Source organism: Camarhynchus parvulus, chromosome 2 (genome assembly GCF_901933205.1).
Source record: "Camarhynchus parvulus chromosome 2, STF_HiC, whole genome shotgun sequence".
Classification (NCBI taxonomy): Eukaryota; Metazoa; Chordata; class Aves; order Passeriformes; family Thraupidae; genus Camarhynchus; species Camarhynchus parvulus.
The window spans coordinates 47,264,686-47,525,076 of NC_044572.1; the positions used below are offsets into that span (position 1 = coordinate 47,264,686).

At 42.4% G+C, this 260,391-nt stretch overlaps 4 protein-coding genes across 4 annotated transcripts; 2 read left to right on the forward strand and 2 right to left on the reverse strand.

Moving 5' to 3' along the window:
• The first annotated feature begins 25,030 nt into the window (after positions 1-25,030).
• EEPD1 (endonuclease/exonuclease/phosphatase family domain containing 1) lies at positions 25,031-89,444 on the forward strand. The gene is made up of 7 exons (XM_030943557.1): positions 25,031-26,103; positions 58,119-58,170; positions 74,832-74,942; positions 78,566-78,700; positions 79,876-80,008; positions 88,655-88,849; positions 88,947-89,444. Exons 1-7 carry the CDS (start codon positions 25,250-25,252, stop codon positions 89,144-89,146), a joined length of 1,680 nt encoding a protein of 559 aa, XP_030799417.1. The 5' UTR covers positions 25,031-25,249; the 3' UTR covers positions 89,147-89,444.
• A 7,030-nt stretch (positions 89,445-96,474) lies between these two features.
• Positions 96,475-124,479, reverse strand: KIAA0895 (KIAA0895 ortholog). Its single transcript, XM_030944035.1, has 7 exons — positions 124,346-124,479; positions 116,224-116,870; positions 107,987-108,130; positions 105,745-105,877; positions 104,201-104,506; positions 103,588-103,685; positions 96,475-99,608 (listed from the first exon to the last, which is right to left on the reverse strand). The coding sequence occupies exons 1-7, from the start codon at positions 124,368-124,370 to the stop codon at positions 99,447-99,449; spliced, it is 1,515 nt and encodes a 504-aa protein (XP_030799895.1). The 5' UTR covers positions 124,371-124,479; the 3' UTR covers positions 96,475-99,446.
• Positions 124,480-137,106: 12,627 nt separating this feature from the next.
• Positions 137,107-166,641, forward strand: ANLN (anillin actin binding protein). The gene is made up of 24 exons (XM_030971446.1): positions 137,107-137,235; positions 141,417-141,570; positions 141,931-142,215; positions 142,625-142,971; positions 143,669-143,891; positions 144,790-144,983; positions 145,120-145,227; positions 145,696-145,816; positions 146,700-146,816; positions 147,355-147,581; positions 148,090-148,241; positions 148,535-148,682; positions 149,340-149,475; positions 149,789-149,971; positions 150,498-150,624; positions 151,421-151,469; positions 151,548-151,604; positions 152,988-153,026; positions 153,368-153,389; positions 154,406-154,518; positions 159,023-159,109; positions 160,609-160,716; positions 162,079-162,251; positions 162,584-166,641. Exons 1-24 carry the CDS (start codon positions 137,218-137,220, stop codon positions 162,705-162,707), a joined length of 3,312 nt encoding a protein of 1,103 aa, XP_030827306.1. The 5' UTR covers positions 137,107-137,217; the 3' UTR covers positions 162,708-166,641.
• Positions 166,642-167,255: 614 nt separating this feature from the next.
• On the reverse strand, positions 167,256-240,146 carry AOAH (acyloxyacyl hydrolase). The gene is made up of 22 exons (XM_030971447.1): positions 240,061-240,146; positions 239,523-239,677; positions 226,152-226,247; positions 221,613-221,673; positions 220,411-220,510; positions 212,812-212,871; positions 207,417-207,487; positions 206,100-206,160; positions 205,525-205,595; positions 204,965-205,013; positions 204,580-204,628; positions 203,371-203,465; positions 196,169-196,260; positions 194,122-194,204; positions 188,757-188,793; positions 187,642-187,716; positions 181,811-181,983; positions 179,393-179,451; positions 179,253-179,312; positions 177,618-177,714; positions 173,735-173,811; positions 167,256-167,593 (listed from the first exon to the last, which is right to left on the reverse strand). Exons 2-22 carry the CDS (start codon positions 239,674-239,676, stop codon positions 167,465-167,467), a joined length of 1,749 nt encoding a protein of 582 aa, XP_030827307.1. The 5' UTR covers position 239,677; positions 240,061-240,146; the 3' UTR covers positions 167,256-167,464.
• Positions 240,147-260,391: the final 20,245 nt, after the last annotated feature.

Genomic DNA, 260,391 nt, shown 5'->3' on the forward strand with positions numbered 1-260,391 from the left:
TACTTTCTCCTTTTAAGCAGGACAAGGCAATGAATTTTGACTAGGGTCCTCTAGATGGTTTTAGTGGAGGCAGCAAAGCAGCTATAGCTCTGTTAGATTCTTCTCACTTCCATTGTGCAGCTTTCTGAGACATTGAAAGAAAGGGTAAGAATAAGGACAGTCCCATAAGCACATAAAGGACTATCATGTGAACCTGGAAAATACAACCTAGGGCCAAATGTTGCAGGGCTTTCTGCTCCCTCCTGAGCCTCATGCCAGATAGGATGCAGGATCCCATGCAGTACATGGGGACTCTGGGCATGGAACACATCCAGCATCCACCAAACTATTCCAATGAACAGATTTGGAGGAAAAAAGCTTTGAGTTTTCAGGCTCACAACAGCAGGAGTTTGCCATGTCACAGGCTTGGTCCTTAAGCTTAGTCTCCAGTAATTTAGGTAGAGTGTTTCAAGGAGTAAAATGTCTGGGGAGCAGCATCAGTCCATTGGCCCAAAGGGGATAGCCCATAAACCATGGGCTGTTCTGAAACACATAAAATAAGTGCTTCTTCACAGGAATAGGAGTAAAATGTCTATCATTAAAATTAAGCAAATTTAATAGAAGTGGCAAAACTTACACAGAAAGATGAGCCTTTGGTGCAATTCTTCCCTGAGGCTGCCCCTCAGTTTTGTTTGTTTTGGTGTGTGTGATATTTTCGGTGGTGTTTTCTTTTTAATTCAAAGCTGACACACATGTTTTGGGCCACAAATGACGCAAGTATCATGAAGCATGATGAAGCAAAACGATGAAATTAAGGACAACATGGAGAAACCCTGTTATCAAACTGACCTTTCTTGGCAGAGATTTGGAGTGACAGAGGCTGTAAGAACTGACCCCATGACTTTGACCTTGAAACTAGACTTTGTGCATCAGTTAGGGGAGTAAACTTCAGTGCAGCAAAGCCAGCAGGTACTTTTCAGTTCTGATGTCAAAGCAGCATTCAGGCATCTCATTAAGCACTGGAATATTTTTTGTGTAGTTTCTGTCAGAAGTAAGGGAATTTTTAAAATCTAGTTCACAGGTACATGGGGAAGTACTCAGGATGTTAAAAAAAATTAAAGTAGCTTTCTTGTCCTGTATCCCTTGTGACTACAGAAATATGCATGGGAGAGCAGGAAGAGAGTTGAAATAGGCACCCAGGGCTGTGAGGTTGGTCCCACAGTATCTTTTCCACAGTGTTGATATCAGTGACCAAATTACTTTCCCCTTTCTTGTCTAGCTCTTAATAGTACGAAGGGACCAATATCTGCTTTGAGAGGTCACTTGATGTGCTTCATGGAAACAAGGGCTGTAAGGACATGAGCAGTGTAGAGGTTTCCACCTTTTGGCACATTTCTGAGTCTGGTTCTTGGAGCTGCAAGAGGGAGAAATGCATGGTTGGAAATCTTGAGCAATGCAATATCCCTGGGCTGTCTTTCATCCCCTCATGCTGCACCCTGAGGTTAAGGTCTGTGATTTCACAGTTTGTTGATCAGATTCTCTTTAAAACGGTGTAAGCTGTAAAGAGTTTTAAAAAGGAGAGAATCTACCTCCAAAGATTTATTTCCTTTTGTCCCTATGTTAAATATTTTCCCTTTCAGCCACTTTCACTGGACTACCAGTGCCAAACAAAAATAGGAGCACTCCAGGGAAATAACTGGCAATAGTTTGAGTCTTCCTTTACCTTGCACGTGCTGAGCTTAAGAAGTGGCGACTTTGCATCAAGGACCTGCTGGCTCTTTCAGCTGGGTTTAGAAACTCATGTAAAGCTCAAAGAAGAATGCATGTCTGGAAGATATAAAACAAGCTGTAGAAAAATGGGAGTGAGGTGGAAAATACCCAGCTCTCTATATTTAGAAGTCAGAATACGTGTGCTCCCCCAGCAGCTGTGAGAAATAATATTATATGGGGAAAAATCCTGGCCTAATGGGTTCCAGCCTGCCTGCGGTGGCACCATGCTTTTGAACAGCTATGGTATGAATTACAGCAGCTCCAAAATTTCATCTATAACCCAGGGACCAGCTGGAAATTAGCAGGATATACTGAAAATGCACAGCCATACATTACCAAACCCTAGTTACAGAGGAATGGCTCTGGGGTGGGGGGTAAAGCAATTAAAATTCCCACCGAGCAGATCACTGATGGCAAAAAGGCACCAAATTTTATAACTCTCTGTAAATGAGAATCTTTTATGACATGATAAATGGTATTTGACTAGGATCCTTGAGGCTAAAGCAGCATCAGGAGCCCTTGGGCCTGCATAAGGATATGGATTTCTGCAGGATTTAGCCATCAGAGCACCATGGGTCATTAGAAAAGCCACTATAGGTCTTGAAATATAGCGGAGCACAAATGTTGTGTGGCTTAAAATTAAAAGGTATGCTTTTATCTAGGAAGGGGTAAGCCCTAGGGATATGACTATGGGATAAGGGAGGAATTTAAGACAGTCAGTGCTGGGAAGAGACCTGGAGAGGAGAATTTCCTACCTGCCTAAATGAAACTTTACACACTGACATCTGCCGAGGTAGACCCATATTTCAGGCAAGTGTTAGAGCACAGATCTCCCTTTTAACTTCAATTTCTTTCATCAGAAACACAAGGCTCTAACAAAATATATTTTGGAGAAAAATATCTCTGGCATGGAAGAACTGAAGCAAAATTGCTTCAATCTTTTATGATCTCTATTTCTAAAAATATAGATGACTAATCGAAATAATAAAATATTCACATAGTCAACAATCCATGTTTACAGTTAATGCTGAATTACATCCAAAGACATTTTAAAATGGGAATTTAATGGATGTCTTTGAACAGAATGAGAGTTTATTTCTCAGTTCACTCCTCAGAGGAGGAGTTTTGGGAAATCACTTTGGAAAGCCCATCATTGGCAGCCTTGCCAAAACCCACCATGCTATCCAGGGCAGCACATCCCTCTGTGTCTGCAGAGCACTTCCCCTGACAGGAGCTGGCTGCCTCCTGGGATGGTGCTGTACCATGCCAGTGATTTTGGCAGCATGCTCATTTCCTGCTATCCAGGAACATAAAATAGCATTTTTCCTTTTTTTGGTAGGTGAGAAGGGTTTTGTACCAGGGACTCACCAGAGGAGAGACTGGGAGAAAGAAGCAGGTCTGAGGTCCCTCTCCATCCTGTGTGGCCCTAGATTTGGTGTGAGATGGGAAGGGCTGTGCTGCTGAAGGGTCCCAAGCAGAGGAATGAGTATATCTGGCTCTCCTGAAGCAAGTTCCATGTCAGAGAAGAAAACACTGACCTGGTCTTGAAAAGCCTGGGATTTGACATCCACTTCTGTCCCTGACTAGCTGAACATCCTCAAGCAAGATGTTTCAGTTTTCCACCTGAAAAACCTATCTGCCTGAGTTTTGCATTCCCTTGTCAGGGTGATGGAGTGCCCAGAAAGTACATGTCACTTTAGAGCAGGTAGGCAGGAAGCACTGCCGTGGGTCAGCACACCTTGAGGGAGCAAGCTGGCCCAGGACTGCAGATATTGGTGAGCAATAGTCTCAGGAGGACTCTAAAAAATAACATTAATAAAAGGAAAAAAAGGAGTGAGTCTTCTATGGTGAGAGCCTGGTGTCATTTGCTGCAGTTTCCCAAAATTCTAGTAGTGAAAGTAGTAAAAGTAGATATTGAGGAACACAGAGCTTTACAAACTGCTCTGATTTTTGAAGAGGTTTGCAAATCTACCCACCTTTTAAAATATTAGGGTTTCTAGGGTGGTCCATTAATCTAGATTGAAAGCATGCTCTAGCTAGGGAGCAGATGATCCAAGGATGAAGTAATCTTCCCTCTTCCTTTGAGAGCCAATACATTTTCTCAAGGCACAGACTGCTAGGGACTTACTAAATTTTCTCTTTCCCATCTCAGCTTCTAATTTCATAATAATTTTTATATTGTTGGCTTCATAGGCTGACTACTATTCCCTCCCTGCATGATTTTCTTCCCGTTTACCGTTTTTTAATTCCGCCCCTAGAAATGCATGAATCTAAGACAAACGTTCCAATCCATAATACCTGAGGAGATCTGAAATGAGGTCAGAGAAATTCACCCATCCCTACAGGATAATCCTGCTGCCCTACAGTGTTGCTGGATGTACTGCAAATGCTACAGACACACTTGCAGGACTGATAAGAGAGCTGGGGGTGTATTACATGGTGACAGTCCATCATTCACAGGAAAATCAGCAGGAGTCCTGTTTGGCCATCCTCTCTCTGGGAAGAATGTGGTGTTGGGCTTCTCCGATTTCCTTGCAGTAAACCTGGAAATGACATTGCTGTAGCAAACCAGTCAGCTGGGTTGTCACACCACTGCATGCCAAGGTCATTTAGAAAGTTACCAGTGACTTTCTGGGAAAAGCAGCTCTCACTACTTCAAAGGCTCAGGCTGCTGCCACCAGACCTAGTTTCTCTTCTTCACACCAGGCCTTGGTGCTTGCTGCCAAGCATGAAGGAAAATCTGCAAAGTCAATGTCTGCAGTTTCAGAACATGAAGAATAATTTCCTTCACTGTTGCCAAGGCAGGACTGAAGGCAAGGAGTGGAACAGACTCCCCCCACCCCAAAGGCAGCAGCAGGCATCCGTCCCTCTTGTTCCTTTGCAAGATAAGCCATTCCCATTCCTGATGCTGGGTGTTAAAACCTTCTGGAAACACGATTCTAAAGGACATTTATTAGTATGCTAACATAGTCCTGTGTGTCCCCTAAGAAAAAACATGGCACTGAGGAGAACTTCACCTTGCACCCAAAGATGTGCACTGGCTGAAACAGACCTTGATGTTGGATTCAGACACAGAGTTAGGCCTGAGGCTGTCTCAGAGGACCCTGGTAGTTTCCAAAAACTTTCTGAAGGAGATATTTCCATCTGCTTTTGGTCATCCCTCCTGGTGACTCAGCCCGACTTAAGTCAAGCTCAGCAGAATCCACCACCCCCTCTTCCTCTTCTGGGTTATGCTTCCCCCATACCCTCTTGCTGGGGCAGGCAACACTGCTTGCAAGGACATGAGTTATCCATTTGTAACTGTGGTGGGACTCAAAATAATCCCCCAGAAAAGCCTCTGGGGAGAGGGAGGCTAATGGAAGATTTGGCTTTGAGACCAGTTGTTATAAACCAGTTCTTAATCACTCTTGGGAGCTGGAGAGTTCTCCCAGGCTTATTTTTAGAAATTTAAAAATCTTTTTCTTCATTTTTTTCTTCTTCCTCCATCCTTTTGGATCTGGAGTGCTCACAAGAGGTAAGGCAGTAGTCGTTTGGCTGACCAAAAAGCCCTGCTGGGCTATCCAAATGCAGGTTGTTCCCATCTGAGAGACATCAGTGGGATCAGGTAGGAAGTTCCCCCTTCTCATGCAGGTCCCAAAACATCCTGGCTTCCCTGAGAAGAGGCCAGCTTATGGACAAGATAAATGCATTGAGATTACATGCAGCTCCTCTGGGTGAAACCAGAGATCTTTTCCCCATTTTTGGAGCTGACCTGTGGAGCATGATGCTTCATCTGCTCTGGTGCATGGCCCTTCACAGGTCCAGTCTCAGCACCTGGCTGTTGTGGTGGGATCTGGCACACACAGATGTCACTGGAGCTTGCCAAACCTAAGTGACACAGACTTGAACACCAAGCAGAGGAAGGATGGTGGCTGCCATTTGGTCTAGAAAGCAGGATTTTGATGCAGCAGCTCCACACAGTTGCTCTGATGAGCTATGTGGGAGTGTGTGGCAGGAGGAGGAATATACCACTCTTCCCCAAGTAAGGAAAGTTCTTAAGCTCTGAAATGCAGTTCTCTGTCAAGCAGTGGAAGGAAAAATCATTTTTGCTTTACAGCTGGGCTCAAGATACAATTCTAAACCAGTTTGGTCCAACATACACTGACTGAGGAAATTACATCAACCAAGTTAAGCCTGAGGCTTGCTTTTTTAAAAAGGAGGAGCTGTATTCAAATACCACATCCTCAGCCCCCTTCCTAGTAGCAGGTTAGAGTCACTTCTCTTCAACTCAAACCTGTTCTCAGATCTGTCAGCAAAAGAAGACCCCTTAGCAAATGAACTGGGTGGCAGCCTTTGATTATGATCCAACTTGCATGTGAAGTTGAATGGAGAACAAATGACACCCTCTTGAGCCAGGGAATGCTGTGGATGGCAGAAAAACACCCTGTGGTAGATGACAACTGTGTTTTCATAACCAAGCCATAGCCTTGGGGTTACAGGAGAGGCAAGATGAGACACTGCAGTGAAACCACAGGGAGGAAGAGCTCTGTGCCCTCACCCTCAGAGATGCCACTGTGGTTGTACCTCTGGTCACAACAAACCCATGAAGGTGATGTTCAGCCCAAAACACTGCACCTCCACAGAGCAGCCCAGACTGACAGGTGATTTTTGCCCCAGGCAGAAAGAAGCTGGTCCCACCTAGAAACTCCAACCTTACCAGACTATTTTGCACCATTCATATTTCTGGTAGGAAGAGTTCCATACATGGGAACTCTGTGTTTGTGCCCCCTACTTCAATTGCTACAGCAAAGACCATCAAAAGCTGGTTTATACTTCAAAGCATTTGCTCAGACACTGTCTTGAGTCGTCACAGATTTGGTATTAAAGCATCATAGTTTCCAGTAATAGGTCACAACATATTTGCCAATTTAATTAATTTGCACAAAATAAGATAAAACTTATTTAGCTTTCAGAGTGTATGCACCATGCAAATGCCAACTGATCTGGGTTTTAAAACAATCAAAAGCTACAAAAAGAAAGGAAGATAATTATTTTTAGCTCTGATTCAATGCACAGCAGCAAGCTCCCTGTATATCATAACGAGGAGCGTGGAATGATGCAGAGGCAGAGAAAAACAGCCTTAGAGAATAAAGCAAAAAAGAAAAAAAAAAGAGAAGAGGAAACTTCTGAAGCTATTATTGCCTTTGCAGTGTTCTTATCTGGAACTGAGTACAAGAAATAATTGAATTACACTGCAATAATTACTGCGTTAATGAGGGCAGACAGGCAATTGCAATATTCCTAGTTTTCTTCCTTCCCTTTCCTGAAAATACTTAAAAGAATTGGTAAACAAATTGGGTTATTTATAAGTACAGACAGACTATACATCCCAAACCAGTACAGCTAAGCAGGGAGAATGGAAAACATTGTTTGCCTGGGATTTGGGGACTTAAAGGAAAAGCTTCCTTTAAGGAAACAGCCAGCTGTATACTTTCAGAGCTGACTTCACAACAGGCTGTTAAACACCCAAGCTGCCTTAAAACTCGACTTGGAGATGCTGAATACATAGTTTTAACTCCTCTGATGAGGTGTTAAGTGGCTCAGTAATTTATTTCCTTCCCAGGGGCTAATGATCATGTCAGAAGGGAAAGGGCAGCTATCAGCCTTGACATTTCGGTGATCCTCATCAGGACTGGTAGAATTATTATCACCGCGTTCACCACAAGGCAGCGAGGTCTCCCGGTGTCAGCAGCACAGTGGGATATGCTTTTTTTTCCTTATTCATGTTATAGCAGCCTGTGTTATTCCTGGCCAGGGCTAAACGCCGCCGGAAGGATGACAAAGAAGTAGCCTGTGCTCGGGGAAGTCTGTCAGGCAGTCTCAGGAATACGAGGAGCTCCCACTGAAAGCCAAAGCTGTGCCAGCTCATTAGCGCTCTATGGGGAAAACATCTCCTAATGACATGGGATGCAGCTACTTCTACTTGCTGCCTTTTTTAAGCATCAGGTTTTATAACTCAGCACAGGTCAGCTCTAATCAATGTGGGTTTTAAGCCTCAGCTGCCAGCTGCTTTTGAGCAGAGCCTCTCAGAGCAAAGCTGGGAATGGTTTGCAAAGGTTCCCTTTTCTGCTTTTCAGACCAGGCTGAAATCAGGAGGAAGTAAATATTTCATTTCATTTTGGTGACTTTATGCCCCTGTAGGTGCAGCTTTGTTGAGGCACAGTCTATTGTGCCAAGCAGCAGTGTTTGTGGGCTTGTGTGGCTGCAGAACTCTCACTTAATTTCTCTGCTAGAATTCCTCATTGAGTGAAGTGAGGCTAAATCTTAATTTCATTTATGAGACTAATGCAAGAAGTCAGTCTGTCTGCAAGTTGGGAAGAACTGTGAGAAAGTTACCATTTAAGCATACTAATAATGATGAAGTCCAGACAAATACCTGTTCTTTTGGGGTATTGCTTGGCTCAGTAAAGATGAGCTGTGTGGGCTAACATAGAATCAGAGAATGGTTTGGATTGGAAGGGACCTAAAAGATAATCTAATTCCAATCCCCTGCTAAGGGCAGGGATACTTTTCACTAGACCAGGTTGCTCAAAAATTCCATCCAACCTGGCTTTGAACAGTGCCAGGGTTGGGGCATCCACAACTTCTCTGGCCAACCTCATACAAGTGGTAAGGTAAAGAAGTTACCAAATCCTATTGTACTGACATGACATGTGCTCTGAAGATCTGTGGCTGTGTATGGTCAGGTCTGCAGGTGGACTTTGAAGGTGAATGTGGAAACAAAAGCCAGCTGCCTGGGTCAAGAGCTTGCAGAAAGGTGAATATTTAGATTAAAAAATATATTGTATTATTTTTTCTCTTCTTTTTTTTTCTTCTCCTCTTCTTCTTCATGTCTTGTGTTTATAACTGGTTTTCAGGAAATGTCCAGTATGAAACATCACTACAGTTCTTGTCTTACAGTAAAGTAGCTCTGGTGGGACTGGTGTTAGCTTCAGAGAAAGAAAAACCTGGCCCCCTGATTACCAGGGATAGGGTAGGTAGGCTTCCTTTGTGCTGGATTGTTTGTCAGAGCCCTGTGTTTCAACCTCTCCTACAACAAAATAGAGATTTTGATGAAGATAAGGTGAAGACAACAAAATAGGCTTGGTGAAGATTAAGATCACAGTAAAGGCTTGTCATACCTGTTGTCCAATTATATCAGTCTATAAAAACAGCTCCAAGTGAATAAAAATAGCTTTGACAGTGTGAATTACAGTATGTGTGACTAATTTCAGTGCCTTGGTATGATAACTTAGTTGCTCTAACAAAACTATACAACGCCTTGGTAACAGATGTAAAACTCTGAGTTAGGCCCATCTTAACTCTTTGTCTTAGCATGTTTTTGAAATGGACTTTGCCAAGTGTCTTTTCCACCCTCCAGTCTAAGCTAGGAGGAGGAATAACATTTTTCCTGCTCTATTACCATAGCCATTTTAAAGTTTTAATTTATATATTTCAATCCACCTGTCCCCCTGCTCCCGCTGCCTTTTGTAGCTGCAGCAATAGAGCATCTTTTCCAGGGGGCAGGGCCAACTGCTGAATGCATTGCTAGGCTTAGCTTAGACACTGCTGACAATCCCAGCTCCTGCAAGTCTGTAGGTCATGTTCCTGGGGTCAAGCAGACTCTTAGAAGCCAGGCAAATGGGACATGTGAAGGGGCCCTTTTCCAGCTAAAGAAACACAAGCACGCATGCAGGACTATCAGGCCACTAAAGCCAGCAGGGTTATGCACACACTGCAAAATGAGCAGCTGCTTGGAAACTTTACTGCATGGAGAGGGAGGTCTCAACACAGGGAAGATCTTCCAGCTTACTTAGCTATACTGCATGATTTTGAATGAGTGCATGAATAATGGCACAGGAAGGGAAGGGTGGTGTATAGGGTGACCCTTTTTCTTCTACAGAAAAATAACCACTGCCACAGAACCAGACCAAAGTTCTCCTTGTTTGGACTTCTTCCCCTCACGTTCTGCTGTGTGGTTAGATGTGAGCACAAACATTGCTGAAGGCTCAGCTTGGCTGAGTTTTAATCATGGGTTAATCATGGGTTTGCAGCATGCCAGCTTCCAGGGGTATATTCCATTTTTAATTGCCTCTGCAGTACTCCTTTGTACTCTGTAATTTGTCACACTGCAGGAGACTGTTTTGCAGTGTCTGTGCTCCATTCTGTTGCATGTCACCTCATCTAAAGTTAAACTCCAAAACAAAATAAATGTTATCCTATCTGTTGAGCATTAGGGATTGAATAGGGGGTTTAGCTGAAGTTAGATGCTATAACTCATTCTGACACAGCAAAGGATAAAAGGGATAATAAGAAGCCCTTGCATAGCTAAGCTTTTTATCTAAGAAGCCTTGTGGTATATAATTTTATCTTGTTAATATATGAATCTAAGAGTCAGGTGGCCAAGATTTCACAGTCCAGAAATTAAACCATCAGGAGCAAGGATTCAAATGCAATGTATGTCCATGCCACAAGCCATTACAGTACAATGACATTTAATTTTCTTATACATACCAAAATACCTTTCTATGGATATTGTCTTGAAAAATTGGTGAGCTGGCAGGAGAGGGTACTGAAGGAAGAAAATATTTGCTTTGACTCATGCAGGATAAATGCAGTGCCTGAATGGTGTTTCTTAAAACAAATTGCTGTTCCAATTTTCTATCTGGCCCAGCTTGACTTCACAGGGCTGTCTGTATGTTGCATTTGTTCCAGGGGCAAGGAGAAAGCCTGGGACAGATCAAGCTCTGAGACTTCAGGCATTTTATTTTATTCTCCAGTTTTTCAGTGGTAAAAAGAGCTTAATGGCACTTCCATTGTGACAAAGGTGCTATGAGGAAACATTTCTGTGGTGTTCCTTAAGCACGTAGGTTAGAAAGATTGGGGAAAGGGCCTCAGCAAATGATTCTCAATCCCACATGGTTAGTTTTTCGTTTTTCAGACCTGCTCCTTTTGGATCATGCAGAGCAAGTGTCTGAGCAGTTTGTTAATGTGGCTTGGGATCATCAGAAACCTCCAGGAAAATACCTTCACTGCTCCTTTCCTAAAGCCTTTCTCCCTGCATGTCCTATCCTGGACACATAGGATACCCACATATTATGTCTGAACCTTGCTGTTAGAAGAGAGGAGAGATTAAATGCTCTGTGTGATGCTCTACAACCCCTCTGGCTGCATTCAGAGATTCATGATCCTTTGCTTCATTTGCCTCAGACCTCAGGCCACTGCCCTGCTTGCCACAGTCTGAGAGAGAACCTTCTTAGGGTTTTATGTATGGTGGGAAGACTCATGAGCCATACAGTCCTTGGCCCCACTCAAAAACATTTATGCTCAAATCTTTCAGACACTTTACTTTCATTATTATCCATTACTGTAAAGTAATTTCTTAAATGAAGAGATCAAAACCCTGAAATCTCACCAACAGAGAGACACTAGAGAGGCCTCTCTCTTCTTCAGGTTCCCAGCCTTGGGATCATTACAGTGGCAGCAGGCTGGGCACAGAAGTGAAGAGACAAAGCTCTGAGTGGTTTTTTAATGTCTTCATTAAAAATGAACATATTTTATGGGCATTTTCTTCTGATGTGTAATTTCACTTTGCTAGGAAATCCCAAGTTCTTGGCAATGTGATCCCACTGGAGAATCATTCAGCAAATAACACAAAGTACAGGCTTTTACTGGACTTTCTAGGACTGCACAACTTATACTTTGTAGGAATCCTAACTAATATTTGAGGGGATGATGATTAAAAAAACTGAAACAACAACAAAAAAACCCAAGTTATTCCTCAATAAGAGCTTGAAAAATACTCCATCTGGCTTTTATAAAGTAGATAACCAGGATCAGTCTTCTGTACAGCTGCTGATAGGAGAAATTGTGGTGTTGTGAGGTCTCTAGGATGAGGTGAGAGATGAGAATTTGACTCCATGTTCTCAGAAGGCTGATTTATTATATTATGATATTATATTATAGTAAAAGAAATTATATACTAAAACTATACTAAAGAAAGAGAAAGGATACATCAGAAGGCTAAACAAGAGTGATAATGAAAGTTCATGACTGACTCCTCAGAGTCAGACACAGCAGATGGTGGTTGGTCATTAGTTAAAAACAATTCACATGGAACCAATCAAAGATGCACCTGTTAGTAAATGATCTCCAGACCACATTCCCAAGCAATCAGATCATTATTGTTTTCATTCTTTTCTGAGGCCTCTCAGCTTCCCAGGAGAAAGTCCTGGGCAAAGAGGATTTTTCAGAAAATATCATGGTGACTAAAAGAATGGCAGCATAGAACCTCTTCCATTAGCAGGGGCTGTCCCCATGTAGAGCTTCTGTATTCTCTCAGCTGGATGAACTGACTGTATGCTCAGTGTCCCCTCAGCCTGACAGGCCATCATTCTCCCAAAGGCACAAAGTTCTGAGCTATGGCTCAAGAAACAAGGTTCTGAGCATGAGCAGCAACCTTCTAGACTCTCTCCTTGTTTTGCAGGCACAGCATCAGTTGCCAAGCCAGCTCTGAGCACATCTACTCCCTGTAAAAGAGATTGAAGCTCTGGCTCAGATGACTGCTAAGGCTAAATGGAGCGTGGCTGATAGCCTGGAGACCTCAGAAGAGCATGATCTGTTTTATCCCCATCACAATTTTCATTATGAAATAACATTTCAGGGAACAAAATCATTTTGAAGTAGTAGTTCAATCTGGTTAGCTTCAACTAGCTTAGCAAGCTGGAGGTGGGGGCATTTTAAGATTAAACACACTAAGTTTTTGTTTACAGTTTGGCATGAGGCAAAAATAATGGTAACAGTTCCTCACTGGGAATCAAAATCCAGCATTTAAACTTGTGTGCATCTCATCTGTCTCTGTCTTTCTGAGTTATTTTTCCCCCCTAGTCCTTTCCTGACATTTTTAAGCATTAAATGTTAATGTAATTAAGCTCTAATGTGACTGCAGCCTCTAAGAAACACAGCATGCATTTTTGTCATACTCAGAAAGTCTCACAGTAGTGTGGGAATTTCTTCTTTTCCTTCAGTTTCCTCAAGTTTTGGAACCTCTGTTTCCAAAAGTGATGCCAGCAACCAGTACATGTGGCCCTAGCACATGATGGGAGTGTGGCTATGAAATAAACCTTAAAATAAACATTTTAAAGCTGAACACCTGACCAGAATATTATATATCATATCTATCATATCATACCATATCATATAGTATCATATCCACTGAGCCCTGGGCTATCCTAGCAATGCAACTAGTCGTAATAAATGCAATAAAATAATAATTTTTAAAAAATGCTAACAAATATCATGACCATGAGCTGCCAAGGACTGTTTCATGCAGTACTGGGCAGAACTATAATGTGACTTAAGTGTTTGAAATACTTCTTCTGAGGGATGGGAAATTCCATTTGCTGTGGCAGATGGAGATCTTTTTGTGTTGCTTCACTTTGGGGCCATGCTCTCCAATGAAGAAAGTGTTTCTTTCCCAGTCCCAGAGGTATCTGTCCCCTTCTGTTCCAATGTAGTACATCACACATCACGGCATTTGTGTTTGGTCTGTAAGAGCAGTAAGTTACGGGAAAACACTCCTGTAGTCAATTATGGTAACTTCTACAAAGTAGTTGGCTGAAGTTAAACCTTCCTATAATTGCTAGGGCTTCTAAGCACAAACATCCCCTTCACATAGTAATCATAGCAACAAAAAGCCCTCCGATTTTTTAGTAAGGAAATGTTCTATTGTTTCAATTTGCTGTAATTAAAGCCTGCTCTTTGCATTAGAAAATCAAATTCCATTTACAAGATAAATAATTCCCTTGAGTTCTCTTTGCTTCCATTGTTCTGAAGCGATCGAACTTCTCCCTGTTTGGCTAAGGAAGCCCTGCAAGGTTTTTTTTCTCTCTTAAAATTAACCCCATATAATGAGCAGAGTGAGAGCAGAATAAGAGATCTGTGATGTTGCTGGTTGCAAGTTGCCTTGTTTCTCCTTTTCCAGAGAAGGAACCTCTCCTCCCACAGAAGGTGACTCCCTTGACTAAGGAGTCTCTCTGCTGCACCATTTCAACAGAGCTTTGGCTCAGAACTTGTGGATTTTATTCTTACAGTACTAATAAACCACTATATCCAGTCCTGCAGAATCAGAAACAAATCTTAATTATTTGAGAACAGATGGATGAGGATTTTCTGCTTGTTTCTTTTTTTTTTTTGATCCAGCTTAGATCACATATCTTCTTTAACTAAAAAAACCCCAAACCATGCAGCTGTGAGCCACTTTATTGTTTAAAATGGGATGATTATACCCATGAATCTGCAAAGAATGGATATGAAACTATCAATGCCATACAACACCTGCTCTATTCCCTTTTCTCTCTCTCAATATCTGTGCTCTCTGCAGCTTATCAAATCCTCCCCCAGCTGCTATTTATCATGCCAACAAGTCCAAGACCATCATTTTCTACAAAGCTGCAGAATAATTTAGGTTGAAAGGGAGATCATCTAGTCTGACCTGCTGGTCGAAGTTTTGGAACCACAAAGAGCTGTGCTTCAAATATCTCCAAGGATGGTGATTCCTCAGGTTCTCTGGACTCCTGCCCTTGGGCTGCACCTCTGTTATGGGCATATCTGCAGGGGAAAGATCACTTATAATTTTCTGCTGAAATTTAATACATTTCAAGAGTTTAATGCTATTAACATTAGTTCTATTACTCTTAATAGCCTGGCCATGGTTAGCAGTAATGGATTTTCTCCTCTTGCATCCAGGCATAAGGGACTCTCCTCCATCTCAGCAATCCGAGCGCTGAATTTGAATCTTAACACATCTTTAATGCTTCAGAGGCAACGGCAGGAGTCTCTTCCTTGTCAGGGAGAGCAAAAATGCCACAGCAGTGAGCTGGCACAGCCTTATGAGCAGAGCTGTGAAGAGGAGATAAAAGTAGGAGCATGCTGGGGTGCCCAGAGAAACCCTTGTGCCATCCCATGCTTCCTCATCCAGCTCAGGCTTTGCTGCTGCTCCTCTGCCAGTGCTGAGGAGTATAAACAGCTGCTCCAGGGCATAAACAGCTCTGAGGATCAGGGGTGGATGCCAAGGGAAAGGTGAGTTGGTGGCATAGAGGGTGGGAAGCAAAGCAAATGGTTTCTCCTGGATAATTTGCTCTTTGATATTAAACAGACCTGAGTATAAGTGTCTTGTGGTGACACCATATGAGTCAAGGAGCTGTGAAATGAAGTCAGAGGCAACTGGGAAGACATTCTGGAGTGTGTTGGATATCTTACCTGTTAGCAGCCTCTGTACTTTGTCCACAGATTAAAATATGTGAGCATTAAATTTATGACTATACAAAGTGACACACTATAATGAGTGAAGACCCTTACAGCTGATTTCTTTAACAACATACATCAGTCAAATACTGCAGGTTTTTCATGCTGTTTTGAAAAAAAAATCTTTAAAAGTTTGGGGCTTGTTTTTAACAATGAGCTTAGAGCAATTGTTTGACATCACAAATGTCCAAAACTTTGAGCAAGAGCAACTATGCTAATCATGGAATTTTTGCTGGGATATTCCAATTTTCTAATTTGTTTGTTTGTTTGTTTGGTTTTAAAGCTCAATTTAACATTTAAAACCAAGATTATAGTTGACTTTTTATTGCATGTTCCAGTTCTGGAATTTGAAACCTGATGCAATGTTTTTGAACAATTTGATTTAAAAATGTGAGTTAGACGAAGCACTGTGAAATTCCTGAATCATGTGAAAGAAACCTGTCTTGACCTTTATATAAACAGATGGTTTTTACTGTTTTCTGTTTGGGTGGAGTTTCTTGTTTGTTTGTTTGTTTGTTTTGTTGTTGTTGTGTTTTTCCCCCACTTGGTTTATGCTAACACAAATTCTCGTCTTGCCTTTTTGTTTTCATGTACCACACCTGGCCTGATCTCCTGGGAATCGCTAACCCTTCGTGAAATCCAAGGGGAAGAATGTCCCTGCTGCTGCTGCTGAGGGACTTGCAGAGGGACACTGCAGAGAATTTGTCTCTGGTATCCACTTTGACTTATGATCCTGCAGTGAGTTGGTGGAATGTTTTTGCTGGGCAGTGCACCCGACATTGTCCCTGCCACAGCCTCCACCCAGCAAAACCAAATGAAATTCAGAGCTTAATGAAGGACAAAACACAGTGCCTTTCTGATTCGAAGGATTTCTTCTCTAACAATGTTTCTTTCATGACTTGTTCTTGTGATACTGAGTTATCATTGTGCCTTAAACAATGACTAGCTTGAAGCCAAAGGGAATCTGCAAGTTTGTGTCACCTTATCTAAAAGTATCAAGAAAAGAGAATACAGACAGAGCAAAACTCCTTCCCCACTTCTTTTCAACCTATGGCAAAGGTGGAGAGAAGCCCCAAGCGTTTGTCTTCGGAAGAATCAGCCCTTTCAGAAGCAGGTGGTGTCAAGATTGATTGATGTGAATGCAGTTTAGTGTCCTTGCCAGCTCTTAGTGTGCGTGGCTGCCTATCCCAAACAGCCTCTGGGAGGGCCACATCCTGACACCCTTTCTCACAGTGGGCAATCCTCCACTCTCCAGCTAGTCACAATCACACTAGAGAGGGTTGGACTCAACGAGGGCAGTGCAAATGGCAGATCCTCATGCACAGTGTGCAAGGCAGGCTCAGATCCAAAGACCTCACAGAGCTTCACCAGCAGCCATTAGAAACCTGCAAACTCTGACTTGTGTGATGGATAATTACTGTATTGAAGTTCTCTAAAATACGTGGAGATCCCTGTTGGCTCTCTTTTAACCCACCTTTCTAAAACCCTTCTGTCCTATACTTGTAGGAGTAACAATGGCAAGCAGTGAAATACCATGAAAAAAATTGCAGGTGAAAAAAATAAATAGTAGGAGTGATGACTTGGTTTGGTGAAAATCAGTCTCCCCATCCCTGTGCAGTATGGAGGTGACAGTGCATGTAACAACTGCTTGCTTGCTTAGGGTAAGTCATACCTCGCAAATCTAATGGTCTAAGAGGTGAACTGTGTGTGGGCAGCCTCATGACTTTGCCAAGGCAAAACTGGATGTCAGGCTGACCAAGGGAACTGGCATATCCAAAGTAGGTACCTGACACTCTGAAGCCCAAGACACTAGCCCATGGGACACCACCATACAGTCAGCCCTAAGTGTCAATCCTAAGTGTGGAGTGAGTTCTCATCCAGTTTGGGATGGCAATATGGTACATAAACTGAAGCAGCAGCAGCTGTCTTCCCAAAGGTGTTTGATTGCCACAGTTTGCATATGTGCATGCACAGTCAGAAACAGAGTCAGCAACATGCACTTTTGGGATGGGCCTTAGTCAGCTTAAGTGAGTCATTCATCCAACCATTTCTCTGAATTTGACCCCACTGAGTGTCCCTCTTCCTTCTGTCCTGTCTTAGGAGTCACACTGGTGGGTTACCAGCATTCCCTGATGTCACTTGGTAGGCATCAGGACAGGGATGCTCAGCACCTTGCAGTGTCAGGTGACTAGAACATCCCCTGAGTCATGGGAGGAGCACCCCACATGCCATAGTTGCAAGTGCACAGGTTAAAGGAGACATGCTCCATGACTAATGCAGGAAGAATGTGGCTCGTTTACTGGCTGGCAAGAATGTGTGTGTGTGACATGGCTATATGTGGTGTGAAATCAGAATTAATCAACTGCATGCTTTGGGACATGGGGCAGAAGGATTAGAACCTGATTTCAGGATGCCTGGTGAGATTACTTTTGAAGCAGGAGGTGCTGGAGCCATTCCTGAACCACAGCAAAGTCTGAGAATCCAACACAGGAAAAACAGACATCCCACAATACCCAGAAGAGTGTTTGTATGGAAATGACAGCCAACCAATATATGCTGAGTTGTTTTTGTGGTGAGTCATGGTGGTGAGCACACACCAGGTGAGCAGGAATGAGCAGCCTGCAGAGTGTGGGGAGTTCGTGCTCTGACATAATGCAAAAGCTTGTGTAACATGGTGACAGCTATTTTTCCTCACGTCTCTTCAAACTTTGAAAAAGTCTCTCCAAAACATGTTATTTGGCTGGAACAAGGTTTGGAGCTGTGGATGTGACCTCAGCTAAAACTTCACACACAGTAAAAAGAATACTCTAACATCTTACCTAGTTTAAACCTTTATTTAGGCAACAAACTCCTCACCCCAGGATATGAAAGCTTTATCCCTGTCCAACAGAACTTCAGAGCTCCTGTGTTTCCAATTATTAGAGTACATATTACTGGGCAACAGCAAGGACTAGGATCTAGCCTAGAAAGAGTAAGCACTTCAGGGCTGTGGGGTTTGTTTTGGGAGAACTCTGGTTTTTGCAATGTGTATGACATCTGGCAGCAATTTACCAATACTTTGGCATGGTGGCTCTAAGCACCATGTTCTTGAGTGCAGCTGTGTCAGTGCACAGCTATCTTCCTAATCATGCTGTTGGGATTCGTGAGATAAGCTAGAAACAGACTTTGGTCTCTACTTAATGGGCCTCCCTGATGACTCTTATTTATGGTTTTGAGCCTTTCCTGCCCCATCTGTGACTCAGGTATTCTCAATTTGAGTGGATGATGCTGATTTCTCCTCCCTAGGTCTCTCCCAAAATTCATCTTGTCCATTTTGGAATGTCCCTCTGACTTTTGAATTTTGAACCTACCCACCCAAGTCCTTGCAGGCTTTCTGACTCCACCCACAAGCTTTGTAAGTATATGCTCTTCCACACCCTGTCATTAATCAGCCGTTTCTGTCCTATCCTTCAAGTCAGTCATCCCATCAAAGAAAAAAGTGAGTTTGATACAGCCATGCTGGTGGGGTTTTTTGAACAGCTAATTACATTCCAAGGACTTAAAATCCTCATTTGTGCCAAGGTCTTTCCAGTGATCAAAGCTAGGTCCTTCAATTTGGTTTTAATTAGTTCAGTGCTGTTTAGTTGCAGGTGCTCAGGGGCTTGCTTGTGCTCCTTTGGTCCAGTATTGCTCAGATGCTCTGCTGCCCATTCCCCGGATGCTGCTGACCTGAGCTCACCGGTCTCCTCCAAGCAGCCATCCTACAGGACCTGTTTCTAGAGGAGGACCTCTATGCTGTCTTGCTGTTCTTCCTCCTGCATGCTTTCATTACAATAAAATCTGGGTCTCAGATGGAGAACCACGAGTCAATTCCACCAAGAGTGCAGGCCCTCCTGCTTGCCCAAATCAGCACAGCAGCCTTTTAAATCATTCTGGGCATTTTCCTTTGTCTTCATGGGAATTGGATCAAGCTTTCACTGCAGATGTTGTAACAACTAGGCAACTTGTGCTGCTTGTCAGGGAAGCTCCGCAGAGAGGTTCAAAGTCTGCTGGGAGTGGTTGAAGCCATTAAACCATTTTAATTGTTGGTACAGGACTTGAAATGTGCGAGACATATTTTCTCAGGAGAGCATTGCAGAGATGATAATTTAGGCAGTGTGCTATGTTTTGTGTGAAAAGTCTTAATCAAAACACTTTCTGTTTCATAAACCAATGATCTGATCCTCAACAGAGCTCTGGTTTTATACTGGGGCTCTATCCTCTGCAGATCTCTGAGAATTTGGGACTAAGGGAAACTTTGACTCTACTTTGTGGCTTATTTTCTTCTCAGCAAACAGAATTATATATATGAAAGGGAAAAGACAGGAAACAAACATGGTACAAGTAACCCACACAGAGACCTGACTGACCCCTCCTTATAGATGAGAAAATTAGGAGAACTAAGAGTCCAGGTTTTGCCTATCTGAATAATTTTAGGGTCTGAAATACAACTGTTCAAGGAGCAGAGACTAATCCCTTATGTTTTTACAACAAAAAACTCCCAACCAAACCCAAAACACAAACCAAAAGCAAACCCCCCAAACAGCAGAAGTTATAAGTATTATATAAGTCTGGGCAGAATTGCAGTGGCTGCTACAGTAACTGCAGAATCACTGAGTTAAAAAGCTGTATGCATGAGTTAACTAATGGTCATGAAACTCTTAGAAAAGTAAAAGGTAAACATGAAATGGATTTTTTACACACTTCTCTAAAATTTGTTAACAAGAAAATCAATTTTGGTAAGCTAGTAACTACATATAAAGGATAAAATTACAAATTATTCAAAATAGTAATTTATTCAGTTGAGGGGCTGACAGTACAACTGCTGATGACCAAAGTGTTGTGTGAAGTGCTGAAAGCTATACTGAACAACCCTTTCCAGCATATTGGTTTATTTCTCCTCTTCTCCTGCTTGGCTCTCGAGGCGCCTAAAATCTCATTGCCTGTATCTTTTCCACAAAAACCCACTTGATGCTTGCCTTTGGGTGGAACCACAGAAAGCTTGCCCTGGGTGAGAGCTTAGGCACCTGGCTCACAAGTAACCAGTTCTGACTCTCCTCCATGCCAGATTCACACAGCAGTGATTTGTGGGCATTTTTACTGGAGGCTGGATGGACTAGGCCTCAAAGAAAACATTAGCTGGGTCACAGCTCCACCACATCCCATGTTTCTCATCTGGGAAGTTCAGGAGATGCCACCACTGGAAACCGGGAGTAGGCAAGCTTCTGTAAGCGCGGCCTCGATGAGTCTGCCTGGGGTCAAGGAAGGACTGGATTTTTTAGTTCTTTTCTATCCTTGTGCCCCAAGGGGTATCTGAATCACCTCAGATGTGGGGCATGAGAATCGAATCCCCCCTGCTGTCTATGGAAACTGGAAAATGCATCCCACACTCTGCTGGAGATTGTTCTCCAGCTTGGGTTCCTTTTGTTTCCCTCTAGGATGAGCTGTCCTACTGTCTCTAGGATGAGATCTCCTCTGGAAGGCAAGGGTCTGTGTTTCAGACTCAAGCCCTGGCCAAGTGAAGCCCTAATCAAGGTATGAGGATGACTCACTTCTGCTCACCCTTCTGACTGTATTGCTCTGTAGGATGTGACACCCGTAACCTGGCAACACAGCACTGGTGACATCACTTTTTTTGCAACAAGTTTGGCAGCTGTATAGAATGCCTTACAGGAAAAAGAGCTCACATCATAGACATTGGATTCCCAAGAAAAACCTCATGTGATTGTGTTCTCTGCTGCTCTACCCCTCATCCTTTCCCCAGGGATTTTATTAGAGAGTGGGCTAATTTCAAGTGAATTTGATAAAGGTTAAAGTCTCAAAAACACAAAGTTTCTAAAAGAGCCACAAATATTGATGCCATTTAGAACACAGATATCCAGATTAGTGACCCCACTGAGACACTAATGGAGACTCAGTTTTATTAATAAAGACCAGAAAATCAAAAAGGGAAAGAGCCGCCAAGAATCAGACTTTGCAAGTCCCACTGCTTATGAAATTGCTAACTCCTACTTGTTATTACTTGTCTTCATAAAAACACTGCCTGTCTTCTCCCTCAGGCATCTGTTACAAGTGTTACTGAAGATGTCCTTGCAGAAAGAAAACAATTACTTTAATAGCTCCCTTTAATAAGAATACAGGCACTGCAGTTAATCAGCTGCCTTTTTGAGCCCTTGCCCGTTAAGAGCCCAGTGCAGCAGGTCTGAAAACACAGGGTGTAAAAGTGCCATTGCCAAGCCCCCCAAGGCTGTGTGAGAGCTGGAAAAGGCGCTGCTATCACATGGTGGGCTGGTAGGAACTGCAATTGCTGCCTGAACACTGAAGGCAAACTCTGTGTTTTTCTGTTGAGTAACATCTTCTGTCTCCTTCTATCCCTCATCATAAAACCCAGTTTATTTGTTTAGAGCCTCTGCAGTGTAGATGAGGGATGTTAAAAAGTGTAAAAATAGATTAATAGATTAAGACCAACTTAAAATATAAGAAGTTAGCCTTTAAAATCTATTGGCCTGTAGGCAGTTTTTTTGCATCAATTATGCCAAAAGACATTGTTCACCAGTACCTGCTCCCACTCCATCAGGTTCAAGCACTTCCATATCATTCTTAAACATTGCATTTATAGACCTGAAGTACTGCAGAACCTCCTTCACATGGAAAAAGTTTGGTTTTGTTCTTTCTTCTTTGAAGAATTCCTGAAGGGAAGAGGCGTTTGAGACCTCCAGAGCTGGCAAGCAGGTGACACAACCCTTCCCCTGCATTTCTCATGTGGCCAGCTGCTTGTTCTGGTGCCACCCAGGTGACCAGAAACCTCTTTCACCACCAGTTTAGGGGAACAGGACGTGAGATGTACAGTTGAGGAGGGCTTTAGACAGTGGCAAAGCGAGTCCAAGATCAACAAATGGCCACTGGGCAATGATAAAACCATTGTTCTCCAGCTCCTTGCTTTATAACACTATCCAGTGAAACACAAAAAGACTCTGCAGGAAGTGTGATGGCTGCTCCCAGGGGCCTTTTGAGGGTGTCCCCCCGTACCTCTCACTGCTGGAGCCTGCCTGGCCCTGTGAGGTCCTCCCCATTCACACCCTCAGAGCAGTGAAACTCAATTTTGCTGCCAATGAGAGGTTTCTAAGCCAGCCCTGGCCAGCAGCCAGCTGCTCAGTAGGCAGCAAGCTGAGAATCCTGAGGAATAAGCCACCCACGGTGTCTCAGAGCCCTCTAAACCTGTTGGGGCTGACGGAGATTCAGGAATCCTGGATTCATGGCCCCTTGCCAGGATAGGTGCCAAGCAGACCGGGGAGGCTACCTGCCAGCCAGTGATCACCAAGAGACCATGATCAATCCATCTCTTCTTGAATAAATTTACATACACTGAGCTCAGGAGTGGATCAAAGATAAAATCTAGTATCTACCTGGGTTTCACGAGATTTATTTTCGGTTGCCTACACTGGCTGTCAATAATTTTGCCATTGTTTTTTCAATAATTTACGGATGGAACCTTGTTTTAATGGATTGCCTCAAATTAATGGATTGCCTAACACTGATGTCAGGCCATTGATTGATCCTTTTTTCCTTTGTTTTCTGTTTAACTTTTCAAGACCTTTTCACATCTTTTGGTGCTTTCCTGAAATGTGCCAAAGGTTGACTCAGATCTCAGCAAGCTTCCTGTAAATGTCAACAAGAACAAAAAAATACAAGTTTGGGGCTAATGGAATGATAATCCCCTCATTCTGCCCCCGCCCCCCAGCCCACATTTCACATTAGCATGAGGTCATGCTCAGGATTAGGTGATGGGACACTTGTTACATCCTTCTGAGCTCTGCTTCCTCAGCTGCATCCAGTCTCACAGGTTAATTTGGTGCTGCAAATTCAAGAAATGTTGAATAGTTGCTATCAACAGAAAGTGCTGGACAAAAGGGACATCTGTTTTCTTTCTGAAGATGCTCCTGCCTTGTTTTTTCTGAAACACAGAAAACCTAGTGCTGCCTGCAACGTAGATGATGCTTCAGATGGATTTTGGGGCTTTTCAGCTTCAAAACTTAGTTAATGAGCCTGGATCAATGCAAAACAACCTGCTGTAGAAAGCAAAAGAGTGTGTTCTCCATTGAGATAACAGCTTGTGGAGCTATTACTGTAATAACACTGCCTTGCAAAGAATACTCATTTCAATGGTTAATTGTTTCCAGCTCTGTGCTGGTATGGTCCCAGCAGGAACAGGCCCAGCATGACTCCTGCTGCATTGGCCGCTGCTATCGCAGGGCACAGAGCACTTTCCAGCAGACGTGGAAGCATTTAATCACCTGAGTGAGCACTTTCTGCACTCCAGCAGCCGGCAGAGACCCAATGCCCTGATGCAGCCAATGCCCTGATGCAGCCAGTGCCATTCCTGTAATGGTAATTTGCTAACTCCACTGCTGGGGCGAGCAGAAGGGAAATGTGTGATGCACAGCAGAGTATCCAGAGCCAGGGTTAAAGCACCCATGCCCCTGTGCAGTCTGAGAGCCTGGTAAAGGCTGGTGCAGCCTGCACTGCACTCCCTTAAGCACATTGTCCTTTGCCAAGAAGCTGGAATAAATGTAAGTTTTTATTTCAGGTGGATGCAAATAATTGCCATTAAAAATGCCAATTTCCATTAAAAATGCCATGAAAAATACATGTACAAGCTGCTACTGCAAGTGGTTTCATTTTCATTAGAGGGCCAACCACGAGTGTTGATGTTGAAAATACATGTGTACCATATTCTATGCAGCTAAAAGAAATACATAGAGAGAGACAGTCAGCACAAGGCAGCATCAGGGCACATAGCTGGCATCTGCAATCATATGTTTGCTCTTTCTTTCAGCTCCCCCTTCCTTTCAATTACACCCACCCATTATATTTCGATTCATTGACATTGCAGTCACTCCTGTGTGGGCACAGTCAAGCTAGTTTCAAATGAGCTAATTTGGCTACAGATAACATTGCAGACAGTGCAGCATGGGACTGGATGCAGTAGAAACTGGGTAAATATTTCAGTGGCTTCCCCAAAAATGGGATGTGGTGGACTGCTGTGGCTCTCAGCACACGAACAAACTGTGTTAAATCCAGCTGAGGCACATGGGCAATACACAGCCACGATTTCGGTGCAGAATGATGTTACTCTCAGGGAAGGGCTAGGCATGATGCAGACCACCACCCCGGCTGAGGCAGACCTAGTATATTTTGGACCTAACGTGTCCAAAAACATCATTCTGTGGGTGGGGAGTTTCAGTGTGTTCAGCAGTCTTGTAATTGCTTGAGATGTTAAAAAAAAAAAAAAAAAAAGGAAAGGAGAAAATGCAGGCTTTACCCCGATGTATAAAAGCATAGTGCCTGCAAGAGCACAAAACCAGTGGAGATGACAGATGAGGCTTTCATGAGGTCTGAAAACACACCTATGCCCCACCAGATGCAGAGAGACGAGCCCAGGGAACTTCTGGGACAGAAATACTGCAGGCAGCGTCTAAACACCTGAGACCTGGGGACGGGAAAAGCCTGCCCTCAGCGGCCAGGCGACAACGCTGGGGACGTTCTTAGTTCCCCCTGTGCCCGGGCGGGAAGGAGGAGGAGGTCAACCTTCCTCCTCCTCTGATACCCCTGCCGGGGCCGGGATCCCTCCGTGGGGAGTGGCGGCGGCGCCGCTCCCCGCCTTGCCCGGGCCGGTCCCCGCGGTGCCCGGGCGGGGGCGGGCGCGGCGCGGGTGACGCCCGGGGGGCGGTGGCGGCGGCGGCGGCCCCGCCTCGCCCGGCCGAGGGCGGGGGCTCCCGCAGAGCTACTACTACCGCCGGCGGGGCGCGGGGCAGCGGCGGCTGCGAGCGCCGGGGCCGGAGCGGGGCCGGGCGGGCAGCGGCTGCGGAGGCTCCTCCTGCGCCGGAGAGCGGCGGTGCCCGAGGAGGGAGGAGAGGAGGAGGAGGAGGAGGAGGAGGAGGAGGAGGAGGAGAACGAGGAAAGGCGCGGGGGCCCCTCGGCGGGGCGCAGGGTTCCGCTGACCGGGCGAGTGTGGCGGAGCGGGGTCTGTCCGCAGCTGCCCCGCCGCCGCCCGGTCCGCGCCGGCTCCCGCGGAGGTCCATGAGCGGCGGGCGGGCAGCCCCGGCAGCGCCCCGCGCCCGCTCCCCCGGCTCCGGCAGCGGCCCGTGGCGGCGGTGAGATGGGGGGCAGCCTGGGCTGCCACCGCTCCATCCCCCGCGACCCGGCCGACCTGTGCCACAGCCGCAAGTTCAGCGCGGCGTGCAACTTCAGCAACATCCTCGTCAACCAGGAGAGGCTCAACATCAACACGGCCACGGAGGAGGAGCTGATGACCCTGCCCGGGGTCACCCGAGTGGTGGCCCAGAACATCGTGGAGTACCGCGAGTACATCGGCGGCTTCAAGAAAGTGGAAGACCTGGCGCTGGTGAGCGGGGTGGGGGCGGCCAAGCTGGAGCAGGTGAAGTTCGAGATCTGCGTGAGCAGCAAGGGCAGCTCGGCGCAGCACTCGCCCAGCTCCGTGCGTAAAGACCCGGCCTCTGAGCACCACCTGTCCGCCACCAAGATCAACATCAATACGGCCACCCCGGCACAGCTCATGAGCATCCGTGGCATCACTGAGAAGATCGCCAACAGCATTGTGGACTACCGTAAAGAGCACGGGCCCTTCAAAAGTATCGAGGACCTGGTGAGGATGGACTGCATCAATTCCTCCTTTCTGGACAAAATCAGGCACCAGATTTTTGCAGATCGTTCCAGGCCCCCTTCAACAAATACCAATGGTGGCCTCAGCTTCATGGCCAAGCCTCACCCCAGCCCCACCTCTCTAAGCCTCCAGAGTGAGGACTTGGACTTTCCTCCCGGGGGTCCAACCCAGATCATATCCACTCGCCCCTCTGTGGAGATGTTTGGGGGGGTGAGAGATGGCAGACCCGTCTTCAGGGTGGCTACGTGGAACCTGCAAAGCTGCTCCATGGAGAAGGCCAACAACCCAGGTGTGCGGGAAGTCGTGTGCATGACGCTGCTGGAGAACAGGTAAGAGGTAGCACCTGACCTGCAGGCTTAGCTCCATGCAGGATTGTAGGCTCATGCCTTTGAGTTTTGGGCACTGTAGAGTCTTGTTGTGATTCTAGTGGGACTGACTCCTTCCCGGGATTACTAAGTGTTTCCCACTTCTTGCATGAAATGGTGTTTGAGTCACAATGCTGTGACTGTAGTGGCTGTCCCTCCATAAAGCTGCTGTAACCCTCCATAGGCAGTGGAGCTCCTGAGGAGGGGTGTGTGTGTACACACAGCTGTGCAGGGGAGACTGGGCTGTCACGGTTGCCTTAGGCCTGTTAATGGTTGGTCAAGGATTGTTTCTCCATTAAGAGCCTTTTGAACATGTCATGGAGAGCTGCCTTTCCTGCCAGAAGCTGGGGGGCAGTAGCAGGAGAAGGGCTGTGTAACAGGTGTGGAATGCCACAGCTCGTCCCGCAAGGGTGACACAGCTTGTTAATGAGTGGTCATGGGGCATCTCCTGAGCTGGAGGGACTGCTCATCCCTGGGGATGTGAGACATGGAGCACCTGCCTGGGGAAACTGTGCTGTCCTTGTGCCAGGCTTTGTTCCCTGACTGCACTGAGCACTTGGTGGTGTGGCAAACAGGATTGTGCTTCAGGTGTTAATGCAAAGCTGGGAGTTTTGGTTTTGTTTTTTATATGTAATTGGTCAAGGGTGCTGGGGATGATGGTCTTACTAAACTTTCTGCTGGACACAGAAATTGTTTTATTGTAGATTGCAATAAGCATTTTGAAATAACTCTAGCCCTTTCCTTTTCATGTGTCAAATCTGTCCCAGCTGATCTGGCATTTAGTTTACAACAGAGGTAAAGTTACTTTTCTCTCTGGCTGCGACTCAGACTTCCAGCAGGAAATGAATAGGGGCAGGGGACTCTTAGGCTTCTGCAAAAGGGATGTTGTGGGGAGGGGAAGTGTTCATGAACTGTTATCTCTGTCCTTTTCCAATAATACGCTGAATAACAGCTCTTGTTGGTGAGGTTGCAGAGGTCAGGCATGCGAGCAGGATGGTGACAGTGATATGAAATCCTGTGCTGCAGTACAGTATTTGTGGCCAGGGATACCTCTGCTGTGCGCTGCTTGGGAGCCCGGTGCTCCCACATAGGAAACATCTGTCATCTCACAGCCACCACTGTTTGATACCCAAAATGAAGATGGTAGACCAGCAGGATTATTGAGGTGTTACACTGATGGCTTCAGCCTAACATCTGTCAATATTCTGCTTCACTAGTTCAGGTATCCTGTGCTTCCCCCTTTGTCTGCACTTTCTCTCTTTTTTTTTTTTTTTTTTTTTTGTTGTTGTTTTTTGGGGGTTTTTTTTTTGGTAAGCAGCTGGAGTGGAGCTGCTGGGGATAGAAACTCAGATTATCTCTAGTCTCAGAATAATTCTAATAATTATTTATATTTTTATATACATATACAAGGGATTTTTAAGGACCTCCTCCACTAAAGTGCTAACTGTCACTTCTGCAACTTGAGCATTTTGGGGGGAAAAGCTCCAAACAAGATGGCCCACCTATTACAAAAGCCAGGAAGATGTAGTGCTTATAAAATAAAGCTGCCTTAGCCCAAGCTGGCCGCTCTGCATGCAGTGTGGCCCTAGAAATTTGTTTGATTTTTGCCCTTAGACTGCATGGTGCTTAGTTTCTAAGCAGCTTAGCCAACAGGCACTTAGTTGTGCTGGGTGCTGTAAAATGTCTCCTGGATACTTTGAAGTTTCAGAGGAGCCTGGTAGAAGTGCTTGTTTTTGTTCTGTTTTATTGCACATATCTGTGTCATCAATCACACAGGGTGAGTACGATGCAATTGTTTTCTGTAGTTGATCCAATTTGTGATAACGTGAGAAGCTGGAAAGAAATGAGAGCAAAGTGCTTCCACAGACAAGCCTGCAAAACTTTCGTGGGAAAATAAATGTGGGAACAGAAAAAAGCAGCACTATGCAGGAAAAATGTATATGTTGGGAAAAACCATACTCAGCAACTCAGGGAGGAATTTCCTCTTGCTTGTGTGAGCATTGATGGGGCCAGAGGAGCTTTGTAGCTGTAAAACAGCCTCAGCTGAGGTCAGAAACTGCCTTCATTCTGCTTCTGAGCTCTGTGGTCTCACTCCCAGCTCAGGTTGTGTACCCTGGGAATGGACAGAATGCCTTGCAAATTAATCTTTGCCTAGGTAAATCAACTCCAGTAGACAGTCAGCTGGAGAAATTCACCTCTTGCTTCTCCAAGCAAGAATATATCACTGCACAGGGCTCATCAGCTTTCAGCCTCACAAAATCCATGGGTGTGTTTTCAAGGTGCTCTGTGGGTGTCCCACATGTGTTGCTCAAGTCTCCAGCTATGACCCAAGCTGGAGGTGGATCTGGAGGCTCTTTGGCCTGGCAGTAGGTGCTCTTGTGAGCTGTGCTAATGGGCACCTGCTTGCTGCTGCCCTGATGTGCAGGAATAAGTGTGCTCCTTCATGCTGGTTCCTTACAGTCAGAGCTGGTGTCAGGTAGTCCAGGATGCCCTCAGGAGTTGGAGTACTGTCTTGTTACAGCTGGAGGAGCTGCCTCACCTTGTTTCTTAAGTCCAGAAATAAAGAACAGCAAGTCAAGAAGATTACTAAAACTGTGTAAAGAGAAGCAAAGAATCTAAATTTTATGTATTCAGGACTTTTATGCCAGTTAAAAGGCTTGCTTTGGGGTTTGCTTTTTAAAAATTTGTTGGTTGGAGTTTTTTTGTGTTTTCATGACCTGGTCACAGCAAGTAGCTTTAAAACCCCTTGGGGTTGTTCTTTCAGGTGTTAACCACAGGGAAAAGTACTGCTTCTTTCCAGGTGAGGCTAGAAGGCTGTGCTCCTCCTGTCTTCCAGCCCTTTGCATTGAGGGAACAGTTGTGTAGGAAGGAAAGAGGGCCAGACTTTCATTCAAACCAAACAAAAAGCAAGAAAATGTCATATTGCAACCTGCTGAAGGGAGGAGAGGAAAAAAAAGAACTTAATTCAAAGTCTCATGCTTGTTCCCAGAAGTGCTAAATTTCTGGAGAGCAGTGAAGGGAATGTACACTAAATCAGTAAGCATGACTACTACTGCTAAGCTATTTTGAAATTCATTGCTGTAGTGCAAAAATAATGAAATACAGCAAGGTCCTCACCCTCTTTTCTCATATTACAAGGATCTATGTTTATCACAGTGTTTGAAGTGAAGGAGCGAGGTGTTTTCATTCAGAGGACTAGAGGGTAATTTTAGAAGAGCTTAACATGATGAACGAGGAGGCGAGCATGACACATAATTGGATTGAAGTATCAAGTCTGGGGTGAGTTTGCCCAAACCTGCAGTGTTTCTTGCAGGTGTTGTTCAGAAAATCTGGGATTTATTGACAAAGAGTCGGTTGGCCTGTCTCTGGGGATGCAGGTCATCCCCTCTATCTGACCTCCATGTCCTCCACATTCTCAGGGGGATTGGGGGAACCAACTGCTTCTTCTCACCAAAAAAAAAAAAAAAAAAAAATGTGGGGTAAGAGTAGCATGGTTAAAAGGGCAAGTTCAGGTCAAAGGCAGTGAGTGTTTTTGTGGAGAATAAGTAGCTCCATGTTTCCAACTCCAGAGGATGTTTTCTCTGGACAAGGACGGTGGAGGTGCCCCAGAACTGCCCCATACCCCAGGTCCATAGGGAAAGGTACTTTTGCTACTCCTTATCCATACCTGCCTCAGACCTGTCGCTCCTTGCCATAAACTGAGCTCGTGGCTCCTGTGACACCCTGTGACTGCTTTCTCTGGCTGTCAGGGTGCCAGTTGGGTGATCCCATGAAGAAGTGTGGGGCAGGTTTGTGTAACACGGACTGACAGACAGGGCACCTTAGAGGTGCAAACTGCAGTTTGGCTGTGTGCTTCAAAGTCTGCAAGTAGCCAGGGGCAGTGATCAGCTGTGCACCTTCCCCAGCATGGTTTTCAGTGAAGGTTTTCCAACTGGTTTTCATGGTGCTTTATAATACTGAGCAGTAACTTTGTGAAGACCTCTGAACTTTTTTTTTTTCCTTGGAAGCACACTTTGCAGTTGACTGAATGAAAATTGACAGAGGGTTTGAAGGCCAGAACTTGTACTCTATCTAAAGGAGGAGGACCGTGTGTCAAGAAGATGGTGGGTCCTAAGGTCCACAGAGCCCAGCTCTGCTTCCTTTCAGATGTCAAGCAGTTCAAGCTGTTGTTTCCTTCTGCTGCTTTCTTTGGGCAGCTTCTTGGTGTGGTTACATCTTCTACATGCAAAAAGTGTAAGTAATAAAGCCTTAGCACTTGTCGCAAAAACTGCAGAACCACAGAAGGGCTCAGGTTGAAAGTGACCTCAGAATATCATCTGACCCAGCCTTTCCTGGGAAAGGGAACCTGGATGAGATTATCTATCCTTGTGTCCAATCACCCAGGCTAGAGGTTTGAAAACCTCTAGGAGGTTGTTCCAGTGATTGACTCTTTTCACTATAAAAAAGTTATAACTTACATGTCTATATAGTAACAAATACAAATAGCAGTATAAACTTTTCACTTAGCACAGGTGGTTTTTTTTTTCTCTTTGGCCTGGACAGGAAGCCTTAGGAACATGCCAGTTCTTTTTCCTTCCCAAAGTTTGTAACTGGTGAGCTGTTTTCAGTTTGGTTAGATGCATAGCGGTCTCTCAAAGACAAGAAATTAATCTCAATTTCTGTGTCTGGGGCTGAAATCAGTGTTCTAGCTGGGGGAACAGTAGGTAAACCTCAGCCCAAAATTTCTTCCGGGGAGGACAGGCAGGCCCTGGGTAACCCTTGCTATGCCACCATGCTTGAAAGTTCCTCTTCTTAGCCTTACCTACCCCAGGAGACCTTAAGCACATCCTCTTGTCACCCAATAAAAAGAGAAGTTTCTGAGCCAACCTCTGAAGCAGTCTCTTCCTATTAAGATAGGAGGAAAACTTAATCTTGTTCAGGCCCCTGCACTAGGTGCTGGAGGCAGGAGAACCACTTTTCTGATTGTTCCCCTATGCTAAATAACAGGGTGGGGCTTTTACTTTCCTCTCTGGTCTCTTAGTCTGGAACAAGGGGCAGCTCTTTGCTACTGGGGCTTATTAATTTGCTTGGGAAGGGGTATGGTGTGGTACCTTGCTTCCAGGATTGTGTTGGGTTTCCCATCAAGATGATGGAAAAAGATTGCACCCTCACAGAGCAGATGTCATAGTAATTTATCATGGTAGTAGCGATGGGTGTACTTGCACACTTCAGAGGCTCATCACCAGCTTGTATTTGTTGTTTCTGTGCTGTTGCTGAAGCTCTCAGTGGTTGGTCAAAGTCCTGAGGTGCATCTGTTTTATATCTCTTTCTTTATAAAGCTACGTGGTTTTCCCTCCTTTGGGTTAAGCTGGAGCCTTGCCAAGAATAATTCCCCTGCAAGAAAAGATCAGGAAAGAGGGCCTGGCTCGAGTAACCTGACCATGCTAATGAGTCTTAAGCAGCAAAAGAACAAATACACCCTCTTCTCCTTATGTAATAGAGAGGAAATCCTGCCTCCTGCAACTTCAGAGAAAACTTAAGGAAAAAAAGGAATTGTTAGATGATATCATTTATGTGCACTTCACAAAGGGATTTTAATGAGCAGTAGAAAAAATGAGTGCAAATTAATGGTGGCTTTATATCCATTTCTGATACCTCAGAGGACAACAAAGTGGGGTGCTGGAAGAGCTGTTGTTTTGGGGATTGGCTTTTTTGTTGGTTTTTTTTTTTGCCTCCGCCTGCCTGAGACCAATGATGTTTTACCTACTGGAGATTAGTGGGAGCCTTGAACTGCCTTCTGCATACCATCTGGCATGGGAAAGCAGCAGGTTAGACCCTGAGATACGTATTTTCCAGTGAAAGGAAACTCGACTGATTTACTCCTGTTCAGGATTTGGCCCATTCCTTTGCCTGTGTAAAATCACATGAAGGCTGCCAAGCTTAATGCTAAAGAGCACTGCCCTCTCCCTAGGGGCTAGGACTCCTCTGGGATACTGCTCCCATCTTGGATAGGGGTTCCAGCCCCTTTCAGGACTGCTGCTGGGGAAGCAAGTGACGTCAGTTTTAAATTAATCAAATAATTAAAAATTTAAATTAATCAATTAATCAAAAATATTCTAATTGGATTCCATTTCCAAACTTCTGCTTCATATGGATGCAGTTCTGAGCCCCTCTACAAGGGCACCGCCACTCCTCCTGAAGGAGGTGGGCTGATTGTTCGAGATACATTGCAGCTCCTGGGTCTTTGCAGGAGAGATCAAAAGCAGTGGGTGGACTTGGAGCAAGACTCTGAAGGGTGAACACCATCGCTGTGTCCAGACACTTGGAGAAGGCATCTGGAGCCACATGCTCTGCAGGAGATCTCAGGGGTGAATGCACTGAGCTAGCTCCTTGATCCTGCTTGGTCTCTGTTGCCACAGCCCCCACAGCTTTCCTTCCTCAGACATGACACAGGAATGTAGGACAGGCCCTTGAAATTACCCCTGGGTAGCCTTTCCAGGGATTTTCTGTTTTTAATGGAGATCTGGGCATTGTTTTAACTTTGCACAACTGCAGTTTCAGCATGTTTCCTGAACATTCAAGAGCTGTATCCAACCAGTCATTTTTATCTGCTTTGAAGTTGAGAATGTGGCTGGAAAAATAGTATAGTTAAAGGCTGGTTTATCCATTTAAAATAAACATTATTCTTCTCCTTTTTAAAATTATAACCATGCCCTGCCACTGTTACTTGTGCCATAAAGCTTGGCTAAAATGAAACAGATTAGTGGGGAAAGAGCTGGTTCATATATTATTCTTTTCTCCCAACATGTCTAATTGATACATCTGGCAGCACTTAATGGCCACATAGTTTCAATCCATGCCTGCTCGACTATTTTGCACGCGTTAGTTTGTGTCACTGGATTAATGTTGCACATTGCAGGTATTTTGGTAAACCAGAGCTGCCAGCTTATTCCTGTAGATCCTGCAAGGTTTGCTTTATTCCATGTGGCAAAGATTAAGTGGGTTGGCTGATTTATGGTAATAAATTGGTGAATTATTAGTTGGTGCTGTACTGCCTGTTCCTGAGTCACAAGCAGAGGCCACAAGACTATAACTTCATTCTGCTTGACTTCTCAGAAATCTTGTGCCACACGGCTGTAGGAGACAGACTAGGTACCCACACACAGGGCTTTGTCCTCTAAACAGAAGTATTGAATGCTTCGTGACTTTTTTCTGTGGTTTGGGAACTTGCAGGACAGCTGCAGGAAGGGTGGTTTTCTAACTTTTTCTTTGAAAAGAGTAATAGGACCATTTCCAATTCTTACTGGAAAGATGAACCAAGGGGCTACTTGGTTCCTGACAAGGTGCGAGCAGAAACTTGGTCACTTGCTGTTTACTAGAGGAAAACAGTGTCTCTGCAACCAAGTGCTGGGTCTAGCTCACTGTGGACACAGGTCGCCAGCAGTGTTACACAGGGATATTTTGGACAGGTTTTTTTTTCACATTTAGCTGCATCCTTCTTGATGTAATTGAGCTTCAGTGTGCTTCCTATGGCTTCATTGTTAGGAGGACCCTGCTTCTTTAGTTTCTAATTAGTGTTTCTTTGGGAACATGATTTCAAGATTTGGCTGGATGAGGAGAGAAGAGGTGATAGGTCATGGATTACAGCGTGCGTGTAACTTTATTTTTAAATCACATTGTTCTTCATTGTAATGCAAGTGTAAGCTGACAGATGGAAGCACAGTGTCCTTACTGAAATAATTACAATATGCTGCAGTAATTTCTTAAGACTATTATATGGTGTGGTGATGGAGACAAGAACCATGGCATATTAATAATAACAGTGCTTAAAAATAGAAACACAATAGCTTCTTCACTTCCAGATTTTTTTTTCATTATTATTTTGCAGAGGTACTGTGCTTTGTTTGAGTAATAGCTGGTGATCCCCACTGATTTATCAAAGAGTAGAAGTGCATGATGGCTTTGCTGAGGGGAGGGGGAGATGTACCAGAGACCTCCTTTCTCATGTTTGTCCTCTCCCTCATCTCAGGCCTGGGTGCTCCGCACTGGATTCCAAAATGCCTTGTAAGGTGCCAAGAGCATGGTGGGCTTCAATCAGTGATAGATAAATATGAAGGGAATACGCAGCTGTGGTAAAAAAGGATATTTTTTGTCAATGAACTGTTTCATCTCACCCCTGGCATATACAGCATGTCCATGTCCTGATCAGACCATGTGACATTTTCAAATGGCACGAGTGTTTTAAACCGCTCCGTCACCGGCGGGGAGGCTCAGTGCTGCTGACCTCCTTTCCCTCCCTGCTGCTGGGGGTTGTGCAGGAAGGAGCCCGGTGTCAGCACCAAGCTGTTATTTTCAGTGTCTGTGGTAAAATTATTAGAGGCCAGTGAGTAAGAGAAATAAGTTTACCCTGCATGTGCCCCATGTGCATGCATGTTCCAAAAGTTCAACTGTGTATAAAAATACAATTTAAAAGACAATTGATTCCTATGGAAAAATACATCAGGGGTTATATTGTTGCGTGTCCTAGGGATGGCTGAGAACACTGTGGATACTGGATATGCACTGTGAGTGTAGTGGAATTAATGCAGCCTGCTTGTGCAGAATGGATTGGAATCCCTCTGACTGAGGATGTCTGGAAGGGAGCCTCATGCAGGCTGTCTGTCTGTTCTATCCCTATATCTGTCACGGAGCTGGGGGGAGAGCACAGTAATGCCCTTCTTCTCTTTGCGATGAACATCCCAATGGGCAAAGCTATACCTGGGAGCAGCTGTTACTGTAGGCTTGCAGATACTGATAATGAGGAGGAACCAGAAAATTTCCTTTTCCTTCTGCGTGGCTATTTTTCTCCCTGTTTTTAGAGGTGTTTCAGGTAATGTGATCAATCTCCTGTGCAAATTTAGCTACAGCAGCTGTCCAAGGCATTCACAGCTGAACGGGTTTTTAATGAGTTTCTGAACAGCTAATTGATCAGCTCTGCTCTGGCTGTGTGAGGCAGTGGCAGCCTTCCTGCCCCAAATCCCCCGTGCTTGCTGCACACCAGTCCTGCAGAGCCGCCGTTCCCTCTGCTTCGCGGGGCGGGAGGAATAAAGGAGCTGCTGCTTTTGCCTTCAGACTTATCCTTCCACTCACTGGTATTTATAGCCCTGCTGTTCCCCTCCGCTTCCGTGTCGCTCTGTCGGTCACAGCCCTGCGGGTGCGGAGGCGCAGGCGCTCGGCTGCCCAGGGCTTGCTCCAGGCTCACTGGAGGTAATTGCCGGTCAGTGCCCGCTGTCTCTAGCTCAGGCTTGGCTGGAGTAAAGGTTAGCCACCTTTCTGCCAAACTGGAAGCAATGTGTGCTGTTGGATACACACTGGGTGTTAACTTAGAAACCTTATATTTGGTTTCTTTATTTATTCTATTTAAATAAATAAGACCAAGTGTGGTTCCGTCTCAACGCCATTGAATTGCAGGGTGTTGTGTCAAAAGCAGGTCTTAATTAGGTGTTGAAAAATGAACTGTCAGGCAAGTTTTCCTTTCATACATGAAGGGCAAGACTTCGGGTTTGCTGTCAAACCTATTGCCTGTAGAATGTTAAATTACTGCCTTACTCCTCTTTTTTTTTCTCCCTCTAAGCAGGCAGAAACATGGAATAATGTGAACCCCTGCCAGGGAGGATAAAACCCATATGACTTGTTTTAAAACAGTCTGCTCTTCTAACAGGGCAGGAAATTTCCAGTGATAATCCCATTTTAGGCTAATATGGGCAGATGCTGCTCTTCCACCAGACACAATGATGGGGTCCCTTTCTGTAAGGATTGCCTTAGGGAGATCTTTGAGTTGCTCCCCTCTTGTGATATGTGGGGCTGATGGTGGTGGCACATACCAGCACCACAGTACACAGGAGAGGAAGTACACTGTGTCTGCAAGAGATTCTGCCCCAATACACAAAAACACCAGAGCTGCTGGTGAGTTAAGAGCTAAAATAAATGCTGTTACCAAGAAAATACTGCAATGGTACCTGACTACCCTTTGCAACCTTTATTCTGACCAGCCCGTTTTCCTATGATTGTGGCAGCAATGACAGTGCAATTTTTGGCTGTCTACATCTTCCTGCTAGTCCTTTGTATGGCTCTTTCCATTATCTATAGCTGTGTTTACAGTCCCCTTTCATAATTAATGGGGACTACCAGCTGCCCACTGCCGTCCCTGTTGGCTGCTCTCCCAAAAACACGGCATTGAGCAATAAGCAGCGTGTGGCCTGGGTGAGGGCAAAGGGGTTGGTACTGCTGGCAGATAGCACAGAGGTGATTCCAGCACATCCCAGAGGGATCTCTTGGTGAAGATTACCCACTGGTTACCAAGAAACCCCCACAATGTCTTGGTTTTGTTGCTTCTGAGTTCTCTAGTGCAAAGCAGCACTGCGCAAAAGGAAGCCGTGGCTTAAAGGACAAGATACAGTTTCAGTCATCAGCTGGTGGATATAGACACAGATAGATTATTTCAACAATGTTGACTCTGGGCCGTTGTCAGTGAAAGTCTGAAAACATTGCTACTGGATGGAAGCTGCGCAAAAGCCACCTCCAAGGATGTGGTGTTTCCCATTTCTATTTTAAACTGAGAGCACTTGGACTTGGCTGAGGTTTGACTTGCTTCTCTATCCATTTTTCCTTTTCTCTTTTTTTTTTTCTGTGTGTGTGTATGCAGCAGATTTTTTGAGGAGCTGGATGCAAGGATAATGGTGACCTATATTGTCCAGCTGAGCTCTGAAATTTGGCAAAAAGAAACTGAAAGTAAGAAACTGGGCAGATATCTGTATGTTGGTTGTCTATAGGTTGAAAGGAAGTTGCCTCAGACTTGCTTCTATCTTCGGCCTTATATTTGAAGCTTGCTCTTGCAACCTGAACATGAGTCCGCCTTCCACATCCTCTTTCCACCCCTCCTGAATCTAAAGCCTTTTCACTGGTTTTACTTGGCTTTTTGGTATGTTCAAGTCTTGCCATACCTTGAACACTTCCAGTTATCTCAAATGCTGCTTGATCAAGACTTTGCTTTCACACCATGAGGGTTGAATAAAATCATCTCTCACCTACAAGGCTGAGGACTTCAGTTTCCTTGGATCATCTGTGATACTTCCCCCAAATCATTCTAATGCCATCTCCTTGCTCCAAGATTTGCTGCAGCGTTTCTTTCTCTGCTGAGGTCTCTTGCCAGGCAGTTTGAAAATCAGTGTCTTTTAAGATATATCAAGTTTCAGGCAAAAGCTGCCTGAAAACTGCAGCCTCGCCTTTTATGTCTGAGGGTGTTAGGAATTCTTGCAATTAGAGGAGGCTCTTGTACCACTGCTTTAAAGGAAAAAAGTATTTATGTTTTCTATTTTTGTTCCTCGGAGGTACTAAAAGCTCTGCAGAGGAATAAATTGTTATCTTCCTGATGTGTTGGTTGTGGTATTATTTTTAACTTCTTCGAGCAGTTGTTTTAAAGGAGTTTGTATGTACGTTAGGCACTTGGCAGTGTGAGTACTCAGTATTTTTTCCTATCTGATTATGCTGTGGGGGTGCATGCTGCACTGACAGTTTATGGTTCCTCTTCCATATGCATCCTATCTTTCTGAAGATAGTGTTGGAGATGTCAGCTCTGTGAGGAGAGACTGATGAATTTATATCAGAAGAATCTTTTTTGTCTAGCAGCTCTTCAGCACAGCACTGTGTTCAGAATATCTCTTAAAAATAGAAAGTACTGGAGGAATATCAGCTTTGTCATGGCGGTGTCATTCATCATCAGTGCCAAATTGATTTGGCTAATCCCTGGTATTATTAGGAGAAAGCCTGAGTTGCCCACACAAGGTTCCCTGTGCCCCAGTTTTTAGAGTGCTTAGTGAGATATTTTGGATTATTTTTTTGGAGTCTACAGCCAGACCAGCTCAAAGTGGGTGTACTCACTTAACTCATACCTAAGTGTGTTTTTCAGTAGGAATGTAACTATGATGGTCTAAAAACTTCAGTTCTTCTGGAGATGAGATTTCCTTGTGTATTTATCTGCTGCAGGCCAATTTCATGTTATCAAGGAGCAAGGGTCATACAACAACATGAATCCAGCATCCAAAAAAAGCACAGAGATTGTTGCTTCCCTTTTTATTACTCCCTGTGCTTGCCTCAAGTTTCACCTCCCAGGTCTACTCCACAAAACTGGGATGTTCCTGGAAATACTGTCATATCTAGAAGGTTTTTCCCACTGAATTGGTGGTTAAATTTTGGACAGTTTGATTATCCCTTTTTTTCATCCTACTGAGTGCTTCATCCAATCAAATATTTCTGCATGTTTCCCTGTCACCCTATTTTTATGTCTTGTTTTTCATACTGGCATTTTGCCTTATGGGTGCAATGAATGGCAAGATATATTTTAGTACTGTGTTATTGCCCATAGGTATTAAATTACTGGTTTGATTGTTTTTATAGGCTGTTTTTATAGCACACCTTTAGGAGGCAGTCAGTCATCCTAACAAAGTCTGTGTGAGGCACACCTCTTCAAATAATCTGTAATGATTTCCATGGAGCAATGATTACTTCCTTGTCAGAATAATCAAGAAACAGGAGTGGAATCAACATTGTTAAAGGTTTATAGTTTCTCCTCCATGGATGTTTTAGACCTGTAGGTTGTAAACACCATTGAGAAGAATCACTGGTGCCCTCTTTGTTGCCTTATGTCCACTATTGAATCAAATTAAATTGTCACCAGAGCTCAGCATTCAATGTTCTTGCTCCTTTTCCCGGAGGGTGTCTGCGCTGCCAGCTTCACCATTTCCCCAAAACACTGGTTTTGGGGTGTTACCACCTGCTTAAGCTTGAGAAGATCAGTGGCAACCTGGAGGCATGCGGGGCATGGCAGTGGGGGGCCAGGGCATCAGGGAGAACCTATGGGGAACATCTTCATGAGCATCTGCATAATCCTGTTTCATGCCCTGCATGTAGTTTGTTAAGAGCTTGTTTGACTTGGAGCTTGTTAAGAGTTTGCCTTGGATCTTGTTACAAAACATGCAAATCATATCAAAAGCTGCACAAGACATAATTTTGCACCAGTATGTGCATCCCATCAAGCACGATTTCCTCCTGTCATCCCTTTCCAAGATACATTTGCACTTCAGCTCCAATATTTGGAGAGCTCTGGGTCTGCATAAAGCAGACTTTCTCATTCCCACAGAAGTCTGGTGTTTCTAAGACTGTTTTGTGCCGAAGCCCCTGACCTAAATAAGGTTAAGGATCTGGGCTACAAAATTAGCACCCAATGCCAAGAAAGGAAAAGCTAAACTTGAGCCACCGTTCCCCCCTTGGCCAGAGCTGGTCTGCATAGGGAGCTCTGTAGTCCTCTTGCATCCTTATGCTGTAAAGGCCATTCTTATGTCCAGACGTCTCCAAGCCTGGCACGCAGGGGTCCTCTGTGACTGAGAAGCTTTCAAAACTCCTTCCTGCATGTCATTGTGCAGCTAGAAGCTGGGATTGCTTCCAGCTCACTGAAGACACTCCGACATTGTTCCCTCCTAATCCCCTGCTTCTCCCAGAGCATGGTTTTTCGGAAGGCTAGCATGTTCCCTTGCTGGCTTTCCACGCGGGAACACAAGCGGCGGTTCCTGGGAATAGCGTAACCCTGAATTAGCGATGAGCCAAGGCAGAGGGCGGCTGCATGGTGTGATGGTGGGATGAGCCTTTGGCTCTGTGCTGTGTGAGGGAGGATGCCTGGCTAGCCAGGCTGGCTTGTGGCTGTGCTCCATTTATCTGCTTGCTGGCTTTCCAACAAGGAGCACAAATGTTTAGTAGTAGTGGGGCTGTGTTTCAGCAGGAAGAAATGCCAGCCCCCCATCCCCCTTCTTGCAGCCACTCTGAGGTTGATCCACACCTGGTTTGCTGTTTCTTTTTGTGTGCTGGTAGCCTGGGGAAATAAAAGCAGGTTAATGGGACAGGGAGGAGGGTGCTTTCTACTGAAGTGGTTTTTTTTTTTCCCCAAACCCAGATACAAGCAGAGAGAGAGAGAGAACAAGGTAATGAATAAATGGAAATATTCAGATGTCTTTACAAGGGCATCTTTCAGGACAGGGATTTGACCTTGGAGATTTGGATTGTGTCATTTATAAGATGGTGGCCTGAAGGTGTGGCTCCAGAAGACTTTGCACGTCCCTCAAGGCATTCATAGGTCCAAAGGGAAAGAAGAGTAAAGGGAATTTATTCCAGCTGAGTTCTGTCACCTTTTCCTGCCTTCTAGCAGGTCAGAAGCTCGGGTGAAATTAGAACTTCTGATACATCTGACTGTGCTACTGTTCACTTTGCTGCTCCTTCCAATGTTACTAGCTGTGTGTATTTGAATGCTGAAGGAGATATTTAAGGAGAGGGAAGCTGCAATTTTTTTCAGGTTTTCTCCTAATGACAAGAACCTGGAAACACCTGTAACTATGAGCACCAGCCAGTACTACTGGGATCCCTAAATCAATGGTGGATCTATGGTGGGTCCTTTCTATTCCCTAAGTAGATGTTGGAGCCTCCATTGTAGTGGTAGGCTCTAACTTTCAAGTTTTGCCTCTTAGGAATAATAAAAAATGGTGAAGATAGTTTCTGAAAAAATAGCAGAATTAACTTAGAGCTACATTTAACAATTTTGCAGGTCTGCTGTGATCTGTAATCTCACACTTTTTGCTTTCATCTCTCAGAGCATGTCCTGTAGAAAAGGCTATGTTCCTGGGAGATAGGACAGCTAAAGTGGGAGGTGGGTAATCAGTCAAATCCCACAATGATATGCATGATCTTAGATTGGATATTAGGAAAAATTTCTTTGCTGAAAGGATTGCCAAGTATTGGAATTGGCTGTCAATGGAAGGGGTTGAGTTGCCAACCCTGGAGCTGTTTAAAATATGTGTAGATGTGGTGCTTAGGGACAGGGTTTAGTGGTGGACTTGGTGCTGTCAGGTTAATGGTTGGAGCTGGTGATCTTGCAGGTCTTTTCCAGCCTGAATATTTCTCTGATTCTATGGGTTGCCACTGTGAGCCACTGTGGGTCGCATCCTGGTGTGACATAAAGGGCACAGCCATCGGAGACACATTGCTCCACCTCCTCCAGCTAACCCACATCCCTTTCACCTCACATCCTGTAGACACGATGGGTATTTCCCTTCTTGAAAGAGGGCTTTAAAGCGTTATTGTGTTTTGGGATGGGGGCAGGGCAGAGAGGAAATCAAAAGCCCAGCATGCTGGCTTTGCTGACTTAGGAAATTGGATGGTTTGCCTTGTGAGAGATTTCTTCAGTGCAGAGCTGGTTGTGAAGTGGTGGTTTGTGGCAGTGTTGACTAATTAATGTTTTCCTGCCAGATGGGGGAGTAGATTGATCCCAACAAAGTGTTGGTTCTGCCTCATGGTGTAACGAAGCTCCCTTTGCACACTGTCTTTGTATCTGTGCATGCACAAGTTGCCCCTGCTTGCTCATCAGAACAGGAGAACAGGTTGTCTCTCTGCCTCTGGCTGTGGTCAACAAACTTCAGCTGGTGGGAGGTTTTGTAGTGGCCCAGGCTCTGGGAAGAGCACGCTGCCATCCTTTTGGATGAAGGGAGGAGCATCACTGCTGAAGATCTGTTCCAGTGTTAGCTCAGCCTCTTTTTCTGCCCATGCTGACTACTAAAATGAGTCATTTTTTTTTGCCTGAACTATTTGTGCTTTTCTCTGAAGAAGAGAAGGACAATTTAAAATTCTCCTTTCTGCTCCCTTCTTCTACCCCACTTTTCTGGGAAAGCTGTCCTTAGCATTTTCCTCTGTGCTTATGTCATGAGATAATGTAACATATGTTGTCATCTCCTCCTGATGTTCTCCTAAAAGAGGAAGGCACGACTGCAGTCTCTGTAGCCTTTCTTCCCCAAGGGTACTGCCTCTTTCCTCATCCTCCCGTGTCTCTACATGGTCATTTGTACATCTGGCACTGTCCAAGTGAGACCACCCAATCTTGTCATCATTGCCTTGCTGAGCATCCTGTGGACTTGGTAAGAGGTTGGCTATGACCTATGGTGTCGCCCAGAGACCCATCTGACCTCTTTGCTCCATTAGGGCTCATTTTTATGTTTCCTTATACTCCTATCCCCAAGGATGGTGCTACTTCATGGTGACCTTACTGAGATGCCAGAATTGCCATCTTGCAGTCGCCTTTTTTATTCAGCAAAGTGACTGAATGCTGCTGTACCTGCTTTCTTTTCATCATCTATGACATGGCCAGTCTTTTCCTGAATATTGTGGTTTCAGGCATTGGGAAAGTGGTTTGTGATTTTCTACTGGCTTATATGTATATGCCACAGCAGGGTTATAATTTGCTTAATATTTTATTGATTAGGCTAGTGAAGCTGGTGAGCCTCTAAGGGACCACAGCTGTAGATTAAGATTCACGAAGCCCCAAGTGCCTGATTGGCATTTTGTATGAGAGGAACCAGCCTGATGGGGGACTGTACCTTCCCAGCTGCTGTTCCATGGACTCCCCTTCATCAGAAGAACAGGTGGATGTAGAAGCTTTCCTTCTCTCTGGATATCCTGGCCACCTGGACTGCAAACCAACATCAGTCCCACTGAAGTGATTAATGTGTCTGGAAGCTTCAGTGCTCTTAACGTGTGCTGCACATCTGCAAAAAACTGCAATACTAAGCCAAGGTGAATGGAAAGGAGAAATGCCTTCTGCCTCCAAACCCCTTCTCCTTTCTGAGCCTTGAGTCATGGAGCAATAAACAGGAAAAAGAGTGAAATCACCTTTTTGATGCTGTGCAGGTATGCTAGAGTTATGCCCTATTAAAGTTCAGTAAACTCCATTAACCTTTCTTACACTGCTAGGACTTGCATAACATCAGGAACTTCTTTCCCTTACAGTAGTACAGAGGCTGTGTCGTGTGTATGCTATTTTTCTCTTTTCTCTGTAAAGCAAAAAAGACATGCTGGTTTTGCTTAACCAAGGGAGATAAGAGAACTTCCTCTTATTCAGTCCTGTGGCAATGCAATCCCAACCAAATACTATCCAGCTGAATTTAACCATGTGGAGACATCTGCCTTTGGCAATTTTTATTTTTATTAGTGAGAGAGAGTGAGAGTCAGTGTTTCCTCTCTTTCAGTGTGAATCCTAGTAACCCCTAAGATGTCTGGCTGGATCCCTGCCTGTGCAGGGTTATTTCAGTTCAGGCAGTGCACACTGCTGCAGCTCATGGCAGGCTGCATCCACTCACAGGCAAAGCGCCTTAAATCTTTGTCCTGCACACACTGTGTAGCACAAATAAGAAGATGCTGAGAATCATGTGTTTAACAAAATCTCCTTTCCATGGCTCTCTGAAGAGCTTTAAAAAGATTTTTTTTTAAATCCCCAACAAGCTCACAGTCTTTTAAAATTAGAAGGATTCGGGATTTTACTTTTAAGTAAACCTGTACCCTCTCTAAAGAAAAACCTTTGGTGACAAAGCTGACACAGCAGAATCGTATGTATTGTCCACTATTATGCATCTGGTAAAGCAGATATGACAAGTCCTCTTTTCTTTAGACCTTAAACTTTTCTTTTTTTTCTTAGTGGATACTAGCAGGCTGGTTAAATAGAATTCCTCCATAGATGCAGTCCTCTGTAATTTATGTAATAGTCATTTCTACAACTTTGTATTGTAACTGGTTACATACCTGCATGCTGGCTGTGCACTGCAGCAGTTGCAACAGTTTGCAGACATCAGTGTTTATTAAGAGCTCTAAAATAAGATTAATGCCCCTTTCTATCCTCCCAGCCTTTGTGATTTCTTAGGTGTTCTGCTTTCGGTTTGATTTTTTTTTTTTTTGGTTTATTTTTTAAACAGCATATGGCCATTTAGGATTAAGCTGCAGCTGTTCAGTGTTTGGGGATTTGTTTGATGCCCTTTGAGAAAGAGACAGTCTCAGACTTCTGTTGCTTAACAGGGCCTTGCTGAGAAGAAGACTCTGACACTTCCTGTTGCTGTCCTGCGCTTCTAAACTACCACTTGTCATCCACCAGGTTTTTCCTCTGCCTCTATAATTAATCCTCTGAAAACCAGGGCTTGCAATTTGTAATCAATATTATAGCTAGGAGCTATTTGACTAAACTGTGGGGCGGGGGGGACGGGGAGGAGGAAGGGGGCCTACAACAAAAACCAGAGGAATGATCCAAATAGTGAAGAGTAAATGCTTAAGTAGTGAATAATGCATTAATGCTGTCCTTAAGTGGGAAGTAGGAGCCCTGTACACTATATAATTAGCACTTCTATAACGTGTATGCATTCCTGCTCTGTAAAATGTCTAAATGAGGAACTAAAACATGAGGTGGTCTAAGCAGAGTAGACTGTGGCTGGGAGCTGTAGCTGCTCTGGGTCTGTCCCACCTTGTCTCTGACACAGTGCTGGATGAGTGCACTCACTTCTCTGTGGCTTCAAGCACATTCTGATCAGTGAAGAAGAAGCAGCACATGTCCCTGAGATCTCCTGCTAGCTTCTTGTTACTCTTTCTCAGCACCCAGAGCTGATCCAGGTTAATCTGGGAGCTTCTTGTCTGCCAAGTAAATTGACTTCACTTAACCAGCTGCTGAATACAGCTTGCTGAGCAGGAGTGGTGACTGCTCAGACCATGTTGTCTGCAGCTGCAGGAGACAGCCAGCCAGACTATGCCCTGGCTGTTTGGGCCATCACCGCTCACTGCCTCTGTAAAGCATGTGCAAGTCCACAGAGAGTGGTGTATGGAGATATTAACTTGAAATTACACAGGCAGGAGAGCTGCTGTGTGGTGGCAACATGGCATGGGGGTGAGTTTTCTGGGTGATCACCTCTGGCATTTGATCAGTCCTGCTGCCCAGTGAGGGAGATAGAGCCCTGCCATAGGGTCACCCCAGGAGGGTGGATGTGGCCAGCATGGTCCTGGTGCTGGCACTGGGAGCAGGTGCCTGGGCAGTGCTGTTGTGTTTCAGCATGATGCTGCTCTGCCTGGCCTTGTTCAGCTGTGCTGTACTATTCCTTATCAAATTCGGGCACTTGGAGACTGACACTAATTCTCATTTGTTTGCTTTTTATTTGTTTGAACACTCTGACAAATGCAGGGGTTCTGTTTGCTATAAAGTCATGACTCATGCTCTTGAAATTGTAGGAAGTGCTCTAGGAATTACATGGGGTTCTGGCTTCGTTGCTGTTCTGCCCACTCACCTGGAGTTTCAGGAGGCTCCACTTTGATGGCATTCCTCTTGAGCTTCCACAGGACATGGCTTTTCCTTAGGACCAAGGGGAAACTGTGAGCTGTCATGCTTCTGTGCACAGACCTCTGCTGCAGGGAAACATTTACTAGGCAGGCTGCTGTGCGCAGTGTTTCTGCAGACATTGACCAAAAGATCTGCTTTTGTAACAGTGCCAATTATCACAGGCAGTATAAGCTTCTGTGTGTGCACACATATAACACTCTTGATTTGAAACTTACTGTTCCACATGTAAGTATTCCACAATTTAAAACTCTCAGTGATAACTTCCATCACAGAAACTTAAGATTTTTCCTCCTCTGTAGGAGAAATAGATCACTTTAATGAGGCTCCTTAACTGATGGAGTTTGTCCTGATCTCAAAGTCATAAGGTACTAGAACAAAGAGGCTGCTGTGATAAGTGAATGTAAAGTAATTCAACTGTGCTATTTGCTAAGCACATTATACAACAAGGGGAAAAACCTTCTGCTGTGCTTTCTTCAAGGAAGCTTTTGACATGGCACATTAATAAACCCATGCCAGAAAATGCCACACAGTTTAGGACCTAGGCAGGAGCTCAAATAAAGGATTAGTTGCCCTCCACTCACCTCATTCCTGGGGTGTGACTGATTTGACTGTGGTCTCACCGTTGGTGAGACATCCCTTTTGTGTATCTTTTGGTCAAATATTTCACAACAGCATGTCGTCTGCTGTGGAGGGCAGCTTCAGTCTTGACAGCAGGCTGCAGCCCAGAGAGCCTGGGAACCACCAGATGAGATGCTTACATGGACAGAGGTGACATCCTGTTATGAGAGATGAGAGCGGCAGGGAAAGTGGAAAAACCCTTTGCCATCCTTACCATGTGTCTTTAAACAATCTGGCAAAAGCTACTGTTGGGGCAGGGGAAAGGAAAACATTACTTGACCCCTGTATCTGGTCAGATAAGCCTGTTCCTCTGTCAACAAAGACCGTTTGTGGCAGTAGATATTTGCCATGCAGGATAATTATCCTTTATGATGAGTAATAAGTTATTATGCTGTATAACAGTGTGTAATTTGAGGGAGTGGCCACTGTGGCAGATGGTAGCCCTTGAATCCAGAAGATCCTGAAGAAACTCAGGTGTGTCAATGAAGCCTTGTGAAGCTTGAATGGAAGCCCATAGCTCAGCGCTGCACGTAAAATAACTCCCTGCTTTACAAGTGGGCAGTTGGTTGGTTTGGGATCTTAAAACAGATATTAAAAGAAGCTTCCTCACTCAGAAGCTGGTGCAGGACTGGAAGATGTTATCTCAAGGTCATTGTGTCTTAGTGTTTTAGAGGTTTTCAAGACTACAGCTGACTTCATGGTAGCCCTGTGTTGAGGACAGTGCTGCATCAAATGGTCTCTTTTGACCAGTGCTCCTGTGTTTGTGGCTCTGCAGTACTGCTAGAGACAGGCACACAGGATTTGGTTGGTAGAAGATTCTTCTCTTTGCCACACACAGTCTCAAGGAATTTTCTGAGATGCAGTAAAAAAAGTGAAAGGTAGCAGCCTGTGGAAATAGGCCATAGTCTGCCTGGTTGCATGTTTGCATTGCTTCTACTTTGTTTTTGAGTGGTCTGTCCCTTCTGCTTGGTGTATCTCTGCCAGCAAACTGAGCAGAGGCTGGTTTGAGGACAGCTGTTGGCTGGGAGAGTGTCGACTCAGCCAGTTTTTCTGACTTTGAGAGCTGAGGACGGATTACATTTGCTCCTGGATTAGAGTTACAGCTATGCGATGCATCCACGGGAGGTTTAAATCCCAACCTTTCCGTGTTACTCCGATACTCAGAGCACAGGCTATATGTGGTTGTGGCTTTTGGCTAACCAGAGGCTTAAGCTTCACATAACCCTCATCACACTTCAAAGTCATTACTGAAGTACAAAACAACTGGACTGACAGAAAGACTGTCTGGTCTGTTATTTGGGTTAAAGTTATATAAATGGCACTCCAAATGCCCCATAAGCTAAATTCCCTTTTCTAATGCAGTATCATGTGATGTTGTAGATGAAGCTGATAGGATACTTCTGTTAATTAGCTCTTGAAAAGAAGGCTTTTAACTTCTTACCCTTATTTGACAGGTAGTTTTCTTATCTACCTATCTGTGGGCTCTTGCAGATGCAACCTCAGTATTGGCTGACTGTTGTTTTCTGGCTACAATGTTCTTTGCATTTCTGGCAACCTAAGAGTGTAGTGTTACATCAGTGTAAACAAAATTCTTTATGGCTTAAGATCAACACCACTTGTAAATAGTAGTGAAGACTGACAGAAGGCTGAGATGTTTTCTGTGGCTTTTCTGACGTTTAAAGGCTTGAGTGCATGCAAGATGGAGGAGTATCATCTTCACTGGTATGCAAAACTTGGGTTTTCTGCCTTTGCTGCCTCTGGTCTGCTTCTCTTCACAGTTTTCCATTTCTTTACTTTTTGTTTTGGACTGTGCAATTGACCTCTGATTTAGGAGGATGAGTGTTCATGTTCATTCAAAGCTTGGGTTGCTCTGTTTTCAGTAACCTTTGCGTGGGCTAGCTGAGTGACAGTTTTGAGGAATTCTCATCTCTTGTGACCTTTCCTTCACCATCTGGGATAGATGCTGTAAGGAGAGCACCCCAGTTGTCGGCAGCAGGTCCTGACGCCATTCCTGTGTGTGGAGCAACAGATGGCTGTGCTGACTGACGCTGCACTGTGCTGACATGCAGACTCAATAGCGTAAGGCTAGGCCTGTGCTGGAGACTTTTCTTGGAGTAGTAAAGCATGAGTGTTATCTTGTTAAACCCGCACTTTCCTCCCTCTCACAGTGACAAGGTCTCAGTCACCTTGACAAGTCTTTGGATGCCTGCCCCTTGCCCTTGCAGAGCACTGGTGTCAAGGTCTTGTCACCAGCTTCCTAAGCTCCACTCTAGGAATACAGGTGGGCTGGCTATTGGCCACAGAGTGGGAAGTCCCTTAAACATACAGGTTGTCTGCTAATACAGTTTCTGCTTTGTTTCCCACCTGTTATAATAATGCACTTCATTTTAGCCTTTTTGTCAAAATGTCCTTGAATTTGTAAGACAACATAAGCTGCTTGTGGAAGAGCCATGGAGAAAAGTGCACTTGACCAAAGCACTGCTCTTGGTTTCTGTAGTGCTCCTTTTCCCTCATCACAGTGCCTCTCCTCAGTAATTTTGTAGGGTCTCTTTGAGCATTTCTTGTGCACATTCTTATGTTTTAATACCCAGTGTTTAGTGTCTTCCACCACTTAAACAATTCCATTTTGGCACGAAGTCTTCTGCAAAAGATGCGCGTATGAAATGCACAATGGCTGCGGCACTTTGCCAGCCTCTTCGAAGTAGGAGCCAGCTCTTGAGGGTCAATCTCTTTCTTAAGAGTGTGCTGTAAAAAACTACAGAGTTTCTGTATCCAGATTCAGCCAGGAAGCTTCAATACTCTTTGCCCAACACCAGGATAAATCTTAGTGGCACTCAGATGTCACCAGCTGATCGTAGTTGTACTGCCATAAGGCTGCACCATTGCTCTTGAGCAAGTATTTTGCAAAGCAAACTGACTTTCACTGTATTGCTTTGTAATGATTTTAACTGTGTAAACTCATTTCTCTGAGATGAGGCTGTGCATGTATGGCAAAGTAATACTGCCTTAAGTCTCTGAGGCTGAATAAAGGGCCATGACGAGCTTTCACAAGAGAGCTTGATGGCGTATGGTTCACGTACCTAACGGAGAAAGGGATGTGGGCTATTTCAAATCACATTTTATTTTGCAGGGACACAGAGGCATATTTTTAAAGTAAAATCCCAATTACCCACTTTGCCTCCCAAGGCCCCATAATTTTTCTGGAAGCTTTGTAATTCACAGCAGAAGGATAGTGTGGTGGTGTGCCCTTTCCAAGCATATCCATTTATTTAACTAGAGACTACTCAGTTTTTCCGCTGCTGCTGTAGGGCAGGATTGGGTGGGAGAAGGTGCTGTTTCTGGAACTAGGAGACTCTACCCCAGCAGAGAATGATTCAGAAAATCCAGAAAAAGAGCCAAATGCCAGAGACTGCGTACACTATAACATAATGCCTATATTTGGAAGCTCTAAGTCACCTTTGATTTTTATGACCTTCTAAGTTTTTGTTTTCAGTGTTGATCCTCCTCCCTTATTGGACAGATTTGAATAATTCAGTGCAAGTTAAATAAGCTGTTCGTGTCCAGTTTAATGACTCAGAAGAAATCAATGTTGCCACAGACACAGCATTCTCTGTGAGTCTTTCTCTTCCTGCGGAATTATAAGGAAACAGGCATATTTTGAAAAATTAAAAAATAAAATCCTGTGACTGTGGATATTATATGGAGGATTTTGCCCAACTTCAAAATAACTGAGCATAAGGTAAACTGGTTTGGATGAAGACATTATTGTTCTTAGCTAAATATAATAAGAAATTAAATACTGAGGAGGAAAAGTGCATTTTATCATTATATGAATAAAACCAAAAGGCAACTCCTCCCCTGTTTTTTTTTTTAATGCAGGCAACTGATTTTGGTTTGCTGTCTGTCAGAAGGAAGTTGCAACAACTGGTGTAATTTTTTTGTGCATAAATATAACACACATACACACAGACGCGCCACTTGCAGTAGTACTCTCTTCTGTTGCCTGAATTATCATGTAGTGAAGTGTTTGTCACAGGAGCAATCAGTGGAGGTGGAGGTGGTGACAAAGAAGCCTGCTGGACTGTCACTCTGAGTTTTGAATGATTTTGTGAGTTCAGCTGCATTGCCACTGTATGTACTTGGTTCCTGTTAGTATTTATGTATGGACAAGATTGCTGTGTTTAGTATAATTTAATATAGGTGTTTGATTTACTGTTTCTTTATTCATTAGGTTACTATTTTGTAGTCATTATATTCCTGGCAGTCTCAGGCCTTTTGTGGTTTCATCTCATGCATTTGGGAATTTGGGACATATTTTCAGCTGCCTAGTCTATTTTAAACCCTCTTTTAAAATTAAAAAAAAATCAACAAATAATGGGTTAGAACAGATTGATCCTTTTGAGCCATTTGCCTAATTAACCTTTGCCTCTCAGGAATCAGCTTTGATTCTGTTCACTCAAGTGCAATGTATTCCAGCCGTTAATAACCAGCATTTCTTCTGAGGACCTTGGAAGTCTTCCCTGACTTTTACTTTTCTAACTGCTGCCACTCTCTTGGCATTGCACCAGTTTGCAGAGACTGAATTGGAGAAGGACAGGAAAGAATAATAACAGGATATCAAGAGAAACGGCCATAGGATGGCCTCTAACTTAGTCAAGTGTTTCTGAAAAGTACAGTTAGCACAGTGCTTGAGTCTTCAGTATTCTGTACCTCAAATGCAGATTTATGAACCTAATAAGGAAAGAAAGGACAGTACTTATGTGTGCATTGCATGCACCCAAAGGATGACCCTTCTGTGACTTCCTCTAGTGTAAAAGTTTGAGGGAATCTTCAGAGAGACTTTATACGTGTAGAAATGATGTCCTGTCTTCTCCCCCCTCACCTGAAAAAGGAAAGAATAGGCCCAAGATCTGATCCTCTATGTGGAGAAAGAGGTAAATAGGACTCTTCCCAGTTGCTCCTAACCTACTCTCCCTGATAGAACCCCCCAGAATTTGCACAAGTGTCCTGAAAAAGCATCGCTGCCTCACAACTCAGGACACCTTTTCTGGGTAGATGGATAAGGGTGATGCTTCTTTAGCCTCACAGAGATTCTCTGAGTTTTGAGCAGCTCCCCTCTTAGTTTTGCTGAGTGTGACTTGCTCGGCTTACTGATGTAGTAGAAGTCTGTATGTACAGCAGCATGGATTTCATCCATTTGGAAATAGCTTGGGTTGGGAGTTTCCAAGGAGGTGGTCAAGAAGGCTTCCAGATTTCATTATACATGATCATTCATGTGTTTTCTGCAGTTGGTTGTGGTTTGGGTCATTGTGAGCATATTTTATTCCCTTCCAGAATTCTAGGAAGAAGTTTGCTGTTCTTGCAGCCTTTTTGGTTTTTCTCTCATGCCTCGGGAATACTGCTCAGAGTTTATGAATTATTGTTCTGTCCCTGCAATGATACAGCTGCACTGAAACCACAGTATCAGCTGAACATAAATCAGATCCTCGGTGCAAAGTTCATAGGTCCTGCAAAGTGATGGCTTTGCTGCAAATTTAGGGCAGAGAACAGCAAGCGGAGAGCATCTCTGAATCCAGGGAACCACTGAAATAGGAAAGGAAAGAAATTAACTATTTGAATTGCCTCCTGCCTTGTAATGCTGCTGTTCTCCCCCTCCAACTCTCAGTAGTAACCATCCATAATTCATGTTTTCCTTCTTCTAGTTCCATTACAGTTTCCTTTCTCCCCATGACAAATACTTCAATCACCCACATAATGTAATAGGATCCATGAATGCAAACATCAGGGTGGGAGTGTTTGTGTGGCCTGCACTGCATTGCCAATTTGCTTGATGGATTTTGGCTTCTCTGCTCCTTCCATTTACTCCTGGTTCCCTTTCCAGCTGCAGTGCCTTGATCTGCTTTTTGGTTTCAGACCATGCTGCAGGCAAATCAGCAATGACTAGACATTGAAGAATATCTGCTTTCATCCCAATGAGGGAGCTGCAAAAAAAAGTAACCCTAAATAAATTCACCTATATATAGTTGTGTGTATATATATGAATGTTTCAAAAATTGTATATAACATGTATATGATCTGTTTTATGTGTATCTATAGTATAGATAGATATAAATACATTTAATATGTAGGAAATGCAGCTCCCTGGTTTTATCATTATTTCTTCTTACTGTGGATACATTTTTTTTCCTGAGAATTTTCCAACATATTTTGTTGTGTCATTAGCTGGCAGTTAGTTCCAAAGCAATATGGCATGGTATTCCCATCCAAGCCCTTAAGCTGACTTCAGAAACTCTCTGGTGGCTTCCAGCAGCCGTTAAGATGTGGCACTGGACACAGTTTTCCCTTCCATTTAAGGAGTGATTGAGAAGATGCAGATGCTTTTATTGGAAAAGGAGAAACTGGGGATTTTTTCTTCATCCAACTTCACAGGGGTAGATGAAGGAAGTATACGAGGCTGAAAGTCATTGGGCATACTTTTATTTCCTCCTTCTGCTTTTGTTTTTATGGGGGTGTGAGTAAACAGGGTCTTGGGGGGAAAAGACTACTTTGTAAATGGGATATGCCAGCAAAAATAAGATGTATTTTTACAGTGCATGCATTGATGAAAGCCTCAAAAGTTGCTCCTTCATTGTGAAGGCATCCCACTTAGGTGACCCATTGCCCTGGTCAGTGTGGGCAGCCCCAAAAAAGGAGTGGCACAGATCCCTTTGCAGCCCCAGGGTGCTCAGACTTGCTCCCCCATCATCTCACTGTGTTAAACTTAGTCTGCTAAGTGCTATTGGTGGGACACTGCTGTTCTTTCACCTACCCTTGTGCAAGGTGATCATCACAGGGGCAGGCAGAATCAGGAAGAGAAGCCTGGGTCCCATTAGGCATTAGCAGCAAGGTCCAGCAGCAGGTCTATATTTAAAACAAACAGTCAAAGAGCAAAAAAAAAAACCTCTATACTCACCACTCCCCCCCATATCCCCCCACATTTGTTTAAACCACAAGAGCTGTGTTTGCCACTTCTGGGCTGTTAGCTTTCCCTGCTCTCCATCTATTTCTCTATGAGTTAATCACAGCCCTGGCTGTTGACAGCTGGGGCAGCAAGGACCACCACAGCCCTCACAGGGAACACGTGCATGTGTGGGGTGCTTCCCCATCCTTATTTTTACTTGCCCTATTGTTACTCATCCAGCAAATGCTGAAGGAAGAACAGGGGCTGTGGTGTGAATGGTGATGAGTATGCCCTTCATCAGCACAAGTGGAGACTAAGGTGAGGGATGAGGAGAGCAGGCAGCTGATGGGGAGTGCTCCCTCCCAGGTACCAGGTACAATTAGCACAGCTCAGCTGCATTTTTTTTTCTTTTTTCAGTCCAACTCTCACATTTCATGCCCATATTTCAGAGAATAGATTTATGAGCAAGGTTGGTTTGGATAGGTTTGCAGATACAATTTTGACATACAAATTTGGTGGCCCAAGTGGTTTTGTCCTATTCTTTTTGTTAACTAACTCACACATATGTGTCTGTCAGTAAACACTTCAGTTACATGCACTCGTGCTCTACTCTTAGATAGGTAAGTGTTCCATAAAACTTTACCATGGGCCTTATATTTATATGTTTGTGGGATCTTATCTCAAGAGCAAAGAGGAAGAGTTTGTAGACTAGAAGGACGGGAGAAAGGAATTATTTAATGTTGCTCAAAATGGTTTGGGATTGAGTGGTTTTTGCGTGGGCTATTTATAATAATGCCTTTGAGTCTAGCTGAAGCAAGATTTGGTGCAGCTGTATGCTGAAGAAGGCGACAGAAGAGCAAGAGAAGCCAAATGGCATTTCTCAATGTTGTTAACTTTAGGCTTATGCACTGGCTGATAGAAAGCATGAGGGTTTTAGAAAAACTCAGGCCTTGAGCAAAGGTATGTAATTGAGTTTTGTAGGGCACCATCGTGAGGCCAAGTGTTCACTTAAACACTTCACTGAGTCTCTGATTGCTGAACTTAATGCCTCACATTTTCCCCACTTTCTCCTCTTTCCCCTTTCCTCAAAATTACCAGGTTCTGCACTAAATGGAAGCCTCAGCTCCATGCTGTGCTCAGCTCAGCAGAAATGGGTCACTGTGCTCACTGATGCTCTGCTCTGGGGACCCTCTCTCTTGCCAGTGGCTGCCAGGTGACCTGTGTCTGTAATGGCTGCAGTTCTAGTTCTGTGCAGGGGTGGTCCAGAAATGGACTGTAACTCGAAAAACTTTCCTACCCTTAAAGCACCCTTCAAGCTGATTTTGGAAGAAGCAGCTTCTCTTCCTCAGGTAAAGACCTGAGGTGCAATCTGCATGGGTGGATCTGGGATCTGTCTTGTGCAGCAGCCTCAGACCATCCCATTTGCCTTGCTGCAGAGCCATAGGTTCACTGGTTTGCAGGCAGATGACCCTCTAATTGTTCTTAGGAGAGCCCCAACATTCCCCACTGCAAGAGCAGATGGGATTTTGTGAGCAATGTGAATTCAAGCTGGGAAGTGAAGCTCAGTGCAGATTAAATGTGGTCATGATGGCTCAGGGTGAACAGGAAGCCATCAGCAGGCAAGGGATCTATCTGCAAGTTTGCAGCATTGCAAAAGACTGCCAAAAAGACTTAAATTACTCCTGGGTATGTGGGATTAAAAAGAGAAACCCAATGCTACTTGTTTTTGAGTAGGAAGACTTTGAGGAAAGGATTGCAATGATACCCTGAGGTGTAGAAATGTGTTGAAGCTGTAGGCATTTGCTCAGCACTGTGACTAATCTTCTGGAAACCAAAAGGAATTCCCTTAGAGGAGAATGCCGTGCGTCACCCATGGCCAAAAAAAGAGGGAGTCATGTTTCCTTGACAGCACATCATGTTTGCATATTTTCAGTGCTGGAGGCGAGTCCTTCATCTTGATCACTGCATGTTTTCAAGTATTTTGAGTGTGCCTGGGGTGCCAGGATATTAATTTCAATAGCTTTGTTTAAATAGATCGTGTAAGTAATTCAGTCAGTGAGTATTTATAATGGAGTTTCATATTCAAGCAGAGGCATTTTCAGTATAGTTACTCATATTACAGCTTTCTTAGCCAGTATATAAAGCTGGTAAGTTAGAGCAGACTCTCCAGGAGCCATAGGGTTTCTTTGGGAAATACAACTTTATTCGTGAGTTAGTGTTTGCACAACACGGGTGAGGATGAAAGAAATAATGCCGAGGATATGCATAAACAGAGTAGTACTTAAGTGTTTTATTGTAGACTGCAAAAGCTTGGGCTTCAACATTGGCTTTTGGTAACTATTTGCATTTCATTTGACATTGTTTTAATTGGAGACTTCCTCCCCCTCTCTCCCCCCAGTTACTGTCTGTATTCCCATCTACTTTGAAATCCTTGGTGAGCCAAAAAGCTACAAACAGCAAATGAAGTTATGAGCTGCTCTCAGTGGTTGTAAGATTGCTGATGTAATGCCTAAATAAGCAGCCTGAAATCTTTTTGAACTATCAAATGCCCAAAGCAGCAGCCTTGAAAGAAACTGCATTTCCAAGCTGACATTGCATCGAAGTAGCACATACTAATTTGCTTGGAACTGCTGGAAGAAATAGCAGTAAATAACTGGTTATCAAGAGCAATTTTCCAGGCTGTAATCCAATGGACAGAGAAAGTGTCTGTGATGGTGCTTTAAGGAAAGAAGGATCTTGCAGCTGATACTTGTGTTTGCAGATTCCTTTTGACCAAGAAAAAATACCTGAGGTATTTTCAGGTGTCACCTGAGGAGAAAAGAGTAAAGTACTGGGCAAACATTGATCTCTTAATTCGTAACAGCAGAGGAAGTCTTTTTCTCTCCAGGAATCAAACCAATGTTGCTGCAAATCGTGCAGCAGCTTTGAATGGAGATTTGATTCTGACCCTGCATATGCAGTATCTCTGCAAGAGGTAAACCCTTTGTATGATTTCTTCACCTCTGAACAAGGGTACAGCATCTCCATATTATAATGAAACAACGTAAAAAGATCCTGTTTCCTGTTTCGTTACTTGCTTTTCTGTGACTGGATACTTTTTAAAAAAAATAAATACATAGCAGTTGAAAAAGTTCTTGTGGGGCTTTACAGGTGTAAATGGGAAGGAAGGTAGGTTTTTACAGTGAGATGATGATTTTTAATGAAAGTGGAACTTGCTTTTAGGGCAGTCTACGTCTTTCTTCTGTAGCTATTTGAGTGTCAGATAACTCGCATATAACATTCTAGAAATAAATCAGTCAATTGGTAGAAGCATCTGCAGCCTTGACTAATTTGATTAAGGGATCAAAAAGTCTAGCTTCAAAAAGAAAAATACAATAGTAATTTGCATACCCCCAACCCATGTATGCATAGGCTTGAAGCCACCTTTGCAGCAGCCCAGATGGCTGTGAGCGCCCTGAGTGCATCCCTGTGTGTGTTAGCCTACCTCCCTCTCACCCATCCGGTGTTTTTCTCAAGTGCACTGCAACAGAGGTGAGTAATCCAAAGTGAAGAGGTGACTCCTGAATTCAGAGACAGGTCCTGACTGTGGCTGCATTGTTCCTGCCTGGGTTATTGGACTTTGTTCTCCGAGGTGCATCAGCTAAGGCTCCTTCTGAGTTGGACACAGCACTGCAGTGTTTTTTAAATGGAACTGCCTTCTTTGCTTGCTGCCCAGCCCATCTTTATTTTGCATGCTGGCTGAATTGCAAGGAAAATGATGTTTACAAATACCTTGTATTGGTTTTGTACTTTCCCTAACTGCCTTCCAGTTCAGCTGAATTTGTGTGTGTGCAGCCTAGTGTGTTCACCAAACAGTAATACCAAATCACACATCCCCTGCTACCACAGTGGTTGGGCTTTAATGGAATACCTTTTTCATTTTTCTGATTATTCCATTGTTTTCTGAACCATCTCCACCCTCTTTGTCTTAGTAATAATAGTCTCTGCAGACTAGAAATGCATTGTCTGTGGCTATTTTATAATTCATTGGGTATAGGCTTTTTATGATACCTTGAAGACACTGAAAGCTAGAAGTCCATTAAAGTGAAAGCACATTGGTGTTTAGGGATTAGAATGTGAATACCTGCAGTGGGAAGCCATAGAAAGACAGGACTAGAACTGTGCTTTGCCAGCTGCTGTTGCAGGATGGATGTACATAATTAGCATATAAGGTGTCAGTGGATGCTCAAGAATTATGCAATCTTGCTCTGAGGATTTGAAAGGCTAATAAAACTTTTTGTATTATATCCTTTGGCAGGCTTCTGTGTTGACTATTCACACCCTTTTGAATATGAGCTTTTAACTATACTGGCTTTTTACTGTGTCTGTGTGCAGGGTGGTGAGAGTAATTTAAACAATATTTATATGCATCATTTGATTCTTCTATTGCCATAAAAATGTTTTTGTGTCCCTGGGTAAAGGAAATGATCCTCTGGAGTTCAAGGATAATATATTAAGTGACTGGGTTTAAGACTGGGTAAGTGAGCCTGTGGAGTTGCAATACAGGTGTAGAATCCTGTTTGAGTGAATCTCATAACCTTGTTGAAGTGAATGAAATTTAGTGTGCAGGATTTAGCCCCTAGAGGTAAACTTAGAAAAGATTCAGTAGGTGAAGAAATTTGGGATTGATTAACAAAGTGCATTACAAGAATAATAGTTGAGGATTACCTTTCTACCCTAACTTTAAATGGTGGTGCACATTTCCTTCATCTCTCCCTCAAATTTCTTGAGCTGGGTTGTCTTAATTACTGCACCTCATATATAATATTGTAAGTCCCTGGGAATGGTTTTTTGGGACTCATAGAAACCTGTTGACACTGAGAAACAAAGTTGACTACAACTGATAGAAATGTCTAGAATATTTTTGTGTTTGTCATCCAGAGGATCCTTTGGTGTTAATTTGGGATATTGCAAAAGTAATGATTGATGCAGTTTCTCTGTAAGGCAAGTTCAGATACGCTTGTAACTTGGAAACCAAAAAATCTGCTTGCGATAGCTAATTCAAGGCAAACAAAGTGTCATTGTCTCTCTTGCTTTGTTTTGTTTCATCATGAGCATTTCTTGTATTTCTTTTTTCAAGAGAGGGATAAAAACAGTGCTGCAGTTCTGCTGTTTCTTCGATTTCTGTAATGCTTGCAGTAGAGTGAGTAATTCTCTTTTTCTCTCTGTTTTTTCTTACAGTATCAAGCTTTTGGCTGTGCAGGAGCTGGCTGACAGAGAAGCATTGGAAAAGGTACTTAAAAATACATCTAATGCAATTATTGTAACAGATTAAAGCTCTTAAAGCCCTCTGTGTTAGTTGCTCTTCCTAACTTAATGGAATTCCATGCTGCATAGAATAGGATATTTTCCTAGCTACATAGTGCTTGAAGGTAGAGGGTCAATGTTTTGTCTAAGCTGACCTTGTGCTTTTGGTGTTTTCTGATTTTACAGTAAGCTTGGGGTAAGCAATGCTTAATAATAAGCAGTAACTGATAAATCCAGTGTTGCTCTTCATCCAAGGGTATTGCAAACACAGCAGCCTCAGGTCAGATAAGTGGAAGAAATTCTTTACTGTAGGGGTGAGAAGGCACTTGGACAGATCCCTCAGTGCTGTGGCTGCCTCATTCCTAGAAGTGTTCAAGGCCAGGCTGGATGGGGCTCTGAGCCACCTGGTCTGCTGAAAGGTGTCCCTGCCCATGGCAGGGGGATTGGAACCAGATGATCTTTTAAGGTCCCTTCCAACCCAAACTGTTCTATGATGGCCTGCTTCTGGATGAAGAACCAAATTTCTTTCTGCTTTATGATTCTTCTGGCCTGGCAAGTAGAACTGGACACCCAGTGCCCATACTGGGACCAGTGGCTCACCTTCACTTTCTACACTAACTCCTTCACCTCAAGAGCAAGGAGCCAGCTGTGAGGCAGCATGAGAGACCTTTTAGCACAAAAAGAAAACAAGTTGTTTCTGAGCCCTGTTGGAAAAACTGCTGTCTTAGAGCAGGCATTGAGCTGGTCCTGATCCAAGCAGCTCCTCTATACCTAGGAGTGGTGTGGCAAGGCTTGGGGAGGAAGGCTCAACCCTTCTCCTGCCTTGGACACATCCTTGTCTGTGTGAGGGAGGATGTCCTGCAGTGCTGTGCTCGGGCTGCATCTGCTGGGTACTCTAGAAATAATGAGTAAAACAAGATAGAGCAGCAGTGGGTGCTTCAGCCTTGTGCTTCGCCACTGACTGGAGATGCATTTCACCAAGATCCTTCGTACACCCCAGTTAATTCATGTGGGGCTGTGGTATTTGCTAGGTCCCGAGGATGAAGGAGGAATTGATAATCTGACTCCACGTTCTTAGAAGGCTAACTTATGATTTTATGATATTATCTTGTATTAAAGAATGCTGTAGTAAAGCTATACTAAAGAATAGAGAAAGGATTCTTACAGAAGGCTTAACAAGATACTGATGAAAAACTCGTGACTGACTCCTCAGAGTCCGACACAGCCTGACCGTGATTGATCATTAAGTAAAAACAATTCACATATTGGATAAACAATTTCCAACCACATTCCAAAGCAGCAAAACAGGGAGAAGCAAATTAGATAATTATTGTTTTCATTTTTCTCTGAGGCTTCTCAGCTTCCCAGGAGAAGAAATCCTAGCAAAGGGATTTTTTCAGAAAATGACAGTGACATGGGGCATCTCTTCACTGGTGTTTGTCAACTCTGATTTTGACTCAAAGAGGTAGATTTTGATAAAAGGCAGTGACACAGGACTACGCAGTAGACAATGTCATTTTTCACACATGAACAAGACACAGTTCTCAACCACTCATTGTGCAAATCAGGTTGATCTTAGCATATTTTCATTGTTTGCAGCACTTGGATCCTCTGACCCCTCACACCCTGTACCCTTCCCACCTTTCCGACGGACCTGTACCTCCCTTTGGCCCAATGCCTCCAAAAACATGGCTGGCAAGGTTAAGTGACCTCAGCCTTGTGGGAATGGCAGTTTGAGGCATTGTCTATAGTGCTGCAGGAAGCTCTTCAAAAAGGCTCAGCCTCAGAAAAATGATCTTTCTAAATTGAGCTCTCTGAATATTTGATATCTGCTTTCATACAATGCCAGGCTTAAAGAATTTAAAAGGCCAGTTTAGCCTTATGGAAAATAACAGGCTTGAATTATGTAAGTTCAAAGAAATTTGCTGTCTTTATTTTTTAAGTACAGGAGGGGAAAGAAGCCCAGAGAATAGAACAAAATCCCTTGTCCAGCCTGCATGCAGAGTCAGATTTTGAGAACACTGTGCTGAGTTTTGTATTCTTAAGTCATTATTTATCAGCATTATACTTCAGGAATACAGAATATTATTAAATGATAATATTTTCATATTTATTCTAAGATGGGTTTTTTCTAGTTTTCAAAGGGAAGTTTCCTTTAAAGTACCTATGGACTTGATAACTTAAAACTGTTTTTCCTGTAGGACACTTTCCAGTCTGTCATAGATGGTTTTGAACTTCGGAAACTTTCTTGTTTCTAAAATTTGCTGCCCAGCTTTGAAAGTGTTCTTATATATTTTTGACACTTGCACGGAATCCCGGAGTGAGCAGAAGCCCCCTGCTGAACAGACCTAGGGGCTGCAGATTAGCTCTATGAAATCAAACCACATTGAAATTGGGTGCATGTGCAGCAAGTCTGTTGAGAACCAGGGCAGTGTCATAAAATTATTCTGGCCATGAATAACACAGGCAGACTGTGAGGTGAGGCACATGAAGCCAGTGGACTGTTGGAGCAGGCTAGAACTTGCTTGAACTGTTGGGGTCTTGCTTGCTAGAAAAGGATTTTGTGCTGTTCTATCTTAGGTACTCAAGTGTCTTTAAATGTTTCTTCCACCTTGACTATTGAAAATGAACTAACACACTGTGAGAAGCTTTGTGTCATGCAAAGACTCCATTTGTTTAATTTCCTAAACACCAGCGTTTTGGCAAATTGGGCCAAAATGGCCCTTTAAGCCGAAGATCTACCACACTGGTAGCATTTATGCCTGATGTTGCCAAAACAGGAGGGATGATTGGCAAGGTTTAATTACAGCCTGTCCTGGACTGGGACAAGCTGGACTGACCCTTGGCTACTGCTCATGAGCTGGTTTGTTTCTCTCGGGTGCCACAGTCTCCTGTAACCACCACAGACAGGGTGCTGCTTGTGGAGCTGAGCCCCAGTGCCATGCTTACTGCTGTTAGAAGGAATGGGAAAATAATAATTTATTTCAGTGAACCAGGTTACATAAGAAGAACAAGAGCCTTTACCTGGAGAAAATTCTGTGTCAGAGGTGGGTTTGTGTTTGTTTTGGCCTGTAGCCTGTCAGATCTATTCTGGCACAGGCTCCATGTGAGTGGTCTTGCAGGCAGCTTAAAACCAAGCCTGTGCTTACCTGTATTTTGTCCTACCTTGAGCCTTCAAATCAGTGTGTTTGCTTCCCCCTGCCCCCTTGCTGATCTTGCCCTGCTGCTGTAGGATTGTGTTACTTACGTGCCCTCCCTTCAGCAGGGCTGCTGGCATTTGCCGAGGGCAGGGAGGAATACAGATGGCCAGATGCCATGGGAGGCCTTCCAGCCATGCCAGCCTTGTCTCCACAAGGGTTCAAGGCTGCTCAGGCTTTAGGAAGAAGTATCACAGGCATGCAGGCTTGTTGGTGCCGAGTCCTGTATGGAACATCCCTTCCTCTTCCAGAAGCACAGCTCTGGGAGACGCTCCCAGCGACACTCTTGCCCCCAGTGTGTTTTTGAGTACTTTGCTTTATCTAATTTTGGCAAGTCCTTAATTGCAGAAGAAGAATTCTACTTGCCAAATGTTAATTGTATTTATTTGGGGAAGGGAAAAAATAATTCTCCCAAGGAACATGCTGTTTTTATAGTTTAAAAATAAATCTGTGTAAGTAATTAGGTTGAACTGCCTAGCCAGGTGACATTTCACATTGGTTACTGTTTTAGCATTTAAATTCATAGCCCTTTTCAAGAGGCAAGCATGTACACCAAAGCAATTGTTCTCACTGGTGCTTGATGCCAGTAAGTTACACAGGAGGAGTCATCAATCTTACAAGAAAAATAAAAATATTCTTTGCATTCTAAGCATTTCCTCCTGCATCTTTCAGGTGTTAACAGGGGCTCTTGAGCTCATTTCTGCTTCAGAGGTGGGTTATAGAGGAAAATAAATAATTTGTACAATTCAATAATCCCCTGACAGCTTTTTAAAAGGTAAGCCTGCTTTGTGAGCAAACAACAGTAACCCATTATTTTCCTATTTGTGTATTAAAATGTAAATGCATTTGCTGTTACTCAAGATGACAAAGGACTGTTCACTTGACTCCACAGAGAAGTTTGTTGGCTTCTCATCTAGGAAATGCAAATCGTGTGATTCTGATCTGCAGTTTGTGAAGTGTGGAATTCACTTGCAAAGTGATGATTGTTCTGCCTGGAATTGGAAGAGCTCTACTTAGACTGCTATGAGACACACTAGGTGGGCTGAAGGACAATAGGAATTGGGGTGAGAATTTTGATGTTAAGGGATGATGTTCTTGAAGTTGACAGTGACTTGCAGCTTGAAAATCAGTGTCAGTTACACAAGTTTCACTATTAAGGTCTGCCTATAAGAATGACAGCTAATTTATGTGAGCTATGTCCAAGAGGTCCATGAAAAGAAAGTGCAAAGAACAAAACAATTATCAGTTGGCTTGCGCTGTCTGTGTGGGGGTTTTCACCTTCACTGGAGAAGTTTTGGAGGTCACAAATCAAGAGGGATTGAAAGTCTTTCACCTGGTGCTTCTGAAGAACAGAATGAATTCTCTGGACATGAGGGCAGGCAGCCATGCACCTTATCAATATAGGAAGGGATCTCTTCTGTCTGCTGGTCTAACCTTCCTTGGTCATCCATTGGGAATTTCTGCTGGAGAAGATAAAATGAGAAAATTCTGATCAGCCTTCTCCTCCGGGTAGATTCCCCCCACACCATCTAAAGGGCCGTTTCTCTTTCTTCATATTTACCTTGTTGCATTAAATTGAAAACTTAGCTCTGTAAACAAACAATCTGTACAATCTGTGCTCCTTTTTGGCTTTTCCCAACTCCATGAGCAGTACCATTGTCTTCCATGATGTGGAATCAGTTTCCTCAGTTTCCTTACCCATAGGAAAGACCAGATGTCTGTATCTGGGAAATATTTGCTAAATTCAGCCCCTTCCCATCACACAGAATTTTCACACTGTGCATGAGGAATCAGTGAAGCACAACTGAGGTGATACTGAGGAGGTGGCATTATTTTACTAGAAGAAATTTAACATGCCTGCCATTGATCAGAAGTGTCTTTTGTGTGAGGGTAAGATCAGTGACTGCTGTTGCACAATTTTACAGGGCAAGATGAGGCAAAAAGGGGGTGCTTGTTTATTTTTAGTAGCATTGCTCTGCTGGTGCAATTTCAGCTACAGTCAAAAAGAGATTTGTAAAATGCTAAACTGCCCTGTGTGTTTCCCTGCTGTAGCCGCCTTCTTTTTACACAGCACATGGAGAATTTTAACTAAAAATTTGCTTTTGTTTTCTTGATCCAGTGTACTGTTTCCTCCAGATATTATCAGAACATAAAAAGTATGACGTCAATTGAGGTTCCAGAATTTCCAGTATGAAATGCATCTGCTGGAGGTTTTTATTTATCTTTTGTCTGCTTTTGAGTAGATTGAGCCAGATCAGTGTTTAATCATGATTAAGCCCATTGTAATCTCTGTTCTTTATAAATCCCTCTCCGAGCAGAGCAGGTTGTTTATTTGTGAAAGGTTATCCCTAGGAGCTTTTTGGTGTTTGAAAGAGAGGTGCTGGTTTTCATTTGCAAGGGTAAGCAAAGGCACATCACATCTTGCTTGCATGGATATAAATGTGGTTGTGTGTGCATTTGATGTGATTTTTTTTTTAATGTAGCCCAGAAATGAAGTTAGTCTGGGACTGAGTCTTTGTGTGCATATTTTTAATTGCCATAATCCTTCTGTACAGTGTGAGCCCTGTCTTGCAATCTTGCTTTGGGCTGTTGGTTAAAAAAGATCATAAGACGATTTGCAACGAATGAGTTAGTTGCTGTAAAGGAGTTATATTTACTGCCTGTTCTTAGACCTATCCTTTCCAGAAAGCAGTTGACCCCTTTGAAAATTAAGTACAATTGGATGTCCTCTAGAGTCAGATAAGGAAACAGCAGTCTTGCTTTCAGAGATCAGGAAAAGGAGATGTCAACTTGGCCAGTGACTCAATCAGGACATTTGATCTGTTTCTTCCAGCCCTGTCACTGCCTCATTTTTCTGCTCCCCATTTTTAGAGAGGATAGCTGGAGTCAGGTCTCTGAGCTATGGGATGGACTTCTGCAGAATTCATCAGCTGATGTAGGCCCTTCTGCCCTGTTCCTTCAAAGCCACCATGGAGTCAATGATTGATCACTTAGAGAAAAAGGAGATTATTCCAAATCATCTCACTGATTTTGCTTTTATTCTTTTTCTCACCTTATACCCTATTACTTTACCCTTTTGCTCTCCCACACCTCCCTGTATTTCCCCCTCTCTCTGTTGTCTTGCTTGTTTACCTGGGTGCAGGTAATACTCATGAATACAAAGTATTAATTTTTTTTCAGACTGCACCCCATGGGCTCATGAAATCTCAGAGTGGAGGAAAGAATAGATGTAATTGGAAAGCAATAATTTTTGGCCGAATGAAGCTGCAAATGCTGTAGCATTTTTTACTAAATGGGTGCCGTTTTTGGCATTATCATGTCTACTGAATTGTCTTAGGAGCACTGCAGCTATACTGTTTGCTTCTGGCCTTTCATATTTTTCCTCCTTTCGGTCCTCTAGGAGAGATCTAGATGACTGGAAGTTTAAGGACATGTATTGGTGGACCTTACAGTTCTGGCCAGATCCGTGATGATTCCAGTAGCTCTCTGCAGGAGGACCTGTGACTACTTTATCTTTCCAGGCCCCTCACCTGCGAACTATCATCACTTGGTCAGCAGCATTGGAAGCACAGGCTTTCATCTACTAGGATTTCTGGTGTCTTTGATCTTGGCTGGATTCTTTTTCTCTGTAGTTGCATTGCCCATCTATTTTCGGATGATCAGTGGACTTCAATAACCAAAACACTAGAAGCCATGCTATACAGAGCACAGGGAGCCACAGAGAACACAAATTCTCTTAAAATGCTGTCCCTTATTAGGTGCCCTCTTCTTCCCTGGAGCACTGCTGAGCCTCTCTGAGCAGTGGTGGTATGGAGATTGCTTGTTCCAACAGCTTGGCATTTTTTGTAAATCATCTGGTCTTATCCCAAACTTACCCAATAATGAAGTCATTCCCTACACTTCCAGAGCAGGGAGAAGCAGAAAATGTGTTTATAAGTGTTAAGGTTTGGTTGTGAGTAGTAAAAGTAAGAGGGGACTTACGCAGTCCTTTTTCCTTGATTTCTTCTAGAAGGTGGTAGAAGGCAAAGCAAGTTCAAAGAACAGGAATAGTTTTGAATAGTCAGCAATTTGAGCAAGAGTGGTTTTTGATAGTAATACATATGCTCTCTATGGGAAGCCAGAATCCATGGCATCTGTTGGAGAAAAACTTTGGTCAGTGTTAAAGGACAGTCCTGTAGACTCTGTGGAGGGTATGCTAATAAGGACAGACAAAAAAGCATGTATTATTACCCATGGAAACTTATAAATAAAGAATGAGCTGTTTCAGAGAGGAATGAATGTCAAATTGGGCCCTCTGAATTAAGAGCTAGAGCTGTAAAAACAAAAAAGAAAGGAGTATGAGACTTATTTTTTTTAATTTTTTAAAAGGTAAAATAACATGGCTTAGTGCTAGCAGCCTGGAAGAGATCCTCCAGATAATAAGCATTTAAAAAAGAATGGAATTAGGAGGTGAGGCAGATTAAAATAACTTCACAGAAGATGGCCCAGTGTTCTGTAGGGTGGTGTAATCAATGCCTCAAGGAAGAATAAATATTTGAGGCTGGCAATGGTTGTGAGTCATATTAGATGTTTCTTTCTTCCTTGTTGTTGTGTTCTTACCATGGGAAAGAATGCTTGCTCTAAGCAGAGATGTAAATCAGTTCGGGAAAACAGTAATACCAACAATAGGAAAGAAATTAAGCCACAAAGCACCCAACTCACTTACTATTACCTCTAGATATTAGTGAAATTTTATCATGAGATGGAGGGAGACCTAAGCTTACATGCTTAAGCAGCTTTCTTTGATTAATAACATTCAAATATTATGGTTTGCCTGCTCCCTTTCAGTTGTATTTGTTCTTTTGCATTAGAGCATTTCCCCCTTCCTCTTCTCCTCTGGCTGAAGGTGGCACGCAGCTGAGGAGATTCAGATGATGGCAAATCGATAGAGCTCATTTTGTTTGGGGTGCTTCTAGTCAGTGAATAATCTACTGTTCCTTATCACTTTTGTATCTCATGTTTCATAGGATGGTTCTCTATTTGCTTTCTATATTAAGGGCTAGGTTCTGATAAACTCATGGTCACCTCCTGGTAGTTCCTGGGTGAGTAAGGCTGTATTCACAGTGGTGTCATTTTACACCACACCACAGAAATTGATTCCTGGCTTTCATGGGAAAATAATTGGCCGAGGATTAAGCATAAAAAACCAAACCCCCAGGCCCTAAGGAAAAACAAAAAAAAACCCTCCCAAACAAACTTAAAACCCCCAACAAAACCCCACAAAAACCCCACAACCATCAAACATCCAAAACCCACACAAACAAAAAACAAACCAAAACCATAAGAAGGTGTTCCCAGGAAGCCATTGACTCCTGGTTGCCCAGTACCTGATATCCAGTCCAAATGAGCACACAGTTTAGGTCTCCAGACAACTGCTGCATGGATACTCATGATTTTTGTGATTGTGTGATTTTAGCTTAGCTACTCAGTTGAGTTGGGTACTATTTGATGACAACATAGTGCAACTACTTGAACTCACTCAACTTTGGTAAGACCAGTGTGATAAAAAAGATACTTTCACAGTCACCAGGGGAAGCCTTTTTTATTCCTTTTTATATAATGTCAATCCCCTTGGCGTGCTATTATAGCTGTTAATGATTATAGTGCCTACTTATGAAGTATAAAACACTGTCTTGAAAAGACTTCAAGAATAAATTTGTGACCATCCTTGATGACCTCTAGAGCCTTAATTTATGAATTATGTTTAAAATAAAAAAAGTCTTTAGGAGTATGAAAAGAAGTAGTCAGGAAATGTCTTCTGCCAAATGAGTCCATCCTGCGAAGTACAAGGAAAAAGCTCAGCTTGTGAATGGAAACATGAAAAATTAAAAACCCACAAATGTTCTACATGGAGGCCTGGTAGATATGGCTGTCCTCTTCCAAAGGGAAAGGACAGCATAGATTTCCACCAAGCATCTCTTTAGACACCTTCCCATTAAATGGCAAACTGGATAGTGAGTATTCAGTTTTGACAAGAGGCAGCTGAACATCCCATAATTCTTCACTAGTGCCCTCAGCACTAAAAATATGTTAGTGGAGTTACTGTATTGCCTCTTTCAGTTGTTCTGCTGCCCTGCACCAAAGGTTCTTCCTTCTCTTCCTTTTGAAGATCTATAAAAAGACACTGTTTATATATATAATCACCTATGTTTAGGATGAAGGTAGGAGAACAGGCCAGTGAATGATCTGCATTGTTGTCCTGGGAACACAGTGTTTAAAGGTGAGCAAAGACCTGGGTTTATGGGCAACAATATGTTTTTTAAATTGTATATTCAAAGATTACGAGAGTACTTTCCTCTTAGATAGTACAGAAAAGCATTTGGGTGGCTGTGGTGAGCTATAATTCATCTGGGAGGGCAGTGTAGAAACTCACTGTTTCTCACAAGTTTTTCCAAAGCAAGTAAAACTCATAAGTTTTTCCAAAGTAAGTACTTAGAAGGGAAAGTAAGTAACTTGGGAGTGTGAACTTTGGCTCCTACCACTCCCCAATGGATCCTGTAAGGCCTGACTTAGGAAAAAGAAAAAGTGATCTGATTCCAACAAGTTTGTGTATGGAAACAAACCATCACACACTTTTGATAACTGAGATAATGTTAAACTTATCAGCATAATTATTTCCGGCACATTCCCGAAGCACAATGGGTGAATAACACAGCAGCGGCGGGAGAGGGGCGCATGTCCAGCTGGATCCACATCCAGGGGCTGCTTCAAAGGAGAGTCAAGCTCGTGAAGGGGCTCAGATACCTGATGTGGGAAACAATGCCTTCAGTTTGAAAAACCTTCCAACCCTGCCAAGCATCATTTAGCTGCTGCCTAAACCCAGGGTGCCTTAAATGATGGTCTCCTCTAACGCTTTGCTTTGCTGAGACATGGAATTGCTCACCTCTGAAGCAGGCAGAGGGACTGGACCACTTAGTTTCTCCCTTTATGTAGTTGGGCTGGAAAAATGATCCTTCCTCATCCTGTCTCCTCTGAGAAGCTCAGTCCTGAAGGTTTCCTTTTTTAAAAGTATAAAGCTTAGAAGTGGTTTTTGCAGCAAAGCTGGGAATTCAGGTCACCACAAGGCTAACAGGGGTGAGGCTGTGGTATGGTAAATGTTTGCTCTGTGGTCTATAACATAGTGCCTGGAGCTGTCATTCCAGAGCTGAGTGAGATTCTGATCTTCAGAGGAAAGAAATCCTTCCTCTGTGGGTGTCTGAATTACTGGTGTGCTCTTTAAGCAGAAGCAGCACTTTTTCCAGGAAAAAAAGTCCTTCTTGTGTTGAGGAAAAAGCTATAGGTGCCTTCAGATGGGCCAAGCTTTAGGACCCCAATTTGCACATTATCCCAACCGAATGAGCTTTGTATGTCCATAGCACATAAAGCTATGTAGAGGTGGTGACTGCACCTATGGGTCCCATATTATTTCTGAAGAAAGACAAGGGGTGAATATTTGGCTGTGCTGAAGGGCTCTGGCTTGATTTCACCTTTTGCAATGAGCATATAGAGCTTTTTGAAGGGTGAATTAGGCAATGTGAAGAATGTGGAGGGTAACAAGAATTTATTTGGTCATGAATCTGGATGTTTTGATTTAGTTCTAGGAACGACAAACCAGTACAGAAAGGATGGGAAGGTATTGCCCCAGGTCTCAATGACCCAGTACAAATTGGACACTCTGGCATGGCCAAAGGGGCAGATAAGTTTTCCAGGCATGAATCTATGGCCTTTGCCTGTTCAGTGGTTCAGTGGATTGATTCCTTTTTTATTTTTTTCTTTGTTCTAGAATTTTTCTCCCAAACTTTTAAATGTTTTAAAATTATTTGCTCAGCTCTAACATCATTGTAGAATTTTGTACAATATTGAGAAAGAGAAAACTTTTTCCATCACAAATACATACATATGGCTAAGACTGAAACCAATTCCCTGAAGGAGGGGGTTGTTCTCCTTTGAAAACACTTATAATTACAATTATAATTACCTGCCTATCAGACCCCCATCTGCCTTTGTCTAATATCAATACATGAACAATACAAACAGTGAAGATGATGCAGTCTTTAATGAAGTCTTCCTGAAAGGGACTATTTTTATGGGCATGTGAATAATGTCATAACTTAACATAGGGTCACCCCAATTTTCCCACATGCTACTTGTGTGGAATAGAGTTGGTGAGTGCATCCTGCATGGCAGGGGATGCATCTCCTTCTCATGTGTATGTTTTTCAGCTGTGTTGCAAACAGGAAAGGGATATGATATGCTTGAGAGAAAGGCAAACAAGCAGTGAAGGCCTGAGACAACATTCTTGTCAGTTTCAGGCTTTATTCACAATAAGGCTTCCTTCCGTGCAGTTACACTTGGTTATAGGAGAATGCAGATGTCACTGAAACACCTGATGCTCCTCCGTGTGCCCTTCCTGAGTTGCTCCAGCCTGTGGGAAGTGCATTCAGTGTTACCCAGCTGCACAAGTGTGCTGAGCATCCTGGCCCCGCTGTGTCTTTGATCTCCTCTTGACTTGCCTTGCACCAGGGTGTGCCTACACCAAGGCAACATTCCCGAAGCCTCTGACCTTTCCCTATCTCAATAGACAGTACAATAAAATACAGCACCCACAAGTCTTTTCAGCCCCCAACTCTGCTTTTCTTCCTCATAAACCTGATCTAACAAAACATTCATCTTCTGGAAGTCAAATCAGAAAGATTTGCTTGAAAACCAAAAGTTGTTGGTTTCAGGTTCTTGGAAATATTTGTAACGTTTCTGCTCCTGGGCTTCTGGGTCAGGCTTCCTTAGGGTGAGCCAACTGTAGCTGTGTCCTGTGGTAGATTGGATTTGGATTATGGGTGTTGAAGTCTGCTTTTTCAATTAGAAATAAGCATACAGTCCAGTTGGATGAATAAAGAAAAGATAATGTGCATTCAATTTTTAATTTATACAGTACATAGGAATAGAGCAGGGAAATCAAGTATGGATTAAAAATGAACATTGCCAGATGATCTCATGAAACCACTGTCTATTTAGTTGTATTTTCTATCAGAAATAAATTAGATCATATTTCAGGATGGGATTTTTATTGGAGAGTGTTGTGGGCCTTTTCCTCAAGTGCCACTGCTCAATTTACAAGGTCTATCTTAGAGCTCTTCTGTTTACCCTTCCTGGATGCACCAAGTCCTTCACACTGGGAGATGCTCTGTAGCACAAAACAGCCCTTAGCTCAAACTGCAAGTGTCTTTCCCCATGGAAAGACAAATCTTTGCTAATATGACACCTACACATAGCTGAGATGATAAGGAATTGATAGAAATTTTCTACTCATCTTTGGTACTCATTAAAGCTGCTCCCTCTAGTGCTTATTAAAAGAAAAGTAACTGTGCATATGTGACATCCAGAAAGGGAAAATTTATTCTGTCATTCTCATCTCTCTTCTCAATTAAGAGGAACCAAAATCACCTTTTCTCTGATGAAGCAAGTAGTTGTTTGCCTCAACTGCAGTGCCATTTTGGCCTTAAATCTTCTGTGGTGGCTAACCACAATGGATATTTAATTGCTTTGAGTGCCTTTCTGAAGTTCAGGTGATGATTACTGCACCTAGACGTACCATGCCACAACAACAGGCTCACCCTGCAATCTCCTCTTGACTGCTCTTTCTCCCCGTGCCCTTCCACAGCCTCTGCTCTGACTCCAGGTCTGAAACAAGGGTATCCTCCAAAGAGCAATCCCTGCATAGTAAGAAATGTGTAATTTATTAAAACCTAAGGCATTGTTTTCCTGGGTCACATTTAGTTTCCTCGGGGTTTAGGAGTAGCCCATCTTCTTTTTGAGCAAAAGATGTTCACCACAAGGGAGGTTGCTGGCTCAGGGTGGTCCCCAGACCTGGCATTACAGGAGTAACACTTGGCAGGCCAAGATGTTCAGCATGGAGTGGTGTCATCATCTGGGAAGGATGATCCTGCTGCACAAATGGGGTTGGCTGCACAAATAGCACCCCAAAATAAAGCACATAATAACCAGGGCATCCTGAAGGAGAGGTGGTGGGAGCTCCTTTGCGTGCAGAATTGTTACTGCGCTGGCAGCTCTGTTAGGGGGCAGAGATACTGCACTGGAAGAGATTGAACTTTATGGACAAGTTAGATGTACTTTGGAGTGCCCTGGGGAGGCAGGTAGGTGTGTTAGGAAGACTGTAACTGCCTTATGGTCTCCAGCATGTACCAGCCCAGCATATGTGGTTTCCCTGGTCCCAAATTAGTCCGAGACCCCTTGCCTTTGCTTCTCCAGTCACTCCTCAAATGTGCATTTCTCCAGCTTCTTCCAGCTGCCCTCTGTTCTCTTCCTAAGTCAGCCATAAGTACCTGTCTCTGCTTCTGGACAGGCAGGGAAGGACAGGTGCCAGCTTTTTATCAGGGTGGACAAAGAGCAATTGCATCCTTGGATCCTCCCTTCTTGGGAGAATGACGTGCTGCTTACCAGCAATTGCAACAGAGCTTGTCCCATTTCCTGGGGTAATGGCTCTTATTGGTGCCCTGTGTGCCAGACAGGGGCAATCACAGAACTGCAGACTGGTTGTTGGTTGGAGAAGACCTTAAAGATCACTGAATCCAAAGGGCAGGTAGTTACCTGGCACAAGGAGGTTGATCACTGACAAGCACAGGCTTCCCTTTGTTTCGAGTATGCCTTGGAGCCTGGTGCTGCTGTGTTCCTGTTCCCAGGCAGCACTGCCTATCCCACAAAAACCAGCACCCAGCTGGAGGAGAGACCACAGGGCATCTGTGTAAATAAACCTGGGTGCTGTTGGTCTCACAGTATGTGTGTGTGAGCTTTGACTTGGTATATGTAGGTTATAATGAAGAGGCTGATTGCATTTCAGGAAACTTGCAGCTTGAAAGGCTCTAGAGAAAAACAAAGCTAGAGCTCTTTTCCTTAGGAGGATTTTTGGGTGGTGGGGAAAAAAAGTTGTCTTGATTAACTGATTCTTTACCACTTGAAGAATTGCCTCTCAAAGGGGTTGGCATAGTTCTAACTTATCTTTGCAAAAGAGGAAAGGCTTTTTTTTTTCATTCCCAGTGTGGACTAGGAGCTTGTCTGTATATTTTTGCTGCATGAGGGAAAGCCTAATGTTGGTTGATGTTGGGTTTTATGGGCAGAACAACATGATTTGAAAAATGCCATTCTCGCTTCAGCAAAAAAACATGACCTCAGCAAGTATGTTGTCACAGCTTCAAAATATGTGTGCCTGTAAGCCTTGGAAAATGAGTACAGATTGAAATCAGCTGCTGTAGGCCAAGTTCTCCGTGGCTGGAGCCGTACCCAGAATGGGCTTTTTTTTTCTGAACAAACCGTGTAATCTTATTTGTCGTCTTTTTGCATTCACAAAGTCAAATCAAGGCCTTAGGAAAAAAAAATCAATTTGAAGGAAACAAGCTATTCAAACTAGTCAACTGCAGATGCTCTTTCTAATAAAATGATGGTTTCTGTAGGTTTTTTTCAGTCCTGTCATATGCTTTATGCTGGCTGAACCTTCTAGGCAGCTGCAACCGAGAGATAAGTCTTTTGTCAGGTTACATTTAAACTCCTAATTTCAACAATATTTTGTTTTTCTGATTCAAATTATTTAAGTGTTAGAAAACTCATTGACCAAATCCACTCTGTTTGAAGACATTAGAATGGCATCAGGAGTGAATAATTATTGCTGCTGTGATTTATTGTATTAGCTGGGTAGCACCTGGTGATCAGCTGAGAGCAGAGCTGTGTTCCCAGGCTGTGCAAACACCCTACCTGCCTCTGAGTTCCATAAATCAGCCCAGCCCCAGCATTGCCTGAAGGTACATAATGGGCAACAATGTGGTATGTTACTGTGGCATCTTGAATAAGAAGCCCCAGCCAACCTCTGCACGTCAGAAAACTGTTTTAAAAGCTGTGCCAAACGCTTTTTGCTTTGGGTGTGCAACCAGAACAGCTCTTGGTCATCTGAGGCAGGTATGGGTGCCTGGGCTGTGTGTATCTGAGAATCAGCGCCTACAGCTTCAGCCTGCAGAATGCTGAACTTGCAGACAAGGGAGTCAGTGAAAGATCAGGATTGGATTTTAGTTTCAGAATCATAAGATAAACATGAAAAAAACTATCCCATCATTTTACTGATATCTATGTAGGAAATACTTCTATCTGTGCAACTCTGTAGCTCTTCAAACTGTGTTAGACACATCCCACTGCTGTGCACACGAGGCTATTGTTTGCCTTGCAAATCTTTTGTTAAATTGCTGCTTGATCTGGAGGGGTGTTCTGGATCCAAGATTTTGTCGGAGGATCCCCCTTTATGGAGAAAGCCTCTGCATTTCAACCCAGTTTCTCCAGTACCAGAACAAGATGATGCATGGTGGAAGGCCCTGTTGCTCTTTCACAGGGATGACTTTTTCCCAGCCTCTTTCCCCTCAGCCAGAACCTCTGCCACAACCAGGGCATCCGGCTACTACCTATCCCTGCCAGCTTCCAGCCAGAGCCTGCCTGGAGCCAACATCAGCCTTGCAAAGGACTCTAGCCCTTGTTAAGCCTGGTTTTGAAAAACTCCTAACAAAAAGTATTCCATATTATCTGCACCAAGGAGTTTCAGATCCCAGAAATTCCAGGGTGGTTTTTCTTATTTATTTAGTTATTTAGTTAGTTAGTTTTATTTAAATCTCAAGATGTTACACAGGAGGACTCAGGGGCTCTCCACGGTGTTCACAGTTCTGGTATCTCTGATCTGCTGGGCATTAGGATGCAGCCTCTCTAGCTCTGACCCTGAGCTTGGACATGTAATGGTGTCTGAGTGCTGTGGCTGTTCAGCAATGACCAAGGAGAGGAGCAGCTCTGGGAAGCATGAGGAGGACGTGCTAGAGCTGCGTGCAAGTGTGCAGCTGCTTCCTTCATGCACGGAGGAAATCGAGCACGTGTCCCTGGCGTAAAGTCAGAGGAGCCTTAACCCCCAAACTCCAGCTACTGAGCTTGGCCTACACCCTTCCTCTCATGTCGTGCCGGTGGCTGTGTGGTTGGAGTGGGGCCAGCCACGCTATGGGAGCCTCCTGCCCCCAGGAGGATTCTGCAGCTGTTTGTGAAGCCCCAGGCAGGGGTGGGATATGGTGCAGCCAGCATCTTCAGAGGCAGCACAGAGGAAACCCCTTTCCAATCAAACAAGTAGCTCTGGAGGAAAAGAAAACGGTCTGAGGGATAAATGTTCTTGCAGGATTTGCACGGAGTTATTTTAGTTTTTATTTATCTCCAATGTGGGGGTGAGTCAGCCTGGGATATGGCTCAGACCACCTCCTTTGCAAGCCTTCAGGGAAGGCAGAGAGCTCAGCCAGTGCTCCTCTGTGCCTCTTAACCATGCTTTACTACACACTTTATTTTGAAATTTTTAAAAAAACTGTCCAAGCTGATGTTATTTTTTTCCCCTTTCCTCTCTCTCTAGTTTTGTATGGAGCTGAACCAGCCGACGCTGCCAAACATCCGCAAGTGGAAGGGCCCTAGAGGATGTTGGAAGGGTGTTGTTTCCGAAAAACCCTCAGGCCAGCTACACAAGGTACATTAATCCCTAAGTCTGAACTTTGGCTTTGCTTTTTTTTCCCCCTCTAACCAAGGACATATTTTGAATGTTCAAGGCAACACTTTTTGCAAATCCTTTTTGGCGAGGTTTGCATTTCTTGTCTTTTAAGCTGGCTGTTCCTATTGCTTTTAATTTGACTCTACAATTTATGTTTTGGGAGAATTGTGGCACACTTGTAAGGAGGAAGATGTATGTGTGTATTTGGTGTGAGTGTTTTTGGGGGAGGTGGACAAAAGCAGTACAGATATATAGATGAAAAGCCATGCTTTTGGACAAGGTAAGAGTCCTGAGTTTTTTCCCTGGCAGGCTGCAGTACTTTCAACATTTTTTATGCATGTCACCTGAGCTTGCTCCCTGGTGGTGCACGGGCTGGCATTTGGACGGGCTTCCCATTTTCCTACCATTTTCCTAGTCTGCAAGTGAAGAGCCCTCAGAGGAGCCCTGCAGCCTGCCATTCTCACCTGGAAGAGTTTACCTTTTGTATTCCCCAGAGTCCTTGGCACAGGTGTTAAAAATACTGTGGGCTCCATTTGAAATCTGCACTGTGCTGCACTGTGCTTTTCCCTGCAGCATCTTCTGCTCTGGGAATATACCTTATTTATGTTTATATCTATAATTTTATATTTATATTTATATTTATGTTTTATATTTATGTTGTTTTATATTTATATTTATGTTTATATTATGTTTATATTTATGTTTCATATTTATATTTATATTTATATTTATATTTATGTTTACATTTATATTTATGTGTTTAAATGGGTTTATATAAATGTGTATATAATATGTTTAAAAAATATATATATATCTATTTAAATGTGTACTGCAGGGAGGTACTGATTTATTCAGGTGGTGACAGCTGCACCTGCCTACCCTTGACAATATTCAAAGTGTAGCTGCTCTTGGCTGGATGTCACTAACAGTGCCCAAAAGCAGTTTCTCCCATGGGAAATCCCTCTCTTTCACCTTTAAGGGTGCTAATGAGTTTTCAGAGCAGTTCCCTCCTTGACCTGGAGACTGTTGTTGCTGAACAGGGTTGTTCTTGTGGCGCAGTTGTTGCAGTGTGGATGTTGTTGTGGGTAGAAGCAGGATCTGAGACCTGTCACGTAACAAGTAGTGCCTGTTAGCACATGGGGCAGTCTTCAGCAATCTATTGATCTAGAATGATCCATTCTGTGCACTGTTATTACTAAATAAGTGGCTGCAGCTCTGTCTTATAGCCATGCTGCTTAGAATCCACATTTCTTTATTTTGGCTTTTCCAAATCAGGTTGCATCACCCTTCGCTGGTTTTGGACTCATGTCTTCGCAGGTGCACCTCCTTTTATTGCCCTTCTGAGAAAAACACAAGAATGAGGGGAAATAGACCCAAACAAACCAAAACCCAACACCTGGGCAGCACAAGGATTGTACTCTACCTAGACAGACACACAGCGTCAAGAAGGGTCTGGAAAGATACAGAGTGTCTGAATGTGTCTAAAGTTTAATACAATCCACACTTAATTGCAGTGCAGAATGTAAATGCCCTTCAGGACATTTTTATTTGTGGCTGGAGTTTTCCTTTGGGATGTCTTGTTAGGCCAGATCATAAAAACACTGAATATAAATAGCTGTGCAAAGTTGTCAAAGTTGTTCCCTCCACTTTTTCTTTTTTTACTAAGAATTATTAATAAATATCTCAGAATTTCTATGTTAAATTCAGAGTCTTTAGTCAGTTCTTTCTTGAGCTGTACTTACAAAGATAACAATGGCAGCTTTGACTACAGGGTGACTAAATAAAAATTATCATCCACCTTGTTTTACGGACAGGAATATAAGGATTAACAGTTCCCAAAATTGTGGGAGAAATGTGCAGCCAAACTAAGAATAGAAATTTTATCTATTTGACTCTTCCTTTTAGCTGCTTTAGCAGGAATCTGGCTGAGCTGTAGAACCCTTCAGTAAGCCAAAAAGTCTCTTCTTTTTCTGGGGCTAGTTAGTCTGTCAGGTTTGAGCACCGTGTACACAAATGCAGTGAGGTAACACAGTGTAACCCCAGGAACACAGCACCTTTGGCACAAGGTGATTTTGGGATGCCGTGTAGGGCTAAATAACACAAAATGGTGAATGGTGCTTCTGGCTTGTGCTTCCATACAGTCTGAGCGTTTGAACCCGGCAATTACTTTTGACTGCCATGTAGATACAAAGTCTGGAGCCTGGAAATAGCCAACAGCTGTTGACAGCAGTTTTATTATTTCACATCTTTTCCTGTATCAGTTTTTAGACCTTAGGCTTCTTACTGGTAGAATAATTTTGTCAGTATTTTAAAGGTGACTTATCAAAGGAGCTACCAAAGAATTTGAACCAGCCTGAATCCTTTCAAGGCTCTTGGGAAGTCAGCGGAGCAGTTAACATTTTTTTATTGTAGCTGAAATGGAGAAAACTCTTCCTTGCAATAGATTTAATTGTGATTTGCTAAGGAAAGTGGGTTTGAATGATGCCAAGGGAAATGGTGTCTGGGTGATGGGAGAAGAGCCTGACAGTGTTTGAATTAGATAGTGCTGCTGGTGTCACCAGCGTAGACAGCTTTCTGAAAATGCCAATTCCACGTCATGAAGTGATCCAAAAAAATCCCATTCAGGATCATAGAAGCAGAGCTGAAAGGAGCAGAGAGCTGAGCATGAAACATACAAGCTGGAAAAGACAGAGAAATTGATAGGGCTGAGAGGTCTAGACCAGATTTCATGCTAAGAGACTGAAGGGGCTGGGATATTTATAGCTTGCAGCTGAAAAAAGGCAGCGAGATGGTGTGGAGCCTGGGGAGAAGGAACAACTGTGCACAGCATCATCTGCTGCAAGCCCTAGCAGTCTCACCCAGCGAGACTTCAGGGCACCAAACTCATGGTTAGACAATTAATCATGTGGGTAACAAACTACCTCATTGCTGACCACACTCAGAGGTATCCAATGCCTTGCCTGGAGTAGGAGGAAATGGGGACGCGTCACCCCAAACACGCACACGAGGGGCAGCATCCTTCAGCGCTGCAGTGGTCCTGACCATGCTCTGCCTCTGGAAGATAAACAGACTATTAAATCCCTGGCTTTACTGGGGCAGTGCTGGAATTAGCTGGGTGCCCCATAGCCAGTGTGCAGGTGTGAGGAGCTGTGAGTAGCAGAGTGATGAGTGTTTCAGCTTGGCACGCTCACTCTTCAGTGAAGTCAGTGGAGCTTCCCAGGAAGCATTCCTCCCATGTCTGGTGGGAGTTTTGGTAGGGGTGAAGAAGCCTATTTGTCCTCTGTATCTTCCACCGATAGCCCAGGAAGATGTTTCTCCTTTATGTTTGGGCACAGCCAATTGGGCTTCTTGCCCTCAGCAGGCATCATGCCTAGAGATAGAGATAGAGACAGATAGATAGATAGATAGATAGATAGATAGGTAGATAGATAGTTAGTTAATAGATAGATAGATAGATAGATAATAGATAGATAGATAGATAGATAGATAGATAGATAGATAGATAGATAGATAGATAGATAGATATGGGGCTGCATTTGGGCAGAATGTTTTGTTTTTACCATCTTGTGACCAGCATTTCTCCTTTTCCTTTTTAATTCCAGGGAGTTGAATATTCTGGCTTCATCTGGGATACAACAGCTGGCATTGAGCTGAAAGATGCCTCGTCTCAGGAGACTGCACAGACTAATGGCAACGGGAGGCACTCATATCCTCATCCTTATCTTGCACATTTCAAGGTAACTGCCACAGTGCCAGTCCAACCTTGCAGAACTTTTACTAAAAAGAATTTGGCTACAGTGAAAAGAGACACAGCCTTCTCACAGATAAAAATTTGCATGAGTCTGTGACCCTTCTTATCACTGTCCCATGGCTTGATTATGGATAGGTGCTTAGTGCACCTTAATACATGTGGTAGTTCACCACAATCAGTCCTTTCCCTTGCTCCTGTGGGAGCAAACCCTGCTGCAAGGGAGTATTTGAGAACCTGAGGGTCAGTGGATACACAATAGCAGCCAGGCCACAGGGCTGGGATTCTTGTCAGTGCCACAAAGAGGGATGAGTGCAGGGAGAATGGAGATGAATTTTACATATATATATATGTGTGTGTGTATATGGCACAGTGCTCCATTGAGACTTGGGCTGGCCTATGTTATGTGCTGTCACACTTCAGAGTTTCCATTTTAAAGTTTATTCACTAGGGCTAAATCTGTCTAAAAGAACATCATCACTTCTGGAACCAGTTCTTGGGCATATGCTGGAGCAAACATATGAGCAGAGAGAGCCCATCTCCACACAGGCTGTGATGAAAGGGTCCAGTTTAGGGAACTTGACATCTCTGGTAGTCCTTTGAGAGAAGCATTAATTGAATAATTATTAATATATAAAGTATTCATAATTAATTGATCATACAAATAGGTCAAAGTGATTCTCAGAAGGTGAACAGGAGATTGCAGGGAGCCAACAACTTTCAAGGTACATTAAGTTTCTTGGTTAGTCTCTGTGACAAGGCGGGGCTAATCACAAGACAGCAGTAATTAGCCCCTGTAATGACCATGACATTATTTGTAGCTTATTAACAACTGGTTTTGCATAAACTGATTTTCATAAGCAGCTGACTTCTTTCTGCTGACTTTTTCACCACAGTCGTGAAAGGAAGCTGTTTGCTAATGCAAACCAGTTTCCCCAGAACTGAGAGGGTATGAGGTTACTGCAAACAAAGCTGCAAAATGCAAATGCCTCCCTCCTCTTCCTCCCCACACTGAGACACACCAAGACACACCACATACACAGCAGTGTGAGTCCTACTGCTCCAGATTTACCACTGAAAGTGCTGGGAGCTGGCACGTGGTTTTGCGTTGTGATCTTCCATTCCCCACGTGCACAGCATTGATTTCTCCTCCTTGCCCCCCAGGTTGGAATGAACGACCTGACCGTGGTTAACCTTCACCTGGCCCTGCCGCCCTCTGCAGGGGAGAACAGCGGGAAGAACCACGACAGCCACAAACTGGCAGCCTGTGCACAGAGTTTGCAGGAGACTCTGAAAGGTAAGGCACGGGTTTTTCCTGCCAGCTGTCACATGCACACTGTCTAATTCAAAGGAATTTTTAAAAGACTGAACTTTGTCTCTGTGAGCATTTCAGAAATACCCTTATCAGCCTCACAATTGTCTTTACCCATATTTGTGTGATGCATAGCATGACAAATGTGCTTTTCCCTTGCTCGTTGTCTTACAGTCTTTCCTGATTAACACAAACAGCACAGGAGATCCTACTGGCTTTGACACCATTTTTTCAAATTAAGTTCCTTCTGGTTTTGTGCTACTGTAACTGCAGGTTTTGCCAAAGGAAATGAAAGTCGCTAGAGCTGAGACCTTATTTTAAGTGCTTTGTGGAAATGACACCTACCTGTTATCAGAGCAAAGCTTAATTATTTTTTTTTCTTCCAAGAGAAATAGTTCTATATATTTAATTTTTGGATAATTGGAAGCTCTTTGGAAAACCCAATGCAAATTTGCAGATGGCTGCTAATGGGAAAAGAGACCAAATCCTGCTTTGGTACCTGGATGTATGTAGAATAATTTTGTTGATTTGAAATAAATTGCTCTGGCTTTACACCAGGATGAAATGACACCAGAATTTAGACCTGAGCTTGAGCACTGAAATAGGCAGCTAGATATCTTTACTTAATTTCTGTGAGTTTGCTTTTTACTTTGAAGCTTGCAAATTATGTTTAACTTCCTGTGAAGCAGAACAAAGCAGTTTAGATTCTAAATGTTGCTGATCCTGTTACTGGAACAAAAAAAGTTCAGCCCTTTGTTTACTGCTCAAGAAAGATGTGAAAGGGTTGCAAGGTTATTCGCGTGATGATTTTCAACTTGGCCCAGCTCAGCAAGTTTGGTCACTTGGAAGTGTTAATGTCCCTCTTGTATAACTCAAGAGGTACTTGCAGTTTTTCCGTGCTCTATTGGAGTTCCTTTTGAGCTGCAGAAGCCAGTCAGAGCTATTTTGAGTGCTACTGATTTAAGTGTTTGTCCGGGTACTTTAAAATTGGAAAGGATGAAGGTAAACAAAAGGATCATTTGTTTAATCCCCAAAGACTGAGCTGAAACATGGGATAAATGTGTAGCTCTTCTGAAGTCAACGGAGCTGCACTTCCACTGCATCTAAATTTAGACTGTTGGTGTTCTCTTTATTTCATGTTTTAATTTTCATATGGCCAGCACATTACTGGAGCATGCTTGTTCTTGGCTTAGTCTTTCACAAAAGAAGAAATTCAGATTCCTCCAAACTTGTGGGATGCAGGTGTGGTCTCCTAAGGAAATGGTAGTGCACACATGTGACTTTGAAGTACAGAATTATCCTGCCAAAATGAATTTCGTGCTTAAAATTACCACCATCCTCCAGTTTCTTCCAAATTAGTCCACAAAATATGGGCAGTAAGAACTGGTTTGTGTGTGGGTACTGCAAATTTGAGTTTCTGTTCCCATTTTGCTAACAGATGCCTGTTCTATTATCTTTTATTCTTACTAAGAGGCAGGTGAGCATTTGAGGAACATTGTTTACTATCCACAGCCTCCCTAAACACAGGGTATAGTATCCCCATATTTCTCCCATCAGATTGGTGGGTCCTGGTTCCTTTTTCCCTCTCTTTTTTTCCTATCATCAGTACTGGAGAGATGCAGTGGCTGTTAGCTGCTCATAGCTAACTCTTTGCAGCAGCTCTTCTGTCTTCTCTCAAAGCCCCACCACTTTGTCTCCAGTGTGGTGACCATGGGCACACACAGATGTTATTCTGCATGTCCTGGTGGTGGCTGGACCCAGGGTGCTGGGTGGATTGAGAGAGTCCTGAGGAGAAGAGCTTGCAAGTGCTGGTGGATGAGTGGCTGGACATGACCCATGCACTTGCTGCCCAGAAAGTCAGCCTCATCCCTGGCTGCATCAAAAGCAGCGTGGCCAGCAGCGTGAGGGAGGGGATTCTGGGATTCTGTCTCTCATGTAACCCCACCTGGAGAGCTGCATCCAGCTCTGGGATCCCTAACATGGGAAGGACATGGACCTGTTGGAACAAGTCCACAGAAGGGCTGTGAAGGTGATCAGAGGGCTAGAACAGCTCACCTGTGAAGAAAGGCTGAGGTATCTGGGGTTGTTCAGTCTGAAGAAGAGAAGACTTAGGGAATATCTTACAGCAGTCTTCCAGTACCTGAAAGGGGCCTACAAGAGAGCTGAAGAGGGACTTTTTACGAGGACATGTAGTGATGGAACAAGGGGGAATGGCCTTGAACTGGAAGAAGGTAGGTTAGGTGAGATATTAGGAAGAAATTCTTGATTGTGAGGGTGGAGAAGCACAAGTTGTCCAGAGCAGCTGTGGATGCTCCTCCTTTGCTGTATTCAAGGCCAATCTGGGTGGGGCTTTGAATGATCTGGTCTAGTGGGAGGTGTCCCTGCCCATGGCAGTGGGCTCAAACTAGATGATCTTTAAAGGTCCCTTCCAACCCAAACCATTTTGTGATTCTGTGATATCTTCTCCCACCTGGCTTGGCCATATTCCATGGCTTGCATCAGGGACTGGGCGTACAAGACTTCTGAGAAGACTTCTTAGCAGCCAATGTAACATCACATCCTTCTCATCATATGTCCAGGAAGGATTTGAGCATTTAAGATTCTGTTTAATTCGTGAGGGAAATCATCCAGAGCATGGTAAAGGGCATGGCAGGAAGTATGTCCTACAGATGCCCCCTTGCCCAGCCATGAAGCAAAGGAGGGTTTCCCAGTTCCTGCAGAGAGGCAGATTTCAGCACTGCAGACCTTCTGCAGGCACTGTCAGTCCCTCAGCTGATTGTCTTGGCACACCAGAGCTCAGCCACTGCAGCAGAGGGCTGAGTGAAGCTTCTGCTTTGCTTTGCTGGCCAAGAGCCACCCGCAGGCACTGCCAAAACTTGCCGGTGCTTTAGTGAATTTGAAGATGCCTTTGCAAACAGACCAGACTTATTTTTTCACCTGAGGAGTTCTCCATTGACAAGGCACATTTGGGCCCAGAGGGTGTGAATGTGTGAGAGCACTGCTGAGAGATCATGAACAGGACACGTGCCTGGCTGATGTGGGCTGTATGCCACCATGTCCCAACAGATGGAGGCTCTGGGTCCTTGTGGACAGTGCAGTCTGTGTCAGGGACCTTTGCAGCAGAAGATTGGTTGTTAAGAGAGCTCCTGCTGCTCTGTCTGTTGGAGGAGGAGGAGGACCAGATTGCATTGGCCGAGGGGCCTCTGGCTCCTGAGGAGCAGAATCAAGCCCTGCCAGTCTTAAACCCATTTCCTCCAAAAGAGGAGAAACACAGCACAGCACCAATAGCATTGGCTTAATTTTCTGTTTTTCTCTCTATCTGATTGTAACTGTGGGCATCATGATTGCAGTTTTTGATCAGTTATCATCCCTCATAATGAGCAATGGCATGATTTCTTCCAGAACTTTTGCTAAGTTTGGCTGAAAGCCATTGGGGCTCATCCATGAGACCACTGAGAGCTGCAGCTGCTGTGGGCAGCTGTGCTCCCTGCCTCTGCTGAGAGACCCAGGAGTGTCCAGTGAGACAAAGCCACACAATTGGGAGCATCCAGGCAGGTTCACTTCCTTCCCTCTCATGGCTGGATGTCTGTCAAGGTCTTGGGAGACAGACAGACACAAACCTGCAGTGCTGGCATGCATGATGTTCCAGTTTAAGTTCCGGTTAAGCATGATGTTCCGGGTTTTAGAATTAGCAGTATCATGGGGATTATGTGTAGGGCTAGAAGGAGATGTTCTCGTGTGGAAGAGTTTTGAATTGATGTGATGTGAGAGGGGAGGGTGCCTCGTTGTGTTATTATTAGCATGTATAGGGTGTATGAGGCGGTGAGTAGGATTGTGGCTCCTGTTAGGATGATTGTGAGGGCAGATCAGTTGAAAAGTGCAATTACAATGGTTAGTTCTGCTATAAGGTTGGTTGTTGGGGGGAGGGCTATGTTTGTTAGGTTGGCTAGAAGTCATCAGGTGGCTATAAGGGGCAGGAGGGGTTGGAGTCCTCGTGTGAGGAGGAGAATTCGGCTGTGGGTTCGTTCGTAGTTGGTATTGGCTAGGCAGAATAATATGGAGGAGGTTAGGCCGTGTGAAATTATTAAGATTATTGCTCCTGAAAATGCTCATTGGGTTTGGATTATGGTTGCTGCTACGACAAGGCCTATGTGGCTTACGGATGAGTAGGCAATTAGTGATTTTAGGTCAGTTTGGCGTAAGCAGATGGCGCTGGTCATTAGTACTCCTCATAAGGCTAGGGTGATGAAGGGGTATTGTAGGTTGTTTGATGTCGGGTCGACCAGGATTGTGATTCGTATGATGCCGTAACCTCCGAGTTTTAGGAGGAGGGCGGCTAGTAGTATGGAGCCTGCGATGGGTGCTTCTACATGGGCTTTGGGAAGTCATAAGTGTAGGCCATATAGGGGGGCTTTGACTATGAAGGCCAGTAGGAGGGCTAGGCTTGCAACTAGGCCTGATCAAGAGGAGTTTAATGTGGAGTGTGAGAGTTTAAGTATTGGGAGGTATAGTGTACCGATTTGGTTATGCAGGTGGAGGATGGCAATTAGCAGTGGAAGTGAGCTGGCGAGTGTGTAGAATAGGAGGTAAATGCCGGCGTTTAGGCATTCTGGTTGGTTCCCTCATCGTGTAATGAGGATGAGGGTGGGGATAAGGGTGGCTTCGAATGCGATGTAAAAGAGTATAAGTTCTGAGGCCGAGAAGGCTAGTAGGATGAATAGTTGTGCTAGGATCACTGTTGTGGCAAAAACTCGTTTGCGGATGATGGGTTCTTGTTCTAGGTGGTTTTGGCTTGCTATAATCATGAGGGGGAGAAGTCAGCATGAGAGGACTAGCAGGGGGGAAGAAATTTGGTCGATGGATGTTCAGGGAGTTAAGCCTTTGCTTGGGTAGTATGTGGGGGTGAGTCATTGAAGGCTGATGCTGGCGATTAGTAGGCTGTATATTGTAATGTTAGTTCATAGGTGTTTGCGTGGGGAGAGGAGGGCTAGGGGTAGGAGTATTGCAGTTGGGGCGATGATTTTTAGCATTGTAGGAGGTTAAAGTTGCTTAGGTGGTCAGACCCGTGGGTTCGGGTTGAGGCTACTAGTAGGGCCAGCCCTGTGCCTGCTTCACAAGCAGAGAATGTCAGTATGAGGATGGGTAGGATGGTAGAGGAGGATGTTTGGCAGAGGTAGGAGCAGGGCTGAGAGTGAGCCAGGACAAAGGGGAAATGAAGTTGGTGATTGTCTAGAAAACTGGTTGCTTGCTCTTCTTTGCTTTTAGCACAGGGCTGCCTGCTGTATTCCCCACTCCTTTGCACTCTGAGGAGCCCCAGAAGCTCCTCTCAGAGGGGAACCAAAAGCACTCCTTTCTCTCCTCAATGGCAAATGGGGTTTCAGCTTCTTTAACAAGCTCCAGTCTATTCTGTCTGTCAACTTTACACTTTGTTATGATTTTATGCTTAGTTATTCTGCATGCAAATTCTAAATGGGTGAAGGATATAGTGATTCCCTCTCTGGGCAGTCAGCTGCAGGCTGACTTCTTACCTCCTTCCTGGCATGCATCCAAGTGCTGGATCATTTATCCTCTGCTATTTCTAACCTCTCCAGAATGGAAAGGTTAAAATTTTCAGTCAGTTAAAATTTTTGCTTGTAAGTACAGTGGGATTTTTTTGTAGATATTTCATGTAAGGGAGGTAGTCTTGAAGATTTGCTAAAAAGAGCATGAGCAGTTTAGGATAGAATAGATTAGATTTTGTGCATAATCAAGGTACTGCTGTTAAGATCCCAGCCTGTCTATAATTTTTAAATACCAAGGATTTGCTCCAGAGGTTTCTGTAATGGTTTTTTCCAGCATAGTGTGGAGATGAAAGCATGGAAGGAGCCAAGTGCTGCCTGGGCCATTAAGCAAGTATTGGCACTGAAGGACCAAAGTTACATTTCAGGCTTCCTGGTCCTGCCAAACTAGAAATCTTCCAAAAGATCTTTGTCATGAGAAGCATGCACAACTACCAGCTCACAGCAGGCACAGTCATCCCATTAGATGAAGACTGACTTTTCTTTTGGGTTCTGATGGAGCTTTAAAAAACTCAGCTTCAGATTCAGGTGGGTTTTTTCCTTCAAAGGCAGGAAGACTGCTGTAATGAATGCTTTACAGAATAGTATTTAAACTTCATTTACAATATGATTTGTGACTTAGAAAGAACAGAGAAACCACAAATATTTTCAATAACTACTCATTGCCCCTCTTCATCTTAGCAAGCACCATGTTTTGAAGTATTTGTAAGTAATATCCCTTCAATCTCGCTTGCTCTCTTGCCTTTTCCCAGTTCATCTTTTCTGCACTGCAAGACAGGAGTGGAATAGATTTTGTTGAGCTTGTGCTCCCTCTCCTGGATAGCGACTTCTACAGCAACAGCAAAAATGAGGAGGTTTATCCAGAGCACTGAGTGTGGTAGAGAAAGTCTATCCATCCCATCCCCTCTCACACTTCAATCCCAGGAAAGAAAAAGCTTATAGGCTATTCATAGATGTCTTCTCTGAAGTCAGCTTTGGGATAATTTTTTTTTGTGCATTTGTGCCTCATTTCATCATCCTTCTTGAGTGCCAAGTAGTGACTTGGCAGCATCTCTGGTCAGCTCTCAGCGTTCTTCTTCAGTTGTCTTGTCAGACATTTCTGGTAGTGGTTTGAGATGGGCACGGAGGTGTCTGCTTTGTCCTCTTACCCAAGGGCACAGGTGGGATATCTGCATCCACATCTGTGGGGATAGGAGAGCACACATTGTGGATATGAGATTGGGCTCTGGAGTTTGTATCCTCCTTTATTAGGGTTGGAAACAAAACATAACTGAAGTAATTTTCTGTTTCAAGTTGATCAGTATCCCTTCAGTCAGTCAGGCAAAAGAAAGTTGGTGTAGTCAGAGAGTGTCTGTGTGGTTTCTCAACTCATCTTCTGCCATCAGGCTTGCAGACTGCTCCTTGGTGCTATTCCTTGGGATTTTTTAATGCAGAGGTTAGAATGAGCACTGCACTTTTGGCAATGTGGTACATACCGGCATAAGGCTGCGTCTTCCTGGGTGCCTCACAAAAGTGTCCTTGACTCTTAAAGAAAATCTATTAAAATAAAGTCCACATAAGTTAAAGCCAGAAGATATTTCTTGCAGAAAAACAAAACAAAAAAAGAGGCACAGATTTCTAAAAACCTCCAAGACTAAAACTGCTTGTCCTTGAGTTTGTCACTAACAGAGAGTAGCAAGGAAAAGACACTAATCTTTGGGCTTCAGTAATGCTTGTCTCTCACAGTATCCTTCTGGACAAAATGTCCAGCACACAGCTGGATAATCATGTTACATGATGGGTGAGCAACCAGGTCACAGATCAGGCCCAAAAATTTACAGTGAATGGGGTGACATCAGGCTGGCATCCCGTCACTAGGGGGGTTCCACAGGGCGCCATCCTTGGCCCAGCTCTCTTCAGCATCTACAGTAATCGACATGGGACGTGAAGGAATACTAAGTTTGAAAACAACACTACATTGTGAGGAGCTGTCAGCTCCCTTGAGGGCAGACAGGTTCTGCAGAGAGACCTCCACAAACTATAGAGATGGAAAATCACCAACCATATGAAGATTAACAAGTTCCAGATTCTGCACCTGGGATGGGGCAACCCTGGTTGTGTGCACAGACTGGGGAATGAGAAGCTGAAGAGCAGCCCTGTGGAAAAAAGCCCTGGGGATCCTGGTGGATGGCAAGTTGAACATGAGCCAGCAGTGCCCTGGCAGCCAGGAGGACCGACCATGTCCTGGGGGGCATCAGGGACAGCATCTCCAGCCAGGCAAGGGAGGGGATTGTCCTGCTCTGCTCTGCTCTGGGACAGCTTCGCCTTGAATGCTGGAGGCAGTTTGGGGTGCCACAACATAAAAACGACATTAAGCTGTTAGAGAGTGTCCAGAGGAGGGCCATGAGGATGGTGAAGGGCCTTGAGGGGAAGTTGGATGAAGAGCAGCTGAGATCACTTGAGATCACTTGGCCTGTTCAGCCAGTGGAGGAGACTGAGGAGAGATCTCATTGTGATCTTGAACATCCTCAAGTGGGGAAGAGGAGAGGCAGGAACTGATCTCTTTACTTTTGTGCCCAGGGACAGGACCTGAGGGAATGGCCTGAAGCTGAGTTCAGAGGAGGTCTAGGCTGGGTATTAGGAAGAAGTTTCTCACCCAGAGAGTGGTTGGGGACAGGCTCCCCAGAGAAGCTATCGCAGCACAAAGCCTGCCTGAGTTCAAGAAGTGTTTGGACCGTGCTCTCAGGCACATGGTGTGACTTGGGATGTCCTGTGCAGGCCAGGAGTTGGACTCAATGACCCTTATGAAGCCCTTCCAACTCAGCATTTTCTATGATTCTGTGACTCTATAATAAATGAGATCATATTTAAAAACAAGCATCAAATGTGTACTGGCTGGTTTTATTGTCATGAAGAGAATGGCCACGAGTCAACAGTCAGTGAAAAGGGCTTTAAACAGCATTTCTTTCAGGAGTTCAGAATACAATCACTTTGTTTATTCAGTATTTGTGGTTTTCCTTTTTCCATTAATCCTCTTGTACTTGAGTGATGGGTGTCATTCCTCACATTCTTTTCTATTTTTCCTGTTTTCTAGGAGAAAAAGATGTAATAATCCTTGGAGATTTTAACCAGGCCCCAGACAGCAGTGACCATGACATCCTGAGGAAGGAGAAGTTTCACCACCTGGTCCCTTCCAGCACCTTCACCAACATCAGCACAAAGAACCCACAAGGGTCCAAGTCTCTGGATAACATCTGGATCAGTCGGAGCTTGAAAAAGGTTTTCACAGGTAGAGTTGCTGGTTTGAAGTCGTGTAACCTTTATTTGGGTTAGGCTCGCTTTGGGCAGTGTCACCTAACGTTTCCCTGTGCCTCTCTTTGATGCAGGCCACTGGGCTGTCGTGCGAGAAGGGCTCACAAACCCATGGATCCCCGATAACTGGTCCTGGGGTGGGGTGGCCTCGGAGCACTGCCCTGTGCTGGCTGAGTTTTACCTGGAGAAGGACTGGAACAGGAAGGAGGTGACGCGGAATGGGAACGGGGTGACAGTTGAACGCAGCGACTCCCACACTAAGCACGAACGATGATGTGAACTTCAGGATGCCTCTCCTGCCACCCAGGGAAGGCTCTGGTCACTCATGACTCCACGGCAGAGCAGGACTGCCTTCCCCTCCCTCTCCTTCCTGCTCTCCTCCCTGCACCTAGAAAGCATCAGCACTTGATTTTGGTGGTCCTGGCTTTGAGCCCCTCCTGGACAGTTCTGGATGGAGCCTCATGGCAGCAGAACAATCTGCAACTTTTTCTGGGGACACTGGACATTTCCACACCTGGAGATTTGGATAAGAATTGTACAGAAAAATAAAGTGTACTTTTAATATTGGAAAAGCTCTTTGCTGAAATGCAGCTGAACATGGTTTTTTGGGAGCAGGAAGGGTAGCTGATGGTTATTTTCCTTTGCCTGCTTGTAAATTGAGGTAATCAGAGAGGCCCCAAAAAGAGAGACATAGTGGACATTCTTGGCAACTCTCAAGTGCCATTCAGCACTTGCAAAAGCTGCTGGAGCTGGTCCCTATGTGACTTGCAGTGAGACCTGAGTGCCTCTGGCCCGGCCTGAAGAGACACTGTTCCTCTGCAGTCCCATGTAGGCACCCCCTCATCCTTTCTTTCCTCATTCCTTACCCTGCTGGCAGGGTCATTTTGCCCCAGAATAGCTTCCTGGAGCTTGACTTTGTATTTTTGTTTGGTGCAACGTTCAGTGTTGGGTTTTCTTCCTGCACAATAGTTTTCAGGAGCTGGGAAAGCACCAACTTGTCCCTTTGCATAGCCAGGTCCACTTCTCAGTGCCCTTTGCCTTGCTCCCTGTTGGGCATCTCACAGGAACAGCCCATGTCCTCTGTGCCTGCAGCTGGCATCAGTGAGATGTAACCATGGGTCTTTGTCTAGGAGTTGGTGTTCTGCACTGGGGAGAAACATCCTGGAGGTCTATAGATGAGCCCATATTCATGGGATCCCTGCAGGGGCTGGCCCACATGATGCACTGACCTCCAAAAGTCCATTGGCTTTTTTATGGGGTTTCAGTTTCTCCCTCTGGCAGACCAGGCAGTTATGCATCCCTTTCCTGAGCCTCGCTGCTGCATAAGCCTGGTTCACTCACCACAATCACCACAAATACAGCGTGTGGTCATTGTCCATATGACAGGGATGGGGCTGCTTCCAAGGGGGTTTGGGTTCTGTGCATGTCCTCGGTGGGGGCACTTCAGTCCCTGCCTCGGCAGCACCAGGAATGGAGCGTGGAATTTGCCACCCACGTGAGATTTTTCATGCAGCAATCAATAACCAGTGACCTAGAAGGGAAACATAGCAGCACTTCAGCATCTGCAAAATAAATAGGTTGAGTGTGAGAGGTGCTGAGCTGGCCCCTAACCCAGTACCTGCTGCTCTGGGCTGCAGATGACCACACATTTTGCTGCTGAGAGGAAAGGAAAGTTCTCTGGCATGGCTCACTACTCCTGACAGCAGTGCCACACCAAAGGAGATGTAACTGAGGGTTTTAGAGCAAAACAGTAAAATATTCTTGCAGTATTTTTATTACTGTAACTTTCTGAGATATCACCTCATTTCTAACGACTCAATAATAATTAATTTCTCAACAACTAAATAAATTCCCATGTAAACACACACAGTTGAACAGCTTTTCTATCTGTATGCAAAACTAAACCCAGAAAAAGGTGGCATAGCATGGGGGTGACTCTCAGACTGAGGGAGATTTTGAGGATATTTCAAGAGGTCAAGTGAATGACTAAGAACTCAGAACATCAGCCCAAAAATGTACCTTTAGTTGCTCACCACTCCCTGTTGAAAATGGAAGGTGCAGGCACTTATTTCTGGTCATTAAACTAGCCAAAGACCATGGCTTCAGCTTTCATTCTTAATCCTTGCTGCAACTCTGTCCTTTTCCATCAGGCACAATTTTGCTGCCCTCTTTTAATTTGAGCAGCACCAGATTCCCCAAGAAACTCTCACTGGATAACTGCAAAATATAGGCAAAGATGCAATATAGTTGCCTTAGTCAAATGAATATTCTATGAGGTGAGAGGCAGTAAAATACCCAAGAACACACTCTCTTGTACCAGCTAGTGTTTCCCTGCTATAAATATGTTTGGAGGCTGAAATTATTTTATAGCTCTAGAAATAACACTTGAAAAGGCCAGATTCTATTTATTCTGCTGTGTGTAAAAGTGCAGAGGTACCAAAGCCTAGAGAAGGACCTGCAGCCTCCTGAGGAGGTGATAGTGCTCACAGGTGCTGCAGGATCCCTTGCTTTGGCTCATGAGTAAAAAGGGGCTGCAGGTGTGGGAAATGAGCTGAGCCCCCTTCATAACCCATGTGTGAGCTGTAGGGAAAGTTAATGAGGCTGGTCTGTAGCCTAGAGGTTCCTCAGCCCAGTGGAGAGCTCTGGAAAGGTGATTACTTGGTGGATAAAAAATGGATTGAGATAAGATGGGAGGAAGATGGAGGAATTGGATCTCTACAGATGGGATTCTGCCTTGCATGGAGCATCTGGATGAGGTATGTGCCTGGTTACTTCATGTTGGCAATCAGCAGTGTCTCACTGGCTTTCAAAAGTTTGCTTTTCCCAAGAACATCTGTTGTGCTATAGTTGTTGAGAAGCTGAAGTGGTGGCTGTGTTCCTCCTGCCCCTGTGGGAGCAAACCTGAATAGCAATTTTATTTCAAGATGCTCCTAGTGCAAGCTCTGCTGGCCCAGCTGGCTGTGGTTTTAGTGCCCAGGCACTGCCAAGGAAGGCAGCAACTAAGGAGGGGGTACAGAAGCAGTGAGCCATTCTTACAGTAGGGTGGTTACACCTTACACATCTTGGGGTCCCCTCAGGAGCCCAAATTTTGTGAGGCAGGGTCCTGCATCATTAGTAATGTCACCAATGGCTAGAGGCTGATTTAATTTTTTGTAAGGCCATTTATCTCAGCTGTGCAGAGTGAAGGTTGGTGAAGCTCTTCCCTGCCCACTGCACATGGAGCCTGGGCCACTTCCTTACAGCAAAGTGCTGCCTCCTGTCCCCTGCTGACACATACCAGCCTCAGACCTCCCCTGGCCAGGGGACATGGTGACAGCTGATGCACCGCACATGGTCCCTGTGATGGCTGTGGCTGATGAGACCTCACTGTGGTGGCTTCTGCAGGGAACTCACTCCTCTTTCTAGCAGGGGAGGCAGCTCCTGGAAAAACACATTTGAGTTTCTACCTTTTAGCATGTTCTGGAAAAAGCTTAAAGCAGCACCCAGCTCACCAAGGCTGAGACGACCATTTCTAGCATTTGGTCTCTTTCCTCCTCATAATGAAAGCTTTTAAATTATTCTCAGCCAAATTATTCTCCTTCCCTATCTCTGACCCATTTGCTTCATGGGAGACCCTCTGCTTTGTCCTGTGGGCTTTTTAAAAGAACTTACTTGGCTAATGTCCATTTGGTCACTTGGCTTTGCAGTGTCGCACTGCAGTGTTGCAAGCCATCTAAAAAAGGAGGTGTCATATAGAAGGGTTTAGAGAGTTGCTAAAAACCTCTGAGGAGCAAACACAAGGAAACAACTGTCCTGGAGATGAACTTCCAAGAACCAGGTTGTGGCAGCAGTGTGTTGATAAATCCTGATGCAGCAGGCAGGAGTGGAGGCTTGACTGTACAAGTTAATCAGCCTTGGTCTTGGCACTCTTAAACCCTAAGAGGAGTCAGTGCTCCTAGAAAATGACAGAAATGGGTCAGTCCAGGAGACTACAAGGTTTTCCTAGACATCTAAATGCTGCCTTCTGACATGGAGTTGATTTTTGGTTTTGAACCTGGTGTTTTGATGGAGCATACTGGCCATGGGCAGGAGCCAGATGCGATGGTAAGCAGAGCTCCGGGGCCAGCAGCTGCTGTTCACTGGGAGCACGTCGGGTCATACCTTTAAGCATTCAGAAATTAGGTGGAAATGTTCCATATTTAGGTTTTGCGCTTTGCCTTAGCTGCAGGAAGCAAGGCAAAGTCATGCAGGCATTTCCTGGCCGCTGGCTTTAACACTTTTGTAGAGTTTCTAGAGGGGATAAGCTTTATAGGAGGCTTATGTTCTTTGTTTTTCCTAAGCAAAATGTAAAGTTCTTCCCCATGTGAGGAATCGCACTGACTGTGAATCAGGGCTCTTGTGGGAAACAGCCTGCAGCAGCTTTTTTCATGCCCAGAAGAGATGCAGCAGCAGGTTCATGTGAGCTGGCTGCTCTCAGGGTGACTGGAGGGCCATGCCAGCAGGGCTTCCACAGCTCTCACTGTCAACATTCAGCAGTTCTGGGTGTTCCCACATTCCACAGAGCAGGACAAGACCACAATTACAGACAGAACCCTTGTCTGCTTACCTGGTTTTTAGGGCATTACGCCTTAAGCAATTTTTACCTCCGTATCTGTAGGTGAAAAAGCTCCTTTGTAAAATTGAAGTAGCTGAAAGGATTTACCCTGAAGTACCTACAGGTTAGGTGTACACTAACAGGAAATCTGTTGCTGGATGACCCTTTGATGACCCGTCCTTCTGGCCATCTCATAACCCTGCACAATGAGGTGTTCCCAGCCTGAGGGATGTCCAAAGTTCTCTTTATCAGCTGTGTGAAAGACCTCATTTAAAAGGGAAAAAAATGGAATGTGCACAGACCTGAACTGCAACACTGCTCAAACTTTAGGTGAAAACACAAGGAGCACCAGGGTCTCAGAGCACTTTCCCATCAGATTTTAGGGAGTGGCCTTCAGGGAAGCTCTTCCTTCAGACCTCCTTATTTCCTTGTCTATAGACAAGAGAGGCAGCCTTGCAGCTGGGTGGTCAATTTACCTCCCCTCATTCTTACTGCCTGAGGCTCTCACAAAGCACCTTGGTACCCTTGCACACCCTCCTTTGGGGGAACCTTAACTTGACTCCTTCAAGTGTACAGCCATTGTTCCTTTTACTGACCAAGGGTGCTGGGAGCTGGAGGAGTGTGCACTAGAGACTGGGAAATGGGGAAGGACAGAGATGAGACAACAGATGGAGGAATGAATCTCCACTGGAGGCTTCTCCACATGATCCTCTGGTGACATATCCTGCCCATGCCAGGAAAAGCTTCTTGGCTGAAATTTCTATGGGAAGATCAAAAATACAGGACAGATTACCTTTAAAACACTTGCCAGGAGGAGAATAAGAAGAGGTTGACTTCCAGATCACCTGTGAATTTTTTGGTGGGTGGGAGTGAATTTACTTACTTTCTAGGCTCAGAGATTCATGATATGGCCGTGAATATATTCCTCAGATAAAACGGAATGTGAAGGACTTGAATTAAAAAAAAAAACTGCTTGATGGATGAGTGCTCGAGACCAGGACAAAAGTCAGACAAGACTGACAAGAAATAAGCCAGTAAGCTGGAGAAAACAGCCTGATGGGTCTCCTGTGGCTTGGAATGTGCCACAGGATGGAAATTGGGCCCTAAAGTATAAATGTGAGACCCTCCAAGTGTCCTTTTCAGAGCACTCCTGGGACAGGCCAGAACATCAGCCCAGCTCTGCTGTATTGGAGTAGCAGTGAAGTGGAATTGCACAGATCCAGTGAGAAGGTCCCTGAAGGGAGGTGTCCATCCCACTGACCCTGGGGGATGGCAGGAGTAATATGGTTTCATGCGAGCCCCTCCTGTGCCACCATCTGCATTTCTCCTGCCACCAACTTTTTTAGGAATTTTTTCCAGGAATTTTTTCTTTTCAAAACTATGTCTTTACAACCTGACCCTGCTCACTCTGCTCACCCTGCCCCTGCTCGTGGGCTCTCTACCCCTGGTCTTTCCTTCACGCTGTGGCCAGTGCAGTTTCAACTTCAGCCTCAGTTTCTTCACTTCCTTCTTCTAAAGAGCTGAAACAATGCTGTACTTCACCCTGCTTGTCCATAGACACCTCAGAAAAACATGTTTAAAGTGTCTCAGGGGTACTGTGTGATTGGGGAAGATACAAAACATTTCAGCAGCAGCATAAAAAATTAATTTGGACAACTTTAATGGGAAGGATAAGGATATGCCTTGAAAGGTAGTCCTGATGACATCTTTCTGCAATGAAATCAATGAAATGAAAGGGTTTAAAATTCAATATCCAGATTTTCTGGATTTAATATAGACTGTGAGAAGTCTCTAATTGTTCAGCAAAGCCAAAATAGATTCTCCCTTCTGTATCTCAGACACTCATTTTAAACTACATACTGAAAAAAAACCTCTAACATAATTTTGTGTTACTATATTGCAGAAATTATTAAGACACTTTTAAATGACTATTCCCTTAAAAAAACCCCAAACTGACCAACAAAATAAATAAATAACAAAAATCCCCCAAACAAACCCAGACAAAAGAATTGTTCCAGCTGTTTCCTTTTGCCTTTCTCTTGGCTTAGACAAGGTGTCTCTCAACTTCCACTCTGACTCATGGGGTCTCCAGATTTCCATCCCAGTTTCCATCATAAATGATTTCCATCTTTCCCTCCTTTCAGAGAACCTTGGTGCTTAAGTTGCTTCTCAAACTGGTGGCAGGTCATCCAGCTTCACAGGCCTGGCACTTGAGAGCTGCAAAAAATCTTCAGAGCTGCATTGGTCCTGCAGGTCACCTGTAACAAATGTGAGATTTATTCAGTACTGAAATAGACCTGCCAGTGATGGCTGAGGGCTGTGTTTCACCCTACTGATGCTGTACAAGGGCTGTCAGAGATGCATGGGGCAAGGGACAACAGTGGTTTGGGAGCCTTTGACGGAACAGATTTCAGGCCATGTTTTCCAAACTTCTTAGCAAGGGAAAGGGAATATGGTGTGATAATGCTTAGCAGCCTTGCAAAGAAAATTAGCAATTGACTTTGAAAATATTTCCTTTAAAAATAAACCACAACCCTTGAATGTTACCCTTACTTACACATAAGGAGCTGAGCCGTAAGGAGATGATGGGACTCCCTGGAGATAAGTAAGCACATTTTATAATGTGAGAGGGGATGGAGAGCACTGGAAAGAAGCAGCGGGTGAGGGGGGGTTTTGGAGGTGGATCAAAGTGTTAAAATGGAACATTTGGAGTTGCCATTTCCCACATGGATGGTGCTGAGAATTGCATTGCAGCAAAGAGGCTCCAACGCTGCCTCAGACCATATCCTAGAAAATACGAGGATTATTTCCTCATGAGCAGCCAGGCCTTCTGACTGAGCAGGGAGAGCCATACCCAGTGTAAGAGTTCAACACACCCTTCATGACTCCAACCCTAAGTGATGTTTTTGAAAAAGAGTCAGAAAGGCACCTCTTCCACACACAACACAGGATGTCCAAGTTCCTGCAGAGCCGAGACCATTGGAGAGAGCAACCCTCTGACACAACATGATGTAACACCAGTACTGTCATCTCTGTCAGTATTTTGTCTTTATTTGTAAAAGTTGTATAAAACGCCTTTCAAAATTGGTCTCGTGAAACGGGGAGGCTTTTCCAATGCCAGCCAGGTTTCTGTATAGGAATAACATAGCAAGACATAGATACACACCAAAGCAACCAAGGCAGACAGCCAGAAAAGGCTGCCAACACAGCACTGACACCATGAAACTGTGCAGTGACATGAGCTCACTGCTGTCCACACACTCCATCACAGAACTTCAGAATCACAACTCAGTAACCAGCCTCTTCACAGTGAAGAACAAAAATTCAGGAAAATTTAAAAAAGCTACACTTCAAAATTTGACACACTTTTACAAAGGAGGAATGACACAATGCCAAAACCAGAAGCTGACAGCTTCACCTATTGCTACATATTGATGCTGACCACTTCCAGACTCCAAACTTTGCACCAGGCAAGTCTATTTCTAGAATAATGAAGAATGGAAGTTTAATGGCACCTACTGCTTTGCAAAAAAGGTGCTGCAGGTCTTCAAGTAAAGCAAAAAGGCCTGTGGTAGTGCTTAGGGCTACAGAGTGTAAAAGCGTCAGGCCTGCAGGCATGGCATTTTGTGGCAAAAGCGTGACTAGCACAACCTCCTGGTTTTGAGGACACATTATGCACGTGCACTTTGATTGTAAGATGCTACTTCTGTGGGAGGAGGAAAACCGCTTTGCTTATGTAAAAGTCATGGGAGAAAGGCAGGGATCTCTCCTGTCAGCATAAAATCAGTTCAGAATTGTTCCTTTCTTAAAGGACTGTCCCTTTTGATACCCCAGGGTCAGCAAAGTGAGCCAGATTTTTCCACAGTGTAGCTCAAATGATCTCTGCCCAGTTTACTGCTCCAAAGACAGCTTTTGACTGTAATCCTTGGCTTGACTTCAGTCATGTGTGACTTTCTTGCTGTTTCTGGCAAAGGAGCCAAAACCTGGAGCACACGTGCAGGACTGACTGCAAATGGCTCCTGTCAGGCTGCTGCTCTGTGTCTGCTCTGCACAGCTCTAAAACAGAGCTGGGCAGGCCAAGTCACCAGTGATCAAACTAGACAGCCTGAAAGAGGAAAGGAGAGAAAACTGCATACAGAGGCTGAATGGCTTTCAGCTCCTCAACAATACTGACAACACAAAATTAAGGCTGCTGCAAGCAGTTCTCAGTCCCTGCCTTGAAAACAACTAAATTTAGTAAATTTATGCTTGTTGAATGCATTTTCTTTTTTGCAGCAGTCAGCCAGCCACTGCAAACAATCTGCAATAGTATCTGAAAGGCAGCTGCTTTTATGGGATTATTCATAAACCTTCAGACCTCTAAGCCAGCTGTCACCTTTTCCTCACAGATTTTCCTATGGATCAGGAAACATGTTCTCAAGATTTTACTGTAATGTCTGGTTATGTCCTGGTACAAAACAAGGTGGGAGAGTTATTGCATTTGTTACATTAAAGAATAGATAAGAGGGGAGGGACACTGTGGTTCAGGTCCATGCAAATGTGGTGTGGAGGAAACCTTGGCTCCATCTACTCACCTTATCCCATGCCAGGCCTGTTACCAGTGGGCAAAAGCAGCAGGATAAGAAAGGGCAGAAGCCCAGTCCAAGGCTCCCACCAGTTTCTGCCCAGCCTCTCTGATCACAGCTGCTTCCCAGGAGCTCAGAGGAGCCCTTGTAAAATTCTGTCTACTAAAACAAAACCCTTTGTCAGAATACTTTGCCTCACCAACTCCATAATACTCCCCATGCAGAAAATGTAGCTTATGTAGTAAGTCCTCCTGGACTTACTAACATCATCTAAGTTATTAATCATGTGACTAGAGAAAGCTCTTTGCTGCAAGGAGCTTTCTCTCCTTGGTCCTGGATATAGCACCAGCAGTTAAAACAGAGGTAAAGTTGCTCCAGAGTGGTGCAGCACTTCTGTTGGAACACAGGAATAGGGCACTTGAGAGTTGTCTTCTCTCCCCCAGTCACATCTTGTTTCTGAAACGAGTTCTGCAAGCTCAAGCTACTGTAGTGTGGGGGCACTGCTCAAAAATGTGACCTGGTCCTCTGTAGGCTCAGGTGATCCAGAGAAGAAGTGAGTGTTACCTATTGTGCTGGACTGTGGCCCTGTGTTCCTAATTTATTTAGAACCATAGGTCATGAAATCACAGTTTTGCTCGATCCTCCTTCCAAAACACTGCCATGCTGAATTTCCTACACATGCTATGCTTGTCCTCAAAGGAGGGAGGCCCTTCCCAGAATTCAGCTTCCTGAAACATGTACTATACATATAAAGATGTAGAACAGTGTAACTTTCTGAGAGAATGAAGGGGAAAGCTTTGCTACCCGTTTACAATCATTAAAACAGCACTACCTCCCTTTTCTCTCTTTTCTTAAATGCTAATCCTCTCACTAAAAAACAAACCCTGAAACATTTTGTAATGTTACAGACTTCAATCCCGTGGCACAAAGACCTGCTTCTGTGCACTGTTTTTAAACTTTCTGTTTTCATTGCAGTGATGACTAAATGGGAGAGTTATGCAGACAGCAATGCAGCATAATCTACAGCAGTTCTATTGCTATGAACCGTGACAGCTATGACCAAAGATAAGGCAAACAAAAGTGAACTAAGGGGGAATTTCTCCTCTGTCTCCTTTCCTCCACCTCTAAACCTGGGAGGGAAAAGGCAATATATTACAAGAGACAGCACTGAGCACTATACCAAGCATACAAAACAGAGTAGATGGTTGGACAGATCACTGCAGAGGAATTTCTAAACCAAATTTTACAAAAATGCACAATCCCTTTAAAAAATAATCAGTATACAATCACAATGCAAAAGGACATAAAGGGGCTTTTTCTGAATTCCACATATTCTGGCCACTCTTCCCTCCCATTCCTCATAAGTCCCTTTTTGCAAGCTCTGGGAAGTCCAGTTCCACATCCTCACACAGTAAGTGAATGGATGTCCAATACTGTTAATTTATGAGATCCTGAAGCTCCTCATCAGTCAGCTCATTGACTTCCATGATCTTTTTCAAGTGTTCCATGTACCGGGCATGGTCTTGCAAAAAGTGTGGCACCCTCATGTTCTCAATCACAGCCAATCCTTTCAGGCGATCCACGTCCTCATAGGAGATCTGTAAGGAAAGACACAGGTCAATTTAGCAGTTCAGCCCCATTGCCTCTCTGCTGCTGCTGCTATAAATTCTCTCTTGTAAATGAGAAAATATTTCAGAGCAGGAGAATTTAAAACCTTGGAGAAGCGTTTGAAAACATGAGCAACTTGTGTGCTTCAGTGGAAGATGCAAAAGAAGTGTAAATTTAGCAAATGCCTTCAAAATTCCTGATTCTGTTTTTATTCAATCAGTGAACAGACTTGTAGGAATGTGAATGAGAATCATCTACAGCAGCTGCAGGAATAGAGAGGGAAAGGATGGAGCACATGTGAGTCCTGGAATGTCTTCTAAATGAGGCAGAAAGATTTACATGAGAATGGAAAAAACACTGCGCAAAAGACTAAGGAACTAGAAAGGAAGGGCAGCACAGGCATGGCACAGGAAGGAGTTTGGGAAATGCATGGTGCCAGCTGACCTGAACTCTGCTGTTTCATTTTCGTGAGTAAATGCGCTTATGCAAAGCTAAATTAAAATGTATCTCTAGTAACTAACTACAGCATGAACAATACCTAAGCATCCTAATTTTAGTTTTTTTGTTTACCACTTTCAATTGTGAGTGCAGACTGGGTTTGCCTCATGGCATCAGATCCTTCTGGGTATTGGTGCTGAACTCTCATTTTGCAGCTATTAGAGGGTCTGGTAGCTTTTTTCCCTAAGGAAAATGGACATTTCTATCTTCATAGTCTTATGATTCTAAAAGCTAGGACTTCTAATCACAGTAGCTCAAGATGCTGTGCATGATAGTCCAGGAAGGATGACTGCTTTGGCTGGGCACAAGCTGCCATGGAAGCAGAGAGCAGGATTCCTTGGGCAGCTGTCCAGTGTGATGAAATCTGTGTGGTTGTCGCTTTGTCTCCAAGCTGTGTGTTCTAGGCACCCTGCAGACAGCAGCATATGCTCTGGCAAAGCCCCCAGCCTTGCTGTGCTTCACATGAGCTTTGTGCCAGGTGGTTTGAGTGCAGCCTGCTCCTTCCAACCTTTTTGCCCCATGTTTCCCCTAAGGAGCTGAGCCCTGCAGGGTCTGATTGCCCTGGAAGCAGGCTGCCCTCTTGGCAGGTGATGGTTTCTACTCAGCAGCAATTAAAGTGTACATGAAGGATTCACCAGTGTGCAAGGGGCAGGGAAGGGCTTCCTGCAAAGACAGGACAGTGCAATCCAGACTGCTAAACCTGATCCACAGGGACAGCTGCATATCTCAGCAATGATAATTGGAACAAAGCCCACAAGGAGAATCAATTTGCATCTGAGTACACAAGTGTGCTTTCCTAGTTGCAAGAACAAGATGCACCCAATTAAGAAAACAAACAGACACCCATGCCCAGGCTTATTCAAGTCACTAAGATACTGCTGTTTGAAGATTGTGTGGCATTACACCTAATTAACTTAGAAGTGGATAGAGAGGAGCTCCACAAAACCATACCATCTCTCAGTCTGGAGACACAGCACCACATGCAATTAAATTCTACCTCTTTTCCTGCCTAAAGAAAGAAAAAGGATCCTTCTCCCCTCATATTTATGTCCAGAGGTTTCTGCTACTGCTGCAAACAAGAAACATGTATCTATAATCTGAGATATGGTTTGAATGAGATGCATTTCCTCAGTCCTTGCAATTGCTAAAAAATTACCAAAGTTGACATCCTGAGGAGATCAAAACCACAATCCCATCCTATGGTGGAGACAGGTTGTTTTCCTTACCACATTTTATTAGTCATTGCACTAGATAAAAAAGACTGAGGCTAAAACAAGCTTACTTATGCTCTTTGTAATGTGCTTGTGTGTCTCTTGGGAAACACAACAGTAGGTGATATTTTGCTGCTTTTACTTTTTCAAAATCTGGTAGTTATTCTAAACTCAAGTGCACCCAATACCTGCATTCTATTTCTCTTTGGCAATATTTGCATGCAATTACCACATGAATATTTTGCAGTACTTCCTGTATTTGATTCTTCCCTGTGAAGTTTTAAAGAAGCACATTTTCTCAGGTTTCAACTGTTTCCCTTAGTCACTTCTAGGTATGTTCAACAGCTTGCATGTATCCACACCACACTCTTCTACACTGTAAGTAATGTCAGAAGCAACAGGAAGGCAGAACCTGGAAAATGTGCCAGCCAAGCTTAATACTCCCTTTGGAACAACCTGATCCTCCCATTCCACCCTAAAAAATCCAAGTAAATCCCCCATTTAAAGTGGTGATAAATCACTAGGCTAGATCCCAGTGCAAGTTTTATGCTTCTCTCTTTCAAGAGAAGATATATTGGAGTGGGCCCAGTGAAGGGTCACTAAGATGATTGAGGCACTGAAGCATCCCTCCTGTGAGGAAAGGCTGAGAGCTGGAACTGTTAAGCCTGGAGAAAAGCAATGGGAATCATCATTGTGTATAGACATGTGAATGGGGCTCTTCTCACCAGCACACACTGGCAGGGCAAGGGGCAGTGGGCACCAGTTAAAATACATAAAATTCCATCTGAACAAAAACAACTTTTGTACAATGAGGGTGGAAAAACACTGGCACTGGCCACCCAGAGGGGTTATGGAATCACCATCAGTGGAGATATTCAAAGCCCAACTGGACATGATCCAGGGCAAACTGTTCTAGCTGACACTGCTTAAGCAGGAAAGTTGGACTAGATGGTGTTGAGATCTCTGCAGACCTCAATTAATCTGTGATGCTGAGAACAGACACTGTCCTGATACACACATTTCCAGCTGATTGCAGATGTCTGAAGCTAAACCATTCAGAACACATTTTAAGATCCCTTGATTTTAAAAGTTGTTAAGTCAAGCACTTATAAATTATCATACTGCTAGAAATAAATTGCTTGTAGACCCTTAATGTGGGTGCCGTGCAATGTGGATCATAGCGGAATCTCTAATTTTATGGGAAATTACTTAGTCTGTTTTTCAAGTGGCCTGACAACCTGCAGACTCCTTGAAGAGAGATGGGCATAAAGCAGTAAAGGAACTGTGTGTTCAGTGGTTTAGCAGGCAGAAGCTGTGTGGAGTTAAGCAGGCTTAAAGCACAAGGAAATTTCAGAGAGAAACTTGCAGACTTATTTGACAGGGTGATTTTATTTTCAAAGCTTCCTAACTTGGTTCAGTTACCTAAATAGCTCTTGCTTATCAATAAGTATGATTCTGACAGTAAAGGGAAAACTCAAGTGGACCAAAACCTTCTATCATAATATGCGCCTTCCCTTTATCACCCATTGATTGCTAAGTAGGCAGAAATGTTGGCATATCAGCTCTAAATTCAAGCTCAAGTCAATTTGACTCCCTGTTTATGTATGAATCCTGCTTAATGAACTGTGAAAGCTTAGCAATCCTTGGGTTTAAGGAAAGCGTGACAAAATTTCTGCACTTTTTAGGATGAGATGAGGACAAACAAGCCATGACAGATAGAATGTACCTAAAATTCATTCACATTCTGTGAATGCAGAAATATCATAATTCTGGGGGGGGGGAAACCTAATTTTTTAAAAACACCTGCCATCAGTGAGAGAACTTTGAGATGAAATACTCTTTGTGTATAGGTATGAAATACTCTATGTGTATGGGTATGAAATACTCTTTGTGGTGGAACGGGGGTGCATTAATGTCAAATGGTTCCTTTTGTTTTTTGCTAGGACCACTGTCTCATTTAGTACCTGTCTTGTTTGGCCAAGGCAGTCTGTTGTACTGCAAGTCAGGTAGTATCCCATAAAGGTAGGAAAGTCTGAGAAATATGACCATAAAATCTTAATCTGATAAGTGAAGAATGAGGTCAAGCTGGTAGAAATTTTTAGAACCTCAAAATACTTGCAACTTGCACAGTGTAATTGAAGGTGCTGTACAGAGCAGAGAATTCTAGATCAAAGTAAAAGCACCATGACACATAGTTCATTACAGGCAGGCTTGCTGAAATGATAAAACTGCACCCTTGGGAAATAATGAGTTCAATCACCTTTCCAAGGGCTGTCAGAAGATGGAAATCAATGGACTCCCTGTATCTCAGGATTCGGAGGATGCCATCCAAGTACACCTGGTCCTTATTGAAACAGCCTGAAAGGAATGGAGACAGATTGCACTCTATCAGTGTTTGGTCAAGGCATGTTCTCAGAAGCCATTATGAGCAGAACAATTTTCCTTTTAAAAACTAGATATTTATATCCCTGACTTTGAACACCTTTCCAAAAACTAGCTAGAAGGCAAAACCCACTAGCCAGAAAAAGAAATCAAACATAGAAGTTAGGGCCTGTGAACAACCACAGGCAACATTACATCTGTAGAAAGCAGGTCAAACTGTGAGTATGAATTTTTTCAAAGTTTTGCATTTATGTTCCACTTCCACCAAAAAATAAAAAAATCCTTTACTGATTCAGCTTGAAGGTCTCACCCATGAGCACTTTCAGCCTTGTTTTCCATAGCAGAATTCCTGAGACCCCATTTCAGAAAGTGTGGAGTCTGATTTCTCCCTTTTGCAAAGGTTTTACTGTGTGACATGATTAGGGAGCTCTGTGCATGTTCTGAAAACGCCCCTGAAGTACAAAACAAGAGAAGACAAACAGGGAACTCACCTGGTTGTGAGGTGTCAGTCCACCCTCTCTTGGCCCGTACGCAGTAATCCCACCTAGTGTTGGGGTCCTTGACAAATTTGCCCACATCCTGGAAAAGCTGACTGAAGGACATTTGGCTGGCCTGGTACACCGTGTAGTAGAGCAGGGCAGCTCTCCAAAGGAAAGGGTCTTTGCGGAACAGGACGCTGTGAATGCTCGCTAGCCCCTCTTCTGTGGGGTTGATTGGCTTTAACCCGTGTTTCCTACGGCCATTGCGGTTGCACCAAGGCTGGCTGTTGTTGTTGAAACCCCGAAAATAATGAGTTCCTGAAAAAAAAATAAAATTAAAGGAATCTGGACTTAGAACAGTAGCATCCAATGATTAACAAAAAGTTATAAAATATATAAGGAGATACCCATTTCAGAACTCTGAGCTGGTAGGACTGGGCACTGGTAAAAGCAATGATTTTAGCTTTGCCTAAACCAGACAATTTTGTCAGAGATATATATATATATACCATGTAAATATTCACCTGCTGACTGCAAGTGAAATTCCTGAAAATGCTTAAGTAATGCAACTATCAGGAGGACTTTCTAAATCTATGAAAAGGAATTTTCGGAAGTCTTACAAGCTGAATTGTATCTAGCATAGGCTAGGCATTGTAGAGAACAGCAGGAAGGAATATTAAAGTAAAAGGGCAGCAATGCTGCCTCCTGAAGGTGATTAAACAGCACTACTGCAGCCTTGGAAGATGCTATGTCCCCTAAAATGTGAGTAACAGTGGTTCTAGGCAATTGCAAGGCTTATTCTTCAGTTACTATTCAGGCACTAGTCAAGTTTATCAATATTTTATGTACTTAGTTGAAACAGATGCACTGAAAAATCTGTAGAAATTTTCCACAGGGCTGGGCCAACCTTGTGTAATGCAAAACCACAGCAATTTTACACCAGTTTAAGGATCACTGGGTAAATTCTTCATACCTAAAGCATGCTACATTTGCAAGCAGTGCAGCGTGACAGACACAGGTTTGTAAAGTGACATGGCTGGAGCTGAGGTTGAACAGTCACACTATTTTTATTTCCCTTTTTTTTTTTAACTCTAGAGTAATTAAAAAAAATTGCTCTAATGAGCAAAATGTCCCTAAGCAATGAGAGCACAGAAGGTATGCCCTGGAGCAGAGCCTCTGGGCTAGCATCATCTGAAAGGATTACTCTCTGTCTGCTCCAAGATTCCTTTGGCATGGGAACCTCAGTGCTGTAAGAGGGACTGGCTGGTAGACCTACTTCAAAAGTTTGCTCTGGATCTGACCTAAAATGCTAATGTCATGAACCCTAGGAATCCTTTTCAAAGGGTTTCTCCTTCCTTTTAGCACATCTAAAGGTTTCTCCTTCCCTTTAGGGAAAGAGAAGGTTTCTCTTCCCTTTAGCACATCTCCAGCACAGGCTCTTTGGATAGGGATGTTCCCTCTTACTGTACCAGTCCAGTGCCTGGCCCACCACTGCCACAAGTAAGAATGCATGCAAGTACTCCCCTGTGCCTGCAGCAGGGGTGTGATGCTCATACCAATCTCGTGTCTCAGCATGCCCTCCAGCCAGTGCTCGCGAGCGGTGGAGACATTGATGGTGAGAGTGGGGCGGCCGTTCACCACCGTCATGGAGGCTCGCGACAGCAGGTCCTCTGTGAGATGGACCACAATCTGGAGAGGAGAGAGTTCAGGCAGAACTGAAAGAGCTCTCTTCTCACTCCTGATCCTGCTTTTTCCTCTGGCTCTTCCATTATTCCATTTCTCTTTGGTCCCTTGCCCTCCACAACTCTGTCTTGCGATCAGCGATCACCTGAGAGAGCCTTCTGAACGAGTTTATCCTGCTCACCTGGGCTGCTGACAGAAGCTCAGACTTTATGGGATGAGTGAGGGTGAAGGTAGACCAAAGTCAGACTGAAAAATATAGTATGGTAACACTGACTAGACTCAGAGGGCAGGGAGCAATTGCATGCACAATAAATTAGAGAAAATACCAGTTTTTGAACTGTGTTGCATTATCTTAGTATTACTGAGAACTGAAAAATACTAGATAAGAACATGTAAATTTACTAGGTCTATATAATTAGCTGTCTGAATGCATTTCAGTTGTAATTCTAAAGCAACTTCAATGAAAAGGGGAACTACTGTGTACTTTTTCTCCTGTTACATGTTGCAGACTTGAAATATTGAAATACTGGCATTGTTTTGTTCCACACAGCAGAATAGCTCTTGCTTTCCTGTTCTCTCTTGGAAAACTGGTAATCAAAACAAAAACTGGCAGAGAAGGAAACTAATGTGTATTGATATATTGTATTATTTGACTTAAAAAAGCCTTTTTAAACAAATGACTGAGAGGGAAAAGTGAAACTCTTTGTTGAAGACTAAGCACCTTACCCTCTTCACGTAAAGCCTAATGAAACAGTTCTGCTCAGAAGAGTACAAGGGAGACTACTTTAAAGAAAGATTACATTTTAGTATCAAAAAAATAAAAGGACCCAGAGATCAGAGGCATGAATATAACACCTCCCTGTACTCAAAACTCACCCTCAGCTTCAAGCTCAACAGCAAACCATCAGTCCCATAAAACTTGCATTTAAGAGGCAGGAAAAAATGGTAAATCCCAAAGTGTTTAGATTTAAAGTACAGGTGCCACTTAGCTTTATTAACACCTCTTCAGCTGGAGAGAGTATTTTCATATTTTAGACCATCCTAAGCATGATGTATTAACCCTATTTTCACAGAAAAAGTGAAGCATTTCATTAAGCAGGACATGGGCTGCTGGATGAAGATGTAGGGTCCAGCTGCCACGAAGTCAAACCAAGCCAAAAATGAAGAGGGAGATAAAAGCACAGGAAAAGACAAAACATAGAATTCTTTTCTGCTTGCTCTAAACTGTATTTTATTAATCCCACCCTTATAAACCCAGGTAAAGTCTGGTTATCACTGTCAAATCATAGTCTCACAAAAATGTGTGATGAGTTTAGCAGTTTCTCCTAATAATATTATGTTTACCAATTAAACCTAGTTTCTGGGAAATTAATTTTTTCCTCATGATTCCAGACTCCTCTTGCTCACTGCCAGTGATCTCATCCAAGTCTTTGACTCTGTCATCTGGTGATTTTATTTGGATTAATTCCTTTTTTATACATTCAATTTCATCTGACTTTTCCAAGCAATTTCATGTAACTTCATCAAACTGGTCTTCTAAAATTCTGAATATAGAAAATAAGGTTTTTTCACAGGGCTCTAAAAATTAGATGGTTAAAGCCAGGAAAAAACAGCACTTAAACCAACTCAACAAGTTCTTTCAGACATTTTTATTCACTTATGTCACTTTCATTTGTGTTGCTTCTTATAAATCACTCTCTTGGGCTGCTGCTTATTTTTCTTGGCCTTTTCTTAACTCTTTCCTTTGGTGTAAATAATTTGATACAGGAGAACAGATGGCAGAACTGATGAATAAATGGAAATGTGCTGGTCTCTAAGTAGCTGAAAAAAGGAGGGAAGGAAGGGTGTCGTTCTTGGGTACTCCCAAAAGAAGAGAATTTAAGAACAAGCATATATGAACCAGGAAACAGGCTCAGAGAGACGACTGAAGCCTTCACAATGAATGTGTGTCATTTCAATTGTTCAGACATTAGACTGGGCTTAGCTATGGGAAAAGTATGATGTAAGGAATATTCTTGAGATTATGGAGGAAAGGCCTCCCAGATGGTCTCTTGGGTCCATCCAATGTCTAAGGTCTACACAAGTGTTTCTTTCCTGATCCAGTGCAGTACTTACCTCACCAAGACAACCTTCTTTCACCATGTACTTCCTGACGTGATTCCAGATACGACTTTTGGTCAGCAAGCTGCCTCCAGTGGCCTGTTCAAATTTTTCATAGCTTCCATATTTCTGCAATGTCCGCTTCATAATGTTAATGGACTATAAAATGAAAAAGCATAGCAAATATCAGTGCAGTAAGATCCCCATGTCAGACTGACACTTGCATTCTTTCTCTCCCTCTCAATCTCTCATTTTTTCTTACTTTAAAATCCTTCTTTTCTTAATTCACTGGCAGTCTCACTAACAGGCTGTACTAATTTAATACATGTTGACATGCTCTGCAATGAATTTATACCATCTTCAGATGTATATTAATGCCAAAGTACTGGAAAAAGATTCTGATCAACTCATCTTAGACCCACATACATCAGTGTGATGATTAGATGATTACCAGTCTAGTGAAATAATACCCATTTTCTCTTTAATTTTGGCAATGTTGTACAACTGCCTTGTAAAACAGATGTAACAGGTCTCCAGGACATTTGCAGTTTGACAGCTTGTTTCTTTTTATGTTTTTCCAAAGAATTTGAAAAAGATCAACTATTACTGTCATCTTGCTTCATTTCTTGGCATGTTCTAATTTAGGAACACTGATTAAGCAGATGTGTAACTATAATTTTAACAATAATACCTCTACCAAAAATGTGTCCTTACAATAAAATCCCTTGTACCATGGGTGTCTGTGTGAGAAAGGAGGAGAGAGAGCAAGAACTTTTATTTACAGAACTTTGATTTAAACTTTTCATTTAAACCACAGTACTTCTTTAAAACCCCCCAAAATGAAGGCCTATTTCATGAGATAAATAGAGCAGTATCAACAATTCTCCTATGAATTGCTGTGAGAAGAAGTTCCTTGAGCAAAGCTCAGCACAATGCCCATAACCATGATATGAACTACGCATATTGAAGACTTTATTGATGGGATGTGAAATGCTCATCCCTAGTTATCTTCTTTCCAGCACATCATTACACCCCTTAAAAGAAAATGTGGTATGGAATAACTTCTTTACCAGCAACAGTCCAGCTACAGGGAATAGCTTTTTGTCACAGATTTGGTAATAGAAGCTCCTGGCACTACTTTAAAAATTTAATGTTTTTGCTAAGAACATACCACTAACAATAAAAGGGGAACATCTTGCACACTGAATCTCTTTTACATTATGCACTTATATCCCTTCATGAATGCATTTGTCTACAGCTATGTAATTCTGACATTGGCGGGTTGACTGGTTTTCCACAAAAATTTGATTAATTTTTTATCTTTCACAGCTACCAACAATCCTTCTCTAATGTTTTTCAAGTTGAAACTAATCAACCCTGAGTAATTGCTACTGAAACCCACAAATGACAGCTAGACATACCCTTAAAGTCTAATAGCTCTTTGATGAAGGAAATGTCACTTACCTGAATGCCAATGAAATATTGCACCTAATGATCAGTATTTCTTCGTCTTGTATATTTTTCCAAACCATTTTTTCCTAAATTACCTATGAACTTTAACTTCTAAAAAATATATCTTTTGATAATTTTTTTAATGTCTGCACATTCTGAGGCATTTGCCTGTCTTATACAAAATCCTTGGTAAAAGAAGTGACCTAAATATTCCCACCCTTTTCTCAGGAAGGTAATACCCAGCCAGCAGCCTGGACAACTCATGATAACAGTTCTTCAGTCTACTTTGCCAGGTGCCAGATCCTTAAGATATTTATATACTACTATTGTTTGTATATCGGTGTAACAATTATATTTATTTGTTATTAAGAAGTTGTAATTTCCAGCATTGTTTCACAACTTGTTGATATTAAATCATAATACACTGTATAGTGTACTTCATTTGGTTCAGGTGACCTTATACTCTCTAACACCTGAGGTGGTGTAGCAGTGGGGGTTGGTTTAACTCACAACAATGCACATCTCAAGCTGATCAGGAAATATAGTTGGAATGGGTTTTTTAAGAAAGGGTGATAAATTTCTGGAATGGTTGCCAGGGAGGTGGTGGAGCACATCTGGATGTGTTTAGGAAGACTGGATGTGGACCAGTGCATAGTTTATAGTATTAGGGCATGGATTGAGAATTTTTAAGATTCTTCCAATTAGTGTTTGTGAAGTTGTGAAATAGAGGATTCAATTGTGAGGATTTCTAAAAAATCTCAAATGAACAGTGAGAAAATGAGAGAAACAAACTTGGCTGTCTGTAACATCAAACTCCCTGGAGGTGAGACCTCCAGGCTACAGGAGGCAGCATGATTTTGGGAGTCAGGGGACCCAAGTTCTAACTCTTCCTGCCCACCTGCAGGCACCTTCCTGGGCTGTTGAAACTTTCCTAAATGCTGTGAGACACTTGAATCAACAGCACAATACAAACAGCAGGTTCTCAGACACAGGTCCTCCTCAAGAAACACAGACCCACTCCAACCTCTCCTACCTCAACCTGACAGAGTTCACAGACTCAAAGGGAAATTTCTTCATGTGCCACTCTAGGTAACCCACATCCTGGCATTCCATCCACATCCAGATAGGTGCTGCAAGTTTGAGCTCCTGCATACTGAGAAAGTTGTTAAGCTTAAGCCTCCTCTCTGCTGAACAGATGTTCAAAGATTACTAAGAAGGATGCTCACCCCTATCACCTTCTCTCTTGACTCTGTTTCAAGTGAAACAGAAAAAAGTCCCGAGAATTCTTTCCAAGTGGGCAGGTGTGGCTCTGGAAGCACTGAAACAACAGGGAGAGCCATCACATACAGACACATTGCACACAAATCCCAAGGGAGTGGCAGATGGCCCTGACACTGGGATGAGCCCCATCCCCAGTGATGTTCCTGGTTTGGACACTTCTTGCCACAACCACTCCTGTTGGGGGTGGTTCCAGAAGGAAAAAGGTTTGGGAAATGTTTGGTTTCCAGGCACTGACTACAACACCAAGCCCTTAATTTGGGATTCTGCACCTGCCTCCAAGGTGAGATGACTCAGTCAGCTGTTGCAAGAACTTGCTGGGAAAAGGGAAAATCCAGACCAGCATCCAACTGTGAGCTAATTTTCCAGCCTCTGGGCCAGCAGAACATTGGTACTGCTGCACTTCCTAAGGCCAAACTGTAAACTCTTCAGCAACAAGTGAAAAAATGGAAGAAAAGAAGAACTATGTGGCTGTACCAGGTTACTGGTTAGGAGTAATAATTCCTGTTCTTTTCAATATTACCTAAAATGTCTGCTTATCCCTCTGATCACTACCAAAGAGTGCCAAAAGAAGTAGCAATCATAAGACAAGCCCCCTTGCACAGCAAACTCTACCGATGCTCAAGAAAACAATAACACAGAAGCATGAACAAGAGCAAGGCAAGGCTGTTTAACTGACTGGATTAGGTTATGGTGTTGTTGGCTTTTTAAAACAATTATTTACAGCCAAGTAGGTCTCTGAATCTCAAGTCACCCATATCCAGCAACTCAGCTCAGTGGTTGAGAGCTATTGTAGAAATATGTACTGATAAAGCTTCTTATGAGTAGTGTGAGGCAAGCAAGTCAGAGAAGGGTCTCAGTAATCTAGGAGTCAGCCCCCTATTTGAGTCAGCTCATCCTACATTCAGAAGCAGCTCTGCTGCAAAGGAGTTACAATCTCTTCTGAGATTTGTAAGACAGATAAGGTAGACACACACCATTGCTCTTCTTCCTGCATAACTTATCTGCTGGGGGGAAAAAAGCTCCCCAAGGTGCATAAAAGCTTCCAAGGTGCATCATTAGGTAACAGTACCAGGCTGAGCTTTTTAGTTTAATCAACAACCATAAAATGGTGGCTCTTTGGGTCAAGAAGAATGGAGGGAGGAAGGTAAGAATATATTTCTAGTCCACTCAGGCTGTAGTATTTGGGGTTTTATTTAGTGTTTATAGGGGCTTTTCTTCTGCATGCTTGTTCTTAGCGGTATAAAGGTCCCATTTAAGTAATTTAGAGCTGGTAGAAATATTTTTAATTAAAAACTTTTAAATTACTTTGTAAAGAATTTGAAGTTAATACTCACTGGGTTTTTGTATGAGACTATGTTCTGAAGTAAAACTATCTTTCTACTGTGGTACCACCAGAAGTGATCTATTAGTCCCTTCTAGGGGAAGAGAGCCATTTGTGTCAGACCCTGAGAACCTGTGCCACTTGAGTGGCCTGACATGCTTTGTGTTATGTATTAGCACACTTTATTCATAAATCCTAGTTAGCAAGGGAATTTGTTACTAGTGCAGAATGAGGTGTTTTACAATTATGTGCTTTATACAGACAGTGTCATGTCCTTGAATCTTCCACATGCCTCAGCTGTGACATCACTTGGACAGAGCAAAGGATTACTCAGTGTTGAATGCCATGTTGTTTAGCCTTCCTGCTCCACCTAAATTTTTTCCCCAACATCTGATAAATTTGCTAATTGTAGGCTACTTTTATTATTGCCTTAAAAGGTGTCACACAAACACTTGCAATGTAGTATAACTGGTTTATTTATGAATTCAAAACTGCTATACTCTTATGAGTACAAGGGAAGGGGATGTATAACTTTTGTGGGAGGATCACTCATTTGATGAAATGGTTGGGGGTTTTTTGTTTGTTTGTTTTTTTAATGTATACAGAAATAGAATTCTTGCTGCCTTGTACAATTCAAAGAAACAGGGTACCTAAAATTGCAACTTGCTGATTTTGGTTCAGCAAATTGCAACTGTTAAGTTCTGCTCTGCAAACACTGGGAACAACTATTTCTAAGCAAATATTACCACCTCTAGCATCTGAGCAAAAATAACAAACACTTTGAGTGCTAAGAAACTTCACAATGAGGGATAAGTAGTTTGAGCTAGAAAACTTTCAGAGCACAGAGCTGCTGCCGTGACCTTGAAACACAGTGGTAAGAAAACTAACTTCTGTAATATCAGATATGTTAATCCTTGTGAAGAGTGCAAATCTGCACGCTATTTTCTATTCTCCAGTTTACTTCCCTGAAGGCACTGTATTGTGTAACTCATGAAAAAACCTTATTATGAAGAAAATATCATAATGTAGCTATGGAGAAACAAACAGAACACAGTATGAGAAGGAAGACACTAAAACTAGCATTTTTCAAATGTATTCATAATTCAAAAATGTTTTCTCTATGTCTGTGAAAAGTCAATAGAAGTGTTGGGCTGTGCCCAAGGTATAAAAGCTCTGATTTAAGCAGAGGCATGGGGTAAAGAGGGTGGTCACAAGCCTGTGTGTTCCCCACTGCAGCAGTGCTGGGTTAATGGTTTGCAAACCTTCAGTGCTCTTTGCCTTTAAAAAAAGAAAATAAATGGGGCAGAGTGTGATTTGTCTTCCAGACATATTTGAGTAATGCTGTATTAACCAATTTCATAGACATGCACAAATGCAGAAAGGGCAATAAGAAAACTCAATCTGTTTTAATGTCCTAGCAGGCTATGCATAGCTGTTGGTAAAAAGATTTCTGACATGACTGAAAAAGTCTCTAAAATTCTGAAATGTCAGGTTTTGAGCTCATTTTGCTTAAGTATCCTAAAAGCCTCCTATAAACATGGTGGGTTCAGTCAGTGAGAGCTGAGTTTACAGCTTTTTACTCATAAAAGTGCAAGTTGCCACAAGCACCTTTTGTAGAAAAAACTAGGAATAACTATTCATGGTTACCAAGGCTTTCTAAAATAAGTGGAGCAATAAACAGAAGCCAAATATGCTTCCAAAAAACAAAACCCAACAAAACTGAACTGAACCTTCTTGAAGCAAAAAGGATGACTACACACAGTTGCATTTTTACTGCAGACCCAGCTTTTGATACTGTACTTTTTTTGCAACTGAAGTCATCCTTTCTGAACTTGCTGTAAGATACCTACGTGTTTCTTCTGACAAGTAAGATCTGCGTGAAAAAAAAAATAGCAATGAGGAAAAGCAAGAGCTCCTACAATACTTCCTGATTAAAATTTTTGATTAATGTTGCTTTTTCTGGATAGTAAATTTGCATGAAATTAAATTCAAATTTGCGTGGAGATGAAAATTTCTTAAGCTAGTTGTAGACAAAAGAGAGAGAGTGACACCTGCTGGGCTTGGAGCTGTGTTAAAGCTGCTGATTTGGGCATTTTTAAGTGCAAGGTATTTTTGTTTGGTATTTTTAGGAGCTGAACTTTGAATACATGCTTTTCTAGTGACTCAAACTAAGTCTTGTGAAACAATTTACATATTCCTTGTTAATTGGCAGAAATATCCTCCCTTGAATGTTAAATCCTTTGCTGCCTTTTATAAAGTTGTTACAGGGCCTTTATTTTCCCATACTTTTTATGGACAGGGAAAAAGGTAGAGTTACAAATCAGAAAAATATTGAGGAATCATTCATTATTAAAGTAGTCAATATTTATACTTATGGGTTTTTGTTAAAAGAAGGGTAAACCAAAGACAGGTTTGCTCCAGAAAATCATCATGCATAAAAGGACTTTTAAGGCTCTGCTAGCCCATGCTAAACGTGATAATTTGCATTAAATTCAGTTTCTCAAAGCAGCAGTTGTTGATTTGTTGTCATCTATGTTACTGATATTGGTAAAAAATCAAAGGAAAACTCTATTAAAAAGCTCTAGTCAAGGAGCAGTTTTATTTGTGTCATTACAATTTAGTTCATTGTTTGGAAGCATGGAATATGATTTTAAGAATAGAACAGCTGTTCCCTTTTCTCATAAAGAAAATAAATTTTTAATGAAAATGCAGAAACTGAGTTGTTAAAATATACAGATATTTTCACTGTGAAAATGTAGACTATCAATACAATGATGTAATGGGTAACAACACTTTTGTAGATTCTTGGATTTAGAAATAGAAAAAAAAATTCAGTCTGTTCACAAGTCAGGGATCAGTTCTTACAATCCCTAGTCCTTTTAATTAATGTATCTTTGCCACCAGGAATTTTAGTTTTAAGTGAAATATTCATATCACAAAGAAGTGAAACTCATGGAATGGCAGGATGTCTTCCCAAGTTAAGTATCACTTGAATACGTAAGAGTCTCTGTTTAGAAAAGCTTATCAGACTAAATAAGATCTAAACCATTTTAAAAAAAGCTTCTAAAGCATTTAAAATAGTGAAAGTGGGAAGAATACTGCTTCTGCTACTGTACAGATAAGCACTGGGTTTTGTCACTTAGGTCAAAGTTGAAAGCAGGGCTTTTGCTGTTTAGGTTTTTTGTAATTCAGGTAGGAAGCCGAGGCATTTACATAGAATGGGAATGTCTGTAGCTATGTTACCAGTGTGGCTGTAAGTTATGAAAAACCAAAATTGTCTTCTTAAAATTTACCTCTCTCTGGGATGGAATTTGGCTGCTGCTTGATTCAGTCTAATGTATATCCAAATAGCCTTTCAAAGTTGATTAAAACAAGGAACATCAACATATGCTTATCCAATAACTATGACCTCAAATAATTGCTATTCCCTCCCAATCCCTGTGCCACCAAGAGGATTGGCAGGATTCCTATGCTGCCTTATTCCTCTGCCTGTTTAGGCACTGTATTTTTCCTCTACTGGATCCTGCTTCACTACCTACAAAAACTTTCTTGCTTTAAATTATGTTTTATGTAAACCCATTTAGAAGGAGCTGTGCCTTAAAATCTGTAAATTTCAGAAAGGTTTTAATTTTTTTTAATTAAAAAGATTTTCTTTCAGTTCTACTAGTGCATTCTCATCTTTGATGCATGTTTCAAAGAGCAGGGATGTGACAGCGCTCACAGGGCTCTGAGGATGAGGGAAGAAATGAGGATCTGACTCCATGTTTCAGAAGGCTTGATTTATTATTTTATGATATATATTATATTAAAACTATGCTAAAAGAATAGAAGAAATTATTTCATCAGAAGGCTAGCTAGGAATAGAAAAAGAAAGAATGAATAACAAAGGTTTGTGGCTCGGACAGAGAGTCTAAGCCAGCTGGGCTGTGATTGGCCATTAATTAGAAACAACTCTATGAGACCCAGCACAGATCCACCTGTTGCATTCCACAGCAGCAGACAACCATTGTTTACATTTTGTTCCTGAGGCCTCTCAGCTTCTCAGGAGGAAAAATCCTAAGGAAAGGATTTTTCATAAAAGGTGTCTGTCACACAGGAGAGAATAAGGAGAAATTACTTGTTACAAACAAAGCCAAATATCATGTAGGTGTAGGAAGAAATAATCAATGGAAATGGAGGGGAATAAAAGCAACTCTACCTGCTTAAGAAATCTGTCGGATGCATGGCTGTGCTTAGCTAACACATTTGGCAGAGCAGGGTTTTCATATTCAAACTGAGGATTGTACGTGAAATCCGAGTCGAAAAACTTGACCTTCTCTTTCTCCACGTTGGACGGCTTGATCGCAGTCAGCAAACACAGCTTCTGCCCAGCGGCATCGCCCTCCTGCCCGTGGCTTCTGGAGGCCGGGGCCTGCTTTGGCTTTGCGAGGCTGGAGTGCTTCTTAGCTCTGCTGCGCGGCCGGGCCGGCGGGGCCGGGGCGCTGCTGAGGGCGGCGGCCGCGGGGCCCGCGCCGAGCAGCGGCGGCTGCCGGGGCCCGCAGCGCCGCCCGCCCGGCAGCGACAGCGGCGCCTTCCCGCGGCTGCCCCGCGGGCTGCAGGAGCGCTTGGGGGCGGCTCTCCGGTGCTTCTTGTGGTGCGAGGACGGCTGCTTCTGAGCGTGGTGTTTCTTCTCCTCTTTGCTCTGCAGAAGGACGTTGTAGCTGCTGGTTCCTGTTGTGAAAATGTCCTTAAGGATGCCAGAAGGAGGGTGCTGAAGGCTGTTTTCATTATTAATGTTCAGTTTATGTACTTCCAGACTCAGGACTGATTTCCTAGAAAGCTCTGTCTTAGGCCAGTGAAGTTTTTCTGCATTTAGGGGGAAAAAAAAGAAAATAATGAGGATAAAGTTGATTTTCACAAAGTGAAACCAATCTTAAGGACTCAAAACTGCAACATAAAGGAAACAAAACGTCTTAACTGGAGTTCACATCACATTAATCTTGACTTCTAGGCATAGGGGAGAACTGAGTGTGTGTGCGTATCACTTTTGAACAATTAGGCTGGGACTTGTAAGGTCCAGCTAAACGAGTGTTTTATACCTGCATCTCCAGGCATGTGAAAAATGCCAATCACCTGTTTTTAAAATTTTAAAAGTTTAATAGTAATAAAATGGTTATAAAAATAGTAATACGATTAGAGTAATAATAATTTGGACAATTTGAATTAGGACAATATGAGACAATGGAGACAAAGAGTTACAGACGTCCGGGTACCTTTTTCTGGGCAGCACGAGCCCGAAAAAGGACCCCTGTTAACAAAGGATTATTAACCCTTAAAAGCAATAGCCTGTTGCATATTCATAAACTCCATACATGATGCATAAATTCCATTCAAATACAGGATTCTGTCTGGTCATCGTCAGTTTCTTCCTCTGAATCCTAACAGCGCCTTTGAGGCAGGAAGAAGTTCGTTTCTTCTGATAAGAGGGCAATAAATTCTTTTTCTCTGAAAGATTTAGGTGTCCTGTGGCTGCTATCTTGCTGCGAGTCCTTTCTTTAAAAAAAGTATCCTACATAGCATAGTTTCTATTTTAACATTTTTTATAACCTAAAACTATAATTAATGTACTACTTAAGAGAATTAATACAGCATTACTTTCTAACACAACACATATAATATTCATTTTAATATTTGCGAACAGCCAGTCATAACATACATGCATTTTTCACAATGCACAACTACACTGCTGGCAGGTAAGAACTTAGTTGTTTAAAAAAAGACTGCAGAACTTCATGAACATCAACTGTTACATTAACAAATGTATAGTTTTGAGCTGATTGATCTTTATCATGCAAGGAAGGCTTTCTGTAAGGATAAAGAATAACTTAAAATATAGGAAACTGCATAGGAGCATGTGAGCAGCGTGTACAGTGAAGTTCCACAGGGATCTGTGCTGCGATACAAGCAGTCTGGTGTGATCTCATCTGCAAAATCTGATTCACAGAGTTTACTCTCAGAAAAGGGTGAGAACATTGGAAAGGGCCAGCCACTGTAAACAATTTTCAACAGTATATGGACAGTAATATATGTTTAGAAGACTTCAGTTTCATGTGCTAATACAGTTTCAGTCTTAATACAGACAATGAGCTACATTTGGAGAGGCAAGAGAGATCAGCTAGTTACACTCTTGAAAAGCCTTAAGACAATAGTGTGTATTTCATCTAATCAAAGTTGTTCTACCATAACAGCTGGCTTAAAAAAACACTTGAAAAGAAATATTATAATCAAACTAAGTGCAAGAAGCAAATAAGGTTTCTTTAATTAGAGTGAACCATCCTTTCTTGCTCTGACCCCTGGCATGGCCTTTGGGGGAGACTGGTCCCTGGTGCAGAGCAGCTGAACAGAAAAGTCATTGAGGATTAAAACTGAATTTAACATTTGTGCTGGCTTGTTAGAGAGAAGTGACCTCGCTTCACTGGTTCTAACCACCCCCTCCTCTTGACAACCAGTTCATCCCAGAACATTAGGTGAGCTGAAACTACTCATACAAATAAATTGTGCCACAGAGAAATATTTCCTACTTCTGTACCTAAAATAAAAGGATCCACAGAACAGGAGATATGGCTGTGGCATGATTAAAGCCTGCAAAAGGGATTTGAGCTTCATCCTCCAGTTATATGTAGTTGAACTGTAATTACTTTACATACAGTAATTATACTCTGAACCTAATAGCAGCAAGAGATCATTAAATGCCTCCAAGGTGGAAAAAAAAAATCAGCAGTGGCTTAATTTCGGATTTATTTTCACAGTAAAATTCAGTTTTGCTCCCAACATAAGCACCATGACAATGTATTTCATGCTGTTGGACCTCTGTCAGCTCCATATCAACCTGTGTTCCTCAGTTCTCCCAAACATCCTGCCCTAAAAGCCAAAAAGACCAGAGATCCAGTTTGCACGAACATGTGATGAGTGATCTGCAGCCAGGGTGTTTTCTCCACTGGAAAGAAGACAGGTAGAAGCATTACATTATTCCCCTTCACTAAAGCACGTGTATCCTATGCAAACTCAGTTTTCTTCCATCATAAGTCTGTGAATCCTCTTTCCATGCTTGGCACAGGAGTGTGCTCCTTGGCATTCCTGTTCAAATTCTGTCAGATCATTCTCATCACATACGTGACAATCTGCCTACATGGCTTATCCTGCTCTCCCATGAGCTGTCGTGGTGAGAAACCACAGTTCCCCATCACAAGGAGAACAACTTCAAACTAAATACATAAGAGAGATGCATTTTTTGGATAACAGAATGGGATGACCATGCTCATATTTCTGGTCTTTGAGACTGACTTTAGACCTGTATCAACTACTACAGTATGAGAATCCTTACTTTTAAGAAGGCTAAGTGACAACTAAGGTTTCCAGAATGTCTGAACACATATTAAATTTCTGAGCACATGACTTTACTTAGGTAGACAAACTTGGAGTTGGAAATTACACAGCTACTCCTTAAAATATAGACAAAGAAATAACATAATACTAGAGGCATTAATACTTCACCTTCTCTGTTAACCAGCTCTTAAAAGTCACAAAGAATATAGAAGCCCTTAATTGCTGCTGTAATGGAACAATTAGAACTAATGTCACACAAGTATCTAAGAAATGATAAATAAAAAAGAAATAGAAATTTAATTCAAGAAAACAACTCAAAATGACCTTAAACCACCCATTGCCTCCCTCCTCCAAAGCTTGTGTCAATCTAATACCAAAAGCTCATGACAGCAAGCTGTTAGAGCTAAGAGGTACAGCTGGCCAGTAATAAATGCTTTTATATGTAGACAATCACTGAAAGCCTTAAGTCAGAATTCTCCTGGAAGTGTCACAAATGGTGGCTGAGTGCTGAACATGCACTGGCAGGTTTCACATGCACATGGCTGATATCAAAAATAGTTGTTCCCAATCTGTAGTTACTTTATAAGCGCAATCTCGTAGCGAAGTGATTTTTCAGCTGCCAAACTAAGGGTGGGTGTCCTTAATTTTCTTCTGACTAAAGGATACTGTTCCATGCCTGTTTGTGCTCAAAACCTAGAATCAACAGGTAATCTGGCACATTTGAAATATTATGATAGACAACAAAGCACTTTTCACAGAAGTCATTTAACTGCTATTCCAAAATTTTGTACAGGTCTTCTGAACATCATTACCAAATAAATGAGAAAAAGATATTTGAGACTATGTGAAAATCATGTTGCAAAGCACCAAATTTGAAATTCTTTCTCTAGTACATTTGTTTAAGCTATAATATATTTTAAATGGACATCTGTAAATTAGACAGCATCAACCAAATTAAGAATATACTGTCTTCTAGGAAACTTGTCTTACTATATCCAAGAGCTTCCACTGATTAGCAATGCCTGGTGATTGAAAATGAGGTCTAGTATTTTGAATATAAAACAAATTCATTGCACAAAAACAAATTCACTGCCTCCTGAAAACCTGCTTCAGTATTTCAAAAAGTACTGAGATACTGTGCTGCTATAAAGTAGCCAGTTGGAATGGATTATCAACCCAGATTAATTGCATGGATTGCTTAGCAGTGGTTCTCAGCTTTTAAATTCTGGATACCATTGGACAGATTATTTCTAAAAGATATGAAAAAGGCAAAATGAAAACCACCATGCTATGGTGTAACACTACAGTGCATACCAGAATACAGGTATCATGTTACAGATCCCATAGGTTTTATCTTTTGTATATCACCCACATGTGCTACATGTGTTCTGAGAAGTACAAATCTGAATTTCCTGATTTATTTCTGGTTTTCCAGTAGAAAACTGTCAAAGAACATATGCCCCAGGCTCTAGTTACCTTTGAGAACCTCCCTCATGTAATTTATGTACCAGGATTCTTTTCATTGTTCTCACTGCCTAACACTCAACAGTCACAAAGCCACAAGCCCTTCAGCAATCAAAAAAAAAATCCCCAAAACCCACAACAAAACTAATACAGTCTCTTCCTAAAAGATTCTCTCCATCGTGTTTACTTCCATTTATTTCTATCTTGTTCCTTTCTGCAACAACACTAATAAAAACATGGTCCTAGAGACACAGGTGAAATATTACATGCAACGATCTGCCACATTGGGAGTGAAGTGTGATGGCAAGGGATAAGCAAGGAGGAGACAGAAGAGCTGCCTGTCCCCATTTGGTCATAATTTAGGGTACCAAAGAACAGAAAACCTCCTGTTAATGGCAACTTGGGCCAGAGTAGAGCTCTACCCCTCTTTAGTGCCATGGTGTTTGGAGTCTGCTGTCCCATAAGCTGGGCTAGCATGGCAGCCAGCCAGCCAAAGGCAACCACCCCTGTGAGTCTAAAGAATCTCACAAGAGAGTAGCTTGTGCCCTAGCCAAAATCCCATCATTGTCAAGACATCAGCTGGAACTGGCAGTACTGGACTTACTCCATCCTGCAGACACAAGTGCACTACGTGTCACAGAACAATTCAAAATACCACAGAATTCTGCAGAAAGAGGAGTTGTATCTGTAACTTCTTCTTATGCACAAGTAGCTATTCCAGTGTCACAGCAGTACTAGAAAAGGGATGCAGTCCATGAGTGCTAACAGAGAATATGTGGGAACCACAAATTTCATGACAATTCTGCACTTAAAAAACACATTCTATGTATAAATTGCATCCCAAGCCACTAGCCTGGAGCCCTGCACCACTGCAGACACTGCCTAAGCTTGTCAGAGGTTATTTGTTAGAAAAAATGTTAGATTTTTATGTTATATTTAGGAGCCAGGCCATATTATTGGTCTCTGTCCTTTAGAAAAAGATGGATTGAGCTAATAAGTCAATAATACGCATAGTAAAATCCCAGTGTAAGCATTTTTCTAGCCTTTGGAGTGTGTTGTATAAATAATACCTTCCTCTAGACTACAGGGCAGCCACTATCCAAGCAGCTTCTTAAATACCTGTTCCATAGGTGGAATGAGGTTAATGACAGGTATTTGTGGGTACAGATATCCCTGTCTGGCTAGCCTTGCTCTAAAATAGCAGAGAGCTCCTGCAGTTTTCAAGCTGCTGTCACTCAGGTTATATACGCACAGTGAACAAATCCTGTCCAAACTCCAGGTGTGACTAAGGTGCTTAGCAAACATGTTAATGGAGAACTTCCTCCTATCCTAGGGATGTAATGGTCTGAGCCGTTACTTTTGTTTTTAAGATTACCATTACCACGTTAGAATATGGCTGAGTTTCTTTTTGCTCAAAATCAGAAATCATTTCAAGGCTGACTTCAATTTTCAAATTTATATGAATGCAAATAATGTATGTGATCTATCTACAAGCAATAGTTAAGTTTGAAATTGTGAGATGAGAAGGAACTACACAGATGTGACAAGTAAGATTCTTCCTTTGACACACTGTGCAAAGTTACAATTACATTACAAAGAAATGTTTATCTCCAATATTCAGAAAATTTGAATAGATTCACAACACCCTGTAGTTTATGGGCTCTAGACTGTATGGTTTGTCTGTGCAGAGGGTTATAGAAAGAATATTCAGAAAAAAAGCAGGCAACATAAAGTAATGTATATGAACCTGTAATGTTCCACTGCCTCTCAAACACTACAAGCTTCTATTTGTGGCATAACTGAATCTGACCACAATCCTATATTCTATTTCCTCACCACTGGAAACCCCTTTAAAGTTTAAAAACACTCCAGTTTTGAACAGAAGCTGTCAGGCAACTTGAACTAGAACACACTGGAAGCTCTGTCTATGATTGAACATGGTTTAACAGCAGAATTAGGCAATGAGTTTCTGTAAAAACACTGACATTGAGTTACTTTCTATTTTCACAAGCATCTTAGTTATTAACTAGAGCCTGTATGATATTGGGAACTTCTACATTTAACCTAAGACTCTTTTTTTTCCCCCCTCCCAAAAATAACACCTTTACAGGAGAAAAGTAAATAGGTGGATATCTGTCATCCAGCTTTTAATTCTGAGCTTCAAAATGAAGGGCAGGTTTCAGCTATCAGCCAACTTGTATATCTGATTAATTAGCTGTCAGTGTTCATAAGTAACTACGCATTTTTAGGGATGACTGGCAGTTTGGATTTTCTTCTTCAAAATGACAATGCTATTTGAGATGTACTCTTTCAACCCTAAAAAAAAAAAAAAAAGATATGGACTCACTTGCATGCAGTTTCCTGCACACGTACTTCTATATTGAAATACAGTATTATGTAACTGACTCCAAATTTGGGCCCTTCAAATTAAATTACATGGGCACAGTAATAATCAATAAAGGGGAAGACTTGGCTCTAATGAAATCAAACAACAAACTCCTACTGATGTAATAAACTCAGGATATAATCACAGAACACTGATTTACAGGCAGACCTGAGAGTTTCATCCTGTGCAGGTCTCCAGCTTCTACTGCAGCACAGGTGCAGTCAGGAATGTCTGGCAGAGGGATATGGACTCAAAATAACTATTTTTCACAAAATCTCATCCTTTAAGATTGCAGGGGCTATTGAACATTTCCAGGGTTGCTCTGATCGATCCCATGAACTTTATTTCTGTTCCCATTATCAGGAGTAACACTCTAGTCATATCCATGCACAGATGGAACAGCATATCAATTATGCAGAGAATGAGTAGCTGTAAGAGATCTTAGTTAGGATTGCAAGGGTATTGAATGAGGGCACACCAAGACACCTCCAACAGATTTCTTGTAGATAGATTTCCCCGGGGAAAAGTAACATTGGCTTGAGCCAGCTGAAGTAATGACACAAGAAAGGATGTCAAATTTAAACAAGGAAAACATCTGTTTTCAAGCAGCAACTGTATTATACACAGCACAAGAAGCCAGTTTTGTGTGGCACCACGTACCTGTCTATATTATCGTTATACAGTCATAACAGCGGTTTGTATACATACACACATACTATAAGGATTTGTTAACTTCTCTGAGAACACAGCAAAGGGTAGAGCCAAGACGTGTAAGCACCAGATAGAACCAGCAGTAGTTTTACTGGCATTCTCCCTTGCATGGTCTGTCGCTTGCTCCAGCGGAGCGGGTGTCACCTCCGCACCCCCCGGTGTCGCGGGGCAGGGCCCGCAGGTGACACGCTCACTCCCATTCACCGCGAGGGCTCCTGCTCCTGGAGCCAGGCAGGTGCGGAGCCCTTCCCCGGTCCCCAGGGGACACCCCACCGACACCCGCGCCGCCGCCCGGGCGATGCCTCCTCTCTGGGCGGGGAAGCGCTGGCGGCCGGCCGGCTGCCCCGGGCGCGGTGGGGGCCGCACCGCCCCCGCTCCCGCTCCCGCTGCTCACCAGTGACACAGATGGACTCCAGCATGGTGCTCCGCCGGGCAGCGCCGCCGCTCTGCCCCGCCGGTTGCCCCCCGCGTGGCGGGCTCCCGGCTCCCGGGCGGGGAGCCCAGAGGGGAGGCGGCGGGAAGGCAGCGCCCAGCGCCGCGGGATGCGCCCGCCTCGCCGCCTCGGCGGATCCGGGGAGCGCGGCTGGCCCCGGGCCGGCAGGCGGGAGCCGCGCCGGCAGAGCCCCCGCCCGCCCGCCTCTGCAGACTACAAGTCCCGGCGGGCTCCGCGAGGCCCGAGCGCTGGAGGGGGGCAGGGCGCAGACGCGCTGCACCCTGGGATCTGTAGTGCAGCTGTCCGTGTCCCAGTGTGCCACCCCGCCGACGCCAACCGGGAACATCATTTCCCTGTATCCCACCGGCACGTCCCAAGTGTCAGCAGCACAGGCCAGGCTTTAGTGTCATCCTTTGCAAGAATCTAGCGAGCATCACCCACGCACAGACCAGCGCCGCAGTCCTCTGATAATCGTCAGCTACCATAATCGCTGCAATTGGTAATAGCTGGAGTGATTGGTAATTATCTGCTGGATCTGTGGCAGGCAGAGGAAGGACTGCATGGAACAAAGGTGCTTAGCAGGATATGTTGCCACCCTGGGAGACAGGTCTCGTGCTTGGAAATGCCCCATGTAACAAGAAGGGAGGAATTGCATCAGGGCAACGGTTTAGGGCCGTAACTGATGGTTATCATACACTGATAAGTAGTAAATAGAATTTAAAGTAGAAGGCAGACTTTATATTACACCCTTCTGTCGCCTTACTTGTTGTGCAATCTGTTGCTTTGCTTGTGAAACCTTTCACTCCCTGAAATACAATCTGTGCGTTTTAAAAATGAACATCAAATAGGAACAAGTTATTTTATCTTAGCAATCGTGGTTGTGTAACCCATTAATGTAGGCATGGTATAGGAAGATTCTGTACTTTTCATGCAGACTTAAGGTGACTACTGAAGTCAGATTACACATCAATACATTTCACTGTGTTAATAATGCATTTACTTTTCTTAAATGGTCAACATTTATTGGAGAGAGCAATTTAACTGAAAGTGACTTACCAGCACAATAGTGCTTAACACAGATTATGGGAGTGTAGTGATCTCCCAGGGAGAAGAGGGCTGGGAAGTTGTGTGGTGCTTTAGTTCAGTATCTTAAATATCTGCCACGTTCCATCTCATCAATAAATCCATATCTGCAATGTGCTCTACACAGAGATTCCCTCCATAGCACTGTCCAGTAAGACTTGGCTGTATCATCAGGTAGCAGTGGAGGAAATTCTACAGATCACAGCTTGTTGATACTTCAGAGGTTCCCTTTCTGCCTCCTATCTGGAAAAATTTCACTGAGTTTTGTGAATCCTTCTTAGACAGACATGCATACTTGCAAGTAGGCAATCACGAGACTGAGTAAACACTGCTCAGATAGCTCTGTCTGCTTTCATGTCAGTCTTCACAGGCAATTATTAAAAAAAACAAAAATAAGGGTTTAAAGCAAATATTTTCATTTTATTTTCGATTGCCTCACACACAGTCAACCCAGGTACTCTTAAGACCAGTTATGAAAAGACTGAGGTGTCATTTTTCTCAGTTGGCTAATGAGGAGCCAGTGCTGAAACACACTTCTACCTAGCTGACAAATTTGATGTCTCTTTTAACTCAAATTCTTTGAAGATCCAAAAGGATATATGCTCTGTCAACATGTCCAAGTTTAACCTAAAATACCCTCTAAACTATTTTGCTAACAATGTCGCATCTGGAACTTGCAGGCTTGTCTCCAAATCTCAAATTGCAGGAACTGAATAAACACTTTTAAATTTAGAGAGACAAAGCTATCCCTAATGGGTTAGAGTGTGCTTATGATACATGGCAATTATAGGAAAAAAACCCCAAAAACCAGTGAATCTGTTCAAGCACTACAAATAATTAGCACAGCTGATGAAGAAATGATAGACAGCTTCTAGAATATGACGTCAATGTACCATTTTAATGAAACTTCCCAGCAGTTTAGCTGCACAGACCCTAATTCTCCTTCTAGAGGTGCTATTTTATATATACTTAGATGCCATAGCAATGAAATTAGTAACTATCCAGCTATCTTTGTGTATTTTACACATCTACCTCCTCTCCTTGCTCCATCCAGTGGATTCCTTCTCTCCGTCTCTCTCATCTCCTGCCTGCTTCTCCCTGGTGTCCTTTTTCCCTGAGTGTTTGGGTAGTCAGGCACCCCTGAATCTGCTGCCTCCAGTTTGTTTTTTTCTCCTTCCCCACTAGCCTTTTCCTTTGCAGGATGGCGTGAAGGTTTTTTTAGGTCATACTAGCTCCTGGCTGTAGCAAGAGGATGCCAAAAGCAATAGCAGCAGAAGGCACAGAGGAGGGATGCTAAAGGGCCACCTGTCCCAGCTTTCTGCTTCATCTACGAGCAAGCTTTGTCACATTTGTTGATGAAAAGCATAACATGGAAAGATCAGTTGAGAAAAACATTACTGAATACCTCATGACAAAAGCGCTAGCTACACACATATATAATTATATAATTTTATATATATTTAAATATATATAGTGTACCTCTAGCAGTTCTGACCTTAAAGACATCTTAGCTTGCAAGTCTGTCTGAAAAGACAGCAGGGAAAGAGACAAGCTATTCTCTCATGAAAAAATTTCTGGAGGCTATCAGTGCAGCTGGCACTTGTAACAAGATGAGGGAACATAGGGACAAAATGTGATGTTTAGATGAGCCACAGTGTGGAATACAGCTTAAATGACACAGTTCCACAGTCCAAATGGATCTATACCCATTGTTAGGAGCCAGAATTAAAGGGGACTTGCATCTTGTATTTCAGCTTTAATGGAATATTACTTCCACAGATAATTTTGGATTTACCTGGTAATGTCTTCAGAGGTAACGTCATAGTCACTTGGTCACAAATACTGCAATGTCTTGCACGCAGAGGAGTATCTTTATAGGAATATTAGCATCAACAAGCTCTGCAATGTGTACAGTCTGGAAGAGCAGTAACACATTTTATTGATCTCTGTATCTGTCAGAAGCTAACACTGCAAAATTCCAACACATACACACATATATAAATGCACATACATATAGATGCAGATAAAAATATATATGTGTATATTTGCATTTGGATTTTATATATATATATATATATATATATATATATATATATATATATGTATTACACATACTTGTTTTAACATCGGTTTTATTTGGCTCCTTCCTCATATTCACACCATCTTTCCACCACTTCTCTATGACAACAAAGAATCACTGATGAACTATGAAAGCTGAGAACGAGAGTCCTTAACTAACTCTGCATAGTTTGGCACAGCTTCAGGCCCTTCAGAGTGGCAAGGTCAGCCTTCCCTCCCCACTTAATGACTCTTACCTGACTGAATATCTCCTGACCATACAATTTCACTGACCAAGTGACTCCAACTGACTGTCCTTCCAGACATATTCTTTCTAGAAGCTCCTTCAGAAATGTCTGACATTGCCTTCTGATTCCAGCTGGGTCCTACACTCCTAGTACACAGCAAATGCAGCACATGCTTGTGGGAGCTGCTTACTCATAGACTTATTCAATGGGACTGCTATTTTAAGATGCACAACTTGATACAGCTCCAGTATTCACATTGATTTATCCACTGAATTTGTTCACACTTTATGCTAAGGAAGCTCAAAACCATACACTCAATGCAACAAGGGCAAACAAAACATAGGCAAACCTTGCAGTAAAGTACAGAGAAGTCAAAGCAATGTAAGATCCTTGTGATGTGAACCTGTGAGTGCACCTGACTGTTGCCTGCTATCATATGAGGAAAGAAATCTAAGATGTCTATGTACACTCACAAATGCACTTATACTTACTGTCATGGTTTGACGTAGGTATTTTTAATGAAAATCAGGCTGCTTTCCTATTGCAGAGAGGTGGGTTATAAAAATGTAACAGTCACAGTAAAGCATTCACCTCCTTCAGTATGGGCTGATGGACCAACTCACCCCTCTTGATCTTTCCTCCTCTAACCATCTGCCCACTTGTGCAGCAATGGCTTGTCACTACAGGGGTCCCTCTGAGAAAGGCAGGGTGCTGCCTTTGGCAGTGGCAGGCAGGACTGGCAGGCAGCACTGGCAAGCAGCTGAGCACAAGCTGCCTGCTGAACTGCAAACACCAGATGAATCACAGGTGCCTTGCTGTGGCAACACAAATACCAGGTCAGGCAGCACAAGACAATCTGCCCTGCGCTGGTTCTGGCTGGGCTAGAGTTAATTTTCCTCACAGTGGCTGGTGTGGGGCTGTGTTTTGGATTTGTGGTGAACACATGGTTGATAATATAGAGAGGTTTTGTTATTGCTGAGCTGGGCTCACACAGAGCTGAGACCTTTTCTGCTTTTCCTACTGCCACGCTGGCCGGGAAGTGCATGGGAGATTAGGAAGAGATGGAACCAGGACAGGTGACCCAAACTGACCAAAGGGACATTCCAGACCATGTGACATCATGCTCAGTATATAAAGGGGGGGGAAGAAGGAGGAAGAGGGGGATGTTTGGAGTGATGGCATTTGTCTTTCCAAGTCACTGCTATGTGTGGTGGGGCCCTGCTCTCTTGGAGCTGGCTGAACACCTGCCTGCCCATGGGAAGCACTGAATTAATCCCTTGTTTTGCTTTGCTTGTGCGTGCAGCTTTTGCTTTTTCTATCAAGCTGCCTTTATCTCAACCCACAAGTTTTTTTAGCTTTTAGACTTCCCATTCTCTCCCTGATCCCACTGGTGGGGGAGTGAGTGACCAGCTGCATGGGTCTTGACTGCTGGCTGGGGTTAAACCAAAGGCCACAAAAAATGACAGTCTATTATACATTTGTGCCTTGTGCCTTTTGAAGTTGGTCAACTCTTTTGTGGTGCTGGGATAATTTCAGTTGAAAAGCAAAGTTTTCCTAGTAGTGCATCATTGTTTTTGGCTTCTCAGGTGAGCAATTCACTTATTTCTTAACCAACCTGAAAAAAACACCATGTTCCTCTCTCTATTGCCATTCACTTTCTTATTTTTTCCTCTTCCACTTTGTTTATTTGATCCCCTATTTTTTGCTAGTCCAAGCTACACAACAGACTTATAAAACAAGAAGGGGATATCCAAAAAACACAAAACACCTCCTTAGCAGATTTTTACAAGAAACTTACTACTTGTGCAGTAGTAAGTGTGAGTACATGGAGTTTTGGAGGCATCTGTCACCTATATGCTGGGCCCAGCACTCTGCAGTGCTGGGAGCAGGGAACCCTTCCAGCTAACATTAGGGGGCAGTGATGCAATAGCTGTGGAAAGAGTGATGATGTAGTTCTTCATCAAAGCATTTCATTTCATGGGACATCAGATCCTCAAGACAAGATCTGTAGAGCAGAAGGGACTTTTCCTGACCTGGGGAAAGTGGTCTTCTGGTAAAACCTGTTTTCAAGGAGAAACACTGACTCAGTGAGGGGCAGAACCCAAGGTATAAACTCAATCTCTTTTTCCAGTTTCCAAGTACATGCCTGGCACTGCTATTGAGCTTTACTTTGCAGATTCCCACATAGTTTGTGAGGTTAAATGGGGCTATAAAACAGTTGAGGCTATTTTATTTATTCTGTGAGGAATAACACATTCCAAGTGGTATCAGTGGCAAATTCAGCCAATGGAAAGTGTTCAATAGTGTTGGGGGAAAGCGTAAAACAAACCAGAGGTATTTTCAGACTTCATTCGCCTCCACCTCCTGGCTGGTTTTGGAGATTCCCTGGCTACCTCCTCATCATGGCGTTAGTAGAGTCCTAGAGTTGGAGTTGCAGCATCTCTGAGATGGGGAGACAGCAGGACAAACACTCTCTTACCTTGTTACAGACCTGCCAAGTTCAAAAGAGATTTCTGGATTAGACATGTAAGAAAATAAGGTGCTTAAACCAAGCTGCTTGCAAACAGCTGTTAGGGAGCAGCAGCTACCTTCATGGCCCAAGATCTGCACCATCTCTGACCTGAGGCAGCCAAAGGCCCTGGAGATATAGAGAGACACGTTCAGAGTTCTCACAAATCTCATCACCATGGGAAGAATTAAGGAAGTATTATTTTAAATAACTTCTTGGCCATTTCAAATCCCTTTGCCTTCTTTCATGCTTTATTTTAAGATGAAGCAACCCTTTGTCATATCTCACCCAGGCATTCTATGTATGTACTATGTATGTATGTACTATGTTTGTACTGTAGACTGCTAATTTAAGTTTTACTCCATCAGATGCTTCAGTCCTTCTCATTAATGAAAAGACATGGTCTTAGTTTTATACTCCTTTAATTAGTCTATTTTCTGTGTCATATTAGTTTGTTAAGCAGAAACAGATTGAAATATTAAGGATATTTACTCATCTCTAACACATCCTCAGTGCAATTATACATGTAGTTTGTACTGAAGCTGAGATGACATGAGGGACCAGTGTCCCTCTTGGTATGTGTGTAGAAAATAAAATTTCAGTTATGTTTATTTAAATTTCAGTAGAATTTGTCCCATAAGAAACATCTGTTTCTTATTTCAGATGTGCATTTTTTTCCAAATGTTGAAAAAGGGCTTTCCAAAGACACTGAGCAGCCTAAAATCCTGTCTAAGTAGCACCCTCTAGTGTAAATATGCTACTTTTGCAGAAAGGATTTCATTATACTTTATGGTTGGTTTTTTTTAAAAGAACTGATATAGAAAGTGAAAAAACTGTGAACTCATGTTAAAAAACCCATTTCGTATCCTTATCATATCCTTTCCCTATTTAGCAAAGCATATAGACTACATTTAATTTGAAGCACCTATTTTGGTTTTAAAAACTTTCAGGTGATTTTGTAGGTAGCATTCTTGGCCTTCCTTATAAATAATTTATTTTATGTGTGTCCTGTAGTTTTATTTATTTATTTATAATATGATGTCAAGAGGTCAGAAAATTATCACCTGTTAAGCTTACAGCTTCTGGAGTCTTTAAAAAAAAGCTAGAGCTGATAGAACACTTTTTTTTGGTTAGTGAAAAATGGTTTCTCAACAAGAATGTCTTAATTTTTCAATTGTGCAGAAAATATTACAAAACTATAAAATGCAATACAATTTGGCTGGTGAAATTGCTGATGTAATTATGTGATTACTCCATTTGCACTATGTTGTAGTTGCAAGCAAGTCTCAGATACTGAGAGTAATATCCTGGTTTAAATTAACATAGCAGCACTTAAGTACTCTCACGCCCTTTGCTTAATTTCAGAATTTTTATATCTGCAAATAGTACATCATAGCACCATAGGGATAAAGAATGAAAAAGGGGTATTTTACCTTGAAACACAAAAGAGAAAAGTCTAATTCTCCTTCTCCTGTGTAAATCAGTTAGGAGACCTAAATGAACAGCCCTGAGAAACTTTCTGTGATTTGGAGATACAAATGCAATATTATACCAACTGAAGACAATAAATCTTTTGAGAGTGCATGAAACGCAAATATTTCTTAACTTCCACAGCCTTGGAAAAAAAGCAGAGTTCAACCACCCAGAGATCTTTTTCTGAAACTGAATCCACTTGACAACTGTCTTTTGCTGCTAACGAAATACGGTTTTTATCTCATTCCTTGTTTCACAACTTGTCCATTTAAACATATCCTCTTTCTTTTCCCCTGTTTCTTTGTTATCCTCCCTTGTTGTCTGCCATTTCTCACTCATCTTATTTTAGTTCTTTCTCCCCATAATCATAGAATCATTAAGGTTGAAAAAAGACCTCTAAGATCATCGAGTCCAGCCATTAACTTCTAATGTTTGTGTTCTTCCCTCTAGCTTTGATTTCTGTGAGAATTTTTCCTTCAGTTGCTCCTCATAAGAGAGCTTCTGTACTATTTTCCCCCAGCAAGCATCCACTTTAAGGATTTTCCCCCAACTACACTTGTCAAGGCAGAGTAATAAATGAATCCTTTTGGTAACAGAAAACAAAATCCCAGGTAAAAGTTACACTATAATGGCTATGGGGTCTGGCATTGTTTTAGTCTAGGTGATGTTGCCACAGGCCCTCAGCCAGGTAATAATTAGCATTGACTCCATGATTCTCAGAAGGCTGATCAATCACTTTATTATTCTATCCTTATTAAGAAACCCATCGCCCTTACAGACACTCACAATACAGGTGGACCCAACTGGTCCTTGAATCCAAACACCATCACCATTGGCCAATTAAAAAACCATCCTTTGGTAAACAAATCTCCATAACACATTCCATGTGTTCACAGCAACAGGTGCAGCAAGTGAAGATAAGAATTGTTTATCGTTCTTTTCTCTGGTCTTCTCACAGCCTTTCCCAGGACAATGCCTGGGAAAGTTGTGCATTGCTCTCTGTGGCCAGAGAGCTGCTGCCACGGGGGAGTTGGTTATGAATTTCCTATCCAGACTATTAGGAGAGAGACCTGTGCTCTGAGCATTGCTAATTTAAATCCATGTCACACATTGGGTTACTCACTCAAGAAACCCGTCTTGTTCCTGACATAAATATATTCCTTTACTGGATAATGTCAGTCTAAATTGCCTCTGTGATTATCATAGGAGCTGACAAAAGCAGTATAATCACCTTTGGCTTGGCTTAGAGAACATATCCAAAATGCTGCCCATCAAAATGTTTTTGATTATGTAACGTTTGTAATAGAAAGTACAGATTAATCCAAACTGCAGCATTTTGCCAGACTACAGATCTGCCCTTCTGTTCACTGTCTGGAGGTGAAATTGCCTTTTTCCAGGCCAGTTCTCTGGCATACTAGGATATTCAAGAGGATTTGAGAGCACAATTTGCTCTTCACTTCAGAATCACAGAAAGGATGGATATTATATTCTTACTGCTCTTGTGTGGTGCAGGATTCCCTTATTATAGGGGTCTTGCTGGGGGGCCTGGGAAGAGGGGAATTTCCTACAGCATGACTTCGACATAGACAAAACCCAGAGAGTCAGACCTGTGCCAGGCATCCTCCAGGATCCAGGAGAGGAAAAAAGGAAGGTGGGCTAGGGGAAGGAGATGTCCTCAAGAAGCTCTGCAAGGGCTGTCACCTTGTCTCTTCCCCAAGGTTCTTCTTCCCCTTTGTCTGAAGTCATAGGGAAGAATTAATTCTAACTGGAACCATAGCCCAGAAATTATGATGCATAGCATCATGTGTTAGGCCATACATTTGCTTCTCCTCTCTGTGGATTCCCATGTAACCCTACTACTAGGTGGGAAATGACTCTCAGAATCATGACAGTTCTTCAGCTTATTAGTGGAAGAGTGGATTTTTTTTCTGGCAAAAACCACCTTTTGAAAGGAAATCTACACTACAAGGAATACTACACTACTGTATTTTAATTACCATGCTACAAATTGAATGTGTTTGCAAGTGCTAGATGGGTGAGCATCAACTTTCGAGTTTTTAAACGATGATTAAAAGGAAATTACAACATGAAAAGTAGTAATTCTTCTCTAACTGACAGGATTTTTCTGTGCATCAAGGAAGCACTTTGCTCATCTTTCCTTTGGAATCAGAATTATGAACTCAGTTTCTCAGTAGAAAGAAAGTTTTAGGAAATATTCTCCGACAATTACAGAATGGAGCTACACAGTGGACTACAGTGGGATCAGCACTTTCAATGACAATATTTTACATTTCTGATTGTATTGGTATTGTAAAGAAGCCAGAGATAAAAACCACTTTGGCAAGTGTTCTCCTTATTAGTTAAAAAGTACTCCACCCTTATTAAAGTGCTAGTGCAAACATTTATAACCTTCTGAAAATGCACCCCTGAAAACGGTCATTACACTTTAAAACTTTCTGAAGGAAAACCTGGGAAAGTAAAAATGTTCTTCTTGCCATGTTAGAAGAAAAATGACTGGCTCCAGTGCAGAAGTTCTCAACTCCCATGAAAACTGCAAACCAGCAAAAACTGCTCCCCCAGTGCTTTGTATTGTGTTATTTGTTGTTACAGAAAGAATTTCTTTTCATTAGCTTATGCCTGGCAAGAAGACATCTTAAACCACATCGTGTGAGGGGAGGAGACAGTGAAGGGTGTGATTCATAATTTTTGAATGCAAAAGTCTGGCATCAAATATAAAGCTGTTGAATGGGCAGAGCTGGCTCATTGTTCTGCTGGTTTCACATGGCATTCCTTTCTTTCCTTCTCTTTTTCTTTGTGCCTTCACACTGTGAAAGATCAGTTGTTTTTTATTCCCATAAGTTCCTGCAGAAATAGTTTTACTTATTTATTAAGAAAAATATAACTCCAATGAATGAAAAGGAATGAAAATTCCATTGGTAAGAGCTGTACCCCCACCACTATGCAAAAAACAGGCCTCATTTTTATATCTAATTTCCTGAAAAGGACTGACTTTCTTTGGCTCCTTAGAGTGGTAAAAAGATAAGATATATTTACTATCCCCTGGTTCCTGGAAGACAGACATAATTCCTTGACAAGACGAGAAACTAAGTATTCTATTTATTTCTAGCAGGACCTTGATAAGTCTGGATCGAAATTATGAAGAAATTATTGGCTCTGTAGAGAGAAAAAGGACATTAGTCACATATATACTGCATTGATTTAAACAGTTATACACTCCAAGGAATCTCCATTTCATTTGTCAGAGTACACTGTATAAAAATACATTTTACAAGAAATTTATTGCACAGATTAAGAATCATGATTTTCCTCTTTTTAATAGTAATAATTAGCATATGTCAGTGTTATTTACACATCCTTTTGTACACTAACAGGGCAGCCACCCCTGTTCTGTCGGCCCCCAGGCTGAGCATCATGTGCTATGCTGTGTCATTTGAAACACACCAGCAATGGATGGAGCCACATTTGGAAATGGACCAAGGACAGATGGAGCTGCACCATATAAATCTCACAGACCCACAAGTAAAGCAGAAAGCATGTTTAGATTGCAGTAATTCTGTATTATTTTAAGGGTTCAAATTGTACATGACTTTTCTTCCTTTGGGATGGCAGGAGAAAGAAAGGACTTAATGGTAATTCTCTCTATTTTCTGCCAATGACTTTGAGCTCCATATTGGCTATTTTGTCTTCTGGTGTTTTCCTGCATTCCCTACTGCTTGATTAAAGGAATTTTTCTGTTGTTTACCAGTGATAGCTAAACCTAGTTTCTCTTGAAGGAAATAAAGCCTGTTCTTTCTTACCACTGAACAGGCTGGTTCATAGATTATGAATGAATGACAAGTCCCATCTGGCAAGTCCTAATTTTCTGCCTGGTGTGTGAGCAAGTTCTGATGCTGGACCTCAGACTGCTCCAACCCATGTTTATCTGAGAACAGTGCAGAGATGTTTGTTTGCCAGAGTGTCCACTCTTGAGAATTTCTTCAGAAAAGTATTATTTGATATTGTATTTTTAGATTCTGCTGCACACTGATGCCATAGTGTTTGCAAATAAGACACTTATTTGTGGAAAGATTTTTTTAATCAGGGACAATTAGGAGTGTTGGTTTGTTTAGCAAGGCAAAATAAAGGCTGAAAGAAGAAAAGACTGCTGCCTATAAATAATGGAAGATGCAAGAAGCACAGCACTAGAGAAGAAGGGCATTCATGCGAGGTAATGAACACTATTTGCATAGGAGCAAAAAGGTCTAAAGGGGTGCCAGTATATATGGACAGACTGGAAATGTGCCAAGACTTATTCATTTGGGCAGGCAAGCCTATAGCAGCCTCCCAATGGGACTGGAAGATATGGAAAAAACAAACTGCATTTGTGATTATACTCAAAACATGTATGTGAAGGGTGTTTGGGACGGTGCATGGATAGCAAGGAGTGAACCTCAGCAACTAGTGGGTCTCTGCTAATTCCACATTCACTGAGAAAGGTGTGCCAGTGAAACGGCGCAGGGGACAGCTGTAGGAAGGCGTGGGTGAGGTTTAATGAGATCCACAAGCTGTAGCATGAGGAGAAACTCAAGAATCATGAAAAGGAACCACAGGTGTCACAGCTGCACTGGGTAAGTATCCTCTGCATTTACAGTGTCAAACAAAAATCATGTTTTCTGCTGACATTTCCATGTCCATGCCAGGTGAATAATTTATCTTCAGTGAAAAAGGGTCAGGGCACACTCCTACTGAGCAGCTGCAGCAAGGTGATCCACGATAAAGGAGGTAAAAGCCCCTTAATTCGAAGATGGGGCGGTCAGCAAGGAGGAGTGGGAAGGTGACGACAGGAGGACATAGTCTTTAAGCTGTGCCAGGAGAGCTTTAGGTTGGATATTAGGATGAATTTCTTCACAAAATGAGTGATTAGCCATTGGAATGTGCAGCCCGGGGAGGTGGCGGAGTCACCATCCCTGGAGGCGTTAAAGACTGGACGCGGCACTCAGTGCCATGGCCTGGCTGGCAGCGTTGTGTTCCGCCATAGGTTGGGACTCCATGATCTCAGAGGTCTTTTCCTAACAAATTCTGTGACAGGGCAGCCATGGGGGGATGGACTCCGGGCACACAACACAAGGAAGCTCAGGGCGGCAGAAAGGCTCAGACGCAGAACCCGTGAGGGGTGCAGCTGACGAACCCGGCCGTCACTCCCGGCGGCGAACGCCGGCTCGCCCTCCCTGGCCGCCGCCAGGCCCCTCGGCTCCCCGGGCGGGCACCGCGCACAGCCGCCTGCTGCCGGATTGGGCGGCGCTCCTGTCAATCAGCGCCCGCGTGCGGGTACCGCCCCTTCTTCCCGTGGTGCCTGCGCGCGGCGGGCGCTGAAATTCAAATCCCGGCAGCGGTTGGGGCGAGGTTCGGCCGCTCGCGGGCGGCCTTGGCAGAACGGACCCTGCGCGGGCACCGGTACAGCGATGGATCCGTTCACCGAGGTGAGGGTCCGGCCGGGCTCGGCCTCCCCTAGGCCCTCAGCTGGGGAGGGGGCGAGCTGTCAGTGTCCGGGACCGCCGGGACACAGGGCAGGGAAGGGGCTGGTTGGGGTCCGAAGGGAGGGAGCTGCTCCTTGCGCCGCGCTCTCGGTTCGGGATAGTTGCTCCTTACAGAGCCCTGTCAGCCACCCTCGTCCCCGCTCGCGGGGGGATCTGCGGGCTTGCAGCGACCCTCTGTCTGCAGCGGGGAGACTCCCGCTGCCCCGCCCCTGGAGCCCCGCTCCTGCCGGTGCCTCCGCTCCTGGAGCCGCCCGGGCTGTGTCAGATCCCGCCGGGAGAGGACAGAGCAGGGGGGTGATAGGCGCAAGGGTTTGCGGAGGAGAGGCCCTTTCCCAAGCCGGGAGTTTGCCTTCCATGCGCGTCTGGCAGATAAGATTCCCGGCGGGGACGGAAGGGACCTCGGCAGCAGACGGGAGCGCTGTTGACACTCTGTGCCTGCCATACGTAAAGGTCATAAATCGTATATAAAGGATCATAAATCTATCCAAAGAGGAGACCATCTGATAAAAAATGCATACTATTTGGCACGATTGCCACTTGCCATTGGTCACTTCCTTTGGCAGGCGCAGTTCCTCTTTTCTATTTTTTTTCTTTTTAAGGGCTGTTAGTTGTTAGAGTGAATTGGCTGTGTGCTTAAGTTTTACAGAAGCAAAATTACAGCAAAATGAAGAATTGGCCACCTTGAATCTGTATGAAGGCTGAAAGTTTCTTAAAGATGCTATGCTGTACTCTGATTTCATGTCAGAGGTGTAGTTTTAAAGCTGTCCTGTGGCTGCTTTGAGAAATGTCATAGTAAAAAAGGCCTTCAATCCACAGCCTGTGTAAATAAAACCTGAGCTACTTGGAAAAAAATTCAAATCACATGCACTGATGAAATACTCTCTCCTCCACTTGTAAACAATCTGTTTATCAAACTGACATTCTTTAGATAATTTGAGTGCCCAGAACAGGTGACTGCACATATCTGATTTTTAAAAAATGAATATAAGGTGTTGATCTGAACAGATTTACTAAATGTGTTATGCCAAGGCAGTCCTACCCTATTCCCATGTAAAGCCTTGCTGAGTGTAAACATCTAAAACCTCCTTCCTTAATTGGTAGTGAGTGACATGATCCAGCTAGTCTTAAATAAACTTCAAGTCCGGACTACTGAATCAAATTTAAAATGGTTTTGCATTCTGGGAGATATTCCAACCTGTACACGCCCTTCTTGTACATAGCTGACTTTGAAATGCTTTGAAAATGACCAACGGTGAGGCCACTCCCCAGAGTAAACTTCATTCAAGTGTTACCCAGTATTGCAGGGTGCATAAAAAGTCACCTTATCAAGAATAGTTCTGCTGTGGAAGACATTCCACTGTTGTGTAAAGTTCTGACCAATATTAGTGTCCTAGTATTGAAGTTTAGTAACTTTTCCCAAAGTTCTGTGAAATTTACCACATATTTTTAAGTGTGTTCTGTGGTTTGTGTTGCTATTTTTTTTTTTCTTTAATACAACTTTTCTTTAAGTTAGCTGCTTTCAACTAATCTTTGTCTACACATTACCATATTCTGATACTTTCAGGGACCTGGTGAGGCACTGTAAATGTTGATTATGTAAAACCTAATAATTTGAGCCTTAATTGAATGAAGCGTGCTGTTAATTGTCTGCTGATCACTTTGCAGTACCAAATTTTGTCTGTGTCTCAATGAATTTAAACTCAAATGAATCTTGCTGTAAGATTCAGTGGAATGCTTTCAAAACAGCTCTGAAATAATGTTTCTTTTGGTTAATCTTGCAAAAAAAAGCTGATAACCTTCTGAATCTCAACCAAGTTATTAATACAGACTGCACTGAGGAGATGTATAGGGGGTACATTCTCAGAATCACAAAGAACATACTATTTGTGACTCCATTCATAGTTGATTTTATAACTCAGCTTTCCTGCACAAAAGGGTTTATGTTTGTTACTATGGGATGTTAGAAATAGTCTAGGTTATTTCTAACTTTGAAGTAGTTTTCACCATTCATAGAAGCAAGGGTGATTTCCTAGCATGGAGAATAAGCAATGCAGTTGTTTGGGGAAAACTTGCAAATGTGAGGTTTGAATTTAACTACTGTTCCTTCAGTTGCTCCCATTGCTCTATTCTGCTAGTAAAGAAGGGTAGTTGAACAAATTCTTCTTTAAGAACATAATTATATATTATATATGGGCCTAAGTATCTTCTCTAATATGCACTTTAAAACATACTTTTAAAAAACTGAAGTTGGCCATTAACATTTGAGCTGGGAAGGTTTTTTTCTGATTTTTAGAAAGTGCTTTTGTAACACAGTAATCTACCTTGACATTATAGTCCTCAGATTCCTTCATTTAATAAAATAGGTAATGGTCTCACACACGTGTGACTCTTGGGGCTGTTCTGTGCAGGGCCAGGAGCTGGACTTCTAGTGGGTCCCTTCCAGATCAGTATATTCTATATTTCTATATTAAACTTCTATGATACTCTGAAACTTTGTCATTAGAACAATTGGAGAATGTCCTTGTAGAAAATACCCTGTTGATGAACTTGGAAAGTAAGCTTCAAGTTGTGGAGTGTGGCTTACTCATCGTGTATAACAGCACTGTTGGAATTATGGCAGTTGAATGGAAAATTTGAGATGCAAGAAGCCAATAGGAGCTGGAGCTGAACAAGAGAGGCGTGCATTCTTGGGAAGTGACATCTCATATGTAACAACTGAAACTCTCTTTTGCTCAGCTAACAAAACAGAAAGGAATGTGCCTCAATTTGAATAGAACTGTAGGAATACTGTTATAAGACATATTCAACTTTTTGCAAGAAGGGCTGTTAATTTAAATTGCCTTTAGGATTTTTTTAATGTGGGTACTACATGTACTTTGTATCCCTCTTTGCATTTTGGAACTAAGGAATGTTGACTTGAGGGCCACAACTAGCATGGAACCTGCATTGAAGGCATTCATGCATTTCATATATTTTGGGTTTGGGATTTTTTTCCAAATTCCCTCTCTTCTGTGAAAATCAGCAATGCTGAGATTTGTTTTCACCAAAAAACTGTTGAGATTGACATTCTATTTGTCCTGTGTTGCCCTACAATAGAACATTGTTTAAGACTTCAGGCTTAGACAGTTAAAAATGTCAAATGTGTATTTAATTGCTGTGCAACAGGACAGATAATGGCTGGCACAGTTCTCACAATAATTTATGTACCACCAAACAAGTGCAGTTTATATGCTTCCCTTTAAAGCCCATTAGTTCAATTGCACAATTTCTTGTCTCAACCTTAAAATATAGATCAAAAGAGTCATTAAGTATCCTTTAGATGTGATCAAACTGAGTGATAATGACTTACAAATGCTATATTTAAAACAAACAAACCTTTTAAACCTGAATACTGTAAGGAATCACTTTGTATTAGTGTGGAACACCTTCTAAAACAGCTATTTTATATAGAATATAATCAGGGTACTCAAATTTCCAATGAGTAGGAAATGAAAAAGAATGTTATATAGTTTAATTGGTGTCTCTTTATATGTTTTTCTGTATAGAGATATCTTAATAAACAGGCTATTTACCATAATATAGCTAGGTATAATATCAATCTATTCTTAAAATTTAAGCTTGAGGCAAAGCAATTCACCTTTTGATTTAGAAGGTGTAATAGCATTTTTTTTTAATATTGACAGCCACGCTTTTATTTGTTGAACTTTTTTATGACCTCTTGACAATCGCTTCAATGTTGTTTATTTTGTTAGAGGGCTAGTGCCAGTCAGGTGACTTGAGCAGATGCTTTAGCAATGTGTCAGAAAACCCTGCTAGCAAGACTTGACAGATCAAGACTGTGACGTGATGATTCAGGATTAAAAAAAATAAAATAACTTTCAAATATTTCTGATGACTTTGGGGTCTATAGGAGCCCCTCTTCTTTAATCTTGCCATTGCTTCTGTCTCTTTAGCCCAATTTTCTGTCACAGCCAAGCTAGTTGGAGACAGTAGTTGATGTAATGACTGAAATTTGGAGCCTGCTGCTTACCTATGCTAAACAGAATTCCATCATCTTTTACTCTGAGCTGTTACCAGTTAACACACTGCAATGTCTGGTAACACATGACTTATTGACCACTCAGAAACTCCTTGAAAGAACCCGTGCCAGGCGAGAGAACCTGCAGAGGAAAATGGCAGAGCGGCCGAAGATGGGGGCGAGACCCACAATGCAGACCAAGAGGGCCAGAGAGCCTTTGGCAGAAACTGGTAACCAGGCACCTCTTCCCGGTGACGAAGGTATTTAGTGGCATGTTTAATAAAGATTGTTTTGATACCAGTCTCATCGTTTTTTCCAAAGGGGAAGTGAAAACACTGAGCATTTATCTTATACTAAACAGTGATGGATGGCCACTAGGACTAGTTTGTGTTTAGCTGGACCTGAGAGCAGATATGCCAAGTCATTAGTAAGCTCTTTAGAAATAATTGCGTAATGCCAAAGAGAGTGCCTTGTGCTTGGTAGATTTGGGAAGTGCATTTTTTGGGAAGCATATCAGGGTATTCATAAATCATAACTTTATTTGTACTACAGTTATGTGTTGTTGGAAAATATTTTAGATTGTTTGAATACTAATTTGTTTGAATCTCTGACCTATCCAGTAAAACCAGATACAAAGCCATCACCATCAAAAAGGCTCTGTCCTGATGATATGGAGACGCAAGCTTCTAGTTCAGAGAATGTACAGCCAGTGCCTTCAAGTTCCACAACCCATGATTCTCCTCAGATGACTTCAGAATCACACGAAACTGCTTCTAACAGAGCTTCATTGGCTCAACCTCTTGAGAAAGTAAAACAAAACACCAAGTCAGAAACTCCTGCAGCCCTTTCAGTCAAAACACGTATGCAGAAGTTGGCAGAGCAGCGGCGCTGCTGGGATAGTGAGGGTATGTTTCACTTGTGAAGCACCATTGGTGTCTCTCAGTGTTTGCATTGATGATTATGTTGACTAGAAGAAGATAATGTTGCGTGTGGGAAGGCTGTTTTTTTTAAGAATTCTAAGACAATACTAGGGCAGGCCTAAAATATTGAAGCTGTTATCTACAGCTTAATTTTAAGCTTATTTTTCTCTGCTACTCTGATGCCTTGCTCCTCACAACCCTGACATAAAATTAGTAAACTGATTAAAAATTTTTAATTTGCTTAGTCTCAATACCTCTAGGGCTAGTAGTTTGATTCTGTTGATAGCAGGAACATCTAATTGTTGATAAACTCAATATATAGTATAATGCAAAAGATACAACTGTATCTCAGTATAATTTATTAGCAAAATAAATGTGTTTTCTTTTTTTCCAGATCCCTCTGAATGTGTTCCTCTGTCTCCTCTCCAGTCAAAAGATCTGTGTGTTTCGCCACCTAAGCAGACATCCAATGCCCTGGCAAGCGAAACCCCTATTGGGAGGAGAGGCCGTTTAGCTAACCTTGCTGCTACCATTGGTTCCTGGGAAGATGACCTAAGTCATCCATCTGCAAAGCAAAACAATGCACAAGAACAGCCTGGCACTACTTGTTTATCCAAATTGTCCACTACAAGTGGAGCATCTGCTAGAATCAATAGTAGCAGTGTAAAGCAGGAAGCTGCATCCTGTTCTCAAAGGCTTGTTGAGGCTTCTATTAATAAACCAGCAAACTCAAAGAGAGCGGTGAGTGTCTGATTTAGTTGCTGATTAAAAATTGATTTGAGTATTGTACTGGGGCAAACAAATGTTAGCACATAACTGTTTAATATGAATTTAAAGATTTGGTGTGAGCAATCTTAGTCTATTTACAACTTTTGCTTTATTGCAATCCCACATGCCCTTTTTTTAATAGCAGATCTGAAACAGCTTAGAATTCCTTTTATTGCGACTTAAGATGAGCGTACTTATGTGTTTTATTGATGTCAATGTATTTGATTGCTACTGTTGACCATCAGAAGGGGGGCTTGTTACAGAGATACTGGCTTTCGCTCTGTAACTTCATGTAGTTGATTGACTGAAATTGTAAATGTTACTGCTGTACAAAGACTCAATCAGAATGATGAAGTAAGTAGTACCAGACACTTATTGATCAATTTATGCAATTTCTGCCCTGACAATATCTGCCATGTGCATTCTTGGGAAATGTGGGATTATATTTGAAATAGCTGGCAAGAGCATCTGGAATCAAATGCTGAAACAATTTGAAATACTGGATTAAAAAAAAGTACTATAAGCTTAACGCTTGTTCTTGGCTTTTTCTTTTGTTGAAGGAACAGGTGTATTAGGTGATAGTATGCTATGCAGAGTGCTGTTATTCTTTTTCCGCTTGAGAGAATAAGAACATAAGTCTCATCTTTTATTTTTTTTTTCTCCTGTTAAGGATCCAAACAATTCTTTAACGCAATCTTCAAGAGTCACTGCTCCCTGTTCTAAAGAATCTGAAGTACAACAACGGCCAGCAGAGAATCCCTGCAGTCCTCGGAAAGCTGAAGAGTGTACACAAACAGCCAAGTCAGCTTTGCCTCAACCAGTTCAGTCCAAAGCAGAGCCAGTCAAAGGAACACATGTGCAACTTGAACCTAAGGGTAAACCCACAACACCAGGTAGGCTGTTTTCTGGCTTCAGTAAATATTTATTCAAATTAGGCCTATGTGTGCTGTGTTGAAAATAACATACTAGTTAAGAATTTAAGGTACCATGCCAGATAATACCTATTTCCAGCTGTAACTTGAATAAAAAGCTGATGAGTTCTGTGATGATTATTTTAGGTTATATAGCTTCTGTATTTTGCAGGGGATGTTTTCTTGGATGTGTTTTTAGTAACTCTTAAGAGCAAAAGCAGCCTAAAATGTTAATTGAGACTATTCAAAATTTATTTCAGATTGTTTGGTACTGTATGTATCCATTCGATATAATGTTAAAAGCCTGCATATTTAGAAGAAATCAAAGCTTGTTGCCACCAAGGGGCTCTAACTTTGCAGTGTCTTTATTTTCAGTGATAGCATTGATATCAAAACAAGTGAACATCCTCAGTTTTAAATTCAACTGCTTGTTGTGTCAGAAACCTGGACTAACAGCTTGAACTCTTAAAAATGATGGCCAGAAAAGCAAGTTTTAGATATGCTGACAGTAACAGAAGTTCAGTCAAGCAGGGTGGATGCCAAACAACATATCCTCCTCATGCACTAGAATGCTTATTTCTGTGAAAGAAGTGGGGCTGGTTGTAGAGGAAATTTGGAAAAGGCAAACCAGTTTAAATAACTGATGTATTACATATAGACTGTAGTAAGAGAGAGACATCTACTTGCTTTGATTTACTGTTTTATTAACATCACTGTTATGATTTGCATTTCAGGTTCAGTTTGTATAAAGTATAATGGAGTAAGAGCTGTAAAGGAGGCAGCTTAATTGCTTCACTGGGAACCTTCACCAGGATACAAAATTGCAGTGATTTCTTTAATATTGGGAGTTTCTTTCAAGGCAAAACAATTGTTCTTGTAGGGGGATCTGGAATTAAGCCCTTCCTGGAACGCTTTGGGGAGCGCTGTCAGGAGCATAGTGCACGCAGCCCTGCTACGAATACTCCGAGGTGCAGAACACCCACTGTTACCCCAAATACAAGGACAATCCAGGAGAGGCTTCTCAAACAAAATGAAAATTCCTCTACTGCCAGTTTAGCGCTTCAGCTTAAACAGGTATGACTTGTTACATTCATAGCTAGCTTATAAGCCTGGGGAAGGTTATTACTGTTCTACCCTACCTGAGGAATCTGAAGTGTTTGTGGCACCTTAAGGCTGTCAGCTTTTCTCCCATTTCCCTTCATTTGTTTAGGAACGTGAACGGGAACTTGCATGCCTTCGCGGCCGATTTGATAGGGGCAATCTGTGGAGTGCAGAGAAAAGTGACAGTTCAAAGAGGAAGCTTCCAGAAGCTAAAATGGTAATGTGTTACCTCATCAATCAAAATATGATACTTTTGAATTGCTTTAACATTTTCTGAATACAGAGTTAGATGTGGAAATGTATATAAGGGATAAAAACCGATGCTCTGGGAGTGCCCGGGCTGGCAAGAGCACTTGTCTAGTGACTTGTATGATTATTAACAAGTTATTAGTTTATTTACCTCTTGTAGAATCAACCAAAACAAGTGATACTGCTTTGAGCCAATTGACTTATTTTTTGATGATAAGTGTGGGGGGTTTTATGTTCTATAACTGCAAAAGCAAAAGAGCTCCTCATGCAAACATTTAATATTTCCTCCTTCAGTTAAATATCTTGGATAAATAAATAGGGTATTGGATAGGCAACCTCTTTTTCCTAGCAGATGTTAAAATGTATTTTTTTCTGGTAGTTTTTTAGTTGCTTTTAACGTTACCTCCTGAATGCATTCTGGTTTTATTCTTGCCAGGAAAGCCAATCTCAGGCCAGTCCAAAACATCCTCCTAGTTCAGATGCCTCTGCTCTTGGATCTTCAGAAGACACATCAGCAGGTGACAGGCCAGCAAAGTCTCCCAGCTTGGAGTCTTCGGGTGAGAACTGCCACAGTTTGCCTGTGACTAGTGCTGGACTGGAGCACTGCACTTAATATTCATGAGCAGAGAAAAAGGCCAGTAACACTGATGTGTGGAACTGGACCTCTCCTTTGGTTACTGGTTACCTTATTTAAATCTTCTTGTATGATAGTAGTATTTGCACTCCTATACCACTTGAAAGGATGGCAAGGCAAGACTGTCTTTTTGTTTTTCGGTGGGTATACCTATGTTGCAAACTTTAATGGAGGTTAAGGGCAGGGAAGTGAATGAGAATTGTCAGTTGTATTTAGTCAGTATTTAGTCTATCCTGAGTAACCAAATTTACGTATTTACTACCTGAGTAACCAAATTTCCACAAGAAGCGAATGGGGGAAACTCTTCCTTTGTCAGTATCCCTTTGTGATATTAATTCTTATGGTAGGACACCTGACAAGAATTGTGAGGTGCTCCTGGAATCCTTTCTGGTGCTTACTGAGCAGAAGAATCTTCATCTCTCTGTGAAAAAAGTGTGAACTTAGTTAACCCTCTTGGTAGACTGTTCACTTGAAAGATCTATCAAATGTCCTTCTAGAAAAATTGGGTTTGCATGCAGTGGTTCGTTTAGTGGATTTTTTTGTTTGTCTTTTTAAAATTTTCCCTTTTTGCTCTTTAGTGTCTGCACTCTGCTATGGTTTCAGCATTGTTTCTTGTAGTGTCAGTTTTCTGATTATTATATAGAAGTCTAGATGTACAGGTGGTGGAGGGTATTCTTATGGGGTTTTTTTTTGATATGTGGCTAACTGGAATATTTAATCTGGTGGTATTTTTGTTAGTAAGACTTCTAAAATTCAATAACTAAAATAAAGGCTAGACATAATACTTTTCTTTATAAACCCCTTAGATACTTCTAAATGTGAAGAGACTGATAAATCCAGTCCTCTGAAGACTGCTGAGTCAAAGAGCCCTGTAAAAGCGATGTCTGTCTCAAAACTTAAACAACTTGATGAAAACCCAAAAGGTTTGTATTGAGTAGACTTATATTAATGACTTAGCTCTCTATGGCCCCTTGTCTAGGACAGTGTTAATAACCTTCAAGTCTGAGCAATGAATTCAAATGAAAACATTTGCTGATCCCCATGTGTTTTGTAATGAGATTTATATAAAACAAATTAGGAAACTTCACTTATCATACATAACCCTTCTCTCTTGACATTCAAGTCTTCAAGGAATATTAAAAAGCTCATATTAAAGGCTCATTGGAAAAGGACAGAAATAACTGTCCTAGTGTTTGACTTGCAGTTAAGTTTCAGATGTATTTGAACTAAAAGGTTGAAATGTGTATAAAATGTGCATCTATATATTCCCTTTCTGCATTAATTATGCAGTATATGTAAAAGTAGTACATTAAAATAGCCATGGAAGTGTGCTTTTAGGTTCTATTTGCCCGATGGCAAAAAGTGCTTTTTAATCAAGCTTGCTTGAAAGGCAAAACAAGTTTGCTTCTGTTTAATGAGAGCCTTCATGCTACTAATATATTTTAAAATGTCACCCTTCAGATGAAGTATATGAAGGCAAAATGCATGTGAATGATGAGATGAATAGCTCAAAAGTGATAAATGAGATTTTTGAAATTCTTCAAGAGGATGGTCCAGACATAGAAAAGCTGAAGAAAGAAATGAGCATGAGCCTGGAAGGTGAAAGTGATGAGGATGAGCAGGAAGAGTCACTGAACATTTCATCAATGTCTCTGTTAACCCCTCTAGTGGAATCTGTTGGTTCAGAGGTGAGAATTCAGGGAGGGTGGGGAAGGGCTTTTTTATCACACAGAGATGTCTAACTGGCTTGTGAGCTGTGATATTTTCTAATATTAGGATATGTGGGCAGAAAAAGAAGTTACAAATGGTATTTGGCCAATGAAAGCATAATGAGGCAAAGTTATTTTCCTCTGAAAATAGTGTAGCATATTGGATGCTCTGCTAAACAAGTGGTCTGCTAAATTAAACCCGTTACTAGTACTGGACTTGCAGTGGTATACATGCATTCAATGGAGTGACCGCTGATGAAAAAATCTTAAGTAATTATGTAACTGCACTGATTTGGAAGCTAAAGGTGGCATCTCATTGAGTTCAATAATCTGTTCGTGTCCTTAAATAAATGTCTGTATTTATAAAATATCATCTGTTAAATACTATTAAGCAAATTTACTGTTTATATGTAAAACAAGTAAAGGAGAGAGAAAACAGATTATCATGTTAACAGATAGCTGTAATACAATGTTTTCTTTTCCTCAGGCCTTTGGTTCTCCTTCTAAGTCAACTGGGGAAGGTAGTAGTATCAGTGATGTCAGTCTGAAGTCTGAGAAGTTCCAAAGGACCAGAGTTCCCAGGGCAGAATCTGGAGACAGTATTGGCTCTGTGTCAGAAGATCGCAATCTTCCTTACAGGTAATAAACACAACCCAACACCACTGATTCTGCAAGTGCTCAAGTTAAAACACTGGCTCTTTTAACTCTTCTAATGATGCATACCATTCAAACTACAAATTAAGCTTTTTTTGCAAGATCTCAGCCTTTATCAAAGATTGTGTAGTCTTTTATATTGCTTAAACTTAAAATCAGCTGTTAGAATGCTTTAAAGCTATTTAGGCAAGCTGGAAAACTTCAATGTGTGATACGTGCCTTTTAAGAAGAGCTTGGCACACCTGTGAAACATTTTGTGATGTTTCCTTTTTCAAAAGTGTTGATGCATACAGATCCCAAAGATTTAAGGAAACCGATCGTCCTTCAATTAAGCAAATAATTGTTCGCAAAGAAGATGTGGCTTCCAGACTAGAAATGAGAAGAAATGGCCCATCTGATCAAGTCAACATCAAAAAGAAAATGCAGGTACCTAATATACTTCTTAAAATCCTTTTTCTAATCTACTGTTTCCAAGTTTAATCGCCCCTATGAATGTCCCGGGTGTTAACATACTGCTTAGAACTGCAAAATAAAGTTGTTAGGTTATTTCTATTTTGCATAAATATCTAATGGTAGGGAATGATGATCCATAATTTGAACAGCTAATGCTTCTCTTAGAAAGATCATCTTATAGATGTAGTCTGGAGAGAACAAGCCGTTATTTTGAGAAGGAGACGGAGAATCTGTCTTAGCACTGCCTTTGAATTAGGCAGAATTTGTAACTACCTACTTTCAGTAGGTAATATTCTGATCTTTACTAGTGCTTTGTTCATTTCTATTGTGGAATTTCTGGTTAGTGCTGCTTCCCCTGGTGAAGGGAAGACTAGACAGGATATGGAACATACAATATTGGAGTCTTTCACTCCCCACCATACCTCTGAGATAAAAAAAAAATTGTGTTGCAGTGTTCTGTTGCTGAAGTAACAGTTAACTGCAAGACTTTTGTAGTTTGCTATCTAAAGGATCTGATTTTCTTTTGAAGCCTTGTCCCCCCAGAAGGGCTCATCTAGAGACATTTCCTTGTTTGAATGCAGCACTAGATGTCTCTTCTTGATTATTGTTTTTATTATTTGTTTTCTCTAGGAATTGAACAATGAGATCAACAGGCAACAGACAGTAATTTATCAAGCCAGTCAAGCTCTGAACTGCTGTTTTGATGAGGAACATGGAAAAGGGTCACAAGAAGAAGCAGAAGCAGAGAGACTTCTTCTCTTTTCAAGTAGGTTTTTATGCTGAAGTTCAATTCTTTGTAATGAACATTTCAACAAGGTTCATAATTTCTTCCTCATGCATTTATTGTGTTACATTGTGGCCATTTATTAATAGTTCTTCTGGAAAAAAGAACAGGATAATATCTGTTCTGTCTCAGCTCATTTTATAGGCAAGAGGACATTTTTGTGTCTTTCTTGACCCTTAAATATTAATCATTTTACAGTGTAATAGAAATGTAAGTTGCATTTTACATACTTAAGGCAGAAAAAATTGTTCAGTACTTTTTCTTCTGTAGACCTGTAATTAATTTCTTTGTGCAGCTGAGAAGAGAACTGCTTTATTGGAAGAGTTGAATAAACTGAAGAGTGAGGGACCACATAATAAAAGAAATAAAGCTGCTTCTACATCCGCTGAATTTGCTCCCTCCAGGGGATCTGTTTCCATTTCAGAAATGCGTCTACCTCTAAAAGCAGACTTTGTATGTGGTACAGCTCAAAAGCCAGGTAAAACTAGCAAACAAAAGCTTTATTTCTTTTCTCCTCCTTCTCATTCTCCCAACACGTATTTCTGGTTCATTCTTCTTGGGTTTTATGGTTGTTTTGTCTTCTGCTTTGATGTTTTCAGAAATCTAGGGGTAATGAAAATTTAGCTATTGCATTCAGTTCATCTGCTTCTGACTAACTTTTCAATGTTTCAGTGAAAGCTGATGTGTGGTTAAGCTGGCAGACCTAAGTAAAATAAATAAATAACTAAGATTTTCTGCTGATCTGACTGAAAGTTCCTATCCCCTTTCACACATTGGTTAGTGTAGGTCTGGCCTGAGATGCCCCAGGCAGTAAAGCAGTTGCTGTGAATCCTGTGGAGATACAGCATAAAGAAAATAAAGTTGTTTTAAGATTAAGTTTATAAGCAAGTCTTAAATGTAACTAAATGTTTTAAGAAGGGTGAAACAGAGATGTGCTTAATATAGAATTTTTTTAGATACTTGGAGTCCTCTGGCTAACCAAACCATCTGATGTGTGCTTTCAGACGCAGGAAATTACTACTATGTAATAATACTGAGATCTGGAGCAGAAAACATGGTTGCAACTCCATTAGCAAGTACTGCCAGCTCCCTGAATGGAGATGCTCTTACTTTTACTACGATGTTTACTATGTAAGTATAAAGAAACTCTTGAATCAGTTTTAACTCTGATGGTGGAGCGTGCATAAAAACATTTGTCTTAGTTATAAGAATATCATATTCTGCAACAAAGTGTGGAGAGATTTTGTGGTGTAGCTATTTTCTTCTTCAAAAAATAGCTGGAAGGCACTTCTCTCAAAAGAGCAACCTAGACTTATTCAACCATCCATCAGCTATTTTATCTCTTGCATTTTCTGCCTTTTGTTCTTTCCTGAAACACCTGCAATGACAGATGGATTGCTGTGCCTGAGATGTGTTTTCCTCTTTTGCAGCAACTAAAATTTTATATAGCTATTTGGTTTTGGTATCTAGGAAAATAGTGCTCTTATAACTATAACTTCAACTCTCACGTGTCAGCTAAAAAGGCATTGTGAGTTCAAATGGCTGTTTGCTAGTAAGTCTTCAAAATAAATAAACTGTTTTTGAAGTTCAGCTGTACTGGAATTTTCACTTAAAGCTATTTACTTGAAAAACCCAGTCTGTGACAGGGGAGGATGCAATCTGAGAAATGGTAGATGCACATTATCTGCCTCTTGTCCTCCCCTCCCCTTTTCTGAGTTTCAAAAAGTATTTTTAAATAGTAATACACTAAAACCTTCTTGTTCCTTGGACAGTTATAAGGAGCAAAATGAGGGAAGAAGTAAAGAGTAATTTAAAACCCAACAAAACCAACCAAAACAAACAAAAAACCCCCAAAACTTTGCCACAAATGAAAACAAAAGCCTTTTTGCTTCAGTAAGTTTAACTTGTTTTTTCTTCTTCCCTTTAGGCACGATGTGTCAAATGACTTTGAAATAAATATAGAAGTTTACAGTTGGGTATGTATAGTTCCTGTGAAGAGGAGGTGTAAGGGAGAATGATGTGCTGTACTTTCTCAATACCTTTTTGCCTTACAGGTGCAGAGAAAAGAAGGTACAAGCACTGATAAAAGGAAAAAGACAAATAAATCTAAGGTAAATGAAACCTGAAAATCAGTAATGTAATGTTTCAACAGAAGGTGCACTAGCAAAACTGACTGATAGTCTTACACAATCTGTTGCTTGCTTTTACTCCCTTCTTGGAACATCTGCCATGACAGATGGATTATGGAGACCTACAGCAATTAGTAGATTGGACCTACACACTTGGTTGAGTCTGAAATATATTGGTGGGGAAGAAGTCTTACTAGTTCTGCAAAATGCTATGCTTTGCAGACATTATTTGTTAGGTGTGGGGCCTCCGATAGTGGTTTATTGCCCTTTTTCTCCACTTCAGTTAAACTATAGCAGTCAATATGCTCCACCCTGGAGTTTGATTTGTCTTAAAAGTTTTATTGGTCAACTAAAATCTCCTCTTGCTCCCCAGTATTAAGTACAAGCACTAGATGCTTACTTTTTAAAGCAAACATTGTTTTAATAAGGGTATGCATATCAAGTATTTGTGCCTTTTTAAGGATATGTGAATATATGTAACCCTAAACAAGCCTTTCTGGAGGTGGTTTGGGGTTTTTTTGGGTGGTTTGTTTATTTTGGGTTGCTTTTGAGGGCATGTGTGCATTTTTCCTCTTTTCATTCTAATAGAGCACACAGTGAATTAGTGGCTTCAGGTCTGATTTCCTCCTTGACAAGTTATCTGTTACTTGGTAAAAACAAGAAACTTGTGTCTTTCAAAACAATTGGAATGAGTACTTAAGTCCTGTGTCTGCAAGCAGAAATAGGAAATTTCTTTATTCTTTGATTTGACACAGTGAAAGCTTCCACCTATTCTCTAATAAAAAATTCAAGTACCAGGGTTCACTTCTCCAGTGCTGTAGTTTAAAGGAATTTTTACTTAAAATTGAATGATTTCATGCTACTGTGGGTAAGTTACTGATATGAGGTTATAGGTTTGCCAGTGGCATCCTATATCTGCTTTTTGACAAGCTACTTAGACTTGTCTTTCAACCTCAAGAAAAGTACATAACTCCAGTTTGTGTTTAATATACAGTCTCACTTAAACTTTGAGATTTTAATTTAAAAATAATGATGTATAACGGCAGTATATTGAACATATCTTTTATTATTAACTCTTACCTTTAGTTTAGCAAATGTAACTTTGAAATCCCATTACATAGGTTAAAACACCTACTGAGATTGGTTTTCTTCTTTAACTTTTCTGCAGTAATTATTTCTTTGCTATGTAGCATTTCTTCCACTGAGGTATATTACGTCCACTCAAAACCCAAGACTTACTCATAGTAATGAGTACCCATTCAAAATTTGAGATAAGCCTTCAGCAGTTTCACTGTCTAGTTCTCATGCAAATGTGCTGGACAAATGCAGTAGCAAAAGCATTTATCTTCTTGTCTTCTTTTGTAGGTTATTACTCCAAAGAGATTATTAACATCTATTACCTCGGTAAGCATGAATGTAATATTGTAACAAGATCTGACTGACCCCTTCCAAAGGGCATGTTCCCACAGATTAAGACTGTGCCCATAATAGATTCTTTCTGTTCCTTACGTAAGGCTCTATAAATTGTCCAGTTTTCTGCCAAATTTTTCAGTCATCAGCTCAAGAAACAGCTCTGTTACATATGTAATGCTGGAAATAAGCATTTATTTTTCAATCTTTTTTTCTATTTGATTGGGTTCCTTTAAAAGTACTTCAAATCTAATTTCTTTTTACCTTGGCTTTGTCTTCAGTAGAAACTGTCAGAAGTACTTTTTCACTAAGTTTTTATTTCTCTCTCTTTCTAGAAAAGTAACCTTCTTACTCCAGGTAAGTAAAGTCTAAACATCTTATACCAAGATGAATAATCTACACTTGCTATCAAAACTACTATATCAATAAATAATACTTGTAACAGATGACAATTTGTGAGTAATAAACACTAAAATTTCCAGCCCAGAAATTGGCCCTGTGCTTATTATGTTACTATTATGTTCAACAGAAGATATCTTTATAAAATCAGAACTAAAATCTGATATCAGATACCCATGCTTTACATTTTTTTCCTGAAAGTATGAATTCAAACTAATTTAATGATTTTAAAAGGAGAGAACTAGAGTCTGCTGTCAACAAAGTAATACAGAATAATTTGAAAATATGAGCAGATACTGAAATATTGCTTGTGTGTAGTATTTCATATAAATATTTATATATAGAAAACATATATAAACTTGTTTATATATTTCTGACTATTGACAGAGGCAAACAGCACCTCTAAGTGTTTTTCTAAGTATATTAAAACATTAGACACTATCTGACTAAACTATGCGATACTTGAGCTAGCCTTAGCAGGAATTGCAGCAATAGGAGCTCATGAACTAAATCTGGAATGTGTATCATGCTGCTGCTACTAGTCAGATTCCTGAGCTACAGTGTGTATTTCTCATGATGTAAGTGTAAAGGAGAAGTGTACAAGTTCTGGAAGATTGCAGTGTCACTTGAGAAGAGGTTAAGAGATAGAAAAATCACATTCCTACTGCAGGGCATGTGTGCTTTCTAGTGTGCCCCAGCACGCTCTCCATCCCCCTGAGACTTAATATGCTTTGTTTTCTCCTTTGTGGATGTTTTCAAACCTTGTTTCTGAAAGAAAAGATCTTCTCAGGAGGAATGGTGTGTGTCAAGATTCTCTCTGAGTGTGCTGCTGGGCTGGGCTGCACTGCAAAGAGCACTTCTGGAATACTGTGTAGGGCATGCATGCAGTAGTGCAAATAAAGTACTTTTTTTTAAGCCTTGCAGCATCCTGATTGTGTGTTTTGGTACGACTTCACTTTAACTTTTCTCCACAGCCATGGCCAGTCCAGGTGGCCCAAACGCCATACGCAGTACGAATTTCATCCTTGTTGGATCCCACAAGTTATCACTGTCTTCTGTGGGAAATACCAAATTTGCACTGGACAAGGTAATGGAAATTACTGGTTGCTAATCCAAAGGTAATTGCATGCTACTAGAAAAATAAGTGTCTGGGTTTAATTTTCAGGTGGAAGCACCATCCTAGAAATGAAATATATATAATGGTTTCTAGATAGGTTATCTACAGAGACATTTACAATTTTTGTGTAGTTTTACTTACATATAATATCATATGAATTAAATGTTGTTTTGAGATAAACAGGGAGACTTTGATTACTATGCCAGGTGCTCTTTCATTTCTGTAGGTCAGCATAAGATATGGGTTATGCGAAGATAATGAAGGAATTTGATTACCAATTTGCTTTCACTGACAAAAAATTGATGTATGCAGTTGGCATTTCTATATGTGGTCTTCATATTGTTGCTCCTAGTCTTGCAGTTATCACTAAGGAAGGCATTAAGTGTGTTTTAATGATAATGAAGTTTTTGAATTTTTCTGCACTTAATTGACCTAAAAAATGCCATTTGACTATATTTAGGAGCATGAATTTTTTCTTTCATATCCCAATTAAATTTGTAGAAGCAAATTATCTTAAGGGTTTTTTTAGAACTCTTATTGACTTTTATGCCATTAGCTCCTTGTCTAAACAGAATGTTTATTGGCTTTTGGTATGAGAAGCTTAAAAAATACATTCTTACATTCATTGCAATCTCTAACCTTTTAATATCTAATATCTGAAACCTATTTTAACAGCTGTTTATGCCAGCAGCTATCCTAAGCTAGTTTAAATTAATTCAAATGTTACTACAGTTTATGGTAGTACTAAATCACAGCTTTAGCTACGCAAGAGCAGCAAAAAAATAATTTTGATTTTTTTGGCCAATCAAGTCTTATGGCAATAATAGTATTATTGCAATTTCAGCTTCTGATAAGAGATTAAAAAACAATAACTAATTGTGTTTGTGTATAAGTCTTAAAACAAAATATCTCAATAATCCTATCTTGCATTTTAGAAGTTTTACTTTTTGTAGATAGAAGCAGATTCCTTTACTGGAACAGCTGGCAGGACAATGGTTAAATTGCACTGTTGTTACTGACTATGTGAATTTCAGAAGTAGCAGCTTTGATTCTTCAGCATAAATGTTCCTCTTAATGAGATCTATATGTAGAAATCTTTGTGTGTAGCTTCCTTATTGGAAACCTCTTGTTCTTGGAGTTAATGGAATTAGCTTTTGCATTATATTCAGCAGTTTAGGTTTGGACTTCATTGGTTTGCATTGTATGGCAGGACGCTGGACTGGACTAGTGAAATATAGCAAAAGCACAATGTTCAGAGAGAATTCTGGGGAAACTATCACTTGGTTAATTTTTTGCAGATGCAGTTATCTTACAGTTATCTTGCAAAAAGGGAAATTCTTATTAATGGTTTGTTTGGGTTTTTTTGTTAAATTACTACCTCAGTAAAATTTCAGTTTTGACTTGGCCCAAGGCTGTACCAAACAACTGCTTGCTTTATGTATTTCTAATATGGAACAAACTGATGCCACAGCGGTTTTTTTGAGTGTCAGTCCTCTCTTCTACCTATGTACTTTAAAAATTCTGGGTATAAAGGACCAAAATATACTCGTGTATAACTGTGTCCTTTTTTCTTCTAGACCATAACTCCACACTAATTGCATTGAGCATGTTTCTTTTTTCCCTAGATAAATTTTGAAGGGGAGGAAAAAGAACTGTTGGGATATATGTTCCAGGACAAGGTTGCTATGATCCTTTAGTTTCTAACTTAAAAGAGGAAAATGCTTTCTAGTGCATGTTGCTTATTTCTGTCTGGCCATTTTTGCAGCTTTTTTTTTTTTTATTTACTCTGAGAAAGTGCTTACAAAGATTTACTAACTAAACACAAGATGTTAGAAGCTTTTAAGACTTGCAGAATTCTACCCCTTGTCTTTCACAATAATAATCATGCTGCTGGAACTCAGTTATTTAGGTTGCCTAGGGTTGCTCCTTACCTAGTGTGTTTTTCTTCTCTTCCTAGATCATTAGAGGAGAGTGTTTCTTGCTTCAGAGCAAAATGATGTGGTTCCTAAAGAGTTCTAGTCAGGAAATTTGAGTCAGCTTCTTGATGAACTACACAGAACATAGAATCAGCTGCTGTGCTGATAAGAGAACCAGAGAAAAAAGTCTGGCAGCCTGAATGTTGGTTTAACTCAACTTGTTGCTGCTGAAGAAAATTAAAATCTCTCAGAACCTAAGTAATCTTGCTTCTTATTCTAACCTTGTTCTGACAAGATGAAGCAAGATATTTGGCATTTTAAACAAAAAGTTTTGAAAATACTAAACATATCAAATAAATGAGATCCTTATTTGTACACAAATGTGCACTTAAAATATTTTGCTTGGTGTATGTTTTGTCTTTAGAAATTATGTGAATTGATATACTTAACAGAAATAATTTGCCTTTAACCTATTAAAATAGTTTTATCTAGTTAGTAGTTTACTTGAGTCCTGCAGAAGAAAGTGTTTTAGATGAATTTTCATATTTCCTCTCAAAATTAAGCAAGTGACACTTTTAGTGCTTATCATCTGCTATTTTTAATCAAAAGTCTCCTAAGAAACCAGTTTTACAAATGCTTGAGTTCTCTTGAGACCCTTTACACATAATCTTCTGTGACAGTAAGCTGTATTCCTATGGCAAATACCTGAGTGACCCCACCAGAATGCAAGATAGCATAGTCATGGGCTTTAGTTTTCTTTTAATCTAGCTGGGTATTTGTCAAACTGCTTTCTTTCCATCACCTTTAACTCTGTGAAAGAGATATATTGTTAACTGGAACTCAATATTTTCTCATTATGTCTACCAGAGGGTGTTTTGAGACCTGCTTTAGTAATTAGTAATGGTGTTGTAGGCTCTGCAAAACTGTGTTGTGTTATACAACCTCTTTGCTTTGCCTCTCACACAGTTCCTCACTGGTAAACTTCATAAATTGGGTTCTTCTCTTCTGACAAAAAGCTTGAGATGCAAAAATCCATAAACCTGAAGCGGGGAATGGCCAAATATTCTTGAGGCCCTCATTCAGAAATAAGTTTTACTGTGCTTCATTAGGGTTATATGCCATTATTCCTTGGTGTACCATGTAGGGTTAGAGTCGTCTTATCAGTCCTGGATTTTTTTATTTTTGTTCTGTGGAAGTGTTGTACTATTTTTTGCTTCTCAAGTGGTCATGGAGACTCCTACCTAATGCTTAGAATTTTTTCTGTGCTATACTATTCCTGCTGAGTACAGGAGCAAGCCATTAATGCTGTGTTAGTTGAGTAGATCTGACATATGAAAATGATCACCTGCTTGTGCATGTGTGTCTTATGTCTGGGAGGAAGCTGCAGGATGTCTGCAATTCAAAGGTGATCAGTTTCTAACCACAACACCTATTTTGGTGCTCTGCAGGACTCACTAAGGCCCACAGATGAGCACTTTTAACTACTGAGGTTTACTCCTGTTCATCTTAACTGCTAGCAAAATTTAGTTCCATTTTGAATGGTGTTGATTCCATAGTTCTGAGAGCTACTCTGTTACTATGTACACGTGCCTGTGCCTGTTACCTGGCAAACAGTTCTTTATTTGTATTTGAGTGGCAGATCGACCTTCCTGGTTTTTCTAGTAATACAAAAGATGTGTATTTCTGATTTTTTGTTGATTTCTTTTCAAGATTCTTAGCAGTGTTGCTTATTCAGATTAGCAATAAAATACGGTGTGTAGAATGCTGTGCAGGTCATCATTTGCTCGTTGAATTAGCAGTTTGCCTGTTTCCATGTGAGGGGGGGAAAAAAAGGGATGTGATTTCATGGGAGTAGTCAAGGTAATGAGGCATTATGTGTGGAGGCATTGGGGAAAGCTCAAAGGCAGACCTTTGCATGCTCTTCCTCAAAACTCTTGACTATCAAATGGCTGTTTAACTGACCTCTGATACAGTAATGAAGCTTTTTTTTTTCCCAGTGGCAAAAACAGGACTTGGGAACCTCTTCTGTTAGAAATTACTTAACACATGTCTTTAACACCTTGAGTGCTAGTTTAGAACTGTTTTCATTACTTGTCCCCTTTCTAGGTTTTCTTTTGTATAAAGATTTATCTGAGTAGGCACTACTACATCAGTATCTGCCAAAAATGCTTATGGTATCCAAGTACCATTCCTTTTTAAGCTCACTTTGGTATTTTCCAAACAACTTGGTGTCAAACTGAGGCAGAAGCTTGAAAGGTGTGGACTGGTGCCTTCTGTTGTTTCTAACCATGCTTGAAGAGCCTGTTTTCATAGCTACAGTGCATGTTTATATATATATCCTGATGAGCAAACTAATAAATAATTATTGGAAAGCTTCTAAATGAACTTGAAACCAAAAGTGATTATTTCTGTCTTGCTTGAGTCTGACTGACTGCTTCTTTCTGGCTGAAGGTCCTAAGAACAAGACAATGCTAACATCTTGGTGCAGGTGGCTTGCTTGAACTGGTAAGACTTGGTTGAGAGATGTCAAAATTAAATTATTGTTTTACATTTTGCAGGTTCCCTTTTTGTCTCCTTTGGAAGGTCATATATATCTGAAGTTGAAATGCCAAGTGGACTCTTTGGTGGAGGAGAAAGGGTTCTTGGTAAGGTATTTACTGTATTCACTTCAAACTCCTGCCTTGGAAATTACAGGTCCTATTAAATATAGTAATTTTTAATGTCACACCTATGTTTGAAGCTTAAAACTAGCTTGATTTTTTTTTTTAATCTCTGAACCAGACCACAAATGTTTTTTAGTTTCTCTTCTAAACATGCCTAAGTTAAGGCTACCTTTTAAGAGTTTGTGTATCTCTCTTCTAAACACCTGATTGTTATTTTGAACTTCAGTTAACCTTCTCTTGCTAAAATCTGTGATGTTAGATGAGATTTTAATTTCAATGGCAGAAAATTTTACAGGACTCTATTTGTGTGTGTCTAATAAAAACAAAAGATTGGGTCTTTTTCCACTGTGTTCACAGCTTTTCTAAATGACAAAGAAACAACAGTATTTTTTTTTTGAGAAAAATCTTGTGCCATCTCTAAAACTGGACCTAGAAAATGCAGCTGATACTTGGGCCTAGGAGCTGGAACTGTTGAAATAGCCACAAGATGGCAGTAAATGTGCTATGAAAATGAAACATTAACATTTGCTGTTATTTTGGTGTTTCCAGAAATCACGATTTCTTTAGACTCTTTTCAAACATGGCTTTCTGTCTCCTTTCCCTTTACTTAATTGAAGTGGAACAGATTTCATTAGATGCAAACATTTCACATGCTTATGGATTTGCTGTCCTATGTTTCTGTGTACTAATTTGAGAAAGTCCATATTTACTTCTACTATACAATATGTAAAATCTGAAGAATTATGTACATGCATACTGGATTTGTTCAGAATAAGGGTTTGGAAACTCCCTGCACCATTGAAAATTAGAATCTGAATTGTGAAGAGTGAGAATCACTATACACACCTTAACTGGGAAAATGTTTGAGTAAGTTCAAGAGGTATCAGGAATAGAAGTCAGATACTAAACTCTCCATTCCAGTTCTAAGGAAATGAGGCTTGAAGGTGGATGAAATCCAGCATCCAATAAAAGAACTGCCTACACAAACATTTAAAAATCAATTTCTAATTTCCTTTGAACTGACTAAACTTTCTTGAGTGTGGCCTCTTGAATAGCTGCATGTTTTTTAATCTTGATTTTTAAGTCAAAAATTACTCAAATATCTAATAATAATTTTTTTTGGAACACATTTTAGGAACCATTTATACTGTGTATACTAGAAATAACTGTTCTTTACCTTAAAATAATGGGAATACTTGTCACCAACAACATGAAAATCTCGTCATTTTAAACAGCAGTGATAGGTGCCTTTTAACAAAAGGCTGCAAACCTGCGAATGATAGTGTGAGCCAATTTTCTATACCATCTGGAAAATAAATACACTGTCTGAGTAGAAGCCTCCCTCAGTATAATTTTGTTTCCTCCACTTTCATTTAGTGCTATGAAGGGTTGCACTTGCAGAACCATTCTGGTAGAAAAATAGGCAAATACAGACCAAGCTCAAGGTACAAAGTTACCCCATTTAATTTTTTGTTTTTAAGACCATGTTTGAAGATGTCAGTGGATTTGGAGCATGGCATAGGCGCTGGTGTGTGCTGTCTGGAAATTGTATCTCCTATTGGACATACCCAGATGATGAGAAAAGAAAGGTAATGCTGTTTTGTAAAGCTTAAGTCTAAAGTTCTGTAGTGCCCTACACAAATAGTTGTTCATTGTCAAGGACAGTAATGTTTAGGCTTTAGACTGGTGAAGCATGGGATTCAAGTTCCTAAAGCTTCCTTGGGGAATGGAGGGGACTTTTTTCATAAAGCTGACCTAAATCATGGCAAACTTAGAAACTGACTTCCTTGTCTAGTAGAAAAAGGGGGGAAAGTGATGGAAGATCCATATTTAATTTCCCTTTTAATCTTAAGGCTTTCCATTGTGCTCATCAAATCACTAATTATTGAATTGAAATTGATTGGACTTGTACAGCTTAATAAGCAGACTGTATCTAGTTGCCTTATGTTTTAGACAAAATAATGACTAACCATTTTTAATATGGTAAAAAATTAGAGTGGGCAATCCGTGTATATTGCAGAACTATCTTATTTGACTATCTTATTTGAAGCCCTTGTCTTCTTGCAGGTCCACATTGTAGCTGGAACTGGTGCTTCTTAAATGGTTCTCACAGAAAACTAAGTTCTTGTTGGGCTAATGAGACAAATCAGAGGTTCATCTGTCACTGAGGTGAACCTTGTCTCCTAAGTGTGTTCCTGCAGTGCACTAAATTGTTCCCAGGTTCTTTTAAAGACTGCTTTCAAGAGGGTTTTTCTGATTCACTGAAGTTATTTACCATTAAACACTTTCTTGTTTAGTGGCAGAACATTTTCTTTCCCAAACTCCATGACAAACTCTGGTCCTTTTGGGACTTCTATGCCAATCCAGATGCCTGAGTTTAGTTTCTTCCCTGCTAACAGAGGAACACCATATGCTGATAGTTGACATTGCCAAAATATATCAATGTACTTTCTTTCCTTGCCAGGAGAGAGGGAAAAATCTCTGCCTGCTGTAAGACAAGATAGTAAAAAAAAAAAAAAAAAGTTAAGCAAGAAGAAGGTTCCTATTTTGCTTTTGTCGGCAAGCAAGAAGCTTTGGTTTGTTTTGCAGATTCTGTTCTGGAAAATTTTCTAGACTTGTTTCACTACTTTTCAGAGAGACAGTCAGCTGTATTTTGATCTACAAAAATATTAAACTTACTAAATGCATCCCCTCACCCCTACTATATCTGTTCCATTGTGCAGAGATACATATCACCCAGAAATATCAATATGAGTCCATGATTACTTTAAATCATGGAATGTTTTTTTAAATAAATTTCTTACAGCTGCACATATATCACCTTTTCGTATGGAGTAACTCACTGAGAGAAGATGTGTTCACTTAGTATCATTGAAGTTGTCAAAGCATATGTTGTTCAGAATTACTCTTGATTGCAGTGCTCTTGACTGGTGAACTGATTTCACTTTCAGCATCCTTTGGGCCGGATAAACTTGGCTAACTGCACGAATCATCAGATCGAACCTGCCAACAGGGAGTTCTGTGCCCGTCCCAACACTTTTGAACTAATAACTGTCCGACCTCAGAGAGAAGATGACCGAGAGACCCTTGTCAGCCAATGCAGAGACACACTCTGTGTTACAAAGTGAGTGCATAAAATCATGGAGATTGTGGGAGGGTATTTTACCTCATGTGATAGTTGTAGTAATGTAGGAGCTTTACAACTTTGTCATAATAATGCAAAGGTCATTTAAACGCTGAGGTTTTGGATGGCACTTGAACTGTTTTGTTCACTTTTAGTCCTAACTGCTTTCTAGAAGTGGAAATGCCAGGTGGCTTGGTAGCAGGATGGTGGAATGTTTGACTTAATTTTTAACCCTACTATTTCTTCTGGGCTTCTGTGGTTGATCAGCTTGACATTTGTCACAATAAATAATTGGAAGTGGAGAGTAATCCATAGGGTTCCTTGCCTCCTAGGAACTGGCTGTCTGCTGATACTAAAGAAGAACGTAACCTTTGGATGCAAAAGCTCAACCAAGTCCTCATCGACCTTCGCATGTGGCAGCCTGATGCCTGCTACAAACCTTCTGGAAAGCTTTAAACTTGGGAAGGGAACTACACAAGAAAAGAATTTAAATGAAAATGTTGGAAGTCCTCTGGGTCACTTATGCTTTAAGTTTGAGAGAGTATTTAACATTATACAGGTCTATGTTATGCAGTATTTTTATTTCACTTAAAAAATTTTAAAACCTTCTTACTTCCTAGTTTTGAGTATGGTAGGAAGCAATTAGCTTCTTTGAAATGTGCTAAATATTTATATAACTCCTTTTTTGGAAGTCTTCTAGCTAGGTGCATTCTCTTTTTTAAACAACTAAATTATTGCAGGAAATCACACTTCAGGGTAGTAAGAGGGGCACTAGCTAGTGAAAGACAAGCTTTCCAGATAACTCAGATCCCTGAAAGAAGCAATAGTTCAAAATACTCTTAACAAGAATGCTGCTGAAGCACAATATCTAATGTTGTAGCATTTGTTGGGGTTCTTTTGTAATGATCAGGAATAGAAGTAACTAGTTAATTTTATTCTATAACATGCAGTATAGATAATTCTGCTTGTCCAGCATCCTTGTGGTCAGAACAAAACATGCACAACATATTCATACTACTTTTGCAATTTCTTACACAAACTAGTGTGGATAAGTGCGTGGCGTGTACACTATGTGATTTGCAGATGTGGAATTAAGTATGTGGTATATTGCACTTTGATAGAAATGTAAGGTCTTGAATATTATTTTTAGGACTGTTATATAAAAAATAATCAGACAGAAAAATTTAGGTTTATGGTTGTATACGTCAGTATTTCCTGGGACTTGTGGTTTTTACAAGCTAGAATTCTCCATTTGAGAACCAGGAATAGGTTAATTGGTAGTAAAAGTGCCTGTTTTTTGTTTTATTTGAAAATAAGACTTTACAAAGCTGCTGTGTACCAACTAATACTCCTCTGGCTGAAAGAATGGGTCTTCCTCCCCTTGATATACATGTCCACAAAGCATATAAAAGCAGTACTTCAGACCCATCATGAAAATGGCAACATTTCTCAGTTAAAACTTGCAGTTCTTATGGCTTTTCACTGAGCATATTGAAATTCCAGCTCATTACTTCACTAGGAATGCAGTAGTGGAAAAATTAAGGTTGCTATTGCTGTTATATATTCACACTTGAAACACTAAATTCTGTTACCTGATACTGTTTTCATCCTGCCCCTTTTGTACTTGCTTTTAAATCTCGTTTTCTTTTCTGATATCTTTAAATATTTCCAAACTATGTATTGAGATTTATTTTATTCATTTAAAATAAAAAGTAAAACCTTCCCTGCTTTTTTCATGTCATCTATGCAATTTGAGATATTAATTTGTAGGCTGAAGAAAAGCTGGACTCTGTACAGTGTTTAAGGAAGGATTCTATTCTGTACAAGTATCCCAGAATGCCACTTGATAATGTGAAGCCTTGGACATAGCTAGCTGAATTTTGTAGTTGGAGGCCAGATTGTCCATGTGCAGCAGCTCATCAAATATGAAGAGGAGAGACTTATTTTTTTTGTGACAGAGATATGGCAGCAGAATAACACAACATGGACAGTGCAAGAACAAATTTCAGTAGTGGATGTGTGGTAGGCTGTCTTCTTAAACTCCCAAGTGAGTGTTAAAAACCATTAATTTTTGAATTATGAAATAAGTCCACAAAAAGGTGTTAAGAACAGAAGTGGATGACATTCAAGGGAACATTTTTATTTAGGCTAATTGGACTACTATCCCTTGTAGAAACCAATCTTTCATTGCCCAAGAAGAAGTTCTCCTCATAAAGGAAAAGTGCTAGAGGTGGTGTTAAGTTAGAAAAGCTGACCTGTGTGGTGACTTCTGAGCACATGGGCTCCTGCAGCCAGCAAAAACATGGGATGCAAGCTTAGCAGGAAACCTATGCTTATGGCTTTCCTAGTTGGCACTGCTGGGTGCTGCCTCCTCCCCTCCCATGTTCCTCTGCTCTTTTGTGATGAAAGTCTGCAACAATGGTTACGTAGTTTTTCTATAATTGGAGCAGATTCTTTGTGAAGAGGCCAGACTGTGTGAATTCAAATAGCTTCAGGTAGGTTTAGATGTTCTGTACCTCAGAATGAGTTCCTGCTGTCTGATTTCAAGCAAAGCTTTGTAAAAACCATTTGCAGAGTAACATCAAGAGAACCTTCCTGTGTGCTTTGTGCTGGATCCAGCCAGTGACATAATCCCTTCTGTATTCATTCACATGCTCTGACTCCCCAAAAAAAGATCTTGACAGACCATTTCTTCTAGAACTTCATCCTGCTAATAAACTTTGAATTGCATGGAATTATAATAAGCTTTCCAAGATAAACTTTGTTTTCCCATTTCTCTTTTCCCTGTGCATTTTTCACCTGCAACCAGCCTAAGCACCAGGAGACAGTTAACCTAATGGAATAGACTAGAATTCATAGTTTGTCACTGCTTTAGCATAAGTAAGCTTTTTCAGCAGCATTTTTTAAATATAGGACATGTATTTTTAGAGTGGTATGGGTAAGTGATTGATGTTTGGGGGTGCAGATCTTCAGCTGTTTTTTGCATTTGAAATAATTGAGACATAGTGGTTGTAAAAGCTGATGGCTTAATAGTCCCAAAATTCATATTTTTTTAATAAAGATAGATAGTTAATGTATTATCGGGTTTCTGCATGCAGCTGGGTTTGGAGCTGCAGAGCTCACCTTGAGGTGCAAGGGCATGTGCTTTGGGTGGTGTGCCTTCAGCCAGGGGCAAGCCCATTCCTTGGTGTCCTTCAAGACCCTGTATCCAGCATGGAGCAGTTGTACTGGGCAAACCTTTGAGAGGCTTTGCTTTGGGATTTGGCTGTGGAGGTTTCAGGTTGTCTTTAAATAGATGTTCTAATTTTATAAGAAACCTTTTTTTCCCCATTGTTCAGAAATTCAGTAAGTTCACAAGTAAGAAAGTCTGTAAGAGAAAAATACTTTCCTCTGGGCAATGTAGCTTATTTTAGTTGAGGAAATTTCAGTTTTGCTACTTAGTAAAACTTCTAATTGGTGTTATTAAATCCCAACCTCAAATGAAATACAATAATTTGCAAAGAAATCGCCTTGAAAATTAGGCTTCCAAACATGACTCCCTCCCCCCTTTTAATTGCTACACTTCTGTGTGTTGGTGTAGAGAAAATAATCTGATATTCTGTAATTATTGCCTGTGCTGTACTTGGGCTGTAGTAAAAACATGTGGATGCGCTTGTTTCTGTCCTTGTGTTGTATTTAATGAAAGATAAGAGTCCTGAATAAGTAATACAAAAATAGGAGGTGCTTTACCTGGCCAGGGTGCATGGAATGTTACGTTGTTTGAAGAGAATTTCTAGAGGACGCAAGGGGATTTCCTTCTAACACTAAATAGTCTTCCCCAGGTGTGCCTCTCTGGAGTTGAAACTATTCCTTGGGAGACTGGATATTTTGGTAACATCTAAATGCCTTTAATGAATTGGGGCCTTATTAACAAGTATCATTCAATTAAGGAATGTATTCCCTTCTGGTTTCCTAAAGTAGGTGACTTGAATATTTACTTAAGTGTTAGCAGTCATCCCAAAGGAATTTCTATCTTAATATCTTAATAAAAACCCGGCATTGACTGTACCCTATAAAGAGGATCAGGATCTAGGAAAGCAGTAATACATGCTTCAATCAAAATAGTATTAGCCAGGTCATCCCCTGCTGGTTCAAAATGCTGAGTGGGTGCACATCCTACAGCCAGGCCCTATCCTTGGGTTTGGACCACAGCCCAAGAGCTGCCTCACGTGCGACAGCCTTGTGCAAGGGCTGTGATCAGAACAAGGAGCACAGCAACTCTACCTGAGCTTTGGGCTGTTGGGGTGTTTTAGTCATGTCATGTTAATGCTTGGTATTTACTGGATCTTTTTCACCCATAATTAATGGCACTTAATGCTCTCTGATCCCTCCATCATCAGTAAGGTTGCAAGTAGGGTAGAGCTGTCTCTGATTTTTAAATATTTATTTTGCTAAGAGCATTGGATAAGCTGGTGAAAACATGCAGTAATTTTCCATCTTCAAGTCTGCCTATGAAGTAAGGGCTGCCCAATATTTTCACTGATTTCCTTGGCCATGCTTGTAAAAGACATAGGACTGGGCATATTATTTTTCTTAGGAAGCAAAAAAAGCAGAGATACATTACAGGTTGAAAAAGGAACCTGCTTTTTAAATACATGAAGTGTTGTCAACCTAATATCTTATTAATGGGGGAAGAGAACCTGTGCTCAGTCAGCCTGGGCTGATGCTGCCAGGCACATCAAAATTGTAGTGCCTTGTGATTCCTGGCACACTTTAATAAGCAAATAGCAGCTAAATAATGTATTGACAGTCAAGGCACTTACATACACATAATTTATAGCAACATAATGAGTTTGGGGTCCCCCCCTCTCGTTTTGGGATCAGATTAACTGTTGAAACACTACAAATAGAAAACCTAGAAATGTTCTGCAGAAGGAAAAAAGATTAGGTAGGAGTAGGAGTTTGCTGTATGTGGAAAAAAGAAGAACAGATTTTCAAACTGGTACAGTAAATGGTCTAGCTGGCAGCTATCCCTTGATTTTTATTTCTGTATCTCCACAGAAAAAGCATTGTCTACTTGTGCAGGTGAGATACAAACTGGAAAGAATTCTCTTGTGTTAGTTTTACTCCTACTGGCTCTGATAACTTCCTTTCCCCCCTTTTTTGTGTCTTTAATCATCTTGACTCGTGGAAGCGCCGTCATCAATTGCGTGAGGGTTCCAGCAGTTGGGAAGTCAGTGTCCACCTTGATCTTTGAATATGGCTTCAATCTGATCGTTGAATGGATTCTCCTTGCCAAGCACTTGAGGCCACTCATGTAGTGCCTTCTGCCAGGTAATGCTTGTTCCAAGGGCTGCAGCAATCTGCAAACCACAAATGCTATCAATTTCTTGTGCCTCTGTAATGCCAGAGTTTAGAAGACCCCACCATAAGGCAGACTGCCCAGTATAACCATGTGATGGACTGTAACCTCTAACCAAAGCAAATACCCCATTCCAGCTGCTTGAGCAGGGCTAAATCCTTCTGAACAGTAAAAATAGGGTGAGGGCCATATATCTGCAACTCCCCGACCTGTCATTTGTCTAATAATGATAGTCTGTCTCCAGCCATTTCCAGATGCCTATGGTGTTTAGTCCATAAACTACTATTTAAAAGCCCTGAAGCCTGATTTTTTTTTCCAATGAAAAATTTTGAAAGTATGTCAAAAGCACCACCTGGGTATAATGCATAAAACTCTTGCAAGTCCAAAGGATTTTATGCTCCCAAATGCCTTTGGTACTTCTAATAAATGTTCTCTGTGCTCTGCTGGGAGGAAACCACAGGTGTTGAGTAAAAAAAGGCCCAATTATTTCTAGTTTCATAACTAACTGTGTCTGATGCTCTAAGTTTGCACCTGCTACTGGGTTGTCTTCAGAGTTTTTTTCCCCATGAGACCTGCAGAAATGATAGAGTAGCTTTTCTCCTCAATATCAGTCTCCCTCCAGCTTTCACAGAGGTTTTTGCCCTAGAAGTTATGTACCAAAGAGAAATGTTATCTGCTGTATTGCCAGGGTGAAAAACATCAGTGGTAGCAGAAAGGGACAGAGAGAAAAGCCTGAGTCTCCCTTGTCTAAGTTTTTATAGCCTTCCAAGGCATTTTTATTATACTCCTGACCTGCAGTAATATTTGGCCTATATGGGAACTTTATCTTCAATCCAAACTTTTCAACACACTGATATTGATTGCAATTATGAGGTTTAAATAAGGCTAACAAAGCCTTCTTTTTTTAAGGGCCAAGGTGGGTTTTTGAAATCAAGCTATTTGAGTACTGTTATTTTGGAGTTTGGGAAGATACTGGAGCCTGTGGCAATTTTTTATGTGCTACTTTTTTAATCCTGTGCTTTAAAAGAAGCTCTAATGATGGGCTGGAAGACAAATGTCTTTCTTTTATTTAAGGGCTCATGTACAAAGAGTAACATTTATGGGGTGGAGGCTCTTAGACTCTGGTCTCTCAAAGTCTTCTTAAGAGGGTTTTCTCCTGGTTGCAGTTTCTGTGATCAAACATTATCCTGGGACACCCTATGGCAGCCAGGGAGCTGAGACCTGACCCTGTCAGAGTGGTCCATTCTGGCATGGTGATCTCCAAACCTCCTTCACAAACCTCCCTAAGCCTTCCATGTGTGTTTTTAGCAGGAAAGATGGGGTTGGTTAATTGATTGGGTGGGTGGTTTAAAAAACCCTACATCTTTTGCAAAGGTACCACTGGAGGTATGCTCTACAGTGTTCAGACTAATGCTGACTCTAAGGTATGTGTGCTTAGACTGCCCTAAATTGAATTAGGTTCTGTGCACACATAATTTCTTGACATCCGGCTGATTTCAATAATTAATTCTGGATGAGTAGTTTAGCAGAGAAGGGTTTGTGACTCTGGAAATTGCTTTCTTGCAGGTCTTTTTTAAATTCCAGAGTTCTTGTACTTTGAGACGTGGTATAATTTTTATAAGCTTTGCAATTATTTTCTTTTTGTTGTTGTGAAGATGACAACCCCTAAGCAAGTTTTTAAAGGAAGTATTACCCATTCCTCACAGAGCTCTGGGTGACTGCAACTGGGAGGCAGCTGTGGTTTTTCAGCAGCTTCTGGCTATCTGCTTTCCCCTTCTGCACCAAACAGGTGATAGGCATGATTCTCAGCCAAGTGTAAATACCCAACTCATCTGATATGCGTCACTTCAGCTTTTCCACTTTATTTCTGGCTGGAATGTGCTTTGCTATGACTTAAGGAAGAAAAAGGGAGAAGCTAATCACACTCAAGCTGTGCCTTCCTGCCTGTATGTAAACATTAAGAATCTTCCAAGCGTCTCTGGTTCCATTTTGTGATGCTCAGGGCTTTTGCATTCTCCCTGGAAACATCATAAAAGCAAGAAATGGAGCCGTTTATGCAGGATCCTGTTGAAATGCATGGCCCTGTCATCCAAACAAAGTAATCGACTGTTCTAGAGGGAAGTGGTGTCCTTGAAGCCATCTGGCATTCACAAGGATTTGCAGTGAAATTTTGTAGTAAGGAGGAGATGCTGAAGAAAATCCCTGGGCTCCCTCTATAGTCACTGGGAAGGGCAAGTCAGATTTTTTCCAAGGACAACCAAGCCGGACTTTGGGGAATGGTGTCTCAAAAATACTCTAGAGGGAACTTGGGAGGACTGAGTGAATCACTTTGCTTTTAGGTGTAAAAAGTAAATAGTGTAAATTTCCTCCACCTCCATCCTGAGCTGCATATTTTGGAAACAATTTTATGGAGGTGAATTTTAGCTTTGACGCTTCACTGAAATGCAGTTATGCCAATTATGAGTGTTTTGTTTGCTCCCTCCTGTTTTGCAACTTACAACATGCAGGAAAACCCTTTTCTCACAAGAAATTTACAGGAAGAGAATGTGATTCTGGGCCCAGCTCAACAAATCAATACTTGGTGTTTATCCCATCTTTCATGATTTTTTCATATAGAATATTGCCTGGAGTGGGGACCATGGGGGATACTTTTTCCTGCCTGAGTGCCTAACCTTGCCTTTCTCCAATGCATGAAAAACTGCAATAGCTCTTATGGGACAGGGCAAGTGTGGCCTTTTTTCTTATTTTCTTTTCCTTCTCCTTGCAAGGAATGTAAGCTTTAGTTACAAAGGTTCAATTCCCTCCCACATCCCTCCAGAATGTTTGGACCTCTGGACTCCTGGATATATGTGCTAACACCTGCTTCTGCATACCAGTAGACAACTTTTTTTTTTTTTAATTAAAGATACAGTGGATAAACAGCAGGTGAAATTCAGAGGCTGACACACCACCTTATCTTGTCCATTGCTGTACCACAGTGATTAGGGATCACTTAGTGATCACAATGTGCCAGCTCAGCCTTGGGTTGAAAGGGAGAGTGGTTCCTTCATCCCAAACTTCAAAATTTCTTTGCACTGAAGGCAAGAGCTAAGGTTTTTATGCTTTCCTTATAGTGCTTCTCAATCTAAAAATTGGAAAATATTTGTCAGGTGCTTCGATATCTACAGAGGGAAAATTCAGCAGAAATGTGCTGGCTCGGAATCTTATCTGTTGTATTTATCAAGCTGCCTGTGAGGTGTGGGGAATAGCTGCAGGGATGGAAGCAAGAGCTTCTGTTCACTTGACAAGCTGCATGGAATCAATCCTCTCCCGCTAGGCAGCCCTGTGTGCTACAAAACCCATACCTGGCCAGAGGCATTTGTGTCAGGAGAAAGTAAAACTTTAAATAAAACTTGTATGAGGAGTGAGTGAATTGTTTATCATCTTCCTTAAGAAAACTCTAAAATAGAAGTCTCTGCTCATACTTCCCCTTCTATTTATTAAGAGAGTTACTCTTGGGGCAGAGTGCTACATCTCAGTCCAAACAGTGGTATGTTGATAACAGACTTCTCTAACAGGAAAAGAAAAATGGATTTACAATGGTGGATGTTTGGATAAGGCTAATTAATAAAACCTAGGAGGTCAATAACTCACTTGAAGTGAGGCATATCTACAGCTGGCACCTTGACTGTAAGGGAAAATGTACCTATAAAAGCATTAACGTCATGCTAGCAGCAGGAGGGAGAGATCATAACCACTGCAGGATGCCAGGTCCAGAGGGGGTGAAATATGGCAGTGCTTGACTGCATCCTGTAGCTCAGCGCTCTGGGGACTGCAAGCAGGTTTGCAGCTGCCCTTCAATGTCCTTTTGTAATTTTCTTGTGGCTTAGGAAGGATCCTGTTAAATAGTTGCTGCCTTCAACTCTGTGCTACCTTGCAGCTTCTGGTGGGATACAGGATGTGGGCAGGAGGCTGGATGAAAAGCTGTGATATGACAAGCCTGGCTCCCCCTGTGGCCTGGTGCTGGGGGTTATAAGAAACCTCAGGCCAGCCTTAGGCCAGGGAAAGACAGGAAAACAATGCAAAGAAAATAATGCAAACGTTTCCATTGCACTCCAGACTTTGTAGTGCAGTTTCCCTAGATGGCAGGGTTGGGAATGGGGTTGCCAGGTTTTCTCTAATTGCTTGCTTGCAAAAGGCCTGCAGCAAAAAATCAAGGCACACTTTCTCCACATCCCCAGGCTGTGAGTCCATACTTTTATGCAGCTGTCTCCTGGTACTTGTAAAGTAGACAGGCAGGAATTTTTGCTATGTAGGAGTCCCTCTTTGAACAGGAGGATCTTGTAATTTGGCAAGGCTAAGCAAGGCACGGTATGTCCCCAAGTGACTAACATGAGTGTAAAAGATAGCACCTAAAGCATCTATTTTCCCTTTGGAATTCCCCCTGCAGGTCTCCCCTAGCTTAATTGACAGAAGAGTCAATGGAGAAGCTGCTGAAATGCTGGAATCCATCAGTGCTTGCACCTTACTCCCGTGGAAGTGCTTCTTCACTGACAGCTCTTTCCCAGTGTGGAAAGCAGCATCACGTTGGGTCGTATGGGGATGGGGTTGTTGGAGTCAACACGTGCAAGGCATTATCCCACAACATAAAACTGGCCCATAAAATCCCCCCGTGAGTCTGAGCAGGGAGAGCTACCAAATAGCACTGCCAGTGGCTGGGCAGTGTGGTGGGGTTTGCTTGCAAAGGAGACTGACTGCTGCTTTGCTCTGCACAGGTATGTGACACCTTCAGGTAGTGTATAGAAAACCAACTGGCTTTGTTTGCAGCTGACTGCAGAACATGGTCTCTCCATGTGTTTTTGTAGGAAAAAACTAATTTGAAGTGAGCATGGTGGGAACCAGGCAGCCTCACGCTAGATTATCAAACCCAAGCAAGGACTTAAGTGGAGCAGCTGCTTCTCCTTCCCTTTTGTTTATTTCTGTAATAAACAGACTGTAAACCTTCTCCTTCAACCTGTCCTCGGAGGCCAAGAAAGCAAGTGAAAAAGTAATAAGATGTAGATGCTGAGCAGAAGCAATTTAAAAGTATAACTTCAAAAAGAATCTTTGCTCCAGACTATGACAGGCAAACCTTCAGCCTCAGAGGCTGCAGGGCAGCAGCAGGGCTGGTGGGGGCCTGTCTGGTTTCTGCAGTGCTGCCTTACTGTCCTGATCCTGATCCTGCAAAACTCCCATGAGTGTTTGGGCAGGCAGCTGGCCAGCCTAAGTGGCAAGGATCAGTTTTTGTGAATTAAGACCTATTTTGCCATGATGCTGGTTAGTGAGGGAAAGAGGCAAACTCCTTGCAGGACTCAGAGCAGAGTGCAGCCATCAGAAATATCAGAGATATTGGCTCTGGGGCTACAGCTGTCATTTAGATTGGCCAAAGAAGGCATCCTGGCTTGTGTCAGCAGTGGTGTGGCCAGCAGGACCAGGGCAGAGATCGTCCTCCTGTACTCAGCACTTGCGAGGCTGCACTTCAAATCCAGCAGTCAGTTTTGGGCCCCTCCCAACAAGAAAAATATTGAGGCGCTGGAGTTTGTCCAGAGAAGAGCAACAGAGCTCGGGAAGGGTTTAGAGAACAAGACTTATTGAGGAGCAGCTGAGGGAACAGCAGTTTTTTAGCCTGGAGAAAAGGAGGCTGAGGGGAGATCTCAGTACTTTCTACAACCTATCAGGATGTTATGATGAGGTGGGGATTGGTTTCTCCTCCCATTAAACAATTAAGAGGATATAAGAAAATGGCCTCAAACTGCACTAGAGAGGGGTGTTAGATTGGGTATTAGGAAAAATTATTTCAGGGAGAGGGTTGCCAAGCATTGGAACAGGCCCCCAAGGGAAGTGGGTGCACTACTATCCCTGGAGGTATTCAACATGTGCTGCTTTGGAACAGGAATTACTGGTGGACCTGGCAGTGTTAGGTTAATGGTTGGCCTCCATGATCTTAGAGGCCTTTCCAATCTAAATGATTCTATGACTTTCTCTCTTTTAAAATAGACAGATTCCCTAAATCTGCATCCCTGTGGCATGCCAGCTGGCTGCCTGGGGCAGCAGTAGGCACCAGAACCCCACCTGCTCCCACATCCCACCTGCTCCCACCCACCTCCTGGGGCCGGGTTTTTACCTGGCTGGGGTGGAAGCCGTCCACTGGCTCGATCAGCTGCCAGGGCTCGCCTCCCATCTTGCGCCATTCCTCGGCAGCTGCAAGGAGCGCAAGCAGAGGGGTTTGTCACCCGGGAGCACGGAGACACCGCCCAGAGACCTACCCCCCTCCTCCTCAAAGCATCGCTGGCGTTTTTAGGCACACGACAGCTCTGCGTGAAGATTATGATAATTCACATAGAGTTGTCAGAGCCTATAGTGTGTACAATCCCCTGTCCTTGGGGCAGTATTTAAGGCTTTATTGTTTTTTTTTTTTCCTCTGCGACATTTATGCAAGGAAGTGCTTTGAACATAAATGATTGTAAAACAATTCACTTTCCCTCCCAACTAAGATGGATGCTGTAGCAAGGAAAGCTGTAAATTATTTAATACTGATTTAACACTTTTGCGTTTCCCATGTTAGTTGCATCTTCAGCAGTGCAAAAGAAAAAGTAGAGATAAAGAAAACAGCACTTTTTAGAGAAAGAGATGTAACAGAATATTCACATGAGCTGAAATCTGCATGAACAGGCTGTCATTTTTGGTTACTTATCTTCCAAGTGGTCTTTTTCAACTCCAACAAAATAACCTTTTGAATTACATAAGCGTGACATTCAATGCAAATGATGCTGTGCTGTAAGCCCTGGAGCCATTAGAGGAGTAAAAAGCTTTCTCTCTTCAAAAGGGCTGTGGAGTGATCAAACATGGGACTAGTGGATATGGCATTAACAGACTGTAAATTCAATAATTCCTTTCATAATGACAGATTAAGAATTCTTAATAGCATTATGCAAGCATCCTGTCAGGAGGAAAATGTTCTCCATTCAAGCGCCACAGTTTGATCTGGGCTCACTGCTGGTTTTTGGACCCTGGCTATTGTGTCAAAAAGCGATGTCTGGGTCCCCATGCTAACTCTAATTCACAGAAAGGTGATATTCCTGCTTTGACTGTAGAAACCCACTTGTGATGCTTCAGGCACTGCCCAAAGTAACCTGTTTGAAGACATGGGGCTTGTAGGTTTGTTTCAAATTTGCAGTATGTGGGGCATAACACATATTTATGTTAGATTCCAGCATGCAGTACACATACAGATGCACAGTGAACTTACCCTAACTTACCCTACCCCTTATATGTGATATTGTACATGGAGTACAAGGCTGTGTACTGTGTTTTAGTACATTTGTAGTTCATCTGTAGAGAGACTACTGTTCCAGTGCCAGAAACAGCAGAGGAGGAAGTAAGATATGTATCAAGATAGGTCAATTTGTACTGTTATACCTGAATTCCAAAAATCCTAGAGCAGTCAAGCAAATACCCACCAGCTGAGTATGTCCAGAGCTTGTCTTAGAGATGCCTGCTGCCTTGGCTGGACTGGACTAGAGCTTGCTTCCACCCACATCAAGGAAAAGGCATAACAAGCAACCCCTATCCCCCTCTTTATTGCACTGCTTCATAAAAGAACCACTAATTTCTTTAGTCAAGGTCAACATGTGAGCTTGAGTGTCCACCTAAATCTAGAAGAAACACTAATGTACTCAAATTTTACTTGGAGAAAACTGGGAGCTGTTCTGTATATGTATATGCCCCGGCCAGCCTGAAATCTATGTACCCAGTGTGTAACCACTGCTAAATATTTGATGTCTGGAGAGTTTAGGGGAGGATTTGCTGCTTCCTTCAGAAAGAGACCAGAAAAGTAGGTCAGCAGCCTTAGCTGGCTTTTGAGCACACTCGTGATCTGACAGCTTTCCTGATGGCAAGCTCGAATCCTTGGCTCCAGGGCTGCAGGAAATTTTGCAAAGTGTCTTTCAAAGCTGATGTTTGTATATGCATGTGTGATTTTGTTTACTTCATTTATTTAACGCAATGTAATCAAGAACAGCAAATTATATTAAGATGTTTCCTTTTGTGAAAGCAAAGAAATTAACTAAAGTTAGTAATTTAACTTATTAAAGTAATTTGCCTACCCAGCAGGTAGTTCATTCCAAATCCTAATGACTTGTTAAATATTAAGTAGCTGAGGCAAAAGCCACCAGGAGACTTGGACACCCTTGAAACTCTGTGCTACGAGAATGAGCTTGACAGTGGAGGCCACCTCTCTGACAGAAACTTTTGGACAGAAAGTCTGCCTCTCCCATCCTCACTTCTTTACCTCCTCCTCCTCCATATGGTCTTCATGAGACCCAGAACCAGCTTCCTGAATTGGGTCATGTAGGATAAAATAAGTTGGTGAATTTTGATGGGATTTGGCTGCAAAAGGAGATTTTTTTTTTAATAATCTTAGGTGCTGTGGCAGCTTCGTGCTTTCAAGGACAGCTAAGTACTAATGGAGAGAAGCATTAGAGAAGTACACTTTAAAGCATTGACAGGGTGCTTCTGTCCCTTTGTGGCTTTGGATTTAGATGTCTGCATGCTGGGATTTAAAATGTAGTCCCCAGACAAAATTTTTCAATAAGGACTACATGGAACTACCTCTCTATGTGAACATAAAAACAAGGAAATGCAGATCAAGCTTTTTTCCTAATTAATATATACTCTTTTTTGAATGTAAACATTCAGGCTATCTGGGAGAGGCCCCAGGGTGGGGAGGGCTGGAGCTCCTGCCCCATGAGTGGAGGCTGAGAAACAGGGATGGTCCATTCCAGGGAAGAGCCTGTGGAAAGACAATGTGGATGGGGCCAGTCTCTTCACAGCAATGCACACTGGGAGAGGGAGAGACAAGTTGTAACCTGGGAGATCCAGGCTGGATATAGAAATAAAAAGCTGTTTTCCGACTTTCCCTTCACTGTCTTAACTACTTGTAATATGTTGCCCAACTCAATCCCTCATCTCATGCTGATCCTAATTTTTAAAAACAAGGGGCACATTTCTCCTTGTGATGAATTTGAGCTGGTGCTGGATGTTGCCTCAAGCTGGACCCCTGTGCATCTTGCCAGGTAAGCAGAGCTGATTCAGGGATTCAGGGACAGGTGTTGGTCCCCAGCCCCACAGGGACACTGTCTGCTCATGCTCATGCATAATGACAAAAGTTTCCTGGGTGTTTTAATTTATTTTTAAGTGTCAGTTTCAGAAGAAAGTGATTTAGGTAATGCGCTTACCTAATGTCACTAAAGATCACAGAAGGACGAGTTTTGTAAGCTCTTCAAGTCAAAAGTTACAGTAGTATGTAGGTGTTTAAAGAAACATAGGAAAGATGCCAGTTAATCCTGGGAGAGGTGCTTCTACTTTTGGGAACAGTGAGAGGGTGGCTGTGTTATTGAGGTAGGGAAATGGCTGATGAAAGATCTCCTTCCCAAGGCACTGCTCAGCCCAGAGGAGGCAGCATGCTTGAAGTAAACTACATCTCATGAAGACCACTCTGACCACTGCAGGCATGCATCTCCAGCCTAGATAACCTGCTATAAAAGCAAGGTTCAGAAATAAAACCAAACCTTATGGACCCATATGGTTTGAGATTTCTTTTTTTTTCTTCAGCAGCCTGAGAAGCTGCAGTGGACAAGCAGGGAGGCCTTCTTAGCAGAGGCACATCTCTTGTCCTTGTCACTTTGCTACCCAAGAGGAAGTGGCCAGTGTGCTGTGCATCACTGGGGTGGTGGGTGCCAGCAGCTGGCGCCAGCGGGGACGCTGTGGTTCCCAAGGCAGTGGTGGGATCTTGTCTCAGGAAAGGTGCCTGGTTACCCCAACCATGGAAGCCAGGAGAAGCTGGCATTAAGGATACCTCCTTGGCCACAGTCCTGACAGCAGGGTCACCTAGGCTGTCTGACTGTACTGCCCTTCTTGTGGTACAGAGCCAAAATATGAGGAACATATCAGCAGGCCAGAACTTGAGTAAAAGCTTTGTGAGAAAGACAGGGTAAAAAACAACTTACTTTGTCTCAGTGGGAAATCCATGTAGAAAATATCAAAGTTGGCAAATTTCTCAGATCTTGCAATTTCTTTCAGGACATTGGAAAGTTGTAATGCTCTCTGCAAAAATCAAACGATTTAATGACTGTTCATTGCTATTCATGTTGCTTTGCATGGATTCAGCTTTTGTCACTGATGTGCAGGCAGGAATTTGAAAGCTAATGTTGCCCTTTCTTCTGGGGGACTGGAGGTGAAATGAGGCTCTTCATCAGAACATGGACTTGCATGAGCACCACCAGCCTTTGGAGTACCCAGTTCATCCTCACAGACGGCACTGAGGCCTCAGCTGATTTCATAAGTTTGTTACAGCATATGTTAATTTCACTGGAGTGCCCCTACACTTATATAAATATTCTAAGTTTCTTGCTTTTAGAGCTCTTTCTTAAAGAAATGCAAAACTTTTCTACAAGAGAAATGCCCTCTTTTCCTATTATCCTTGCCACTACTAGACTGGGGGTGATAATGCTTATCTATGCAGACCAAATTCCACCCTTACTTTCAGAAGAGTAAATTACCACCATTGAGTGTCTGCCTGATACATCCAGTGTAATTTCTGCAGCCATAACAGAGATCAGGATCTCCTAAATATTTAAATTGTGCAGTTTGGATAATAACATAGACAATTAGTTTCAGACAGGGGCTCAGAATGATTAATTCATACCCTGCAGACATATGCATTGTTCATGGACAGAACTTACATGTACTCTATGTTCTGTATTGTGGGTATGAATATATAAACTGCAATCCTGCAAAGGTTTAGGAATGTGCTTAATGGCCTCCTCCAAAGTCAAGGGGGACAGGGCATAAAATGAAATACATATGTAAGCTTTGGTGAAATTAAGGTCATATTTTGTTGTTTAGTGAATGCAAACATTAATACAACCATACACAAAGACGACACCTTTGATAACATTTGGTTACTGGCTCCTTTTACATGGCTGCAGGGGATTGCTGGGATTAAAAATCAGCTTGTACCATAAGAAAATAAGTGGCTGTTTTTATGTATCATTCACTTCTGCAGCCAGATTTTTAGGGTGAGTTTTAAGACATCTCTGTTCTGTCCATTCCCATTCCTGCACTGAGCCTGGATGCTCCCTGGTCACACCATCTGGTGACTAACTCCACAGAAATGTGTCTGAGGAAGATTAGCACAAATCCCAAATCAAAACAGGGTAAGGCTCTTGCTCTCAGGACCTGATCCTACAGCCAGAAAAATCTATGCAGCTGGCTTGTCATACCAACAGCTCACATGATTCAAAAGCCTTTCCTTTCTTATCAGGCACATTTTCTTCTTAAAGAACATGAACCTGAACAGTTCTGTCTCAGGGAGATCACATCCCTTGAGCATAAATTTGGGTATCTGAGAGGTTGTAACAGCAATACCTTTACAAATCGCTTAACATGAGCATGCTGCCTCCCAGAGCCTGAGAGGCATTTGAAAGAATAAGTGTGGATGTTTCCACAACCTCTCCTCACCTTTGGAAGAAAAAAGACTGTGCTGGCATCTTGTCTTTGAGGCAATTGGGCTTCTCTCCTCGGACCCAGGGCAGAGTGTCTGAGCACTGGGGTGATCCCCTTGCAGCCCCATTGAGACTTACCTCCGAGGTCAGATTCCTGAGGGTCTCGTTGGGGGTCAGCCAGCCGCTGCAGGGGCTCACCTGGGCAGGCATGAGGAGAGGGGCTTTAGCAGCAGACCAGGAGGAAAGGGGGGCTCCTAAGCTACAGCTGCAGACCTTACCTGGAGGCAGTTGAGGAAAGAGTAGACTTGACTGTACGTGACATCCTTGTTCAGTTGTCCTGCAAAGCACAGAGAACCAAACATCATGTGCCCGATGGCCAAACGTGACTTAATTCTGCTGTGCATTCCTGTGCCTTACACGCCTGGGTGGGGAGAGGCACCCCCAGAGCCTCACCACACCCCCAACCCCTAGGGTACACCCCACCACCAGAGCTGGGGTGCAATAGAGGTGGCAGCATCAAGGCATCCTTCCTGCTAAGGTGCCCGTGTCCTTGCAGTGTGCAGAGCCCCACACCTGCTTTTCCTGCATCCCTCTGTTGCCTTTCATAGCTGGTTTGTCTCATGTGTGGGGTTAGTCATCACAGCCTGTGCCCACCTCCAAAGTGCATGGCTGATATTTTCCCATTAACCTGTCTCTCACCCACCAAAGAAATGCAGGGTTTGCAAAACTGAAGGGTGCCTGTGTACACTCTGAGTTTTGCATTTACTTTGCAGAGGTTAGCCTTAAAAGGGAGAAACAATTTTGCTGTCATGGAGGGAAGTGGTTATGCTTGTGTGGGTGAGGAAATTTGAGCACCAAGTCAAGCACCCAGCTAACATTCCATAAAATTCACTGTGCTATGCAATAGCCTGGTTTGCTGAGAAAATGATCCATTTTCTCAATCTTTTTGCTTCTTTGGTAACTACAACTAAGATGAGAATTAAATGGCCACATTTTTTTGCATTAGTTGTATTATTGTTTGTAGTACGCTGATCATCCCATCAGGCTTTGATACTTTTGCAGTACTGAAATAGGAATTTCTTATTTTGTTTTTAGGAACTGCAAAGTACAATCTCTCCCAAGTGAAATGGGCTTAGGTTGCTTTGCAGTGGCTCCCTGATATGGATGTGTTGCCTGCCTTTCACACAGCTGCCCATCACCCAGCAGCAGTTCCAGCTGCCCAGAAAGCAACAGGTGGGGAGTTCAAAGATCTAGGAACACTTCTGGCTATTTGGATGTTCCAGATTCCTGTAGTTTGAAGCATCAGCCCTGGGATGGGCTGTTGTGGGGGCCAGGGATTTGGCAGAAAGACAGACCGATGTCTGGTCATGGTTGACTGGCAGCCAAATGGGGAAAACTGCTCACAGCCTGTTGGAGGATGTGCCAGAAGGGATCCCTTGCTGCAAAACGTGTTGCTTAGGATTAATTGGGTCCCTCCAAGGCAAATCAGCCCCTCTGAAAATTTTCCAACTGATCCTGTAGTTAATCACTCTTGATTTGGCTATGTGTTGTCTGTGATAATTAGATACCTAGTCAGAGGAACTGTCGCTGTGACAAACATGCACTGAAGGGAAGAAATTGTTTTATGTGACTAAAAATTAACTATGAAAGGTTTCCCCTGCCTTGAAAGGGGTAAGATTTTTCCCTTTTTTTCCTTAATTTTTTAAAATTGGTATTAGTATAGTGGTTATGAGAGAAAAATATAGGAATAGAAATGGGAAAGATGCGGGCCCATTGGTAATTACTAGGGAACCTTGGGGAAACCACAACACAGCTGCAAGCTGTGTTACCCTGTGGTTGCCAAAATCATCTGAAGTTGTAATCTACCATTTTAATGATGTGATTTAGCTTCTCTCTCTCTCTGCTGGTGAGAACTATTATGACAACAACTTCCTGCCTGTCAGATTCAAAAAAGATTCTTTTACTCCAATACAAATGAGTACATGCTTTTGGTCTAGAAAGCCAAGGAGTGAGTGGTCTGTTAATGGTTAGAGGTACTGCGCATTCACACTCTGATATGACAGGATCCCAAAGGTAGCCTCCAAATCTCTGAAAAAAAAAATGCCCCAAAGCACTCTGAGGGAATGTCCTAAAACATGCCTGCACACAGTGTGAGGTTTCAATCATCACATATAGGTAGTGTAGGAGGTGCCAGGCACCCAGTGCTGGCAGAAAATTTATTTCTCTAATATAAAAAAAGTCTTTTGGAACCCTCTGACTTAATCTTTTGCCTTGGTCCACATCCACTTTTACCACAACATCCACCCCTCAGAGAGTGTAAACCAAATGCCCATCTCCACTTGCAACAACAATCAGGATGAAATGCAGGCAGGCTGGCCACAATTTTGGGCCAAAACTGAGGTAGAACAGCTTGTTTACACCACCACAACATGTGTTGAGCCTGGTTTGGAGCTGGGTGGGTATGGCTTGTGAGGGAACATAGCAGAATAGGGGTCTATCCTGTCCTGCGCTGGGAATGGTGAGAGCTGTCATTCCTACTTCTGCAGCACAGCCAATATCTGCCTTGTATTTCTCAGATGTCCTCCACTCTGTCAGTTTTTCTTGAAGTCATCAATAAATTCATAGATTTTTCAGGGAGAGAAGCCAACATGAATGGGCAGGTGACCAGGAGGAACCCCACAACACCTCAAATTTACCTAGAGGATGGTATCTGTCGTGCAGGTTATCCCAGAGGAAGCGACCATCCACCAAGCCTGTTAGAATCACATGGCTGCCGTTTGGAAGATGGGTGTCCAGGTACCGCAGAGCTTGCACCACATTGGAGAGCATTTCTTTGGGTGTGGTCATGTGGGCCAGTGTGTCACGTTCCCTAAAGGAGAGGATGCCAACAGGACATTGTGTCAGGAATACTGTGCCTCCAAAAGGGCACCTGAAACAGTGTCATTTTCTCTGTCTGCTGCTCTTCCACATTAAGTCAGCTGAATAAAACATTAGAAAAATGCCTGAGATGTCTCTCACTTGTCATTGCCAAAATCAGATGTGACATAAAAACCTCCCTCCCTCAGCATACCCCATCTTTCTGCTAAAAACAGACAAATCAATCCCTTTTTCATAGAGTGGACTCCAGCTGTGGGTTAACCTCAGTCGGCAGCTAAGCATCACACAGCTGCTCACCTGATTTCCTTCCTCCACTTCCTCCCCAGTGAGACAGGGGAAGAAGAGAGAGTAAAAGCAAGAAAACTTGGGGGTCAAGGTAAAAAACCAAACCAAAGCAGTTATCGTTCAATAAGTGAGGAAGAAGGAGAAGAGAGAAAGCAAGCAAAGAAGTAATGCAAAACCAATCCCTCATCACAGCTGGGTGAAAGTAGAACTTCTTTCCCCATGGGTTCCTGTAGATACCTTACTTTCAACATGCTCTTTGGAGTTCATACCTTACCTTCAACACGCTCTTAGGATTTCTTTCCCCATGGGTTCCTGTACATACCTTACCTTCAACATGCTCTTTGATTATGCAAGGTAGGAATATCTAAGGTAGCTTTGTCCCTCACATGTCATACACCTCTCACTACAGCTCTCCAAGGAGGGCAGGAGAGGGGTCTGGACAAATGTGTGAGCCTGGAGAGAGGTGATACCTAAGATTAAAATAGTCCATTGGGGTACAGGAGCTGTGTCAATGTTCCACATGGACTGAATGCTCCCATTTTTTGACTCATTGTCAGGCACGAACCTCTTCAACGCAGATTCCCCAGCTCAGGCTTATCCTTTCCCTCTTGTATTTAGCTGTAAATGCTGCAGGAGTGTGAGGGGAAATTAAATCCTAAAGTTGAAATACATTTCAATTTATATAAGGAAAACAAACAAGCAGAACCACCCCAGGCTGCCTGGAGAACACTGCTTTAGTTATGTTATTATAGCAACCACTTTATTACAGAAAAAGCGTTTGTGCACTCTCCCACCCAAGAGCTATTGCTGTGCTCCCGTGGTGCACGTGTCCATAGCAGGGGCTGGCAGCAAGGCGGGACACAGCCCTGAGAAGGTTGTCCCATCCCATCAAGAGAGGATCTGTTAGAACCCATGGCATTCCTCTGGCTGCTTTGGAGGACTCAAGACCATGACAGGGGGCTTGAGACCTTGGCATGGAGTCAAAGACACCTGTGCCTTTGATTTTAACCCATGGAGACAATTACCAACTTTGTGCGAAGATTTACAAGCCACAAGAGTTTGAGTAGGATGATAGGGAATTTATCACAGGGTGAAAAAGTAGAATTTTGGGGATTTAGAATGGGGGTTCAAGAGGCAAGATGGAGGAATCTGGGTGTGTCCTGTCTTTGTTCTTCTTCTTCTTATCCTCCATCTTCTGCTGTGATGGTGACACTTCTGGATTGGTTTAGGGTAGAGACAGACACTCTAACAAAGGTGATAGGTATTGGAAAATTATTGTAAATAAAACACACGTAGTTTTTAGTATAAAAAATAAGCATTGCCCCAAGGGTGGTCAGTGTGCCATGAATTGACCTGCCACACAGACCTCAGTGGGTCAGCAAAAGAATTTATTAGATAAGAGAAAATAAACAACCTTGAGAACCAGAGCTGAGGAATCTCAACTTCTTCTTCAGTCGTGGGGCAGGGTAAAAAGCCTCTTTAATACCTTGAGAGCCATTTCAGCAACACAAAACCCGAGAAGGATCCATCCACCTTGGGAAGGAGGGTCTTGGGACAGTTTTCATTCTGTCTTGGTGGTGTGGCCCAGCTGAACAAGGTGTTCAGAAAGAAGGGTCAAGAAGAGAGACAGGGGATGTCCTTCCAAGCAAGAAGGTTGCACTAATGACCACCCTCATTGTTTTAGTGCTTCCCACATTTTGTCCTCTTACTTGTGCTCTTTGCTTATAGAAAAGCAATCACATTAGCAGCCAGAAAGCTCCATCCAGGTCCTTTCCTTAGGAAAGTCCTTTCATCTCTTTCTTTCCTTCCCAGGGGTAAGAGAAGGGCAAACTTGGTGCTTGCAGTGCTGAGCAAGCTGAATTGCATCAGATTCCTTGTCAGTGAACACCATAGAAGCAGGAGCTTTCCAAAGCACTGTTGCTCTGTCTTGAGGCATTCAAAATGTTTAGATTCAGAGGGGGGAAATGGATGCTGAATCCTGGGTGGGAGAGCCATGTTCCCTTAGAAGGATTTGGGATTCTTCACTGAGCTGCATTTTGCACACAAAATAATAATTGGGTGAGTTTCCTGGGCCCAGAAATTTATCTTTATGCAGTATGTGCTGCTGAAGTGTTTGAGACTTTCTAGCAGGGAGAACTGAAAAACAGCATTAGGATTCAGGTTTATGCTTGTGACAGCCACCAAATCAAGCTACTTTTGAGATAAGACTGTGGATTTGCTCTGAAATTACTTCATTTCACTTACAGGTGTTGCAGCACTTGATTTCAAAATACTGGTCTGATGTAAGGCCTCTACCACAAGTAAACATGCCAGCACAAGCCAAAATTAATATGACATTCATAATTCCCCTTTCTCCTGTCATACAGTGTTGAAGTCATGCAGATATGTCTTCAGATTTTTTTTCTGTGCCAGGCTATGAAATTAAATCAGAATGAGAAGAAAGCAACCTTGTAGACGTTCAATTTTGGCTCTGCCATAAGGACTCCAAGGTGCCTGGGCGAGCACCAGGGCCTGTTGTGGTACCCTCACCTCATTCCCCTGGGCTTGATGCACAGAGCTGGGATGCCCAGGGCATGAGGGCTACAGGAGCCTGCTCACACACTATTTTTAGGGCAGGAGGGGTGCAGCAGCTCTTTGGTGCTGATAGCTGTACCATAAAGGGGCACTATGCTCTTGCTGGCACTGGTGTCACTTTGTACAAGCTCCTTTCACGGTGGGTTGCTGCTCACCCTGCTTTGCTGCTGCCACCTTGCTGTTTGTTGCTGATGCCATAAGTGCAGATGTGTGAAGTAGAAGCTGGAGAAATGGTGCCATACCCAAAATGCAACTAAAATTTCCGTTCACTGTGCAGCATTTGAAACTTCTGGTGCTCATTATTTTCTTGTCTGATTTTTTTTTCCTAGGTCTCTGTATCCCCTATTCACACCTCAGTGGGCTGAGAGATACCATTGCCATCTGTCTTTATTTTTCTCACCCCCCTGTTTGGACACCACGGTGTGGAGACTACAGGGAATGTGTAACACAGGCTGCCAATTTCATTATCCTTTCCCTCTACAAACATCCCCATTACTCATTGCCCCGTTCTTTGCATGGGATGAAATACCTGCATTTTAACAGTGCTTTGGGAAGAGCTGTGTCTCCAGTATGCTCAGCACACCGCCCTCTTTTGAAGCAAAAATACAGGATAAGGCCAGGAAGACTGGATTACTGCAGTTTAGAGCTGTCCTTGAAGAGATTTTTATTTGCCAAGCCCTAGGTTTGAAGTCAAGCCCATCAGATGCTCTGTATCCCCTGTAACCTCTGTTGGTACATCAGAGCCAGGGCAACTACACAGTAACAGGACACTGAAACAAATCTCTCTCTGCTGTCCATCCCCCTCAATGCAAACAGCACGATGCTACAGAAGCTGTGGCATCTTTCCTTGCAGGAGTCACAGGGATCACTACAGCCTGATAGCCTCTTTTGATGCTGTGAATGTTTTGGAAGAAAACAGACAGAAAACAGCAGTGAGAATTTGAGCAGACAAAAGTGTTTCTGCCAGATAGTGAATGCTGGGATAAAAAAAAAAATCAGAGTTTCAAGCAAGCATTAAATACTGCTCTGGAAGGTTTTGGAATATACAAATGGGTGAGGCAAGGTCAAAACGGTTTAAATTTCTGGAAAATTTCTTTTTACTTCAGATGAGTAGAAAGCAGTGTTAGAGACAGGGTAAGCAAAAGGAATAGCCTGCAGAATGAGGAATAAAAAAAAGGAAAAAGAGGTGCTTTTAACAAAGGCAGTGACACAGCAGAATTGAAATATTGTGCACGACAGAGCCTGGGCCAAGCCTGTGAGAAGACACCTTGAAAGTCTCCATGGCAGGAGCCATGGACTTCAGCAAAGAGGAATTTTTATTTTTTGTGGAGGGGGAAGTAGGGGCTTTATCATCCTGGCAATGGATGCAATGATCTCTCCATAAGCTTCCCAGTAAATAGATCCCCAGGACAGTCTTGTCAGCAAGTACCAGGAAGCCTGTGACTGCTTTTCCCTTTCAGCCAGAGCATGACAACCCTCATTGTTTTTGAGGATTTGTGCATCTTTTCCCTGACAGAAGCAGGGTGCTGAGGGCAGATTTGGCAGTTCTGGGAGGGGGTGCAGAGAGAGCACGAGCACCAGAGGGGGAAGGTTTCATGGGAGGCGATTTCTCTGCGCTGCCTGCATGTGGCTGGGGTGAGGGTCATGCCAGGAAAGGACCTAAAAGGTGCCCCTGTGGCCCCAGTTCTGCCACAGCTGAGAGCTCCCAGGTTCTGCAATGCTGAGGAAAGCCCTGCCTGGCTTTGGATATCCTCATCTGGAACACAACACCTGGCAAACAAAGTTTCAACCCATGAACTGCCTGTTAAGCAGTTTTAGGACACCAAACCTTGGCCATTTTCATGGCCACATCTGACAGTCTGCATATAGCTCCCACTTCATTATGCAATCTGCAGGTGAGAATTTTCAAAACCTTTGGCAGGAAACTTAGCTGAGTGTGCAGCATTTATTAAAGTGAGTGTTTTGAAAGTCTCTGTGTAAGTAAGATTGATTTCTTCCATGCACAAGAAAAGCTGAAGATTGACCATGGTGAAAATAACGTTGCACTAGCAACAGCACTCAGGCCTCCCGCAAAACCAAAACTGCAGCATGCATGTGCTGTGCACTGGCCTGGTTGCAAGGTGTTTTCTGCCTTCCCACTACCAGGAGGAAGGGAAGCATCCAGCTAGTGACCTCTTGGTGTCCCTGTGAGCACTGCCAATAGGTAATACCAGAACTATTAGTTTTGAAAGCTTTAATTCATTCTCCTGCAGAGTTTATGATGTGAATAAAGCCAGAAAGATAAAACACCTCATCAGGAGAGCACAGCAAAGAGTGCAGGAAGCAGAGGCAGGGTGAAAATGGACCTCGATAGGGGACTATGTTGTCATTCCTCAGAAATGATGAACCAGTCATGCTCTCCCTCCTGCGAGGAGGTGGCACAATAGGTAAGATGGATATACATGCTTTTAAACACTTCTCCCCTCCCCCCCCTCCTGTTGCTATTATTCATTTCCTCTGCTAAGTTAGAAGTAATTACCTCAGACATACCATTAGTCATTTTATGACTGGCTTATAAAAGAAAGAAAGAAACGCAAGCTCCAAATCAGGACTGGTAGGTGCCTATGACAAATACAGGTAAGGAAACAGCAAGTATTTTCAGCAGAAAATTAAGAAAGAAGGACCAATAACAAAGAAAAATGCCATGATGGACAAGCACAAAGCAGTGAGACACAAATGTCCAGGCAGGCAGCAGTACTCTAAGGAAGTCAAATTTATGCTACTATAAGTGTTCATTTGGTTTACACCTTACCCATTGCAGACATCATTCCCAATTGTAGCGTAGATAACTATGGCTGGATTGTCCAACAGCTGGTTCCTGGCCAAACTAAAAGATAAATATGGAGCTATGTTATTGGGGAAATACACTCTTAGTGTCTGAATCACACACCATGCTTGTGTGAGGTCACATTTAGAAGTATCCCACTTGGATATGGCCAATACTCAAATGACTGTGCTCCTATGTTTGTGAGAGGTTTTTTTGTTTTGTTTCGGGTTTTTGGGGTGGTTGGTTTTTTTCACTCTAGTTTCATATTTTAGTAAAGTGACTTAAATGAAGTTATTTTCACTTCTCCCTTTCACTGCTCACGGACTTGTCTTTTTCACTGTTTTTCTTGCTGGCTTTCCATTTTCTTTGTGTTATTCAGAAGCCAAATCAAATAGTTTCACTTTGGGGCAAAGGCATGAATCAAGATGGGAATTTTTTAACCAGAGATCGGAGAGGAAGACTAGGTTTGGCCAACAACTAAATCTATGTGTAGAATTGAACTAAAGATCAAATCAGGATGTGGTTTGAATCTCAGTGCTAGAGGGCAAGAATTCATTACTTCTTTGTCAGGATGAGAGAAAAATAAATCCTTTAGGACACAAACTATATCAGTGTCAAGCAAACTAAATCAAACCCAGCTGACCCACAACCCACCAAAATTCATCTGAAAAGGAGAGTTTCAGCCTCTCACTACTCAGTAGCTACTGAGTTATATCCAAATGGAAGTAACGGTGGGCCTGCCCATGTCTATCTATGTTGCTACACACAGTTAAGGGGACCCAACGCACAGATTTATGGAAAGGCTTAGTCTCTCCCCTAAAATCGCTGGAAATACTCCACTGGCTTAACAGAGCCAAGTTCAAGGCAATGGAGATGATGATATCCACACTTAAACCCAGTTTTCTTCTTTTTATGAATGTTTATACTAGAGAAGAAAGAGACAGCACTTCAGAGCACACTGGTCAAGGAAAGCTGTGCTTCGTAGAACATTCATGGATAATATAATCCTCACAGTGCTTTGCTTGTTTCTGTCAAAGAGGTAGAACTTCATCAGTGCTCCAGTACCTCAAGTTGGCCCTTGAATCCCATTAAGCACTCACCTTTTTATTAAAGAGAGGAGGTTTCCTGAAGAACCACCTGATCACACATAGAGGGAACAAGAGAAATAGTACAACATTGTTATAGCGACAAAAAACCCCTGAATGCAAAACCAAACTACATTGCATATTTCCAAGAATGTAGAAGCACTAAAAGTAAAAATGGAGCAACAATTCCTCTCTGTAACCTTTTTAGGTGTTGGCACCAAGAAGCAGAGCTATATCCAGGGACCTACTGCTTTCTTATCTTAGTTGCACACTTCAGCCTGTAGAAAATCAAATACTTTTAAGTGCAGGGTTATTTGGATCTGGCTTTAAACCCAGATCTGGCAGCTTCTTCCCATCTGTTGAACATAGTAGTCTCCTGTAAACCAGCCAACCTGACTTGTCAACAGTCAATCTATTTTAACTTTTCCTATAAATTGCAAAGGGAACTGTTCTCACCCTTCTGAGAGAGTAAGTGTCTCACAGTTATACCACATTGGGACTGATTCAGGTCCTAAACATAGGCACCAAGTGCCATTTTTGACATCCCAGAGTATCCAAGAGACCTGCAGCAGGGCTGGCAGATACATCACAAGATGCATGAGAGATTGTGCACTTCTGGAGAGGCAGCTGGAGGTGGGAAAGATACCATAAAGCATCTCAAAGAGCTGTAGACATCACTGTTTGGGCTCTCCCCGCAAGTGTCAGACTTTTTCTAAGTAGTATTAGGGCAGCTGCACTCCTCCCAAGAGGAGTTCAGTTTTAGCAATTCACCCAAAGGGTTGGATGAAAATCTTTCCTCCTTGAGTAAAGGAGCTGGCTAAACCTAAACATCTGTGAACATCTGTAATATTTCATGTATGTTTTGAATGAAAAAACCATTCCCATTTAGTAAAGCTTTAGTGCATTAAACTTATTAGAAGGTCTTTAAAAGGTATGCATATTCATCTCAACCATCTCCAGCACACAAATGAAGCTCCATCACCTGCAGTACAAGAGGGATAGAGAACAAGGAGCCAAAACAGACTTTATGCTTTGGTCAACATGAGACTAGGTCTGTGATTGCAGGAAGCTCACCTCATAGCAAGGTACAGAAACATAAACTTCAGAGAAGCAGATCCTACAGGTCGTACTTGCTCTTATTTTTCAGTATTTTCACTCTCTCCTCTTTTTTCATTCCTTCTCCTCTTTTATTATCCTCCTCCTATTCTCAGCTCAATGCTTCCCTGATCTCTCTCTTCTCTTTTCTGCATTGTGCTTCTGAAGCTTGCTTTGAGGAGTAAATCCTGCCCTCCCTGCAGCTCTTGAGGGGAAACTTGTGGACAGAACATCATTAAATCCCTGCTGGATTGGTATGGGGGAAGAGATCTGAGATATAAACCCCTAAGGTAGCAATAATACACTTTGCATTTTAATAGTGGTGCCTTTGTTATTATCACTCACAGTGATGCCAACCGCATATATCAAGGAATCCTTTATGTTTTAAATAATCCAGTTCTTCCAAGCTGAAAATGAATGTATCTATCCGCTGCTTCTCTCCTGGGGGTTGCTGATCCATTCAAAGATCCAGCCCTTCTATTGAGAAGCTCTTTTCAGCAGGGTAAGAGCCCCACAAAAACCTCAGAAACTATGGCTTGGAACATAACTACCAAAAGTTGGGTTTTTTTCTGTTTAATAGCCCTTCTTTCAGTTAGAGCTGAACACCCTCTGTTTAAGGCATTCTGTCACAAGGCTCCCTGGACTGTGGCTGTGGTTTCAGCATAAATAAGCTAGTGGGACCTCTAGAAATGAAAATGTATTTACAAAAAGCAATAAGCTCTTCTTGGGTATGTATTACCTCCACAAGCATAGGTAGTTATAAGCAGCTCAGTGGAAAGCATTAGCACAGTTACAAATCAAAACATCAAGAAAATGAAAGGGTATTTTAGAAAGGAGTTTTTATGGGTAAATTGAGTCTTCAAAGAAGCTTTTGTGATACAGGATGAAATCTGTGATGAAAACATTCGAGAGAGAAAAGGCGATGAAGCAGACCAGTTACCCTTGCACTGTTCAATGGCCTGGAATCTACTCCTGGATCTTTCCTGCCTCTCTTTCTCTGTTGCTCTCTAAATACTCTCAGACTGCTGAGGGGTTTTTTTTAGTTTTGGTTCAGAAATCAAGGTTGGGCTTGCTTCCAGTTGTGAAGGAAGGGTCCACCACCTCCAGAAGATAATGAGATTTTTTTAAAAAGGGAAGGCAGCAATCCTGTTAGCATGGAGGCTGGGGAAGCCTTTCTCCATGGTGGAGATGCATGTCCTGAGAAGAGCAGTGGGGGAATGTCCCTTTGTGCTGGGTCTGACACAGTCCTGGTGGTTTTGTAAGGAAGCTGGACAGGAACATTGTTCTTGGTGCCTGGCTTGGCTTGCCATCCCTGAGCTCTAGCTCTTGGCTGCATATCTCCCCCACCAGACCAGCATCCTTTCCTTGCACACATCTGGGGCTGTGAAGCATTATTTTCAGAGGAAGGTTTAGTTGTCCTGGGTGGGGTTAGGTCAGGCTGTTCAGCTGTTTGCTTTATTGACACTGAGGGTAGCTTTTTAAATCCTCTCATTCTGGGAAACTATTACACCAAATGAGGCAATAAAAGTGAACCTTTACACTGCAGTGTCAGTGTGATGATTTAGAGAAGATATCCTGAGATTCTTCTCTTACTGGTAATTTTTCCCTTTTTAAATTCACTTCTTAATTTTCTGCAGAGTCTTTTGCTGTGACACAGGCTCACCTCTTTTTATATCCTGCAGGTGTCTGTAGTGTAAGTGGAAAGGGGATATGTGGAGAGAAAAATGTATGATGAACACAGTGAGAGGTTATAAAAAAATCTACAAGGGAATTGGGAAAAGGAGGCACATTAAATACTACTCCCATTAATGTAAAAAGAGCAGAACAAGATAATTAGGGTATCAGGTACTGAGGCGAATTGGATATAAATGAGAAGAACCATTGGCCTAGTCATCCTTGACCATCTAGTTTGGCCCTTTTTAAAATTCTCTCTCACCAGAAAGCCCACCTGGAGGACTGCAATGATGGGAGCCACTAACTCTAATACCCTGCAACTTATAGGCAAGAAAGTCAGTAGCACCTGACTGATGGCACCAAAGATGTTGTAGAACACTTTCACAGCAGACTCCAAGCCTCAGGAGCACCATGTGTGCCACAGGAAGGAGCAAGGCATCTGAGAGGCATTGGCAGTGTCAGTGGTGCCAGAATGCAATTTTTAAGGTGAAAATGCCCACCTGAGCCTGGAAGTGATCCCTGCATCAAGATACCTGTCTCTGCAACCTCTTCTGCCTGGTAAGATCACAGAATCACAGAGTTTTCAAGGTTGAAAGCAACTTCTGGAGATCATCTGGTCCAACCCCCTGCCAAGGCAGGGTCACCTCAAGCAGGTGACACAGGAACACATCCAGGTGGGTTTGGAATGTCTCCGGAAAGGGAGACTCCACACCCTCCCTGGGCCGCTGTTCAGTGCTCTGCCACCCTCACTGTAAAGAAGTTCCTCCTCATCTTGAGGTGAAACTTCTTGAATTTTATCTTAAAGCCGTTGCTCCTCATCCTGTTGCTGAGCACCACCAAAAGACTCCAGCACTGTCCTCTTGGCTCCTGCCTTAGAGATATTTATATGTATCTGTTTGTTGGAGGTGGAGGGCTGGGGCAGATCCTTTCTGATCCAAATTTTTTCAGGAAATTCCAACCATTTAATAAGTTTCTAAGTAGTTCTAGAGACAGCAGGGCTTCTCATTTGTAGCCAGCATGAATCATCTGCTGGAAAGGAAGAACATCCCATATAGCCAAATTATCTATCTGAGGAAAATAAATTTTCCCAAGCTTCTGCAGCCAGTTTTCTGAAGCATGAAAATTAATTAAATACAATAGAAACAAAAAGGCATAATCACAGCATAATCAAGTGTCTTTTAAGCCTACTGTTAGGGACATCAGCTAATCCAAGACACAAAAGCTAACATCATAAAACTCAATTTATAAGACTACTGTCACTCCTTCATACAACCTCTCTGACAACTCAGGATTTCTTGTTCGCCTTCATTCCTCTGGTTTAAGATTTTCACTCCTGATAGCTTTTTTTGAAGAAAAAAAAAAGCCCCCCAAACAGAGGTAAGTTTAATGAAAACCCATGTTCTTGTACCAGAACTATCCTTCAGTTTAAACTATTCTTCCATCTCTGTGGCGTTTATGCCTCAAAGGAAATCAAAATGGAAATACCTTTTAATTAATGCTTTGATCAAATGTCAGTGTGTTGTATCATTGCTTCAGAAGTCTCCATTGCCCTAATCCTCCCCAAAACCTTTCCCTGTGTCTCCATCAACATCAGTCCTCCTTAGATAAGCAGGACCAAAATCTAAGTTCTTATCAGGACTTGTGTGAGAAAGGGCTGTCTCCCTGTCTCTAAACAAAATGTCATGCCTGATGCATCTTGCAGCCTTACTCTCTTTCCTCTTCTACCCTGCAGTCTTGACGGTTTCTTGGAATTTCTCTTTGCACCCCAGTGGCCCTGCCCCTCCACCACCTCTCTCTGATGGGGCCACTAGTTTACAGAGAAGTCTCATCATTACTTCTGTCATCCATGTTTTGTACAATTTTGCAGCATGAATTTGCTGCAATTCCTGCCCCTGCTGTTCCCAAGCTCATCTAAATTATTCCTGTGTAAGGGTGTGCCCCACTCCAGGATGGTTAATTTAGCATCATTCACAGAAGGCATCAAGCATGGGCCTTGGTCTTTGCTCTAAGGTCACTACTCCAAATGTTAAGCAGCGTTAGCCTCAGGAGAGATGCAGGAGGGACACGGCTTCACTCTCAAACCCGCTGCTCTTCCCTGCTTAGCTGCTTCTCTACCCACTTCTTATTTCTTGTATTAATCTTCCTTTCTTCGCTGCACACTGGGGTACCATGCAAGACACTTTCCTTAATTCTAGGTAGATCAGGTCTGCTGCATATTTATATGCCTATTATATACATAGGTAATGTGCATATAAATGTAATATATTAAATGTGTATATATATATATATATATATATATACACATTTATATAATATAAATATATTTATGTAAATAAATTAATCAAAACCCAACAGTGTTAAGTTTTGTTTACGTCTTTGATTACTTATTAAAAATCTGTTCTGAGAGCACATTAGGATGCCAGCCCCACTGGGTTAAGTAAGTGCTGAGTTAAGTACGTTCTGTTTTTTATTTTTCCAAAAGAAATGTAAGCAACTAAGAAGGGGCTTCTCTTGTTCCTGACAGACGTTCATTAATGCAGCATCAATTATCAGCACTAGTAATGTCAAAAATAATAATAATAATAAAAGAAGTTTAAAGAAGTTAACATACCATTTTGGGAAATGTTCTGCAAGTCTCTGTGATTACAGCGATTTCTCTTGCGTAAACGTAGATACAGAGAGTCTGTCCACCCTCTGAAATAAATTGAGAAAATGCAAACTGCTAAAGTCATATGATAATGATGAAAACACAGCTGATACCAAAATTAAGTATGTTCTTGTCTTTGAAAAACTCAGTACCCCAGTTATGTATATGCATCTATTTCACCATCTCTCTTTTTGTGGCCATAAATCTTTTGAATCTTGAACAGGGTGGCTTAAATAAAACAAAGATACCTGCTCAGAAACTATAAACCGATGAAGAGTTTCTCTGACATTGTTCCATCCAGGAACAATGCTTTTATCCTGGTCTTTCAGATAAGGCATTTAAAAACCTTTTTGTTATACATCATTTATCAAAACAATTCTGTTGGTTGTTCACAAATTGACTTTTCAATTGCTTGTTATGGAACAGTAAGTAAAAGAGAAGAAATATTGGCAGGGCAATCATTTCCCAACATCATAAATCTTGGACAGATTAATCTGAAAACAAGTTACACTTGGCTGTTATAAGTTCTCTCCTTTATTTTGCACTGTTGAGAAAAATGAAAAAAAAAACCAAAAAACAGAACAAAACAAAAACCAAACAAATGAAAAGGATAACAGCCCAGAGGGTGATGAAAAGATCAAGCTCCCAGCCATGAGTACACAGTCATTTCTATCTGGGCTGCAGCTGTTTGTTTATTTGTTGGGTTTTTTTTATCTTTCAGGAGTGGAAGAGATTCAAAACTGAACACTGGACCAAGGCTATCACTGACAACTTCAGGGGCAGTTCTAAGCTCTGATCACTTGTGAGCTTCAGATTATTTGGAGCCCAGACAAGTAATGTGTACTGAGAGACTGGGCGTTGTAACAGATTTTTAACCATCAGTTTTGCCATGGCTCTGATAGAGAAGGCTGCACAGACCATTCCTGTTGGCTTGTCAAGTAGTAAACTGCCTTAAAGCAGATACTGTGTGAGTGTAGCTGAGGCTGAGAGCCTGGATTTTGCACAGGGAGAAAAAAGGAAACAAAAAGTGCAAGTATATGGTGCAACAGATATTTTTCCGGGACAAAAAATTGTTATTCCACCAGCTTTTAAATTCTGCTGGTAGAAAGCCTCTTCAGGCTTCACCCATGCTTGGTTTGGCATTCAGCTGTATTCCTGACTTATCCTAGACATAAAAAAAAAAAAATCTGAAACTTAGGTCACACCAGGCACTGGTCAAATGATTGTATCCTACAGCTCTTGCAGGATTCAAAGGCCTTTTAATGCTGGCCAGAGAGATGATTAATAAAAAGTTTGGTTGTTTTTTTTTTTTTTTTTTTTAATTTCACAGTTACAACTGCAGGCATTTCAAGGGGTTTTGTGTTTTGGACTTTATTTTCCTTCCCTTCTGGCAGAGAATTTATTTTTTTCCATCTATGCCCACAACCTTCCCCATCCACATGAGCCAAACTAACACAGCAAATTAGGTCACAGACTCTTTCAAATTCTCCTTTTGCTATTTCCCTCTAAATGTGTTAAAAAAAAAAAAAACAAAAAACATGTGGGAAGAGGAGAAGAAAGATTTCCTCCCAGTAGGGAACACTATGAAATAACCATGGGGATACCCTTTATTCCACTGTTTTCATCAGCAAAAAGGAAACATGAGGAAGAGAGGAAGGTTAAAAAAAAAAAAAAACATAAGAAAAGAGAAAGGCTGATTTTTGTTACTTTCAGCAATGCTTTCCTTCCCCTGAATTTTGTAAAATAAATAGTTTATCTTTTATTTCTTTGGGGTTTTTCTCCTTCTAAATTACAGATTGACCAATTCTAAAACCTAGAAGACTTGCTTATATGTTTAAAATATCTTTTAAAACCCAAGATCCAGGGTTCATCTTGGTTTTAGAAAGAGCAGATGCAGAGCTGAATAGTATTTTTCTCTTTCATTTCAAGGACTGCTTTGGTTTTTTATCTCACTGTGCTCTGAGAGACCTAGAGACTTGCTACAGCTTGGCCACCCTGTCTGTTGGCTTACCCGATGGTGGAATTGAGAAATCCAGTGATCTCTGAGAACTGGGGCCAGTCAAACTCATCACTGAAAGCCATGGGGAGATTAGCAAATGATTTCTGAAAGAGAAATTTTAAAATCAGCCTGGCTTCACCCTCACAGACATAAAATCCTCTTAGCAAATTTGAACAGTTCTTAGCCAGAGCATTAGCCAGACAATAGCAATTGTTACTACCACTACTAGTAGTAACTATGCATGCATACACTTAAAACGTTGGCTTTTGTAAGACAGGCATATGAAGAGATGGAGGAAGGAAAAACAGGGAAGATATCTAAATTGCAGCTCTTGGCACCCTTTTTTCCTGGAAGAGTCCAAAACTCCTCCTTATGTGAGCAGGTACTGCTGGTGCAGATCCCCAGGGCAGCAGCTAATAGCTCCAGCATCTGTCCTGCCCAAAGGTGTGGCAGCCTTGGGCACAGTAAGAGATCTCAGCGTGATGTCCCCAGAGAATATGGCAAAGGCATAACGTCAAATTCTCTCAAAGCTCCCCTGCCCTCTACAGCAGGATGAGCTGAGAACAACCAATCCCCTGAAAACCTCTGCCTGGTCCTCACTAAATTTTGGGGATGGCACTAAAGCATCAGGGTCAGAAGGGCCCCTGAGCATGGCAGGGACAAGGGAGAAAAACACATCACGGCATAACCTTCCTGTGCAAATACATGCATCCTTTACCCTTCTCTGTTTTGCTGATATTGGTCCCTAATGCTTTTTTACAGTGACTGCCCCTGTGAAAGCCTCTCCACAGATGCAAGCCATGCTGCAAATTCAAAACACAGCGCCCTGTTCTTTCCCACTTTGTTTTCTGAAAGTCCCAAAAATCATGAAAGGTTAGGAAAATAACCTTGATAAATTGTGCCACCTCAGAAGGACAGAACATGGAGTAAATTTCCAGCTTCTCCTAGTCTGGGGTACGCTTGCAAAGACAAATGTATAAATCCAGTGTGCTCATAAAGAGGAAAACTGCTGATGAAAAAGGTAATAACCAAAAGAAGGTCAAAACATAAAATCAGAGAACCTACAGGCTGGTTTAATCCATATAATTTATTAGCTTCATTTTCTCTTCAAGCAATTGTGGGGTTTCCTTAAGACCTCACTGCTATAAACAACAAGCAGGTGGGTAATTCTTTATCCAGGAGGATCACAGTAACTGAAGGGCTAGAAAACAGCTAAATCTTGTGCTCCCCACCAAGTTCTAATTCCAAGAAAATTACTGTTTAGGTGAATGGGAGCTATACTTGAGGCTATGGTTTGAGTATACATCTAACGGTTTTGACTGTAAGAGGATGGAGGGAGATGCAGGAAAAAGGGAGGAAAGGAAGTAAAGGAGGGGTTGTGGGGGACAGGAAATCCTGAAGCCATGCTCTGAGCAGTCTAATGCACAGCAGATGCCAGTTTAAAGCATGTAACAGCACATTTGACCCATTTACAGTACCTCTGCATTAGCTACCAAGGTGAAAAGGGGCCTGTCTTAATTATCTTTCAGTTTGTTCTCTCTTTCTCACACGTGTCCTTGTGTTTATGTGTACATACATATATAAATAAAAAACATTCATTTTTTAGGGCTGCAGGGGAACTTCAAATTTGCCTTCTTCAAATCTGTTAGTTTTGTGTGCAAACAAGCACTTAATCCAAGGGCACAGCTATGAGCTGAAGTGGAGGGATACAGCATAACTTGGCCTTTTGCAATATTTTCCTCCTCACAGGTTTGCATTAGAGGTGAGAGAAACAGTCACTTAGGACAGAAGAAAACCCTACAGATATGATCTCTTATAAGTGACACATATATTAGAGCATAAAAGAGACAAGAATTATTTAATATTTTTTTAACAAATCATTTTGTGAACAATTCTCTCATTATTTACCATTGGCATATTGTTACCAAAACAATATATTCATTGGACAAGTCCCAGTAATTTTTAACTGTTTTGTTTTTTTTCCTTGCAAACTTGGTTTAAATATGAATTTGCCAAACCTAATTGAGTTGCAAATTGATTTGAAGAGGAACGTTTGAGCCCCAAATTACAGTTGCATTTGAAAACTGGATAAGCATTTAGCACTGACACTGTTCCAACAAAGCACTTAAGGGCCAGACTTTTGAAGATATTTCAGGTCCAAAGGGTGAAGATGAGTAGTTAATGGAAAATTCAGAAGAATGCTGAACCTTAAACTCTGCATTGATGTAGTTTGGAAAGTACAGCCTAACAGACTGTGCTGCTTAGTCTCAGATGCAAATGTGTCCCACTCTAGAGGTGCAACTGTGTTGACTTTTAGCATAAAACTCTCTTGAGCACAGCCTTGTTTAAATACCATTCTCTAGACTATTCTGGCTGAGAAACCTACTTCAGCCCACGTGCCAGATTTTAGCAGAGAATCAGTAGAAAATTATTCCAGCCTAGCTTCAAATGCCATATTTTACCATCAAATGCTTTAGATAGGTTTCCTTCCAGTGAACATCCTCCTCTCCCAGATGTGTCCTGCCTCGGAGCATGGGAGAGGCAAAGCAATGGCTGATGCTAAATGCACACATGCTAAGCTGTGCTTAAATGGAAGAAGGTTCAGGGTTGCTGTGGTAAGAGATTTTCAGAATCAGAATACAAAAGGGCACTGGAAACTTCACACTCATACAAGCCTTTCCATCCTGAAAATCTTAAAATCATTGAGGTATACCTTAATTTGAAGGAAAATTGGGTGTTTCTTTTTATAATTATTTTAATGCTGTTCAACTACTGGTGAGAGTATTAAGTATCACAGACAACTTTATTATTCTAAGAATACAAATAAGAAAACCTTAAGCTCTTGAGAAAAGCACAGCCTATCTTTTTAAAAAGCAAAAATTGCATTTCTGCTCTGTAAAGCTGCAAGGGAAAGAGGTTTGAAATTAATAAAACTATTACCTTATTTCCCACAAAATGAAATGTCTTAGTCATGACAATACAAGCTTGGAGAAACCTGTCTGCATTTCACTGGATCTAGAGGAATGCTAGATAATGTTTTTAAAAAGAATTGCACACATCAAAGTCCTGTTTTTTTTGTAGTGGTATGAAAAAAAGAAGTCAGTGGGATAAGTGTTCAGGACATCCTGAATCCACATTTAAAGAAATGATGAATTCTGCTAATAGGAAATAAATAATATGAAACAATTACCTTAATGATATCTGAGAACCCCTTGAGTTTGTGGGCAACTAGGTATCTACTGGACTATGGATAAATGTAGGATTTATTTTTCTCTTTATTCAGCAACAAAATAGAGATCCAACAGTTTTAAATTGCATCTTTCCAGAAAGGATGTTATTTCCATCACATTTAGAGTGTTTTTACCTCAAAATAAAAATCTCTCTAAAATGAGATATGAAAGTTGCTTCTATTCCAGACATACAACAGAAAAATGCTGTAATTAGTAGCTATTTGGAAGTCAATAGTAAGCAGATGGACAGAGCAGCAGGAGCACAATATCCATCACTAGACATACTAGTGTTTTCAACATTAACTTTCTGCAAAAAACATCTACCTCAAAAAACCCCTTGGTACTTCTTCTGCTTTGCTAAACCTTATAAAGTGCATGCCTACTGCATTACGCTTCACTTTTAGCATCCAGATGTTCACGTTAAAGGGTTGAACATTCAGCTCAATTCTTGCTGAAACTCTTAAGAGAAAAATCAGGCAAAGCCAAGAGCTGTTGATAACCAGAAAGCCAAAATAAAGTTGACTTGACCCCTTCTTAGAGATGTATCAGTCTCTTTGTGTAAGGCACCAGTGACTTCCCCTATATAGGAAAGAGTGGTGGATTTTTAGTTGTTTTGTTTGCTTGATTGTTTGTTTCAGCTGGAGAAATAGCGTGTCCAAGCTGCAGTTTTCAAAGATGTTTCCACCTCATAATAGGTGTTTCCCACCCCGAGTAATGCCTCCATGTGCTCTTTCTGGGAAGGACGTACTCTGAGAGGGATGCTAACTGTGTATGTGACTGGCTCCTAGGTGAAGCTTTGGAAATAGCACTGGAAAGCAAGAGTGCCCTCTCTGATATCTAGCATGCCAGAGGACTTGATATGGAAAAAGTGAATGATGCAACTTGATGCATCCCATACAACATGAGACATGTAACAGCAGCATGTCCCCCTGCACAACCCCAGGTTACACTGGGGGTTATGACCCTTACAGGGCAAAGCTAAGAGGGCAGTCAGCTCCTAAGTGGACCAGGAAATCCAAAATCCAATGTATAGCATCTTCCCAGCAATGCTCTTCAAGTCAATGGCATGGACATACGAATTCCAAAGCTGTTCAGCTTTGGAATTGTCACCCCTGTGCTGAATATCCAGCTACCTAGACAACATCCTGAGTGAATTTCTCATTCACATTCTCTTTCTTTCTGTACTCATCATAGCCTCTCCTTTGCAAGGTAGACTATGTGCAGCAAAATCAGGGAAAACAACCATTCTGCAGAGTGTCTTAATGAAATACTTGGCATCTCTCCTAAAAATTATTTCCTCACCTAATTAGCTTTAAAACTGGAATTAACAGCTGCCACTGATGTGGTGCTGATTAGCAGATGGGCCCACAGCATTGTTACCAAGTGTAAATTTTACTTTACACCCGTAGATGTAAACACTTGTAAATGTAAACACATAAAAGGATAAATATAAATAAGAAATACGTGAAATATAGAAAGCATATAAAATGAATATGTAAAAATATGGAAAAATATTAAAGTAATAAAATAATATATAGAATAAATCTAAATTAACAGGCACAAAACTTTTTTCTGTACCCATGATAAAAAAATCTGCACAGGGCAGAGGCAAAGAAGTGCTATTTGAAATTCCATGTAGAGGTTTGTGGTTTTATTGAAATGAAAATTAAAGCTTTGAATGTACCCTAGTATTGACTGTGGATAAAACCATTTGACAAACTAATATTTTTATGTGTCTTATCAAAGAAATTTTGGCAGAATCAAAGCCAAGTGTCTTGAGTTAGACAGCACAAAGGAACAGAAGGTACACAAAGATGATGCCTTTTCGTCTCTTGTCCAAGGCCTAACTTCAAATTCTTGCTGTGGTCCCAGATTAAAGATGTTTCCTGTAAGATTAGGACATAGACTCTCTGCACTCTCTCTGGTCACAAAACCATCTCTGCATGTGCTTCAAAATTCTCCTTGAGGGAAGCCTTGCACTGAAAAATCATTGAAGCCAGTTAATTTGTTAAGTAAGCTTAGAGATGAAGAATATTTTCTAGTGGCTTTCAACACAACACAAGAGACAGCAATATTGCACCTTCACAACCCCAAGGCACTTAAATTTCTCTGTGGACATCCTCCACAGAGAAAGCAAGACACAAAGGACAAGGAAAAGGAAGAGGCAGTGATAAAGTCTGAATTAGTTCAGAAATGGTATTGCTAATGCTTTTGTGCTCAGGTGACAGCTTTTGCACTCATGGTGAGCTCCAAATTAAATAACCTTTTACTTTTGCTAGAGTTTAATCACAGATAATAGTTTTTATACAACTGAGATCTCTGTATGTATGCATTAATATTTAACCGATGTATTTTTGCCAGGTTGGTAGGAAAGCTTGAAAATAGTCCTAGAAAAAAAACATGTTGTTTCCTATCCCAAACCTCACATATATTTTTTGGGCCTTACACAGAGTGCACCAATTCCCTCCCCAGGCAAGCTGCTCTGCACTTCTCAGACAGTAACAAAGAGCCTCCAAAACTTACTTTTGTAATCTGTACTCCAAGGCACCCTTGAAACTTGTGCCTTGGCATGCTATTAGCAGACCTTGACCCATCCAGCTGGTGGATCAAGCAAGCTTCAAGCAAGAGAAATTCTTTCTAAATCTTCATTACAATGATAATAAAATGCTGATATAGTCTAAAACTGGTCTTGCTTACATGGCTTTACTACCAGCCTTACTGTCAGAATCATCTTTGCCATCAATATTATGATCATCTTTATTAGATGAGATAATCTCAATTATCATTAGTGGTAATTTATTATGTTCCTCATCAGCTCTGTCATCAGTGTCATTCGTCTAATTGTTGTTCACAAGCATTTAACAAAGAAAAACAACGGCTAATCTGCAACATTTAAATCAGCTCTGGGAGCAAAAGTGGAAAAAACCCATGAAACTCTCAGACCTCCCACAGCACAGCAACTACTAACAGTCTGGGAAAATTGTTCTCCAGGAAATGTCTGTAACCTTATTCTACAGACACCAGTGGATGTGTAGAAGGTTTTCATCAGGAAGGGTGGGCATGATGATCTATCTGCTAAACCCTGTGCAACAGACTCTTGTGCAGAGAAGGACAAGGTACAGTCCCCCCCGGCTAGAGACTGATGGGATAGGAAACAACAGTGAAGGTTGGGAACATACCTGAGCATTTATCTCCACCCCATAATTGCAGTTTGCTGGAATGATCTTTTCCTCTCAATTATTTCATTACATGCCAGTGAACTGCAACAGGCTCAGTATAGTTCACAGTCAGGTGCATTTTGTTGTTTTTTGAAAATAGGAAATGCTGGGATAACCACCCAAGGATAGACATCAGTGTGACAGTGATATTTTATGGTCACAGGAACTCTTCCCTTAAGGATAAATCTATTATAAATACTTGGGTGACCCTCAAACACCTGCGAATGCATTTGTTCAACAACGCTCAAAACCAGAACACTGGAGTTATGAGACCTATTTCACATATGCCACAGGATGAGGGAAAACAATCCAGGGCATGTCATTTCAAAGCCAGATTCCTAAAGCAGAAATTCCCTGGCTGTCAGCAGGGTCACTTCTGCAAACACCCTCACAGCAAGGAGCCATCCCAAGCAGGCTGCTAATGGCAGGCCTGATCCCACAGACAGCACGGGTCTCCTTGAGCTGCAGGCACGTGCATGGAAAGCCAGATGTCCTGGTTTGTGTCTCTGGCACAGCACAGGGACACTGCAGCCAAACTCTTCCCTGACCCAATTGCACAGATGCCGGAGGAGCGGCAGTAGCACAGGGCTGTGCTTTTATATCTTCACAGGAGCAGATGCCAGAGGGGACTGATACACGTGAGACCATAACTACAAATTCCAGTGCAGTGAAGCATTTTGCACTTGTTTCCCCTTGGCAACCTGCAGCACAGCAGAGAGAGCAAATGGCAATCAGTGGTTTTGGCAAGCTGAACGTGATTCCTCACCGCTGACATCTGTGTGACGGTCATCCACTCGGGAGGGATGTGGAAGTGAGCGCCGGCCGAGTCCCCCAGGAGCACGACCCCTCTGGAGTCTGCACCTGATGGATGCATTTTGTTAGTCACATGGGCAGAAAGAACAAGCTGAAACCCAGCTTGGAGAGTGCTTAAAGAGGAACAGCAGTAGCAGCTGATGGAGTCACAGCGTGACTGACAGCACCACCCTTCACGTGGCTTAAATGTTCAGACACTGCAATAGGATTTTCACTCCATCTGCAGCAGAAACCATCTAAGAGGCATTTGCCAACAACCCTAGACAAACAACTGGGGACTGGGCATGAAAAACAGGGGGAGGTCTTGCTAATCAGAAAAGAATCCTGGCTGTATTCAAATTGTGTATTATTTCAGCAGAGGTTCTGCTGTGCAGACAGTGTTTATTTTTGCTATCCATAGATTATGCATTAAAAAGTACTTAAACATTTAGGGAAATCGGATTACTCAGAAAATTGCTCAAAGCTCCTTATAACAGAACTGGGTGGCGGATGTGCTACTCATATGAGTGTTTCTGCTAGAACAATCTGTCTGGTTTATAATTAATGTCACTTAACATTTGTAGATTAGCCTTTCATCTAAAAATGTTGAGGAGTCTTGCCAGGCAATGGTTCATCCCCAGGATACTGATTTTAGTGTGAGGTGAGGTGAGTGGCAACTGCAGTCACTGCTGGTTTGTGAGGCTTTTATTTGTGCAGTGTGGGCACACGAACACCCACACACATCATGGGAGATCAGCTGATGCCATCACTTCACCCCTTTAAGGCCTTATCTAGAAAAAAATGTATGTATTTATGGCAAGAGGTAAAACTGGACAAATGCAAATGTTAAGCTGCTTCCCTAAATCTCAAAGCCATTACTCTGGGTTAGTCTTTAGGCATCAGAGAAGATGCAGAGCTGACATCTCAGTTTGCTGCTGTCCCCATTCTATGTATTCAATTTCATTAGTGAGCTGACTTTTAAGGGGAAATTACCAGCAGCCTGTGTTTTACAAGTTTCATCTTTATCCATCCTCAAGACTAAAAAAACTCAATAATTTTGCTTTTCTCATGATGTTATAAACCCTATTGTCTTTCCCTAGCCTTGTGAATGTGCAGATATTGAAATATTTATAAAATTCATACATAAGACACATGGTTTATTGTATTGACTCTAATGATTTACCTTTGCAGAACTTCTCCTCATAGGGAATTCCATCTTTTGGATCCACACCCTGTTGGAGAAGAGAAAGGGTAAATAACAGCACCTATCTAATACCTGAAGAATGTCAGTGCAAAACAGGGGCTGAGAATTTAGTTATTCTTGAATGTTTGCCTGCAGGAGGCACTGCATCATAATAATGACACAGTGACATTATTTTAATAAGTATTTGTACATTTTAATTAATCATATAAGCTATAATTTAAATAATCATAAGCATCAATAAACAAACTTAATATCAGCTAATAAAACCAGAAAAAATAAAAAAGGAGCACTTCTAAACTAAATCAAAGACTAAAGAGGACAAAAGAGAAGCAGTAATCAGGAAGGTGAAACTTCATTTACTTACCCATATGCCATTGCAGTTAGAGTCACTTTTTGCATCCCAATTATCAGGACTAAAACAGAGATAAAAAGAGGATAAAGAAATGTCACAAAAAAAGAATCAGGAAATCAGATCCCCAGTGCCATTTTTTCACCAAAATTAAAAAGGAATTAGAAATTCCTTTCTGCATGGAAGGGTGGGGTTTTTTCCCCTTTGCATCTTGGAGAGGCAATTTTTCCTAGCAAAATGCAAACACAAAATGCAATATTAATTTAAAGTTAATACTGGAAGTTGCTAAATGAAACTTATCCTTTTAGTAAGTGTCATGGTCTCCCTCTCCACCTCCAATCTGTCTGAGCAATTTTAGCTGCAATAGGCTTCAGAGAAAGGAAAAAAATATGTGCACCACCCTTGCAAATGAGTCCCATCCCTGGTCTTGATCATCCCCTCTTGTCTCCCTCACAGTGAGGTCAAGCAACAAGCAGTGATGTGCTGTCTAAGAGTATGGTCACACCAAAATCTGGAGCCCATTCTTCTCGAAGCCACAGCTAATGAGAAGCCTTTAAGATAATTAAAATCTTTACCGCCTGCCAGGGTACACGGTTGTGTTTTTGTCGTTGCAGTCTCTGCCTCGCCAGTGATAGCCCCTCAGCGTCTAAAGGCCAGGAGAAACACACAGATAGGATAGTCATTATTACTTTTGCACTTTTAATTTAAAATATCTAAAATGAGAATCTAACTCAAGGTGTAGGAATAAAACCCAGTAAACAGGTTGTATTCCAGAGTCCCTTTGCTAAGCTTTAATAAGTGACACCTAGCATGCTTTGGTGCAGAAATAAGACAAGTTGGCAATTTATTTTTTGTTTAATATGACTTTACTTCACCTCTTATTAATTCAGTAAACAACCACTCAGCAGCAGAGCAATTTGCTTCTGCAGGGAGCACAGCTTTATGTGTGCATTTCCCCAGGTGGCACACATGAATGATTGCTTTTTCATCCAGGAAAAAACTCAACATTTTATGACAAAAAACCTTTCATTCATTTTATTCCTATTCCTATTTTCACATGAATAGATAAGGCTTTGCAGAAAGTAGGAGGAATCCCAGAGACATCCTCATTATCAAGGGATTACTGTACCAAAGGAAAAGCTTTGCTTACTGGGAAGGTGCTAAATTTATCTCCATCAAAATCTTCAAAAGGCAGTTTATTTCTTAGAACACTGTAAAAAACAAAAACAACCCCCATAAGTGTTAACATATGGAAGGGAATCTATTAAGAAAGTAAAAAACACAGTGAAGTGTACAGAACAGATAATAACTGGCATGATATTCACTGCTCTATATTCAGTTGCGCCTCTGTGCTTGTACTTCAGCAAAGTGATCCTGCCCAAAAGAGCAAATCCTATATTTCAATATCCACTGACGGAGCTCTAGAGGAGATGCTGATGGACTCCTGTATGGCTTCAATGTCGAACCTGCAGTCTCTAAAACAAACTAGGACAACAAATCTGTAGTAAAATTTAGGGGGTTAGTTGGTTGGTTTTGTTTTGTTAAAGTAAAAACCCAAAAGTGGTGAGGGAGAGAGAGTGCACGAGGGAGAGATCAGAAAATCTGAGCTCAATAAATGCAATCCAACATATGATACAAAATTTCATTCCCTTCGACTGTCTGAACTCACAGGGCTCAAACTCAGCTTATGTATCCTGACTAACACTTCAAAAGACACTTGCAAGATTTTTCATGTCAATCAACCCATTCCAAATAAACTCCTGATATTTGCAGTTTCAGTTAAATGAGCAGAAATAGGTGAGCAAGTTATTCTTGGCAGTTGAATCAGTCAAATATACAGCTGATAATCCTGATTTATTCTTAGACCTGCCTGAGTATTCCACCAAGTCATTGGAGTACATCGACAAATATGCTTTATGAGCAATTGCCCAGCTCATGTCCCTGGCCTTTCTTAGAAACTGTCAGCACTGTCATGAGTTGTTTTTCCTGGATGCCATCCACCTGACTTTCTTAAACACCTTGGGATTGTTCTATGCTTCACAACTGACATTAAATTTGGGTTCCTCACAGAGTCATGCAGGTGCTGGTGGCCTTCCTGCATTGAGCCGTGGGCACCACAACTGGGTGAACAAATTAAGTGAAGAAGTTTCTTGGGCTCAGAAAATCTCAGGAGAAAGGTGCCTTCCTCTTGGAGATGTCACATCTGTGAGAGTGTCACATATTTGAGCTCTGGGACGTGCTAAAATTGAGCAAATGGTTTAAGCACTAAAACAACCACAAGGATCCCTGTGAAGAATATTACTTACCTGAACTCTGTGCAGGCTCCTTCTGTACTACCTAGACAGTGGTTTTATAAAGGAAACCAACACAAGTAAATATGGGAAGCTTTGTTAGCTAAGGATGACTTTTGAAAGAAGCAAATTTACCATGTTCTGTTTCTGATTAAGGACTGAAAATGTATACATACAATTTAATCTTCTCGCAGAGGTTAGCCAGAAGAGGAAATGCACATACACTTGAGAACCCCATGAAGCTTTTCTGGAGAGGAAGAAAAATAAAAGTAGATGGATGCATTAGTTCACAGAGGTGATGTAGCATGGGATATTCAGTGTCAGTAAATCACAGAGCTAAACCATGTATTTTCTGCCTAGAAACATCCAAAAACTCCAGTGATGCCAATAAGGATGCTACATGCCAGAGGATTTAGATTTGACACAGCAGTCAAGGATTAAGGCTGAGCATTTTACACACCAAGTATTCTTGCTTTCAAAGACCTGTAAAACTCAAAAAGAAAAGAAAAAGTTCTGGTCTTCTCTCTGTCTTCTCTCATGTAACCAATTTCTTTTTCATTCTTTGTAAAAATTACTGTTCTCATGTTTGGTGACACCTTACACAGGGCAAAACTAGTGAAAGCCACACACTTGGAGCCATGAGTCTGGTTTCTGCATGCCAAAGGCCAGGGACAACTCCAAGAAGAGGAGAAATGAGAGGATCCAGACTGTGCATAAGTCTGATTTTTTTTAAACTAGATTTTTTAAAATGAGATTTTTAACCTGGAAATCTAGATTTTATCTTGGCCAAACCTGTGAGTTGTACAAGACAGCTGCTGCTAGGAAAACTCCTTCAACATTAGTAGGCCTTGGGCCAATCCAGTTGAAGTTCCAGGTAGCCAGGAAGCTTCAGAAGCTGAAAGAGACCTTCCTAATGAATGCGTTGCATGGGCAATTAATCCCACAAACATACTGCTCATGTAGCTTCACTGTAAGTTCAGCTGGTCTTGAAACACTGAGGGTGCTCAAGTGGTCTCTAAATGCAAAGGGCTAATTGGTGCACAGCCCGGTTCTCTGCATTCACTGAGGCTACATTTACCAAGTAAATATGAAGCAGATGAGCAGATGGGCATACTCATAACTTTATGCAAAGAAGGGTAATTGTTTATACAGACACAGCACTTGAAAGCTCTGTCCTTGGACCAACTGCCTTCTGTTACATACTTTATATACACAGAAAAAAAAGAGTAAGGTAGTCCTCAACCTAATGATATTACAACCCATGCCCGTCATGAAACAGAAGGTAAAGCTTGGATGCAGCAGGCTTGGAGGCCAGTGGAAGGTTATTACACACCACGTGGGTCTATAACCCCAGTGGATACAGCTCTGAGTGACAAAGGAGAACTTTGAGGCAGCACAGCAAGGCGGTGAGGCCAAGGAGTGTAGGGCATTGCCTTGCAGCTCCAGGGAACGTGTTTGCTTGGACAGGTAACAAGAGGCTATGGAAATAAGGGTCTCATGTTGCCCAGAGCAGGAGGTCAGGCACAGAAATACGCCACAGCCAGGATCTCAGGGTGGAGAGGAGAACTGGGCTAGTGGAGAGGAGGAGACAGAGCCTGTAGTAAAAAGGTTGCAGCCAACATTTATGCTGGTGGCTAAAATGACCATGCAGCAAGGTGAAGATGAAAAAGAGTGGCACCTTTCTCAGGTACCACTGAAAAGGAGGAGGAGGAGGAGAGATCTGCAGTGGCGTAGGAGCTGTAACGGTGCACTTTCTGAAGAAGGCAAAAGTGAAATCAAGGAGAAAAGAAAAAGGAAGGTCAAGAAGACAAGAAACCTGAAAAAAAGCCACCAATTAACTTTCTTCAATTCTGTCCAGCACACTCAAATGACAAAGCTTTAGTCACACCAGCTTGGATGGGGTTGAGGTACTGGTGGAGTGAAAGGAGAAACCAGAACACAAGCACAGAAGAAATGGGGAAAAAAGCCAAAAGCAGCCAAGGAAGTGGGGCCTTTCCTTAGGCTGAAAGGCCAACCTGGTCCCATGGCTGCACCTCCAGTTGCCCTCTGCATTGAAGCTATTGGCTGCCTTAGGGCTGTGTCCTGCAGCATGGCTGGGACACAGGCTTCCTTTTTGCTCTGAGTGTATGGTCAGGCGGGCAGAGAGCATGAGAGGTGCACAGACAGGATGCCAGCTTTTCTCAAAGAGATTTGCAAACTTATGTACACTTCCTGGAAAGAGGAAAGAAATCACTTCCCCCCCCTTTCATGCAGGACTAATCCTGCCAACAGAAGCACCAGAAACTCTTTAAGCCTTCCATCAGGCTAAGATTTGCAGGGTCTTCATCTGAGCTGTCAGCTTTTCACTTCAGCCTAAGCCATGGTATGCAAAGCCCTTGAAGTTAAGGCACCTGGAGTCAAAACCGCACCAGAAAGACAAACTACAGGGCTTGCAAAAAATAAGTACATAAGTAAAACCTCCTTTTATTCTGCTCACAGGCTGTGCTGCAAGTTTACCCTTTGCTGGAAACAGAATAAAATCTTTCCTGTCTTTTTCTCAGCTAGTCTTTTGAAAATTCTTGCTGACTGGCTCTCTGTTGATTTCAAAGGAAGGTTATCTTGCAGTCCCAAAGACTGCTCAGCTTTGGTGGGAGTGGGTGCTGATGATAACCTGGCAATGCTGTGGCTGAGGACCAGATACAGCAGCATTCTGAAGCCCAGCAGCCTCTGGCTCCACAGCCTTTGTATTCCCACACCAGGTGGGACAGTGAGATCTGGAGGTAATGCTTAACTCTGCTTGGCATTGTGCAGGAGAGTGGCTCATCTGAACTTTGAGACTGTCTTAGGCTATTCTCATAAGGCAAGGAATACAGGTATAAAAAAGGAGGGAATCTTTGTGTGAACAGGCACTATTGGGTCCTTCCCAGCAGAGACAGGCTACAGCATGGGTTGTTGACAGAAGATTGGCTATTGCCCCTGTGTAACATGGGCAGGAGATCAGCTTATGTCCTTCCCTGCCTGTCAGCTCATTTTGGGATCCCTCCATGGCTTTCCACTTGTCCCACTGCCAGGCTGTGACTTGCGGGGACCTCGTAGTCATGACAGGACTGTACAAATGGTGCCTGCTGTCATTAAATGCCACAACTCTAATCACCATTCTTTCATTGCTATTGCTCAAAGATGCCCCTTAGTATCTTCTCCACCCACAAGAAGAGTTAATGCTAGAGGTGTAGACAGTGATTGATAACACTAATATCCTATTCATTGCCTGTTAACATTCCCTAATGACATTTCGGTAATTATTTTAATTGGTTTTACTAAAAAGAATAACAATGAGCCCCTAATGCTTGTTGGTGTTTGGTTTAAGCCAGTGCCTTACAGATGGCTCGCTCCTTTTAATGAATGGAGACATTTATTTAAAGTTTTTGGAGTTGAGCTGCTTTCACTGCATTTCTACATCTGCTGATTACCTTTTCTTTTTTCCAAACTCATAATGATCCTAAGAAATTCCAAGTAAATGTGAAATCCTGGGATCCAGATGGATTTCCTGTTCTCATTACAGCAGCCATCATCACATCTCTTTTTTTGTGCACAGTCACACACAGCTGCCGTGCCAGGATGGGGACATTTAACTTGCAAGAATTTCTTCAGAAGGCTTTCCCCAAACATACAATACAGCAAAAGTAACCAAAAGAGCAGATATGGGAAGAATTGACAGATCTAATTTGACTTTTTGGTCTAGCATAAGGCAGAGCATAAAAGAGTCCACATTAATGTTTTTCTTTCTTCACTGATGTTTATGCAGGGATGTCCTACCACAGCTGGGATGTTTCTGGTTCCTCACCCACACACTCAGCCAGGTAATCTTCTCCCCAGGCAGTGAGAGCTCCTCAGCTCTCACTAAGGTGTATCTGCCTGTGCAGGTAGGATCATGATTTGGGAGCCTTGAGACTGTGCAGGTGATTTCCTTACCCTTTCATCACATGCTGCTGCTCTGGGATACATGGCTTATGCAAGCATGATTCACACTGTGCTCCCTCCTAGAGATTCTCTTTTGTGTTTCTTACTGCATTGTTTTTCTGGATCTGAAAATAACTTCAGTCTGGGTGAATGGGAAATTGCAAGCTGAAGTAATGCCTCTAGAAATGTTATTTTCTATTTTCCAGGTTGAAAATAAGTTTCAGCCAGGGTCATTACAGGAAAAACTCTAGGAATAGCTGCAGGAGAGGTCTGAGCAAGCACATGATATGTGTTTTAATTTGAGCTGACCTTGCACTGTGCAGGAGGTTTGGAAATACATTGAAACCCAACTGTGACCTTTCTGCTTCCAGTCTGTTTGTCCTTCTCGCTGACAAATAGGTAGCTAGGAGCAGAAAGGGGCCGAGGGCCAATGGAGATTGAGGGAGGTATTGAGGGGCATTGAGCAGTTTTGAGGATATGTGAGACTAAAGGCAAAATAGGAGAGCCTATTTTGGAGCACCGAAAGATTGATGGCACCCATGCCACCCTATCCAGGACAGCCTGAAAGGATGTGGCACGCCCATCCCAAGAAAGTGGGTTGTGGCTGGCCGTGTGAGGGACTCAGCCCAATATGCCAAGGGTACAGCACATGCAAGGAAGCCGAGGAATTGTGTCCCACAGGGTAGCACTCCTGTGTTAGTCCCTCTCCAGCCCCGTGCCAGCTCACAAAGAGGACCTGCTTGACTCAGAGCATCTCGTTACAGGTGTTAACATGGGGAGTTGCTCCAGGAGAGAAGAATAAAAATTTCATGTAATTTGAGCAGAAATTTCAGGCCATCAGTAGCACAGCACTGAATAGGAAGGGAAATGAATAAGAGATCCTGCTGGTTGCTGTTCTGCGGGAGCTGAGGCCAGTCTCTCCAGCGCTTTGTTTATTTCCCTGGCTTGGTAATTTGGCAACTGCCCAAAGGCTAATTAGGCACCTCAGTTTTCACTTTTGTGACTAGCATCACAGTAAGGATTCAGGAATAAGCAATATAAATAATTTCTTCACAGACACTTAAAGCATTTCCTCTGCATTAAGTGACTTAACTGGAAATAAACTCAAGGGCTGAACTGACTCACCTAAGTGAACCTAGCAGAATAACAGCTGCTACTCTTCTCTGCTACCCTTTAGAGATCCTCTACAAATCTGAGAACTGTTGGAGGCAGAAAGATTTCAAATCCCATTTTTCAAATTTTAGAGGCAAAGGTAGCAACTCATAAATATGGGAAAAATATGCGGAATTTGCATTCAGTCCATTGCTTGAGTTTCAGACAGCCCCAAAGTGCAGTTGCTCTGCTCTGAGGCAAGGGGTCAGTTCATGAGGCGCCCATTTACATACGGCTACAAGGTAGCTGCATTTTTCATTATTTTTTATGCTCTCCCCATACTTTCTTATTTTCCCTTTATTTCTCCCTCTCATTCCTCCAGTGTCACCTGATAGAGCAGATCCTGTATCAAGTAGGAATGAGTCAGCATCCAATTCAATGCTAATCAGGAGGATTCATAGTCAGACAAAACAAACAAGGACTCACTCCTGATAAAATGCCAGTACAGAGTAAAACACCTTAATGCCATCGATTGCTTACCAGGTCCTTGGAAGTCTTCATAATTCTTTTTGCTTTTCTTATTGCAACACTCAGTCCCACCTAGGAGAGTAAGAATAAAATGAAAAACAACCAGATCAGCCTCCAGTATCCTACCAACTTTTCCCCCCATTTCCTAGCATTTTTTTCTATTTTAATATCAGTCACAGCACAGAAATGATGTATGAGTCCACAAACTCCTCATCAGTTACTTTTTATTGGACTAACAATCAATTATCCAGTCACCTTCTATGAAACTCCAGTAGCAAGAGTTCATTTATTTTGCTCCAGGGCATCATTTATTTCCCAAGGAAAAGTCCAGATCAGCTGAAGAGCTGAAATTCATATCCTGACTGCACTGTGTGAGCTGCAGAGGACGTACTTCTCTAGCAACTCCTCCTGAAAGAAAACTCATCCATTACAAGGCTAAAAGAGCGTTACTCATGTAACATCAGTCTGACTTGCTGTGAGAGGATACAGAGGAAATATTTGCTCTTGCATGGATAAGGGTTACACTCAGCTGAGGTTCATCCCAGCAGGAGAACACAGAGTGCAGGAAGGTACAAAGCAGGAACAGAGTTTGGAAGGAAAACTCCCTGCTTAGGATCCAGGAAGGTTAGCTTTTTATTCTGGAAATACCTGCCCTGGAGAGCAAGTTCTTGCTGACAGTGGCAAGATAGTTTTTCTGGTCGGTCCATGCCAACTTGTGCTGAAGAGGCATTTTGGGATATCTCCAAATTGTGGGTACTTATACCTACATAGAAAGAAAGAGCAGGAGAACCATTCCAAGAAAAGGTCTTGGAGAGGCATCATAAGGCCATGGGTTACAAATAAGTCAACTATTAGTGATAGACAAATAAATCCTGAATATCCTTTGCACACAAGCTCTTTGAAGGAGCAGAGGAAATTTTGTGCAAGGGGCACCATCCATGATTGTGAGTGACAGCCAGGACAGCTCTGCTGGCAGCAGGAGGACACATGTGCCATGTGTGGTGCAGCAAGGTCAAATGCACCCTGATGGCTGCTTGCCATGGCCAGGAACTGCCAAACACTGCCTTTGTCCTTGGTCCTGCTCTCCAAGCTTTCCTCAAGGCTCTGCCATTGCAAAAACCTCAACAAATACATCTTTGCACCCCGTGCGGTCCACAGCCCTGGGTGCTGCCTGCAGAAGTGTTGAGGCATGGGCAATAAGTAGCTGCTGTTTCTACACTGTGCCATTAAACGTTTACCTGGCCTTAAGAAATTTTTCTTGTATCACAGCACAGAAAGATCCCACTGCTTCTCCTGCCGCAAGGACTCTTCCCAGTCATGGAGGTGAGGGGATGCTCATGCCATCCAAAATATTTAACAACTGTTTAACAACTCCGATGAACAGTACTTTCTAAATTCAGCCATATCTTTCCATAAGAAAGGAAGTTCTCATAACTCAAATTTAGTAAAAAAAGTAAGAGAAGAGACAGTCAGAGGAGTCTGGGAGGGTTGAGGTAACACCAGTGTGCTCCCCCTGCTGCTCCATTTTCAATTCAGGACAGTATTCTTGTGTCTCAGTGATGACAATTCCTATGTTGTGCTGCATTTATTAGGCCACCTTTGAAAACAGCCATATCTGTGATATATGATATGTGACATAACTAAGTGATGGCTTCTGTCCTCCTCCTCAGCATTCAGCATGATGAAGGCTGAAAGCACTGCCTGTTTGCTCCTTTTTAGCAGGAATAACTACTTATGTTCTGCAGGCTTTGAGAATTGGCAAAAAACCCCAAATTTAAAATAAAAAAGGAGATAAAAATAAATTATTTTTGAAAATGTTTCAAATGGAAAAAAAAATCCAGAATATCACAAACACATTAACACCTGGTTTCTGCTCAAAACTGTTAGGGGACAAACTGTTCTGTCTGAAAATGACCTGCTATCAGTCCCTCCTACAGCTCAGCCTAAGGACATTACTGCCAGCCTAACATTAGCTGGGTCTGAGGGCTCTGAGGTAAAGTCAGCACAAGTTTATATTCATCTGGACAGGGCTACAGGAACTCAGCAAGGGGGAAAATAGGGATGCTTCAGCAAATGCTATTATTACAGCATTTGGAAAAAAAAGAAAATGTCCCTCATGTGATGGCACCTTATTGAACAGCAGCATGCCAGATTAGAATATTAAAGCAGACTTAATTTGTATTTAAAGTAATCATTGCCAGCATTTTTGCGCTGAGGATAAAATTTAGCATGTCATTATAATTGATTTAGGCAGTGATCAAAGCAAATTAATTAACCGTGATATTCAAGGGTCAAAAACTTATAGTGAACAACACAAAGGGATACGGACGAATAAGCATAAGCAGCAAGGAACACAGACTTCTAAGCTGCTGGGTTTTAATATATGTGTCACATTAATACATGTAGTTAATACATGTTTAATTCATGGTGTCTGTAATGTTCTAAAAATCAGGGTATGTCACAAATAGATGAGAGAAGCTAGCAATGAGCCAAGACATTGTTTTGTAGTTTTGTCCCCCTGGGTAAAGGCTGTCCCCAAAACCAGTCATGCATCTTACGTTTGCCATAGTTATGTTGTACAATAGCAGCTGCTGTCATTTCTGCAATAAAATTACTTGAGAGGCAGATGTGAAAAATGGGTTGAAATTGAGTATAATAGTAGGAAAATTCCCAGAGAGGTAGGATTTATCAATCCTTTTCTGCTGGGCAGGGTAGGAGACACCTTTCTTGGTCACAGCAGCCGCACATGAGAAATGCATGCTACAGAAAGCTGCAGGAATATTGCACTCAGAAAGCAGAAAACAAGGGAGGAAAAGGCTGGAATGACCTTGTGTGTAGAAAATGCTCTCTCTGAAGCACTAAAGTTGACACCTTCTCTCACTTCACAAGTTCCTTCAACCAAGATTCCAGGTTGGACTGTGGAAGACTGGCAGCTGAAACATCCTCTGGGAAGAAAATGCTCCTGGTTTCACGGCTCACCTGTAATCCCTGGCTGACACCAGCATGTCAAGCCTGCCACTGAAGGCCATACCACCCACACAACCTCCCCTGCTGCACCTTGGCTAGCAAGGAGCCTCCTCTCTTTCCCATGGCATGAGAACACCACCAAGGAGGGGGTTCCCTGGGCTTCAGCAGCAGATGGATGAGTCCTGGGGAGCAGCCAGCACCATCCACACCAACCGGAGCAGCCCTGCCACCCTGTGTGCACAAGATATCCAGCCATGGATGGGGCCGAGGGTGGGGTGTCACTGGGATTTCATTCACTGCCTTCTTCCAGTGTTCTCCATAGAGACCACGTGTTCCTAGTAATGATTTCCTTTTTGGCAAACAGATGTATTTCTCATAGTAAACAAATGCACAAACCAGCTTTAATTCTCTCTCATTTATCATCCTTGTTAGCCAGCTTTTTCCCAGGAGACCAGATATTTACAAAACACTCCAAGTTTCCCTTCTAACTAATTTTCATCATCGTTTAACCAAGAGTAACAAGATAGCAAAATTCTGCAAAGCTTGTCAAATAGCACAGCTAGATTTGCTCATGAGCAACGCTTCCCTGTCCTCACACTTTTGTCTGCCACCTTCCCACCCCAAATCTCTCTGTGCCTGCTTGTTTTCTAGGGTCCTGAGCTTCTACATTGGCATGGCACAGCTGCATGCACCACCTTGCAAACCCCATGCCACTCTACTTCCTTTGGATTTATTTGGTGGAACGTTGGGATTGTATGATTTGGCTTTTTGTGGTTGTTTGGGTTTTCAGTTGGGGTAGGGTTTATTTTATTTTCTGCCAGTGAAGAGGAGCAGAGGAAATTAAGAGAAACAAGTGAAAGAGGAGGAACTAGCACTCAGACTGTGCCTTCTGCTATTACCTATCTATAGGTAGTTTCTTCAGGGCTCAGTTCTGGCTGCAGCAGAAACTCACATTTCAGTAGATTTTACCCGTTTCCAAGAACAAAGGCTAAAAAGAAGGCATCTGGCTCCACAGACCCTAGCCTACCTCCCAGATGCTGTTTGTTTTACTGCTTATGGTCTCAAAAGAAGGAAACAGGTCCCAGCCACGAGGTTTACTTTGGACTGGCAGCCTGCTCTTAATCAGGAATGCAGAAGCACTCCCACCCTGGAGTTTGGTTCTGTCTCACCTCCAAGGAGGAAGCTCACATTTTTACTGAGAAAGATGAATGAGAGATAGCCACAGAAGTATTTTAATTTTACTAAACCCCAAAGGGTTTCTTTTTTCCACCCAGAATTAGTTGGCTCCTACTTTGCCAAACAGCACACTGACCACAGTAATTCCCATGAGGGATGTGGCTTTGTAGAAAGTCAGTGAAAGACCTGATAGAGGGTACACAAACCAGCCTGAGTGCTTGTGGCAGTGATGCTTATTCTGGCAAGATAAAATTGTAGGAGCATAAATATGTATATTTTTGCTGATGAAAAATGACTTCTACCAAAATCCTATTGATGGAGTTTAAGACAAAATATGCAGCGGAAAGATCTCTGATAATGTGGAGCATAAAAGTGATGGGAAATAGAAGAGGCACCCTGAAAGATGGAGTACAAACTTCCAACATAGACTGTTTTAGTGATTGCTAGAGCACGACCACAGTGCTGAAGTCAAGCCATTATTCTGGCCCCAACAAATCAATTAAAAAATTGTCATTTAACCAAACAGGCCAGCTGGCTTAAAACAATCTAGAGACAAGCTGAGAATAATCTCCTGCAAACCTGTTTGTTCCCAGGGCCAGAAAGGAATCTTGGTAGGCACTATGTAAAACTCTTCACCCTATTTCAGCCTTTTTCGCTCACTAGAGGAACATCCTTGTATTACACAACCTACTGCAGAAAGTCCTCCAGCATATGAGGTGATAAACATTTTTGGCTAAAACATCATCCAGTCACCTTAAACCAGCTATCTTGGATGCCTGTACTACTGTCAGTCTTTTGGAGTGGTGCTGCACCCCATATTAGAATATCTGTTGTTCATGTTCCAGTCTTCCCCACCAGTATCAGAGGACTGCTCCTGAAACTGCTTCCCGGGAGAGCAGCCCACCTTGCCCAAGCCCCAGCAACAGGGGGCTGCCCTTGCCCAGGCTGGATGCCCTTCTCCTCCAGCTCCGTGCTGAGAACACTGAGCTCCATGTGAAAGGAGTAATATTTTTTATTCATAATTAGAGCAAAGTCTTCCAGAATAATCACAGAGTGCTAATAGCTCCAGGCAGCTTGGCAAAAAAAAATTAATAATTTGGGCTAATTTGTCAGAGACCAGGGAAGTATGTAAAATGATGCACGTGTCATTTACATGGATTGCAGTGTCTCCCTTATGTCGACAGTTTGAAAGGCCTCTGAAGCAGGGGCTCTTCCTTCCTCAAAACACAAAACCTCACTAAAGCAACAGAGCAGAAACAGAAGAAAATAAATTAATGATGGAAAAAGCATGTTGATATTTTCCACTTTCCAATTTTTTATTTAGAGGTAATTAAAGCCTGAGCATTATGCTGCCATCCAAGGATGGGTAACGCTATTTCTTTCACTCCCTTTGCCAGTACAAATATGATACTAATTCTGGGAAAATGGGCATCCAAAAGTCTAAATGAATAAGTGAAGTACCTGAAAATCAATAGAGTTGAACAGAACAGTCATTAGTATTAAAGTCTTGTTCAAACACTCGGCAGGGGACTGCGCCAACATTTGCAGACTCATAAAACTGAAGTGATCAATCAAATTACAAACTAAAGAAGCAAATGTGAGGTAAACTGCATTTTATGCACCTGTGTCTCTGATTGTATATTAATTTTTTTCACCCATAATTCATCTTTACTCAGTCTGACTAGTCACAGAGTTACTGTGGACAATTTATCAACCACTTGAGCATGAATTCCAAGCACTGCTCTTCTCCTCCCATCTCCTCATGCTCTCTCGGGGCACAAGGAGAGGCGAAAAGAAGGACACAGTCAGTGTAAAAAAATTGGTTTTTTGGTAGAGTTCCCTTATTCCTGTTGAGAAACAAATACCTTAACAGAAAGCGGTTTAACTACCACTTGGAAGGGAAGAGGGTTTGCTTGAGCTGCTTACTCAGAGGGACAGTCTCCAGCCAATGCAAAAAAGAGTCCAAATTTTGTTTAATAAAAAAATAAACCAAAGCTCCACCACATTCAGCCATTTTCCTCATGGACAGTGCACTCGCTGAAGCGGTTGCTGGGGGTGGAAGGAGACAAGACCTTGATCCTACACCTGTTCTGGGAGATGGGTAAGAGCTCACAAAGATGTGACATCAACCCCATGAGTGGCATCCTTTCCCCTCTGTCTGATTAGCCTAGCATTTCAACACAGGTGTTTTAATTTCTTCACAGGAGCCACTTTGATTTATACAGCCATCTCTCCAGGCTCCTTAGCCTAACTCACTGTGCAGCATGGCAAGCCCATTCCTCTGTTTCAGCGCAGTTCATTGCCTGCATCGTCTTTCACTTCAAGCGGTACCTTGCACTTCTGACCCTCAGCTCAGGATGGGGGATTTCTGATGGCACCTGTTTGATGAAGTTTGGGCAATATTCTGGTTGGGTTGAGTTAGTGTGGGCCATCTCTGCTGTTTGCACTCATTTTCTTTCACCCCTGGTTGCCCACCCATAGATCTCTGTGTTGATATATTGTGGAGCATAAATTCACACCTGCTATGAACCAAATACTACTGTCATTCTTGGGAGGCAATGTTTTCCCAGACCTTAAGACTGGCAGAACCAAATCCATCTTGGAGGTGAACTGCAGATCATTGAAGCCCATAAAAAGATTGCCTGATTTCAATGACTGTTGGACTAGACCCTGTGTGAAACATCTCATGCAGTTAGAAATTCATCCAGATGCAGGGAAAAAGATTTCCAAAAATAGGTGCTGAAATGAATGGCTTGCTTTTCAGCACCACCAAACAACCCCCATCACTCACAGGTTTGAGTGTGACTGGAGGCGTGTAATGGCTGGGACGGAAAAAATTCCTCACAAACAAAAGAATTCCAAAACAAACAGCACATGTTTAGACACCTATGCAGATATGTACATGTGTATAGCAAAGGTCTGGGACATGCAATCGAGTATGTGCAAATGCTGTAGCAAGTAACTGTACATCAGAGAAGTGGTGGTAATTAAATATGATTTCAGCCTGCGGCAAAAGATAATGAACATTAGCCTAAACCTCTTGCATGGCAGACTAATCCAAGTCAAACAGCCCTGCATTTGCAGCAGGTAACTTGTGCCCACGCAGGCTGTCACAGCAGATCAGGCAATGTGGGGATCACTTGTTGTGCTGTGGTAATGTGGTGGCATAGAGAACCTCAGCTGAGTATCTGCTTTGGGTTGTTGTACTGCTTAACAATAAAGTCCCTATTCTTCCTCTCTGATCCAGACTGGAGAATTTGGCCCTGTGACTTTCACGCACCCTCAAACCAGTGGATGGTGGTCCACACAGCTAATGTGTGTTATGCACCTTTTGTTCAAACAGATATTTTTTAGGAATGCCCATGCTCTAGACAATGCATGTGCAGTGGAAACCTTCAAACTGCTCAATTCCAGCTTAAAAGACATCCCACAATCAGTAGTTTTAAGAAAAGTTGGAAACCAGCTCACCTTTGGAGGAGAGTAGAGATGACAAAGCGGTTGTCCTGGATCCTGTTTACACAGCCTCAAGGAATGGCAAACCACATCGGCATTCATTTCCTTGTCTATGCTAAATGAAATGGTGCATAAACAAAGACTATTATGTTTTTCTGGGCTCTTGAAAGTGGAAGCTATTTCCATGGGAAGGTAAATCTTCCCAACACAACACACAATAATCTCAGCTCACTTCACCGTGGCCCATAACCGCTGCTCAGTACAGTGTTGGGTTCTAACAATTTTCTGCCACGACATCCTACTCAGCATTTAAAACTGGAACCCAGGATGATGAAAAAGGACTGTGCTCTACATGCAGCACCTGAATCAAATGCATTATAACTATTCTAGTTTTTTAATCAATCATAAGCCTGACAAAGATTTAAAGGTTGAAGTTAATGCATATGCAATTTGGCACATATGAAGGTTCAATCATTAACTCAACAACATAACCAGAAATCCTTCAAAGATCCTTAACCTTTAATCACCAATCACAAGTGCTAGGATTGTTTCTTCCTTTTTGGGACACACCTCTGGGCTAATTAAGAATTAAATTAAAATGTTTGATTACAGCATTTCTTAGTCCTGTAAGCACTTTGCAGTCCCTTGGCTAGTTTTAAAAACAAAAATAAAAGCCCTAGGGAAGAAGAAGGTCTAGTAAAAGCTCTGTTAATTAAACTAAGAACTTTCAAAGAGGAATAAAATGACCTACATTTTATTTTTTTAATCACTTAGATTAAATAGTAGGCTTCCCCAAGAGTGCATATCAAGGTCAGGGCTGAGAGCATGTAGGGGCTGACAATTAGAAAGCCTGATTAAAGGTAGAATGGAAAGCAAGAGCCAGGCAACAGCTGTGTGATTTTATAGAACCTGTCTCACACACATGGGTTATTCAAATTCCTCCCTCAGCCAAATGAGCTGAATTTCAAAAGATAATTATATCAGGTGGGCCTGATCTGAGATTTAAATGGAATATCAAAATGGTTACCAGTGGCAGCCTGTGTTTATTCACTCAGGAATAGCTGTGCCAAATGCCAAACCAGAATCACTGTGAAGCATCTCTGCCTTAAAAAGAATGTGATTTTAGGAGTGAAATCCTTCCACTTCAACCTGACAGCACATCTGTACATGTCAAGAACAAACTAAGCAAAAATCTGAGAGGACACAGCAATACTTACAGTTCAGCTATGTGTGGTCCGTAAAGTTCAGCAAGCACATAACAGAAACCTTGCAGTTTTTCTAGAAAACATAATTTAAAGTTTGGGTTTTTTTAAAGTAATTGAACATGGTGAAACTGGTTTAATAGCAGTCAAAATACACAAGCAGTTGGTTCATTAAGGTGAATGCTGATTTACCTTAGGGGAAGGCATGTGAATCTCTGACCTCAGTCTATAACCAGAGAATGGGAAAATCTGCATTTCTAATATTGCCTAAAAACCTTCTGGCTTTAGATGAGACACATGATAAAGACTAAAAAGGATAACTAGCTTTTGTTAATTTTTCTGAGTATGGCATAATGGAAAAGTCAAAGGAAATTGTGCATGCCACAGAATCTTCTAAGCACTTTAAACAAACATCTCAGTAGGTCTGGAAGAAGAATGAAAACAAACACATAAATCAAAGTGCAGAAAGTGATATTGGGCTTGATGCGACTCCTAGAACTGCCTTGGAGCTTCTGGGGGCTTGTGGAGTTAAGAGAATATGTTTTGTGTAGAGCAGGAGTTGTGCAGGAGTAATTGCATTCAAAGCAATGCCTGACACTTCTCATTTGACTTCCTTTCACAGTCTACAGCCGTGTGCCTTTTTGGGATGCTGGCTCAGGTGGTTTCCTTAATATGTGTGAAGCATGTCATTGATAAGACAGTTCATCAGAGATTCCTTTAAGGAACTGTTGTAAAATAACAGGTGATCCATGCACCTGAGCAAAGACACTGAGGGAGCGAGAGGGTTTGAATACAAGCAGGGCACTGATCTGACAGTACCATGAAGGAAAACTGCATGTTTCTTGGCCTGAACAGACTAGAGCTGGTTAACCATGCATACATATCCTGCAAAGGAGGTGCCAGGCTTTGCTCCACTTGGGGAGGTGCTGTGAAATGTCATAAGAGACAGGTTCACACAAGTGCTGTGACAACAAACTTGCAGCTCCTCAAACTCCTCAGAGTTTTCTCTTGCACCCCATTTCCCAGACAGATAACTATCTGTACCTGGGGTAGAAAGCACAGGGTATTCTCATCTTTCCCAGAGAAAAGCCACAGAAACACTCAAAACAGTCACTTCCCTCTGACTTTGGGCTGAATATTCCATTTTAACCAGTGCCAGGCTGGACATGCCCAGGGTTGGGGGGCTGCTGCATGCAGAGTGGGTAATTCTGCTGTGTGGAGGGTACAAATCCTTGTGGCAGGGACTCCACTGGTGGGCATGGCTGTGCTCCTGCTCCCACAGCTGCTCTCCTGCCAGGACTGCAGGCACCCCAGCTGGCAACTTGCACCTGAGAAAGGAGGACTGGCACCAGGAAGGCATATCAGGGAACGAAGAGATTAATTTTCCCAACACCCTCCTACTCATGGTGTTGCAGGCAGCTCCTGTAACTACAGTAGCTGATTTTTCCTATTCCATGACAGGTGTTTTATTTCAATCAAGTTATTAGCTTCATTTCTTTGCCTCCTTTGCTGCATAACTCCTCACTATTGGCTCTTTAGAAGCAATCTGCAAGTAAAAATTGGTCTCCTGACTGGAATTAGATTTTATTCTTGTTCACCTAAAATGAAAGATGTTGCAGACATCAATAACCCTGTGTTTGGCATCACTGCTGATTAGAATACTCTCTGATGAGGCTTGCCAGTGGGGTGCCTGGCTCCCTAAGGTAGCCTGCAGGCAAACGTGGCTGGCTTCCCCAACACCTCCCCAGTGCATCACAGGCGATGGTCTCCTTATGAATTTGCCAAACCAGCTGGTTTCCACAACATTTTTGGCTCTGGAGGAGCCAGCTGGCTGCTGTAACCTCTCCTGGTGTCTGAGAAGAGAGCAGACTTTGGCTGCCTATCGGCTCTGGGGAGCTGATATAGGTGTTTTGCTGGTCACACTGATTTCCTTAATGCACATAGGAAACTTAATGAGCAATTACCCCACGGTGTAAAAAATGATGAAAGGTAAAAGGAATAGTAATAATGTTAAATTATTATTGAGCATGTGAAGTCCTCTTGGAAGATTGAGATGCCATTCAGGCTTTGGCTTTCAACAAAACGCCAAGACCAAAGCCACAGACAGCATTTACAGGACTTGCCATTGGAGCCAGGCTGCATCCATGTGTTCACAAATCTCCAGCTCTGCTAACACACACAGGGAGAGGATATTGCAAAGAGAAATCTCTGTTAAGAAGAAGCAGTGTAAGTCAGAAAAGAGGGGGAGAGAAAGAGAAAAAATATGAATAACTGTGGGTGTTCAGGGGCAAAAAAAGAGCTTAAACAAAACTAAATGCTGGAAAATTCAGGGAAAAATGTAGAGTATACTTGCTTCAGGTAAAAGAGATCCCCTAAGATGCCTTAGATCCCCTAAGAGCAGTCCGGAAGGTTTTTCTATATAGCTTCATAGTCCTGGAATCACAAACGCTGGCTGAGTCCCAGAGAACAAATATTTGCAAAAAGGATGCTATTATCACATTGCCATTTGCACTTGAGCTCTAAGGTGTTTACACAGCCGTGGTCAACACAGAAGCAGAGCATGACTCAGAGGCAAAGCCGGAGGCAGAGGGTCTCAAAGCACATTTCAGGTATCAGACACCTCTGTGTCATCAAGCAGACAGCCAGTATCCAGGTAAACATACATTCTTGATAACAACACCTCTTATACTGTAAATACTGCCCCTTCCCCCAGACCTGGCCTTTCTATCTGCTCAAGAGCCTTCTTCACTCATGACATTTCTGTTCTAATTGTCATAGGTCTATTTGCCATGTCGCTTGAATCACACACATTCCAAGTATTTCCATACAAATGAAGCTGTGCTTCTGTTTTCTACACAGCCCGTGAGATTGAGTGGGACTGACAGGTACTGACATTTTCTCTCTTTTTCTCTAAGCATTTTTTGTTCTTGAACATCACATAGCTTTACAGAAGGCTTGATCCAAACCTGACTCAATTGTAATCAAAGTTATAGGGGGCCCTCAAAAAACCTGCTTTCTAAGGTTTTTATGCCTTAGGAAAGGCCTCGCTGCCATTAATTTGTTGCTGTTATTCTTGCTATGGATTGTAGGCATGTGCATAACAATGAAATTGTCTCTCCGTGTGAAATGCATGACCTGCCTTAGCAGGTTTGCTCCTCACCAGCATCCAAAGCTTTTCTACTGTTTCAAGCAGCAAGAGGAAACTGTTGATTCCTGCTGGGCTGCAGTGTTCACCTCCCAGGAGAGGATAAATTGGGTTACACTGTAGCTCCCACACAATCCATAGGATTTTTCACTCCTTTCAAGTTCAGGGTCGGGTTTTTTTTCTACTGGGTATATCCATGCATCTCAGAAGGTAACTGGATTATACAGATTCAACTAAAGGGATAATAGGATTTTATGTGTGTAAAGAATGGCAGCTGAAAAGAAATATCTTGACATGTCAGAAGAACAAGGTCCACTGAGTGAATCATGAGCACAGAGCTAGCATGTCATAATTTAAAGAAGAAAATTGTGTTTTAATAGCAGGATCAGTGCTTCTAATTGCAACTTCATGGTTATGTGCCTGTAATTTACAACACTGAGGATATGACTTATGGAATAGAAATCAGATAAGCGTCATTCTATCAATGAATGAATCCTAGCAATTAGCTCCCTGCCCCATTCTGCCTTGGGAAATCCTTCCTTGGAAAGGAGGGAATTAATATTCTACACATATCCTCTGTGAAACTGGGGTCTACAGAGCGAGATGGTTTCTCAGAGACACGATTCATGAAATCATATAAAAATGACATTTTAATGAAGAATCCTAAGCCATCTTTTTACATTAATAACATTAAAAAGATATCATGAATGTGACATCTAGCTACTTAAATAGTTATAGGATTGGTGTGTGAGGCACACAGCTATTCTGGCATTCAAACTGTTCTCTATTTAGGGGTGTGCCTGTGGAGCTCCAGACTCCTTTGGGTAGATAAAATAAGGGGCAGAAAAAGGGGAATCTTACATATATTCACATGGGATAGATATCGCTTTTGAAATTTGTATCACAAATTGCATTTCAGTAGCTTTTGTGTGCACTTCAAATGCTCACATCTTACACCTGTTAGCCTCATCTCATTTTTAAAATTTTACAATAGCAGTTCCCATACCCGCTGAAAACATTTTCATCTTCACTGTTGCGACAAAGACACGTGTCAACAAGCAGGAGGAGTGGTGGGGCAAACATGGAATCTATTCTTAAGCTGCTAACAAAGAGACTAAGGGGAGAAAAAGGAAGAGAACTGGTCTGCATGTGTTGGTGCTCATGTGTATGTGGGGCTTAATATAGCCCCATTCACTCTAACTTTTGGGACAAAACCCCAGCTCTGAATCTAAGGGAAGCCATGTCACTGACTTCCCTGTAAATAGCAACTTGCTATCTCCCAGCTACACACATTTCAGGTACTGCACAAGAGGTGGATAACTTTTTTTCAGACTTCCCATGTGAGTCTTTAATTAACAGGGAAATACATCAGCACCAGTGCGACATATGGCACATTATTTGGTACTTACCAGGTATGTAGTCACACAGCCTCTCCACAGCTGCCTTCACTGTACTGTTGTGCCACTGCGCAAGCTGTTCAATGACAGACACCACGAGCACGCATCCTTCAAGAAAACAAAGAACCAAAAAGAGGGAATACCATTATTGGTGAATGTTATGAAGCGCCCTGCACCACAGAAGTATTTCTGGCATCTTTGGGCCTTTCATTTCTTGAGATGCTCCACGGCAGTGTTCAAGGGGAAAAATTATAAGTGGATTCCTGCCTTCATTCAAACCCTGTAAGTTATTAGAGAGAGGATGCTGATTCCAGAGGCGCACACAGAACAGCCTGGCTTTTACAGCACTGTATGGTGCTCCTGGAAAAATTACTCAATTTCTTCAAGGTTGAAAATTGAGAAGTCAAAGGGATAGCCATTGTTACAATTGCCTGCTTGATCACCTGCTCTCTCATTTTATCTCACAAGAAAAAAGGCACAGGTCTGTACTTATCAGGACTTTATACCTCTCCACACAAACAGCACAGAGAGGTACAAAAACCAGAAACCAAATGTTTATGACTGCCTACAGAAGAGAAGTCACGCCACAGATGTGTGTGCTGGCCACGACAAAGCATCCATGGCATCATTTCTTCACAGACTTTCTGGGGAAGCCCAGTGATGCTCAGCACACACAGGGCTGCTGAGCCCAGCTACACATTCGTTAAAACCAAAATGACTTCACAGTTCATTCTGCTCTGCCTCTGTGGTTGGAAAGAAACCACTTCCTATGACCTACGAATTTGGTTATTTCTTATAACTAATCTGGGTGTGAACAGGGCTAGCAAAGTGTTTCTTGAGATGTGCAGCACCTTTCCCTCTGCTGTTTTGGGGGTTAAATAGATTCAATTAGATAGATCCCCATGGAACAGTCATTCAAAATCCACATGATGAGCATTCATTTCAAGTCAATTTTAAATTTCTGTAGGCCAGCATTGTGCTTTCTCTGCAGTGGCTTCACAATTTTTTGAGGAACACAGCTTTGGCGATGCCAAGTCTGCCCACTGTAGTCAGGCCTGTGATAGCCCTGCCTAGAGTCAGAGCCTGTGCAAGAGAGGCACTTATCCCAGGCCAACAGGAGACAAGGAGCCAGGGTATCAGTTCCAGCAGCCTGAATAAAGTTTTCTCTTTGAAATCCCTGTAACAGAATTCTGTTTCCTCTCCTGGGCAAGTAATCTCATCTCAGACACTTGCTCTAGTAGGGTCTAGAAATGGAAGTGAGCTGCAGCAATCTGATGTGGCTGCAGACTCACCTTTTTCCAAAGCTCAAGAACATTAATGTTCAGGTTTTCAGACTGCACAACTCTTCAAAGTGAGCTTCTAAAGTCCTTCCAAGCACCCCTACCTATGTGCTATTAAATCAAAGTGCTGTTTTTCAACGTAAATAACTCTGATGCTTCTATAGCAAGTAAAAGAGAAGATAGGGCAATTGGAACTTGCTGTAAGACCAATATTTTTGACTCTTCTATTACTTCTTCTATCCCAAATACAGTAATCCAGAAGAAATTACAGCGAATTTGTCACCACTTTTGCAGGGATAAAAGCCACTTCCCCATACTTATTAAATAAAAGGCTCACTCAAGATCCTCTGCAGAATGATTTATAAAGCATGCTAGGAACCATTACCTCCAGTCAGCCTAAAAGAATTGAAGAATAAATGGAGACACATACAACCAAGAAAAACCCTGAAGCAAGATATTCCTTCTTTCCTGCCCCCCTCCCCAATTCCCCAAATAGCCAGAGGCTGACTAGTCCCAGGAATTAACAGCTATTTAAAAACACAAGCCTTAAAAAAAAAATTGAATAATAAAGATCCAAACTAAAAGTAAAGGGAGGTCCAAGATGAAGTGTATAGTGTATTCAGGTCTTGGTCTCAAAGAACAGGCCAGGGCTCTCTGGTCCAGGTTTAACCTTACTACAGCCTTATTATAAAATAGTTTGGGTTGGAAGGGACTTTTACAGTCCAAGCCCTGCAGTGAGCAGGGCCATCTTCCCCTAGATGATGTTGCTCAGAGCCCTGTTCAACCTGATCTCAAATGTTTCCAGGGACAGGACATCCAGCAGTCCCTTAGTTGTGGTGGTGGACGTTAAAGAGTGCAAGAGACTTCAGCTGTTTTAGTGCAAATCATGCCCTGCACTGGCCTCAGGCACAGAAAACAGACCCTGGCTCCTTTGCCAGGCTAGGGTGGTAATAGCCTTGCTGGACTGACTCCAGCCTTTAGCACTGAGATGGCACTGCACATCCTGAAAACACACCATAACACGTCTAAAAGTCATTACATAAAGGCTATATTATTAACACACATGAACAACCTGCAGACAACCCGTGCCTTGACCTCTATGTCTATTTTATTCATGAGGATGGAGGCTCAGAAAAATTAAATTACCTAAATGATAACTTAACCACAAAACCACACAATCTTTCTGTGCTTTCCTTTCTTCTTACCAAGGTCAGATGTTCATCTATCAATCATGCTGTCTAGATGTCAGAAAGACAAAAAGGAGTCCGAGCAGAGAGGCAGGGAGAAGATATTTTCTAAGGTTATTTTCTTCATATTTTCCAAGGTGCACAGCTTTTGTTGTTTTACCTCTCATTTTTTTGCTTCATGAGCTGGAGGATTCTACAGAATCATAGAATTGTTTAGGTTAGAGTTGACAGTGTCACCTACTGCAGCAGAGAGAAGTGTTTCTCATTTTGCCTGTGCTCCTGCACCTGCAGCCAGCGGCTGCAGAAAAAAGAGATTATGGACAAACCGCTCAAAATCCAAAAAGTTGGGCTGAGGATAAAAATACCATTGACATTTTCATTTTCTCTGTTTTACAACAAGACAGTTCCCACTGAAGATGTGAGTTTCTCTCTCATGTTTGTCAAAGTACCACAGAGGGAGTGAGAAAAGAAACCTGCTATTTTTGGTTCAGCTCTGCAAAATAAACTGAATTCCTAATCACAAACACAATCATGCAGGTAGCCCCACTCAAGGAGCAGTCTCCCAGCAATTAAAAGAAAATTTTTCATGTTGATTAAGTCTGATAGACACCTTTGTGTCTATTGAACCAGGCCCAAAGGCAAATCTGCTTCACATGAGGATTAACGGAGCCAACACTGAGTCTGAGCAGTACTTAATGCAGTACCTCAGGCTACTAGATGCTATATGAATATAAATAACAATAAAAACAGCCTGACTACTTGGGAAAAACCCACAAAGATGAACTTCAAAATGTTTGCTCTCATAAACTCATCTTCACTATCAGAGAGGATGTTTCTGCTTGTGCTATTACACCCTCCTCACTCTGGGCACCTGCAGACCACACCTGGGTTATCCAAATGCTCCCTCCTCAAGTGCAGTTATTCCACATGAAATTCCACACTCCATGGGACAAGCTGATAGAGAAAGTCTTGGCTGATTTTCAAAAGGATCTGCCACTCCTTAGGCACCGCAGCTGGAGTCTCTGGAAGTGAATTTGGAGAGTCTCCCGACCCTCTGGTAGGAAAGGTGCTCCCAGGGAACACATTCCACCAACATATATGATATTGGCTGATCTGGTCTCTGTCCTCCACATCTGCCTGGGCTTTTATCAGTTGCCCTTGGCTGACCCCTCCTTACTCCTTGTGAGCTGTGCCCTGGGGGTTGCTTGCTTATGTGTTGGTTCTGCTGATCTCAAAGCCTTTCATTTAGGCTGATGCTATCAGGAGCACTTTTTGGGCTGGAGATTCTAAAATACTCAGGAAAAAGGTGGAACCTTGTAAAGAGGGAGGAGGAATGTTCTAAGGGGACTCACTGCAGCAGAGGGAGGCTAATCTACCTAGGCTCTACCTGTTTTTTTTTTTTTTTTCATGGAAACATGCCTCCCCAGTAATTCAGATTTATCCTCTAGGAGAACTTATCTCTGGTGTTGGGCTATAGGCAAACTTCAAGAGGTTAATGTCTATGAAAGTTAATTCAGACTATCCTTGCTTTTACTACAAACCTGCTCTCTTTTTATCATCTTCCTCTGCACTGAGTGGCAGGAGCAGAAATGCTGAGCAGTTGTACTAGTATTTAATAGGTCTTAATTCCATTGGCTAAAAATGGAAAATAATTATAGACTAAAAAGGGCAGGGGGAAATCAGATGTCTTTGACTGTAAAAATCTCATAGCTTTAATTACTTATGACATGTACAAGAATATAAAATTTAAGTGCTCTGGCATCAGTAGAAAAGCACATCCAGATCTGACCAGTCATTAGCAGCTATTGCTTGCTTTTAATTCACTAGATATTTAGATGTGATTGATTTCTCATCATGAGCTGGACACATATAAGGCAACATAAATAGGCTGCATCATAAAATAAAGCACTTTTTTTTTTTTAACTGCTGCACACGATTTTCTTTAGAAACAACTTTCAGTAAGTTGATTCTGCTGTCTCACCTCAATAATAGGTTTCAATACCTTGACAGGCTGAAGGATGTTTTTCTCTGAAAGAAATTCATTGGCATTATAATACCTACCAGGCATTAGAAACTAGACTGTGGTATTAATAAAAGCCTGTCGCTTTTAGCGATGGCTTGTTCCATCTGCCATTAATTTCTGAAGAGATAAGACAAGACCATAACCATTTGGCTCAGTGCAGGAAGGTGAAAACTCACACATCAGGAAGTACTTCTTTCCATATATTTGAAGGTAGTGTATAATAAAAAAAATGCCATTTCCAATAAGCTCAGGGAAAAAAAAATCATACCCCAATAATAAAATCAGAACTAGAGGAATTCATTGCTTAGCTGTGAAGCCTCTGGCAGTTTGAGCAGACTATTTAACTTAAATCCACTTCTGCCGCACAAGTTTGAAAGGCTCTATAATTAGAATTATACCTAGGGATGTCAAGAAGTTTTTGGATAGTGAAAGCTGCCCCTCTAAGTTTCAGATTTGTAGGTATATTTGTCTGAGTAAAACCCTGTTAAATGGGTTTTCTGGCACCTGGCACATCCTCCTTTGCCATTCTTTGCTCATGTTTCTGGATGTTGGATTTCTTTCTCACCCCTACAGCCATAAATTAAATGTACCCCCAGAATACAAAGAAGACACAAGTTAAAAAAATGGCCTTGGGCAGAAATATCTCTCTGCAAACCCTGCTGACCAGGTTGTGGCCACCCTGCAGCCACTCTGCTTCCTCCTGGTAGAGCAGGAACTGGAGCCTTGCTTGGTGATGTGGCAAAACTCTGCCTCAAAAATCTGTCTCCTGCAGCAAGGCTCCGCACACATGAAGCCATTTATCCCATTCCTGGCTTTATGCAGAAGATGAAGGGTTTCCTAAAACACAGTCTTTGATTCTTCCATTTATAGATGATCCTAAGCTCCAAGGCATCTCTTAAAGCCTACAGGTGAGGAGACCCAAGAACCTGTCTACAAAAGAGGATATTGCTACTCCTTCTGCTGACACTGTTGTTCTGGCATAAAAATACCTCTTTCCAAATTAATCTAATCCAGTTCAATTTCAACCATTTCTCTTTGAAATTCATGTGGGGAGATAATAACAAATAGAGTTTTCTCCTCTGAGATGGGGACACCCATGTGAGTATTCTAGGTGCAGGGAGACCGTGGCTATGCAAACTTACAATCCAGGAATGTTTTCTTTTTCATATAATCATAGAATAGTTTGGGTTGAAAGGGACCTTAAAGATCATCTAGTTTGAACCCCCCAGCCATGGGCAGGGACACCTTCCACTGTACCAGGCTGCTCAAAGCCCATCCAACTTGGCCTTGAACAAAGCCAGGGATGGGGCTTCCACAACTTCTCTGGGCATCCTGTGCCAGCATCTCACTTACTATTATATTCCTTTCCTAACAGGGCCCAATATCCATATTGCCTTCCTGCACTGCTTACTAAGCTGACACTTTCAAAGAACAGCCCTTTATAACCTCAAGATTTCATTCCAGCTCAAATGACATAACTGTATATGCAAAGTAAGGACAGTTATCTTCCCATATACAGCCAGAGGATTTGTTGCTTTGAAAGGTAATTTGGAAATGGATCTGAGTGACAGTCTTTTAACTCAGACTTTGCTTCCTATCCCATTTACAGAATTAATGTATTTTACAGAGATACTGAGGTGATTGAACATAATTACAGGTATCCATATTCAAATATGTTGGCATATACAAGACCCTTTCACCCTTAATTTGCTAAGTCTTATGAAATATCTTGTAAAGACTAAAAGGTACATTATTAACAAACCTGTCACTGGGCATTAAATTACACATAGTGTAGTGGCTAAAGAAAATTTTAAAATATTAGTATAAAAATAGCAGCATTTTGGGTGCTATTAGCAACAAATTCCATCAAAATCTGGAATACCAGTTATTATTTCTGTTGCTTATGCAAAAGGAGTGGGACACCTCAGGCACCCTAACTTGAGAGCTCCAGTCATTAATTTTTGCTTCATTTAGACATACAACAAGGACTCTGATACAGCTATGACAGTACAGAAAATTCAGTTTCCATCTAGTGTAAGATTCTGGTATCCATACCTGGCAGCCAAATGTATCCCTAGTGTTTCCTACATTACACTTCAAAGAGCCCTATTTAACAAAATCTATAACCCTAGGCATTTCCAATAGAAATATTTTCTGCATTAATTAATATGAAAAAAAAACTATGCATGTATATGTGTCGCTAACACATTTTTCTTTTTCAAATCAGGAAAAAATATTGAAAATTTATTGAAACCTGAACGCTGGCAGGGGGTGTTAATGCAAGTGGATAAATGTATCCTTGTTGCAAAGGCTTCCCCGTTTCAGGATTCTGAATGCGAGAAAAACTTTTTTTCAGATATACAGTTCCTAAAAGCAGTAAAAATTATTGCCTTAAACATGAGCAGTAGTTCTCTGTAAGGTTAACACATGAACAAGAGTGAGAGGCACACACATGGGAATCAGCATCCAAACAGACAATCAATAAAATGATTATTATGCTCAAGGCAAGCATCAGTAATGTAGAATGTACAAGACTACCCATGTGTACAAATGCACATAGATGTGATTGTGTATTTACACACATAGATATGGATGTGTTGGCATGCTGAGCACATCTTTTCATTGTGATCAATAGCTGTATTTATATTTTAGAATAATTTCAGTAGGACTTGGGGTGATTTTGGAAGTTTTTACCATCAGTTGCTGAAAAGTTGCTGAGTGGTTGCTTTAGTATCTCGACTGTACTATTCCCATACCTGTGTTTGTGCTAGTTAAAATATAATCATAGGGAAAAATGCTAGGGTCAAATTTAGTATTTATTGCTGTTTATCAGGTCAAACGTTGTTGCTGATTAAACAGAGCAATGCTGGTGAAGTGGGCAGAGCTGCTATGGCTTGGAACTGACTTAGCTGTAATCAAAGTAGATTCGCAACCTTTTAGAGTAAAATACATTGTTGTGCTCTGTGATATTGAGCAAGGCTTTTTTACAGAACTCACTGAGCTGTAAATTATACGTTCTGTCATGGTGCCCCCCCAGACAATATGTGCACAGCCTCTCTGCCTGAGCACAGTTGTTAAAAGCCTCCATCTCCATTTGGCATGTTTCATTGTGTGAAGTTATCAGGAACTCCGAACGCCACCAGTCCTGCTGCCACTCCAAGGGGCATATTTCATCCCTGCACTCATGCACAGCTAGACAGAGGCAAACTGTTGAGATCAATGACTACCACGCAAATCAACACAGGTAGAGGTCAGCATTTTACTCTGCTGGTAGCTCAGAAACACCCGTTCTTTAACGCAATCAGAGCTGAAAATATGTTTTGAAAACATGCTTCTTCATATGCTAGGAACTGTGTGCTCCTGGCTGAATGGAGGTGGTGACCCACAAAGGTTGCTGAGAATGGCATTATATTGAGCACAAAGATGGGGAAATTTGCTTTTCTGGCTGCTGATCTACAGGATCTCTGCTTGCTAGCAGAGAAAATGGAGAGCACTGCTGTCTGGCTCTATTGAGGGCTCCCTGACTAAACGCCTCGTTCTGAAAAGGGCAACCAAAGTTAATCGCCAATAGAGCAGGGCAGTCTGCTGTGGGGGGAAAACAAATAAATGCTGCTCTTTGCAAATGCTTCTTGCAGCCACAGCACACAACTCCAGAAATGCTGGCCTGGAGAAAGTCCTCTTACAAAACCTCTGCCCTAACAGATGACCTAAACCATCTAGGCTGTTCTGAAGGAACAGGGCAGACACAGTTTGTAAAGATCTCTAATGAGGTCTTCTACAGATTTCTCAGGAACTTCTTCTTACTCTGTTTGCTTATCACTGTCACAAGAAAATCCTCTTCCTAACCTGAATGTCCCCACTAGTACCCATTTCTGTTACTTGAAGAATGGATCACACCTTTAATGCTTTCGGGGACAGATATGTCTTTCCTCCAGTTTTTCTTCTACAGACTAATTAACTCTAATTTATTCACTCTTCTTTTATAGCTTATGCCTGTTTTTCTCTGAAACCTCCTGTCACTCTGCATCATTCTTCCCCAAAAGGGAAGGCAGAAATTCCTCTGAGGCTTTGTCAATGCTGAGAAAGGTAACAGGTTACTTCACATGTCTTGCAAGCTTGACTTCTGTTCGCATGTCTCAGTGCGTGCCGTGTGTGCGTGCTTTGTGACAGCATGCCATCATTGTGCCACTACAAGCCCAGATCATCTTCCTTAGGGATGCTACCCAGCCAGCTGATCCTCATCTGCTGTGTGTGTCATTGACTATTCCCACTGAAGTGAGCGCCTTCAACATTCCCACATTGAAATTACCTTTTCGGATGCAAGTACTCCAACTTGTCAAGCTTGTTTTGAATTTAATTCTGCCCTAATTTTACTTGCAAACAATTTCAGCTTTACATGAACTGATTTAATTTAATAGCTAGTTACCCTGGCTAGTGAAAATATAGAATGATAGTATGTTCAAAAGAGAAATCCAAGAAAGACCTGATTTTGTACATTCTTTTGCTTAGGGAGTGAGCTACTCATAATTACTCTCTCAATAAAGACTACCCATCAGTTTTGTTCTGCCCTGTAGAAGCTTAATCGCTGTCAAACATTACAAACACTCTCAAGTTTGAGATTAGTGCTGAGGTAGTGCCAGAAGCCTTACTAAAGCCCAGCTACAATATCTGCCTCTTATTCCATGTCTACATGGCATTATCCCATTGGCAAAGAAAATTAGATTGATCTGACACTACTTTTGAAAGGTGCTTTAAAAAAGTTTTGTTAACTATTGCAGGATTTTTCTAGGATTTGATGTTTAACTGACTAATCTACCATTCCCCAAATTCCCTTTCCTACTATGTTGAAGGAAGATGAATACAGAAGTTCCCATCCATCTTTCAGTGTCCCCTCCACTTCCTGCATCTTCCAGGGCAGCTTCTGCCTTTCCTGAGGTTGCTTCAGGTACCTCTGGATGAAGTCACCTATTTGCTAGAGAGCAGAGCAATTTGCAAAAAACCTTCCAGGGCTCTGTGGTAGGTAAGGGTGGAATTGAATAAAAGCTTTAAAAATCAGCAGAAAAATGATGAAACATTAACACCAGTGTCAACAGTTTACCAGTGTTACTGTACTATCTTAATATTAACTTAAGTAAAACTTTGCTTCCCTTTTGAAATGGGCAGCACTTTCCTCATTTGGAAGATGGGAAAGTAAAGACCTGAGCATATGAAAGGTTCATTCTTGCCTAATTTTTGAGAGAAAAGTACACAGCATCTCTTTCTCAGGATGCCACACTGAAACAGTCAGGTTGACTCAGCAAAAGGATTTTTAGGTCTCATCCCAAATAAATCCCTTAAGCCATGCTGTCTATTAGTAACAAACCCAGAAAGGAAAGCCAGACTCAGCATGCAGCTCCCAAAGCTGTGCACAGAATAGAACCTCACTGCCTTTGCAGGAGCAAAACAGCTTCACATCGTTTTGCATGTAGGAAAACTTGGAAAAGCCCTTTTACCTCTCATAAGGAAAAACCATAAAAACATATCACATGCAAAGTGTGCAGAAGGTCCAGAGAAAGGGCCTGAGCTGATTTCACAGAATGCAAAAATGGTGGCATTTTAGCAGCCTGAAGAGACAGGAAATACTGATAGAGAAAAAAGACTGGGAATGTCAGATGCTGGGAAAGTTTTTCCCGTGACAAGGCCAAAGAAAAGCCATTTATCTGGTTGTGGTTAGGCACTGCTACAGACCAGTTATCTTAGATAGTTAGGAATTGCTTAAGCATACTACATCTGTTCCTGTGGTTGGGAGGGTTATTATTGGGGGCTTTTTCCGCTCTTTGCTGTAACTCTAAAATGCAGCAGCATTAAACCCCTTTTTAGGTGGGAACCCTCCAGTTGTTTTGTTTGTATGTCAAATCAATTATGAAAAGCCTTTCTGTAAATGAAACGGCCACATTTTTCAGGAAAATGCAGAAAAAATGATGTGACTCTTTCTACAGTTAGCAAAGGTGATTAAAACCTTGATTTTTGCTGTCTAAACCTCACTGGAGGCACACCCTCCTCTCCTCCAGCCCTGTACCATATTGGCACATAGGTGCCTACCCAAAATACATTTCCCAGGATCTGCTAAGGGCAGGGAAGCCCCTTGAATTACCTAAATGCTTTGCCAATACGACTGGAATATACTGGGGCAGATGGTGGTGCCTGCCCAGGAAGTGCTGCAAGCAAAGGGAACAGAAGGAGGAAGCAACCAAGTTGTATCACATTTAACAGAGGTACCAGAGCTGCACTTTGCTCTCCTGTCATATTATTTCCACATACTTCTTCAAGAAGTGTGATACTCTCAGTGCAAAGGCTTAATGGGAAATATTTTCTTGGTTTTGCTACTGAAAGAGCATTCACTTTCTGACTGGCTTTGGCTACTAACATAGCAATCTCAATCAAGCAGGTGGTATGCAGGAGGGATCAGAAATTCAATGTGCAGCCACCTCATTTCCCTCAAAAAATTGAGGCAGATAACTTTGAAAGATTAGACACCTGGCCACACATTTAAACTTGTATGAAAGAAAAAAATGCTTCAAGGAAATCTATGCATTTAGCAATAGGAATTTCTCACATTATAAACGAGATAAGATTAAGGAAGAAATTCTTCATGGTGACAGTGAGAAGGCACTGGAACAGGTCATCCAAAAAAGCTGTGTATGCCCCATCCCTGCCACTATTCAAGGCCTGATTGGATGGGACTCTGAGCAAGGTGATCAAGTGGAAGCTTCCCTTCCCATGTCAGGGGGGATGGAACTACAGGATCTTTAAGGTGCCCTCCAACCCAAACAATTCTATCATTCTCTCTGATTCTGTGAAATCATCTTGGCCTTGATCTATAAGGTCAAGAAGACACAGAAGAAGTACCCATGTCTCTTTCTCATTACCTTCCCAGATGGCAAACTAAGCCAACTAAGTATCTGGGGTCGAGTTGCTGGAAGGAAATCACAGCTGATCCTGCCTTACTGTCTGCTCCTAAGAGGGCTGGTCATGGAATCAGATGCAAGAGCTAATGTTACCCCTGCTCCAAGCCATGGCAAGTGCAACCATCAATTCCTCTGTGCTTTCCCCTTCTGCTTGGAAAAAGGCAGGGATATTTTCAAGAGTTAGTTGAATGAGCAGCTAATCAGTGAAAGCCCAGAGGCGGCCATCTGGGCTAGCAGCCACCAGCCCTCCCTGCCAGGCTGCCCTTTTAGCACTGTCCACACTTCATTTTTATCTTGTGGATTACAGAGGTGGGAACAGTCTGTTTGGGTCCTGAGTCGAGCTCACAGGGTGGTTTTAGCTGAAGGGACACTTCAGAAAGATAAACTAGTTGTGGGAGGCAGTGCTTTTCATGTCTCCTCCCTGAACAAAGAGATGCACAGTGCTCCCAGCAATGGGGCTAGCACAGCTCTCCTCCCTTTAGGAGGGAAAAAAAGGACATGTTATCTTGCACAAGGCAATTCAATGCAATGTGTGGAATTTAGAACTTTTCTGAATCAACAGGATGGAAAGGGCAGACAATGCTCACAACCTGACATCTAAAAGCTACCAGCATAAAAATCCAACAGATGAGCATAGTTACTGCCTTTCCTGTGCCATCAAAACTGTAGCTGCCTTAAGATCTCACCACTAAACAACACCACTTCCCCCCAGCTCTGGCAGCTGCTCAGTCACCACTTGCTTAGCTCCCAGCCCAAACAAGGACAACCCCTCACAGCCATTTCTGCTTTTCACCTCCTGTTCTCATCTTCTGACTGGTGGCTGAACTCCCTCACCACCCTGACTCTGCTCTCCTTTTGATTCACCCTGCCCCAACAAAACTGTGTGGCTCACAAGAGAAGCAAAAATCTGCTTTTATCAAGTTCAGGATTATTATTTCTAACTGTATTCCCCAAGCCACAGTGGAAAGAATTGTTTCCTTCAGAAGGATGGAAAGCTGTGACAGGGTTTATGTTTCCAGCACAAAGGTGCCTTGGGAAGCTAAAAGAATCATAGAAATTTTTAGGCTGAGAAAAGCCTGTAAGATCAACAAGTCCTGCTGATGACAAAGTACAGCATTTGATTGTAATGCATAAGACATATCCATTTGCACACATAAAAAATATAAGCTACCACATCTCCCTAGGTATATAAGGTGCCATGCCAAGGGCATTTCTGGTGTAGAGATATCCACAATTTACATTGACTCCAGTGTTACCAGTCTTGCTCTGGGAATCACTCAACCACCTGAGACTGTAGGATAGGTACCCCCAGATATAGATACTGTGGGGATCACCACAGTCACTGAAGTCATGTGAAAAGGGGGTTGCCAACTTGCCCCAGTTCAGTATGGGTCATGCAGACACATGTGCACACCAAAAGGAAGGGAAATGTAAGGAAGCAGCCTTTGCAACCCAGCTATCCAGAGATGACTATTCAGACCACAAAGACCTCTGGCCCAAGGGTGCACCAACCACTCTTAAGAATAGTTTTCCAGGAACTGAAATCAATGAGGAGACCCTGGGAAAGTCGGGAGGGAACTGCGCCTTCCTACCAGTTAAGCAAAATGCATCATGAACCCTAAGAAACACTAGGACCTCATAACATCCTATTTCCAGATCCCACACCTGCAGACATTAAAGCCAACTTCTCAGATGCCATTTCCCGCAGAGCGAAAACATGAACTTTGGGAAGCAGCCAGTCAAAAACAAAATCATAAAATATTTCCAGATCCCATGACGGCCTTGCAAAATCTTCAGTGACTGATTCAGCAAAGCCTACAAGTATTTTGCAGTACAGCTGTTGAAAGAGATAAAGGAGCGATTTATGATGTGAATAGCGACTCTCAGCTCACCAGTGAAGTAAGGATTGAACTAGTCCAGCAGACAAACAAACCCTGGGTACATACCAACACAGGTGTGTCCCTTGTACAGCCCAAAGGGGAGCGAAGGGGCTCGTGGGTCTTTTCCACGGGGTAGAGGGGAGCAAGAGGCAGTCTTCAGCAGCAGCAAGAGCCCAAGGATGCAGAATAAATTAAGGAATGTTTGCCTAGACTCCTTCATCCTAAGGAAGTAAAAAAGGAAGAAATCAGGCAGGAAGGGTGCAAGTGGACCTGTAGGGTCCACTCCTCCTCAGGGAGTATCCTGCATCGGTGCAGCTTGAGGAGAAGGAGACTGGTGTGCCTGTGCAGCTGTCAGTAACACAGGGACAGATTGCCAGGCAGGGACAGAGATATCCACCCTCTCATGGGGTGCATGGAGGATCCCACACTCACACATTGCAGGTGATTTCCCGACCCTCAGCTCCTCCCAGGCCCTGCCACCCATTAAACCCAGCAGGTCCCACAGGCCTGGGCATACTGTGAGGATGCCCCTGTGGCCCTGGCCCCAGGCTGCTCCCCAGACCCCCACAGGACCCCGCTGCCCCATGTGCAGCTCTTCTCCAACCTGCTGGCCTGGGAGGACCCAGAGAGTTGGATGAGGAGCTGTGGCTCAGCGCTCCGGTGTCTCCTGCAGGACCAGCGGATGACTAACGACCTTGAACCACAGAGCCACTCAGCATTAATAACGCAAGACACTCCCCTGAACAACCCGTGTTGCAAAAAGGGAAAAAGAAAAAAACAACTCTACAAACCCTTCCCCCTGTGCCGTCATTGCTCTGCCTCCTCCGCAGAAAAGAAAGAAAGAAAGAAAGAAAGAAAAAAAAAAAAAAAAAAAAAAAAAAAAAAAAAAAAAAAAAAAAAAAAAAAAAAAAAAAAAAAAAAAAAAAAAAAAAAAAAAAAAAAAAAAAAAAAAAAAAAAAAAAAAAAAAAAAAAAAAAAAAAAAAAAAAAAAAAAAAAAAGAAAGAAAGAATCTCTCTGGCTGCCTCTGTAAAATCTCTGACCAAGGTTTCCGTTCGGGAGGGCTGAGCGTGAAAAATGAAAGAAGCTGCTCAAGACGGAGCTGCAGGGCTGGGAGGGACGGGGCTGCCGTGCTGGGCTTTTGCCAGTTCTGCTGGGGTCGAGGCATAGGGATGGGAGACAGCTGCCAGTGTGAGGGTAGCACGGGGAGCTGAACCCCTGCTCCCATCAGCTTTGAGCATATTTGCTTGCAGCCCCCAGCTGCCTGAGAGCCTTGAGAAATCCTGTGCTGTTGCTGCTTTGGCAGTCACAACAACTAAAGGTTTCCCTGGCTCTATTTTGTTTAATCCCTTGGACAAGGCATAAACCAGTCATTCCCCAGCCCAAAGCAAAAGCAGAGTAAAACACGTTTGAATTATGTGAATTCAGAGGTGGAGCAAGTCCAGACAGCTACCTCCCAGACTCTGTGGATGCAAGGATGGCTTTAAGGAGGCAGTTTAGGACTGAGGCATTGGAGGGCTAATGCTGTGTACTTGGTCTGCCTCTGCTTTTTTGTATAAACCTGGACAAGTCTCTTCCTCTCACAGTGGGCAATGGGTACACATCTTTCCTTTCAATTCCTCGTCTGTCTCTTTCAGAAGTGGGCAGGCCAATGACATGGGTTTCTAAAGGACAATGAGGAGCCTGTCTCATAAAGCATCCCTACATGCTTCCCAGGAATAATTAAAAGAGGCTTAAAAATAGTGTTGTAAAAAGAAAAACTAGAGAAGGTATTAAAACCAGCAATTTCCAGCCAGTTCCTGCAGACCAACATGATCACACATGGATCAGATCCGCTTCAGTATTTAATGTGTTTTTTGCAAACCACTTCCTTCCTTGGGAGCCTCCCCTACGACTTTTTAAATATGGTCCCAGAAAGTTTTCCTTAACTTTAATAAGGAGGATTTGCCTTGTGCTAATGATGATATAATCCAGTGGCTCTGGGGAAAAAAATAAGACTATAAAATCTTCAACATGAATACAAATCACTCTGTATTTCCATTCTTTAAGCCAAGTCATTTGCTTTCAAATGTATGCTTTCCTTTGAAAAATATAAAAATAATTAAACCCAAAATGAAGGTAATAGCTGTTGCCTGAGTTTTGCAAAACTGTTTCTGCTTATCATTCTCCCTATAGCTAGCAATGCTGGTTTTCTTTATTTTTTTTAAGAGCAGATAAACAAAAATCATAGTGCAAAGTACCTTATCCATATGCCAATCCTACTGAAATCTGCAGGATGTTTTTCTTAATGCTGTAAAAACTTGCTATAAAAAGACACTGCTACAGCGACTGCAGCTCCATTAAACCCTTTTTAACACACATATCACTTGGTTCCCAATGACACTTTGAAGTCCTTTAAAATTCTGCATATTGGCTCATGAGCGCTTGCTGCAAAAGCAGAGTGCTAATAATAGGCAAGAAAAACCTTCCTAGCAGAGAGGTCCCCGGAATGGCTTCTGCTTTATATCTATTGCAAAACACAAAGCAAAACAACGGCACTTATAAAGTACAGAGATAGATCCCAAGCTGCTCCCAGTCATGTAAACCTGCAAAGCATGTAGCTCAAGCCTGTAATCAGCTGTGTTATTTTCTTTCATTTTAGCCTGTGGAAAGAGCGGTGAGATAACTCCGTGTGTAACACAGAGCTGCTTTGCTCTGTACCGTACATATTAGTCAAGCTCTTAAACCAATTGAAGTAAAAAGCCCCCAAAGCTTTTAAAATATGCAGTCTGGTCAGAGAAATGAGGGGTTTGCATACTTAGATTTGGAGGCCAGCTGGGAAGGTGAACCCCTCCCCTCTGGCCCCTCCCCAGACTGGTGTGAAATCTTCTTCCCACTCAAATCAGATAGCAAATCCTGCCTTTTGCCAAGCAGATTTTATATTACTTCCAAGTCCCTGACGCATTAAGACCTAAAGCTGTCTTGGTACAGGAGCGGAGGAGCACTTGATGTTGCCTTTTAATCTTGGTAAGTGCATAAATGATCTTAATGGCAGGTAAAAAACAAATTAGACCTGTCCCAAAGGAAGGGATTTGATCATAAATGCTTCCATTAGGTTGTGCACAACACCCAAGTCAGAGAAGCAGACCTAGGTCAAGGGTGACCAAGGAGATGCTGCCTGCCTAGAATTAAAGAATATGAGAGCTGGAGCAAAAGGAGCTCTGCCCTCTGCAAAGCTCCAGGTGCAGAGAGCTGGTGTCTGGGGTGTTCCCTGTCCAAAAGGGTCTGGCAGGGTCACCCTACAGCTTTTGACCATCTTCGTCTCCTCAGCTCTATTGTTTTATCAATGTGTTTGCAACCTGGGCTTGCAGCAGGTCCAGCCAGGTGGCAGAGGATTGTGGTTCAGGTGGGTTCTCAGGGCTGGTGGGGCTGCTCAGGGTTATTATAGCCTATGAATGCCTCAGAGCCCTGACACTTGCCTTTGGTGGCCATGAGAGCCAAGTGGGTGGAGGAATGAACGCTGCAGAAATGCTCCTGCACACCTCACTAGTTACCTGCCTGCAGCATTACTCACCTAAATAGAGTTGAGAATGCAGTCAACGTTTTGTCTCTCTCCACGTGTGGCTTTTGAAGAGGAGGCAAGGACAGCGCAGAGCCAGAGGTGCCATGAGTTCAGCACCTCTTGCAGATGGGAAACCCTCAGTGCCCTGAAATAACCCTGCTCCACAGTCATTCACTTGCTATTAGGCAGAAGATACAGAGCCAGTTGAATTTTTTCAAGATTGAATTTGGGCTAGTGATTATATATGCATAAATAAACACACATGTATATCCATGGAGTATGCTGGCCCACCTGCTGCTTCCTACTAAGAAAATGGGAGGGCCCACAGCTCCCTCCATTCAGCACACAGATCAGGAGCAATGTACGTTACTCTGCAGGGTTTTGGTTAAATTCTGCTCAGAAGGAAAGTCCTGCAGCTCTCTGTATTTGCTCTCAGGATGCCAGAACACACTGAAGATCTTGCTCAGCTCACCCAGCTTGATCCAGTCTATGTTTTTTGGGAATTTTAGCACATGTGGGGGTCCCCAGAGCTAAATCTCAGTTACTACATCCTCATGTACAGGCCAGTAGCAAGTGTGATGTGTGGGGGACACACCATGTAGGGGAAGGCTTTGGTTGGGCGTCACCAGAGAGGACACAGGGGCTAATGGCCCAGAGAATGCCACTCAGTAACTCCCAGCCCAAGTGCTCCAGCCACACCCTCAAGCCTCTCTCAGTTTAAGCAGAGCTGAGAGAAACTTGCACACGTGATGGCTGCCAAAACCGGAGGCAAAACATGCAAAGACAAGCCTGAATTTCCATGATGGCAGAGCAGTGTTAGCGTACATGCATAGCTGGTGAAGAAATACAATCCTCTAGGCTGATCCCAGAGCAGGAGTGTGGTTTCTGGAGTTTGAAGGACCCACAACACTTCTCCATTTCTCATGTTTCCATAGGAGTTCCTGACACCTAATGCACATTTGTTTGTGTGGTGGTGCCAAACCACTGAAGGGACAGGTATGGTATCAGCTTCCATCTTTGCTGCCCTTGATAGAGATGCAATGGAACTGAGTTAGGGTTGCTGGTTTTCTGAGTAAGGTCTTAAACACGATTTAAGAGTCACCCCTTCCCTGTGGGGAGCAATACGTGATTGCCACTAGAACTGTGAAATGAGATGTGAGGATGAAGTGAGTTTCAGTGCTGCTTTCTATAATGGGTCCCTAAAGATCTGTTTATGTATACAGCAAATACATGGGAAAAGGCCATCAAAAAGAAAAGAGAATGGAAAATAATTCAATGAAGCCCCAAAACAGGACAAACAAGAATTGATTTGTCATCTGTCAGGATTAGAGGCCACTTAGTTGAAAAAAGAAATACGAAGTAGTTATCTTACAAAAGGAGATCAGCTGGTAGTGTATATTTATCTACCCTATTCTGTCCAAGCCACTGCACACTTTACTGCAATTTTTTTCCTGTTTGGTTAAATTATTTTACATATTGATTTTTAAGATATATGCATTTTTTTTCTCTTTGTCACATTCATGCATGCATTTTTATGATGATTAAATGTTATCTCGGAAGGTTTTCTCTCCCTTTCTTTCCTCTTTGACGTGCTGTTCAGTCCTTAAGGGAATAGATATAAGCCTAGTATTTTTGTGTCTGGAGAGATAAAACCTGCAGGAAGAAGCCTTTAGATCAAAGATCCTCTCAGTCCCTTTTCTTCCTTTTATTTTCAAAACGTTGTCCTTTGTGCCCTTTGACTCTGAAGTTCCCAGTGGTTTCTTGCGTTGGTTATTTTTCATTACTGCTCTCCAAATTTCTCTGACTGTCATAAGCATCTCTGCGGTTGGTGCATTATCACTGGCACGGATGAACATTTCCAGAGCCCCATGTGGATTTGCGGCTGCACCACAGCCAACTGAGTCATTCCCTCTGCCCCAGTTTCCTTATCAGTTGCTGCTTGCAGTTCAACTTATGTGTCTATTTCAGAGCCTCCCCATCTCATTGTCATTCAAAGCTGCAGGGAAAGCATTTAAACCGGTATTTTCTTACACTCATATCCAAAAATTTGTTCCAAGTTATTGCCATGCTGTATCTGAGATGATTATCCTTTATTCTGCCACCTGTAATGGAATTAATTGTCCCAGCTTGCAAGGGTGTTGATATCTGCTCTCTTAGAAATGTAAATCATTGACATGACTTCAGTTTGGATACAACAAAATGTGGGAACAAACCTCTTAAGGCTTTCAAACAGGGAACCCATGAAAAATACAGCTTCATCACCTTGCACATTTGTGTGCAGGTTCTGCAGTTCTGGGAAGATCTGGCTGTTAGGGTTGACAAAAGGAGGTGATTTAGATTTTCTACTAAAGATGGTTTTTTGCAAAGTGGAGATCAGGTGAAGTGCATCTTCAAAGTGTATTTCTCACTACTGCCTGTAAGGAGCCCTGTAGTGATTTACATGGTTTAGTGGTGGACTTGACAGTGCTGGGTTAACAGTTAAACTTGATAATCTTAAAGTCTTTTTCCAAACTAAATAATTCTATGACTCTGTTATTATTGGTGATGCAGTACATTTCCTTAGTTGTTTGATTCTAGTGCAGAAAAACAAACCTGGCTGTGGTCCTCTTACTGTGTGCAGATGACCTTACAAATCCAGAAGTAATCTTACTAGCATAGATTTTGCAGTTCAAGTTTGGTGGGCACAGCTGTGGGCCTATTCCAGTCTAAAGGAGACATAATTCTTGCTATTATCTAAGCAAAAATACCCTAAACCCTCAACTCTGGCAATTAAGGAGCAAGAGAGTGTGGCAATATTACTGAAAAACTTGTTAGAGCCCTTAGATAAGAGAGTCACTCAGAGCCAGCTGTAAATACAAGTCAGGAAGCCTGGGACAGACTCTCTGCTGCCCTGCAGTTTGGGTACTCATTTAAATCCCAGAGAAGTGAGATCCAAGCATTACCAACTCAGTGTGATTATTGCCTTGCCATAAATAGCTAGTAACCCGCTGGGCAAGCCAAAATCCCGACTACTGCATCAATCCCTGCAGCACTATTGCTATTGCATTGGGTTTTGTCAGAAATGCAACCCCCTATCAGGCTCCCAGTTTAGTGCTGATGAAGCTGTGGTGGAGGGTGGTGGGGCAAAAGCTTGCCCCAGATGTTGTCAGGTTGTAAGCACTTAAAAGGGGAACAACACAACATCAAAGAAGAAGAAAAATAAATGTTTGATTATATTCATTCCATTTGATCTTTTCCTCCAGTAATGCAAATAAAAGAACTGCAGCTCAACAACCTCTTAATCTCAGCACAGAACAGGTGCCAATTAAAGATAATTATTCCCAGTGTTTGGGCTAGGAAACAGTGCTGAATGTCACTGGAGGCATTTTTAGCACATACCAAAGTTCACGAGATTATTTAAACATATTGATTGAGGCTTGTACTGGGACTTCTGTGCTCAGAAATGGGATCTCTACAACATATGTACTGTGGTGGCACTTTGCCATTCAATAGCAGGGTGGGGGATGTTGTGGTTGTTTTGGTCTTTTAAAATAGATGTTTCGCTGATTTGCTTTGATAATAAGTGACCTGCAGCTGTGCTGGACAATGTCCCTCCAAAATAGCCCTTAAGGAATAGTATCTATCATCCACAGGTGAATATGAAAAGGCAGTGCAGGCTGATTTTTCAAATATTGATTAGGCAAGTCACTGGCCAGCCAGCCATGTACAGAGCCTTCATGCTCTTTAGAGAAGGCAGGCTGTAGAAAAGAACTCAAAGGACTTGGAGGAATACACATCCTCTAATTCAAGAAGATGAGGGTGATGTAGCAGTCAGTAAAGATTGCACTGGTAATCTAGTCTTATACAGACAAGCCAGAGTCAGGCATGAGGTGATCCCTTAACATTTCACCTTTCAGATCATAGAATCATAGAATCATTTAGATTGGAAAAGACTTTTAAGATAATGAAGTCCAACTGTTACCCCAGTGCTGCCAAATCTACCTGTAAACCTTGTCCCTAAGCACCACATCTACGCATCTTTTAAATACCTCAAGGGATGGTGACTCAGCTGCTTCCCTGGACAGCCTGTTCCAATGCTTGACAATGTTTTCCATGGAGAAATTTTTCCTAATACTCAGTTTAGACTTCTTCTGTCACAATTTGCCTAGCCCTATTGCTGAAAATTCATGGAAGGTTTGTTTGTACTTGTCTGTCTTTTCACTTTCATCAGATTTTATGCTGATATCCGACATTGATGGTTTAGACTTGCATATATACAAGAAGATGACAAGGGCAGCTGTTTTTATCTACCACTATTCATAGCCACCTCACCATAAAGCAGACACATGCCTCTCCAAAATGGCTCGCTATTCAGAACACCTTTCATCTTTTCTGCTTCCTTACCCTGTCTGGGCAACCCACCTCTTTAGAGATTTACCTCTTTACCTTTTTCCTCTAGCTTCAGACTCAGAGCTGTATTTCCATTTATTTTCTGTCCCATTCCAGAAATTAGAGTATTAGAGAAAATACTTTGTCAAACACAGCAGCATTTGTTCAGGCCCCTTCTTGAGGGATGTAGAAAGGTGAGCAGCTGGGTCTTGATGCAAATCTGACGCATTAATTCATCCCAGAAGAGACTTGAACCTGGAGAAGGCGGGCATGACTCCTGCCTTCACAATGAGGAATGCCCCATGAGAATCAAAACCAGCAGCACAAGGACCATCAAACTGTTAGTGAGGGGGAAAGCAGGCACTGCATCACTCTTCTTCCCCCACTCAAGCTGTGCCTTAAACACAGAACACTTCTGCCTGGTCAGCTGCCTGGTCTCTGGCCCCTCCACATGCGTTGGAGTCATTAAATCATCCATCAAGACACCATCCTTCATGCACAGTGGGATGGCTGCCTGCCTCCCTCACTCATTATTGGCCTTCCACTGTCCTTTTCAGCCAATTCAATGAAATATAAATAGCATTTCAGATAAATGTTCACTCTCTTATAATACCTTTCTGACGTCTTTCTGCTCTTGCTCTGGATGCATAAAGAAGAGCTGTAATATATTTCAATGAGTTATTGAATCCTTTTCGAACCCCGATATATACTCAGTACAAGGTTATTTAAATATTAGGGGTATAGGCATAGGCTTTAGCAAAATCTACCCAACTAAATTGTTCAGAAAAAATGAGCAGACAATCTTTTGCCTTGCAAATCTATCTGTATTCCCTGATGAAGGATTCCAAGCCTGGTGATTCTGGACCAACCTCCTTTTTCTGCACTGGAATGTCCACAGCCATGAAAAAGTATGGTTCAGGCTTTCCTGATCCTTTTTCCTTTTAATTTTTTTATAAAATTTGTATTTAAATTAAGCTGCTGGACACCACACCAGGAATTCTCTTTTTTTTTGCCTAAATAATGTAGAGTGAATGCTGTACAACCAAATGATAAAACAGAAAGAAGAGAACTCAGGAATGTTACCCAGGGTTTTACTGGAGTGTGACACAGAAGTGGTATCTCCTCCATCTTCCTGGCTTAGAAAACAAATTAACACTGGAGTATTTGTGTATTTTTTCTCCCTGTAACTTTTTTGCCACCATTCATCATTTAGCTTCAGCTAAATACTCAGTTTGCATATATTTAAAGCTACCAACATAAATTAGCAACAAAGCTTGAGGGTGTTAAATAACCTCCAATAAAACTCCTTTCCCTCACTGGAGTATTTTCTTGAAATGAAAATATGTGAGTAAACATCTTGTTCTAACTCTATGCATGGGAGATAACAAAGTAGGGACTGAGTGACTTTCATCCCCCAAACTACACCTCCTGAAGGAAAAGGGTACCTCTTCATCACTTCTGGAGGAATGAGTAAGTGGAAATGCATTTTGGGGACCAAACAACAAATGCAGCTCTCTCAGTCTCACAAAAAGGTGGCAGACAGGCACCCCAGCAGTAAGTCTTTCATTTTTCACTAGATCCCCATCGCACACAGCAGAGAACAGGTGTGTTCTGGAGATCTTTGAGCTCTGAATTTAACACAAGCAACACATCACCTTCACAGTCACTTTCAGCAACAATCAGATGTCAAGAAATTATTTTCAGGAAGCAGAAATGATAATAATTGTATATCTGAGTATGCCTGAATCTAGTCCATGCATATTGGAAACAGCTCTTTTTGCAGTCTCTGTGTGTGCCTCTCTGTGCAGCAGAGATGCTGCAGATCCCCAGCAGGAAGCCTGAATAATCTTGCCTCCGAGCGATACAGCGATAGTGGTGTTGGAAATGTCCAGATAAAAGATAATGTGCAAGATAGGGAATTCCATAATTCCATTTTGTACTAGGAGCTGGAATGGTAGTAGACCAAAGTTTCTTTTGGGCTGGGGCAGAAGTGAGTCATAGAGTATAAGTAGATGTCCCATCAGTGAGTCTGTGTTAACACCAAGTGGGGTAAATCTCAGACCTCAAGCCAGGCTAAAAAAGTGATTTATGCAGCTATCCAGTGATCTGGAGTATCTAGCACTTACCAATGTTTTTCTTCTACTTAATCCTTTCCCCTTTTCACCCTCTATAGCCAAACTCCTTGAATGCCCTCAGAAAGGAAGTCCCCTGCCCCAAAGCTCTGATGTGGAAACCATGAAAGTTGGTTAAGAAATTTTAATGATGCTTCATTGCAAGTTTCTGGCATTTAGCAATGAGGAAGTAAGAAAAGGTAGAAAAGATACAGAGTCATGCTTCTGCCCAAAAGTAACTATCTGGGTTTTGTTGCCTCAGTTTTTAGTTCTCCATTTCCCAGATTACAGGTGGGTTTTGGCAAATGCTTACCACCAACTTTCTGAAAATCAAATCCCAGGGAAGCCTTTCAAGATGAGCAGCCAAGACCCAAAAACGTCACTGTGGAAAATTTTGTATAAAGAGTTTAGAAACTATTAGATGCCAAATAGGTAAAGGAAAGTTGCCCAATATTTTTTTTTAGGATAAAGAAAGAAACTATTTCTTTTCCCTGAAGCTGATGTCCTTTCCAGTCTTCCAAATCTTAAGAACATTTGTCCTAGATGTATTTAGTGCATCACACTATTTTAGGCAATAATTCATGATGCAAAATTCATAATTCATGTGTCTAGATCATTCCTTTGCTTTAATTCTACATCCAGTTTCTTTTGATGATTAGCAAAAATAACTACAGTCACTGCAGATGAAGGTAAGCTGTAACTTTTAACTAAAACTCTCTGCCCATATTTATCAGGAGTCTGCTTGTGTTTTCAGAAAAGGGATTTGAACCTGCTCCCACCAAGAGTGCCAGCTGCTCCAAGGGCTCCCAAATACTAACTTTGCCAGTACACAACACGTGGGATGGAATCCTTGGTGCTCTCCAGCATCCCTGAGGAGGGTCCACCTCACTAAAGAGCTCCCTTAGCACTATGGGTCTGTTTTCCTCAGAGGATGCCAAAAAATTCTACCAAGGATGCAAGAGGGAAGATGCTTTGTACTGCAACAGCTCCTCCATGCTTAGCTGTAGCTCTCAGGAGAGCACCAGGAGACAAAGCCAGAGGTGCATTCCCTTGCCCTAGGGATGTGGGCTGTGTGGGTGCCTCCTGCACACTGCTGCTGAGCTGTCATTCAGGCTGTCTCAAGGTGGTTTTCACCCCCCCAGAGCAGAGGGGGAGTACACAGGCCATAGGAAAGCAGGCTGATGGTGTGAGAAGAGCTTATCTGATGTTGTGAGATTACAGTACACAAGTAAAAATGAATCAGTCCCTTCCTCTCACCAAGATAAAGAAGGACACAAGCAAATATGGGCTGTGTGAGGTGCTATTTTGGATTTGCTTACAGGAGGAACGAACCAGCATGATTTCCAGCTGTGTGCCCCCAGAAAGATCTGGCAAATTTTAAAATACTGAATAGCTGGGATACCATGACCCAAGACTTAATTAAAATTTGACCTGCTGAATGACACTGCTTATAAAATCTGTATGTCATGGAATCTTTCCATTCTTACTTTAATTCTGTACTTTGCTCTTCTTGGCATAGTCACTCAGATGGTATGGGTGGCCTTCAGGGTATGAGTGGTGGGTCTTCAGCCTTTTCAGTGGTGCTTTCTGCCTTTCCACTCCAGCCATCTGGGAGCACACATGTTTAGAGCTTCCCCTCACATTGTAGCTCTCTTATAAGGCATTTCTGAGAGAGAATAATCTCTCCAACAGAAGCCATATATTATATTTACCCAAATGCTTCATTTTCCCAGTACACAGATAGCTAAGACTTTCACCATTCCTTAAAGCTGCTCCCTTCTGCTTGGAGCACTTGGGACACACCACTGAGCAATCCTACTGTAACATAAATATTTGATTTCAGCATTTTTAGAGATGGGCAGTGAGACAGGCAGAATTACTGTCTTTTTTCCCAAAGGAAAATTCCACGTGTACGCATGCGTGCACACACATCAGATACATTCTGGCAGAAAAGACTCCTATCTGGAAAGACATTTCTTCTATCACATTTATGGGGAAAGAAAAAAGAAAAGGAAGCACATTCTTTTTCCCTTTGACTAAAGAAAAATATCTCAGCAGGACAAGGGCTTATTGTAAATGTTCATTTTAAAATATTGCCCGATTGTTTGAGTACATTTATTTCTTTGGTGATTCAGCTGTGAGTGGGAAAGGTGTTGTGACCCATTGAATGGCCTATCCATCACACCTACTGACCTCTCTGTCCAGGGACCACCAAATCCTGTCTGCTGGCTCCAATTGTGTGTCCACTGCTTGGCCCCTCAGCTTCCCAGGTATAACCTTGTACTATGGCATGGCCTGAAGGAGAGGCATGAGACCACAATGTCAGCCTGCCCTTGATGTGGGCATGCATGCACTTGCTAGGACTGTTCCCAGGACAAACTGTTTCCTGCATTAGAAAAGGCTGGCCACTGCAGTGGAGCTGAGGACAGAGCACACCAAGCTGAAAGAGCTGGTGGGGACCAGCTGAAGCCTTTGGCAAAAGACCACATCTCTGTGAGAAGGATGATTCATCCCCTGCCTCCTTGAACAGCAAAATCCCCTTTTCCTCCTGACTTCATTTTCTCCCCTCTTCTTCCAGATCATGCTGTCACTCCTGGATGAAACCAAGCAATCATACATCCCTAGAAGGTGAATTTTGGCTGAGTTGTGAGTCTGTAGCACCAATGAGTAACAAATGCCATGCCTTAGCTACACTGGGGAAAAGCCGGCAGAGGTTTTCCAAATACTCTCGCTGCTTATGTTTCAGCATAAAATCCAGTAATTTTTCTCTGCTGGGGATTTGGAAAGCAGTGCACCTCACCAAAGTTAGCTCTTGCCCTGCAGGATCAGACCCTAGACTGAGTATAAATCAGTCACAGGTGCTTGAACTAAGAGAATTAATTAATAAGACATTCCCATCCCCTGGAGGTTCAGGGGACAATGAGGAAGGCATGGCACAGGCCAACACAAACCACAATATTAATCCTGCATTTGTCCCAAGTGTGACAGACTGCTGGGAGCTATTCTTTGTGCTCATACCAGGGGGAATTGATGGGACCTTATTCTCTGTTTGCAGGGAACGGTTCATGCAAGAAATTAAATTTCCCAATGTCATTGCTAAATCCCAGGATCCTCTTCATGACTTATTCAGCACCAGTTGCTCCAGTCTTGCACACCAGTTTTATCATCCTCACATCCACCTCTGTCTTTCAGAGATGAATATTAATTATCTTCATTCCAGTGGTAGAATCCAATCTTACCTTACTAATGCAGGTCCTTTCTTGAAGATAAGCACACCTATCTCCCAAAAAGAGATAGTATATGCTGGAAAAAGACACAGAGCATTACCAAACAACCCTGGGAGACAGGGATGGCTGCTCACAGGAGTCTGTGGTAGGCTTCAGAAGCTGGAAAACTATAAAGGGGGCCAATGGAAATGGGCTTTCACTAGCATGTTCAAGATGCTGCAAAATGAATTTTTAATGCACTAATCTGTCAGCAAGATAATTATAAATCCATTAATAAATGGGAGCATCTAAAAGTTCTCCTCTTACCATACCATAATATTTTTCTTTTTCAATACATAGCATAAAATTGTGCTCCTACAGCATTTTGGGTTCCCTGATTTGCTGCTAGTGAGACAAGGTGCTGTTAGTAGCACTAAGGTACTAATTGCCATCAGGAACTTGGCCAACCAAGCAATTCCAGACACGCCTACCTTCTCTTCACAGTGTGGAAAGTGCAGCTTCAGCCCCATACAGCAGTGGTGGGGTGCAAAGGAGCCACCTTTAACTCCTGCACCTGGCATGGGGTGTGAAGAGCTCACACACCATAGGGATGCTGGCAACCTCAGGAACTGCTTGCTCCCCCAGGATGACTTTCCTAGAGAGCTGCCCCACTCAGCAGCACCACTGGGGAGCCATCAAGTGCCTGGAGATGGCTCCCAAAAGGCAAAGCCACTTTTCTCAGCCCTCAAGGAGGAATTTGCATGCTGGGCAGAGGGTGCAAAGCCACGGAGACTGCCTCCTCTGGAGCACCCTTCCAGCAAGGCATCATGCCGAAGTACCTGCCAGTGCCTCTGACTGGGGGGATCAGTTTTGAAAGGCCCTGCAGAGGTGCTGGAGCAGCACCTTGCTCAGTCTCTGCAAAACTCAGCATCGAGGGTCTATCAAGACTCATCAAACCGTGAGAAGAAGGCAGTGCTCCTGCTACACCTCCTGCCTGCTTGTCAGGCTTGCCTGTCATTGTGTAAACCTCTGGGAAGCTACACAGTGGGAAGTGCCCAAAAACTGCAGGTGACAATTCCCTGCTGCCAAGGGCTCATCTCGCAGTTCAGGCTATTGATGCCCATCCTGGGGTAGACAGGACTGCCTGCAGGGAACCTGTGCCCAGGTCCCGGCTGACCACAGTGCTGCTGCTGGCTGTGCTTAATTTCTTTGCTCTGCATGAACAAATTGATTAAATCCACAACACTTTCTTTTTTATTTTTTTCCTTCCAGACAAGGTGATTTGAAGGAACATGTGCTAGTCACTTGACTAATTAGCTTAATTCAAGAATATGTCTTCAAAAGCCCATTGCTGAGTAGCCTCCTCAATTCCGGAAATTTAAAAGTGACTTGGGTTTGATTAAAATCAAACCAAACCAATGAAGGCAATTGTTACTTGGTTTCCTTTTTTTTTTCCCTCAGCCAAAGACAGCTTTGATTCATGGCTGCAGCTAGTCCTGTGTATGCCACAATAGTCAGGGGCTTGGACTGCTGTTTTCATATTAGAAATGTATTTAGGTGAAAATACTGCCATTCATTGCGTATGAATTGATGGAGCTGTTCTGTGTCCCTTTCTCCCATGAATCATTTACAAGGCCAGGTGGGACGGTTTTCCTCAGGCCATGCAGGTTTGGTGATGGAGGTTCTGGAGCTGCACCAAGGCCAGAATTTCTGATCAAAGGAGGGTATCCAGATTGCTGCAGTTTGACTTGGGGAAAAAACCCAACTTCTGATAAAAAGTGAAAAAATAAAAATTAACATTTTGTTTCGATTCCAACTTTTTACGGCACTTTAAATCTTAGAAATAAAAAAGGGCTCTGAAACACCACTTATTTTCAGAAGAACCATGACCCAGTTGGGACACTCCAAAAGTAGCTGAGCAGGAAATTTCAGTCACTTGAACTTCTCAGTTTTTCTTACTTTTCTTACAACCAACCGAAGAGCTGAATCAGTGATTCAGCTAAATTCACACAGTTTTTCTTTGTGTTAAATATTCCTTCAGTGACATTTTCCAACAGACCCACTGCCACTTTCCTGGCCAGCTCAGCATTACCCCAGTGCTCTCCTTGCCCTTCTGCTGGGTGGAGCACCCACACTGGCACTGTGCTGCTTCTTCCAGTGGACTCTAGGTGATGAAAACACAGTGCCGCAGTTCACCCATCTAAATAGGGCACTTCCCCAAGGCATAATAGCCATGGTTCAACATAACAATAACATTCAAAACCTAAAATAAGGTTGCTATGTTCCCATCATCTTTTGGCTGAGCATAGGTGCAGGTATACAATATTTTTGGTGGGAAGCTGGCTGGTTATTTATGTTGCTCCAACCTCCCCTGCTCCCATCCTGTCCCATCCAGCCCCACACACCTGCCAGCTGCCATCAGCTCCGATATTCTCCATCCCCTCTCACTTGGATGCTGCCTCCTGGAACATCCAACACTGCCACGCTGTAAATGAGCTTATTTCAGGCTTGTTTCCTGGAGAAAGGGAACCGAGGCATTTTCCTCCTTTGTGTGCCTGTGCACATGTTTGTGTGCGTGCATCCACCTGCGAGCTGCCAGATTTGATGAGAAGCTGGAGGCTCAGCAGTGGTTTTATGAAGAGTTCTGTTGAGGTCTCCGTAAATGTCCTCACTGAAGGAAAAACTTGGGCTGAAAACAACCTTATGAGAAGCTGAAGAAGCCACCCGCACACCAGCCCATTTTAACACCTCAGGTTTTAATGGACCTCAGACTGTGCTGGAATGAAGAGAACCAAGAGTGTGAGATGAAGTTTTATGTGAAAACCAGCTTGGCTGGATTGTACTTTGACTATTTGGGATAAACAAAAGGGTAAGGCATACCTTGTGTAAGGTATCACTGCATGCCCCCTGGACTGGCGACAGAAGGGGGAACCCAGGGCTTTGAGGAATGTCAGAGACTGACAGAGGGTATCATGAGTGAAGGAATATGTGCAGGTGAAAAACACCCAAAATAATTCTACTTGTGCTCTTTAAATGTCATACTCCTGGCAAAGAAACCTTTCACATGTTTCTCTGCTCCCATCTCCAAGCCTTTTCAAATGCACCAGGGTTCTGCTGCTTGATGGGGGGGGAAGAGGGAAGCTATGCCCTGGGAAAACCCTGTGGATGAGCCATTTTCCTCTGGGAAAGATGCAAGCAGGCAGCAGCTTTGCACAATGTACTGTGCCCGCATCCCCACTGTCCTCATTTGAAGATGATATATAGAAAACTGGCTTTGAAGCCTGAATTCCTACATGGCTGCTCCTGACTTCTTCCAAAACTACCCTGACAATACAAACTCCCTTGTTAATTGGCAGGGAATGAAGTCCCACAGGCTCAGCCTCCCACATGTGCACGGCCTGCTGGTGGGACAGCAAAGATCTCCAGGGTGCATTTGTCCCTCAGGGAAGGTGGGTGGGAAGGGGATATGAAACCTGAGGCATTTCAAGAGAAACCAAGAAGATACAGACATACCTCATAAAAAAATGCTGCCTCTTATTAAACAAAAGACAGCCAGCCTCCCTCTCCCTCATGATAACCAAGAGGTATCCCAAAACATAATCAGTTTAAGCTGAACACCATGTTGCTGACAAGATTAAAATTAGACTCATGAGGTTTCATCAAGGGAAAATTTAACTGTGGCACTCAATCAGGCTGCAGAATCCTCTAATGACAACTGAAATAAAGTCATTCAAGACAGATTCTTAAATGTCACAGAAAAGAAAGCCTGCCCTTGGCTTTATCCCTTGGCAAAATTTTATTAAGCATCTCTTTTCCCTCCCCTCCTCTACATGCAATGCTGTCTTGTGGCCATACCCTCCCTGGGCTGAAACTACAGGCCAGCATCCTGCTTGGAGCACACAGCACTGGGTTCCCAGCTTTGTGGCTGTCCCACAGGTAACATCTTATAGGAAACATCTATGAACAAGAGGTAAATAGAATGAGAGAGGGTTTGCAAGAGCCTTCCAACTTGAAGAGGCTTGTTTGTCTCTTCTAAGAGACAATAAAACCACAACAGCTGCTGCTCTCCACACAGCACCTCCACTGAGGAGCCTACAGTGAAACTGAGAAACTCTCTTGTGCAAAAACACATCAGTTCAGAAAACTCTTCTACTTCCAACACCAGCCTCTCTGCTTGTAGAGGGATGGTTTTGAGATGTTTCCTTTGCCCTATGTGTGTCCCTGCAAGCTAAGCATCACCAGCTCTGCTCTTCAGTGATGTTCAAGGTCTCCCTTGAAGCTTCACAAGCAAGAAGTGAAAATAAAGAGTAAATATATGCCATTAAATGAGTTTGAAATGGTCTCCTGTACTTTTTAACCTTGTCCTCAGGAGGCTGCTGCAGGACAGCACTCCCTGACTCGGCACTCTGAAGTCACCTTACTATCAAAATTCACAGCTCTCCCAATATCCATTTTATGCCTAGTCTGGCCCAAAAAAAACCCTTGTGCTTTTAATTCCACTATCCTCTCAAGTTTCAGCCTGATTTCATCCACAAAGAGTTCCTGTTTCAATTCTTTAACTGCTGTTTTAAGTCCCAAAGATGCATGAAGCAGCTGGAGTGATGTGGAATAATCAGACAGCATCCTGTTCAGTCTCTTGCAGTGACCAGAGGTACACAATCCAATTACACAGCAGACAGAAAAGTCATTATTTGCATAGCCTCTGAGCATATAGCAAAATCTCCGTAATAGGTAAAATGCCTTCCTGCTTACACAGGCCCTGATCTAGCTTGGTCTATGAGCACTCACCTAAAGTTAGGTGCCTGTTTATCAAACTGAAATCAAGCACCTTTTGCTGCATAGGTAAGTGCTTTGTTAATCAGGGAATTTGCTTAAGCCATGTGGCTGTTTAATATTCAAATATAATTATCATCTAGAGAGGGAGGGAGCACTGAGCAAGTCTCATCCTGATTTATCCAGCTGCAGGGAAAGCAATGGCAGCTCAGCCAGCAGTGTGACAAAAACTCTGTCCTATGAATGTCTTCCAGAGTTTGCAGGGATTTTACCCTTACTTCCCCGAGGATGCTCTAAGGGGAAGGGCTCATACACTTAGTATTCCAGACAGCGAAGATATCCCCAGGTCAATAAGGGCCGGATTTATAATCTTTTCTTAACTCTGAAGAAGAATGGAGCAAGAAGGGAGTAAAATCTCACACTAATCTTATTGTACTCCTCAGATAAATGCCTTTCACATGACAGTGAAGCTAATTCCATTTACTTGTCAGTGAAGCAGTGACAAAACAGAGAGCAGAGGGGTTACGGCAGTATAAGAGTGTCCTCCTGCTCCCAGCATCTTCCTTGCTGGTTATTGCCCAGGATTAGCAGCCTGAATCACTACAGAGCTGGATGCATCAGAGGCACCTCTGAGTCCAATGTAACAACAAACAACCAAAGAGCAGATGCAATCAGGGGCATTTCATGCCCATGCTCCTGTCTCCCTCTTCTCCTGACAGGAGTGTGTTTCTTTTCTTCTTTCATCCCTCCCTCTTTTTAGAGCTGGCCAGAGGCTGTGGGATTGCAGCTGGTGGCCTACAGGGTTGCTGAGGGAATGCAGGGCTCCCTTGCATTTCAGCTGTCTGCCAGAGAAGACAGAAATTCTGGGCAGTGGATCCCACCAGGTTTCCATGCAAGCCTTCACATTCTCATTGATGTGACGTTGATGACAAACACCCAAGGCAAGAAAAATGCAATTCTGGGTAGGGTGTGAAGACACAAGAGGATTTCACAAATGAAGTAATCAAGATCTTGCACTGTCATTTTGCAACCCAAGAGAGAGTCAGCACGTACCTGCCTCTTGGCGTGAAGATGTTATTTCTTCATGAAAGGTTTAATGAAATAGTTCTCCATACTGAAAAAAGAAAGGCTTCTGAAAAATGGTAATAAAAGCCCTGTTTCTCTGACACATAGCTTGCTTTGTACAGGATTACTTAGAATTGCTGCTCTTCTCCTTGTCCTTACAAGTAGAGCAAGCAGTTGACTTAAGAAGATATATATTTTTCTTGATTCAAGTTTTCTGGTAAAAGAATATATTAACTTTCAAAAGCAAAGTCATTTCCAAAACAGGAGCTAAAATTAGACTGATTTTTTTTTTTGTTCTCCCTCCCCTTTATGGCTTTTACAAGCAATTACCCACTTAATGTTTTGAAATTATACAAGAAACTTCAATAGCAGTTCTTTTTCCTGCTGCATCTCCTTGAATGTGAAGATTTAAAAGCTTTTCCGGAACACAACAGCATGAGCAAATGAATTTGCCATTTTCATCCTCGATTTCTTTTTTTTTAAAGAATGGGAAGCAGCGGGATATTTCTTCATCATTTAACTTTTTTTTTTGTTTTGTTTTAAATTTCATAATGACAAAGTGAGTCTGTATGACAGCTCCAAAAACTGAAGGCAGGATTCTTCTTTTGCACCACAGCCTTTCAGGTTGCTGTGGGAGTGCTGCTAAAATAGCTGGAAGGGCTATTACGCCAACGCATCTCTTGAGCCTCTTCTTTCTTATGGCAGGGTGGTGGATACAAATTTAGCATTCCTGCTCACGTGACCATCCCACACCGTGCATAACCCCTACAAAGAGCCAGGCCATGTGGGGAGCTGGGGATCCTGCAAAGTAGGGCTGCCATGGGGGGAGCTGGGGATCCTGCAAAGTAGGGCTGCAGGAAGCAGTGAGACAGAGCCATGCAGCAGCGCTGTGCTATCCATCTGGCCCTGGACGGCCCTGGTCAGGCTGCACCCACCCTGTGGGGTCCCAGGGCAGGATAGAGGGTCGGTGTCACCTGCTGTGAAAGGAGAGGGCTCCCAGCTCTTCATGCTCAAGAGCCCCACGCTGCCTGAGGGTGTTGGTGTGCCTCAGTGTCATGTGCATGGGCACAAGCTGTTGGTAAAAACAGAGGGCTGGGTTGCCAGCTCTCCTCCCACCAGTCCCCTGGGCTCTTGGGGTGGAATTAAGGGCACTCACCTTAGTGGAGGAGGCAAGTCTAAACTTTATCTCCTGCTCAAGCTGTCCCCTGGAGGGGGGGTTTTGTTTGCTCCTCTCTGATTGTCACGCAGATGCCTGCCTGCCTGCTGAGCCCACAGCACTGGAGTGCTGCTGAGCTGGCAGTGTCTTTGGCTCTTACAGCTTAGGAGTGAAAGGTGTTTCTTTTGCCAGCAGAGCCATACCCATCTGAAGCACCAAGTATGAAATCTGTAAGCAAAAAGCAAATCCAGCTGGGTCAGGGTAATTAAAACAACTCAGGCTCTCTGTTCTGCTCCAAGTTTTATCTGCATGAAGTTAACAGGCAGCATCAGCGTCTGGTAAAGAAACATGTTCCTTCCTCCATCCCTTGCCCCTGGGACCCCTTAAAAATCCCCTGTGGCAGGCAGTGCCTTTGCTTCTACTATTCCCTGACCATGACTATTTTTGCTATAATCTGACAAAGCTCTGGAGAATAAACCATCTCAAACTCCCACAACTCATGTTGTACCTCTCTGTTCTCATTAAGACCAAACTTCTTCTCAGGCCCCACCTCACCATAACTTCTCCCTCCAGAGTTTAACTCAGTCTCTCTTATTAACTTACTTTATCATCCATCTTCTGTTACATTAGGGCATGCATAAAATACTGCACAGCTTCAGGAAGGCACCTTCCTTGGGACTTGATGCTTGTATTCATACAATGTTCTCATAATCTTCC

Bases quoted from the DNA above. Each gene is read 5' to 3' on its own strand.
- EEPD1 (XM_030943557.1), top strand. From the start codon at position 25,250: ATGGGGGGCAGCCTGGGCTGCCACCGCTCCATCCCCCGCGACCCGGCC. The intron at 26,104-58,118 runs GTAAGAGGTAGC...TTTTTCTTACAG, and splicing joins ATGACGCTGCTGGAGAACAG to TATCAAGCTTTTGGCTGTGC. The intron at 78,701-79,875 runs GTAACTGCCACA...CTTGCCCCCCAG, and splicing joins CTTATCTTGCACATTTCAAG to GTTGGAATGAACGACCTGAC.
- KIAA0895 (XM_030944035.1), bottom strand. From the start codon at position 124,370: ATGCTGGAGTCCATCTGTGTCACTG. The intron at 105,878-107,986 runs GTAAGTACTGCA...TCTCCTCTCCAG, and splicing joins AAGAAGGTTGTCTTGGTGAG to ATTGTGGTCCATCTCACAGA. The intron at 104,507-105,744 runs GTATGAGCATCA...TTTTTTTTTCAG, and splicing joins CATGCTGAGACACGAGATTG to GAACTCATTATTTTCGGGGT.
- ANLN (XM_030971446.1), top strand. The intron at 146,817-147,354 runs GTTTGTATTGAG...GTCACCCTTCAG, and splicing joins ACTTGATGAAAACCCAAAAG to ATGAAGTATATGAAGGCAAA. The intron at 149,476-149,788 runs GTAGGTTTTTAT...TTCTTTGTGCAG, and splicing joins GAGACTTCTTCTCTTTTCAA to CTGAGAAGAGAACTGCTTTA.
- AOAH (XM_030971447.1), bottom strand. From the start codon at position 239,676: ATGAAGGAGTCTAGGCAAACATTCCTTAATTTATTCTGCATCCTTGGG. The intron at 188,794-194,121 runs GTATGTTAACTT...ATGTGTGATCAG, and splicing joins GCAGAACATTTCCCAAAATG to GTGGTTCTTCAGGAAACCTC. The intron at 179,452-181,810 runs GTAAATTTGAGG...TGTGCTTTGCAG, and splicing joins CGACAGATACCATCCTCTAG to GACAACTGAACAAGGATGTC.